The 222,811-nt window shown below is 39.6% G+C and overlaps 2 protein-coding genes and 1 long non-coding RNA gene across 5 annotated transcripts; 2 read left to right on the top strand and 1 right to left on the bottom strand.

Annotated features, from left to right (window-relative positions):
* Positions 1-22,273: 22,273 nt before the first annotated feature.
* On the bottom strand, positions 22,274-148,354 carry ADD3 (adducin 3). 3 transcript variants are annotated; one of them, XM_060099797.1, is made up of 14 exons: positions 148,007-148,354; positions 49,417-49,640; positions 38,916-39,054; positions 37,002-37,153; positions 35,738-35,818; positions 34,738-34,887; positions 34,107-34,250; positions 33,896-33,994; positions 32,583-32,765; positions 31,761-32,018; positions 30,360-30,479; positions 29,839-29,925; positions 26,865-26,988; positions 22,274-24,542 (listed from the first exon to the last, which is right to left on the bottom strand). In XM_060099797.1, exons 2-14 carry the CDS (start codon positions 49,609-49,611, stop codon positions 24,250-24,252), a joined length of 2,025 nt encoding a protein of 674 aa, XP_059955780.1. In that variant the 5' UTR covers positions 49,612-49,640; positions 148,007-148,354; the 3' UTR covers positions 22,274-24,249. The 3 variants fall into 3 exon arrangements, with proteins under 3 accessions (XP_059955780.1, XP_059955775.1, XP_059955787.1); XM_060099792.1 differs by lacking the exon at positions 148,007-148,354 and adding an exon at positions 145,861-146,163; XM_060099804.1 differs by lacking the exon at positions 148,007-148,354 and adding an exon at positions 78,762-78,830.
* Positions 129,259-129,522, top strand: LOC132492923 (ATP synthase subunit f, mitochondrial-like). Its single transcript, XM_060102782.1, is given in 1 exon segment — positions 129,259-129,522. A coding segment is annotated over 1 exon segment (264 nt).
* On the top strand, positions 147,968-168,305 carry LOC132490983 (uncharacterized). Its single transcript, XR_009532624.1, has 5 exons — positions 147,968-148,211; positions 149,097-149,206; positions 156,275-156,384; positions 158,761-158,941; positions 167,295-168,305. It is a non-coding gene; the product is annotated as an uncharacterized LOC132490983 (long non-coding RNA).
* The last annotated feature ends 54,506 nt before the right edge of the window (positions 168,306-222,811 follow it).

Below are 222,811 nucleotides of genomic sequence, written 5' to 3' on the forward strand. Positions count from 1 at the left end.
TCCCATATTAGGGAAGTTTTCAACTATAATCTCTTCAAATATTTTCTCAGTCCCTTTCTTTTTCTCTTCTTCTTCTGGAACCCCTATAATTCGAATGTTGGTGCGTTTAATGTTGTCCCAGAGGTCTCTGAGACTGTCCTCTGTTCTTTTCATTCTTTTTTCTTTATTTTGCTGTGCAGCAGTTATTTCCACTATTTTATCTTCCACCTCACTTATCCGTTCTTCTGCCTCAGTTATTCTGCTATTGATCCCATCTAGAGTATTTTTTTATTTCATTTATTGTGTTTTTAATCGATGCTTGATTTGTCTTTAGTTCTTCTAGGTCCTTGTTAACTGTTTCTTGCATTTTGTCTATTCTATTTCCAAGATTTTGGATCATCTTTACCATCATTATTCTGAATTCTTTTTCAGATAGACTGCCTATTACCTCTTCATTTGTTAGGTCTGGTGGGTTTTTATCTTGCTCCTTCTCCTGCTGTGTGTTTTTCTGTCTTCTCATTTTGCTTATGTTACTGTGTTTGGGGTCTCCTTTTTGCAGGCTGCAGGTTCATAGTTCCCGTTGTTTTTGGTGTCTGTCCCCAGTGGCTAAGGTTGGTTTAGTGGGTTGTGTAGGCTTCTTGGTGGAGGGGACTACTGCCTGTGTTCTGGTGGATGAGGCTGGATCTTGTCTTTCTGGTGGGCAGGTCCATGTCTGGTGGTGTGTTTTGGGGTGTTTGCGGACTTTTTATGATTTGAGGCAGCCTCTCTGCTAATGGGTGGCGTTGTGTTCCTGTCTTGCTAGTTGTTTGGCATAGGGTGTCCAGCACTGTAGCTTGCTGGTCGTTGAGTGAAGCTGGGTGCTGGTGTTGAGATGGAGATCTCTGGAAGATTTTCGCCGTTTCATATTATGTGGAGCTGGGAGGTCTCTTGTGGACCAGTGTCCTGAAGTTGGCTCTCCCACCTCAGAGGCACAGCACTGACTCCTGGCTCCTCAATTTGGGATGATTTGTTGTCTATTCATGTATTCCACAGATGCAGGGTACATGAAGTTGATTGTGGAGCTTTAATCCGCTGCTTCTGAGGCTGCTGGGAGAGGTTTCCCTTTCTCTTCTTTGTTCTCACAGCTCCTGGGTCTCAGCTTTGGATTTGGCCCCACCTCTGCGTGTAGGTCGCCGGAGGGCGTCTGTTCTTCGCTCAGACAGGACAGGGTTAAAGGAGCAGCCTCTTCGGGGACTCTGGCTCACTCAGGCCGGGCGGGCGGGAGGGGCACGGAGTGCGGGGCGAGCCTGCAGCGGCAGAGGTCGGCGTGACGTTGCACCAGCCCGAGGCGCGCCGTGCGTTCTCCCAGGGAAGCCGCCCCTGGATCCCGGGACCCCGGCAGTGGCGGGCTGCACAGGCTCCCGGAAGGGCGGTGTGGACAGTGACCTGCGCTCGCACACAGGCTTCTTGGCGGCGGCAGCAGCAGCCCCAGCGTCCCACGCCCGTCTCTGGGCTCCGCGCTTTCAGCCGCGACTCGCGCCCGTCTCTGGAGCTCCTTTACGCGGCGCTCTTAATCCCCTCTCCTCGCGCACCAGGAAACCAAGAGGGAAGAAAAAGTCTCCTGCCTCTTCGGCAGCTCCAGAGTTTTCCCGGACTCCCTCCCGGCTAGCTGTGGCACATTAGCCCCCTTCAGGCTGAGTTCTCGCCGCCAGCCCCAGTCCTCTCCCTGCGCTCTGACCGAAGCCCGAGCCTCAGCTCCAGCGCCGCCCGCCCCGGCGGGGGAGCAGACAAGCCTCTCGGGCTGGTGAGTGCCCCTCGGCACCGCTCCTCTGTGCGGGAATCTCTCTGCTTTGCCCTACCCAGGTATGTGGGGAGTTTCTTGCCTTTTGGGAGGTCTGGGGTCTTCTGCCAGCGTTCAGTAGGTGTTCTGTAGGAGTTGTTGCACATGTAGCTGTATTTCTGGTGTATCTGTCCCAAGGAGAGTTTTAAATGTGCCAATTCCCAGGCCCCATTCCCACAGATTGATATGGTAGGTAAGATGAGGGCCCTGGGAATCTGTATTTTTAAAAAGCTTCTGCAGGTGATTCTGAATGCAGCCAGGTTTGGGTGGGACCCAGTAAGCTAAGAGGCCATTTAGAGTATAGGGTTTACATTTGCAATAAGCCAGTCACTGGAGTGCCTTTCAGAAAGGCAAGGTTGTGGGAAGGGCAGGAATCGACCTGGCTGAGGTTTGGGAGCTGAAGCCCTGCTCAGGGCTGTATCGCACATGCCAGAGGAAGAAAGAAAAACAATAACGAAGGCTCGTTGAAAGCTTACGTCGTTCTGCCTAAGCCTGGACGTGGAACACCTCATTTAATCTTCCAACCAAGATCTTAGGAGGAAGGTGCTCTTAATTATTCCTCCGTTATAGATGAACAAACTGAGGCTCAGAGGGATTGAGCTGCCTGAGGTCTCACAGCTCAGTAGAGCCAGGCTTCAAGCAAGGTCTGTTTGACTCCACTCTGCCAGCTTCCCTCCCAGGCCATTTCTCTACCCTGGATGCACTCCAGCATTCTGGCGGAGTCGGGACACAAATTCAAACACGTGGTAGCTAGACAGGCCAACAAAGAAAGGAGCGAGATGCTTGGGGGGAGTGTATGGAGTGGTTCTGGGTGACATGTCGGTGTGAGGAAGGGCAGCGGGGTAACAAACAGGAAAAAGAAGTGGTTCTTGGTGGCAGTGCCTCTGTACAGTTTATGAGCCCTACAACCGACCCCATTCCTTCCTGCAGCATTGCATGCTTGCCCCAGAATGCCCTCCCACCTCTCCAGAGAGACTTGGATACAGCAAATATTCCTTAGCATCTAAGAATCAGTAGCAGATGATTTCAAATGCTATAGCTCACTTAGACATCATTTCTAGATGAGGAAACCGAGGCTCAGAAACATTAAATCATTTGCCTAAACTCACACAGCAAGTAAGTTTGCAAAGCAGAGGTTCAGACTTTGTTTTCCACTCCCAGTTCAGGCTCTTTTCCTTTTAGTAGTGATTCTTTTTTTTAAATTGAGTTATAGTTGATGTATTACATTATGTTAGTTTCAGGTGTACAGGATAATGATTCTATATTTGTACACACTGCAAAATGATCATCACAATAAGTCTTGTTAACATCTGTCACCATATATAGTTACAAAACAATTGATTTTTCTTGTGATGAGAACTTTTAAGATCTACTGTCTTAGCAACTTTCAAATATACAGTACAGTATTATTAACTATAGTCACCATGCAGTGGTTTTTAATTTGGGGCAGATTGTGGGTCCCTTGGAGAGTCTGATGAAAGCTTATCTTCCCAACGTTGTGAGTGATCATCCTGCATGAGTGTGTGTACTGGGGGCTCATTCACAATGCTTCAGTTCTAGGACAATACCCAGACCCTGGTTAACATGCTCTGCTTTGCTCATGCTTTGAGGGACCCCCTCCCAGGAGCAGCAGTTTCACAAGAACATATTAACACCTCTCAAAGACAAAGGCAACTTAAAAGAGCTGGTTCATCACAGAGCTGAGTCCCTCCTTCACAGACCCAAGGAGACCCGGAAACCATCAAAAGCTGAGGCTGGGAAACCCGGCTTCCTGCTTCTGGCCTCAATTTCTCACCACCATTACCACCATGACCACTAAAAATAAGACTAAACCCTACACACACCCTCCCCAAGTCATTCTCCTTGTGATTTATCTCCTTGTTTCCTGTTGATCTTGAAGGTTGTTTTATTTCACAGCCTCTGACTTCTGTTCACAGCCCAATGGGCACTCCCCCAGCTTGAGAAGAAACAGCATTAAAAAAAAAAAAAAGACCGAGAGAAGGTGAAAGGTGGGAAACAGCAGGGTAATGAGTGTCGATGTCCTGCCTCTGTTCATCCACTTTGCTGGGAAAGTGGGAATCCCCCTCCGACCTTCCAGTGTGGCTGCTCCCAGGAACCCTGGTCCAGACCCAACTCAAAGGCTGCCAGGGCCAACCTGGACGAATCTTGGTTACTGGCTTGACAAATGTCCCCACTGTCCCACCAGTGGTTGTGGAGATATGGAAGGCATGAACTCTAGGTGAAATTATTCCACAAGCTTCAGGGAGGACTAGGTTACATGACATAGGATTTTGGGGACAGTTGATGAAAAATGCCCTTTGCCCCTCTCTATTTGTCCCCTAGAAAACCACGGACCATTGGCCGAGTTTTCTGATTTCCTCCCCCAAATGCTTCTTCCGGCCATGATTTCAAAGTCCGTCCCCTCCAGGAGATCTCCCTGAGGCCCCTCAGTAAGACTAACTCCGCCCTCTCCCAATCTCTTAGCCTCCGCTTTGTAACGTTCATATCTGTCTCCCTTGCTGGATCGTGAGCACTTGCAAGGGCATGCGTGACCTCTTAAACACTGTTCTTAGAAATTACACAACCTAGTAAATGTTTATTGTGTGGAAATATCAGAAAATCCAGAGAGATTTTATCTCCAAAAAAAAAAAAAGACAAAATTTATCCACAAAGGCTTGTAACATTTTGGTGATCTTTCCATTTTCCTATGCAGACACACACACACACACACACACACACACACACACACACCCCACATTTACTTAGAGCTTAGAGTGGAATCATATATTCTATTTCGAGTTCTGTAACTCCTTTTATGCCCGCTCAATAATCTTAAGACATTTTCATATCAACATTTTATATTATTGGAAATCACTGCAGAGTGTTCTATCTGACAGTTGTAACACAGTTTTCTCAACCAGTCTTATATTGCTGGACATTTAAGTTGTATCTAGTTTTTTTTAACAGCTTTAGTAAGATATAATCCACATGCCATAAAATTCATCCTTGTAAGGTGAACAATTCAGTGGTTTTTAGTACACTTACAGGGTTCTGCAGCCATTACCACTAACTGATTTTGAACATTCTCATCACCCCCCAAAGAAACTCCACAGCCATTAGCAGTCACTAGACCCCTAGACCCTGGAAACCTCTAATTTACATTCTGTCTTTATGGATTTGACTATTCGCGACATTTCATCTAAATGGAATCATACAATATGTGGCTTCCTTCATTTAGCATGGTGTTACCCAGGTTCATCCGTATCGTGTCGTGTATCCGTACTGCCTTTCTGCTGCTGCCGAATAATATCCCATTGTACATATAACACCACATTTTGTTTATGCGTTCATCAGTTGATGGACATCTGAGTTGTTATACTTTTTGGCTATTATGAATAATGCTGCTCTGAACATTTGTGTACAAGTTTTTTTTTTGTTTTTTTTTTGTTTTTTTTTTTTTGCGGTACGCGGGCCTCTCACTGTTGCGGCCTCTCCCGTTGCGGAGCACAGGCTCCGGACGCGCAGGTTCAGCGGCCATGGCTCACGGGCCCAGCTGCTCCGCGGCATGTGGGATCTTCCCAGACCAGGGCACGAACACATGTCCCCTGCATTGGCAGGCGGACTCTCAACCACTGCGCCACCAGGGAAGCCCTTGTGTACAAGTTTTTATGGGAAAGTATTTTTCAGTTATCTGGGGAATATACCGAGGAGTCGAATTGCTGGCTCATAGGTTCACTCTATGTTTAACTTTTTGAAAAACTCCAGACTGTTTTCCAAAGTGGTTTTACCATTTTACATTCCCATTAGCAATGTATGGAGACAGATTTCTCCACATCCTTGCCAGCACTTGTTTTTGTTTACCAATTTTTTTTTTTAACCAATTGGTTTTTAACCCCACACAGCACCCAGACCTCTCCCTTGAATATAGGAACTGCTGAATCCATGTTTGCTTGGCTGATCCTGTGCTTTTCCTGAACCAATTTTTGCTTCTTCGAAACTCATCTACACACTTTGTCCCCCAAACACGAAGCCAGATCCAGCCTCCAGCCCTGGAGATGGGGAAGGCTTTGTGGAGGAGGAAGAGTTTAATCTGGAAGACAGTTGTAACAAAGAGCGTGGATTTGGGAACAGGATCAACCGCTTGAGGCTTTAGTTCTATCACCTGTTAAGTGGGGGATGATAACAGCACCTACCTCACGAGATGATGCAAATCAAATGCTCAGCACAGTGCCTGGGAGGATGAGGAACTGGTTCTCCAATTCGAGCTGGGGAAGGACACGCCGCTCTGAGGAAAGAGCACTTGCAATGACACGCGTGTGAAAGCAAGTGTCTGGAGCCAGGTGAGCAGCTGAAGTGTGGAAATAAAGCCAGGCTGGTTCCCCAATGGGCTCCTGGAATGCAAAGGAAGTTGGATTTCATCTTTGCCATAAGTCATAGATTCTGGGCAGCGTGTGACAGGACCACGATTTGCATTTTAAGGAGCTCCCTCTCCAGGAGTGTGAGGCTGGAGCAGAGAAACCAGTAAGGGCACTGTTTAAATGAATTTAGGTGAAAAATGAAGAGCCTAGACTAGGGCCATGACAATGGAAATAGAAAGAGGGGCCAAAAGGGGGAGAGATTTAGGAGGAAGCACCAATGGATACGATGGCCATGTGGCCTCTGTTATGGCAGAGCGCTCTACAGATCTCACCTTACTAAATCCTCACAAGTCTGCAAGGAGGTACCCACTTTCCCAGTTACAGATTAGGAAACTGAGGTTTGAAGAAAGTAAGTGACTTGCTCAAAGTTGTAGCACAGGTATAAAATCTGAACCCAGGTCTGCCTGCTCTCTTTGTCTTGGTGTCTCTCTGGGCAGGACTTAGCTGCATGGTAAAGCCTGGGGCACATTGGGAGGGTTGGGAGAGCAGCGGGAGGACAGTTCTTCTCCTTGAGAGGCTTGGCTTGATTGGCAGCTCAGAACTCAGGTGGGGCAGGCTGAGGGCTGGAAGGCCTCTCCGAGGAGCAAGACAGAGGGTGAAATAAGAGGATTTGCCCAAAAGGAACTGAGATGTTTCTGATCCTCTCTCTTCCCCTGGGGGCTGGGCACAGCATGAAGCCTTGGAAACGAAGTGTGCTCAAGGTAGACCATGACCCAGCCTGCCCACGTCTGGAGTAAGTGTGATGACGTGTGGGCCCGGGAGGAGGGCAGGCAGCCCCTACTTCCTCCCTCGTTTAGAACCCCATCCTGGAGTGAGACCTAGATCCTCTGGGCTTGGGGCCATGCTGGGAAGTCACAGGGCTGGTGGCTGAGGCCAGGCTCTCCCAGATAGCCTGGGGCCTCTTCCTGAATGCTGCCAGCAGCAGGGGGGCAGAGACCCCATCCCCTTACAGGAAAAGTGAACACTCCCAGCGTGTGGAGCTGTCCCAGGCCTGCCTCACAGGAACAGGTGAGCTGAGGGGCAGTGTGGACATGGCACAAGATGCCCTGCCCACTGAGTCGGGAATGAGGGAGGGGCACCTGGAGGGGGGTCCCAAGCTGTCAGGCCTCACACAGAATGGGGAGCCCTTTGCTTCCACTTTCCCCCAGGCCCTACTCCCCATGGCCCCCTTCATGTGTGCAGCAGCCTTTGTCCACAAGGCCCTGCTCACTCAGCCTGAAGTTAGAGGAGGCCCAGCTGGGGACATGGCAGGGAGCCATCTGGTCTTCTCCCGAGACCCTCAGCCCCCACCCCCCGTGCCTCGCCTGCCTCATCCCAACCACCCCATACTTCTCTGCCCCAGGGTCTTTCTCCCAGTTTACTATCTTTCAACTAGGCAGCCTCAATACCCTGCACACAGAAAGCCAGCCAGCCAAGCGTGGCGATCCCAGGGCCCCCTCTCCTGACTCTCTTTTCCTCTGGGTTCAGGGACTGGGGCGGCGGGGGGAGAGAGAAAGGCAGTCTGCAGTCTCCCCTCCAGCTAAAAGGGACCATGGCCGTGGTCTCTCTGCAGTCAGCTGTTTCTGCAGGACCACAGCTGGAACTCCTGGGGTGGCGGTCGGTGGCAAGCAGGTGCCTGTGAGTGAGGGGCGGGGTGGTGGGTCGGAGGCCCGGGGTATGGCTGTCATGGGACACGTGTCCTCTGATTGACTCCGGGCCTGGCTCAGTTAACCCTTCCGCTTGGAAGTGTTCTAGGTCACCAGCAGGTGTGTCCAATGACCCCTCCCAGAGTGTCCCTGGACACTCAGCCACATCTCTCTGGCCACACGGAAGCCCCCAGCCACAAAGAAGGGAGGGGGAGGCAAAGAGTGAAGAAGGAGGAAGAGGAAGGAGACAGAGAAGGAGAGGCACAGTCGGGGTGGCCGGGTCCCAGGAGGAGCCTCACAGGCCCTGCAGTGACACGCGGATGCCTGGAGCATGCCAGCGCCAGTGCAGGCGCTGGGCTCACACTTGCTTAATCCCCAGCATCAACCCTACAAGGCAAACATGCTCACGCTCACTTTAGAGCTGAGAAAACTGAGCTTGGAGAAGAAAGCTGCCCAAGGTCACTCAGCTGGTCCTCGGCAGAGCTTCTGGCTCCAGAGTTCACATGTTTGCTTCCTTCTGGGCCGCTCAGCCTCTGCCTCGCCTTGTTCCCTCCCCCAGAGTGGAGTCCACGATCATGGCCCTGCACACCCACGACCCAGCACTTCCTCACCAGGCTGGGTCCTGCCTTCTCCAGGGACGCACTTGGCCCGGTTTCAGGCCCCAGATCTGTTGTGGAAAGGCCTGCCTCACAGCAGGGATCATGGGAGCTTCCCAGCGTGACAGGGCCCAGCCTCCGTCCTCGGAGGAAGCTAGAGCAGAACAGATGGCTTCAGAGAGGCAAGACTTGGGGGTCCCACGCATGGAAGAGGAGACTTCTCTCAGGAGAGACCTAGGAGCTCGAAAGGGTCGGGAGTCAGAGACACCAGCCTTTGAATCCTGAACCCCACTTACCACTGTCTTGGGCAAGTAGTTTAGCGTCCACGGGTCTGAGGTTCCTCAACAGAACAGGGTGAGTAATATTGTAGCCTGTCCCCAGGGGCATTGTTGGGAACACAACCGTCTTTATAAAGCACCCAGAGCGCTGCCTGGGACATGGCAGGGGCACCACGAATACTAGCAGAGGTTATCATTCCTGTACTTTCTACCCCGAGACTGACCTCTCCTGGGGCCACACCACACACTCGTGGGCTCTCAGGACAACACGGCAGGGTTTTGTTCACCTGCACACAACATAGTCTGGCACTGACCTGAAGCTGCCCTCCTGGCAGGGTTGTGGGCTCACCTGTTTCATTCATCAGTGTCAGATGTCCTGGGGGCTTCCACGTGAGGGATCAGCCTTCGTTATAAAGAAAGGGAAACTTCCACCTAATTGCTGACCAAGGTGGACAGCCAGCAGCTAGCTTATGGGTTTGGTCCCTCCCAGAGTCTCCCTCTACCCCAGCGAGGGCGGCTCTGGTCCTCTGCAGAGGCCCTGCTCTGTGTCCCAGGCGCACACTGCTCCAACCAGGGCAGACAAGCCCTGGGTCCTCGTCCATGAGGCGACAGCTTGGTGATGGTTCCCTGCCGATAACCTCTCAGTATTTGTTGCTCCTTTTCTTGGAGAGGAGGCTGAGCACAGAGAGAAGAGTGGAGAACCAAGTGGGGTGGGGTGGGAGCAGCAATGAGCTTCAAAGGCACAGATCACACCCAGCGAAAAAGTCCTGCTGTTCACCAGATCTTCACCTTTGGCAATAAATTGATGCAAGAGGTCTCAATGCCTTCCCCTACCTCGAAGTATGTCCTCACAGTACTCTTTCAGTCACAACTGGTTGAAAGATACTTCCCAAGAAGTTGACATTCTTCTTCCTTTTTACCTGAAAGGGTGGTTCTGAGTGCCCCTATGGACTGGAGCCCCGGTTAACGGCCCAACTGACCTGCATCTCACTCCAGCTCTGCCTCTGATGGCAGCACTGGGTCCTTAGCTTCCAAACCAAGGAGAATTCTCTGTACAAGGAAATGTGCCTTAGGAGGCGAGATACCCATAGAGCAGAGTTCCAGGGATTCCCCAGGCATGAATTCTCAGCAGAAAGGACAGGGTGGACCAGAGAATCCATCAGAAGTTTGTTTCCTAAGAGGAATGGAGTGGCCAAGGCTGAAAAGGAAAGTGGGGTAGGAGAGTTAGGGATTCAGTGCTTTCTCCTCTAACCCCAGCCGGTAAACCTGGCATGCCAAAGAGCTGGTCCTGCCCTGGATCAGGTCCCATCTCACAGCAGTGAGGAGGCCACCAGCTACTTTTGGAGAAAAGTACTCACGTGACAATCAACGGCTGGGAGGGCAGCATCGGGAGAAATCTATATTTGGAAGAGGACACTGAACTGGGTGGGCGACTCCCTGGCTTATCAGGCCCCCGCAGTCCAGCATGGCACCAGGGCAGATGGGCTGTCCGATCTCCACCCTATTGGGCTTGGTTCAGTCCCCATAAGAAGGAGGGCCTTGTCCTCACACACCCCTGTGCTGTGTCATCTTACTCCATTGACCCCACTGGCCTCCGTATCACAGCCAGCTGCAATGGGAAGAGAAGTTGGCTGGCTTTCAAAGTCAGGGGTGAGCAGAGGCGTGGCCCTGCCCGGACTGGGTACATACTGGTAATGGCAGAGGGCAGGGGAGGTGCTTCTGAAGGAGAATTAACACATTTGATTCCAGGGAATTTAAAAGTGAGTTAAACAGCTCTGTAAGAATTCATTCAACTTGGAGTATTAATCACATTTCTCTCTGGTGACAAAATAGCCATGGCTTAGATAAGTCAAGGTAGCAAATAGTTGAGAAAGCTTTCCATTTCCCATGGAGATGGCACAGCTGTGACCTCAGGCTGACATGTGCTTGACATGCACCTCTGACACTTACTAGCTACTACGTGACCTTGGACAAGTTATACATCCTCCTTGGGTCTCACTTTGCTCATCTGTAAAACGGAGAATAAGTTTTGATGAAATTAAACACCATCATGTGTGTGAAGGACAGAACCCAGGACATAGCAGGTGCTGAATGGGTGTGTCCTTCTTCTAAAAGCAACCTTCCCTTATTTCTCATTGTCTTTACCATCTCATTTAACTAATTTGATACTACTTGACTAATTCTGATTATTTATTATACCCTGTGGTGGTTTTTAAATACGACTACAAATTCTTTGACACCCCTCTCTTCAAAAGGTGAAGCTGAATAGCTCTCCCCCTGAAGACTGGCTGGACTTGGTGACTCACTTCTAATGAAGAGGCTATGGCAGAAGTGAAGGTGTGTGACTTCCCGGGCAAAGTCTTAAAAGGCATTGTGTCTTCTGCCTTGTTCTCTCTTGGATTGTCTGCTCCATGGGCCACCCTGTCCTGAGGCAGCCTGTGGAGAGGCCCATGTGGGGAGGATCGAAGGCCTCCCACCGATAGCCAGCCCCAGCTTGCCGACCCTCCTGGAAGCAGGGTCTCCAGTCCCAGTCGAGCTCTCAGAAGATGGCAGCTCTGGCTGACATCTTAGCTGCAAACTCTTGAAAGATCCCAAGCCAGAACGTTCCTGAATTTCTGACCCAGAGAAATATAATCTGTGAGATACAATAAATGTATATCGTTGTTTTAAGCCTCTACATTTTAGAGTAACTTGTTACCTAGCAATAGCTAATGAATACATATCCATTGCCTTCTAAAGAGGTTTTGAAACTGCATCTAGGGCAAGGAATAGCTCTAACTAAATGGAAAGCTATTAGAACAAAATTTGAAAGATGAGAGTGGAGTAATAAATGGGGTGGGTTTAGTTATGAGTCTGACTATCCCCTTTAACCAGACAATCTGGTTGAAGACAAAACATAGCTCAAGGTTTCTTGGAAGCCAAGGCAAAAGTGGAAATTTGATGGGTCATATTAAGACTAATTTTTTTTTCTTTTGGCTCTAAATGAGGATCCGCATTTGACATGTGGGCCTTTAGATAAACAGCCCCACACAGTGTGGTGGATGGTATCGTGGTACCTTGCAGACATTCTACCTACTACAGTAGATCACACAGAGCATGTTTGAAATGGTGAGCATATAGTTCACTTATAATGATGTGCTTTCTGACAGTTTTCAGGAACTCTTGACATTACAAAAATAGGGGAAAATATACTGTATTTAAAAAACATTTTACAAAAAAAATATATAAAAGGGTTTATAGTGAAAAGTCTCCCATCCCTGTCTCCTACAGGGCAGTTCCCCTTCCCATGGTCAATCCTCTGTGACTGATTTCTGGCTTAATTTTCCTGGGGTATTTTATATATGTACAAATAATATATATTTTTTGCTTCCTTTATTACATGACTGGTAGCATACAATAGGCACTGTTCTGCTCTGCGCTTATCATGCAATATTGATATATGACTTAAAAATAACATTTACCCTATTTATCATAATTTTTGATTTTCTGAGTTTTTAACATTTTAGTCAAAATTTGGAAACATAAAAGAGTCAAAAAAAAAAATAATAAAAAGCACATGTAATCTCAGTACCAAGATATCACCACTGTTAGACTCACAGATATAGAGAACAGATTTGTGGTTGCCAAGGGGGAGCGGGAGTGGGGGAGGGATGGATTGGGAGTTTGGGATTAGCAGATACAAACGATTATATACAGAATGGATAAACAACAAGGTCCTACTGTATAGCATAGGGAACTATATTCAATATCCTGTGACAAACCATAATGGAAAAGAATATGAAAAAGAATGTATATATATGTATAACTGAATCACTTTGCTGTACAGCAGAAATTAACACAACATTGTAAATCAACTATACTTCAATAAGGTAAATTAAAAAAAAGATATCACCACTGTTAAATATATTCTCTTTGGGTGTATTCTTTCCTGTCTTTCTCCTATGAATATGAAAGTGTATAATGTGTTTTATTATTCAAACTGTAGAAAGAATTTTACATTCTGGGCTCCCTTCCCATTTACTTTTACATAACCCCTTTCCCTCTCCCCCACTGTTAACAATTATATTGTGAGCATATGCAGGTTTTTCTCATGAAGCATCTTTATCTTCTTACTAATGTTTTGCCCAGCCCAGGATTGCTATGAACCTGCCTTTTCTGGGACTTCTCCATGGTGCTCTGAGAACAGTTCACACTAACCTCTGTCACCAGAGCAACCCCAAGATGCTGAAAACTGAAAATTGTGAAGCATCATTTAAGCTTGTTCCTAAAGGACTTCCTTAGATTTCCAAGATCAGACAGTTAGGGCCACAAAGGCTGCAGATAACCAACCCCCTATGTGATGGCACTCAGCTTTCAAGGGACAAAGAGAACTAGGAAATGTAATCCTTTCCAGCAAGAGCCCCAAAGTTAGTTGCTTCCACGAATACACCTTAGAACCTACAGGATTCTCCAGGAAGGTGCCTTAGGTCTAAGCATTCCCACTGATCTTGAAGTTGCTGCTCTGGAGTAGCCTTGTCTGGGAGGAATCAATGTAACAGTTCCTTCAACTATCACCTTCCCAGGGCACAAACCACACCTTCCAACAACAAAGTTTCTTACTGGAAAAGAGCAAGTTACATATGGTTATGTATTCACTCCTTGTCATCTTCTGCCCTTCTTTTTCAAAGACTGGAAATCTGGTCATAGCTGTACAAAGAGTTCTGAAAAGAACAGGAATGACAACATTTCAAATGGATAACCGTGAAAGGGATAAACCATCTATAGTTTCTTCTTTTTTTCTAATACGTATTCTCTTCTGGCAGATAAAGGAGACCACAGAAAGTGATAATACTAACAATACCAGCATTAGCTGAGGGCTTACTGATACTGAGCTCCATGCTAAGTTTTGTGTATATTACAATTTCACTTAATTCTTTTTTTTTTTTTTTTTTTTTGTGGTAGGCGGGCCTCTCACTGTTGGGGCCTCTCCCATTGCAGAGCACAGGCTCCGGACGCGCAGGCTCAGCGGCCATGGCTCACGGGTCCAGCCGCTCCGCGGCATGTGGGATCCTCCCAGACCGGGGCACGAACTTGTGTCCCCTGCATCGGCAGGCGGACTCTCAACCACTGCGCCACCAGGGAAGCCCTTCACTTAATTCTTATAATCATCCTAAGAAGTGAGTACAATTATTATACCCAATTTAGAGAAAAGTAAGGAGCCAGGAATCAAACTCAGGTCTCTATGACTCCAGAGCATAAGCTCTTAATTATTAGACAATCATGTTCTATTACTGGACAAAAAAAAAAATGCTACAACAATTTCAAATGTGGAAATTTCAGGGTATTATTGGTACAATTGTTTAATTAGATAATATATACCACATCATGTGCCATAGATAGAATATTCTAGCACCAAAGTGACTGAGAGGGAAAGAAAACATGAACCCTGTATAATGTAATAGTTTCTTTAACTGATGTCTGTTGTCCCCAGAAAGTCATGTAAATGAAGAAGATGAATGAGATAGCAGTTATCCTTGGGAATCAAAGACAGTAGAAGTATGAGCTCTCAAGTTTGATTACATAGGTTTCAACCCCAGCTTTTGCCACCTTAGGCACCTTCTCTAAAACTTTAGTTTTCTCATCTGTAAAATGGGAGATAATACTATCTCTCTTGGAGGTTTGTTGTATTAAATTAATGCATCCATTTAAAGCACATGGTACTCAGTAAATCCTAGCTATTACACTTCACCCACGGAGTTATAATGTGCCAACAACTTCTATCAATGACAGCAGTCTGGGGCTTCCCTGGTGGCGCAGTGGTTGAGAGTCTGCCTGCTAGTGCAGGGGACGCGGGTTCGAGCCCTGATCTGGGAGGATACCACGTGCCACGGAGCGGCTGGACCCGTGGGCCACAACTGCTGAGCCTGTGCGTCTGGAGCCTGTGCTCCGCAACAGGAGAGGCCACAACACTGAGAGGCCTGCACACTGCGATGAAGAGTGGACCCCGCTCTCCACAACTAGAGAAAGCCCTCACACAGATATGAAGACCCAACACAGCCAAAGATAATAAATAAAAAAGTGACACCTTTATAAAAAAAAAATGACAGCAGTCTTCAGTTAAATAAACAATTAGCGAAGATCCAATGGGCAATACAGGAATTTAAAAAAACCACACTGCTGATCAGGATGCAGTGGCTGTATCACTGTTAATTTAATAGCACACCTGTGGTGGTGTTTGCTGAGAAAAGACCAACACCCAGTCTTCTATTCTTTATAGATCCTCTAAGTTGTCCTTGGGTTCCTAACCAAAACTACATTGTGTACGTGCACAGGAAGCCCTCCCCCACTGTAGATTAGTGATTGCAGTGGCGCTGCCCAGGCAGTCTGCCTTGGGTAGACTCTTCGTCACTTAGAAGCCACTCTAGCCATGAGAGAGACAGGTTGGGGAAGGCTCCTCTGACATTGCTGCAAGTTCTAACGCTTGAATTTTCTACCAACTGACAAGAGGGTTGCATTTGGTGAATAACCTGGCAAACAGTAAGAAACAGACTTGGAGTTTGAATCCTGGATTTACCGCTTACTATGTAGCGATATGAGACAATTTATTAGCTTCTCCCTTAACCTCAGGTTCCTGTCACTGCAGGAATGGGGATTAAATGAGATAATGCAATTCAAACATGTAGTACAATGCCTATGAGTGGTAGGCACTTGATAAACTGTAGCAATTATTTTTAGTATTTGCTATGCAGATCAAACTAGGAACTCCAATCAGGATTTTCACCTCAAGCCACTTCCTGATTTTGGCCATTTAAAGTATATGAGAACATCTTTTTGCTATGTACATATCATTAACTTGTACAGTAGTGTCCATCATAAGCAACAAAAATGCAGCCTCTATGTTTGACCAAGCATGGCGGAAGACAAAAGGATGAACAAGGTGTAGGCTTTGCCTTCCCAGAGTTCACAGTCTTGTAGGGGAGACAGATAATCAACAATGGTAATTTAAGACAGGCTGAGATAAGTTTGACCCTAAAGTGCCATTGGAGTTTGGTAAAGAAGGAAGTCATTTTGGTGAGAGTAACATCTTTCATCAAAGGGGCCAGGTGGAGGATGCCTGGAGAGCTGGGAAGCTACCTGAGAGGCTGCAAGCCCTCTGCGGGGTAAGCAGGAGAAGGGAGATCGGTGTAAAGAGGTTCTGTTTGTCAGGCAGTGGGAACAGGTGCCCTGTGGACAACTACTGGAGTGGAGGACAGAACGATTCAAAGAGAGGATGATGACCGATCTGAGCTTTGACAGGTGAGGGCCCGAGGAAGTTATCCTCTCTAGTAGCAGGCTGGAGGAGTGGACTGAGGGGTCGTTATGTGGGCAAGTGTGGCAAGACAAATCAGTGAGGCCTTCGGACTCGGGGCAAAAGGCTGTTACCACAGCCGGAGGGTCTGGAGGACGTGCCATGTGGAATCAAAGCTGTTTCGGGGCTTCCCTGGTCGTGCAGTGGTTGAGAGTCCGCCTGCCGATGCAGAGGACACGGGTTCGTGCCCCGGTCCGGGAAGATCCCACGTGCCGTGGAGCGGCTGGGCCATGGCCGCTGAGCCTGCGCATCCGGAGTCTGTGCCCCACAAAGGGAGAGGCCCCAACAGTGAGAGGCCCGCGTACCGCAAAAAAAAAAAAAAAAAAGCTGTTTCACCAGCCTAAAATCGGAGCCTCACTTATTCCAGCAGCAGCGGCAGGAGGAGGAAAGGCAGACCGCGCGCTCATCCTCTTCTATCCAGGTAGTACTCTTGAGTCGCATCTCCTAGTGACCCCCAGAAGAGGGGCCAGACTCGTCCCTAGAGCTCATTTTTCTGGGGTGAAGCTGTGCCTTCAGATAGAGAAAATGAGTTCCCAAGGAACACAGGGCCATTTTCACAGCTAGTGTTTCAGTAGCGCTTGGCCCTTGTCCTCCCAGGTAGGTTCTGGTGTGAAATATTAATAACCCATTCTGGCTGCCCTGCTGAGTCTTGCTGTCACATGGGGCTGCCTCCACTGTGAGAGTCAGGCCAGGCCCCTGCCTGTCTCTGCAGTCCCCTCCCCGCATCGGCTGGAGCCACTTGACCCCCTCACGTGGGTGTGGGCTCCAGGATGAGTCCTGATGAGGCAGGAGGAACTAAGGTGGCTCTAGTTCCAGGCTCTGGGACTCACTCAGCAAGAAGCCACACCTGTCTCCAGGCCCCTCATGACCTTGTGTCTTGGCTCCGAACCCTGCTTTGCTCCTGGGATCCTGAGCCGTATCACGTACCTCAGCTCTGATAACAGGATCCCCATCTGTCATTCTCCTTCCATCTGAGTTTCTGTCCTGAAGCCTGAACTGTACTCAGGCCCCGTAAGCCCGAGGTCCTGCCTTGATCTTGCCCTTGCCCCACAGGAAGCGGAGGAAGTGTTGCTCTTGAAGCTTAGGCTGGGGCTGGGGCTGGGGCTCCTACACGTGCTTCAAGACTTCTGTGGTCCTGCGTTCCTGCTCCGGTGTCTGACGGGGACTTACATTTCCCAGATGCAGGCCACTTTACCGGATTGTGCTCTTGGTTGACTGCCACGTCTCCAGATTCCATGCTTCACCTGCTGGGCTGGACTTCCTACTAGCTGCTTCAGCTTAAGCTGTTGCCCCAGTGTCTGACTTGGCTCGGTGACTGGGTAGAATTCCAGAGCTTGCCCCACCCAGTCTGCCCTGTTCTTCTGCAGTTAACTGAGCCATGCTCAGCTTGACTTTAGCAAGTATATGTGCATGTACTCTTGCTCAATATCCACCTAAAGGTCAAAATGGAGACATGAGACCATACTTATACAAAATCATTTCCCATACATGGTTCTACAACATAAAATTACTTAAAAGATATTTTAAAAAGGAAACATCTCAATTACCACACAACATATTTTAAAGGGCTTAATACAGCCAAACATCCAGATGCAGTGGGAGCCTCACCCCTCCCTCTCCCCCTCTTCCTCTCAGCACCGAGGCCCGGTAGATAATATTTGGAATACATTTTTGGTTGTCTGAATAGCCTCAAATGACCTTTATTTCAGTTGAAACAATTGAAGCCAACATTTCCAAAATAGAAATCAGGTAGGAAGTAATGTTTAACCTTAACTTGTTAGTCCAGTAAACACCTTTGGAAGAGTAGGCCTGTGCCTGCCAGCAAGTTGGCTGTATCTCCATGTTGTCTCATAAAACCGAGGAGGTCATCTACTCTGAAGTCAAAGTCTACCAAACCAGTCCCCACTGAAATCCAGCCCCTAGAGCATTACTCAACAGGAAAGGGCTGAGATATAGAGTGCAGCAACGACTTCCTCCAGAGCTCCTGCTCAGTAAGAATCTTCAGAAGTTATTGCTTTTGGAAAAAACAATTAGTTTAGATCCTGCTTATGAAAGAAAGTGCCCTTACATTAAGGAAGGACACATGCTAGTCTGGCAGTCGTTGAAAGGCGTCTAGCAGCACTGCAGCTCCAGGTCCAGGCTGGGACTGTCACTACCACTTTTTTTTTTTAACCCAGAAAATATCTTTTAAGTCAAGAGGACCAGTGGGAAATCCACAGAACAGTCTACCTCTTATAACCAAACCACTTCCTCATTTCCATCCCCATCGGTTAGGATATTACTGCTTTGGGAAATCCAAGTTTTTTCTCTAAAAATCTCAAGTCTAAATATCAACCCGATAGGACATTCTTTGGTCTAAGAAGTCCAATAATTAACACAACAAATTGGTCCTTCCATAGGGCTCACATACTTACTGGCCTTTCGAGGGACAGTCTAATATAAGTAGACAAATAATGAGGAAAAATCTTGTCTATAAGATTTTGTGCTACATATTGTTATTTCAAAAGCATATTAAAAAATTAGAATCATTTCTTAGAAATTTATTATTTTTTTTGTGCGTGTGCGAAAGCAAGTTTATTTAGAGAGATACACATTCCACAGGCAGAATGCGGTCTGTCTCAGAAGGCAAGAGACTGAATGATTTCTTAGAAATTTGATATTCTTCAGTGAACATCCAAATTGGATTAATAAAATCAATGCTATTAACTTTAAGGTATAGTTTAGTGAGGAACTAGTATTTTGTCTAGTGACAGGAGTTACCTGGGACTGAAAATAAGGATTTTTTTTTTTTTTTTTTTTACTATTATAAGCAAGGTCAATGCTGGCCTGAGAATGACAAAACCTAAAGTAGTTTGTGCAGGAGTAAAACAAAAGCTAGCTTAATCAATTACCTTCACCATTGCTTCAATATCAAGACTTAACCAACCAGAAATTATATAGGCCTTAAAAATAATTGTTGACTGGAGACATATCCATCTATCTGCTAGATAAGACATATAACATTTTTTGCTATGGAAGGAATATCTAAAGGTATCAGTTTGTCATTTAAGGTATAAATGGCATTTAAAATATTACAGGCTGTAGCACTAAAGAAAACATCGTCTTGAGGGGAAACATAGAAGACTGTTCTATCAGAGCATCTAACAGACTTGAAATTTTAGGAAAAACAATTATTGATAAATAATATACAGGCTCCATTCTGCAATGTTTCTCTTAACTATTCCCATAATAAAGTTCTAAACATTAATTTGCAGGGAATTTTAGATAACTGTGTATCTGTTCCTAGGTTACGATCCAATGGGCTTCCGAGGGAGACTGTAGCATAGCAGACAAGTGTGAGACGCAGACTTGAAGACCTTTGCTTGAATCCTGGCTAAGCCATCTCTGAACTGTAAGTCAGGCAAGCACAGCTTCTCTGGAGGACTGATTCTTCCTAAGTCAGAACAAGATAACTAGGCTGTAAGGCATGAATGAAGTAATTTGGTATTTATAAACTTTCCTCAACCTTATTCTGCATCTAGTAATGCATAATCAGAAAAAAGTTGCAAATCCAAGCTCATAGATATTTTGAAGGAATTTCCCTCAATTAACTAAAGCTAAATATAGACCCAGGATTGCCCCCTAATGGTCATCTCTTAGAAATGAAATCTCTTTGAAAACTACTGAATTTGCAAATTGTTTTTTCTATCCAGATTTCTCCCAAAGGCTTGCTTATCCTTGTTCTGATCTCCAGCATGTACACTAGATTTTTCTCCAAGAAAGATCATCTCCAAGTATGTTCATTTAAATAAAATTGTACGTAGGTACAGTATATTTCTTATCTTTAAAACTGCTTCTGTAACTAGATTAAGCAGCCTTTTCAGGTTTTTAAAATAACTTTCCTTAGAATGTCTCTCCTTCATCCCAACATTGGAAATTAAAAAAAAAAGCAAAGATAAAGAGCATCTCCCCCAAGCCTTTTTTGCATCTTAAGCAAAAGTGTAGATATCTTATCTTCCAGGTATTATGGTGAAGGTTCAAGAGCTGGTTCTTTATCCTAAAGGATCATGTTACCGCAGGTTGTTCCCACTTTCCAGGTATTCATCAATTTCTTCATTCTTGGGGTAATTTGTTAAAAAAAAGTCTTCCAAATCAAAAGTTAATGTTTTATCCCAAATCTATATCCCATCTTATATCAAAACATGAATTCACCATGGCTGGACTTATAGTCCACATTAAGTAAACTGCCTCTCCCCCCAGAAAACGTACACTGGAGGCACATAGGGTCTGGCACTAGCAGTTTTAGAAATCTGAATCTCTGAGTGAAATACTAGCACCCCCTTTTAGTTTTCTGCAAGCCTTAGTCTCTATCTACAAAATGAGAATATCATCTACTTTCTTAGGATGTTGGGAAGGCCAAATGAGGTAATACATGAAAAGTATTTAGCATAATCTTTGATTAACAGAAGGCATCAAAAAATGACAGATATTATCAGTTATCTCCTGCAAAAATGTCAGTTATTGAAGCAGGCATTATATTACCATTCACAGGCACGAAAACTCCTCCGAGGAGTCTACCGTGGTTTCTTTCTGAGACCACACCTCAACAATTTTCAATGTGCTCTCCAGAGGCACTGAGTCCCTGCTGGTGGTATTGGTATTGGTGAAATGGGACCTGCTGAGACAACTAGGTTGAGAACAGTCTAGAGAGGAGAATGATAAGCAACAAAGTCTTCTAAGTTCTGGGTATTTCACAACAAACATGGTGGTGCCTAGCAATTAAGAAAAGGGAAGTTAAGTTCAAGGACTACAAACATACAGGATTGTTAGGTCTATTACACCCTCTAGTGGCTACAAAGAAGATTGTTCTTTTTAAAATCCTAGTTTGGTCTAGATTGCAACTTTGAGGTATATACTTCACCCTGGAGTTTGAAAAATAACCCACTTGCCTTTATGTGTTTTCTGCCTGTGTCAAAAAAAAAAAAATGCTGATGTTAAGAAAAACCAATGCTGTCACAACTTGATCCATTTGGTTCTCTTTATTCCCTGCTGAATGAAAATACTAATCAATAGAGGAAAAGGCACAGGCAACATTACCTTTCATGCTATATGGACTCTCAAGTGAGAACTGAAGATAATTGCCTTTGTTGCTTTATGAAAGGGAACTTTGAAATGAGCACCTTTCTAAAACAGCAGTTTTCGCCAAAGGATTATTTACAAGCCAAAGTAATACTTAAATATGCCCAAGACTATGAATCTATCCTCTGCCCAAACCCTTCATTTTTATAATGGGTAATTATAGTAAAAACTTCAATTAACCAGAACCCTCAATTAACATGATTTCCCCTCTTGCACTCTATTTTTAGGACAAAGTGGTAGAAAAAAATCACAAGAAATCACTCATATGAGGGATTTGGTTTGAATATCTTCTAGGACAGATTATGCTATGTTTAAGTAGAAAAAAAATCTTGAATAAAATTACACTCACCCCATGATAACCAGTACACAGGAAATATATACATAGCTGAACAAGAGCTAGAAGGGAGTGAAATATTTTGTTGAATGTTAATGTGGTGGAACTGTAACCTTTCTATTCTCTCTACTATCTTCTTTATTGTTACATTGTTACATAAATAAAAATCAAAGAGAAGTAATCTATAAACTCAACACATATTCTGCAACATTTTCTATTCTACATCCATAGATTCTGAGACTGAGAATCAGAATCCTAAGTCCTTCAAAGATCTCTAGATGTCAGAGAACTAGTTAAGGTTGCCATATCCTATCAAGAAAAAAAAGTAGGTAACTTGGGGAATATTTCCTCCAAAATGAGCTGAAACAAGAAGGGTTTTTTTTTTTTTTTTTTTTTTTTTTTTTTTTTTGCGGTATGTGGGCCTCTCACTGCTGTGGCCTCCCCCGCTGCGGAGCACAGGCTCCGGATGCGCAGGCCCAGCGGCCATGGCTCACGGGCCCAGCCGCTCCGCGGCATATGGGATCCTCCCAGACCGGGGCACGAACCCGTATCCCCTGCATCGGCAGGCGGACTCTTAACCACTGCGCCACCAGGGAGGCCCAAGAAGGGTTTTATATAGTTGATTTTCAACTAATTTGAAAATAAATGTATTAGGACATTCCTTATTCAGAAGTGTCAGTCTTACTCAAAATCTCACTGCAGTACAAAACTCAACAGTCCACAAAGTAATTCAGGATAAGTAACCACCCTTGAACTGAAAGCTCTTGATACCAAGTCCATCTATTTAAAATACTGTTTATTTGTGATTTTACATTAATTAGCATTACATCTAAGAGCAATATCAGATAACATTTATACATTTTCCACATGACACAGAGGTTCACTGGCTCATTCTTTATGCCAAAGCAAGTAAATAGAGGCATTAGCAAAAGGTGCAAATAGTTCACTGTTGCATTTAAAAAATATTTATGCACATTGCATTCATTTCATATATATTTTTAAAAAGTTATGGAAAAGCACAGTTCACAGGTTACTGTTTCTACATACGTTGTAATACAACATAAATGATGTAGAACATAAAAGAATCCTCAAATACAGAATTAAGCAACTGAAAGTTTCCACTAAGATTAAAACACTGATTCCAGTAGTTAGTGAGATCTAGAATGAACTTTCCAGGCTCCACTTCAACTTTGCATCATCATACACTCACAGTCGAACAGAACCAGCCCCAGAGCACACTATCATCAGTGTAATTTTTTACACGCCAACTCACCCTTCAGAAATACTTTGGATTATTTTTACCCACTGACTATGTTGGATCATTGATTTTACATTGATTTGTGACATGACTTGGGTGAAAGGGAAAAAAAATAACTATATTAAGCCTAGGTTTAAATTTGTATTTACATTAGAAAGAAAGTTAACTTAAAAGATAAGAAAAATTGGTAAAAATTAAGAAGTGGTAGTTCTCTCACGGTGGGGGTGGGATTAGACCCACTGATTTCTTCTTGTGCTGCCTTCTGAAGATACACAAGTTAAAAGGAGGATCTGACCCTTTTTAAAACTCAAATATCAACTAAGAAATACAATAATTTTGGCAGAGAAGCAGAATTTTAGAAATTTGGGACATGTGTTAAATAAATGACACTTCAAATCCTATCATGACTATGAATCATTATCGAACTAGAATTCTTCTCATGACACCTCTCTTGTTCCCTCCATTTTTCACTTTCTCTCTCATTCTTTTCCTTTCTGTTTGGTTACCTTATGAGGGCTTCTTCATTCATTAGTGATACTAAGAGAAAAATACATTATAAGGTTCAAATATGAATCCTGTTATGCCTTTAAATGCTCTAATCCCCTTTTGATACCAAGTCCCTGGATTCTTTAATTATATTTAAGTATACTTAGTACCAAGCAGCCTCAAATGTGCTCTACTGTTAAATGATTGGCTAATATGCTCAGACACTTTTATACTGAATGGTATACAAACATCTCAACATACAAAAATCGTTTTTGCCAGAGTTAAACTAAATAACCCATGTTATGTGTATAAAATCCCCTTTGTTGAAAAATAAGGGGCTTTCTAAACTAATAAAAAAGGAATTTTTCAAAAATTATAGTTTACTAAAATGACGTGTTTTTTTTGCAAACAAAGTTACTTCAGGTGAGGAAATTTTATACTATGAATAAAATTCCTAATGAATCTTTTCTTAAATTTAAAAAAACAATTATGTGCCAGTGTATACTAATGCTATAGATTCTTATCTTAGAAGCTTTTAAAGCATTCTGTTAATGCCCATTTTAACAATGGGAACCCAAAAGGGACAGTCAATAATCAAGATAAAAAACTATAATCTGCTTACCAAGTGAAGCAGGTTTTGAGAAACAAAAATTCTCTCACTTGTTCACTGGTAATTTCTTTCCAACAGATATTATGTAGAAGGCCTGAAGTAATTCAGACAGATATCTGTTTGTGGTGATTATAACAATACTTCATGAGGGCAGAGCTAATCAAAACTAGCAATTGTTTAAAAATTCAAAACCTTTTTTGGACATACAAAATGAGAGATGAATTTGAAAGTGTTCTTCATAATATGTTTTTCTTTTAGTAAAACCTCTTTCCAGTTCTTAAAGTCCAGTTTGCTTCATACCCCCAATCTGATCTACCACTGCATATTAATGATCAACTTAAATGTGGTTTTTAAATGTGCAACGTCACATTGTAATAATAATAATTACAAAAAGACTTTATTTAGGCTTCAACTTTCTCCTTTTTTTTGTTCTTTTTCAGAAAAGAAGGAGTGCGGAATTTCTTCTTTTTCTTGGATGGTGATTTTGAAGGTGAGCCTTCAGGTGACAGGACTTCTTCAATTTTTTCTGGAGACTTAATGGTAATCTCGATGTTTTCTATGGTGGTGCTTGTAGTTAACCTGCTCACTCGCTCAGCAAGCTCGTCTTCAACCCCATGCACGTCATCCTTGCCGTTCACTATCAGGACAGGCATGTCCATGGAGATGAAGCTCTTGGAAAACAGCTCATGGTTTTCTACAAAAGGGGAGGATTTTTTAATTTTATATAGTCAACATCCTTGCTTTATTTTACAAAACTGAAATGTTTAAGCAATGTACTTTAATTCCAATAAAGATAGATCATTATTTTAATAGACTATGGGTCTATTAGCATAAAGCTAATGCTTTTAAGCGGTATAAAGAGGAAAGTTGTTAGACCAAAGAATGAAGGCTGGATAAGTCCAGTTTGATGACTTGATAGTTTCATTGTAAAGCAAATCAGTATAAATGAAGAAGACAACATACATATATTTTTCTTTAACTTTGGGGTCACTGGGCAATCAAAATTGAAAAAGATTTCATGCTTCTGTTTGGAAGACATATGACAAACCAATTTTAATTTCACAAATTCTTAAGAATTGCCAATATCCAGGTTAAGGTAAGTCAATATAAATGTTGAACAAAAGTAGCACCCCATTTAATAAAAAATATAAAATTATTGGGAGCTTTAAGTAAAATCCATGGTAAACTTACTGTATCAGGTGTTCAATTTCTTTATATGAAGACAAATGACAGAGGGACAGACTCTAAAGATTAAGTCGGTGAAGGCTATGGGAAATTACATTGAATACCTTCTAATTTTTCAGGGATATTTTGCGGTGACTGAGTTTGAGACTGAATTTGTGAAACAGATGAAGCGTCATCTGAGAGTAATTCCTGCTCAGCATCTGTTGGATAAGAGTTTAGTTAAAAGCCATGCAAAACAAAGAAGCATAAGATTTCAGGGAGGTTAGTGCATACATCAAATACCTGCAATACACAGGGATGATAAGCTCTTCAGCAATGAGCTGAGCATGCTAACAGTTATCCCACATATCGATAACTATGCAGTAAGAGGAGGTTAATGTGTTAACATTTCTGGCTGCTACTGGTAATTTTATACACATGCTTTAAGGAAGCATGGCTACTGGAAGCCCAGGCAAATAATATGTATGCATTTAACTTTTGCTAGAGTGTTAGAAAATCAAAATACATTGAGCAGCCAAATGAAAAGAAATATGAAAGCTTCACCAATGATGCTACATTAATGAGGCAGAATGCCTCACTGAATTTTTGATCAATATCCAATTAGTGATTCCTGTCAGCAATATTAGTGAGCCAATTCAGGTCATAATGAATGTGGAAGAAACTATAAAGTTATATATAAAAGGTGATGGTTCTATTGTGCGTATTTGTTACCTGGCATCTTTAGGCTTTCAAAAAATAAGAGATTAAAGAGGGACATTTTACAAAATACAAAAACAGAGAAAGTTTCCAACCTTATGTTAGAATAAACAAGTTGAATAGTATCACCTAACATTTAGTGTAATTACATTAATGAGTCAGGATGACTTCCTTTTGTGACAAAGACACTAACACACTTATAAAAACTGTTCCCTGGATGATCCAGATGTCATTAGTTCTTTCTACATGATATCTAACTGGGACAAAGATTCTTTAACTATTGGTTCTGTTTTGCATAAAAATTTCAACTGTATATTGAAGATGCTCTAAAGCAGAGGCTCTTACCCTCTTTTGGGGTTACAGACTTCTTGCCCTCCACCTTGCACCCTTGCCTTCCTCAAATCTGTATTGCACAAAATTAAGCATATATTTTTCAGATGGCTCATGGACTGTCTAAAGCTTATCCAAAGACCCAAGATTGAGAATGCTTGCTACAAAGAATCTCTTTTTCTTGAGAAAAAGGGAGCTAATATTCAATTGGCATTTTCATGAACAATTCTAAAATACAACCCTTGCTTAGGGTTCTGAAGTCAGATAAAAGCAACCTCACTAGAGTGCCCATGTACTTAAGGAAAGTCACATAAAAATTCTAGCAGTTTGTTTTATATTTTGATTTTGAAATTAAATATTGACATCTTGAGACATCCAGTAACAATAGAGATTTTACAAAGCATTAAAGCCACATACTTGTTAGTCTATAATTATGTCAAAATAGAAAGTTTTTTTAAAAAGCCACATATTCTGAATGTTTAAATCTATTAATGTATCTACATTTACTCTAGCTAGTGATTCTTTACTCATCCGGGGATTTCACTTTACTATAGAAGACTTTTTGCTAGCAATCAGATTGTTTTCTGAGGAAAACAGTCTTCTCTACACGTTAACATAGATGGTGTGTGGTAGCTATTTGCATTTCAGTCCTACTTATACTCAAGTAAGGACTGGGAGAGAGGATATGGAACAACTGATTGTAAAAGGAACATTAAAAAAAAAAACCCTGACTGCCCTCTGTCATCCACCTCAAGAGGCTGTTAGCAGTGTGGTTATCTTGGGCTCAATCTCAAAACGAACTAACCTTCCAGTCCTTGCTGTTTACGTTCAATTGCCTTCTTATACTCTTCAAGTTCTCCTTCTGTGAGATGACTGAAGGGGTTGGGAGGAGCTGGTGGGGCATGATCGTCTTCTTCAAACTGCATGGTCTTGCAAAGAAAAGCACTGACTTGTTACCAAGAGCTTTACTTATATCTATATATTTATTTATATATATTTACATATATACACAACTTCATACTCACACTTAAATGTATATATGATGTTTGTGACACCCCACCTCACAACAATCATAAGAAATGATAAAGTAACATGCTTTGTTTAAAATATTCATACCAGATTAATGCTTTTAGACTACTGATCCAATAGACTAAAATTGCCAGTGCTGTTTCCTCAATAAGCCTGCATAGGTCAATTTTAATAACTCTGAAAAAAAAACTAAGCCAAGTTCTAGAAAGCTTCATATAACTAAGAAATATCTTAAAAATGAAGAATTTCAAAAAGTCTTTGAAGAAAGTCTTAGAAAAATGAAACTGTACCAAAAGAACTTTAAATTTGCTATGAAAATAAACTTGTACCTATTTGCTCTAGAAAAGAAATTAATGAGACTTACAGCTAAACCTGGCAGATTGAACCCATGCATTTAAAAAAATTCCTCCCAAAACCCCACTAAAATGATAGTAAAGGAACAACCACAAAAAAGTATAAACTTTTAAGGACAAAAGAATGGAAGATGAGCCAACAGAGGATGAGAAGTCGTAACACATTGTTGGAAGATGGAAAGCAGGTGGAAGAATGGGTGGAAGAGCTGAGAAAGTTGAAGCCTTCGCCTTGCAAAGGAGAAACCTGCTCATTTGCCCTGTGGAGGCCTGGTAAGGCTCAGGTATCACAGAAGGTGCGGTGAAGAAAAGCTGAAAAGTGGGGACAAGTTAGAAGTGTAAATAAGGAACAGACAGATTCTCAGGTCCCCTTTCCCGTTCCACACAGCTGAGCATTTACTTCTCTCTCATCTCTGCAGAAGATCAGAGGCTTATTCTTCAGAACAACTGATTAGGGGACACAAAACATAGCTGAGGGTTCCCAGGATGATGGTGGGAGACTGGCAAGAGACTAGAGAATTCTCTGGATAAATTAAATGACCCCAGATAAAACAACTACAGATACTAACATCTGGGCATTTCTGAAAGAATCAACCTGGTCCACATCCAGTCACCCTACAGTGGAGCTCGCCAGTTCCCAAGCTCTGCACCCACCTGAAGCTTCTGACTGGCTTTCAGTGTCTCATTCTTAAATACAGACAGACTACCACGGATTTCCAGACACTTAAGGAAAGTTTCCAACATGGAGGAAACCACAATTAAAAAGAAAAAGGGAACTCAGAAGAAACAGACAATAAAGGCAGCTGAAGAAAATTTAAAATTGATTCCCTTAGAGCAATAAGAGAAAATACTGTATCCAGAAAGACCAGGATGTTATTTAAAAAAAAAAAAAAAGGAACATTCAGGGAATAAGAAGTCTTAAAAAGTAAAAAAAAACTCAAAATAGAAAATTAAATAGAAGGTTTAGAAAATAAAGTCAAGCAAATCTCCCAGAAAGTAGGATTAAAAGACAAAGAGATATAAAATAGCAAAGAAAAAAATCAGAGGCTTAGTCAAAGAGATCCAACTAACAGCATATATATCCTGACAGAAAAAGAAATTGAAGGGAAAAGGACTACTTACTGAAGAAATATTTTAAAAAATTCCCAGGACATGACTTTGCAGATTGAAAAGGGTTACTACGTGCTAAAAGTGGAGACTAAATAGAAATTACTACAAAGCACACCATCATAAAATTTCAGAACAGCAGGAATATAGAAAGGGTCTTAAAAAAAAAAAAGCCTACACAAAGGTACACGAATCACAATACTCTCTTACTTCTTAACAATGATATGGAGCTAGGGGATAATATGGTGATGCTTTTCATTTTATTTGTAAACTAGAATTCTGTATCCATTACATGCACATTTGAAGGTAGAATACAGGTTTTCAGACTGTTACCTCCTATGTATCCTTTCCCAGAAAGCTATTAGAGGATGCGCTCAATGATAAAGGAGTAAGAAAGGAGTCTCCTTTCTTAAGTAGGAGACATACGATGCAGGAAACAGGACTACATGGTGAGAAGCACAGGAATCCTCAGGATGGGCCTGTACCTCTGGCCTGAAGAGCACCTAGTCCAGATCCGGACCAGAATAACAATGACAAAGGGCTAGTCCAGATCCGGACCAGAATAACAATGACAAAGGGCTAGAACTGAGAGATTACCTGTTACCTCTGACCCTATGGAAAATACTATTAAGAAAAGTTTGGGAAGAACTAAGCCCAATGTATCCTAAGTACTAAGCCAATGAAAAAAGGAGGCAACTTTTTCTCCAAGGGGAGAAAAGTTGTATAAGAAAGGAAATGTCATCATGGGATACTACCTGACTCAGCAGTAAGCGTTTAAAAATATAAACACTGAAAGCTGACTAGACAAAACATTGTGGTACAACCTTACTGGGTGAATGAAAAAGGGAAGCCTTGTGTAAACAGGCTAGATCCTCATAGTCCACAAAAGAAGTCACTACTGTCTTTCATTAATTCTAAGATGCACTTTTCTCCCACATTTTCTGATCCTGAAATTGGCATTCATCTTATAATTAGGTTTTTTTCTCTTTCAGTGATACATAAAATAATGGTACTTCTCATAGTTGATGAAATAGATTTGATGAAATACAGTTGACGACTAAAACTGATAAACCAAGAAAAAGCAGAATAAAGATGCTCTTTAGAACCAAAAGTGTATGCTAGAATAAAGTCCTTGCCCCTAGAAGTTGGGAATTGAAGGTGACATTTTAAGTCTTGTGGGTTATTTGACTTTCTAACTTGTGTTTATATTAACTTTAGTAAAGACAGATATTCATATTTAAAAAGCAAATAAATTAACGTGAAAACAAAGATCATATTGCTTTATGGACTTACAGAAGGAGGCTTATCCACAACAATTCCAGCAAGCAACTGAGATTGTGGTCCTGCTGTTTTCAAGTCATATCGATTTTGTTCTCGAATCTGAATTGAAACACAGTAACAAGTTCTTGGGGGCAACTCTGCAGGTGACCTTTGGCTTACTATTTGACCACCCCAGGGTAAGAGCCTCTTTAATTCCCACCTCCACAAAGCCCTCTTTTACCATCATAACAACTCACATTAATCTCCACTCTTCTTGATGTGTGATTTCCTATTGTCTTACATTGTTAGAGGACTACATTTTTCACTAATACAGCAGAAATATGTCTAATACTTCTTCCCCATATAGCCCGCTCACCAGAAACTAGAACAGAACTGGAGGTATTCAATACAAGCTAAAATTATACAGAATTAAATTTCAAATTCTTCTGTATTTAAACCTCTAAGCTTAGCATTAATCAGATTCAGTCACCAGTGATTTAAACATAAAACTGCATAAAAAGGCCTCGTCTAGTCACAGATCAACCATGTCTTACCTTATTTCTCTTCTCTAGTACCTCATTCGGGTTTGTGTTTAAAGGAACAAACTGATTTGGATCTTCAATTTTGATAGGTGTTCCACTACTAACTTTTGAAGAGTCCTCTGCCTTCATCCACTAAAGAATCAAACATTTTCCAGAATGAAGCTTTGTGTTAAGGAAATATGGTAGGTTCTTGACAACTGTTGATTGACTCCAGTGGTTGGGTGCATACACTGCTAATATTTTAAAGAATTTCACTGAGTAGTTTTTAGTGGTCAATTAGTGTATCTCCCATACTAGTTAGAATCAGCATTCACTTAAAAACAAACAAATGTCATTACTATTCACATGAATACTAAATTATGCCTATTTAAATTTTTTCCTTTTGGCATTTTAACTATATTGGTGAAAATATTTCAAGTATATAGAGCTTGATCTCACATTAACTCACATTCAGAGTTGCCACCTGCATTCAAGTTTTAAGTGATGATGGCTAAGAAGTCATCAAAAAGGACTCAAGAAATCTCCTAAGATTTAGTTTTCCAGATATCATTTTTATTTTTGGCTGACAGAATGGGCCAAGCCCCTGACCAGCATTTCACAAAGGGGATAATCTTGTAGTAATCTATAGTGTAATGGCACCACAGGGGTGGAAAAGCCTTAAATAATTCTTCTCATTTTCCCGTTATATCCCTTAAAGAAAGCTAATATTCATCAAGATTAATGATGACTGGCCGTTAGTTTCTGTCAATAAAATTAATTCTGGGAAACTTATGTTCTTTTACTAGGAGATAAGAAATCAATATAGACTAGGGGAAATAAAAAACTTTGATGCCTAGGTATTTCCATATTGAATACTACTGATTTATATGATAGGATGAACCAATTTTGAGTATCTATAGAATATTTAGTGATAAGCACTCCAAAATTTAACCAAATCTGAGACAAAATGCTGCAAAATTTAAGATAACCTGTTTCTTTATCTACAAGATCTTGCCTATGTGCAGTAATTCACAAAATCTGGCACCGTTAGGTGTTGATTCACAAGTACAATATAAACTACAAAGCAGTATCATGCAATGGGTAACACTGGGCTCCAGAGTCAGACTGCCTGCATTCAAACCCTTTTTCTACCATTCACAAATGATTAGTGAATCCCTCTGTGCCTCCGTTTTCTCATCTATAAAATGGAGGGGAAAAACAGCATCCCTTCCATATTAGGAGAAGTAAATGAGATAATTCATGTACGGCACTTAGAACAAAGTGCCTTGCACAAAGGTTACCTGATAAGTTATAGTGATATTATTGTTAGCGTTATATTCTACTTCCCCAATATTTTCAACATAGACCATCCAATTCATCAGTAAACGAGGCAGAATATTTAGGAAAGGCAAACCACGTAAAGTAGGGGCATACTGTGATTTTGGTCCTGGGACTGGTCTCCCCATTCCGAGACTCCTCAGGCACATTCACTTTCATGTAGGTATTTGGTGAGTTCAGCCATCTTGTTTTTTCACGCTGCTGCCTCTGTGCCATGTATTTGAGAGGAGAGAGTGGCACTGTATCATCTTCAAAGGAAAAGGCAGTCACGGTTGCTGGGATCTCCACATCACTCTTGTGCCTAGGCTTTTCTCGAATGAGAGGATGCCTGTAAGCATAGCCTGTTCTATATCCCTAGGGGAGGGAAAAACCACATTTGAAGCTATCAAACTTGTAGCAAACACAGCATTTAGAGTCTAATTCTTTAAACAAATGATTCAATAAGACCCTTTTACCAAAAAACAAATAAAGGGAAGATCTTTCCAAACTCCATATAACCTCCACATAACACTAGAGTTGAAAATTAAGCAAATATCGAGATCTGGTTAAAACTGATTTCAGCTGACAAAGCAATTTCCACTCACACAGCTGTTCCTGACAAAGGTAATTTCAAAACTGCTCACCAGAAACATGTTCCTAGATATAAACTGGTTTTCTGGAGGCCAAATCTCAGTGCTCATTTAATAAGTATTTGTTCCCGGGTCTGAAGGCAATCTGCCTTCTGACTCTTAGTGCAAGAGGCTCATAACTAAGATAAGACAACAGTTGCATGTTTCACTGATTCTTAAAATACACTGAATTCCTTCTTGGGGTCACACTCTGGAGTAAGGAGCATGTTCCAAAACCAAAGGGAGATGGAAACATCTGCTCTTGAATCTGGAAACATGAAATCAAGGTTATGTTCAATTTTTCACCTACCAAATTGTCCAGAGTCCTCATCAGCCCTTCAAACTCAATCTCGCCAACCTTCCATTTCTGATGGGCACCCATATTCACTCCTCCTCCTCCAGATGCTGCCACAGTGTGAGTGGAAGCTTTATACTTCTGAAGATCCAGTACAAGCAGATTGTCTACTCCACCTGCCCCTGCTAATGCCCGCACCTGTAATCAATGGCAAAATATAGAGGCACAGGACTGTAAAGACTAGAATGAGTATTTCACTTTTAAAGAGGCATAAGGTTGATTCAGCAAATATCTGTAACACTTTCCTCCAGGCTGCCAACAAAGAAATACACTTGTGAAAGCAGGCAGCTGAAGTATCTTTTCCATCTATCTATACCTTCCAGGACTCTGACCCTCCCTGATGGAAAACACATTTAGAGCCATACCTTTTAATATATTTCAAGAAACTGAATTCTCTTGCCAAATTTTAAAGTTCTTTCCTTGCAGTTTTCCCATGGCAATCCAGTTAATACTTTTGTTGACAGTTATAATTTTAAAGGAATATAAACACTATACTGTGAATTTAAGAATATTTAGGCAGAAGTCAGCTCATTATCTCAATATAATTAAGCTTTTCATAGCCTCATTTGAGAAGAAGAGTGACCATTAAAGCAAAAAAAAAAAAAAAAAAAGGTGGTTAAGACAAGTTGGTAGAAAAAGTTTTTTCCCCCTTTTCTGCGGCCTTTCCAATAAATTCAGATTATTACCATTTGCTTCAAGAGAATCTGCTTGATTTTTGTTAAAGGGCGGAATTAGGGCCATTAAATGCATTCAGCTTCTCTGGGGGAAAAGTGGTTAATAAGTAACCATTATAATAATGAGGCTGAGGCTGTGGCATCGCCGGAAACTGCATGAGTCCATAAAACTTCTGGCCCTGCTCTTACACTTTTTATAAAAGTGGCCACAGCACAGCTGGTCTATTTTGATAACTGGTAGTCACCTTTCTCAATGAGCACCACATCACTAGAGGGTGAAAATGGAGAAATGTGCAACTACACCATCTTAAAAAGTAGGATTATGAGGAAAATGATGTTTATGCAGCACTTAGGTTTGGTGTGTGTGTCTGTATATGAATTTCAATTTTCTTTCCTCCTGTTTTCAATTCAAGAGATACCTCAGTTGACCCTTTTTTACTCAAGTGAAGCAGAACTTCTCTTAAAAGACAAAACAAAAAGCCACCAACTGATAGAACTCTGGAAATAAGTAAACACAATACCCAACACAACAAATAACAAAGCAAAAAAAAAAAAAAAAAAAAGAGAGAGAGGGGGGTAGACAATTTTTCTTACCTGAATCTCACAGGCTATCTGCACATTAAAAATGTAATGAAAAGCCTCCTCAACTGTTTCTCCAAGTGCTACCACACCATGATTTCTGAGTACCAGCACCTAAAATAGAATCCCAAAGCAATCAGTTTAAATAACTGGCATAGCTCACACTGCTTTCATCAACAGTAACAGCAACAAAAATAGCTCCTTAGATAGAAACTCTACTACATACCTTACAACTTGGCCCCAGAACTTTCTGCAGTTGAATTCTCTCCTCCTGTTCATCAAGTGACCCTTGGTAGTCATAATAGGCGACATCTCCCAGGATCAGGGACTCTTGAGAAATTGGAAGGATCCCGCACTTCATGGAGGATACCTATTTGGTTGGGTTCATGCCAAGATAACACACTTAGTTACTAACTACACCTTCATAGGAACTGGATTCTTCAGTCAGCTCAGGGACCGCTGGCCAATTCACTGTGTTCACCATTCCAGCCCACCTCCCACTTCAGTTCTTCACTTCTTCAAGAGAAAAAAAAAAAAAGACCTTTTAGGGATACTACTCAATTTACATGCTGTGCCAGATATTAGGAAAGAAGGCTTGCTCTAAAGAACTCAATGACCCCATTATTAAACCGATGAGATCAAAAATGCAAATGCTATCTCTCCAGTTGTTTCCTAGAACAGTAGCATTTACTCCAAAGGGACTTTTGCTTTCTGGGTATGCAGAGGATTAATACTTTGAAAATAACTTCAAATGGTGGGGTCTGAAAGAATGAAGATTATAAAGTATCATGTAAGGAAAGCCATGAAAAAATATACTTCCCAGGGTCATTGTTGATTTTGGCCCTTCAGTGACTTACAGCTGCCGTTGCAAGGGTATGGATGTGTATCACACACTTAACATCAGGACGTGTTGAATAGATTGCGGCATGGGGACTGAAGCCTGTGTGGTCAATTTTCAAATTAGTACTTCCCTGATCAACCACTTCTCCTATTATATTGACTTTCACCTGGAAAAATCAGAAAGACACAGTTAACTGGCACACGTGCATCAAAGTTTCCTGTGTTTCATGAGCTAAACCAGGGGGTAGCAAACTTTTTGTCAAAAGCCAGATAGCAAATATTTTAGATTTTGCGGGCCTCTGTTGCAACTACTCAACTCTGCCATGGTAGTATAAAAGCAGCCACAAACTACTGTAAAAGAATGGGTGTGGCTTTGTTCCCATAAAATTTTATTTACAAAAACAGGTAGTCTGCAACAAAACTCAGCATTTAGCAAGAAGCACAGTTTCCAAGAAACTGAATAACTTAAGCTCTTCACTGAAAGTCTGGATAAGTCTGGCATTTACTGAACTGGCTGGAAAATGTTCATTTGCTAATTAACACTACAGCACCAGAACCAACGTAGTTCCTACTCTTCTAGAGGCTAATGACAGTGGCTTGGGGTACAATCATGAAAAAATAAAATGCTAGACTGTCAGACCCCATACTCACACCAACTGAACTTTGTTTAAATCTAGCTATACAATATACAGATTTTGTGTGTGGGTTTTTTTTTTTTGTTTTTTTTTTAAACAAATTACAGAGAATACAGGGTGAAAAAAATCAAGATTCTCTAAAAAACATAAATAGGTTAACTGATTAGACCAATTTATTTATTAGGCTCTTCAACTACCCTGATTTTCTTGAACGCTAAAGCTTTTCTTAAAAATCAACATTAGCTTTCCAAATTCTTCCCTGTTCACTAGTAAATGTTCTTCCATCCATACCTTTTCTTGTTCTGTCCTGTATTAAAAGCTAAAATCTGTCAGAGAAGTACAAGGAAGCACAGAAAAAGTAACATAGGAATGAAAATTGTACCAAATTGGAGGCAGTGGCTTCAGAAAAAGACAGGCCTCTGGGAATTATTATTATGTGGTCTTGCTCCTTACTTATTCTTACCTGGGAAAAAGAAAAACAAAACAAAACAATACAGATTTACTATGAGGTGTTCATATTTTGCAGTGTAAACATGACTAGGAATATATTTACAATGAATAACTGTAAGATATCTGGGGGGGAAAACAAAGCAGAAGTTAAAGCTGTGCAGCATGAAACTTTCCTTGAAAAGTTTTCTTCCCTCAAGCCCTCAAGTACTGCTAAAAAATTCTGACATTAGTTTCTCATTTACTGGACTTACCTAAAAGTGTTATTTTGGGGGTCCTAAGGTTATTTAGGGTCAGCTACACGCAGGAGAAATGAATGCCAGTATTGTTCAACCCAATGCAATATGGAAATTAAGGGGAAATGGGCAAAGGAAAGAGAATAGATTCTCTTCCTAGGAACGAATTAAGGTGGAAATGGAAGGGGAAGCCAAGGAATAGCTGGAGGAAGGGATGAAAAGTTGTAGGAAGACTGCACCTCACATCTGTGCCATTTTCATCACACAATATTTTCATACTTTTTGCTTCCAAATATTGTCTTGTGTCCAAGTGTGGCAACATGAAAACAAGATGATGATGAATGGGAAAAATATATTTAAAAAATAAAGACGAGAGAGGAAACTTCCCTGGCCCCCTCTATTTTCACTGCCCCAAGTGCTTTTTAAAGCATTTTTTTTTTTTTTTTTTTTTGCGGTACGCGGGTCTCTCACCGTTGTGGCCTCTCCCGTTGAGGAGCACAGGCTCCGGACGCTCAGGCTCAGCGGCCATGGCTCACAGGCCCAGCCGCTCCATGGCATGTGGGATCCTCCCGGACCGGGGCACGAACCTGTGTCCCCTGCATCAGCAGGCGGGGTCTCAACCACTGCGCCACCAGGGAAGCCCTAAAGCATTTTTTAATATCACTGACTCTCAGACATAATTAACACAGAGAGAGAAAATTCTGCCAGGAGGATTTCTTCCTGGATAGGTTCTGCGACTGGTCTGAATTAAGGAAACAACACAGATAACAAATGGAGAAGAACGTTGGGGTAACTGCAGCCTCTCCCTTAAACATAAGGTTTATATCAGGATGAGGTTGTGGTCCAGCGTGCTAGGTTCAGAGAATAAGGCCTGAAAACCAGACTTCTGAGTAAAGGTGAGGAGAGTATAGTTGCCTTTAAGTTGGGATTTTAAAAAAAGGAACTGAAAGACGAAGGACTCACTGAGATATATGTATTTGCCAGGTGGGCCCATCCAAACAAATCTGCAAGTCTGTATAGGCTGGCAAGTTTACAACGAGTAAGCTTTTCTCCCTTCATGTACGAGGATGTATCTGTCCCAGGAAGGTCATTGATAGGTGTGACCATGCCGAGACCTAAAAGAGGAAAAATTGTGGAGAAAGATTCAGGTCAAATAATTCCTTACCTGAAAATCAGTTGCCAGGAAGCAGCCTGAGTCCGAGAGTGTCCCAGCCTGTAAATGATGATCTGAAACTTATCAGCCCACACAATGTTGCATTAGCTTATCTGCCTTCAGAGAAGTACACTGAGAGTAAAAATACCTATCAGCTATCGCCTTGCTGTTTCATCTAGTACTTGTGATGTTAAGGAGTCAGGTTCACACCACTGGGGAAAAATGGTCACAGGATCCCAATGGTAAAAGCGTTATTAACACTGAGGTTATTGCTAATTTTATGATGAAAAGATCTCAACAGAAAGCTATTGTACCTTTCTAATACCTCTTTTGACTTTTATTCAAACAAAAAATATTTAAGAATGCAGTCAAACAGCAGTCTGGTTTCTGCCCTCACCAAGCAACAAAAATGAGTCTTAATCTCTAATGACCCAATTGATGAATTCAACTTTCGCTCAGTCTTCATTCTCCTGGACACCGTTTCCCACTTCTTTCCTAGACTTCTTTTCCAGGCCTGTGTGGTACTATCGTGGACCTCTTATCCCTTATGGACTCTTGTGAGGATTTATGGCACATGACAGATAATCAACGTTATAGAAAAAGTGAACAAAACTAGCTCAACATTTTAACTTTCCTGTTGATTCTGATAGAACGTTTCTCCCAAGCTGGAAGAGTGGGTGATTTGGGAACTCATCGTTCTTCTCACCATCCATCTGCCACCCCCGACATCACCACATTCAAACCTGTGGCTAAGTCTTCTCTCCTCTTCCTTGGCTATGCCTTTCTCACTGATCTCTTCCTTCTTTTACCCGCAACCACTACTTTAGTTCAAGCACTTATAATTCACTTTGGGACTCTTTCAAAGATTCTTTAACCAGTATGTATGTCCCAACATACTGATCCACTTAGGAGTTCTACCCTCACCTTGCACGTTCCCACCATCATGTCTCTTTTCATACCATTCCTCTATTTGCGAAGTATTTGAATTCGTTGAATTCCTGTTTGTAAATCTTTAACCAAAAAGAAAAACAAGGAAGTGACAAAGGAAGAAAGAGAAGGAAAAGAAAAGTCCCTGATGGTCTGGGACTCTGTGTGCCTGCCCTGGTACAGCAGTGAGTTCTGTGCATGTCTCTCTGAGATGTAAAGTGCCTGGACTCAATGCCTTATGATTCTTGGTATCCTTAGTGTTCAGTCCACCAAATCGGTGCTCTCACTAAAGAACTGTTGAATGAATAAAATGTCCTAAACCCTTTTACACCAAGTTCTAACTGCTCCATCCTTTAAAGTCTGGTTAGTTGAGGCCTCTCTTCTTCCACAAAGTTCTCTCAGTCCACTTCAGCCAATAATCAATTCCAACTCTGAGCTCATAGCAAGATGACTTAGAAAAGGTCATTAGACAATTTCTTACCAGCTGCTTTGTAATTTTTTCCTCTACAGTTACCTTGCAGTTTTAATCTTTTGTGCATTCACTGTATGTCTCCTCAATTCAAATATGCATTTATCTGGGGCAGGAACCACACTTTATAACTATTTTGTAATCCTCACAAAGTCTAATAAATGTCTGGTTGGTATGAAAAAGTAAGAGATCCTAACACTATGTTCCTCTAACTATTAGATGTTATAAACTTAAGGACTGAACCAGATCAGAATATGCTGCTAGAAATGTGCAGTGTACAAAGTAGAGATGAAATTACTGTCTTTTAAACTTTACGAAACTGACGTACTGAGGGGAGGTGAAGTAAAGCCCGAGAAAGAATTGGCCATGATGTAATCTGCAATCTGTTGTAATGCTAGTAATCCAGTTGGATTGTGGCCTTTCTTCATCTGTTCTTGAATAAGGCATTCCAGGTCTTCCCGAAAGGCCTGTAATACACAAAAATAATCAATGAGCACATGCATCTCGCTTGGAGCAGAACGACCCAAACATAACTTGCTCTGATGTAATCAGTCTTCTTCTCCCATCCCTCTCTTGAATAGCTTTCATGTACATTATTTTAAAACAAATATAAAACAAAAAATAATAAAATTAAAACACTGGAAGAAGAAGCAAGAAGCTTGCTTTCAGGGGAGGGAAAATCATTAGGCATTCTTAATCTCAAAGCAAATGAGCTATATTACAACATCTATAATAGACAGGTATAGGTAAAAGCAACTTTGTTAATAATATGCAACTAGAGCACCAAGTACAGACTGATGTAAAAAGAGACCCATTCCTTGCCTAGCAGCTCATTATCTAGGTTAGGATAGAGTTCTTATCTGAATGGGGCATGACTCTGACTATAGCAACTCCCAGCAAAAGTTTTCACTAAGACATAGTAAATCATGGCTTCCATTTTACGATTTCCATGGCAATTCCGTAGCTCTATAAACTCTGCAAGCAAACTTATAAAAGCTGAGAGCTGATTACTCCCCTTATGCAATACTGTGCTAAAGAAAGAACTTTTACCCCCAACTTTGGGTACTGTATGTTCCTGTTCTGGAGTGCTGTTTTTCTTTCTTTTCTTTTTTTTTTTTTGCGGGGGTGGGGGTGGGGGGTGGTATGTGTGGCAGAAGCAGTATTTATATAAATAAAAATACTGAACATTAAGAGAAAATTTTCTATTCCAGTAACCCTTGAGTTGTGAATATGAAACATTTGAATAAAAAACATTTGAAACATCTCCCAGTCCTTCACATTAGTTGAAATAGCTGGTTTTGTATGTCTATCACACCCAACCAACACTTATTTTATTAAATTCATCATTTATTCTCTTGCTCATGTTTATATTCATTCATCTTAAACATGAAGGCTCTTGCAATATAAACCATCTAGACCCTGCTCTTCCGTTTGAGATTGGTTACATGTATAGCAGAATGTGCTGCTGGAAATTAAATTCAGTTTGTTCCCACCTCACCTAAGAGGGAGAAGGCAGAAAACTGCTTTGGAAACATTACCTCCAAGAGGGGTAGATATAAACACCATGGAGATCACTGGGAAATCCTCCTTAGAAGAGTGACTCTCCTTCAAGTCGCTGAGAATAGCCCTCCTCATAAAGGCTGGGAATAAGATCTCCTGGAACAGTTGCTTAGATGTAGCTTTGCTTAGAGGATGGCTGAACACCTCTGAGGTTTTCAGAAGGAAGAACTTTTTAAAAAAAATTTAAATAATGGCAGAGAAGCCCATGGTGAAAGTGGAAATGTGGTTGTGAGGCTATGAGGTGGTAGTACATATTAGAACCAGTACTGACTCATGCTTGTGTTGCTTTTAGAAAACTTTCTGCTCATACAGCAAATGGATGTTTGAATGATTAATTTTAAAAATACTGTGACCATATTTGAGTTCTGAGTTCATAGAGAAGTTTATACCAGTTAAACATGGTTTTTCTTTTACAAATTCAAGGCTTATTAAATATAAATCCTTAGCATAATTATAAAAAAATTCTAAACATCTAATTCCATTGACTTTTATCTAGTTCATTTAAATACATGATTTAAACCGGAGAAACTATCGTATAAAATATTCTCTACAAAGACACATTACATTTATCAGAAAACTCCATTAGTACATATCTAAGACCTTGTGAACATAAAATCGTTGTGAGCTGGATATAAGATGGATGGACGCATTCAAACTGATGAGTAACATGAGTGTTTTACCATGTTTAAGGCTGAAAGGAAAAGAATCTCCCAGATATACTCATTTATCTTTATATAAACTACAGAAAACTTCTAGATACCTGGCAGTGGGCCAAAATGCTCTTCTGAAACTTTATCTTCCCTTCAAAACCAAACTCTATTTAAACCTTCCACAGTTCAAAGCAGCTATAACTAATATTCTTTGATTCAGTGTAAAAAAAAAATTTACACCTACTGTATGTATCACAATAGCTCTGAGAAGTAGGCGTAATTTATTTTATTGAATGCACCTTATGTTATTCCAGGAAGAATTTAAGGCAGATTCCATAGATTAACATGACATGAAAATAAATTAAATGTAGGTAAGAAAAATCAAGCTAACGAGAAAATAGGCATATGAAGGTAAGATAGAGCCAGGAATGAGGTTAAGATACAAAGAGCATACTATAAAATTGTATCATTTGCTAGAGATGGGCCAACTTTTATCTAAAGTCTCCAGCAGCCAACACGAATCAACACAATCGCTCAATATGCTGGTTTACAGGGGTTTTAAGAAATAAAAAAACCCCAACTAGTTGCTCAAGAGAATCACGACTATTTATGACCCTGATGAGAAATTTTTGCTGGGTGGATTGAGAAAGCTAAATAAGAAAGGTTGAAAAATTCGTTCACAGAGGTCACAGAGCTGGTAAATGTCAGAGGCAAGGACTCAGGTCAAATGCTTTTTTTAGTCAGTGAAAATGCTTTTTTTACTTCCATTTATCCCATAGTATGGTGAGTACCATCCTAAAGCTTTGAGATGATCCATGGTGTCACAGAGGAATGTATAAGCCCTTCTGAAATTAATTAAGAAAAAAATATGAATTTCCCCTTTAAGGCTAGTGAATTGCTTCTACGCAGTATAGGAGAAGGAAATAATTTTCAAAGTAAATGGAATGTCCCCAGCCTTTTTATATAGTTGACAGTGCTTCAACAGATATGAATTCTTCTATTCCAAAAGATTTAATATTTTTTTGTCATGAACATTTATAACTCAGTTATTATGTTCCAAATATTTCTGAAATATTGTTCAGATAATTACCTAAGCCATAAAACAGTCAGTATAAAATTAATGATATAAAATTGTTTCAGCTGGTTTTAAAAATTTATCAGTAAAATTAAGCTTTCGTTAAAATAATAAAAATTTTGTTTGTCTTTATGGTGGATAGTTAATCATATTCCTACTAAAATTCAATGTTAATAAAATAATCCTTTACAGTTGATTCATTTGAATCTCACAACAAAGTCCTGAAATAGGCAATGACTTGCTCATGGTTACACAGCTAACAAGTAAATGGAATAAAGATTCAGATCTCGAACTCTCAGTTGGGCACAGATATTTGCCTAATTTTATCAGAGATGGGTTGTATCACTGAAACCAAACACAGGCATACCTTGTTTTATTGCACTTTGCAGATACTGTGTTTTTTACAAATTGAAGGTTTGTGGCAACTCTGCCGAGCAAGTCTATCAGTGCCATTTTTCCAACAGCATTATTTTAAAATTAAGGTATGTACATTGTTTTTTTTAGATGCAATGCTACTGCACACTTAATAGACTACAGTATAGTGTAAATATAACTTTAACACGCACTGGGAAACCAAAAAATTCATGTGACTCACTTTATTGCAACGTTTGTCTTATTACAGTGGTCTGCAACTGAACCTGAAATATCCCTTAGGTATGCCTGTACAACTAATAAGGCAGCAGGTGTGCTGTGATCAGAAATATGAGTAAACCTCTTAGGCTAGATTAGGGCATTAGGTTATAATGATAGATAAAGCAAAAAAAAAAAATTATACAGCAGATCTTGGAGTACCAAAACTTGCCCTCTTATAGCTAGGAATTCTCCCACCAAAGCAGAATGAGAAACTCAGTTATAAGCAGGGCAGCAAGATCACATGCTGGGGCTTCTGAAGTCAGATTAAACCAACAATTCCCTAGGGTCTCTACTAGAGAAGAGTCAGGTTAAAATATCAAACAACACATACACATATGTGGTTTTACAGCATAAACCGTCTTCCTTCTCAGATAGAGAAGAACAGAGAAGAGAAGGCAGTCCCTGAATACATGAATACATGAACATGAATAAGGCAGAGTGCCATAGGGGTGACAGATCCTTTAAGGCCTTCAAAAACCAAAATACAGTCTAATGAATTATGATTATAATCTTCAAAGTGTTGTCACAAAAGCATAAAAATGCTTTAAGTTAGCGATATTGTATTCAACCCTATGTATTCATTTCCACAGAAACAGTTGTCTACTATGTGCTAGGCACTGCACTACATGCTTTTATGTTAGTTCATTAAACTGTCACAACCACCATGTGAGGTCCATTTTTACCAGCAAGGAAAAGTGAAGTTCAAGTTAAGTGAGTTTCCTAATGTCACATAGCTATTAAGTGGTGGTGAGCCAAGATCCAAAACAAACACTATATGCATAGATATGCATGTATAAAACATTTATATAAACAGATTAAAACTGGAAATGATGAGAAAATGGGCTGACCTCTAACTTAGGTCACAATAGTCTGGTACTCCAGGATCTCTACAATCTGTTAGGTCAATTTTTGGCTCTATCTCCCATTACTACCTCATGCTCTGGTAGCCTATGAGGTTTGCTGAGCATTCTCTGATCACAACTTGTACTTTTCTCTCCTTGCTCACTGTATTTCATCAAATGGAAATGCTGGTTTCTACTGTTCCTCTACCAGATGAATTCTTACCCTTTACTCAACACTCATCTTAAAATGTCACCTTCTCCTTGAAGTCTCCCCTTTAATCACCACAGTTAGGAGGGATCTCCATATTTCTTCTCTTCTCACCCCACTTTGAATTGTTTTAACATTTGCCTATACTACATTTAGGGTAGCTACCATGATTGTGATTTATTTTTCATACTCTACTATACAGTAATATCTGATGGCTGGCACTGTGTCTTTCACACTTCTAGAGCCTCCTGGACACAATTATTCAGTGCTCAATTATTATAATCATAAGTTAGAGCTTCTTTTCTATATTTTCCTAGATATAAGGAAAGAATGCAAAGAATCTGATCTCCTCTTGAGTTAATGATAGCAAAGATCCATTTCATAGGTTATTAGCACTGGAATCTGAAGTTCTAGAAAACAGTCTTATCAGTCTGTCACTTGAATGAGAAATACCTCCTGTGTAATAAGGCTTGTCCATCATCTAATGGGAGAAATTCAGTTTTTTTTAAATAAGAAATGAATCTTAACAGAAGGTTATACATTTTTGAAAAGTCATTTAGTTCTTCAACTCAAACAAAATCCTACTTGAAAACTTGGTTTGTTCCCAGAACATTATAGTTTGGACAGCTCTCTCATCAAACACATGTCCAAAAAAGTGTGGTTAAAAAAAAAAAAATCACTAGGTGAAAAACAAAATGTTTAAGTTAGAGAGAGGGTGCCTGCCTTTAAAGCTTTCTCTGAATCTCCCCCGTTTCATTTGATACTTCTCCTGTCAATGTTGAAGGAGTGATCCTGTAAACTTTGAATTCATAAAGGTATGGATAAAAATAAACTTGTAAAAATACAAAAGATTCAGAGATTTGAATGTAAGGTCAGAGTATACTTTAAGTATATACTTTAAGTATATACATATTCACGTATACTATACACCAAAAGTAGGAGTAATTTGAAACATCAGATCTTAAGGCTTCTGCATCTAAGATCAGAACTTTCAGGAGAAAGTGGCAATAGATGAAAGATTTTCTATTTTTAAATCACAGAAAAGAGAACCAATTTGATACAAGAAACAGACTTGATGTGATTATTTTGGTTAAGGCTAAAAAAATTACATAGACTGACCTATAAGTAATGTCTAACTTATGAAAATCAGTTAACAGAATACTGATAAGTATCAGAGCTGGATTTTAAATATCCACATCTGGATGTTCTACCTCATAATAATTACTAGAAAGAAAAACTGGAGCAAAAAGAAAAACAGATTACAGACCTGCTGCTCCCAAGGCACCCTGCAATTATGCTATTAGATCTCTCCTAAAGTGGGATTAGGAGCATAACAAACTTACTTAGAATTTTTCCATTAAGAAATGTATTCATTTGGAAATAGATTACCACTGGTCCTGTTGAAAGGAGAAAACACAAATAAACCAAATTTTCTTCTGGATGATCTTTCTCCTGTATCTATGCATCTTAATTAATATAAAGCTAAAGGTTAGAATAATATATTTTCTTAAAGCTGGTATAAAATAAAAATGCAAACAAAGTTAATAAAGAATACTTGTGACCAGATAAATCATGGTAATTTTGACCAACTATTCTAACTGAGGTGATCTGTTAACATTTTAGGCCTTGATTACAGTGATATTCTAACATGTATGGCTTTGAAGTTTCTCCTATCTTTAAAATAAGTTTGAAGCATTACACACTGCCCTTTTATTAAGAAATGTTAGTGTGTCATGTGCCTGAGCAATCACCACCTACACTCCTGTTGTCCTATCTTTCAGAGTAACATTGCACACTTCTGTTAACAAGTCTAAATTGTTACCTTCTGTTAACAAGTCTAAACTCTTGTAGTGATATGGGTTAAGAACATTCATTCTTTTTCTGAAACCCACCAACTGATTGTCATTTAAGCAGTCAAGTTCAGTAGGAGCTTGTTGGACAACATTCAAGTGTTTAATGACTCAAAGCCCACTCAGCTATTCATATATCCATCCATCCATGTATTCAGAATTTACTAAATATCTACTATGCACAATGCACTATTAGTTTTCAACTTACATGATTCTTTAACTTTGATGAGGTCCATCATTTAATTCTAACAGTTTGCCCTGGACACTTCATTCCGAGACAAGGGCAATCTTATATATGCCATCAGAGACATATATATGAGGAATATATTGGTCAAAGAAAACTTATGGATTCTCCCGAGTGCATTAACAAAATCTCTAGCTAAAACAAGTTTACTTGCCAGCTCTTAATTTCTAAGACAAATACTTTCTTAAATTAAAAAAAAAAAGACAAAAGGCCGTGAAATTCCTAGAAAAAAGTAATAACTTGGAGTTAGGATGAGACAAATTGCTCTTATTTTCTCAGCTCAAGGCAATAAGGTGTCAAGTTTGTTATCCAAATTTACAGACACCAAAATGTCTTATGATTCGAAACTCTTCTTGAGTTGGGTTGAATTAACTTGAGCAAGAGAATTTGAAGAAGAATGAAACAATAATATATGAGCGGAATTTTTTCAAAGTTATTGAATGCTTTAAGTGGTACAGCCTAGTGCGTAAGGGTGTGAGCTTTGGAGTTTACATCCAGACCCCACCATTTAACTAAGCTTGTAAAAACTTCTGCAAGTTATTTAATGCCTCTAAGTTTCAGTTTATTCCACTGTAAACTAGGGATAGTAATACTTCTTTGATTGAGTTGTTTTGAGGATTAAATAGGGTTTGATACATAACAGGTGCCTGGTACATAGTAAGTGCTTTCAAAAGAAGTATTATACTACTTTGCTTTTATTAGTTTTTCTCCTGATTTCCTTTCTTCCCAAATGAACTCAGCAATTAAAATAGAAGGATTACAAATTTGTTTCTTACAAACATGAATTAGTAATACCTTTGATTTTGATCTTTATTGGTTATGGGTTTTGTCCAACAGAGTGAACCCCAATATTCACAGGAGACACACAAAGGTTTAAAGAAAATTATATTCACAGAAACATTACAAGTTTGGACTTAAAGAAACAAAGAGAGTACAAAAAGGAAAGAGGTCTTTGAACTCTAAAACCTCTACAAGTGGAACCAAAAGCTCAGAGGGCAGAGCCAAGAACTAGGGAGACTCATTCCTACTAAGTAGAAGGACTGGGTCTTCATCAAGGGAACTGCCGAACATTTGCCCAGGTGAATTTCAGAATTGCTATGGACCAGTGACTTCTTTGTACTCCCAATTTTCTCCCTTTTTGAACAGGAATGTCTATAGCAGTTATCTTTGCCTGTCCCACCACTGGGTGTGTGGGGGGCAGATAACTTGTCTCTTTAGTTCTCTGGTCTATAGATTGAGAGGAACTGTACTTAAGAAATTACACTTGAGAAATTACATCTTGAGAAATTACACTTGAGAAATTACTTAAGAAATTACATCTATACCTGGACCATATTTAGATGATGATATTCTGGATTCAGGCTAACGTTGTAATGGCATGAAACTTTTGCAGGGGTGTTAGGAGATGGTGAGTGTATTTTGCATGTGGAAGGAGGAGGTGGTGAGTGTATTTTGCATGTAGAAGGAAGGTAAATAAGTTGTGGCAGACTGTGATACTTTTAAAATAAACTGTGATCAGAGAGTGGACAATCCTCTCCTCAAAAGGTGGAGCTTAATTCCTCTCCCCTTGAGTATGGGCTGAACTTAGTGACTCACTTCTAACTAATAAATTTGGTGGAAGTGATGGTGTTTAATGTCAGAGATTAGGTCATAAAAGGCACTGCAGGCTCCTCTTTGCTCTCAGATACTTCCTCTGGGGGAGAACACTCAAACAGCCTCAGGTTAAGGTCCATGTGGCAAGGAACTGTAGCCTTTTGCTGACAGTCATGTGAGTGACCCATCTTAAGATCAGAAACTTCCGCCCCAGTCAAGCCTTCAGATGCAGCATCCCTGACTGATGTCTTGACTGCAACTTTATGAGAGACCTTAAGCCAGATCCACTCAGCTAAGCTGCTCCTGAATTCTTGACCCACAGAAATGACAAGCTAATAAAAGCTTGTTGTTCTAAGCTGCTAGGTTTTGTTATTTAGCAATACAGGCCACCATGTATTATTTCCTGTGGTGAAAAGTTTGTTGTATTAAAAGAAATTTGAAAGCCATTGTCCTAAAACATGGCAGAAAGACAAAATGTATACACTTTTCCAAGTCTTTCACAAACAAGATTTTAAATTCACTAGTAAAGATCTAGGGAAAAAGTGATCAATCCACAATTCTTTTAAATTTTCTTTGTTTCTCTCTGGGCTAAAAATTATCACTCTTGCTATATGAACATGGAAATGACAATCTATGTACCTGCCCTTTCCCATTTGTTCATTAAGTTCCCCTGGGCATAAGTAAAACTGATACTTTTAAGCCAATCTACAAGTAGTAATACACAAGTAAAAACATTAGGTAATCTCCTCACTGTTATACTGTCGTTAGTTTAATGGAGAAATTATCTTAAAAAAACCCTGGCATAGAAATGTAGTTTGGTACTTTTTCCTTTTAAACTTTAGTTAGAATTGAATGATCCTCTTTGGAGCACTTCCCAAAGAAATCTCAATATTTAATAACCTTGAACAAAATCTGAACTTCATCTCATTCTTTCAGTTACCTTATTCTATATATTACCATAATCCTTTGGCTAATGAGTTTGTTCTTCAAAGTGGAGTTTCTTTATAGAAGGAAATATATCTATATAATTAGCATGCTCTTCAAGTATTTATAAACATAGAAACTAGTCTGCATAAAAGAAGGCACTGAACATTTAGTCCCTCATGATGAATTTTATGGTTAGTCTCCTTCTCATTGGGAAAAGGTTTCTTTAAGGGTTTATTTAAAGGATAGCTTTACATTTAAGCTATACTTAAATTCCTCAAAGCTTGCCTTGCTTTTATAACTTGTACTTGCTTTTATCTAGGTCACTGATATATAAGAATTACTCAGGAGTGGAATTCCCCTTTGGCTTTGGACTCAGCCTCTGTGATTAAATCCACAGGGGCACAACAAGAATGATTCACCAGGGCCACCTCAGGCAGTTCTATGTCTTGGTGTTTATTTTAGTACCTAAGTTGGAAATCTAATAGAACCCCAACCTGGGCATCGTGTGTCTATGTATGCTGAACTCTGTCTTAAGGGGCCCATGATCTTCATTATACATAAAGCTATGAATTCATTTTGCATGTTAAATCAAGCTGTTCACTCATTTTCTAAAACTTATATGTGACCTTTACAATTCCACTAAAGGTTTGTAAGAAACTTAACAAATCACTTGAATATGATTTACAAAGTCTGGATATTACTGTGCAGACAGAATTTCAGCTTGAGTTAAGGTTAGAATCCATGTTTAATCTAGTTAGTTTGGTGCATATGCATATATGTGTGCCTACATTAGGTGTATGTAACATTAGGCTGCCAAATCACAGACATCCTCATGAACCTTAAGTCTTCCTATGCTGCTCTGAGTGTCAAGATACCCAAAGGAAGAAGAAAGTATGTTCATGGGGTGTATCTATTTCTTGGTTCCTAACACTTCACTCATACCTTTATTTTCTTCACAGATATTCAGTCTGTAATGGGGATCCTTGAGTTCAGTAGCATCTTTTGTCCTCCTTTAATGAAACATTACACTCAGAAATCACTCAAGAAAATTTATCCCACCAAGATGATACCAGTTTATTATTAAAGCCTTGTAAATTAAATTTATAAATTAGGTGCTTATTTTGCCTCTGAAAGACTGGGGACAACTAGTCACTCTTCCTCCACCCCTCTTCTAACCTGAGAGTATCATTGTATCAAGGTTTCCAAAGAGGAAGAAAAATTATAGCCTTCAAATTATTTTGACTCACCGGACTTTGCAAGATCTGAGTAACTCGTTTCCTCTGCTCCATCATATTGAAGTCTTGCCGTAGATCAGGAGACATGTTCCTCTCCCTTATGTATTCTGGGTCATTTTCATTGATGCGGTCAAAATACCTCTCTTTGTGAGGCACGCTGGGAGGAGGAGAAGTAGTGACCACGCCTTGGCTAGCATCTGAACTCATGCTTCAAGTCTGCCAATTCTCCTTGCTATCTGCATTAATAAACACAAGTAGGACATTCATAATAAATTCATTATTAAATTCAAATTTTATACAGGTCATGCAGCACTTTTTTTTTTTTTTGCCCTCAGAGTAGCAGTGGCAACTTTCTTTAAAAAGTAGCTTTTCAAAAAATATTGGAACAATTTTTTATTAAGGTGAAAATATCTTGGATTACAATGCTAAATTGGAAATTGATATTTTCAGAGCTAGTGGCAACTTGTGGTTCAATTATAATAATGTCATCAACTGCTATATGAATTTTTTAAAGGAGCAATGATCAAAATATCTGAAAGTAAAATGCCACACCTAAGACAGCAAATTTTCACAATTAGTGATTACTGTTAGTGGAGATTCTCTTTCCTCTCTTACTCATGCTTTTACGTTAGACCAAACTCTGGCCATATTTAATGATCACTGTTTTATAGTGAATGTAGTTTTAGTTTATTAACACATGAGAGAAACAGAGTTGTAAGCTTTTCAAGTGATTCAATAAGTTCCAGGGAAAATGTAGGAATTATTAAGGTTGCCACACTATATAACTTTAGCAGATAGTGCTTCAAATCCAAGTAAGAAAAAATAAAAAGCCATTCAGAAACCACAGGAACAGCTGATTCATTTAATTATTACTGACACTTAGGATAATCCTTGACTTTATGCCAGGAAACAAATTCATTTGGGCTTTGCTACAGCTGAGCACCTAATCAACCAACTGTAGCTAGATCAACAGGACAGTTATTTAACATCCATCCCCAGCCCCAGGCTGTGATGGCTTGTGCTAGAAGTTGATGAAGTCATCTAACCCAGTTCTTCTCAGACTGTCTGTGGTGAAGGACTTTCTCCAATTTTCTGTAAACCAGTATTTTTGTAAAATACAAAATAATGCATTTAGATGTCACGGCAATGTCAAACTGCATGAAGTTTCTAAATGCTTAATATTATATTCTGTACTTGTCATGGACTGCAGCCTGCAGAATGGCACCGGATCCTGGACCACACTTAGAGTATCATTGACCTAGTAGAGAGCAACAGTCACTGCACACTGAAGGAATGTTTCCTCTTTTAGATGTGATTTGGCAAAAGCCTAAATCAAGAGAACAGGACAGCACTGATTAGTGTATCCCTTTACATAGTTGTTCTTTTGAACTGAATGTAGAAAGTGCAAAAAATGTGCAACAAGGAAGAATAAAAGGAAACAAATTTTAAAGAAGAAATTGTAAAGACAGTTTTGCTTAGCACGATTTTCTCTACAGGTGGTAACAAATGCAACCTGTTCAATATAAATGACTGGGTACCAGAAAAAAACATTCTCACTACAAAATGGTATTTATTAAACTGATTATTTGCCTAGTAAGAAGAATCACTTCATAATAAGGGAAATTAAATGTGAAAAATTCCAAGTATTCTTTTTCTATTTATGTAGAAAACTAAGGGGAGAGAAATATCTGTGGACCTGAAACTCTGAAGATTCTTCACAGCCTTGGATTCCCTCTCAGCAGAATAGTGTCTAGGTAGATCCAGAAGGGAAAAGGCAAGGGCCACCTTTTTTCTTAGGGATCTGAATCCCTGATAAAGACCAGAGATACCTGATCTCATCTTTTAAACATAATAACAACCAGTGAGGTTACTGTATTTGTCTCTAATAACAGTCTTCTCTGATAGAATTCATTTCTAAAGCTGCCTTGACTCAACTTAGCCCAAGCAAACTCATTGCAAGACATTAAACATTCTTGCATTAATTCTGGTCCTGGAAATGTAAACTTATTCTGTTGAATAATTTTTGCAAAACAACGTTAAAACTGTTTTCTTTTACTTGCCAACATCAATCTCATGCTGAACATTCTAAAAGCTACCTAAATTATTTTAGTGTACTACCCCAAAAATTCATGAAATATGGTTAAAAACACTTTATATCATATGGCTTTAATGAAATTCTGATTTTATGACTAGAAAGCAACTAATCAGTGAAGGAAATGTGAAAAATGAGCTTTTCTATAACTGAGTCTTCCACATCCTAATTCATTAACTTAAAAATTGGGAGAAAACACTCAACTAAAGAATGAATATCTGATCATTATATGTGTTCTCCACAGGATAAATGGCCATTTTTTCTTCTTTTTAGTATAACATCCACTATTAATGGAATGATCCTGGCCATATTATATTCTTCCAAAAATTAGGTTTTGCTACACTGTTATCAGACTGGCACTAGCCTATGGTATTTTATGTATGTATGTATGTATGTATGTATGTATGTATTTATTTATTTATGGCTGCCTTGGGTCTTTGTTGCTGTGCGTGGGCTTTCTCTAGTTGCGGCGAGCGGGGGCTACTCTTCGTTGCTTCTCATTGTGGTGGCTTCTCTTGTTGAGGAGCGCGGGCTCTAGGTGCAGGGGTTTCAGCTGTGGCTCAAAGGCTCTAGAGCACAGGCTCAGTAGTCGTGGGGCACGGGCTTAGTTGCTCAGCGGCATGTGGGATCTTCCTGGACCAGGGCTCGAACCCGTGTCTCCTGCATTGGCAAGTGGATTCTTAACCACTGCGCCACCAAGGAAGCCCTAGCCTATGGCATTTATCATCATCTTGCTATTATCCAAAAATGTGGTGCACAGAGCACCAACTGTAAGAAACTTTTTTCATATCCAGCTGGGTTATCAGCAGTCTAAAGGTCTAACCAATATTTGGAACGTAGTTTTCTTAGAAACTTTTTATAATAGGTCATTTGAACTCCTTAAAATAGTTTACTGCTAGCAGATAAAAATTTCAAGGAGAATGAAAGTTTTTTAAAAAGCAATCAAACAGGGCTTCCCTGGTGGCGCAGTGGTTGAGAGTCCGCCTGCCGATGCAGGGGATACGGGTTCGTGCCCCGGTCTGGGAGGATCCCACATGCCGCGGAGCGTCTGGGCCCGTGAGCCATGGCCACTGAGCCTGCGCATCCGGAGCCTGTGCTCCGCAACGGGAGAGGCCACAGCGGTGAGAGGCCCGCGCACGGCAAAAAAAGAAAAAAAAAAAAAAAAAAGCAAGCAAACAAACTCATGTATATTAGTAAATGTCATGCTGCTCTGGCCAAGTACAGACTAAGTGGGTACTCAATAAATGGGACATCAATTAATAAAGATATTAGTTCTGTTTAGTTTACCACACTAGGTCACTGGCTATGAATAAGTCATTTTAAAAAAAGAAACTCCACAAATATTGCCTTCAGTTGGATTTTAACCTATTCCTCAACCCCAAAAAGCTCTGTTTAGCCTAATGGAGGAACAGAGTTAGATAATAAGCTTATGTCTAACTGAATTTGCTGATGCTTATAAACTAATTTTATTAAAACACAGCAAAAAGCAAGGAACTGTTGTAGTAGATTCATTTTGTTGTCCCAGCACTGGTTTAAGAAACCGATAATAGAAACATTGATAAGTAAAAGCTTAGAGTTTAAAGAACTCTTGATGAATGCATTTTTAGATGAGTAAGGTAAAGAGGAAAATATATCTAACCACCCATTTTAATAATAAAAGAACATATTATAGATGTGTAACACTTTATATGGTTTATACCATGCTCTTACACCTTTCTATCTTATTTTACCTTTGCAACTACACAATGAGATAGAGGTTAATAATCTGGAGGTTCAGGGGATTAAACATCCTGCCAAAAATCACACTGCTTGTGTCACAGGCAATATTCAAAGCCACAATTTCTGTCTCCTAGTCCACTTACAATGAAACATATCATAAAACATAAGAGGGCTACAAAATTTTGAGACTTTTATTCTACATTCTGCCCTAAATATTAAACAATTCAGAGTTTATAGAATCTGTCAAAATTGAGGAAATGACACCAAAAAGGGGAAATAGGATTAGAAATGACTCAAAACACTCAGACCTTTTTAAAACTTCAAAAGCTCATTATTGAACAGACTTGTGGTTGCCAAGGGGGAGAGGGGTGGGGGAGGGATGGATTAGGAGTTTGGGATTAGCAGATGCAAACTATTATATATAAAATGGATAAACAACAAGGTCCTACTGTATAGCACAGGGAACTGTATTCAGTGTCCTGTAATAAACCATAATGGAAAAGAATATGAGAAAGAATGTATATATATGTATAACTGATCACTTTGCTGAAAGTAGAGATTAACACAACATTGTAAATCAACTATACTTCAATAAATTTTTTTTTAAAGCTTATTATTTAGCATGGCTTTTTAATACAAGAAGTTTCAAAGTTTTATGTACTTGGAATAAGAATTGAGAATTTATAAGAAGGATATAGAAATAAAGAATAAGAACACTAGCTTGCCATTTTGGTGCTCTTCTATACCTAGATACTCAACACTAAGAGTTTTACACAGATTTTTAAGCCAATCATAAGCAACAACTGATTATTTGCAATTTTACATACCAAACACTATAGACTGAAGTGTTATTTCAAGCCTGGAAAAAACTTAGGATCCACAAGATTATCTGAAATAAACAGAATCCAGAAAAAAAATAAGGGAAGCTTTAAGCATTATTTACAACAACCAAGACATGTAAACAACCTAAGGGTCCATCCACAGACGGATGGGTAAAGAAAATGTGATACACACACACAATGAAATATTACTCAGCCATAAAAAAGAAGGCAATTCTGCCACTTGCAACAACATGGTTGGACCTTGATGGCATTATGCTAAGTCAAGTAAGTCATACAAAACAAAGAGAAATACCATATGATCTCACTTATATGTAGAATTTGAAAACATCAGACTTATAGAAACAGAGAGTAGAACTGTGGTTGCCAAGGGCTGAGGGGTGGGGGAAATAGGGAGATGTAGGTCAAAGGGTACAAACTGTCAGTTATAAGTTCCAGGGACCTAAGGTACAGCAGGATGACTACAGTAACAATACTGTATTATATATTTGAAAGCTGTTATGAAAGTAGAACTTCAATGTTCTCACCATAACAACGACAAAATAAGTATGTGATGTAAGGCTGTGTTAACTAACCTTATTATGGTATTTCACTATACATGTATCAAATCATCACACTGTATACCTTAAACATATACAATGTTATGTCAATTATATCTCAATTATATAGTTACCCATAAGACACATATCACCAAATACCATTCTGGAAGACTAGGATACCAAAAGGAAAAGACTAAAGAATTTTTACTCAACCTAATAAATTCGCTTATATAATATAAAAATAAGTGGTTTCTATGCTTAGAGAGAACTCCTAAATTAGTCTGAAATAATGATAAATGGGCCACAGTCAACTAACGTGCTGTATATAAATATATGTCAGAGGTCCTCCTTCCTTCTTTCAAAAATATTTATTGAGCATCTACTATGTGCCAGGCCTTGTACTGAAGGTATGGATGGAATGTTGAATCAAATCCTTCTGGGAGCTCCCAGAGTAGTTCAGCGGTTTCTATAACCCAGTGAAAAGGATTCTACCCATCACAAGGGGAAGCTTCCTAGAGAATATAGCATTTTCTTATACTAAGGAAGGTACAGGCCCAGGGAAACAGCAATGTGCCAGGGAATAAAGTTAGCAACGGGATAAACAGCACATCTTACAGAAGCAATTGCTTAAAGATTTGGTTAAAAATCAGTCCTACAGGTAACTTAAAGCATTTAAATACATTATTGTTATAATAAAAAGTTACATGAGTTTTAAAGAAACAGGTGAATTTCACATTTGCTTTAGAAGGCAATGCAAACTTACTAACAGACTGATAAGGCAAGCCAAGTAGTAATTTCCTACCATTTCTCAGAATTTTGTATAATATCAAGTGAAAAATTGGGTTTCCAAAGTGAAAACTTTACACTTAATGATTAATCTAGTAATCACTACTTATTAATGCATACACTCTATTCTCCTTCACTAAAAAGTTGACCCAGAAGTTTTTTCATAGTATTTTGTAATAAAGTTCAGTGGTTTTACTAAGACTAGGAAATCAAGCCTACTTCACCCACTAATGTTAAAATATTCTTTTCTGGGAGCAGGGGAATAAAGTAGTCTAAGGAAAATAACAATATTAATAGGGCCCTAAAGATAGTAGCTAAGTAGACTTCTTTATTTTTTTTTTATTTTTTATTTTTTTTCTGTTTTTATTTTTATTTTTATTTTTAGACTTCTTTAAATAGAAGTTTTCTCCTCAAGCTAGTTTCAGGAGTAAGATTTTAGGTCCCTGAGCTTAAAAAAATTCAACAAAAACTAACAAGTCATAAGCAATATATGTAAAATGGTGCCAGTTTTATTAGTCTGAGGCTGATTTTTCTCAAGTTGTTTTTCAAGCTTCTAAGTCAGAAATGCCACAGAAAATGCATGTGAGTTCACTTAAACCGGGTGTGAAAACCTTTCTACACATTTGTGTCAGTCTTGCCTGACCAGAGCCCTTATTCCATCCTACCAAGAGTTGTTCTTAAATTCCATCTTTTAATTTGATCTGATTATGTCTGTCTTTCTTATAACCTTAAATGGCTTCCTGTCATCCATGGGATAAAACTATTCGTGGCTCACTTGTTTTCTCTTTCTCTCATCACCTCAATACGTAGAAAATACAATTGCTTTGTCTGTAATAGAAACATCCAAGCTTAAACTTTCACAAATATAATATAAAGAAAAGCCCAGTAAAACCCACCAAACTATCTTTACAATGCTCCATTACTAATTCTTTTGCTTTTCTTCAAAATTACTGTATACATACAGAAATTCTAGTGATTCTCCAAAAGCTTTACAATATTCTTTAAAATGGCCCTTGCAAGAGAGCCTTCTCAAAAAAAATGGTGAAGAAAGTGTACATCCATAGGCAAAGAAAAAAAAAAAGAGAGAAAGAGAACCTCAACCTAAGTCTTATACCTTATTAAAAAATTAACTCACTTCTAAATATTAACCCAAAAGAACTGAAGACAGGTATTCAAACAAAAACTTGGACGTGAAATGTTCATAGCTGCACTATTCACAAGAGCCAAAAGGTGGAAACAACCCAAGTGTCCATCACCTGATGAATGGATAAACAATAAATATGGTGTTGCCACATAATGGGAATATATATCCATAAAAGAAATGAAGCACGGATACATCTACAACATGAATGAACCTCAAAAACATTAGCTAAGTGAAAAAAGCCAGACACAAAATGCCACACATATTATATGATTTCATTTATATGAAATATCCAGAACAGGAAAATCCATGGTACAGAAAGCAGATTGATGGTTGCCAGGGGCTGGGTTGTGTGGGGGACAGAAATGGGGAGTGACTGCTTAATGGGTACTGGGTTTCTGTCTGAGATGATGAAAAAGTTCTGGATCTAGACAGTGGTGATGGCTGTACAGCACTGTGAATGTACTTAATGCCACTGAATCATACACTTCAAAATGGTAAATTTTATGTTATATGTATTTTACCATGATAAAAAATGAACTCAAACTAGATCAAATTAACTCAAAATAGAAACTATAAAGCTTTCAGAAAAATATAGAAAATCTTCAGGATTAAGTCCCAAGCAGTGTTTATAGATTTGACACCAAAACATGGTCCATAAAAGGAAAACTGATAAATTGAACTTCCCCTAAATTTTAAATGTTTATCTGCAAAAGACCCTGTTAAGAGGATGAAAAGACAAGCCATAAACCATGAGAAAATATTTGCAAACCATACATCTGACAAAGGACTAGTATGTATAATATATAACAAACTCTCAAAACTCAACAGTAAAAAGAAACCAAACAATTCAATTAGAAAATGGGCAAAAGACATGAACAGTCATTTCACTGAAAAGGATACATGGTAGAAAAGCATATGAAAAGGTGTTTAACATCATTAGTCATTAGGGAAACACAAATTAAAATCACGAGATACTACGACACAGGTCCCAGGATGGCTAAAACAAACAAAAAATAATGATAATCTCAGACGCTGGAGAGGATGCAGAGAAACTGGATCCCTCATACCTTGCTACTGGGAATGTAAAATGGTACAACAACTCCAGCAAACAGTTTGGCATTTTATAAAACGAAATATGCAACTATGAAATGACCCAACAATTGCTCTCCTGGTCATTTAATCCAGAAAAAAGAAAACATATGTTCACACAATCTGTATACAAATAAAAGCTACTATGGACATTTGTAACAGTCAAACACTGGAAATAATCTAGTTGCCCTTCAGCAGGTGAATGATGAAACAAACTGTGGTATACCCATCCTATGGAACATTATCAATATAATAAAATGGAATGAATTACTGATACACAGCAGCCTGAATAAATCTCCAGTGAATTACACTGAGTAAAAAAGCCGATACCAAAAGATTATATACAGCATGATTCAATTTATATAATACTCTTCAAATGACAAAATTATAGAAGTGGGGAATAGATTAGTGGTTGCCAGGGGTTGGGAAGGAGTATGCTCTGGAGGGAGGGAGGGAGGGAAGGAGGGAGGAAGGTATGGTTATAAAAGGAGGTATGGTTATTCTTGTGGTGATGGAATTCTTCTATGTCTTGACTATGGTAGTGGATACATGAACATACACATGTGATAAAATTGCACAGAACTAAACACACAAACATACATCCATACAAGTGACTTACAAGCAAAACTGGGAAAATCTGAATAAGACCAGTGGATTACCACCATGTCAGTATCCTGACTGTGACACTACACTATGGTTTTACAAGATGTTACCATTGGGGGAAAGTGGATGAAGGGTACAGGATCTCTCTGTATTAATTCTTATAATTGCATGCAAATCTACAATTATCTCAAATTTTAAAAGTTTAATTTTAAAAAAGGCCATTCCATAAGAATGTGATCAACCCTAGAGCAGAATAAAGCTTATACTGTAGATATTTTTAGATATCTTTTGTACCAGAATGTATTTTAAATATTTAGATTTTTAGATATTTTTAGATATCTTTTGTACCAGAATGTATTTTAAAAGAGTTCCGTCAATACAACTAAATTGCATCTGAATAAAAATGCATACATTCTATTAGCATCAACTGGTCACTGCAAAATACTTCTCATGATGATTAGTCTAGAGCAACTTTGGAACTTAACATCTGCTTACACAGCAGTTTACTCAAGTTAAGGACAGTCAGAATATGAAGCCCCCGGGAGACAAAATAAAATACCGTAAAAAAAGCATTTAACGGATACTGTTCAGATTTCACTACTAGGCTTTATAAGCCAGCGGACACAGCAAGGGGAAACATTAACTCAACTACTGGCTTTGTAAAGGAACTTTAAAAAATCTTGCTGTGGTTAGATCAATTTAAATATGATTGTTTTCTATCAGAAATTTTCACTTAGTTGAAAATAGTTAAAATGTTCTAGGAGCCTTAGCTGATTATCAGACTAAAAAACTTCTAATTATATTCTAAAAATTTCCTTGTATGTAATCCTGTCAAGAAGAAAGCAGAATGGTGCAGAGTACTGGACTGAGGACAAAGAGACCAGGACTCAAGTCTTTGCACGTCCACCAAGTACTGTGTGACTTTAGAGTAGCCATGGCACATTCAGTCAGTAAGTGTCTGAGCAACTACTACGTGCCAAGGTCCTACTATATGGAGATAAAAATGGCAAATAAGACACAGTTCTTCCTGAGGTTTGCAGTCTAGTGAGGAATATGAAGAAGTAAGTAAGCAATTACGTCATAAAGTTCCCAAGATTAACTGTAAAATAAAAGGGCTATCTCAAAAGACCCTTCAGATTTTCCTAGTTCTAACATCCTATGGTCCTACTGGTATCCCCTGATCTAGTCTCATAATGAGGCAGAGAAGGAACCTTGATATAGCTTGGTATTCATAACAACTAGAGATTTTCCAACAATAACTAGGTATTCCTTACTTTAGTGATGGGTCATCACAGCATTTAAAAACAACTGTCAGGGGCTTCCCTGGTGGCGCAGTGGTTGAGAGTCCGCCTGCCGATGCAGGGGACACAGGTTCGTGCCCAGGTCCGGGAGGATCCCACATGCCGTGGAGCGGCTGGGCCCGTGAGCCATGGCCGCTGAGCCTGCGCATCCAGAGCCTGTGCTCTGCAGCGGGAGAGGCCACAACAGTGAGAGGCCCGCGTACCACAAAAAAAAAAAAACCCCAAAAAACAAAAAAAACCCAACAACTGTCAGTTACTGAGCTCTTACTATGTGCTAGCCGCTGGAATTTAAATGCATTAGCTCATTTGCTCCGCATAATCCTATGAGGTAGGTGTTATTATCTCCATTTTACTGATGAGGAAATAAAGTCACTGAGAAGTAACTTGTTTCAGGTCCAAGAGCTAGCAAGTGGTGGACCAGGGATTTAAATCTAGTCTGTTGATCGCTAAAGCTCATGGACTTGATCACAACTCAGACCCAGGCAGGGGTAACTAGTAGTTTCTTTTCAAATGCCAATTCTAGCTATTCGGTGGCACTCAGGGATTGAAAAGGTTTCACTCAGGCCCCAGAAGAAAAAGTACCAGAATTGCCATGGCTTAGAAGGGAGTCAGGCATCTTCACTACTGCCCCCAGGGCTCCTTCTCTTTAAAATTAACCAACCCTATTTTTTAAGACCACATATACACAGTCATGCTTTCTACTACTGCAGAACAATATAAACACCAGTGCAAACCAGTATGAACTACATTAGGGGAAAAAAATTAGTCTTTCAACAATGTTCTCTGAATTGAAAATGATGCAGAAGACAGATTTAAAAAAAAATAATGTTATAAAACTTGTTAATACTATGGGTTTTCCTCTGGCCATGCAGATTAGAAACAAGATATCAAGCATAAACAAAATTCTAGCTTTAAAAACATTATCCAAATATTTATGTAGTAACTATACAATATGTATGTTTAAAGAACATTAGGTTCAAGACAAAATTAGATAAAACACTTTAGAATGATGGCTTTTGAACTTTTAAAAAATGGTAATCCACAATAAGAAATACATTTTATATTGTAATCACATACAAATACATGAGATGTATAACTGAAACAAATTCAGGGCATGATACTTTCCTTTACTATGTAGTATATTCTGGTATTTTCTATTTTAATCTCTTCCTTTTTTAAAAACAAATGTTCATCAAATTGATTTATGATCTATTAATAAGCTGTTGTAATCTACAGTTTGAAAAACACTGCCCTAGGAACTCTAAGTCATGGTCAGATGGGAAATAGAAAGAAAAAGAAGAATGTGTGTGTGCATGTGCGTGTATGTGTGTGTGTGTGCATGTGTGTGTGTGACAGAGAAAGAGAGAGAGAGAGATGGGGGAATGAACATGTGCTAGAGAGATGGAAGGGAATAAGAAATGATTCCCTGATTTTTTTTTTTTAATATTTATGGCAGATTATAGCAATAAGATCCTAGTGCTTTGTGGGATAACTAGATTTTCCTCCATCTGGGCACTTAGAAAGTACCATCTGTACTACCCAATGTCAGGGTTTTTTTTTTTTTCTTTCATTTTTCTTGACTCATATCTACTTCTAGTTCAATTTTCAAGACCTCTTTGCTTATGTTTGTAGTCCCCACAACAGCAGAATACTCCACAGCAGCGGCTGAATGGAATTATTTTACTATATCACAACTCCTTCCAAAACAACCTTGTTTGTGTTACTTCTAGACTGGGAATGGTAAAAACAATCCTATGAAAAGTTATTACTTATAAAAAGTCTTTCCAAGCTTGAAATTCTTGGTAGTTTTAACAGCTTTCTCTAGAACATAAGCAAAAAGATGGCTGTACTTTCAAGTACCAGGCCCATTGTTTGGTATTTAAAACAATAATCAAAGATATGCTGAGACTTCAAAGCAGCATATTTGGTTAAAAACAACAACAACAAATGCTAGTTTATTTAGTTTATCTTGATGAAAGTTACTATAAAATTGTGAAGGTATTTAAAGTTCTAGAAAACAACTTGGACTTTGCATAAACTATGACAAGCCACATCAGATCAACCACTGAAATTTTATTCATTTTAAACTGCAAAATACATGAACTACTTTCAACTGCTAGCCAAAATTTTATATACAGCTGACACAGAAATTGATAGATATGGAAAATTGAACAGAAGTAGATAAAAGTCAAGAAAAATGAAAAAAGAAAAACAGGCATTGAGTGGCACTGAGTAATACAGATGGCACTTTCTAAGTGCCCAAATGGAAGAAGATTTAATTATCCCACAAAGCACTAGGATCTCACTGCCATAATGGCTACTGATTCTATGAGAGCTCTCCTGGAATTTTTCAGACTAGATTCAAGGAACACTTTTTACTGATGAGAGGAAACTATAATCAGAGGTGTTGAGTAATTTTTCTAAAGCTACAATTTTTCTAAAGCTCAAGTATCAGATATTGCTATGAAATCATAATAATGACATTTATTAGTATTACCATATCATTCACAGACTGCCCTATGGCCATAATTTACCCTCAAATGAAATATAAGAAAGAAACAAGGCCCACCACACACAGTTTATGCAGGTAATTTATGAATAGTATTGACTGAGAAGAATAGGCTATAAGGAAAGCCTAAAAATCCTAGTGCTTCTAAATGGACTTAATGTTATGATTGTCTGTCTGTCTAGCATGCACAGAAAAGTAGATGTACAAATGAGGTAGTTGTATAGTGGTGGTTTGCATGACTTAAATACCTTAGGAATACGCTTTTTTTAAGTAACTAGATTTTTAAAGATTAAGAAGTATCTACTAACATATTACCAGTAAATTAAGGATCTGTCCTTTCACTTAAATTCTTTGAAGGCTTTGAAGCAAAAATTAGGAGAACAACCAGTCCAAATCTCTTGTGTTCTAGATTAGGTAACTAATGAAAGAGGTCTTCATACAGAGACATGCCCAATATCATACATCTAACATCATCAGGGTGATCTAAGTTCTCCTGGCTCTTTATGCAACACAATATTGCCTCCTCATAATTGGCCTTCTTTTCTATCAGTACTTAGCAAACCAGATAAATAAGATACATAAGGACAAGGAGTATTAGGACATGGGCAGACCAAGAAGCTTAATGAAGTAGGCGAAGATGAGTAGTATCATAAAATATCATGGAACATTCCATACAATTTTGAGTTCCAAACAAAGAGGAACTAAATACATGCAGGATAAGGGCCCTTAAATTTGTTCAAGTCCATCTGAAAACACCACCACATGGGCAATGATCAGTATGTTGGAAGTTGTAACTGTTAACCTAGCAGAAAACCGCTATGTCTTAATTAGAAGTTATCAGAATGACATTGACTGTGCCCTGGGTCACAATAAATTATGTTCAAGTTTACATTTTTATCTCTAAAGTTAAGTTAGCATCATTTTGAAAGAGTTGAGGGCCTTTAACTGTTTATAATGAAACAAATCAACCCTTGGAAAAAGATTATGTTGGCAATAATTCTACTGTATAGATTAAAAAAACTTGAGATTTAATAATTTGCCTCAGACTACCAAATATTCTTCACCAAACAAGGAATTATTCATGGTTATAGATCTTAATTAGGTGTGGAAGAGTTGACCAAAAAAGATGGAACGGCTCAAAGGACTGTTATTTCCTAGAAGTATACACAGCTATTACAAACTTAATTACTGTCTTTCTTTACTGGGGCATCTGAAAATATATTATAGGATCACAATATTCAGCACCAAAACAGAAATGGTAAATATTATCAAAGTAGTAAAATAAAAAAATCTTGTATGGCTACCAAACTGGTATAACTGTGAAAATTTAACTTTCTGTGGTCTATTGCCAGAATCCTAAAATTGATCCAAATGGGCCTTAAATTTCTGAATACTTTTTTTTCTCTTCTGAAATGACTTCTGTTGAGTATATCTTTAAAATAAAACTATAAACTCTAAGCTTCAATACAAAAGTCTAGGAAAAAATGAATCTATAGTTGATTAGCAAAAGATACCATTAATCTGGGCCTGAGTCAAAAATGCAACTTAACTCAAAAAACTAAAAGTAGAAAAACAGGGCTTCCCTGGTGGCGCAGTGGATGAGAGTCTGCTTGCCAATGCAGGGGACACGGGTTTGAGCCCTGGTCTGGGAGGATCCCTCATGCCACAGAGCAACTAGGCCCGGGCGCCACAACTACTGAGCCTGCGCTCTAAAGCCGGTGAGCCACAACTACTGAGCCTGTGTGCCACAACTACTGAAGCCCACGCGCCGTACTCCGCAACAAGAGAATCCACTGCATTGAGAAGCTCACGCACTGCAAAGAAGAGTAGCCCCGACTTGCCACAACTAGAGAAAGCCCGCGTGCAGCAATGAAGACCCAGCGCAGCCAAAAAAAAAAAAAAGTAGAATACCATGTGATCCAGCAATTCCACTCCTGGGTATATATCCAGAAAAATGAAAACACTAACTTGAAAAGACACATGCACCCCAATGTTCATAGCAGCACTATTTATAATAGCCATGATATGGAAGCAACCCAAGTGCCCAGCAACAGACAAATGAATAAAGAAGATGTGGTGTATATATATATATAATGAAATATTACTCAGCCATAAGAAAAAATGAAATTCTTCCATTCGCAGCAATGTGGATGGACCTAGAGAATATTATGCTTAGTGAAATAAGTCAGACAGAGAAAGACAAATACTGTGTGATATCACTTATATGTGGAATCTAAAAAAATACAAATGTATATGCAAAACAGAAACAGACTCAGATATAGAAAACAAACTAGTGCTTACCAAGGGGAGAGGGAAGAGGAGAGGAGCAAATTAGGGGAATGGGATTAAGAGATATAAACTGCTATGTACAAAATAAACAACAAGGATATATTGTATAGCCATTATCTTGTAATAACTTTTAATGGAGTATAATCTGTAAAAATAGGGAATCACTACGTTCTACACCTGAAATTAATATAATACTGTAAATCAACTATACTTCAATAAAAAAAAATCTGACAAAGTCAAGGAAAAAATGCCAACAATAATAAAACAAACTAGTAACAGTGACAGCAACACTTTATGTTTCTAAGGGTCTTGTACTTTTAATGGAAGTTGATAGCTGGCTCAGCATTTATTAAAAAAACAGATATCAGAAAAGTATCAACTGGAGGGCACAGCTATGAGAGTATTTTGGTCTCAAACTGTGTTAATAATAAAAGCAATGCTGCTAATTAACATAAACTACTTTAGCAAACATGAAAAATACATCCTGTGCTTGTATAATTGGAACATAGTAGTAGTTCTGTATAACCATAATACACGTTGTTTAAGTAGGTGCTTGCTAGGTCACACTGAGCAGGGTGATCCAAAGACCAAAGGCATTCACTGCTGGATAAAGCAGAAAATGAATCTAACTTCTTTCTCACTAAGGTATCAGTAGTTGATGAAGAATATTTTATTGATCAACATTACCTGTTGCAAGGAACAGAGAGCTGGACTTTTGTACGTAAAGAGTAGGGGCTGGGGAGAGGAGAGTCAGTCACTTGCTTAGACATTGGTAGGACTGGAAATAATGTTCACCGGTAACTTGAAAAAACCTTTCATTATAAATAGGTCAAATTTACCAGTTGTAATGGCCATGAGAGGGACAGAGTTATAAACTTGAAAACATGCACAAAAAGTTCAGAAGTGTATTTTCTTGAAGCCTAAACTCAATCACTTTTTAGACTTAGCTCAAATTGTTCCCAATGTGAATCATTTGGAAAAGCAAATATAAGACTGATTTATATATATATATATATATATATATATATATCTTATAAAATGATGAGTAAAACAATGAACCACAGAGAGGCAATCTCTCAAGTATCTTGCAGAATCCAAAAACACATGGCCTCAGTGCCTTTACCCTCCTTTCTACAAAACATGATGAACGTTCTGTATATATTCCCTCAGTCATCATTTGTCTTCAACATGGAGTGTATTGGAAATGGTTGGGAAAAAACCAAAAGGTGTTTTTTTTTTTTTTTTTTCCCCCTAAGAGAAAGTTGACAGAGACCAGTGGATTGATTACTCAGATGTGCCACTAAGACATTTAGTTTCTGTTATTATGTCCCCTGGTATCAGTGAAAATTTTTAAATTGAGATCCAGGAAACTATCCAGAACTTGACAGCTCATGATAAATGAGAGGTTTAAAAAAGTGGAATAAGTGGAGATTACGATTTTTAAAGAAAGATTCATTGCTCTCAATTTCTGGAGATACCTTAAATTGTTGGCTCTTTACTATTTAGTAGTCCTGGAAAAAAGCTTTTTTTAAAAAAAAAATTACATGTGCAGCACTGAGCTTGAAAAATTTAAAGCTATTGCTTTTGACATTTTCTTGAGAGCAATGTTTGAGGAAAAATCACTCTTACCTATTACTGCATATCTACTCTGAAACCTCAGGAAACTTTTTCCAAAGTGAGTATCAGAATACAAGTAATATAGAAAACTTAACTCCCTCAAATTCCAATCTTACATATACCTATTTTTCAAAATTTCTGAACTCAAGAAATTCTAGTTCCTCATTCTGAAGAAATGCAAATGATCCTACAAAAGCTCATTATTAAAAATGAGCTGAGTTTGCAAATCAAAACATTCACCCAAAAGGCTGGTCTAGAAAACTGATTTGTTATAGTGGATTGTACTTCTAATGGTCCATTCCTAACGTGATTGTTGTGACCAGTGAGGGACAGAAGGGAGGCTGGCACAAAAAATATGAGGCAAAGTTCCTTATTTTAAAAACTGGAGGAGGGGCTTCCCTGGTGGCGCAGTGGTTGAGAATCTGCCTGCTATTGCAGGGGACACAGGTTCGAGCCCTGGTCTGGGAGGATCCCACATGCCACGGAGCAACTAGGCCCGTGAGCCACAGCTACTGAGCCTGCGCATCTGGAGCCTGTGCTCCGCAACAAAAGAGGCCGTGATAGTGAAAGGCCCGCGCACCGCGATAAAGAGTGGCCCCCGCTTGCCACAACTAGAGAAAGCCCTCGCACAGAAATGAAGACCCAACACAGCAAAAATAAATAAATTAAAAAAAAAAAACTGGAGGAAAATATACAAAAAAATCTTAAAGAACACAAGGTATGAGTAAGTTCCAAGAGTTCATTTTGATCTACTATCAGGTATCCCAACTAAAGACTTCTGGCTTTCATGATTATAACTTATAAAATACAGCTGCAAAAGTCAATCCAAAAGCTGTAGGTAACTCAGTACATCGTTACTGCAAATAAGTCATTTGAAGGAGTTCCTACCTCTAGATTTGGCTGGTAAGGAGGATTTCAAGATCATCACAACCTCATCTGTTTTCTTTCTATGGAAAGTCTAATACTGAGTCATGAAAATGCAATTTATTAAGCATAGGTAATAGTACTTGAAAATTATTTCCAAAAATACTGCTCATAACCCACCATTCAGAACTCTGATAACAGTTTTAAGTGGAAGTCCATGCAAAGAGATGTTTGTCAACCTTGAAAATCTGTTTTTATAATAAAAAAACTATTTTTGTGAAACTAGCTTTTTTAAATGAATTATCCTTTAAATCTAAAGTTTGATATTACATCCTGTACTGGGGTTGAATAGTGTCCCCTAAAATTCATATCATTACCTCAGAATATGACCTTATTTGAAAATAGGGTCTTGGGACTTCCCTGGTGGCGCAGCAGTTAAGAATCTGCCTGCCAATGCAGAGGACATGGGTTCGAGCCCTGGTCCAGGAAGATTCCACATGCCGCGGAGCAACAAAACCCATGCGCCACAACTACTGAGGCTGTGCTCTAGAACCCGCGAGCCACAACTACTGAGCCCACGCTCCACAACTACTGAAGCCCACGTGCCTGGGGTCTGTGCTCTGCAACAAGAGAAGCCACCGCAATGACAAGCCCACGCACCGCAACGAAGAGTAGTCCCAGCTCACCACAACTAGAGTAAAGCCTGCGCGCAGTAACAAAGACCCAACGCAGTCAAAAATAAATAAATATATTAAAAAAAAAGAAAATCGTGTCTTAATTTGTAATTAAATTAAGATGAGGTCATATTGGATTATGGTAGGCCCTAAATATGATGACTAGTGTCTTTATAAGAGAAAAGTAAGAGAGATGTGGATACAGAGACACACAAGGGAAAAAGCCATGTGATGATGGACAGAGGCACAGACTGACCTGATGCAGCCACAAGCCTAGGAACACCAAGGATTGCTAGCAACTACCAGAAGTTGGGAGAGAGACACAAAAGAGATTTTCCTCAGAGCAGCCAAAAGAAACCAACCCTGCTGACACCCTAATTTTGGACTTCTGGACTCAAGAACTGTACAAGAATAAATTTCTGTTGTCTTCAGTCACTCATTTTGTGGTACTTTGTTATGGTAGCCCTAGAAAACTAATATACATACTGTTCCAATGGAATTTCCATCTTAATAATACCTATTTTAGGAGGCATTTCACCATCACAACAGTGTAGATAGGTAGCACACCTTTGCAAAATCAAAGTCAGCTCTTTGGGAATAACAGAAATCAAAATAGCAACCCGAATGACATTAAAAAAATAAATTTATTTATTTTTGGCTGCATTGCATCTTCTTTGCTGTGCACGGGCTTTCTCTAGTTGCAGTGAGCGGGGGCTACTCTTTGTTGCGGTGCGCGGGCTTCTCATTGCAGTGGCTTATCTTGTTCCCGAGCACAGGCTCTAAGCCGGCGGACTTCAGTAGTTGTGGCTTGCGGGCTCTAGAGCACAGGCTCAGTAGTTGTGGCGCATGGGCTTAGTTGCTCTGCAGCATGTGGGATCCTCCCAGACCAGGGCTCGAACCTGTGTCCGCTGCATTGGCAGGCAGATTCTTAACCACTGCGACACCAGGGAAGACTCCCGAATGACACTTGATATACCATTTGATATACGTAAGGGCAACGCAACATAGATGTCTTACACAATGGTATGACTTTTGCAAACTATTACCATGTTAGATCAAGAAACAATGTTTCCAAGAAAATCTGAAGCCAGATGATATGAATGTTCTTGTCACATCAGATTCTGAACAGAAATTTCTTTGTAAAACTCCATGAAGATTCACAGTGAACATCAACCACAAATTAAAGATACAGTGGGCTCTACTGGTCCTATCATAGCTGAAACACTTAAAGCAGTTATCAAATTTTAAAATATTCTAGTCTGATGGAATGTCTTTTCATTAAGCAAGAGTGGATTTAAAAAGCCACTCACTCCGTTTATCAGGTTTCTTGCCATGTGTACATACAAGCTGCATTTCTGCCCTTCTCCCCACATTAGGGACCACTAAACCCTAACCTGAAGATTCAGCATCATGCCAGGCTCTGGGCCCCCAGGATTATGAGAGAAACCTTAAGAAACTAGTTTAGCAGCTCAGCATCAAGTTAGTCTTGCTGCTGCTGCTCCCATTCTGATGTCTGACTTTCACTTTAGCAATACTTTTATCTGATTGTTAATAATCAAACTTAGCCACTCCACTCACTCTAAAGCAGCCTAAATCCCTTTCTTGTTTTTCTATCAGGTAACTCCATATACTTTCAAAATTGAAGATCTATGCCTGAACCCTCTTTCCCAGGTCTCAGTCTTAGACCCTTCTATTAGTTTCTACCGTTCCCTAAGGTAACCTGATGGCTCACACCCCGGCTTACACTAGGGGATTTCTGATGCTATGCAAACTTCCCTGGTATGAATTCCCCATCTAGGCTTCTACCAATTGCCACTCTTTGCCAAAACACCCTGTTCCTATGCACTGCCTACAGGCCAGGGTTTGAAACCTACTGTCCAACCTCCCTGACAGTCCATACACCTGGGCTTTTTCCTACTGCCTGTTGCCAGGAATCTGCCCTGTCCTCAAGGGTCTGCCCGGATTCCAAATCTTTGTCAGGCATTCAGCCACTCCGACTCTGTTACTGACACCATCCTTCTTAGTAATTTAGCTTTCGTGTTTTTCTATTAAACAAATTACATCAGAATTTTTAAAAACACAACTTTTGATGAAAGTATGTTTTTATGGGGAGAGAGGGTTAATGGCCAGTACTCAACATTTCCTGAGCATCTACTATTACCTAACATTGTTTTAAGAAGGCAGCGTGTTTTAACTCATTTAATCCTCATAATAACCTTAGACAGGTAGGTGCTATTACCACACTCATTTTACAGACAAAGAAACAGCATACAGAAGTTACGTGTACAAGGTCACATACCAATATGTGTGCAGCTATGATATAAATTCAAGTAGATGGGCTCCAGAACCTGTGTTCTTAACCACTACACTATATTGCATCTCTACCTTCTACTACCCTATCCCCACCCCTAAACTCCAATGATGTTTTCAAATTTTAAGTCATTTCAAATTTATACCTGTTAAGATCCTCCAGTAAATGTTTCCAACTCCTCCCCTACCCAGCCCCAAATCTAAGTCCCCACCTCTAATGTGAACTCTTTGAAAAGATATATGTTTTCATAGGCTGTATTTTCTTACGATGAAGTTTACCTGAATGTAAAAGCATGATGTACAGGGTGTGACACTCAGGAATTTGATGATTAAATCAATAATAAATAAGTAAAATCCCCTGGTCATTCGTCAAATTTCATCTTCTACAAAGTGTAATCTAAATTACAACTATAATTGTGAGCTTTAGAAAGAGGTGAGGGGAGTCCTCTGGATCCTACTACCTAGATTATATATGCCCCATTATTTCATCTAGAACTGTGTTGGACATTTACTGCCATATAGGTTTGTCGATTCATTTAAAGAGGTTTAGGCTCTGACCTGGTATAAAATAAGATTTAGCCTTGCAAAGTAGGCCTAGTCAATATGAATAAGAATCCTGAAGATGTGTGCAGACATTTTGATATTTTATGACAATTCATATAAGAGAAACGAGATCGAGATTCTTTTCTGACATGAATAGTGAGGAGACTGAAGATGATAGGAAGATAAAGAGACAACCACCCAAGCCTCTAATCCACAGCTGGAAACTGGTCTTAATAAAAAGTAAAAAAAAATCTGAAAGAAGATCTAAAAAGGCTAACTGTCCAAGTCATGGGAAAAGAGAAAGCATTAAAATAACTCATTGTTTAGTTTATGGAGGAAAGTTTATCAGAAACAGCAGGATGAAAAATACCTTTGTAAGAATAACAGAGAAACAAAACATTTATAAGTCCATATAACAACTCTTCCAAGAAATAAATACTGCCTTCCTTAATATTATCTAATTACAGCCAAAAGAGGAATAGCATCTCTAGAATTTAAAGGTGTTAGAGCTTAATAGGGTATAAGGTATTATTACATCTAGTACTACCCCTCATTTCTCCATATGAAGAAACAGGTCCCAGGAGAGAATCTGACTTGCCCAAGTCCCTCAATTTATCTTACTCAAGATTTTTCATATTATCTAGAGCAGCATATGATACATAGAATGTAGATCATATGATCTATCAATGTAAGAAAAGATTTAAATATGAACTACATATTAAAAATTCCTTTAACTAAAGGTTTTGGCAATAAACTAATTCCAGAAGCTACTGTATGTTAAATAAAATGTTAATTTTCATGAAAAAGGAAAATCACCTAATGCCTCAAGTACCGGTTTCTTGATTTTAAGGGGTTTGTAGGTATGCATTCAGGGTTAAAAACACACAAAACAAATTTTCTTGATGTGTGCTTCCTTAAGAATTTAGAGTCATTTATACCATTTTAAAATAATGAGAACACTTCTCTGTTAAGCTTTCATGGTAATTCACTAGGGAGAGTAAATTTTATGACTCAGCTTTTTGTGCTCACTCACACATGCCTGAATGGTCCACTTAAATTGCTTGCTATATTTTAAATTCAGGCCTGGAGTAGGATTCTTGTTTCTCTGAGGCTCACAAAGACCAGACTCACAGCTTAGTTCTACAGTGCCTATTTAGCTGGACTTAAAGCCTACATCAAGTAGTTTATTGTCAAAATAAAAAGCAATCTTCATAAAGCTTAGTAACTTAAGTAGCTCTCCAGAGTTTGGTAAATATTTTGTGTCTACTTTTTATCTCTATTGTCAAGGAAGGGTTCTATAGAGTGGTGAAGTATTATTTTACACATCTAAAAGGTACTATAGATACTACAATCCTTCAGGTTCATGGTTACAACTGAGAAGCACAAAGCCACCTACAATAATTTTCCAAACACACAATTTTCTTAGTCATTCCCAAGTTTTTTTTTTTGTTTGTTTGTTTGTTTTTAAAGCATCCTGGAGTCCCATCTTAATCAGTCTAGGTTTTTTTAAAAGTCAGGCTCTGAAAATAGCATGGAAAAGGCTTTTAAGTAGACCCCACAGACTGAGAGGAAAATGATGACCCTCCCAAACAAAAGCCATTTCTCTAACTAATGCTTTGCTCACCTTATTTCTCACACACTTGGACTGTTTTCCCTGCTCACCTCCATCCATTCAAATCTTCCACATTTTGTGGTGTGTTCAAAAACCAACTCCTTCCACGATGGCTTCCCAATCTCCTCTATCAGAATTAGCGTCCCCTCTTAGTGTTCCCAAAGCACTTTGTCATAGTCTGTGTTGCTTTTGAATTATCTGAGTATGTCTTTCTGCCCCAGTAACTGGGCCATCTTTTTCCTTTCTTCACTCTCTACTAACTGTTATACTCAATAAGGGGTTATTAAACTGAGTGAGGTGAGTAGGGCTATTGACTCATAATATCCCATTCTCTAGTCTTAGAGTAAACTAGCGCAGAGAATCTACAGCAGCTCTTGAAAAGTGGGCTAATCATGGTTTGATCAGAATGGCCAGCTACCCAAGATGGTTGAGGTAATGAAAAAGTAATCACAAAAAAGTATGAAGGTATAAAAAGAGCAATTAAAAAAAAATCTATACCTACTGCTGTGTTCTGAGACCAGATACAAATGGTGCTACAAAATGTCATCTTAAAATAACCAAAAAACTACTTATCCAGTCAATCAGTAAACATTAATATAGCTGTTAGGTAAAGAGTATAAAGAGATATAAAGCACAGATCTAGGTTCTGCCCTTAAAGACTTCCCAGTTTTAACTATTAAGAACCAAAATTCTCTACTAAAATTCTCTATTGACCTCATGGAAAGAAAACTGATAATAAAAACCAGTTTATGGGACTTCCCTGGTGGCGCAGTGGTTAAGAATCTGCCTGCAAATGCAGGGGCCACAGGTTCAAGCCCTGGTCCAGGAAGATCCCACATGCCACGGAGCAACTAAGCCCATGCGCCACAACTACTGAGCCTGCGTTCTAGAGACCGCAAGCCACAACTACTGAGCCCACATGCCACAGCTACTGAAGCCCACGCACCTAGAGCCCATGCTCCTCAACAAGAGATGCCACCGCAATGAGAAACCCACACACCACAACAAAGAGTAGCCCCCGCTTGCCGCAACTAGGGAAAGCCCGTGCACAGCAACCAAGACCCAACACAGCCATAAATAAATAAATTTATTTATTTAAAAAAAAAGTTTATGACAAATGCTAAATGAAAGATAAATATAAGATATCCAAGAGTTGTTGAGAATTGCTGATAAACAGAATTATGGATTAAGAAAGTAAGGGAAGATTTCAATGAAGAGGTAAGGTCTGAGTTTCATGATGTATAAAATGAGGTGGTTTGAAATAGATGACCTCTGGGCTTACCTTCCAAATCTGAAATTTTATTGTAGTCTTATCACATAATTATATCAATAATAGTGACTGGATATTAACTAACCACCCCCTGAATAGAGTTTTCTTCTTAATCATTATGAAAGTAACAGCTTTTAAAAAGCTGTCAGTCCTCAAGTAAGCAGTTTTATCAAATCATTTTAAATATAAATATCCAAAACTGAATGTGATATATCTCACAAGAAGGTTTGGTATTTTGTAAGAGAACTTGAGCTGGAGGCTTTCTTTCTTTATACCAGTTTCTTGGTGTGGCTTCCAAAATTCAAAACAAGCTTTTAAGTGCACACATCTTCATACCCAAAAGTTGTATTTGAAATCATTTAAATTATTCTTGTCTGTGGATAGGAAGTGAATAGAGTAAACCTGCAAAAGTTCATCACCACTATTAAAGCACTTTTTTCTTTGTTCTTTTTGACTGTCATGGCTTTTGTGCCCAGCAGTTACTGATGATCAAATGTATTCTGAAGGTCAGCCAAAGTTTTTTTTTTTTTCTTTTTTTTTTTCAGGCAACACTCAAAACAAAGCAAATATTGGCTTAGTTATGACACTTGTTGTTCTAATACATTAATAGCCTATTGTCCACTGTGGTTGTCTCAACAAGATAATACATTGAAAAACAGCGTTTCCTGATAGGAAGTGAATTCCCACTGTGTGTCACAGGACCCTAGCCAAAAGCTGGGCTCTAAAGGAGAAAAAGCAGTCCCTTCTGAGATTGCATACATAACAGACCAGAGTAATGATTAGACTTTTTCTTCCCTCTTGTTTAAAAAGGCTTTCTGCTTCAGCTCAAACTACAGTCTATTTGACTGATTTTGCTATCATAGGACTGCTTTTCTAAAATGGTTTCAAATATTTTAGACAAAGTTTGTTCAACATCCTGTAGGCATCAGTATCCTGCATATTTCTGACTCTAGAGAACTTCCTTAGTCGTAAATGCCACAATGGATAAGGTAACATGACAAAGAAGATATTGGGATGTGTCATAAAGACACAGTGTGACCATTTTCAAGGTTAGTTTCATACAAGCAATTATTTAAGCCATTATAATATACGGAGGTACAATAATTGCAACGGTAGGCAAAAATTGGGGCTCAATTAATCCACACATCACAAATGTGTTTATTTCATTTAGAATTTGATTAGTGAGAAACTGATGTCACTAGCAGATCCACACACAGAAGAGTAACTGACACTGCCCTAAAAGACATTAGTACCCCTTTTTAAATACTGAAAATGTACTTTTTTTCCATCTATTTTCACAGACTCAAACTTGAAGAACTTTCTCTGCCCAGTTCCACTTACCAGTGGATACTGCAGAACTCCAACAATAGAAGAACTAAGAACAGTTGTCATTTTGGTACATTCCAGTGAGACTGTCTCTGTCATCTAGGTACTCCCACCTTTTAATGCAATGCTTGCCTCTTAGAAGGTCCTCAATACATTTTGCTAAACTGAACTATGTCAAACAATTGATATGAAAATTAACGCAGAATTCTAGCATTATTTGGATAACAAATAATCTCTCGGGTTTTAGGGAAGTATACTTATTCAAGGTATGTCAATCCTTCTGCTAAGAAGCTAGGGTCACCAGCATGAAAACACAGACTCCCCTACCTCCAGGCCAAGAAAATGTCTTTTTATCTTCCTGTTGTAATTATATAAATCAAACGATAAATTCTTATTCCATTTTGCTTTCAGGAGAGCTGTCGTTTGATGGAATTATAAGAATAAAATTGTGAAACAGGTAACGTTAAACATCCTACATGTGATGCAGCAAAAATTCCTGCTTCGGTTACTTTATAACTTTGCTGTGTAACTTGATAACTTTGCTGGCAGGATGGTAGTGCACAGTTCACCTCTAAGGCTGCTTCCTCAGCACCAAGTCAGAAAACTTTAGCTATGTCAAGCAACATCAATTTTAGCATTCAGTGAAACAGAGAGATGGATTAGAGGGCTAGAATGTGAAAACAATTTAAACAAGGGGACTGAAGGCAAGTTTCAAAGCCCTCAGGATTAACTCTGAATGGCTGGATTCATTGAAAATTACAAAGATCCATTTTAAAAACAAACATCACCTCAGAATCTTCTCAAGTATTCAAGCTTGATAAAAAGATTTGCTTTTACTTCTGGAATGGATTTTATACTTTTGAAAGTGATTTTTTAGAAAAGGAGAGTTTACGTAAAATATAGTATAATATTCAACTTCTCTCTCTCTCTCTTTTTTTTTTTTTCACATGCTTAAACTTTCAAATAGCTTAGGCCATATGGCAGGTCAAACAAATTACAGACCACACAATGTACACAAAAGATGTTTTTAATTTAAATAACAGAAACTTCGTACAATTTGGGTTATATAGCTTAAGTCAATATTAAAAAAATACTATGTAACTATTACAGCTGGAAGGGACATTAAAACTCATCTATTCCAATCTTTCATTTTATACTCAATAGATGGTAAAACTGAGGATCAAGGTGGTTAAGTGACAGGCTCACAATCTCACACTCCAGTTACCAGATTTTGAACCCAATGTTATTTCATTAATCTGCTGAAAAATGACTCCTAGGGCAGTCTTACCCACTCATGAATGGCTGGGACAGTGGGGCCTACTTTTGGTGTTCTAGCCAGAGGAAGAGAAGTTGGTGAGGGGTTTTTCCACTTCCACACAGCACTATCACCCCTTTCCAGTAGCACCTAGGTTCTGGGTTCTGTCCCAAAATGGAGGTAGGAGGGAAGGCTAATAGCCTAAGTATATCTGATGGGGAGAAAGGGAACAACTTGGAAATAATCCAGATACCTATCAAAAGATGAATGATTAAATAAATTACAGTCTACCCATCCATACACTGAAGTACCATACAACCGTTAAAAAGAATGAGGCAGATACATAATGGTGTGTGTAGTATAATTTTATTTGGATTTTTTAAAAAGATGTCCACTCATATTCACAGAAATTTTCCGGAAAAATAGAGAAGAAACTCCCCACTGGGGCACAGCGTTCAAAGATTAGGGTAAGAAAGAGACATTTTGTAATATGCCCCTTATATTGTTTCATCTTTTTACCATGTGCATTTTTTAAATTATAAAATTAATACTTTTTAGAAGTACATTAAAGCAGAGAAGGGAACTTCTCTAGAGCCCTGGGAAAACTCTGAGGAGGACAAAGATGGGGTCTATCAAGGGTAATTTGATACTCTGTATCTAATCTATGTGACACACAGTTTATTTCTCTAGAAAAGACTTCCTAACCCTTTTCATGTCATATTAGTTTTCACTAATACAGTGTGCATAAATAAAATTTGTATAGCGTACTGGAGTAAAGAGGAGGGGGTTTGGGGGCAGCCATATAATAGGGCTAAGTTAAAAAAACCCACCCCATTTTGTCTATATTACATAATTATTACAAGAAAAAAATAAGATAGAGTATTATTAGATATTAGCTATTGACTTTCTACAAAATTCCCAAATAAAAATCTATCTAGAAAATCTTCTAATTTCAGTATTTAACAGCAAACTAGTTGGCAAGCTTTGCTCTGGAGCAACTATAAAAGTCTAGGAGTAACTATATTCTCCTAGAGTTCAAAGGGACAGTAGAGGTCATCTAGCTCAGTGGATTGAAACACATTTAAAAAAAATAAATCAGAACAGAAAATATAGCAGTGTGCTTTTTGCACTGTTAAGAGAGATTTATTTTAGAGATTAAGTGGTGTGTATGTGGTACATGTATTGGGTTGTGATGCAAAATATATTAAAAAAAAAAGATTGAAAGCCACTTACCCAAGGCTATACAACTAATAATTGTACACTGAGTATAATAGGAAATGTTTAATAAATGTCTACACAACACCTGTGGCAAGAGGTTCACCTAGTTCCTGCTTGAAAATTTCTTTTCTTTTTTTTTGTGCGGTATGCGGGCCTCTCACTGTTGTGGCCTCTCCCATTGCGGAGCACAGGCTCCAGGCATGCAGGCTCAGCGGCCACGGCTCATGGGCCCAGCCGCTCCGCGGCATGTGGGATCTTCCGGACCGGGGCACGAACCCGTGTCCCCTGCATCGGCAGGCGGACTCTCAACCACTGCGCCACCAAGGAAGCCCTGAAAATTTATTTTCTTGTTGAGGACATCACTTATATACTAATTCTACTGCTCAGATATTAAACAGTAAATTTCCAAAATTTCTGATATACACAATTTATTTGAAGCAAAGCTTTAGTTTTCATGTCATTTGTAAGAATGATTCTGGGTTAACGTCTAAACATTTTTTTCTCAAATCTAATACATTCCCTTTAGCATCTCTGGAATAGGCATGAGTCTTTTACCAAGAAAATTAGGGTATTCTAAGCTGGAAAATGTCTTAGAGAGCTAACCCAAATTCCTACTTTTACAAGTGAAGAAACTAGTGTCCAAAGTAAAAGCCTCTTAATTCCCAGGCTAGTGCTTTTTTCTATTATATAGGTTTTTACTTTATTCTTGTATCCTTGTGATGTTAGAAAATAGCTAAACACATTACTACTACCAAAGAGGAGTAATTCAGCCAAGAGGAAGCTGAAGCAAGGAAATGCTAGGAAGTTTAAGTCAAGAAAGGATGACACAGTGCCACCCCTGCAAGCTTTACAGAAATCTGCCGTTTTCAACCCGCAGCTTTAGATTTCAACTAAGGCAAATGATTCAACTTGCTTGTACTGAATGGGTGTGTTTGCCCCACAAGGGGACACAATGAACACGCAAGAGAGGAAGACAACAGTACAGACATTACAAAGCACAACCTCTCTCCCAACGTGCCCACTTTGATCAGTGCATAATTAAACGCTTCGCAGGCATTTAAAACCCAACTACAAAGAGAACTCCAATATGCGAGAAGAAAGGTTAGACCCCATTTGCAAAGAAATATTGCTGAATGTGGACCTCACTGAGTAACAATCAATCTCCTATAGTTCAACTTACCGTTCACGTCACAAACTCTAGAAAGAACACAGTCACAGACAAGGCACAGAGCAGAACTTGGGGCTGCAGCCTTCCCCAACTCCTCTGACAAATACCCAACAGCAGGAGGACAAAGCATCATTATGACAGAAATAAAGGCTCTTTAGATGCTGCCTTTTTTTAATTCAATGAACCCACTCTTACACACAGAGTTCATGCCACGATGTCTCGAAATACACTATTGCCAGATTATGCTATTAATGAGTCCAATAAATTCAGTGCAATATTTTAAAGCATTTGTATCTTAAATGAGATACATTTGTATCTCAAATGTATCTCACATTTGAGAGACTACCAGTATTTTCCTTAAACAGTCAATGTCATCCCCCAAACAATTAAGAACAATTCAGTAAACAGTTCAAGGGGGGTAAAAAGCAAACTAACAGGAAAAAATTTAATTGACTGATAAAGTCACAAGGTCCTCCCCAAGAAGAATATTGCACATTGCTAGCAGCTGGCACAAAATTAAACACCTATCTTATCTATGCTTCCCCCTAAGCTGTGAGCTATCGGTATTACAATAGACAATTTGTACTTACTTATTAAAAAGAATGGAAGCTGCCGCACATATCTTAAGCTGGGTTTTGTGTGGCAATTCTGATGCAATGCTGCCCTAAAAATGAACTTTGTTTTAAACAGTGAGATATCCACACAGTGTGGTTAGAGCAGGGGTGGAGCCCACTCTGGGGGAAACAACACACCCAGGCCGACTTCAGTGAGAGCAAACGGCACGTTAATGTTGCCACAACGTTTTTCAGTGTCTCAGAGTCAAAATTAATTGGGTTAAACCCTCTTCATAGAAATGGGGGGAAAGTTCAGCTTTCCTGCCATGGAATGAAATATAGACATTTCTTTTTCGTGAGGAAAGTAAAGATAAAATGCAAGGTAGATCACGCAGCTCAGCCAACAGAATGTTAGGTGGAAGTGGACTACTGTAAAGGAAGTCCAACCATGCCAACTGCTAAGTTTAGCAACAGCAGCTTCTGCATATCTCAAGGTGTCAGCAACACTGCTCTAGCACTTGACTTTGGCCTAGGTGGCCAAGACAGGGGACCTGAACATTATCAAGCATTACCTATCCTTCTCTACCAATGCTCTAGTTCTCCTGGCAATACAGAAACAATAAAAGCATTTTCTTATCAACTAATTAGCAAGAATTGCCTTCAAAAATAAGGGATTTGACTGATGCTTTAATATTGAAATAAACACATAAAAGGGGAAATTATTTTGATGAAAATCATTAATATGAATACTATGCTTTAAAAAATTTGCAATCACCCACTTTTGCAAATAATTCCATAAGTTTTGATTTTTAATTTTTTTCTGATTTATTTCCAAGTAAGATATTCAGGAGGATGTATACGTACTGTCTAAAAATCTTTAATAGCGTTTAAAATTTCAGTTATTGAAACTATTATTAAACATCCGATTATTGTTCAAAATGATTTTAATCAATACTACTTTCTGTATGCACGTTCAGAGATGCACCATCAGTTACTTTTTTTTTTTTTTTTTTTTTTTGCGGTATGCGGGCCTCTCACTGTTGTGGCCTCCCCCGTTGCGGAGCACAGGCTCCGGACGCGCAGGCTCCGGACGCGCAGGCTCAGCGGCCATGGCTCACGGGCCCAGCCGCTCCGCGGCATATGGGATCCTCCCAGACCGGGGCACGAACCCGTATCCCCTGCATCGGCAGGCGGACTCTCAACCACTTGCGCCACCAGGGAGGCCCTCAACAGTTACTTTTAACTGAACTCCTATAACCCATGAAATAAAAAAATAGGTTTCTCAGTAGAATACCCAAGCATGTAAAAAATAAGCTATATAATCGTTTACATAGAATTTAAAACAAACAATGGAAATAGCTTTGGGAGAAGACCAGGAAAATATTTTTAATGATACATGTTGTCACATTACCCTCTCCAACTGCTACTCCCTCACACTGGAACAATAAATCAGTCTGGAGTATTGAATATTTCAATATTTTGAGAGATGGCCTAGAACATCCTCTTTCAGGACCCTGCGGGTAGGTGCTGACTGATTTTGTCTGTTGTTGGATTATGAGGTCACTCTTGCCATGATAAGTTAACCCGTTCCAAAATCCTCCTTTCATAGTCCAAGTGCCTGATATAATTATGTTTTTCATCCATATATATATAATTATGAATTGCCTGCTGCCATCCCTTGCTCTTCCCCACCTAACCCCCAAACTGAACAACTCAAAGGTAGCAGTTGGATATTACATTTGAAGAATCCCATCTTGATACTTTCTGGATTTGCACTGCTGGAAATGTCTGTTTTCAAGTCAAACTTCACTTTCACAGCTGCAAAGGAAATGACAAGAGAAGAAAAACACAGCCAATACATATCAGCAATTAATTCCATCCACAACTGCCCAGCTGTTTGTGCATGGAAGAATCAGTCTGTTTCCTTTTGGGGCTTTCACCACTGAAAATTGATACTGCATATTCAGAGACACAAGCTGTTTGTAACATGTCAGGAATGTGCACAAGATCACACAGAGTTGAAGAGACAAAATGAAATCCAGATCTAGTTTTCTTGGGACTTGCCAGTATTATTTCATAGCTAAGAAAGAAAAGAAAAAGAAACCATAAAAACACCTCAATCACAGAGAGAGGAAAATACACACAAAAAAATTATCCTGTCTGAATTCACCCTACCAATAAGGAGGAAAATCTGCCAATGACATCAGATTTAGTATCAAGAATAGACACTCTGATTTATTGGCATAGACAAGGTGTGACATTGCTTGGAATCCACATGCCCCTAGTACACTAAATCCAGCCAATACTTTCTGGACTACACAGCTGCTTGCCCAATGTGTAGTTAGTCCTCAAAACAAAATCCTTATAAACGTGAAAGCTGTTGGGAACCAATGCTTTCACCAGTCATGCAGAAAAGCAAGTTTTTCTTGGTTAGTTCAGACATTATTTGGCACTTACAAATACCTGCCCGTTTCAGGGATTCAGGTAAATTTACAGATCCAATCTTCTAGTGTAACAGTCAAGGAATCAAATTTCTCCTTTCCTCTCCCATTCAGCTTTGTGGGTTTTAAATAAAAATACTCTCTACTGAGTGCCAGAGACTCATGTGCAACTCAAGAAGTAGTCTATCCCCTTCTCTCCCTGCACTCCAAGTCCAATTTTATCTCAAAATGTCTGTTTCACTTAAGTCTTGTAAAATGTCATTTTGTTACACTGTATTTTCAAATATACAGTGAGTCAAATAACTTGTGTTTTCAGTATGTAAAATGACTTGTGGTTAATTATTGTCATGAAAGTTAGAGAAAAGAAAAAGATGACATTTTAAGAAAATAATTCAAAACATATTTAAGCTATTTTACTGTTTTTTTAAAATATGAAACTAGGTATCCCAGGACTGAATTCATTGTTCTAAGCACCTCCTCTCTCCCCTTTTGCTGCACAAGAATTCATGTACTCCTAATGCCAGTATATTTTCAAGCACAACTTGGATGGCACACTCAATTTGGGCACCACTAGGGGATAGGGCTTAACCAGTGAAAAGAAGAAAAGCTCTCTGCTCCAAGTATGAGAGAGACATTCTGTAATCTTCAGAATGAAGATGCTCTCAAGTGCCAGAACTCAAACCAGCACAATGAGAAGCTGTCTCCAACTAAAGTGCTGTGAAAGCACGAAGTGTGATTTGTTAAAGAAATAGAAGGCATCTCAAACAAGTGGTAGACTGAAAACAAAGCACAAAACCAAAAAAAGGTTTTTTCCTTAACAAACACCATCTGATCAAGGATATATCTGGGGTAGGAAAGGGGAGGAGAAGAAAAGTTTAACCTTTGGCTTCTGGTGACACTAACTTATAGAAATATGGTATAACTATTAGTGACTCAAAAGCCACAGAGACGAGCTTTGCTTGGCAAACTTCAGCTCTGTGGGACACAGACTAGTTTGAAATGTCTAAGGGAAGGAACTTCCCCACCTACAAGGTTGGCTGAGGAAAGAAAAGGTCTCTGAGCTGTTGAAACCAGGTCACTTAAACTCATGATAGTCTAACTAGAGCCTTGGGTAGCCTTAACAAAGACCATTCAGGAGAGGAGGCTGGAGATACGAAATTGTCAGCTCATATTTAAAGTGATTTTTTTCCCTCAACAATTTATTATGATAATATTTAATACTAATATATATGGATTTACTATTTTATTCTTAAAAATTTTACATATACAGCAAATTTGAAAGAATTTTACAGTAAGCACCATGTATGCACTAGCTAGATTCTATCATTAACACTGTACTATACTTATTTTGTCACATATCTCTTCAACTACCCATTCCTCTTTCCATCCATTAATCTATCTCACCTTTCAGGCATTTAAAGTAAATTACAAGCATTAGTATACTTCCCCCAAATACTTCAGCATACATATCATTACCTAGAGTTCAGTATTTGCTTATCACTTTTTTCTTTTATGTAAAACATACATACAATGAAATACAGAAATGTAAGTGTACACTTGTATAACCCCAACTCCTGTCCAGATATAGAACGTTACCTTCCCCCCAGAAAAGTTCTCTCGTGCCTCTTCCCAGGCAACCCCCTTCCCCCACATTCCCAGAGGCAATCACTATTTTGATTTTAAAAGTGATTTTAAACAACTCCAAGTAGTCATGCCTTCACAACATTCTCCGCTACATCACGTAACTTATACTTGGCTGAACAAAATGATCAGATATGAACCAAACAGATGGAAGGAGCCAAAGAAGAAATCATCAAGTTAGAAGGAAGTGTAGACTCACCTGCTCCAATTGCTCAATTTCTTAGGTGAAGGAAACAAAACTTAGAAAGCTTTGGCTGCCTGTACCACTCATCCAACTACTCAGCGATTTATTGGGTGGGCCTAGTCTAAGGCTCTTAGGCAGCAGCTCTACACTTCATTTTAGGGTGAAGAGAACAAACTTTGGAGATAATGCTGGTTCAGAGGGAGAGCTCAACCACTTACAGGCTATACATCTTAAACAAGTTTTTTGGTTTTGTTTTTTTTAAACTCCATTGAGTCTCAGTTTTCTCAACTGCAAAACAAGGAAAATCTTAATTCGTAAAGTTTTATGGATTAAAAGAGATAACATTTGTAAAGTACCCAGCATATTGTAAGTGATCAAAGGAAGGAAACACAGGAAGTGGAGGGAAAATTAACAGTACGAAGCACAGTTCAAGAATATGCACTTTCACATATTGCTTCTAAGTCCTTGTGCTACCCCTACATTTGCTCTCATTTTGCATATATATGCAAAGAAAATAACAGCACTGAGGCAAGCTGTTTTTCACATCTAAAAAAAACACAAAGGCTACTCCTTTTCTGTTTGCCTTTATGACAGAACTGGAGACTTTTGACTTCACAGTGACCATATGTACCTTATATCCTTACCTGTCTTTGTATAAACAGCTCCCTTTGCCTGGACTGATCTTTTTAGCCACCAAATGAGAAGGTCCAGTTAAAATCTAACGTACTTTCCTGATCTACTCAGAACAAATTTAAAGCTCCTTCATCTGTGTTTCCATAATGCTTTAAATAATAGCATTACAGAACTCCTCATCCCAGCTGGCTGCTTCCATGTTGTTTCCCCTACTTGAACGGGAGCGCCTCTGTATCCCAAAGCCTAGCACAGAGCTTAGCACATTGAAACCATCCATAAGTATCTGCTGAATGGATATGCCTGGGTAAATCGGTATTCGGTTATGGTCAAAGTAGCAAAATAACTAAGTCTGAACACTCACCAAAAAAGGAAAGCAAAGTGGCCAGAAAAATGGGGGGGGGCAGGGAGATGATCACAGGGCATATTAAAAGGCATGAAATTTAGAAAAGATTAAAAGCCAACTGTGTGTAAATTTTTGTGTTCTCAAAGAAGTGACTGCCACTAAGCAGCTGAAATGCCACTGGAATAATTCAGTGTGCTGTGTGCTTTATATACTTATCCCATGCACCACCCACGACAACCCTATCAGGCAGTACTATTACGCTCCTTTTATAGATGAGAATACTGAGACTCAAGGAAGTTAACCAAATAAGGTCACACAACTAGTGGCAATGGAGATAAAAAGCAGAGTAGTGATGTTTCATTACAAGTCATTTGCATACTAGGCCTATTTCACACACCGCGTGGGGAGGCTCTGCATTAAAGAAGACCCAAACAGTTGAGGGGCAACCAAATAGTACAAGAGACTCAACAGAGGGAGCAAAAGTCAATGCCAGAAAAAAAGGCCTAGACAAAAAGCAAACCAAAGCTGAGGTGATAAGAGATGTGTGACTTCTACGTAGGAATCATCTTCACAGAACAGTTTGCAGCCCAGAGTTATGAAACATAAGCCAGAGATGGCCCTAGAACACATAGGAGTGCGAAAGAGTAGCTCTTACTCTCGGCATGTTTTTTTTCCCCAAAACTAATTGTTCTCAGAAGTGATAATACAACATGGATAACTCCTTGATAAAAATGCTGACCATGGTGTTCATGCTTCAGAGGATAATGAAAACCTCACCAAGTTGATGAAATGATCTCTTGTCTGCAGGCATCTCTGGCTACATTCTGTAGTTTCTCCTTTAGGAATACCCTGGTTTTGCCTCCCTTGCAAAGATGGATTTATGAAGGAAAGCTTCCTAGAAGCCTCCACCTTGAAGTTTAAAGCCTCAAGTCCCACAGCCCTCTCTGGCTTACCTCCAACATAGCACTCATTACACTGGCTCACAACTGGCTGTTCACGGATATAGTTCTCACATGTGCTGTGAGAACCTGCAAGGCAGGGTCCCTCAGGACCTAGCACAGGGCAAGTTCAAAAAACATTATGGATGGTAAATGAATAATGTCCTTTGCCTATTTAATATTTGATAGATGGTTATCTGTCAAAAGAGGTAATACAGGATTTAAAGAGGAAGCAATTATAAAAAAAAGTCATATTATAGAAAAGGTTGGGGATAACTGAGACTTCGTTAATGTTCAAAACAGGTCTTTTTTTCTGGATTAAAAAGAAATGTACTCAACATAACATACAATGATTGGCGAGTTAAGTCTAATGGAGTGAGGCTGAATTCAGTAAAACATTGGGTCTAAAGATTAGGCATGATCCCAATTTAAAACAAAAATCAACCGAACTAGTGAGCTTAGATTGTATCTGAAGGTTGCCAAACTCCAAGTGGAAAAAAATGTGACTTTGACTCAACTATGGCATAATACTTCCAAAAACAATGCATTTCATTAAACACCTCTTAAAAGATGGCAAAGACTATACGAAAAGAAAAAAAAACCCACAGAAAAAAGTGAAGGATAAATATTTACGTGCTATTAGAAAACCTGCATTCACAAATAATTTTTGCTTTGAGAAGAAGTCCAAAAACAGAACAGAAAACAAGCAAAAATAAAATGTAATATGGCCATGCAACATATGAAATATTCATGACACATGCAATTTCTTGTTAAAAGTATTACTTTTGTTTTGATCTGCACCATCTAAGGATATGGGACTATGCAGCCATTTTTTAATTGTTGCTTTTTCTAAATATGAGGAAAAAACTCTTTAGTTGGAAAAATATGTGTCATATTTCAAATGACTTACCCAGTAAAAAAAGACATACCAAATTTTTTTTTAATCTTGGGGCATTTAAGTATTCTCTTCCTTCCAGATTCAAGTACTTAGCTTCAAAGACTGCTAATAAGATAGGTAGGAGGCCAAGCTGACAAATCACAGGATTTACAGGACAACAATCCTACTTCTCCAAGATCAAGCTCTGGAGCAGGGGTCTAGCGTCTGTGGCCTGTTAGGAACCAGGCCTCACAGCAGCGGGTGAGCGGTGGGCGAGTGAGCAAAGCTTCATCTGCTGCTCCCCATCTCTGGCATTACTGCCTGAATCATCCCCCTCCCCCAACCCCACGGTCCGTGGAAAAACTGTCTTCCAGGAAACCGGCCCCTGGGGCCAAAAAGGTTGGGGACTGCTGCTCTAGAGCACGTGCTGCCCATCCATGACAAGAACCACATACCATCCTCTAAAACTAAAACAGCTTTGAGTCACCAAATCCTATCATAAGCTCTTTCCAAGACAGGGCAAGAGACAGGTTTAGGAATTTTCTCCCCATCTTCACTCCCATTCCTCAATGCCTCAGTGAAAGTATCCATGGATGGTTGGTAGATTTGCCCACTTTCTATTTCCTCAGGCAAACTGACAGCATGATAGGAGGTTTAATTAAAATACAAACAAACACAAAAACAAAAGTAGCCTATAAACACATCTCTTCTTTGCCTCTGGAGACACTTCAGTTTACTGCATCATACTTCCTGCCCCCAAATATTACTAAAGTTGGAGAATATCAACTTGTTCTGTGCCAAATCTATACTATACTGATTTTAATCCACTCTGATTTTAGATTTTAAAAAATTATCTTTAAATTCTAAGTTGGTTAGTCAATTCATCAACTAATTTCTCTACTTTTCTGCTTAAATTCATTTATTCTTTGAACAATAACTCATTCAACACCTATCATGTGCTACAACTGAGGAGGTGGTACAGTTGGGAGAATGCAAGACATGAATGAGACATGAGCCCTTATTCTAAAATACTAGCAACTTAGTGGGTTCGGGAGGAAGAAGGGAGAGACAGTTTCTTAAAACTGTATATAGGACACTGTATTATCATAGATGTATTACAAACTCAGAAAGGAGCCAATATGAAAGATTCCTGAGAAGTTACACTGGAGTCTGGTCTTAAAAGGATGAGTAGGTATGAGGGGTGGGGGGCAGACAGGTATGCAAAGCAGCATACTTAATAAACCTGTCCTTTAACACATGGTTTTAACTTTAAATAAAAGTATTACAGATCCATTAATACAAAAAGGAAATCAAAATTGTCACTAGTTAACAGCTTAACAGTGGTTCGTATAATTTAAGCTAGAGAAACCCTACAATCTATTAGCAAACCATACAGTTTTGTACCACGTGCTTTTGCTTTCACTCTAATCTTTTGATTTGCATGCTAAGAAAAGAAACTCAAAAGCCATTTATATCCTTTCTTGGAACAATGCTTGTTCTTACACTACACTAACCAATGACTTAGAAATAATTAAGACCAATTATCTTGAAGCCAGTCCAACTGCAATCTGCCAAGTATCATCATGAAAGGAGGCTTAAGAATGTCCTAGGTTAACACAAAGGTCAGTAAACAAAGACTTGGTCAACCTGGCACAGATATACCACACCCTATGAGCTCAAAGCCTTAATGGTATCAAGCATAAATCATGGTTGATTCAATGGGAGGGGCTAGGAAAAAAAAGAAAAACATAACTGATCACAAGCATTGTGTTTGTAAGGCACCTAAATGCTCAAGTTCACTGGCCCAGAAAGATGTTGATACATACGAGAAAGATTACTTTCGTGGATTGGAAAATTTGGCTAATCTGATGAAAGGTGAAAAGAATGCCATGTTAAATTGCTGAGAATAGACCACCCATTTTGATCAAGTTACTATTGATGTGAAAATGCTGTAAAGTTAAAATTTAAGATATGTTTCCACATCAAAGTACACATAAGTAACAAATCTCCCATTTTTATGGAGAGTATTATGAAGATCATTTACAACGCACACTATATGACCACCCGAGTGAAAAAAATCTAAAACAGAAAAATTAAAGTAGGATTACTTATATTATGTGACTTCTTTATTCTAAAGATTCCTTTGCCAGGTTCTTTTAAATAGTAATCTCCCCTGCATCTAATATATTATATTAGGATACAGCCAATTTTTTAGAGCACATATTTTACATAAAGCAAGCACTATCTGTACTTTATATTCATGAATTCACACATATAATACCTAAGCTCTGACAAAAAAGAAAAAAAAGACCTCCTGCAAAATGTTTGAACTGAGAGGTTTAATCCTAGTGTAGGAATTTCTCAATGAAACATGTATATTTGGACAGTGTGTAAGTAACTTCCTCAAAATATTTAGAGAAAAGGGGAAGAAAAAACCTTATGAGAACTGCTCTTGAGCCTTTGAGAAGGGAGGTGACTAGAGCAATATAAAAACTGGGTGGAAGAGGAAAAAGGAGGAGCTAAGACAGTAGATGAAGAGACAACTAGGGAGCCAAGAGATAAGGAGGATCATGTAACTATCTGAGCAGCAGTCTGAGGCCGGCACACCCACACGGAGCTATGCGGCTTATTTCAAGGGGGTGGAACACTGAGCAAGTGAACAATTTTGGTTTTGTTTAACTGAAAGGTTGAGCAATCCTACAAACGGGAGAGGGAAAAAGGGGTGTTTTTCTAATATAGAAAAAATTAGGATATAATAAACGGCTATCATTTTTAAAACTATTAAACGAAAAAGAGAAGTAAATACCTTATATATGAAAATGAAAAATTGAGACCTTTGAGGAAAAACACTATAAAGTCCATGTAAATCCAGGGCCACATCATTTATTGATTGTCATGATAAAGCTTTTTATCCTGTGGACTACCACCATCCTTCAAACAACAAGATGCCAGCAAAGTATACTGACGAGAATTTGGGGGGGATGTGGATCAGTGTAGTTTTTCTTCGATCCAACTTTTGATTTGGCAGCTTATAGAAACAGTTCTCAATGGCTGAGTTCTAAGAACTTACTCCAAGATAAGCAGGACTGTGACTCCAGTGGGCTATTTCCAAGTTGCCAAGCCATTAATCTAAAACAGCTCTCGAGTCCTTTAAACTGATTCCTGCTGGTCCAATATAATAAATGACATGATGTTTTAAATAAAAAGGGGAGAGGGAGGGGAAAAAGAAGGTCCAAGCAGTACCTTTGGAGTTGCTGTTAAGTTAAAAAAAAAAAAACAAACCTGGAAGTGGGAAGCAATAAGATAATACACATTTACTACTGTATTTTTCAATCATGTGGCTAGAAATTACAGAACGGATTTTGGATAGGCCTTCTACCAGAAGCAAATTACTTTCTTCAATTTAAAGTTTAACAGCTATTTATTACATTTGCTACACTCTCAGAAATGAAAGCTGAAAACAACCCCCCCATAAGAGATAGTTCAAGCTTTTTGCAGATGATTTACTACATTAATCACATCTCTTCATTCGTCTAGGCATTAATGAATACCTTCCTACAGGAATTGGAAAAGGGATACGGTATAGTCAAGTGTTTGCCTTTGTCATGACACAAAAGATGTACCTGATAAACCAGTTAAGCCATCAGTGCACCTAGACCAGTGTTTTTAGTACAGTCAGAACAGAGCAACCAGCTGCAGCTTTAGCATTCTGACTCGTTGGTTTAACAACAAAAATTTGTAGATAGGGCTCAAAGGAGCAAACCTCTCTCAATATAAAGTCATTACATAGATCATACCACTATTAAGAAATACTCATGGAAATACTCTTTTATTTCAGTAATTTCAAAAAAACTAGACATTTAATTACATCACAAAGCAATATAAACAGCTTAAAACTTATGAAAGAATTCCTAATCATAGTCAATCAATTTACCAGGGTTAATTGGATCAAAAGGAAAAAGGAGAAGTTGCCTAGTCTTCTGAAAATGGTGTTATGAAGAAAAAACTGCTAAATTAGAAATCAGGTTTTCTTCAAGTCACAACTTACAGGGGTAGACAGAAAGAGAGTTCTTTCCAGAAAGTAGGGAGTTGTTATTAGACCACCCTGCCACCACCCTCCCCTCAAAAGTCAGAATCCTGAAGGGTAATACCCTCAGTTAAAAGGTAGACCAAAAAAAAAAAAAAAAAATCTGTCCACAAACAGAGGGAATTTAAAACACACACACACACACAACAACCAAAAAGCCTTATCTGTCTTCTCCAGAGCACTGAGTGGGAAAAGAAAAACCTCTCCTGAGAATCTGTAACAACAGGTCTATCCTCCTAAGAACTCGGGATTTGAATTTACACACCATCATGGTCCACAAAACCCCACGCCAAGAGAATAATCTGAAGTGGTCTTACACCCCCACCAGACACCTGGCGAAAAGGAAACATATATTTGGAGAAAGGTGCTCTCAAAAGTGGGCCACCTAAGGATACCCACAGATAAAATACTGCCAAGTTCAAAATTCAGAATTACAAAGCACATGTGTAAACAAACCACATTAAACAAAAGTCAGCAGAAACAACAGAATAGAATTTGACACCTCCCCCATGCCCAGAACTGCACACAATAGAATACTGAGACATAGACTGTAAAATGAGTATTTTTACCATGTTCAAAATCCTTACAGATAGAATTAGAAGCATGAGAAAGAAACAAAATGTTATAAAGACCAGTAGATTTGAAAAACTACTGAATAATTGAAAAAAACATAATGAATGGAATAAACAGTAGACTAGACCCAAGTGGAAAGAGAATAAGCTGGAATACAGATTTGAAAAAACCAGCCAGACTGAAGCACAGAGAGACGGAATATATAAAAGAGAGGCTAAGAGACATAGAAAATAAAGAAGTCCAACGTACTGGAATTCCTGAAGAGGAAATAGGACAGAGGTCATGCTCGAGGAGATCATGCCTAGAAGTTTTCCACAGCTGTCCAGAGACAAATCATCTGAAGGACTGACAATTAGATTTGCAGTAGACGTCAAAAGAAAAAATAAATATATGTCGGGAGACAGAAATAATATTTACAAAGAGCTGAGAGAAGATAACTGTCAGTCTAGAACTGCATATTGAACAAAACTATCACTAAGTAAAATAAAACACTGTCTCACTAAAGTGTTCGATAAGCTCATTAAAGGAACTTTCAAAGGATTAATTTCAGAAAGAAATTAAAACTGGAAGGAAGAGCTGAGATGGAAGAAGGAGTGAGGGAAGAAATTGGTAAACAAGTGAGTAATTTCAAAAATGTTATATAAAACAATCCCAACAAATGTAGGGGGTTAAAAACAAGAAAGAACTAAAACCCCATCACATAAGATTGGAATGGAGAATAAGAGGTAAACTGTTTTAAGATCCTTATATTGGTCAGAAGGGGAGAGAGGGCTATTACCCTTGTCTAGAACATTTTCAAAACCACTAAAATCAGTACTAATAAAACATGACACCCTAATTCTGCCTATTAGTAAAAGATCTGAACAGGCACTTCAAAAAAGAGAGTATCTAAATGACCAATAAATACATAAAGAAGTGCCAACATCATTAGTCATCAGAGAAATACAAATTAGAATCATAATGAGATACTGCTATCTACCAATAAGGTAAAAATGAAAACAAACACAATAGGCTGTTAATATCAAGTATTGGCAAGGATGTGGAGCATCTGGGACTCCTGAACACTACAAGTCCTTGTGCAATTAGTACAGATATTTTAGAAAATTGTCTGGCATTATCTACAAAAACTGGACACACACCTGCCCTGTAATCCAGCCACTCCTCTCCCAGGAACAGATTCAACAGAAAAACGTACATATGAACACCAAAAACAACAAAACAATGTTCATGGCAGAATTGTTTTTAATAGCTAAAAACTGGAAGCAATCTGAATGGCCATCAACAAAATGGGTAGATTATTGTATGTTCATGTAATGAAATACACACAATGAGAATGAACTATTGTTACATGCAGCAACATGGGGAAAAAAATGTTGAGCAAAAGAAGCCAGATACAAAAGAGTAGACAGTGGGTGATTCCATTTATACAAAACTCAGAAGCAAGCAACGCTAAGCTATGGTACGTCAGGATTATAGCTACCTTGCAGGGAGGAGGAAACGCCTGAGAAGGCATATCAGGGTGTTCCTGGTGTTCCGTTTCTTGATCTAGGTGAGGTTACACAGTGTTCACTCTATGTATATTCACCAAGCTGTAGTACCTTATGATTTGTGCATTTTTCTATGTTATGTTTAACTTATACCTGAAAAAACTAAAACAATTTAAAAGAGAGAAAAGCCTCCTCTCTATAGCAAAAAAAGCATATACAAATATTGAATCATTATGCTGTACACCTAAAACATACTGTTGTATGTCAATTATACCTCAATAAAATAAATAAATATATATATTTTAAAAAAGCAAACAGCTAATCCTTCATTAATCCAGTCTATTTGCTATGGTAGATCTCCATACAAATGGATATTCCTTATTTCTCTACAAGCACCTGGATTTCATCTGTGTATTACAGCAACTATGTGCACTACAGTAAGTTTACTCTGTGTGAAGTATAGCACCAATTTGCTTCACTCCTTATAAAAATACTTCTTGAAGATGCTCTCATTCTGTGTTCCCAAAGGAAGGTTTAACTCCAGTCAATTCTTTCACTTAGACTTCCCCAAGGCCAACTAGCAGTAAGAGAAAGAGAAGACAATCCTTTTCTGCAATGTCCTACTCCAATAAAAGTGAGTGTCACTGAATAAGTCAATCCATTAGCCCCTACCACCAGTCCACTACCTACACTGTCAGGAGGCCATCAGCCTTACCTGTGTCTACTTTGGCTGGAGTTTGTGGCTCTGCTAGATGGGCGTAACCATCTGGAACACTGTGGCTTCTTCCTTCTAAATCAAAAAGCTCAACTGGCTTACCTTCTCTTCATCTTTCATATGATATAGTGGGTGTTTGGAGAAATAGCCATTAACATAATGAGAGAGACAGCTGCATTTTGTGCTAGCGGAGAACTCATGCTCCAAAAATGTAAAATACAGCTGAAGGGACCTTTAAGGTCATCTAGTCCAATTCTCTCTTTTCACCTGTGAGAATTCAGGTCCTTGAGGCTGCTACCTAAGGTCACACAGAGTACTCACCTCCTGACTTCAGACCAGTGCTCTTTCCACTCTTATCATAAAAGTTAAAGTTGCCATTAAGGAAAGACTGTTCACATTGGAATCCTCTTTCCAATGGAACTTGTTGATTGTCATTCTGCTGAATCATCAATGAACCATTCCATCCCAACTGAGATGAGATACTGAAAAACATTTCCAAGCTATCTGTTTAATGTCAAAAAATGAATTTGCACTGTTGAGAGCAACTTATCAGTGTAACAGACATTAGAATATAAATCCCAAAGAAGGAAGGAGCTCTGGGTAATTAGTATTGTTCCAGTGGCAATCAAAGATTTTTAGGATGGTAAGATGAAAGGTGTAATATCCTGAGGTTGTTCTGAAGCTTTAAGAGAGAATAAAGTGGTAGAATAGTTACAATACAGAGCAAGTATTTAGTTCTTTGTAAAGGAATTGTCTGGTTTATAAAAGAAATAGAACTGCTTCAATTATAGCATGAAAACTTCTAAATGTTCTTGGGATCTTCTTTAAAAAATTTATTCAGAAGGGGTTTCTCCTTGTCATTCAGTCTTTGCAGCACACATATTCCATATTTAATTCACTCTCTGCCTCTAACCCAGTATTTTACTAATGTTCACATTCTAATCTGGGCATATATCCAACCCCTTGCTCCATGCAACACTGGAATAAACTTTAATATATTAGGAAATTAGAAAAATGAACAGGAGGAAAAGCAAATGTATTTTCACACAAAGTACAGGATACAGCTGTGATCTGTCAAGCTTACGGGACTATCTCCTTAGCTAACAGCAAAGTTATAGGACTCTCCTTAGCTGAACAGGAAGTAGCAATCTAAAAAGTATAAATGTTCCCAAGCCCCAATTCTATTCCCTTCCCTTCACATATTCAGCACACACTCACCCTTTGACCAGGCCTGTGTTGAACACACCCATTCAAATAGCCTTGATGAAGTGTCAGTAGTCTATGGATGACAAGTATTTTTGAGAGTCCACAAGAATAACCTTTAACCATGATGTCCCCAGATAGAAAACCTATGTTGGTTGTACTCTTCTGAGGAAAGAGGTTGTAGTAAGAATGACCAAACCAGCCTTGGCTCTTCAGAAATTCATATTTGTATGAATGATCTTTAGTTTCCAGTTCTGAAAGCTGTTTCCATGGCATCAAAATATAACTAAAAAAAATAGAATTTCCTTTCATATCCTTTGCAGGACACTATGTAAGCTCACAAACAAGACACCTAACCCAGGTCCAGGGCAACAGAGGTGGAAAGGGAGCATTTCATAGTGGAGCTAACATGTGATGATAATATATAAAATTTTTATGAGACTTATAAATTATATATATTCGATTTATAAATTATAATTTTAAAGGATAAGAGTTAGCCAAGCAAAGAAGCAGTGAGAGAGTGTTCTAGGCACTAGCAGCAGCATGAGCAAAAGCAACGGTATATCTGGGACCAATGATAATTTAGCAGTAGTACAGCAGATCCTTCCTATAGCTCCACTTTATTTTTTTTAAATTAATTTTTATTGGAGTATAGTTGCTTTACAATGTTGTGTTAGTTTCTACTGTACAGCAAAATAAATTAGCCATACATATACATATATCCCCTCCCTTTTGGACTTCCTTCCCATTCAGGTCACCACAGCGCATTAAGTAGAGTTCCCTGTGCTATACAGTATGTTCTCATTAGATATCTATTTTATACATAGCTGCACTTTAGAATGGGTTTGATACTGAAAAAGTCAGTTAGCTGGATACTTGGATGCTGATTAGAGGTGCTCAGGTGAATCAACAGGAGATCATATTCCAAATGGTAATTCTGCGTATATAAATAAGAGAGGCTCAAAACTAAGGAAATAGGGATATGCTCAAATGGGTGTGCTTAGAGAAGGGAGGAAGCGGTGAGCATTTTAACCAAGAAAACACTATAGAATTACTTTCAAAAGAATACCCCTTTTAATTGCTTGATTTTCCAGCTTACCTTTTAAATCAATAAGAGAGCACACCAGTGTTGCCACAATCCTTACAAAGTGTTACCACCATGGGTCTGACACACAAAAACAGAGCTCACTCTCAAACAGGAAGTCACCATCTTGTCAATTAGATGGTACACATTAGAAATGAAAAGATCAGCTGTATGGAAAAAGCAATAAAAAAAAACATGTGGAATGGAGAGAAGGAACTCTTTCTGAGATTTTGCCCTCTGCCACCACAGGCTCCACAATTTATAAACAGCTGGGAAATTTCCTTTTCACAGGAAAAGGATGACTTCTTAGTTCACATTAAAGTGGAAATGACAAAAACTGACACACAGAAAAAAAGGTGTTTCCTGAAGAAAGGAGACAGAGCACAGCCTTTATTAAAACACACACATGCGCACACACACACACACACACTCACACACACACGAGAAGCAAAATACATGAATACAGCAAGCAGAAAAAAATCTTTTTCAAGAGATAAAGGAGGGCCTCCCTGGTGGCGCAGTGGTTGAGAGTCCGCCTGCCGATGCAGGGGATACGGGTTCGTGCCCCGATCTGGGAGGATCCCATATGCCGCGGAGCGGCTGGGCCCGTGAGCCATGGCCGCTGGGCCTGCGCATCCGGAGCCTGTGCTCCGCAACGGGAGAGGCCACAACAGTGAGAGGCCCGCATACCGCAAAAAGAAAAAAAAAAAAAAAAAAAAAAGAGATAAAGGAGAAAACAACTAAACCAAGGAAATGTTTCACATGGTAGGAGTTAGCCTTAGTGGGATAATCATTTTGCCCCAGCGGGTTATCTCAAGTGCAAATAGGCTTAAGGGGAATGATAAGAACATATTTGCACTTTATATTCATGCAGCGATTTTTATATATATTAAAAAAAATAAATGTCTAGTTTCAGTTTTTCTTTCACACTCACACACACAAAGGATCCATGTTTCATCACTAACTTATCACAAGTTCTTATAGTTCAGATTATTTCAAAGAATTGATGCTTGAATGGTTTGTTCTTTAAATAAATTACACTAATTCTTAAGCATATTCTTTCATTCAGCAAAAAGTATTCTCTGAGTGCCTACCCTGCACTAGTTACCAGTTTACATGTTTGAGGCACAGTGGAGTACAAGCTTCCTGCCCTCTCTGAACTTAAACTACTCACAACTGTGAAGGATATATTTTAAAAATTGCTTTGTCTAGTTTTGTTGTACTGAATAGTAGCAGTGATTTTAAAACTTTACTGCAAAACAGAATCATATGAGGAGTTTTTAAAAATCCCAGGCTGCATCCCATTCCATTTAAATCAGAATCTTGGGGGTGAGACCCAAACATTAGTATTTTTTTAAGCTTCCTAGATGACTTCAAAGAATAGTATATTTGAGTACCAGTGAACTAGCACATTGGTCCTCACTGAAGAAATGAAGATAAAAATAAAGAATCCCTAGAAATAGATTCCTCTATGTTCTTCTCCCAATCCTACCAACCCAAAGTAAGAAGATTCATTGGGCGTACAGGACAATTTTCTTAGTGGGGAGGTGAGATCTACTTGCTATCCACATCAGCAACTCCCCCACCCCTCACCCTAGTCAAAATATAATTCCTGCAGGGGGGGCTACCAAGCTTGCCATTTCTGCCTTCTGCTAGGACATCTGGGATAAATGGGGACAAAAGAGTCATCTTGGAATATGCTGACACACATGAAGCATATAGGGGTGCTTCTGTAATATGATAATCATAGCATAAGAATTTAATTGTTTAAAAAATTCTGCTTATTGGATCATTTTCTTAAATCTTAGGATCAAAAAGTCACACTGAGGTTCAAATTAGCAAGAAGGGGTTAGGCACCATTAACTCAAGTATATGTCTGAAAAAACAAAATAATCCAAAATCAAGATGTTTTGGTTCTCAATGGGAAGAATACAGGTAAAATCATTAGGAAATACCCAAACCCAAAGGTAGGTATTTTTAATAATGTTGTGGAATTAAAGGGAACAGAAGCCAAAAGACAAAATTAAAGTCCTTTATAAAGCAAAATATAGTCCCTTTAATTTTCATATTTCTATATAAGTTTATTTAAAAAGCAATTTAAATTAACTAGTAAGAGCAAAATAGAACTAAATTTTTCACCATGAAAGGTCATTCCCTGCACTTAAATATCTCATAAAAGCTGATTTATAAAATTCTAAAGAGTTCCCATGCTAGACCTACACAGATCTTTCTAGAGAATATACTTGATGATATCTTAAAAGTTGCATCTAGAAAGTCTGTCATTACCTAGTTTACAAACCCTTGTGCTCCTCCAATTCACTATATCCATCAGACTTTACAGCCAAATCCTTCAGGCATGTCACTGATCCCTTCCTGGTTGTTTTCATTTCACGTGTGAGTCACAAGCATTTCTCAATATTTATACCATGTGTTGTAATATCCACCATACTCAGTTTTTAGTATACACCTTTTCTCTTCGAAGTAAATATTCTAAATGCTTTAAGCATGTCCCATTAGTATGCCCCAAGAATGTACTTGGTAATAGTCCATGATTTAAAAATAACTATTGGAAAAGTAACATCATACACAGACACCACAAAAATCACCATTTCTAAGATGGTAGAAACATTCGTTATTGTATATTGCCTGTTAACCAAGCAAACATTTAATCTCTTTTGACATGTTTATGTACAAAGTTCAACCCACGTTACAAAGAATACTTTCCAAGTTGAAGACATCTTTCTTTCACCGGTGAGTAGAGAGATAAAGAGATCTAGCGGCAAAAAACAAAGACACCTCTTGTTTAAGTAAAAATGCTTTCCCACATCTTTTCAAAGGAAGGAGAAGTTTCCAGAACAAGCTATTAGGGAAAATTACTGGCAATTATTTTTGGATACATAACAACAATGTAATACACAGAGAAAAGTTAGTTGTCACATAATGACCAATTAGAAAAGTGTTGGGTGGGATGGGGTAGTGAAGGGGAGAGCTAGGGGTATAAGGGAAGAATATGCAAGTATCACAGATCTCTTAAGAGTCTGTGTCACTGAGTGTCTACCCTCATCCCTTATAAGTCTACCTCTTATCAACAAAGGCATCAAAGGATTTTGCAACCAAAGAAACTCTTGAGGAAATCATTGGAAATAACCTATTAACCACTGTTAATAACCTAGTGTTTCCTTATAACACTGACCACAGGAATCCAAACAACTTTCTCATAAAGACATGGGTCTGGAAAGAACCAAAATAATCTAATTATAATTCTATCTTCCCATTAGTATCGCCACTGTCCAAACAGTCCTTTTGGAAGCTGAAGAAAACCAATCAAAAAGAAAGAGTTCTCCATTTGTTCTAGATACATGATGAGGGTACCTCTGAGGAAGGTGAGCTATAAAGTAACTTCATCAAGTTTCACTTGGGAGGGGTTGGAGGGTTGGATTTTAAATTTATGCCAGTCGTTTTAAATTCAATGCTTTTGTGAATCTATTCAGTGTTGACTGGATGAAAAATCTGATTTGTTCATTTCCCACTGCCTCTGTTAACTCTTGGTCAGAACAAATTAACACCCTAAACCACAAAGTGCATTTTTCACTTTCTATACCAAATCCTGGAATTATTTTGCAAAAAATTCTATTTCTTCCCAAAGCATAAGGAAAGGTATTCTCCTACTTCTAAAAACTGTATCTACTATTGTTTGTGAAGGGGGTAAAAATCCTCAACTTCAGCTGGGCTGTAACCTTCAAAATAATTTTAATTCCCAATATAAAAGGTCAAGACTAATTTTTTTTTTTTTTTTTTTTTTTGTGGTATGCGGGCCTCTCACTGTTGCAGCCTCTCCTGTTGCGGAGCACAGGCTCCTGAAGCGCAGGCCCAGTGGCCATGGCCCACGGGCCCAGGTGCTCCGCGGCATGCGGGATCCTCCCGTACCGGGGCACGAACCCGTGTCCTCCGCATCGGCAGGCGGACTCTCAACCACTGTGCCACCAGGGAAGCCCCCAAGACTAATTTTTTTAAACCTTGCTAGGTCTCACCTGTACTTTCCTGCTTTTTATAAGTATTACTGTTTGTGCCTGAAATTGATCATTAAAGGAACTAGCTGATTAGAAAACATACCATTCAACCCAGGAACAGAAAGTTTGGAAATGCAAAATGGAAGTCACTCTGGTATGCAATTTATTCATGGAACTAATTATTTGAGGCTCATCAGAACCCTTCTGAATTATGTCAGCTCAAGGATTAAGGCTTTCCCTCCAGGTCTAAGCCTTGGAACAGAGGGAGGGTGACAGTTATGCAGCTAGTCATCTCATTAAGAACACGGGATTGTGATGTGATTTTTGGATTAATGTCTTTGTTGATGTATAAAAACCTGTTTGCAATTCAACAGCCTTCAGGTCATAAGCTCGTATGCTACCACAGGCACTATAATAGTCTGCATGTTTAGCTAGGCCAAAAGATTTCTTAGTGGTTAGCTTGGATTTACAATAAGTGTTCCATTTTACCATTACTGTCTAATTCCATTAAGAAAATTGGTATGATGAGCTTTAACGTCATCTGATAAAACATACTGTGCAAAGAAAGTCTAGATTGCAAAAAGATTACATAGCCCCTTTTATGTATAGTGCCTTCTAGTTTACAATACACTTTCATATATATTGTTTCATTTTATGCTCAGAACAACTCTAAAATTATACCTCCATTACACAGATGAAAATCTATCAAGGACACAGAGTTAATAAATAGCATGATTAGGACTTGAATCCAAGTCTTCTGATGCCTGCCTCTTTATTCTTAGGCATACTTTAGAAACTTAAACTTTCAGCATATCAGTTTTTTATTTTTATTTATTTTTAATTTTTTTAATTTTTAATTTTTAATTTTTTTGCTGCGTTATGCGGGCCTCTCACTGTTGTGGCCTCTCCCGTTGCGGAGCACAGGCTCCGGATGCGCAGGCTCAGCGGCCATGGCTCACGGGCCCAGCTGCTCGGCGGCATGTGGGATCTTCCCGGACTGGGGCATGAACCCATGTACCCTGCATCGGCAGGCGGACTCTCAACCACTGAGCCACCAGGGAAGCCCCATATCAGTTTTTTAAATTAAGGTTTCCTTAGACTTACAATATGAAAAATCAAGTAAAAATAATAAGTTATTAACATTGTAAATATTTATAAAGACTTGAACCTTAGATAATCCCATTACCCCAATAATTTATATTGTGAAATTTTTTCAGTTTTGTTTCATTGTGATAAAGTACACGTAACATATAATTCACCCTCCTAGCCATTTTTAAGTGTACAGTTCACTGGTATTAAATACCTTCATAATGCTATGCAACCATCACTACCATCCATCTCCATAGCTCTTTTTGTCTTATAAAACTGAAACTCTATCCCAATTAAGAAATAACTTCTCATTTCCCCTCCCCAGCCCCTGGTAACCACCATTCTACTTTCTGTCACTTCAAGTGAAAATTGTAGAATCTCATGTAAGTGGTGTCATAGAGCATTGGCCTTTTTTTGACTGGCTTATTTCACTTAGCATAATGTCCTTAAGGTTCATCCATGTTATAGCATGTCAGAATTTTCTTCCTTTTAAAGGGTGAATAATATTGTATTGTAAGAATATGCCATATTATGTTTATCCATTCATCCACTGATGGACACTTAGGGGTAAACCAGATTTTTGATTGACTCTGCCAAATATGGAACACTGTACTCAGCACTTAGCCCAAAACACACGTATTTTAAAGCAAAGTAATGTTCAGGAAGTACCACATGTAGTATCTCTGAAATTAAGGGTAAGAGTGATAAGCAGCTGAGTGGCCTATGTAAAGACACTGATTTACCACTATTTTCTACATCCACACAATGCCAAAATAATTCAGAACACTTGGGCAAGAAGTTCAACAGTTCAATCAAATACTGTGAATACATCTGCCTGGATGTTTTTATCACTACAGCTTTCTCCTATTTCTTGTCTTTCTGGTATTTTTTCCAGTTTGACATCATGTCAATCAAGGAAGATTTCAGTAGCATTATAACCATGAATACTATTGGGAACTCACTAGATGCTAAGCACTTTACTTGGATTTCATTAAAGAATGAGAAAATTAGCTCCTAAAGACCGGCTTTCTTCAAAGTTTTGTCACAAGTTGGGTGGTAGTTCCAGAATATGAATCTAGGACCTCTAACTCTAAATCCAGTGCTCCATGCATTACACACAAATAATATTAGCATTATCTGATAGTACTAAAATATTCTGTGACTAAGAGTTACAGCTCTTACATTTTATACTACATTCTTGAGTTCTAAAAATGTATTATTATAAAAACCATACTCATATTTACATACCATTCCCCAGAAATAAATTTAATCACAGTTTCTGTGGTTTCCTTTCATACCTTTTCTCAGCATATAGAAACAGAAACATTCTTGTTCACACTTTTTTAAAGAAAACCTCATATTATATTGTATATTCTGCTCTATACCTTAGTTTTTAAATTAATAATTATGTAATGGATATTATATTCTAAATCAGTATAAACAGAATGATGCCATTCTTCAATAGTTACGGTGAATGATTATGCCATCATCATCCCCCATTTTCAGGTTTTTTGTTTTTGTTTTTTTTAATCATAACCAACTCTGCAGTAACAGACATCCTTGTACATATAACTTTGCACACGTTTTGGAAGTAAAATGTAAGGTAAATTCCTAGAAATGTCATTGATGAAATGTCATTGATGGGTCAAGGGTTAGGGACATTTAACCTCTGATAAATATTGACAACCTTCCATGAAATTTGGACTTATTAACAGTCTCATCACCACTGTATACATTAGAATTAAAGTTTCACTTATAATTTCTATTCCAGGGGAATCTTACTCATTTCTTTACTCAGTGAAAACATTAATGCTCAAGGAAAAGGAATCAGTGGTTCTATTAACTTTCCTGCAAGATTAGACTACTAATTATCAGTGAAGGTTCCATTTACTGTTTTTAAGTTAAAAAAATAAGCTAAAAAAATAATTCACGTACATTCTGTGATATAAACTTTGCTACTTTAAATTTATAGAAAAAGAATAGTCTTGGTATTAGAGCACAGCACTTGATTCTAATAGAGTATTACTAGAAATGCTGACATAAAATACATCTAAACACCCAACAGTGACCTTATAGAATCCAGATAGACAGTTTCTAATAGTAATAACCAAAAAGATAATATATTAAGGAGTGCTCGCTGAAAAGTGAAAAGCTTTCATATTCCATATTATTTGCCATAAAAAAGAAATATTCACATTAAGTCCAAACAGAACCTGGCATTATTTAAATTCACCTACCTTAAAGTGAATCTAAAAGCATCCTTTTTATTACGATTGAACTAAATGGGAAATGTAGAAAGACGACTAATGGTAAATTGTTGAGTTTAGTTTTCCCCCTCCTGCTATGATCTTATGCTCTTAGCCATCTGGATTGTATTTACTGTCCTATTGGGAAGCTATATTTGCTCACTAACAAAAGTAAAAGCTCTATCTTTCCTATTGTGTTTGCACAGTTATTCCCATGTGCCAGGCCAGGTATTCTGCCCACCTCAGAATGGATTCTTTAAGGCCTCATGATTATTTATTAGCAACAGAATATGCTATACTTCCTTACAATATTGTTGTTTCTGCACTACAGTTGAACAACGGTTTCTCTAAGCTGTAAGGAAATTCCTCTGTCTTAACTCCAACTTCTCCAGCAACCCTGTCACTGTAAGGGCCTTAGTGCCTGTGATAGTTTATTTTATGTGTCAGCTTGACTGGCCACAGATGTCCAGATTAACTGTTATTTCTGGGTGTGCCTGTGAGGGTGTTTCTGGATGAGATTAGTATTTTAATCGGTGGATTTAGTAGACTGCCCTCCCCAATGTGGATGGGCATCATCCAATCCTGTGAAGGCCTGAATAGAACAAAAGGTGGAGGAAGGAGGAACTCGCTTCTCTTTCTGCCTTACTGTTTGAGCTGGGACATCTCATCTCACCTCCTGCTCTCAGACTGAGATTTACAGCATGGGCTACCCTGAGGATTTTAAAATTAAAAATTAACTTAGTTTTACAATAACTATACTTCAAGAACACTCCTGCCATGAAATTCCATTCCCCAACACCCCTCTGTCTGTTCTCTGTATTTATGACTCTGTTTCTGTTTTATCTTTGTTCATTTGTTTTGTTTTTTAGAGTCCATATATAAGTGAAATCATTGGTATTTGTCTTTCTCTGTTTGACTTATTTCACTTAGCATAATACCCTCTAGGTCCATCCATGTTGCTACAAAGGCAAGATTTCATTCATTTTTATGGCTGAGTAATATTCCATTATATAAACATTATATAATATGTATAACATTATATATATGTGTGTGTGTGTGTATGTGTATGTGTGTGTGTGTGTGTATATATATATATATATATATATCTCAATATACCAATCACATCATCTTTATCCATTCATCTATTGATGGGAACTTAGGCTTCTTCCATATTGGCTATTGTAAATAATGCTGCAATGAACATAGGGCTGTATATATATTTTGGAATTAGTGTTTTCATTTTCTTTGGGTAAAGACCCAGGATTCCACTGTCTTTTTTTTTTTTTTTTTTTGTGGTAGGCGGGCCTCTCACTGTTGTGGCCTCTCCCGTTGCGGAGCACAGGCTCCGGACGCGCAGGCTCAGCGGCCATGGCTCACAGGCCCAGCCGCTCCATGGCATGTGGGATCTTCCCGGACCGGGGCACGAACCCGTGTCCCCTGCATCGGCAGGCGGGCTCTCAACCACTGCGCCACCAGGGGGTGGGGGATCAATTTCTTTACATGATAATGTTATAGCTTTCTCTGAAAACATTAATTCAGATACAGTTGAAAATAAATCCTCCTTCTTTCAAAAATATACATGCACAGATTTGAAAAGTTTCTATTGCATGATTTTAAAATATCAAAAAACTTGATGAATATATTAATCTTATTTTTTTTAGTGCTTCAAGTTATTTCAGGAAAAAAAATTCATCTGGATTTAAAGGCTAAGACAATCTCAAGTAAAGTTACAGTTACTACAAGAGCAGAAAGTGATGTCCACCTGTAAAGAGCAAGCAGATTGACTAAAAACTGAACTGGCCCAACAATCATGCAGACCAAGGTCTCCAGCACACAACTGAAGTGCAAACAAAATTACTATGTCTTCCCTGGGCTATTCCACAGCCTGGAAATACGTTTTTTAAATCAACATTCTTGACCACTGAACCAGGATTAATCATTACTGGCCCAGTGCATGTAATTTGCCAAAAAGCTTAAATACATAATAATTCATGAAAAACAAAATAAAAAGTGACCATTAAAACTCTGAAGTAAAAAAACATGCATTCTACTTTTTTTCTCAAAGTTTTAATAACTAGTTTAGGTCAAAATTAATTTAAATTTTCTTTGGTAGATATATAATTTTAGACAAAGAACAAAATCAAGTTGTTTCACCATTAGTGGAAACCTTCTTATGAAATACCCGGATGATGGAAGTTGTTGAAGAAGTACTTATTTGTAATTACCAGGATAATTAGATTTGGTTCCTGAGTTTAAGACATGAAAAAATTGATGGAAAAAATTACCAAATAAGTTATGAGTAAGATTATTATTAATATTGTATTATTGTGCTAAATCTAAATTAAAATCCACATTACATGTAATTCCAGAATATTCCCTGACTAATAATAGCATTATTTTAATTGAAATGAATTATTTTTTCTTCTTTTAAAACATGAGGTTTTTCTGTAAAAATATTTGTAGGATTATTTCTCACATAGGATTTCTTTTATAGAATTATTTTATTTATAGGATTTTCTTCTAGTTCACCTAACATATATTCCTAAACACCTCCAAGTCACTTGGGCAAGACCAAATTTGACAAACACGTTGCCATGAACAAGCAAAACACTTCTGTACAAGTCAAACCTCCTGAATGCCTGGGCTCTTTGTAACCTTCTGGCTCTGCCTCCCTCCCGAGATGATAATATAGAATGTTAGTATAAACTAATAGTTATTTTAATATAGTTGTGTTTTAAATCACCTACTCTTCTTAATGTTAATGTGGTTTCTAGTTTGCCCACAGAATAGGCAACTGTTTTCTAATTATGACAAGCTCTGATACGAACAATAATAATGCCTTTAAGAAACAACGCTGTTCGAAAACCATGACAGAATTCCTTACCTACAATTATCTAATCACAAAGTATATTTTCAAAAAGAATGAGGCCTCCTTTCACAACATATAAAGTCATAAAATCTTCGAGGAGAAGATTTTTCTAAGATAAGGAATTTAATACAGGGCTCATGGATCCCAAGAGCTTCCATGGATAAACTTCAGAAAAATTAATTTGGATTCTCTCAAATTAAATACAAAATTATATGTGTACTTTTCTGGGGAGAGTCCATAGCTTTCATCAGATTCTCAAAGTAGCCTGTGACCTCAGAAGAGGTTAGGAAGTGATCTAACTAGATTGGGAGTTTTAAGTATGGTTTCTTTGGTACATGCCTATCAGCTGTGAGGTTATCTATCACGATTAACTTCTTGCTGATTTAAGTACTCAAGTTTGTGAAATATTTGCTTTTTGAAATATATAATGGAGCAGACCTAAAATTATCTTTATATTAACATAACTCTCATTTACTTGCATTTCTTATATGACAGAGAGACTCAGAGCAATGAATTTGACCATAATTCTGAGCACACTTGTAGAAATGTGCTGTGCATGTGAATATCCTACGTTACACATAATCCTGCAGAAAAAAGCTTGAGAATATCTGATTTGAAGCAACGTCCTCATTTTATAGATGAAGAAACTTAGGCTCAGAGATTTTAAGTGATTTGTTCAAAGTCACAGAGGAGTCCTGGTACTTCTACCTATGTAACCTCAAGTAGGGCTGAGATTATAACGGATCCTTACAATGGTACTTTTTAGTCTGTATTGTAGCTATAAAAAGAATGACTTTAGACCTTGGTATCTGACAAAGTTCCATCCTGGGCATGCTTTTTTCACTCTCACCTTCACCTTGGACAACCTCATCTGCCTCCCACGACTTCAGCTATCACTCTCCTCTCTCATTCACAAATCTCTATTCCCAGTCCTGTCAAACTCCTTGCTTGCGCTCCAGATCTATGTCCAACTGCTCACTTTATATCTCCTACTGCTGTCCAACTCTCAACCTTCACATGTTGAAAAATCAAACTCCTATTTCCTACACATCCTACTACTGAGACAGAAGAGATCTTTGCCACAGTTTTCTTTCTCTATGCCAGAAACCCCAGAGTTTCTTTAACTGGACCTTTACCTCCTACATCTGGGTAACAACCAACTCCTTTTGATTTTACCATTTTTCCTCTCAGGGCTTTTCCTCTCTCTCCCTCTTTATCCCTGAGACTGCTGATTTATTTCAGGCACTCATTCTCTCTCTCCTGGAATACTGTAATAATTTCTTTGCCTTCAAACTTTCATTCCTCAATCTACTTTCAATATTGCTGTCAAAATGAGATTTTTTAAACCAATCTGACCACATCACTCCTTTTCCCATAAATTCTTCAATGGCTCCCCATTTTCCAAAGAATAAAGTCCAAATTCCTTAACATGGTAAGTAAATTTCTCCATGATATAATCTTTGCCATAAATTACTATCTGCTTTATACTGCAATGAAATAATGAGTTCTTAAATTTGCAATTAACTCCTAATTATGGATAACCATTAAAAAATTACTGTAGGGCTTCCCTGGTGGCACAGTGGTTGAGAGTCCTCCTGCCGATGCAGGGGACACGGGTTCGTGCCCCAGTCTGGGAAGATCCCACATGCCGCGGAGCGGCTAGGCCCGTGAGCCATGGCTGCTGAGCCTGCGCGTCCGGAGCCTGTGCTCCTCAACGGGAGAGGCCACAACAGTGAGAGGCCCGCGTACCGCAAAAAAAAAAAAAAAAAAATTACTGTAGAAGTATACATATATCAACTGGTACATACATTAATTGGTTGTAGATATGTGCTATATAATGCTGCCATTGTGAATTTGTTCAATCATGTTTCAGGTGAGCTGGCCCATTAATCACTTCTCAATCTTGGCAAAAGTGTTACATGATCTATCTTCACTAGGTGGAGAAAAAAGCTATATCACATTTTCCCACTGAGTGTATTCTCATCTCAAACAAGTATCGCTGGCAATGTCTGACATCACTTTATAAGATAAAGGTTGGAAATCTGTGAAAATATTAACTTCACTAGTGATTTACCTAAAACCACCATTAGTATTTGTGGTGGGCAGCCTCTAAGATGGCCCCCAATGAGTTCACCCTCCTGGTGTGCACACTCTTGTGTAGTCCACTCTCACATTGTATTATGATTGGCCTGAGAAAGCAATAATAGCATATGACAAGTGATGGTATGCCTGCAAGATTAGGTTATAAAAAGACTGTGGCTTCCATCTTAGATCCTCCCTGACCCCCCTTACACCCCACCCTTTCATTCTGGGGGGAGCCAGCTGCCATGTCTTAAGGACACCCAGACAGCCCTGTGGCAAGGCTCACGTGGCAAGGAACTGAATCTCCAGTCTTGAGGAACTCAGGTGTGCCAACAACCAAGTGCATGAGGCTGGAAGGAGATTCTCCAGCCCCAGACAAGCCTTGAGATGGCTGAAGTCCCAGCCAGCAGCCTGACCGCAACCTCAAGAAAGAGCCTGAGACAGAACCACCCAGCTAAGCTGTTCTTGAATTCCTGACCCACAGAAACCATGCAATAATAAATGTTGTCTTGAAATGCTAAGTTTTGAGGCAATTTGTTACATGGCAGTAGGTAACTAATATATAGTATTTTGGGTTTTGCTTATTTTAACATTAGAGAGTGCTCATGTATGCTTTCCTCTTGGAAGCAATGAGACACACAAATTCTTTACCCATCTCTAATATTTTACCAGAACTTCCTTAAAGCAGCATTTGTCAAACTTGAATAATACACCAACTTTTAAAGGAAAAAACCCAAACACTAAAAAAACAGAACCAAACATGTGACCTTATGATTTTGTCCAATAATGATTAGAAGAATGTATAACTTTCAGCCTCAAAACATACAATAGGGAACGTTGAGTAAATCAATATATAAATAACTCTGGCCATATTTTATCTTCTAATAATAACTTTACTAATTTTATTGATTTTATAAAAATGATTCATGCACAATGTTAAAATTAAAAACTACTAAAACATTTCTGAAAAGTTGATAAAAATCACAAATCTAACAACTCAGAGATAAATTACTGTTAACATTTTGGTAAACATCCTTCAAGCACACATAAGGACATCCATCTCTTCTTATACACATACACATTCATATATTCAGTTTTATATACTATATATGCTACTCTGAAACCTAGAGTCTCATTTGTTGTGACATCTTTCTAAGCAAATAAAGATCATCATCGTTAACAGCAGCACTGTATTCCAATGTCATATGTACTTATCAAAAGTTATTTGAGGGCTTCCCTGGTGGCGCCGTGGTTGAGAGTCCGCCTGTCGATGCAGGGGACACGGGTTCGTGCCCCGGTCCGGGAAGATCCCACATGCCACGGAGCGGCTGGGCCCATGAGCCATGGCCGCTGAGCCTGCGCGTCCGGAGCCTGTGCTCCGCAACAGGAGAGGCCACAACAGTGAGAGGCCCGCGTACCGCAAAAAAAAAAAAAAAAAGTTATTTGATCAGTTCTTTTCAAACAAATTCAGGTTTTTTTCCTAGTTTTTCACCGTTTTACAGATATAATTGCCATCCTTACGTATACAACTGTTTACACGTTTGCTCTGCTCCTGAATTCTTTGGAGTAGGATTTAGTCAAAGAGCATAAAACATTTTAACACACACGCAAACCTTCAGAAAGGGTGCATCAAGACGATGTGCTTTTAAAGAGCATCTCGAGTACAGCAGCTATCTTTCACATCTGTTTAAAAACAACACTTAATAATGGGACAGTTTGTAAGGGCTGCATAATATTCCAGTAGTACTTAATGACTAGGGGCAAATGATAAGCAAATGTTTTAATAAGCAAGATACAAAATTGTTTTTACACTGCTGTCCCAGGTTTGAACACTAGTTCTTAAAAGCTACTATGGGTTCCTTCATTGTCTCTCTCTTCCCTCACTTACTGGTCAGTTGCAAAAGATCCAAGATCCAGTGCAGGATCCAAAGGCCCTGAGGGATGGAGCCACTGTTTGGATGGGCCTGGATCTCAGAACCACCCCTCTCCCCATTTACACTGAACTACACATAGTGAAAAGTAAACCACTGCATTAAGTCACTGACTTTTGGAGATGTTTGTAAGCACTGATAGCCTACTGTAATATATTAAGCTCTTTCTGTGGGATGATTTATTCCTGGTTTTTATTTACTAACTTGTATCTGTATTTCCTAAACATTTTACAATGGGCTTGTATTATTTTTACAGTCAGAAACAAACATTATTAAAAAAAATACACACATACACACAATATATGCTATGATATGGCAGCAATTTCTTTGGATTTACATAATTTTTAAATCACCAAAAACATTATGATTTTAAAAATAAATATTACATGCCATTAATTTCTTAAGAAGCTGAACTATGTGGCTAGTTACTATCTCAGTATGCCACAATATTTCCCTTCATGCCAGTGTCAAAGAGCAGCAGAAGCCCTGCAGCAAGACGGAAACAGTGGTCAAGTGATTTGTAAATGGCTGGCTATATGACTATGACCTTGGGCAAGTCTGGGAAACATTCCACTTCCTACCATGTCAAGTGAGAAAGCTGAACCAGATGACCTTTAACATCTATGAACAGTTCCATGCACGTAGCATTTTCTTACTTTCTTATGATGCACCTAGTGCTCCTATAGCTCTCTGTCCCCCAGAAACCCACCTGCTTGTTCTCAGAACTCAGTACCTGGCCATTTCATGGTAGAAGTTAAGAATAACAAGGCTGTCCCTGAAGCTTGAAGCCTGGACATGGCAATGCAAGCTGAGGCCCCTGTGCCGGTGCTACAGAGCCCTCCCCTAGCAGTGAAAGTAACACCAATCTCCTTGGACACACCCAGTGGCAATTGCCTAACAAGTCATTCCTATAGCTATTACTACAGCTCTATGTAATTACCTTTTGTTGCACACACAGTCACGCTTCCCAGCATGGCCCAACACTGGAGGCTGAGCAGGATCCACTCCCGGCAACCAGCTCACAGACCCAGAAGCTCAATCCCACCTCTCAATGACGAACTTTTTTGCCTTTTCTCAAGCAGGGGCAAAGCACCTTTCTTATTAATCTCTCTAAACCATAAAGGACCCTGTTGATGCTGCATATACATGACTCAAGAAGGCTACTTACATGACTTTTGCCTAAAGACTTTCTGGTAGAGCCTACGCTGAGGAGCAGTGTGAGCCTTCTATGGGTGGAGCCTTCTCTGGGGTAAGCCTTCTCTGGCCAGGGGGGTTTTAACGTTCCCCTGAAATAAAGAGTCTGACCCCGTTTTTGATGTTTGACTAATTTTTCCTCCCAGTTTTATTGAGGTATAATTCTTATTTTAAAAACCTGCACATAATTAATGAATACAATTAGATGAATGTGGATGTATGTATATACTCATTTTCCCCATAGCCAAGGCTTTTTTTTTCTTTTTTCCTTTTTCCTTCTTTTAGGTTGGGGTTCTGTTTTACCTTGCTGTTGTTGATTCATTTATATTTTTGAATTTTATTTTTTTTATACAGCAGGTTCTTATCTATTTTATACATATTAGTGTATATGTCAATCCCAATCTCCCAATTCATCCCACCACCACCACTCCCTATATTTTTATTTTTTTCTAATAAATCTTTTATTTTTCTAATTTTATTTTATTCTTTATACTTTGCTATTGGTCTGCTCCTTTTGACTTGTTCCCACCCCCACCCCCTTTTTTTTCTTTTTTCTATTGTGGTTTTGTTTTACCTTGTTGCAGTTGTTTCAATTATATTTTTATTTTTCCTAATATATTTTTTATCTCTCTAATTTTATTTTATTTTTTAGTCTTTGTTATTGTACTGCTCCTTTTTTTCCTTTTCTTTCTTTTTTTTTTTTTTTTTTTTTTTGCTGTGCCACGCAGCTTGCAGGATCTTGGTTCCCAGGCTGGAGGTCAGGCCCGAGCTCCTGTGGTGGGAGTGTCAAGTCCAAGCTGCTGGACTAACAGAGAACCTCAGACCCCAGGGAATATTAATCAGAGTGAGGCCTCCTGGAGGTCCTCATCTCAGCACCAAGACCCGGCTCTACCCAACTGCCTGCAAACTCCAGTGCTGGATGCCTCAGGCCAAACAACCAGTAAGACAGGAATACAGCTCCACCCACCAAAAAAAAAAAAAAAAAAAAAGAAATGACAAAAAGTATGTTACAGACAAAGGAGCAAGGTAAAAACCTACAAGACCAAATACATGAAGACGAAATAGGCAACCTACCTGAAAAAAGAATTCATAGTAATGATAGTAAAGATGATCCAAAATCTCGGAAACAAAATGGAGAAAATACAAGAAACGTTTAACAAGGATCTAGAAGAACTAACAAGCAAAGAAACAGTGATGAACAAAACAATAACTGAAATTAAAAATACTCTAGAAGGAATCAATAGCAGAATAACTGAGGCAGAAGAACAGATAAGTGAGCTGGAAGATAAAATGGTGGAAATAAGTGCCAGAGAGCAGAATAAAGAAAAAAGAACAAAAAGGACTGAGGACAGTCTCAGAGACCTCTAGGACAACATTAGATGCACCAACATTCAAATTATAAGGGTCCCAGAAGAAGAGAAAAAGAAAGGATCTGAGAAAATATTTGAAGAGATCATAGTCGAAAACTTCCCTAACGTGGGAAAGGAAATAGTCAATCAAGTCCAGGAAGTGCAGAGAGTCCCATACAGGATAAACCCAAAGAGAAACATGCCGAGACACATATTAATCAAACTATCAAAAATTAAATACAAAGAAAAATTATTAAAAGCAGCAAGGGAAAAGCAACAAATAACATACAAGGGAATTCCCATAATCACAGCTGATCTTTCAGCAGAAACTCTGCAAACCAGTAGGGAGTGGCAGGACATATGCAAAGTGATGAAAGGGAAAAACCTACAACCAAGATTACTCTACCTGGCAAGGATCTCATTCAGATTCGATGGAGAAATCAAAAGCTTTACAGACAAGCAAAAGCTATGAGAATTCAGCACCAGCTTTACAACAAATGCTAAAGGAACTTCTCTGAACAGGAAACACAGAAGAAGAGAAGAAGACCCACAGAAACAAACCCAAATAAATTAAGAAAATGGTAATAGGAACATACATATTGATAATCACTTTGAATGTAAACAGATTAAATGCTCCAACCAAAAGACAAGACACAGACTGGCTGAATGGATACAAAAACAAGAAGCTTATATATGCTGTCTACAAGAAACCCACTTCAGACCCAGGGACACATACAGACTGAAAGTGAGGGGATGGAAAAAGATATTCCATGCAAATGGAAATCACAAGAAAGCTGGAGTAGCAATACTCATATCAGATAAAATAGACTTTAAAATAAAGACAGTTACAAGAGATAAGGAAGGACACTACATAATGATCAAGGGATCAATCAATCCAAGGAGAAAACATAACAATTATAAATATTTATGCCCCCAAAATAGGAGTACCTCAATACATAAGGCAAATGCTAACAGCCATAAAGGAGAAATAGACAGTAACACAATAATAGTGGGGGACTTTAACACCCCACTTACACCAACAGACAGATCAACCAGACAGAAAAGAAATAAGGAAACACAAGCTTTAAATGGCACAAGAGACCAGATAGACTTAATTGATATTTTTAGGACATTCCACCTGAAAGCGGAAAAATACACTTTCTTCTCATGAAACGTTCTCCAGAATAGATCACATCTTGGGTCACAAATCAAGCCTTGGAAAATTTAAGAAAACTGAAATCATATCAAGCATCTTTTCTGACCACAACACTATGAGATTAGAAATCAATTACAGGAAAAAAACAGTAAAAAACACAAATATATGGAAGCTAAACAGTGCGCTGCTAAATAACCAACAGATCACTGAAGAAATCAAAGAAGAAATAAAAAAATACCTAGAAACAAATGACAACGAATATACGATGATCCAAAATCTATGGGATGCAGCAAAAGCAGTTCTAAGAGGGAAGTTCATAGCAATTCAAGCTCACCTCAAGAAACAAGAAGAATCTCAAATAAACAATCTAAACTTACACCTAAACTAACTATAAAAAGAAGAACAAAGAAAACCCAAAGTTAGTGGAAGGAAAGAAATCATAAAGGTCAGAGCAGAGATAAATGAAATAGAAATGAACAAAACAATAGCAAAGATCAATAAAACTAAAAGTTGGTTCTTTGAGAAGATAAACAAAATTGATAAACCTTTAGCCAGACTCATCAAGAAAAAAAGGGAGAGGACTCAAATCAATAAAATTAGAAGCGAAAAAGGAGAGATTACAACTGACTGACACCACAGAAATACAAAAGATCCTAAGAGACTACTACAAGCAACTAGACGCCAATAAAATGGACAACCTGGAAGAAATGGACAAATTCTTGGAAAAGTACAACTTTGCAAGACTGAACCAGGAAGAATTAGAAAATATAAACAGACCACTCACGGGTAATGAAATTGAAACTGTAATCAAAAATCTTCCTACAAACAAAAGTCCAGGACCAGATGGCTTCACAGGTGAATTCTATCAAACATTTACAGAAGAGTTAACACCTATCCTTCTCAAACTCTTTCAAAAAATTGCGGAGGGAGGAACACTCCCAAACTTGTTCTACAAGGCCACCATCACCCTGATACCAAAACCAGACAAAGATATCACAAAAAAAGAAAATCATAGACCACTATCACTGATGAACATAGATGCAAAAATCCTCAACAAAATACTAGTAACCAGAATCCAACAGCACATTAGAAGGATCATACACCATGATCAAGTGGGATTTTTCCCAGGGATACAAGGATTCTTCAATATACGTAAATCAATCAATGTGATACACCATATTAACAAACTGAAGAATAAAAACCACATGATCAACTCAATAGATGCAGAAAAAGCTTTTGACAAAATTCAACACCTATATATGATAAAAACTCTCCAGAAAGTGGGCATAGAGGGAACCTACCTCAACATAATAAAAGCCATATATGACAAACCCACAGCAAACATCATTCTCAATAGTAAAAAATTGAAAGCATTTCCTCTAAGATCAGGAACAAAACAAGGATGTCCACTCTCACCACTATTATTCAACACAGTACTGCAAGTCCTAGCCACGGCCATCAGAGAAGAAAAAATAAAAAGAATACAAATTGGAAAAGAAGAAGTAGAACTGTCACTGTTTGCCAATGACATGACACTATACGTAGAAAATCCTAAAGATGCCACCAGAAAACTACTAGAACTAATCAATGAATTTGGTAAGGTTGCAGGATACAAAATTAATGCACAGAAATCTCTTGCATTCCTATACACTAACAACGAAAGATCAGAAAGAGAAATTAAGGAAACAATACCATTTATCATCGCAACAAAAAGAATAAAATACCTAAGAACAAACCTACCTAAGGAGGCAAAAGACCTGTACTCTGAAAACTATAAAACACTGATGAAAGAAATCAAAGATAACATAAACAGATGAAGAGATATACCATGCTCCTGGATTGGAAGAATCAATATTCTGAAAATGACTATACTACCCAAAGCAATCTACAGGTTCAATGCAATCCCTATCAAATTACAAATGGCGGGCTTCCCTGGTGGCGCAGTGGATAAGAATCCGCCTGCCAATGCCAGGGACACGGGTTCGATCCCTGGTCCGGGAAGATCCCACATGCTGTGGAGCAACTAAGCCCGTGCTCCACAACTACTGAGCCTGTGCTCTAGAGCCCATGAGCCACAACTACTGAAGCCTGCGTGCCTAGAGCCTGTGCTCCGCAACAAGAGAAGCCACGACAATGAGAAGCCTGTGCACCGCAACGAAGAGTAGCCCCCGCTCACTGCAGCTAGAGAAAGCTGGCGCACAGCAACGAAGACCCAACACAGCCAAAAATTTAAAAAAAAAACGTAAATAATAAATTTATTAAAAAAAAAATTACAAATGGCATTTTTCACAGAACTAGAACAAGAAATTTTACAATGTGTATGTTAACACAAAAGACCCCGAATAGCCAAAGCAATCTTAAGAAAGAAAAACGGAGCTGGAGGAATCAAGCTCCCTGACTTCATACTATACTACAAAGCTACAGTAATCAAGACAATATGTTACTGACACAAAAACAGAAATATAGATCAATGGAGCAGGATAGAAAGCCCAGAGATAAACCCACACACATATGGTCACTTTATCTGTGACAAAGGAGGCAGGAATATAAAATGGAGAAAAGGCAGCCTCTTCTATAAGTGGTGCTGGGAAAAATGGATAGATACATGTAAAAGGATGAAATTAGAACACTTCTTAACACCATACACAAAAATAAACTCAAAATGGATTAAGACCTAAGTGTAAGGTCAGATACTATAAAACTCTTGGAGGAAAACCTAGGCAGAACACTCTATGACATAAATCACAGCAAGATCTTTTTTGACCCACCTCCTAGAGTAAGGGAAATAAAAACAAAAATAAACAAATGGGACCTAATGAAACTTAAAAGCTTTTGCACAGCAAAGGAAACCATAAACAAGACGAAAAGACAAACCTCAGAATGGGAGAAAATATTTGCAAACGAAGCAACTGACAAAGGATTAATCTCCAAAATATAAAAGTAGCTCATGCAGTGCAATATCACAAAAACAAACAACCCAGTCAAAAAATGGGCAGAAGACCTAAATAGACATTTCTCTAAAGAAGACACAGAGATGGCCAACAAATACATGAAAAGATGCTCAACATCACTAATCATTAGAGAAATGCTAATCAAAACCACAATGAGGTAACACCTCACACCAGTCAGAATGGCCATCATCAAAAAATCTAGAAACAATAAATGCTGTTGAGGGTGTGGAAAAAAGGGAATGCTCCTGCACTGTTGGTGGGAATGTAAACTGATACAGCCACTAGGGAGAAGAGTATGGAGGTTCCTTAAAAAACTAAAAATAGAACTACCATATGACCCAACAATCCCACTACTGGGCATATATCCTGAGAAAACCATAATTCAGAAAGAGACATGCACTACAATATTCACTGCAGCACTATTTACAATTGCCAGGACATGGAAGCAACCTAAATGTCCATCAACAGATGAATAGATAAAGAAGATGTGGCACATATATACAATGGAATATTACTCAGCCATAAAAAGAAACAAAATTGAGTTATTGGTAGTGAGGTGGATGGACCTAGAGTCTGTCATACAGAGTGAAGTAAGTCAGAAAGAGAAAAACAAATACTGTATGCTAACACATATATATGGAATCTAAAAACAAACAAACAAACAAACAAATGGTTGTGAAGAACCTACGGGCAGGACAAGAATAAAGATGCAGACGTACAGAATGGACTTGAGGACACGGGGAGGGGGAAGGGTAAGCTGGGATGAAGTGAGAGAGTGCCATGGACATAAATACACTACCAAACGTAAAATAGATAGCTAGTGGGAAGCAGCCACATAGCACAGGGAGATCAGCTTGGTGCTTTGTGACCACCTAGAGGGGAGGGTGGGAGGGAGATGCAAGAGGGAGGAGGTATGAAGATATATGTATATGTATAGCTGACTCACTTTGTTATAAAGCAGAAACTAACACAGCATTGTAAATCAATTATACTCCAATAAAGATGTGAAAAAAAATATATGGCTTCCAATGGTGATATTTTTTCCCCCTCAAAGAAAGTTAGGTACTCCAATAAAGATGTGAAAAAAAAAAACTGAACATAATTAATGAGTACAATTAGATGAATTTGGATGTATGTATATACTCATTTTACCAACACCATTGTCCAGATAATAAACACATCCATCACCTCCCCCCAAAAATGAAACAAGACTTTAAACTTTAAAAGGAAGATGTATTTTCTAAACTATGAAAGGGGATGTTTCCATGAGAAATATCAAGGCTTGGAGAAAGTATAAGGAATTCCAAGACTAGTAAAAATATTGTACAGTTATAAATTGACTCCATTGTACAATGCTGTCTCACTGTAGATGGTTAAAAAAAATAAAGGAAACCAATGTAAGAAAAGCTAATAAGAAAAGAGGGCTTCCACAACAGTTCCATAAGAGAAGACAGCTGGCTTTGTTGGGGACAGCGGGTGGCATGAGGGAGGAAAAGGAACGAAAGGAAAAGAGAAGATTCAGAAAGATTTCCTAGTCTAGGAAAAAAACAGTGGTTCTCAAATTTGGTCTCCAAACAGCAACATCACCTGAAAATTTATTAGAAATTCAAATTATTGGGCCTTACTCCAAACTGCTGAACCAGGAAGTGTGGGGTGCAGCCCAGCAATCTATGGCTTAACAAGCCCACCGGCTGCTTCCAATGCAGGCTGATGTCTGAGAACCACCAGTCTAAAAGGCTTCACACTATCACTGGCAGTAAGAGAGCCGGTCCCTCTACAGGTAACTGGGAAAGTTAGTTCCATACGTGCAGTTTCTCTTTCGTCAGCTCATCTAGCTTGGCTGTAAAATTTTTGATACTGTTTCTGTTGCTGAGCAGCTCCTTTCTGGTGGAGTTAGTTATCACTATAATCTTTAGGCTTCCTCATTAAGCAATCCTATGGATGAAAGGAAACTGTGTGGATAAGATATTTACCTTATGTTCCATAAGAGAGCAAGTTTAAGGATCTTGTACTGTCTAACGTAATACTAAAGGGAAAAAAATTTTATATTTCAGTAAAAGAATCTCTCCCTCAATTCCATTTGGGGTTTGATGGTCTAGTCATTAAATACTACTTAGTTTTAAACATGCCATTTTTAGTTATTCAGCAAATGGCAAGCCAAAGCTAACAGAAACATGGTCTTCCAAATACAACTGAAAATAAAATATTGTCTCATGGTTTAGTTTGGTGGTTAATGGGTAAGACAGCTATTTCTTTTCTTGTAGGAGGTTATATTTATACATTACATATCCCAAAACCTGAAACATGGCTGGTTAAGCTTTTTTGGTTTAATTTAATGTATGCACTGGCTCACACTAAGCTTGAATATATTTAGTATTTTTATTACTCACAATATGACACAACTTTCCAGTTTTCCAACCTGGGGATGATTCAAGAACCACATTTAGCTGTAACATTTTTAAAAATTCTCAGATGTCATTTTTAAGGAATTCATGAAAAGCAAGAAATGCTTAAAATCCATGATGTATATTCAGGTTAGAGAATATGAATAGTAGGCTTTGATATAGATAAGTAATTTGTTTATCCGTAGAGTGTCATTGTCTAAGTTGACAGTCTCAAAACCTCATTTCATAGAACAAATTTCATAGCAGTATCTTGGGTTACTGAAATCTTTGATTTTCCTTCCAGTTCAGGTAAAAACAATTACAGACTAGTTTAATTGCTACTAAAATGTCTCTTTACCTACTAGTTGAATTTAAAACAATTATATTTTATTTTATTCTTGAAAAAATATATAATTAGAAAATAGCTTGCTAAAGAAATTATCTGGCCTATCAAAAGTAAATGTAAATTTTAAAGTATAAGAAAAATTACATTTACAAAAAACATCAAAATGCCCCCCAAAGATATGAATATCAATGTAAAGACATACCTCATAGAAATGAACATTTCTATGTAAAATTATAAAATTTCTATGTAAAGTTGTCTTATAATTTTAAAACAAAAGTTTTAAACACAAGCATTCTATCCCCCAGGCTAAGGTATCTATAACTGCCAAATATAATTTTAATTGTGATTTTTTTTAAAAAAGAGTAATCACAAAAATAAGCTCTGAGATCTGCTAACACATTACTTAAGGGCATTATTTCCCCCCGGTATATTCTAAGAAACAAGAGTTCCATGGGATATTAATACATTTTATTAGAGAGACTGATTGATTTCCCTGGTCTATGTGACATATTTAATTTGTGATACACTGAGGGGTTTTTTTTTTGTTTTTTTTTTTTAAGGTCAACCCAGTACTTAGCAATACTTCTCAGTCTTTGCTATGCTAATGTTCATTATGAGCCTTTAAGAGAAAGAGTGCAGAAAATAGTTTCCCAAACATATTTGGAACCATTTTTCCTGGGAAATCTTTTAGAACTAATGATCTACAGAACATACTGTGGGAAATGCTACTCTGGGGCATGAGGTTTCTAATGTGAACATGAAAGTCTATATTAACACTTATACAGGTTAACTTTGAGAATAAAAAGGAGTCATATTAGTTCTTCAGGTCTAATCCCCATGTATGCTGTTTGAATTCTTTTTCATTTATGCCAAGTTGTCTTTCACTAAGCCTATCTACCACCTCACCTTAAACAGAGTATTAGTTTAAAGCTAATTCTACACAGAAAGTGAGTTGCCTACTTTTACTAGGTTTAACCCATCTGCACTTCAGTATCTTTCTTGTTCATAGAGATTAAGGGGAAGCAAGTTATGATCCCAGGAACTCAAAATAGAAATGAAAACAAATGAATACAATACAATGAACCTACTGTTCCTGCTGTTTATTATTTATAAAAATGCATGAAGTATCTGCACTACATATATTACAATGTTTATACTACATACATTTCAATATAGCACATGAGAATTTTAAAATTTAATTTATTTTAAAAATAACTATACTTCAAGAATACTGCTCCTGCTATGAAATTCCATTCCCCAGAAATGGGTTCATCTGATTAGCACAACTGATCTGCCAGCTGGATGGATCCCAAGTAAATTTCAAACTGGCATTTGGCAAAATATTCCTGTAGCCAGCATTTTACATGGAATACAAACTAAAGATGCATTCTGGGATTGCCCTGAGAACCAAACAATTGTACGGTAAGATGAATATATTCAACTTATCCTCTTTATGCTAAATTTACAAGATGAGCAGTTTAAATAATACTTCAAATTCTGTGCTTCAATTCTGCTTACATTCATTCTGTGTAAGTCTGTTGGTGTCTAACACTGGATTAAGAAAGACTGCCATCTGGTAGTTATAGCAACCCTTTACTAACTTGGTCGGAAGTTGAAGACCATGAGCCTCAAAGAAATGCAAACCAGGTTTATTACTATGAATATATCAAAATCTTTTTTAAAAATAGTCATGGAATAGCACTTTTCACTTAAAGAGAAACATCGTGTGTGCTTGCACACTCATGCATTATATAATCGACCTACAAAAGTCAAGTTTTAAAAGGGGTTAAAAGGATGAATAAATTAAATAAGCAATTAGGTCCACATTCCCTTCACCCACAAGGCTGCCACTGTCCCTTTTATAAAGCCTAGGGATGTGAGCCAAATTAGTCCTATTTGTTGGCCGTTTAACTCTAACTTCCCTTAATCATGTGTGTTCTTGGGTACCCATTTTTTCCTCTCAATGAAGTTTCACAGGTAAGCAACACTTCAGATGAAGAGTAAATAACAGTATAAAAACACTAAAAATATGCATACAGCACATGAGCATACCCAAAGTATTTTCAAACTCATCACAATCTTATTAAACCATGAAGGAAAGTCAGAGAGGTAGAAAGACAATGATTATCTCAGATTCTATAATTTCCTAGGGTTACACAGTTAGGGGTGGTAGAGCTGGGAAAATTGAATCTACACCACCTCGTTAGAAATTTTATTTTCTTTCTAGTATATCACAGTTCTTTTCCTGAAATAACAGTATTTTACAGTTTACACAGTTTTAGTATTATCAATATAATGTGCGTACATGTATAAAAGGGCTTTGCATTTTTGAATTTGCCCAAACCTCCCTGTGGCCCACCTCCAGTCTAGTGTCACTCCTTGAACCTCTTTGATCTTCCTTTTCTCCCCTTATTTTTTTCAAAGTCACTACCACTTGCTTGAGCCTAAGTGAAGGCAGCAGAGTAAATGCAGCATCCAGCCTTCCAGAGCACTCATGAGTTATGACTATATCTACTCCAATTTATAGACAAGCATGCCAACACATGGACTAGTTCCCCTTGCTCTCATTCTTAATGCAACAATGTCAAGGACACAGCCATTAAACGATGACCTAGGATTATACAAGACTTATCCAGCTCAATACGCTTATTCTATCCCATTATTTTACTTCACCCCCTTTGTCTATAAAAAGCCCCTTCCTTATATGGCCAGTCTCTGAAGTCTAAGATTTGATATTCCTGGCATTCAGAGTTCTCTTCTTGTATCTCTTCCTGAAGGCATCTGAAACATTCTTTGTTGATGGACTTTAAAGGTGGAAGGGATGCTCTTTCACAGGAGGCTTTTAGATTATCTGTCCTGCTCAACAGGCTGTCAATAAGCTTAAGTCTCTCCATTAATGTCTGGGCCACTCACTAGGTACTAGACAGGGGAGGAAAGTGACCTGGAGTGAGGAGCACTGAAGTCATTCACCAACACAAAGGAAATCAACTTAAAGATCAGTCAACACCATTTGGCAAGAGACCCCTTTATAGAGAGCACTCTGTTTCAGACTAAAGTACACACATAGTTAATGGAAAACATGAGTAGAGCATAATAAAGCAGAAAGAACAATGGCTCTGGAATCAGAGAGATTTGGGATGGAATCCTGATTTTGCCACATAGCTGCCACTAGCTGACCCAGGGCAAAGTCACAATGTATCTGAATCTCTTTTGTCATTTATAATTATCAATCTTGAAGAAGTGATGTTAGGATTCAAGATTTTATGTAAAGTATCTAGCACACTATCTGGTACATGGTCAGTGCCCAATAAATAGTAGCTATAAATTTATCTTTTTAATCACCTACCTTCAAGAAGAAGCTAGTCAGGAGATAACACCATTAGAGGTTGTGGGCAGAGTAATTTTTTCTAAATTCCTCATGAAAATAAATACATACATACATACATACATATTTCATGAATTGGGAGAGTTAGAGAACAAGGAGAGACAGTGGCTGCTTGTAGGCAACAGCTCTCAAAACAGCACTGTAATACAAAGTGGCCCAGCCAAGTCAGCTGGAATAGCTGTAGCTAAGGCATCCTGAGGGAGCATGTCCCTGAACCTCTGCAAGCTCCCAACAGTAAGAACACAACATAAACTCTCTTGTCCTTATAATAGCATTGTCCAATAGAAATAAAACGTGAGCCATAACTGCTTTTATTTTATTTATTTATTTTTAAAAATAAATTTATATATTTATTTATTTTGGCTGCGTTGGGTCTTTGTTGCTGTGCGTGGGCTTTCTCTAGTTGCAGCGAGTGGGGGCTACTCTTCGTTGCGGCGCACAGGCTTCTCACTGTGGTGGCTTCTCTTGTTGTGGAGCACGGGCTCTAGGTGTGCGGGCTTCAGTAGTTGTGGCACGTGGGTTCAGTAGTTGTGGCACAGGGCTCAGTAGTTGTGGCGCACGGGCTTAGTTGCTCCGTGGCATGTGGGATCTTCCCGGACCAGGGTTCAAACCCTTGTCCCCTGCATTGGCAGGCGGATTCTTAACCACTGCACCACCAGGGAAGTCCCCGTAACCTGCTTTAAAATTTTCTAGTAGTCACATTAAAAACGTAAAAAGAGGGCTTCCCTGGTGGCGCGGTGGTTGAGAGTCCGCCTGCTGATGCAGGGGACGCGGGTTCGTGCCCTGGTCCGGGAGGATCCCACATGCCGCGGAGCGGCTGGGCCTGTGGGCCATGGCCGCTGGGCCTGTGCGTCCGGAGCCTGTGCTCCGCAACGGGAGAGGCCACAGCGGTGAGAGGCCCGCGTACCACACACACACAAAAAAAAAACGTAAAAAGAAACAGGGTAAATTAATTTTAATAATATATTTTATTTAACCCAATATATCAAAATATCATTTCAACATGTAATAAATATTAAAAATTGAGTTATTTTACAGTCTTTTTTCTTGTACTAAGTCTTCGAAATCTAGTGTGTATTTTACACTTAACAGTATATCTCAATTAATTCTAGCTACATTTCAGGTGGTCAGTAGCTACACGCAGCTAGTGCTTGCTGTATTGGACAGTGGGGCCCTACAATCCTGACACCAAGCCTGCCTGGGCCCAGTCCACAGAATCTACCCCAATACTTGTTACTCACTATCCCACTAGGGACCTTGAAAGCCTTGTTATTAAAAGATCTCACTTTTAAAATGTAAACTTCTCTGGAAAAGCAGTAAACTAATTAACATTTCAACAGAGATTATCTGATACAGGTTAGCCACCTGGAAAGTCAAGAGGAAGAAAGCAAAAGAAAGCAAAAACAGGCGGTGCTGAGAAGGGAACCTTAAGGAAACCAAGGACATATTTTGCCTAGTTCACAGGTTAGCCTAGATTCATGCCACTTAATACATGGCACAAATCTTCTCTAGGTTGCCTAGCCCTAGATTACTATTATTATATCAAAAGCTCACACAATCAGTTTTGACAAAGATCTACACAAGAATGTAACTAGTAACACCTGTAGGGAGCTGTAAGCAATTGGTAAAGGAATGCCAGTCACGTCAATTAACACCATTTCTTGATTGCCAATCAGCACAGTGTATTCCAACCAGGTCAGGGCCTTCAAAATTCCACAAACCTTAAAGAACTTTTAGTAAATAAGACCTCTGTCAGGGGTCATTAGAATAATGAAAAAGTCTGGACAACTTGAAAAGCTGGTAACTATAAGAATCCTCTATCTCAGGTGTCAGTGATAACAATCCATGCATTTGGACAATTATGCCTTTAGTTACGTTGTTTGTTAAAGTTCACCTATAACTGTAAACAACTTTCAGTCAGGTAAGAAAATGTGTCATGTGGTTTGCTCTTTTGCAATTCAAAAACTACTTTCAAAGTCTGTAATGCAAAGTGCAACCAGATGCTATTGGCAAAGAACTGAATCTTCAAATGTGACCGATTTCCAAGAACATTACCACAGATGTGGGCTACACATTGGGTGCACACAAAGCTTTGAAAAGTTCACATCTAATCTAATCATCTATTCAGAACACTCCACGCTTTCCCACATTTCAATGAATTATAAATTTCTCAAAATGCATAGCAAATCAGAAATATATGTATGATTGAAAACTCCCTCCTAGATAGATTCAGAACATGCTATACAGCTAATGACACAGAAAGTCCCCGTTCTATCTAAAAAATACAAATTGATGTTAATGCCTGAGCAAGAACAAAAGGTCACTTGCATTGTAACATAAAGCTTAGTCACCAAGTGGCAGCTTTCCTTCCATTTAGAAAAGTTTTCCTCAGTTCCAATTACTACACAAGTTTACAATCATCAGTACACTATTACTCTGAAGACAAGCCTTCTGAAGTAGATGCAAAACATAAATTCCAAATTGCAAAATCCCTTGTGGTAAAAAGATAAAGAGGTATCTTTAATAATTGAGATTTTTCTCTTAAATAATTGAAACAAATTTTAGAAACATTTGCAGGTTCTATTTTTACTGATTATTGAAATAAGTATACTGAAATAAAATTGGCAAAATTCATTTCTATTTCAACAATGTAGAATACGAACTATTTCACATCATTACTCTGTGAACCTTTCAGATAATGGTCCTGAACTAAAATCTCAATTAACCACAATGCTTAGGGACTAAGTTTGTTCTGGACAAACATTGAATCCCAATCAGTTTAGTAAACGGGATAGGTTTCTTTACTCTATTTCGACATTTATTTTAGGCATACCTACCTCCTTTCTTATTCCTCTCACAAGCAGGGATTTGGGAGTGGGGGACATAAACAAGCAACAATCATTTACTCAACACAAACTTACTGAGCACCTCATAGGTACCAGATACACAGGACATACTTCACATACATCATCTTATTTAATCTTCATAGCAACTCAAGAGATAGGTAATTTTATCCCAATTTTACACATGAATAAAGTAAAAAGGCTCAGGGAAGTGAAGTAACTTGCTCAAGGCCAGCAGGATTCAAAGTGAGATCTGTCCTATTTCCACTACCCAGTGCTGACTCTTCCTTTTCCACCCCAGCTCTCTTCACCTACGCACACCAACTGAAGCTGCCCTCTAAAGTTCTCATTCAGTAATACTGGCATTTCTTCAGCAGCACTAGTTTCTGTAAAGGCGAAAAATTGTTAAAACAAATATGATTGAGAATTGTTTTTTCTCTATGGAGTTTTTCCTTTTCCACTCAATTATAGAAGAGCATACATAGAGATAGACGGCAAGACTGTAGTCCCCCCAAAATAAATTTCTAGTGGAAGAATCCTCAACACTGATGTGGGACAAAAGAGAAAGATGTTCTAGAGCTGTGCTGTCCAATTTGGTAGCCACCAGCCACATGTGACCACTGAGTACTTGAAATGCAGCCAGTATGAACTGAGATGTACTAAAATGTAAAATATGTACAGGATTTCAAAGACTTGGTATATTAAAAAAAGAGCAAAATATTTCATTAATCTTTCACTGAATCAATATTTCAATGAATCAACACTTCATTAATATTGATTACATGTTGGATATTTTTAAATTGTGTTCAATAAAATTCACATTTCTTTTTTTTTTTTTTTCCAACATGGCTACTAGAAAATTTTAAATTACACTTGTATTTTGGGGAAGGGGACAGCAGTAGTCTAGGGTCTTCATATGAGACTTCAAATCAAACTGTGTACAAAAGCTGTCCCTGAACAGAAGGCCCAAATCCTTATAACTAAACCTCTTAAAAGAAAATGTAGTGGGCTATCAAAACTTTGGAGAAACCCGTAATTAATTACTGTGATCATAAATGGTAAATAAATGTCAATTCTTATAGTAACCAGCCAAACATGTGGCCTTCTCACTTATTTTCCTCCAAAATCTAAAAGCCATCATTCCAACTTCTGGTTTCATATACATTCGTGAATACATTTATCTTTATTGCTTAAGACTTGTGCAAAATATTACAGTTTTCCCTCTGAATGTTGATTGTAAGTACAGTAGACCAAAGAAGATACAAGAGTCAAAGTGTGCTGACTTTAGCACCCACCTAGAAGTCATTGCTTCCAATACATCCCTGAAACTCCCTTGTGTGCTTAATCATTTGGTTCTCTTCCATTAAAGGACCCAAGGAATTTCAGGTAATTGAAGCATCTATTTAAAAGACATTTTATTCTCTATAGACCAAAATCTCAGGGAGAAGCACCAATTGAAGCTTTTAAAAAATCAATAATTAACTTAAAAGAAATATGACATGGTTTTCATAAAATTGACCTATAAGGTTTTAATACAAATATTGTCATCATGAAACACAGCTAGCCCCCAAGTAGTTTAAATCAACTTAAACACTGAACTCAAAGTTCTCCAGTAAGTACTCTGACCTTGTACCTACTCCTATTAACATTGGTTTAAAATCAGAGCAAAACACATCTTTTATACCCATAGTAAAATCAAAAGCAATTATATTTTATTTACACACCCACCATAATAATGAATCTTTTCAGTTCCTGAGAAGGATGTATTACATAAAGCCATATGTAGTAAATATTTTGAAAAGACCAGGTTATCTTGAACACTGCCTATTGAAACTGTTGTCATGAAACCAAATGCTATAGCAAAACACTGAAAAAAAAATCTGATAGATTCCATTCAAAGTCCTTGGTATGATGCAATATATGATGGCTAAAAATCTTATTTGATAAATGAGTTTAATCACAAAATTATACTAAAACATTAACATTTCTAATATGACCAGTTTCTTCCTTCGCTGTGCCTCGTGTAATGGGACACTTAGTTGAAAATAATGGAAAATTGGGGCCATAAATTCTATCATCTATTTTACTGAAACAAATGACCTAAAACTTTTTCTTTTCATCAGAGGGTGGAACTGTTTCTCATTTAAATATGTTCTTTTCCAGAAAGAAAAAAAAAAAAAAAATCAAGGCAGCCAAATACATCTAGTTTGAATTTCCAATATAATGTTCCTAAACATGTCAGTAACATTTACCATGTACATGACTTGCTTCAGTGGTGAGCATGCTTAAACTGGAACAATATATAGAAGATCAGCATAGCTTTTTGTCAAGATAACAAGAAAGTTCACGACATGGTCCAGATTTTTAGAAGAAAAACTTCTTTACAATACACTCCCTAATTCAATGAAAGATTAAAACAAAGAAAGGTACCAACTATTTCTTGAAAAGCAGCTTCAAATCCCTAAGAGATAAAGGTCTCCCATCCTGCCTAAACCCTGCCCTAAGGAAGGTCAAGTGGAATTCTGGTGAACTCCCTCACCCCAGAATTGCATGAATGGGTTAAGATGGCTGGTAATGTGATAAAGTAGAAAAAGCACTAGACTGAGAGTCAGGAATCACAGTTGTGAGTCTAGATCAGCCACTCTGAACATGTCATTTCACTCAATCAAACCAAGTCCTTCACCCATAAAAATGAGGTGAGGATTTCCAAAATTCTATGAGTCTAGATTTCATCCTCCTCTTTACTCTCCCAAACTTTGCCTCTCCAAATGATAGAGTTTACAGAGAATTCCCACTTCTGCTCATAATAGAAACTCTGAATGATTCAACAAAGGCAGAATTTTAGCATCCAATGAAACCTGCAAACCTGTGGAACCCCAATTTCTATTACTGGGGAAAATTCTTTCTTACTGGGTCATGGGGGCAGAGGTCAGCTAGCACCAGTTTGCTGATCCTTGCCTCTCCCATAATTATCACCCCCTCTCCCATCCACCAACATTAATTTGCACAGCTGATGGAGAGGGTGTGGAGAAAAGGGAACACTCTTGCACTGCTGGTGGGAATGTGAATTGGTACAGCCACTATGGAGAACAGTATGGACGTTCCTTAAAAAACTACAAATAGAACTACCATATGACCCAGCAATCCCACTACTGGGCATATACCCTGAGAAAACCATAATTCAAAAAGAGTCATGTACCAAAATGTTCATTGCAGCTCTATTCACAATAGCCCGGAGCTGGAAACAACCTAAGTGTCCATCATCGGATGAATGGATAAAGAAGATGTGGCACATATATGTAATGGAATATTACTCAGCCATAAAAAGAAACGGAATTGAGCTCTTTGTAATGAGGTGGATAGACCTAGAGTCTGTCATACAGAGTGAAGTAAGTCTGAGAGAGAAAGACAAATACCGTATGCTAACACATATATATATGGAATTTAAGAAAAAAAGAATGTCATGAATAACCTAGGGGTAAAACAGGAATAAAGACACAGACCTACTTGAGAATGGACTTGAGGATATGGGGAGGGGGAAGGGTAAGCTGTGACAAAGTGAGAGAGAGCATGGACATATATACACTACCAAACGTAAGGTAGATAGACAGTGGGAAGCAGCCGCATAGCACAGGGAGATCAGCTCGGTGCTTTGTGACTGTCTGGAGGGGTGGGATAGGGAGGGTTGGAGGGAGGGAGACGCAAGAGGGAAGGGACATGGGAACAGATGTATATGTATAACTGACTCACTTTGTTATAAAGCAGAAACTAACACACCATTGTGAAGCAATTATACTCCAATAAAGTTGTAAAAAAAAAAATTTGCACAGCTGAGGGGTGAGGTCTCTTCCAATTATAATGCAGCTAAATTCTTCACTTTGAAATATGTATCAAAGGCCATAGGTTCTGTGTCCCTTGTCTCAATTCCTGGGTCTTGAATGTCAATCATAATCTTTGCTGCATAATACAGACCTGTATAGAGGGTTTCAAATCACAATCTTGATTAGGAACAGGAATAACAGATTTTGTATCACCCAAAATCTTTATCTAAATTTTTCTGATCCAGGAATATAGGAGAGGGAATGGGAAGTTATTGTTGAATGGGTATAAAATTTCAGTGTTACAAGATGAAAAGAGTTCTGGAAATTGATGTTGGTGATGTTTACCCAACATTATGAATGTATTTAATACCACTGAACTGTACACTTAAAAATGGTAAATTTTATATTATGTGTATTTTAGCACAATAAAAAGTATTGGCGGACACCCAGGACTCCAAGATGGCATCAGGGGCTTCCCTGGTGGCGCAGTGGTTGAGAGTCCAAATGCCGATGCAGGGGACATGGGTTCGTGCCCCGGTCCGGGAAGATCCCGCATGCCGCGGAGCGGCTGGGCCTGTGAGCCATGGCCGCTGAGCCTGTACTCTGCAACAGGAGAGGCCACAACAGTGAGAGGCCCGCGTACCACAAAAAAAAAAAAAAAAAAAAAAAAGATGGCATCAGTTGCACCAGTGAAGAAGAAACTCATGGATGTTAAAATAGGGGAGCTGCCAAGTTGGATACTGAGGCAGGATTTTGCCCCTAAGGGCATTGCTGGAGTGTTCCAAAGAGGTTACCAGTGGTATGACAAGAGGTATGTCAACGTGAAGAAAGGAAACACTGCTGGGGTTTCTACAGTACTGGCAGCTTAGGTGCTTTTCAACTACCGCCTTTCTTAGAAAGAACTCAAACATGAGCAGCTCTGCAAATACCACTGAAGAAGGCCCACTGCAGAGGACACACTGACCATGACCTTTGCCCGACACTCCTCCTTGAGGAACCTGATCACTGCTGAATCTTTTCATATCCTAATTGAGAACAATGACCAATAAAAGATAACCAGTATAAAAATTTAAAAATACATTGGAAAACTTTTTAAAAGGACCCTTCCACACATAGCACAAATATGAAACTATTATTTACAGTATCTGCTTAGGAATGACATTCTATTAAATACCATCTAAAGATGAAAAGAAACCAAATCCAGTATCAGAAAGTTTAGAGTCAGGTAATCCCAAGGCTTGGGAGAAAATCTTATGACTTGGTGGACAGCCAAAGGCAGAGTCAACAAAATAATGCCAAGTACTAAAAAACTAAAAGTAAAGTTTTAGAAGCAGTCCAGTCCAGCTGGATGCACAAAGATGGGAAAAGATGGGAAATGCACAAAGATGCACAAAGATGGGAAAGGCTGACCATTCTTTTCCTTAGGTACTAGAGAATGTTTTTGCATGGGAGCACTTCTCAGCTGGAATTTGCTTTGTTAGCACATATCATTTCATAAAAGTTACTTGTCATTGCCTAGGGTAAAATATGAGTGAAAGATGATTACAATTACCACCTCCCACTTTCCATACCTTTGCCTTAAGTGGAGGGGAAGCTAGGAAAGCACACTCTTTAATGAAAAGAGACAATGAATCTAGAAACCACACTTATGAGAAGAACAGGGCTGGCTATTTCGCCAGGTTGTTTTGAGCCTAAAGCTATTATTTATATCTTTTGCAGCAATTCATCCACCAGGTGTAGGCAGGCAAAGCCTTGATTCAGGATTTTAAAAATAAAGAATGAAAAATATCTCTAGAATAATATACAAGGAAGAAAGAAAGTGTAGTAGTTCAGGGATGGAGTGACAACTTACTTTCACTTTATACTCTTGTGCCTTTTGTTTCATGTCCTCATATTTCATACTCAAAAGTTAATTTCAAATATTTTAAAATGAAATTGATTTCATAAAAATGTGACTCAAATAGTAAGTTTACCTTAGAAATCAAGTTAATAAAATCATTCTTGCTTTAAAAAAAAATCGAGTGCTCTTGTTTCTGATTTTTAAACTTTCATTATATTGTAATGTTCATAAAATATTTTTCAATTTTATTGAGTTGCTTTTGAATAGGTTATTTTAAACATTACTTAATACTTAGAATTTTTAAGCATGAAAGCAAGTTTTATACTGTGATATTTTAGAAGTCAGTTCTGTCAAATCTGGTATTTTCTTTCAGCCATTTATAAAATCACTGTGTCCTAATATAACACCCTCTTTGTACATGTTTTATTAAAGGGAATTACAAACAAACAAAAATGGCCAATCATGCCTGTAAATAAGCGATGAGAAACATCAGAGGAGCCAAATCTTATGTTAGTTGTTTCATTAAACAAATGTGCAAAAAGTCTTATTGGATTGGATTCTCCACTAAATTTACACAGAAAAAAACAAATGACTTTGCACGTACTTCTTTTGACATTTCTAATTGTTTCTTACAGGTGCTTACCATGTGTTACTTTAGAATTTACAAGATAAACCACTAAATGTAATAAAGGGGAAACTTCAAGATGGCACAATGACTTCCTGTAATGACAGTGTACAATACTTAATATTGCAATGCCCAATACTACCTTCAGTTCTTTTTTATTATTCCACTACACAAAAGTTTAAAATGAAACACAAAAGCACAGCATAGGGAGGCAGTTTCATTTGGAAACAAAAATACTATTCTTTTGCCAAAATGATGTCTATTCAACCATTTCCAAATGCACAAATGAAAACATATCCAAAGATTGGAAAATTGAGTAATAGCTGACAAGCAGTAAAAATTAAAGAAGATTACGAAATAGTCACATTTCTAAAGTCTTTTATGTATAGTAAGGAAAAGATACATTCAAGACTTGCTGAATCCACCTAATTTCTAGTTTTACAGGTGTATCTTGCCTCTGTCATAAATCAGAGTATTCGAAATGGAGTAAAGCACAATATTTAAATTTCTATCCCTGGTGATCAAATGTTCTCTCAACATCTGAACTGTTCAGCAAGTTGCATGGATTTCTGTCTCCAAAATGTCTCATTCCTCCCTTTCTAACCTCAAAGCCATTGCCTCAGTTCATCTGCTTATCTCTAAATGCTTCCTAACTTGCCTCTCTGCCAACACTCTCTATCACCACATTCTTCACAACAACAAATCTCAGACACATCTGATTATGCCTCTCTTTAGCTAAAATAAGTGCCACAGAATAAAACCTAAATTTCTTAAAATAGCACCCAAGGCCTTCACGATCTGGTGCTCTCAACCTTACCTTCCTGTTTTCTCTCCCACCACATCCATCCACAGATCACATGCCTTTGCATAGCCTATTATTTCGGTCAGTAATTTACTCTCCTCTTCAACATTTAAGAGATCCTCTAAAGCGCAACTCAAATTCCATCCTCCTCCATGAATTATTTCTTCCCACTGGAATAAACATTTCCCTTTTCTGTGCCTACCTGCACTTCCTTTAAGTTGTTGCTATAGCATTGCTCTCAGGTTGGTGCTGGAGTCAGTGACATAAGTGTCTCTTTTTCCCACTATGGTTCTGGTCTGGTTCTCATATGCTTCCCTTAAGATGCTGAAAACTTATCAAGCCACTCAAATAATATGGACCTCTGTTCTCCAGACATTTTTATCCTAATAAAGGAATATATGAATATATGTATATTCATAATAAAATTAGGGGGTAAATTTTATGGTATGTGAATTATGTCTTAATAAAAAAATAACATTAGGGTAAGTGGTACATGAAAGTTAAAGACAATCCTTTCCTGTACTTCCTCAACAGGCAACTCTTTGATGGTAATAATGTTTTTAAGAAGGTAAATATCATCTTGGGTTGTCTAAAAAAATTGTTGGGAATTGAGTTCTCCATTTTTTTTCATTACAGGCACGGAGAAAAATATTAAGCCATCTTTAATGACTTAAGACCTAATAAACTTATTTATAAACTGGTTCCTGCTCTCTGAAACCCACAGAAATGATAATAATAGAGCCTTCTTTTGCTTATCTAGGTCATCTCCATGAAATTGGGTATTTAAAAACATTTAGATTCACCCATGACTTCACCAATAGGATCACAAACTGCTTCATTCACCCACGACTTCACCAATAGGATCACAAACTGCTTCCTGATTCCTACTGGAATGATCTAAGTATCTTAACTCTGCCTCTTTAAGCAAACCAAGCTAAACCAAGTTTAGTGTGGTAATTCTTGCTTCATCAACTTTCTACTGGGAAAACAGTTTGATTTTAGGAATAAGATCCATGTAAGTTGTTTCAGTTGTTCCTGTGTACATATGGGTGTGCACATACACTTTTTTTCCTGGTATCTTCCTTTAAAAATTGAGATATAATTCACACACCATAAAATTCACTCTTTTAAACTGTACAATTCAGTAAATATATTTAGTATATTCACAATGTTGTGCAACCATCAACATTATCTAGTTCTAGAATTTTTTCATCACCCCAAAGGGAAACCCAGTACACATTAAGCAGACACTCCCTATTTCCCTTATCCCCTGCCCCTGGCAACCACTAATCAATCTGCTTTCAGTCACTATGGATATGCCTATTCTGTGCATTTCACACAACTGGAACCATACAATATGTGGTGTTTTGTGTCTTGCTCCTTTCACTTAGCATAATGTTTTCAAGGTTCAACCACGCAGTAAAATGTATCAGCATTTCATTCCTTTTTATGATTGAATAATATTCCATTGCATGGATATACCACATTTATTTATCCATTAATCAGCTGATACACATTTAGGTCGTTTCCACTTTTTGGCTATTATGAGTAATGCTGCCATGAACAGTGGTGTACAAGTTTTTGTGTGAACATGTTTTCACTTCTCTTGAGTGTATAATGTAGGAATAGAATTGCTGGGTCATAATGGAAACTATCAATATGTTACTATTTTTAACCATTAAACCATATTAACTTTTGGAGGATCAGCCAAACTGTTCCATCTGACATTCACATACACATTTTTAAGGGCAGTAACAACACTTTTTATTTTCACATTTTGCTTAAAAGTAAATTGTTCTGTCCCTAGAAGAAAAGATTTCCTTTGGGACTAAGTGTCCTTAGAAGTCAAAGTAAATTCTAGATTTTACAAGACAGATTAAACCCCTCCAAAAAATAAAGATGTATACAGCAATACATCAAACCCTTACTACAGCAAAGTTTATTCTAGTCATCAAAGGCATTAAATATGCAAATATTTTTAAATGAAAGAGGAAAATAATAACAACTCCCAATTTTATATAGTCAGCCAATAAATATGCACTGATCTTCCACTCACAGAAACATCTACTCCAACATCACTCATAGACATTTCAAACTTAATATGTCTCATGGGACTTCCCCAGTGGTCCAGTGGTTAAGAATCCGTCTTGCTAGGCAGGGTACACCAGTTCGATCCCTGGTCAGGGAACTAAGATCCCACATGTCACGGGGCAACTAAGCCCATGCACCACAACTACTGAGCCTGCATGCCACAACAAAGAGCTCGCGTGCTACAACGATAGATCCTGCATGCCACAACTAAGACCCGACACAGCCAAAAGATAAATAAATAAATAATTTTTAAAAAAGATAACAACAAAAAAAACTTAATATGTCTCAAACTGAACTTCTGTTCTCTACTACTCCCCAAAACCGTTCCTCCTGAAAACTTTTGCCTACGTCCCAAACCTTGGTGTCAAGTTTGACTTCTTCCACTCACCTATACTCCACATCCCAGTCAGTAAATTCTATTGATTCTATCATCCAAATACATTCAGAATCCACTCAAATCTCACCACCTCTATCAGACACACAATCTTTCACCAAGATTATTGTACCACTATGGTCTCGTGTCAAAACACAGCCAAAATAATCCTTTTAAAACATAGGTCAGATCGTGTCCCACTTCTAAGGGTCATCCAGTGGCTTCCCAACACCAAATACCACATGCTTGGTATTCCCTCTGCCTGCCATGATATTACACAGTCATCTCAGTACTCGAGGGGGATTTGTTCCAGGACCCTGGCGATACCAAAATCTGTGGCTACTCAAGTCCTTTATACAATATAAAATGGCCTAATATTTGCGTATAACCTACGTACAGCCTCCCATATACTTTAAATCATCTCTAGATCACTTATAGTACCTAATCCAATGTAAATGCTATGTAAATAGTTATAAATACTATGTAAATAGGCTCTGGCACACAACAAATTCAAGTTTGGCTTTTCAGAACTTTCTGGAATTGTTTTTCCCAAATATTTTTGATCTGTGGTTGATTTAATCTGCAGATGCAGAAGCCACAGATACAGAATACCGATTGTACGCATTCTCTTACCTTCTTCAAGTCTTTGCATACGTGTCACCTTCTTAGTGAGGACTTCACCTATAGCCACTCTATTTAAATTTGCCATTGCCCCCTAACACTCCTTTATCTTCCTCCCCTGTTCTATATTTCTCCATAATATTTATATTAACAAATATATACTTCATTTATTTATTTCTCTTTACCTCCAAGAATATAAACTCCATTAAAGCAGGAGGGTTTGTCTGTTTTGCTTACTGCTGTATTCCCAGCACTTAGAACAGGGCCTGGCACATAGTAAGTGCTCAATAAATATTTGTTGATTGAATAAATGAACAAGTGAAAGGAAGCATAAAGCTGCTCAGAAGAGCTAAAAAGAGGCCAGAGAAATACTTATGAGGAACTAATATACTAAACATAATAAAGTTGTGATGGGAATGGAAAGCACCATTTCTAGAAAAATATGCTACAATGTTTCTATAGTTGGCTTTAAGAAAAATTGCTATCCTTGACTGTTTTCAAAAAGGGTCCATCCATTGTCCATTGCCACGGGCCCTTAGCTTCTGAAGAACTGAAAAAAACTCTGGGAGTTGACAAGTTCCTAGAATGATGATGTCCTTTTCTAAACTGCCACATATACACGGAGCCAAGGACTTTCATGGTCTTGGCTTTCTATGAGATCTATTCCCAGGACCATCATATAGTACAATCATAGGTTTCTTGGCCACCTTCCAGCTAAAGCCACTAATTGGTAAACTCACCTTCCTTAGAACTACAATCACAGCATCTTCAAACTAAAATGGATCTTAAAATGATCTCACCCCCTTATGTACTTTATATATTTAAAAAACTACAGTGAAGGGGCTTCCCTGGTGGCGCAGTGGTTGGGAGTCCGCCTGCCGATGCAGGGGACGCGGGTTCGGGCCCCGGTCTGGGAGGATCCCACATGCCGCGGAGCGGCTGCACCCGTGAGCCATGGCCGCTGGGCCTGCGCGTCCGAAGCCTGTGCTTCGCAGCAGGAGAGGCCGCAACAGTGAGAGGCCCGCGTACAGCACAAAAAAAAAAACAAACAAAAAAAACTACAGTGAAAAAGAAATAGTGACTTGCTCAAAATAACTTGAATAGTTACACTAAGTATTTTTCAAATAGTAAGTGATAAATACTATTAAATCTAAGAGAATTCAGACACTTGGACCAAATTCTCTAAAATCCAAAACAAGACAATGTTATTTATAAAAGCTAAGTCGAAATTATACCTCATAGTATCAACAACTCTATCTATCCACACATTAAAGTTAAAAGTTATAACAGAACCATCAATGAAACTTTGGCATTCAGCAAACAGTAAACGATGGATAAATTTGGATTTTAAAAAAATGTACACCTCTTCCCCAAAGGAGGCTTTCCTTGTCCAGTGTTGGGAATGATGAGGATTTCTAAAGTCTTTTTCAAGTACCAACTTTCCTAAGCATTACTGGCTTCAAAATAGCAGTAGAAGGATGTTTCTATGAACCAATCATTTTCACATGGGGTTCAGAGAGAATATCTGTTAAAAGGTACATGATTTTCACCACACCTACCACTCTCTCCCCCTTCCCCTGAAATATTCTAACACACCTCCTAGGGAAGTATGTCCTCAGCACCGTTTCTGATACGAGTATGTTGCATATTTCAAGTGCCTTACAGTGAGACGAGATTGTGAACCACGATTATAAACTATCTCCTGTCATGCTACACAGAAAGGATGACTATTTTCATGGACAGTAATTTCTTGCCAAAACCCTTTCCATGGTCTGCATCTAGTGAAATCCTACTGTGCCTTTAAAGGCCCACCCTTATTCCTCTTTCCTGGGAAACTTTTTCTGACCATTCTATCCATGGTGCTCTTTTCTTGACCAGATGATCTATGGTATTTGTCATCTGTACCTGTCATTTAGCATTCATCACACACTGGCAAGTAACATCTTTTGTATAGTCGTCTTAGTTGTTGCTGGCTTTTTTTACGTTTGACTGGATAGAGTCAGAATCCCAAAGAGTTACATAATTGATATTCCTATGGCGATTTTCTGGACAATAACGCTTTATGCTCTTACATATGAAGGGAAAGAGTCAGAAGTCCCAAAAGAGTAACTGGGTTTTAGAATACACAGCACAACCATCACTGAACTATAATTTTAAAAGCTTTGGGTTATACCAAAATAATGATTCCCAACCTTTTAAAGTAATAAGGATGCCTTTTAAGATCAAAATATGTTTTAAAAAACCAAAAACATATTCAATATTAGTCAGGTGTTAAAGTTCTTTTAACTGAGAATACATGCATTCAAAAGTATAAGTACACAATGTCAGGTATGGGACTCATTTGGTCTATAGAGCATACTTGATGTGCACAAGAAGTTGAGGTTCCTCCAGGACCAGACTGGCACATGGTTGAATGTTACTGCGCTGTGGACATGGAATATTACTGCCACATCAAAAAGTACTACTACCTAAAAGTATTTAGGAGCAAGCAAAATATAGAAATACTAACAAATCCCTCCCTACCCCCAACCCTGCTCCTCCCCCCAAATCCTTCAGTAACTTAACCCTTCGTCCCAAGAAGTAGCAGATTTTAAGCAATGTGAAACAATTCAATGTTTCAATAATAAAGTTTTCTTGGGGTTTCAAGTTAATATATAATATAGCAAAAGGAACAACAACAAAAAAAGAACATTATAGACAAACCAAATAGCAAATATTGAAAGTCCATCTCTCATATATTTCCTGATTCTAGTGAAATCTCAATCCCACTTACCCATTTCATCACCCTCTTAAAACAAACAAAAACCACCAATATTTTCCAGCAGAGGTAGAAATATCATTCTAACCTCAGTTCAAGTCCTTTGTGCAGTCACCAACAAGAATGAGCTTAAATAAATAGCAGTAGAGTACAGCGTTTAAAGGAATTAGCCCTGGGCTCAAGTCTTGGCTCTGTCACTTATTAACTGTATGATCTTGGGCAAGTTACTTAACTAAACTTCAGGTAATTTATGTAAAGTGCTTAACATGATCTTTGGCAGGTTTAAGGGCTGAGAAAAGTGGTTACTGATTAATTAAGTAATTATATATAATAGATATATAACAAAGATATTCTCCTTATCATAACAATTTCAAAGTTTCCTTTCAATTCCTTCTTGTCTGGCTCTGACGGATCTATTCCAGGTATCATAAACCTCCACTCTTGACCTATAACTGGTTCTACAACCTCCAATTCTACCCATGGCTACTACCATAAGCAGTTTCTGGAAGCTAGGGAAAACATAACAAAAAACAAAACGGGAGGCCACTTGAGCAAGCTAAAACAAGAACAATATCCACTTTGAAACAGTGAATTCGCTCAAGTAGGAATCACTGCCTTAAAACCTGAGACAAAGAAAAAGGCAAAAGAAAAAAACAAGCCAAATTATTCAAATACTTTAAAAACCCTTACCTCCAGTTAAACAAATGATTGATGATTTGAAGCCCAAACAAATTTTAAACATTATTATTGTCTGCAGGACCATCAATAACCAGCACTACTAATGAAACATGCCTCATTAAAATACCTTTCTTTAACACTTTTAATTTAACAATGATTTAACCATTGCTAGACTATTTTTTAATATTAAGTCTCAACAATTTCTTCAAGTTTCTCCTTTCCCACGCATTCCAACAAGCAGTGAATTAGTTCTTCATCATGTGTTTAGGCCTCCTGCTGGGAAGCATAATTAAAATTAAGCAAGCAACAATTCCACTTGGTGCTAAGATCCTGTCAAATCCTTCGATGAAGTTGAGTCTGGTTTCTCCAGGAGCCAGCTGAAAGTTCTGCAACAAAAACTTGGGGCTGCTCAACTCGATGCTGGCCATTCAGTAGATGGCAGTCTTTCCTTTGGGCCCAAATTACAAAAGCACCAAGAAGCATGTTCTGTGACATTCAGGTGTGATACAAAACAGGGATTCCCTCTTCAAAGCACTTAACTGGTCATCACAATCCCTCCAGAAACCCGTTCATCAAAAGCTGATGGTCCAACCAGACACTTTTAAAGAGCCCAAGGAAGTTCAGATTATAAAACATCAACTACAATATAAAATCACCTAACTCAAGCAATTACCAAGTAATCAGCTTCTCAGAGCCTTTTCTATGTCAAGCAGATACACTTTTTATTCAGGCATAAAATTTTCCTTTCCTATTACATTCTGCTACAGAGGTGACAGTCTTTCAGTGGCTAGTGACCAAATCTTGTCTATCAAATATCTCATTAAGGTATTTAACAATAGCAAAGTGTTTAGAGAACTATGATTTTGTCATTATCAACATTCACTAAGATCAATGAAAGATATATTACTTTTGTATTACTTTCAACATTTTTGGTTGAAAAAATTCAGGTAATCTTTGATACCCACTTAAAAAGAACCACACATCCTAATACAAAATTACTGTACATCTAGTTTTGCAAAAAAAAAAAAAGGGTTTAAATAATATGGATTTCTGATTCATTAATGATATGTCTTTTACTTTAATACATGATGGCTCCCAACTATTACATGACAAGTAAGGTTTCTTACACTTCTGTTTCAGAGATCTTTTTTTTTTTAAATTTAAAAAGCAGACAGCTGTGGAGAGAGATGGAGGAAATTCTTTTTAGTGCAACCTCCAGGTGAAAGCCAAACTTTACAGCAGTCACACAGGAATCACCTTAAAAATTCCACCTTTCTCTAGGAGAGATAAAACTCAGTCCTAGCAATAAAAGTCAAAGGAGAAAGGCAAGTTAAAAGGAACACTGTTTTAAAATTAAAAAAAGAAAAAAAAGCATTGGGAGTAGGGACAAGAAATAAGAAAATATATCGATTTCATTGCCAGTCTCTTTCCCCTGTACACTCTCACCCTATGCACTTAAGCCCATTCACAACTCCACTTGAGCTCTATCACCCTTCCCCAACCACTTCCTTAGATATTAAAAGGCTGACCTTACAGAATCTTTTTCTTATGTACTAATAAGACGAATGAGATTAGAAGTAACAACGCAGCTTACAGTTGCTGGCTCTAATTTATGTAGGATTATAAGTAGAGTGTTCTTAAAGAAGAATCCCTGTTCTTAAAGAAGAATCCCAAAATATACTTCTTTAGACATACCAAATAAGCCTAACTACCTTCTCCATGAGGATACTGAGTAAACCTATCTTTTTGCTATGGCATTTAGTCATTCCATCAGATCAAAAGATGACAGGATAAGAATACTGTATGGAAAAGGGAAAAGGAAATGCTGTCCTTGCACAGGATGAGCTGAGCCATTGTGGAAGAACTTCACAGAAACATTGCTGATGGTGACAAATTAAAGGCATATACTAAGTCCCCAAGATGCTGATAAAACTCAGCACTTCTCCAACCTGACTGCTTTCTACATTGTTGGAATTCCAGCTTCCCTAGCAGGCAACCAACAATAGCCATGAGAGCTGAATTAAACAGGCTCCTGAACTCACACATGCACTGTCCATTCCTCTTCCATCCAAAGTAAGCACTTCTTGGTGGGGGAGTGAAAAATTACAAGAAGAAATTAAAAAGGGTATAAGAGCTAGCAAAAAGAATAAAGTAACAATTTCATGTATGTTACATAGAATTAAGTTTTCATATTACTTGCCTTAATGCACTTTGTGAGAGCATCAAATTTTTTAAAATTGTTTTATTAATATATACGGTGTGCTTCTTGAGACATTGGTTGATATGTTGTTGTTATTGCCCTTAAGTTTATAAAAAGTGTTTTTACCCCCTGGCTGGCTGGTTGTGGGAAATTTTTTTATCTTATGGATGTCAGTATACCTATGGCAGAAAAAGTGAGCTGCATAACCCAAGTTTCAAATGGTAGTCTTGTTTGAGGAGGTAGCAATCTTAAATGCTAGTTAATGTACTGCTATACACCAATATCCTTAGGCCCAGTTTCAGGCAATTTAAAACAAGAAGTTTCAAAGTTCATCTTATATCAGGGAGCCTTACCATTTCCAATCAAGCTTTAACTAAAGCCAACTTTTAAAACAAGTAATTGTAAAGTATATGGTGGTGAAACAGATCAGCTTGACATCAGGTAAAAAGCTCAACTTAGACCTAACCTCATTATAAAGATATAACTATATGTCAAAGCCTAAACATCTTTCATAATAACATTTCAGCTATGGCATAGTTAAAAACTAGTCTACACAATCTTCCTAAGAAGGAAATTTACAAAAACAAAAAGCTTTTTAATATCAGGGATGGGTTTCATCCATTTTATACCTTTTGGTGACCATGCAGCTACTTTTTGAGCTATGCTAGACAACTCTGAAAGCCACATTCATTCTTTAAGGTTTCTAGGATACTCTTTATTAAATTGTTCCTTCAGTGTAGTAAGTCATGTCCTAGAAACCTAAAAGAGACTATTAACGCAGCTTTTCAAAGATACCCAACAAAAAATAGTTTAAAGAAACAAGAGGGTGATTCTCATTATCTATGCTATTGTCTAAGACTTTAGGGTAAGTTAAACAGTACTTGCTTGACATTCAAGTATGTTTTCAACTGTGCAATTAACTTACTTTTGAACTTGATTTTGAGACTAGTCCACATATAACAGATCAACATTAAAATACACATGAAATAAACAAAAAACCCACACACCTTTTTTTCTCCAACTTTCAGTTAATTTTCAGTTAAAGTTGCTGTTCTATGCATGCTGTTGGTATTCAAATATTCACTGCATGAATGCCAAGTGAATCATTTCTAACTAACCTGAAAGGAAGAGCATACCCCAAGTAGTATGGTTACACTCATGTGTGTCCATAACTAGCTACTGCTAGAAGAAAAAAATAAATTCATCTAACTATTATACATAAGGGATATACAAAGGATAACAGCCTTTTTTTCTTTCAAGCCATAGTCAATGAAAGGCTGATAACTTATATAATTTAGAGAATATTCTTAATATACACAACCCATTGCAGTAAAAATTTGAGATTGTCTTGGCTTTCGGCCAAGAAAATTTAGTCACTAGCAGGACCTGAAAGACCTCATAACAATCTCATCTAGAAATACTGGGGCATGGACCCCAAGATCAAATGACAAAGCATTAACATAGAAGACATGAAATAAAGTATCAGGGCACCCATTTTGAATCTCAATGACAAGACACAGTCTATGACTGCTCAATTAATTTCAAATAGGGTGTCCATGTTTAAAAGAAAGAATAGTACTCTTGATTAAACATTTAAAATGTTTTCTATTCAAACTCTACAAGTTTAATATTCCCAACGGAATCTGAAACAGCACTGAATTTTAATTATAGCAAAAACATATTAGCATTGTTAGTATGAGAAACAGATTAGTAACCTGTGTCTTCAGTACCATTTGAGCTTTCTTAATTCAACGCATGCTTGCTTTTAAACATTTTTTCCTAATATTACCTTTCACTAAATTGCCAACAAAGGACATATTAGCTCTATACAATAGTTATTTTAAACATTACGTAAAACACCTACTAATTTAGGTTATAATTAATTTGCTTGACATATCCACTACACAGGTGAAGCAGCAACACACAGTTCCTTGAGGAATGTGAGTGACAAAATAAAAGCCACAAGTGACATCTTTCCAAGTAAGGCTAATTTTAAGAGGCAACTCAGGTGGAATTTCGAACAAACTTAAGTTAAAATTCACCTCAGGTTAATATGGTGGAGTTGGTAATCAGAAGATGAGGCCTACCGATTTAGTGCAGAACCAGAATCCCTCCAAGGGCCCTGCTGGACCATCTGGAGCCCTACACATCTGGCAAGCTTGAAAAACAAAAAAGACTTTAATCTTTAGTAATTAAAAAGATAACATACTACAGCCCAAATTCTAGCATCCTAGCTAAACATATGTTGTGTGAAAAGAGAATCCTCTTCCAAAGTCAAAAGGTGATTCTACTTAACGCAGATTACCACCATTCACATTTAAACACAACTTGGTGGTACTAACACAGGAGGGTGTTACTAAACAAGGCATATGCACACCTGTAGTCTTGGAGATATTGTGAAGGTACTTCATTGATTTGCTAGAATTACCACAAGTGTAATAGCAGCAGGGGCTACTAGTTATGCGGGCTCACTCTCAAGCCAGGCTCTGGGTTCAGAACCAGCCCGTCTGTGCCTAGTAGCTGCACAAAATACTTAACCTCTCTATGTCTGTTTAGGCACTGGGTTGTCATGAAGATTAAGTAAATTAAATCATATAAAACTGTGCCTGGCACAGAGGTAGAGCAAATAAATATTGGCCGTTACAAATATCTGCTGAGTCTTCACTTGCTGGGTTGCATGATATAGCCACCTTCAAAAAAAATGTCATCTTATACTGACGATGATAAACACATAAAACACTGAGTACCAGACTATATTCTAAGCACTTCCCATATAACAACTCAGTTAAGATTCCGATATTATCACTCCCCAACATTTTACAAACCCAATTTGTTCAGAGTTGGGTTTTTATGCTTTTATGTGACTTCTTCCTTCAATAGAAATGCTTCTTATACCCTGACGACATACATTAAGTGCTGCCCTGTACTGCTAGCCAACTACTTTGAGATAGGAGAGATTAAACAGCTAACAACCTGTATAGGCTTGAGTGTGACAAAAACACTCAGACACAACAGACCTACTTCAGGAGGCCTCACAACCCCAGAGGTTGGGCCCCACCCTGTATTTAGGTTTTAGGATTGTGTGTAGGAGGTCAGCTGATGCTGTGTCCTCTTAGTCTCAAAAGACGTTCTGGTTTTACAAAGACCAAATCCACACTTCAAACATCATTGAGCAGAACACACATTCATCCCAGTGTAACATTATTGAAAAAGGGGGTTAGAAATAGCAAAGTGTACAGTATAATTTTCTCATTCATTTTCGGAATGTAAAACTTATATTCTGAAAATACAATCCTTCTATTATGCAAAATAGTTCCTAGATGTCACATGATCACACGTCATATGTCAAATGTTTACCAACAAACATTTCCTTCTATCATACCTGTAAAAAGCTGCAACATATTGAATACCTCATACCCAACTACCTCAAGAACTCTTAAATTATGTTTAACATTCGTGTATCATGTTTAACAGATACACCAATTTTTTTCCTTAAAAGCAACTATTACCAACATGCCAACATTTGCGGTCAACTTAAAGAGTTTTAAGAGCACAGAATGAACTCTTTGGAAAAATGAACACTTAAATATAGCAAAAGTGGCCATTTTTTTTTCTGGTCTTCCCTCTGCAAAGTTAATCTGCTCAATTTAAGCAGAGGAAAATGAGTGAGTTACAGTGTAATTACAATGCAATGGAGACTCAGATATAAAAACTTTATACATAGTTAAAAAGTAACTTAACCCTATAAATGAACAGGTCCCATATCGTAATTACACATTTTTAAAAACAGTCAAGCATCTTATTTAAAAACGACAAATTACGCTGTATTCTTAGTTTACTCTCTTTAATAGTCTCGTTAGAAGTCTTCTAAAGTCAAAATTAGGATGTGCCCAGTATGATGCAGTTGCACTCCATTCCAAGAAAAGCAACCATTTCATACTGCTAAATCTAACATGTCATACAATTTAACATAAACGTGCCTCCCTCCCCCAAACCTCATCAACTCCTTCACGAAACTTGCATATAATCCTCACTCAAAGCCTCTTGGTTGGGCTACCCTGGTGGCACAGTGGTTAAGAATCCGCCTGCTAATGCAGGGGACATGGGTTTGACCTTCCTGGTCCGGGAAGATCCCACATGCCGCGGAGCAGCTAAGCCCGTGCACCACAACTACTGAGCCTGCGCTCTAGAACCTGCGAGTCACAACTACTGAGCCCGTGAGCCACAACTACTGAAGCTCGCGCACCTAGAGCCCATGCTCTGCAACAAGAGAAGCCACTGCAATGAGAAGCCCGCGCACTGCAACCAAGAGTAGACCCCGCTCACTGCAACTACAGAAAGCCTGCATGCAGCAATGAAGACCCAATGCAGCCAAAAATAAAATGAATAAAATAAATAAATTTTTTTAAAAAGCCTCTTGGTTGAGTTAAATTCCATCTCTCTCCATACCCCTCTAGCAGGTCAACTGCAACAGCACATGTGCCAAAGAAATGAGTGGTTTTACTCACGCTCCCATTTTAAACGGGCACCTACTTGCAATTAAATCTCTGCAACAAAAAAGTTTACCTGAGGCCATTCTTGCCATTCTAATAGAGGCCTAGCTTATTCTACCTGTCTCTGTGGTCTTGCCTTAGCTATAATAGCATACCCCCAAAGAGGCTGGACACCAGCAAAGCGGACCTGCTGCCAACTCTGCCTGTCACCCCGGGCAGGAAGCGCAACCTAACATGTATACGTTTGTAGGGGTGGGTGGGGGGGGATGGGAACGCAAATTACAGGAGAAAGGTTTGGTTGAATACTTTCAACTTGTAACAGAAGTTGTTTAAATGAGGAGAACAAAAATAACCAACACTCTCTCCCTTACCTCCACCCTTTCCAACCGCGGGAACCTACCACCTTCCTGGAGAGCACCTTCAGTGCTTAAAGCACTCCGGGTCACTGACGCTTCAGCCAGCTCTTGATTTTTAGAACTCCCAGTCCTCCGGGAGAAACCAGAGGACGCCCGAAAGACTCGGGCCCACCCCGCGGCGTCCCGAGATCCTCCCCTGCAGGTCCACCCTCTTCGAACCAGCCCGAGGCTCCCATTCCAGTCCCGGAGGAAGAGGGGTCCACCTGAGGCCGCAGGGGCAGCTAATAGGCAGTCCCCTCCACCCCGCGAGCCTTCGCGTTCCCCACCCCCGCGCGACCCCCTGGAAGGGTCCCCGCAGCCCAGCCCGCGCGGGCGCCCGCCGTCCCCGCCGGGAGGAGCGGCGGGAAGGCCGCGCCTTCTCTCCCCTCAGGATTACCTCGCAGCGCGAAGCCGGCTTTGTGCTTCCCTCCCTCCTTCTCCGCGGCCGCCCGGGCTGCAGCGGCCGCGCGATCCTCCACCGCCGCCTCTTAAGTGCCTCACGGCTCCAGAGGGGAGGGCAGAAGGGGAGGGGGCGTGAGAAGGGAGGGACCTGGGCGCCGAGCCCTGTGTAGCAGAAGGCGGCGACACCTGGGTCGCTATGCCTCTAGCTCTCGCTCTCTGTTTTTAAAAAATATAATTTAAACCCCCTTCTTCCCCCTCCCGCCCAGCGGCCCCGCGACCGTTACCGGCAGGCGGCTGGCGCTCTGGCGGGACTGGCCGCGAGCCCACCGAGCGTCCCCTGGCCCCGCCCCTAAGGCCCCGCCCTTAGGCCCCCAGGCTCCCCTGGCTCCACCCCCACAAGCCCGCCCCTCGCAGCCCCCGAATGCTCATGGCCCCGCCCTTCAGAATCACAGGGTGTTCCTGGCCCCGCCTCCTCAAGGCCCCGCCCCGCGCGGCCCCGCGCGGCCCCTCGCGCCCCTCCAAAGCTTTGGTCCCGCCCCCTACGGCCCCCTCCCTACCTCCCTCACCCTGTCTCTGAAGCCGCGGACCCGGGCCCCTACTGGCCTGGCCTCTGGGAGGGCCTGGTGTGGGGCAGCTGCCTAGCATCTCTTCAACGTCCTCCCCGCTAGGCAGCTTCGATTAGCGGCGTCCCCTGAGGGTCGGAGGAGTAAACGACCCCGACGGAAACCAGACTACAAGCGGGAGGAGGGGAGACTCCGCGGTGCCGCCCTCCCTAACCTGAGCGAGCCACCCCCCACCCCCACCCCAGCTCCCGAGGCTGAGACACAGCTTTCAGAGTCAGCTTCAGCCGCCCACACCGGCTGCTGGGTCTTCAGCGGGAGGCCACTGCTGAGGTTCCACCTCCGCACGCCTCCCCCCGTAGGAGGGGCCTGGGTATTCTCAGCACAGTTGGCTTTGGGGGCGCCTCTTTCCCCTGCTCACCTCCACTGAGAGGCCGGGCAAGGGCTCTCTCCGTGAGCTCCACTTGCATCCGTCGAGGGTTTTCACCCCGACGTTGGCCCCTGGCCTTGAGACCTTATGAGAGCTGATCTCTTGGAGGTGAAGTCAAGGCACCGACAGCCTTCAAAATGAATTCGGGGCCGGGTAAACTTTGCACTCAGTGGCAGGGATGTGGATCCATCCACAGGTGACGCTGGGCCGCCCACCCCGGCCGCCCAGACACGACCTACTCTAGAAATAGACCTCCCAGCAACGCACACCTTTCTCTACCACCCACGACTTGCATCCCTCCCGCATACACGTCCTCCACAGTCACGAATCCACTACCAAGCACACCCTCCGAGCGAGCGGCATTCCGGTTATTCATGGTCCCTTGGGTCAACCCCACCCTAACACACAACAACAAACTTCATTCCCCACGCTTATCTCCCTGCGTTTCCAAGGTACTGGCGACAGTCCCCTTCATTTCCTTCCTCTTCTGCAGACTCTCTTCTTCCCCCTCAAATACTTCATGCCATCCCCCTCATCTTCATTCCCTCCCTCTTCCCTAAAAATGTGCTAATTAAAATGTAGTTTCCTCTTCCCACATACGAAGTGTGGGAAATGAATCTTGGCTTGACACAAACTGTGATTCATTTATCCTCGTTTTCTCTCCCCACTGGACTGAAGCTACAGAAATTTTAGTCTACCACCATCTCCCATATGCTCAAAATCTAACCATGCCTTATGGTTTTTAAATACCCCTAAAGGATCGTGGGTAAGGCTTCCTGGCTTTGGGAAGAAAATATTTAGAAAACGCTCGGCCTGTCATTTTATGTGGCGTTTTAAAATATCTGCGGTATTTGAGAGAGATACTGGGAGTGGCTAGATGTTTTCTTGCATTTAAAAAGCAAAAAATGAAAAAAGCTTGGCACGCATCAAGGTTAGCCTTTTTATGAATAGCCCCCCAAAAATGTGTTAGGGGTACATATCAGACAATAGTCTCCACTGTACAGGACATTTGCCAGTCACAAATCTAGACCCCGCTCAAAGGAAGACAAATTAACATAGTCCATTTTAAGCATGTCTGATGAGCAATCCTTTCCATGATCACTCCCTTTCCCACAGTTTTTCTGGACAAAATGGATAAAAGATTTGCTTACCCACTGAGGATCCAAGGCTTTCCTGTGTCCAGGGTAGTAGACGTGTGTATCTTCTAGGTGTGGATTCTGCAGTGCTGCACGGAAACCCACTGCAGCCTCAGACCGGCGGTGGCGGCGGCAACAGCAGCAGCGGCGGCGGCAGCAGCAGCGGCGGTGGCAGCAGCAGCAGTGGCGGCAGCAGCTTCTCCCAACGCTGAGTAGTAAAGTGAGTGACTTTGGTAGAGACTCCACAATTACCATTAGGCACTTGCTTATGAGAGAGGAGGTGGAATCTTTCTTAAAGGAATGGGTTTTGTTTTTCCTCTCCACTATTGCTTCATAAAAGGCAGAAAGGGTGGAAGCAGGGAGTTTTTTTGGACTGAGTAAGGCAGTACAGCTGTAGGAGGTCAAGGTTAAAATTAACTGGGTGATCGAGGGACCAATTTAGTGTGAGTCAATGAAATGCTAGAAGCATTAGTTTTAAAGAGCCCTGCTAACTTCAAACACTGGGGTCCATGGCAAAAATAAAGCCATGTGCCTTGAAACTGAATAGTATTTTGTGTTAATATTTAATTTCCAATCATTGCACTACAATGATAACTATATAAAGGGAGGTTATTTAGTATTTAATACAAGAATGTGAAAAGAATAATACATAAAATAAAACTGATTTACATGATTGGGAACAACAGAGTCCAGTCTTACTAATACTTATAAGCATATCTGGAATTTCAATGAATGTCAGTATTGGAAAATATATTATTGTAAATCAACTATACTTCAATTTTTTTTAAAAAGAAAATGTATTATTGACAGATACCACTTTGTACTTATAAAAATCACAATATTATTTATAGAAAAAAACAAAAAATTTAAAATCATTTAAGAATATAATAGCAGGGTACTATTTCAGTGGCAATTCAAAGTTCAGCAAAATTAAGGAGCTCATAAGTAGATAACTTTAAATGCATGCAAATTTACTGTTTACACTATTAGAATGTGATGTGTCCACATATGAGGAAATTGAGAGTCTGCATTATAACTTTAAATTTTATTTTAGACAATATTCCTCAATTTAAGCACTCAACATCTGTGATTTTTTTCTTCATAGGTAAATGAGGAGGTGTGGTCCCAAAATATGAATAGAGAAAAATATGGAAAATATTCTGCAATTGATTTTTTTGCACAGCCTTTGTTAACTACCTGTGTGATCTTGAGCAAGTAAGTAAACTCTTTTGTTCCATAGTTCCCTATTTTGTGATTTGAGGATGTTGGATTGAAATTTTCCTTTAGCATTCCAATAGACTATGATTTTATGAGATTTAAACTTTTTTGTGTGTGATTTAATGCATGTATCTTTCGGTCTACACTACTTTTCCTGAAAACTTGGATTAAAAATAAATTTTTATTTTAAATGTGCAGCCAGAGTTTGTTATTTACCACCATTCCAAAATTATTTTGCAAATCATCGTTTTTGTAAAGTGAAAAAACAGTTTCATCTGACTTATGATTTTGTACCCAACTATGACAAGTTTTCCTGAAGCAGGACCCTACAGTATTGCTAAGGATACTGACTTGGCTGGAGCACAAAATGTATGTTTAATAGCGATGAGAACATAGTTAAAAAAACTGGTGCATCATTGGGTGGTAGAGTTGGAACAGAATTTAGAGCTCACCGACTCCAGCCCTGTAATTTCACAAGTGGAAAAAATGGAAACCCAGAGAAGCAAAATGGGGACACAGGGAAGTTAACTCAGTCTCCACTCTTCCCATACACACAAGTCAAATAAACAGCACGTATAACCATATACACTGTTTCACACACCCACACTGGGCGCTGAGCAAGACCTGTCACAGCAACAAAAAAGTAGTTTCACTCAGTGACACTGTTTGTGTACATGTAGTATAAACTAAAGAGATATATCAAACAAGTGCTTATAATGTGTGTAAATATTAACACAAGTTTTGCCTTCAGGCTTGGAGATGTTTATGCTAGAAAGTAAAGAAATTTGTCCAGGGGAATTTTTTTTAAGTGACCTCTAAGGAAACTCACAACAATTATTTGCAAACTCTTACTTATCTTCCACACAAATGACAGGGCCTTGCACTTGTTTCCTTGCACCCATTGGTGCCTCTGTTCCCTTTAGTCTACATCCTCAAGCATACCTGCCAAAAGGAAAAGTTCATTTTGGAGCCAGGCAGGGGAAAGTACTGTAGAGATTTAATTCTGGCCTTCAGAGATGCTTTTTGGAAGTTGCTTTTGGGGCTAGATTCTAACATTTTTCCTTAAATCCTGATTTGGTATTTCTGATAAGGAACCTGGCACTAACCTAAGCCCATTCTCCCTAGTTTCAAAGGGGCATTACCTTAGATTAGATGACATAGCAAAATTAGTGTTTTGTATACCTGGCAAGACAATTTGTCACCAACGTTTTTTCTTTAAAAAAGCCTCCTAGGGACTTCCCTGGTGGTGCAGTAGTTAAGAATCCGCCTGCCAATGAAGGGAACATGGGTTCGAGCCCTGGTCTGGGAAGATCCCACATGCCACGGAGCAACTAAGCCCGTGAGCCACAACTACTGAGCCTGCGCTCTAGAGCCAGAGAGCCACAACTACTGAGCCCATGTGCCACAACTACTGAAGCCCGTGTGCCTAGAGCCCATGCTCCTCAACAAGAGAAGCCGCCACAATGGGAAACCCACACACCGCAGCGAAGAGTAGCCCCTGCTCTCCACAACTAGAGAAAGCCCACGAGCAGCAGCAAAGAGCCAATGCAGCCAAAAAATAAATAAAATTATTAAATAAATAAATATAAAGGCCTCCTATAGGGAGAGAATTGAAGGAAATTAGTTGCCCAGTTTCTTCATCTGTTTTTATCTTGCTCTTCTGCAAGGAAGGCATTTCATTTCATCTACCAGGTGGTAATGGACAATGAATAAAATGGCTGTTATTTGTATAATTCAAAGCAACCCCTCAAAATTAAATGCATTTCTTTGTATCTTCCCCAAAGTACTGAGCACAGTCTCTTATATAAAGGCACTTAATAGATACTTTAAAAAATGAATACGCAAATTAATGAAATGAATAGCTCCCAAAATATCCAGAAACTGATTACAAAGTGTTTTTGTTTGTTTGTAATTTGGATTGTCTAAAACAACTGACTCCATCCTCTACTTCCTTTTTCTAACACAGTCATGACCTAAGAGAAATAAATTCTTTTCTGGAGAGCTCTTTAGGCATGCCTGATTTGTATTCTCCAATTAAATTGTAGCCACATATCTCCACGTGAACTCTGGGTAGATCAAGCAGTAGTGGGACAGTCTCTCTGCCAAGAAAGCACTGGATTAAATTTCAAAATTCCGGTGCTCTAGTTCTAGTTGGGAAACCAACTGGTTATGTGACCTCGAACAAGTTTCTCGACATGCTTGTGCCTCAGTTTAGCCATCTTTTAAGTGGCCGTGGTGTCTTATAATACCTGCTGTCCCTACTTCATAGGGTGGTTATGAAGTTCAAATGATAATAAAGGAAAAAATGCTTTGAACTTTTCAAAGTACTTTGTAAATAGAAGATATTATTATAGGCAGATGTATTTAAAATCAACTATCTAGTTCAAGGGACTTTACCCTAAACAACCTGTTTTACTACTTACTGGTTCGGAAAGCAAACAGGTTAATCTCTCTCCCTGTGTGTGTGCGTGCATGCACACACACACACACACACACACACACACGCCCGCACACACACACGCATGCACCCTGCTGCTCCCAATTTAACAACTTCTCAGCTTTGAGGCTTTCCCCTTGGGTCGGGAATAACATCTGCAATATGAAGAGCTAAGAATTTATATAGAGATCCCTCTTCCATCCTTTTCCCTCAAATGTACCTTTTTAAAGCTCTCGGACCGAAAAGTAAACTCAGTGAAGCACAACAGCCTTTTAATACTTCCTAATGTCATGTATTCAATCAGTGGGGTTAGATGAACCATTCATTTTGAAACTTGGCCATGCTACATACGTTTTGATCACCCTTTTGTGTCGAACGAGTCTGGAAAGTAGTTGGGGAACAGAACAGGAAGGACTAACATGGAACTCACGCTAATGAGTTCTCCACTCCCCAAGGAGATATAATCAGGGTGACACTCAAGGATTCATCAACATATTTTGTTAGCACTATGTGACCTATATAGTTTATTTTAAAGGAATTACCTCAGTTAAATGCCTGACAGGTTCTTATACAACTGTTTAAGTAATCAGGCCTGATAAATTTCTGTAACATTTATAAACTATCACCCTCGGAGTCCTCCTTTTGTGTCCTAAAAGTATTTCTTGTCATTTATTCATTTTCCATTTGGTGAGTCTTTTAAAATCATCATGGCTAAATAAATAACTGCTAATACACAAACAACTAATAAACAATTGCTATAAATAAGATACTCCAAATGAGAGGCCCACACATAGGTAAGATAAAAACTCACAAAAAATCAACTTACCAGTTTCTGTGGAGAGAAATGTAAAATGAATACAAAGTATGCAATTGCTATGTTAAACCTAAAATACATCATTTACCTATATCTTATCATCTCATGCCTTAAAATTTCAGCTGCTAATCTTTAATATATATTACATAATCTATAACTGGGTGTTTTAATCCTTATGACACTATTTCTAGAATGTGATCAGGAGCTACCTGCAACAAAATCACTTGGAGTGTTTCCTGAAATTCTGGTTCCTGGACCCTATCCTTGAATTAGAATCTTTTAGGATGTGGCTGTAGATTGAGGGTTTTTTCCAAGCATTCCAGGTGATCCTCATGTGCACCAAATTTGAGTACTGCTATCCTACAAAAACTATGTACTGTGTGTAGAGTCTCAGAGACAGGTTGAGAGAAACATAGGTGGCTCCTTTTTTATTATGTGAGAAGGATTCAGAGAAGGACTAACACTGGCTCCACCCTTTCTAGTGTAAACTTGGGCAAAAATTTTAATCTGTCTAGGTCCTAGTATCCTTATCAATAAAATAATTCCTGTTCAACCGTGTTGTTGTGAGGATTATGTCACACAACATGTCAATCATAACATATGGAGAGCTTCTACTCTAGAGCCTGGCCCGTAATGGAGCTTAAGTATATGTTCATTCCTTCTCTCCTTGTTCAAAAATGAGTTTCCAGGTGGTTTCTTCTTGTCCAGTGTTTTAGTATGCTTGGTAGAGGAATACAAACTAGTAGTTTCATGAGAGCTAATATTCTGAGTACTTATGGTATGCCAGTGCTAAATACTTTATACTCATTATTTCATTTCATACCCAGAATAATCCTTAAACATAGGGACTATTATTATCTTTGGTTAAAGGAGCTGAAGCTTGTAGAGGATAAGTAACATGCCCAGAATCTCAGAGCAAAGAATTAGCAGAGCAGGGATTCAAACCCAGGCATTCTGGCTCCAGAGCCTGTTTCTAATGCCGTATGTTCTGAATATTCTCTAAGTGGCTTAGATTCCAACATAGGAGCCAGTCTCTTAGAAGGAAAAAGCAACTGCAAAAATGGAGTTTATAAACCTGCCAGAAATACAGACAATTGAATGCCATCATTTGCCTATCTTAGAAGCCTTTGCCAGTTGCCTGTAACAGAGTATGGCACAGAGTAGGTGTTCAAAAGTATTGAATAGATGTACGGCAGACCTTTCACCGGCATACTATTTAAGCAGATGACATATCTAACCCCAAATTTTAAATTTTCCAGATTTTCTAGATCAGCTTATGTTCTGACATAATGCAAGTCACTAAATTTCAGAGCTATGGATAATCTTATCATTTGCAACAAATAGTTCTTGAGCACTTGCAATGAACTATGCACAGTTTGGCACTTAGAGGATTATTAAAAAAAAAACCACAGCAACAAAACCTTGAGACATAGCTAGCCTATACCCTAAACACCCAGCTAGAAAATAAGACACAAATGCATGAAGCAACCAGATTGCAAAATCACTACATATGAGCTAATAAATGTGAAGCTCCTAGCAAATAGTAAACAAGCAATAAATTTTATTAAAAATATTATTACCAATATTATATTATTATCAATTATTATCCATAATATTATTTTCTATTTCAATAATCATTGTCATAATTATTATAGTTTTATTAGAAATAATAATTGTTATAGCTACCATTTAATGAGTGATCCTGTGCCAAGTATTGTGCTTGGTGTTTTATATGTATATATATATTTCATCATCTTATCAATCCTGCTAAATTAGTACCATTAACCATATTTTTTAAATGAGGAAACTGAGGCTCAGAGAGGTTAAATAACTTGCCCAAGGCACATATTTGATACGTATTCCAGAGTCAAGGTAAATAGTGTACTCAAAGAATCCAAAAGGAGTCAGGGAAGAGAGAGATCAATTCCTGCTGGAGAAAACAGGGAGTATGAAGGGCAGAACTGTGACAGGGAAAAGATGGAGGAGAAGGGCCTTTGATGACAGAGGTGGCAGGAGCAAAGGTATGTGTGTGAGATTCCTGAGACAGGTCCCCCAGCACTCTGCTCAGGCCATGCTCATGGTGAAGCACGACTTGGGTCTCTTCACTGGGCATACAGGAAAGTGTAAAGAATGTTGGCAGGACATCAAGTAAACCTGTCTGCCTGGAGTGAGAAGTTTGTGTGGGGCAAAGTTAGAATACATGTAGTCCCCAAACATGACCCTGAAAACTCAACCTTCCTTTATGGATAGCCTGTTTAAGTAGCCCCATCTCGAGTTACTTTCCATTAATACACTCACTTCTTTTCATTCATTGAGGCAATAGCATTTTTTGAACTCCTATTATGTGCCAGCCACCAGGTGCTAGGGATAGAACCGTGAATAAAGCAGACAAAAATCCTTGTACTCATGAAGCTTTATTGTACTGAGAAAACACAGATGTTAACATGTAAACAAGTTGACAAGTCAGATTATTTCAGATGCTAAGGACTATAAAGAAAGGAAAACATACCATTGACAATGACTAGTTAGGAAGGATGAAGAAGCCCTCTTTGAGGAGATGACAATTGAGCTGAGACCCAAATGACCTGAACTTGTCAGCTGGAGAGAAAAGCAAGTTCAAAGGTCATGAGGCAGAATAATCTTGGTATGTCTGGGAGACTGAGAGAAGGGAATGGTGGTTGAACACTGTGTGCAAGGGACAAAACACCCCAGAGGTGGCCAGAGTGCCGGAGGTGGGGGGGTGCTGGGCTGGATCATGTAGTTCTGGGCAATCAGGGTGAGAGTTTGACTTTGGGGAAGTTTTAAGCTAAGGAGGGATAGGGTCTCATTTACATTTTTGGAATTTTGCTCTGGCTGCTGTGTGGAGAATGGGCTCAAGACGGAAGTGGTTAGGGGCTGGGAGGCCAGTTAGGCAGTTATCAAAGCCATCCATGCAATAGGAAATGGGGTCTCTTTTGCAGGGATGGCTGTGGAGATGAGGAGAAGTGAATGGACTTGGGGCACGTTTTGTGAGTAGAGCTGACATGACTTGAGAATGGATTCATGTGGTGGGTAAGGAAAGGGAAGGAAAGAGAGAAATCAACCCAGAATGACCTCTAGGCCTTTGGCCTGAGCATCTGGGTGGAGAGGGCACCATTATCTAAGACATGGAAGACTTGAGAAGAAAGAGCATGACAGGTAAAAGTGAACACTTCTGTTTGGTCATGTTTGGCTTAAGATCACCCTCTTTCTTCAGAATGCTTGTTCCACTCTAAAATTATCTTGTTTATTTTTTCTATTTGTTTATCATTAATTTCCTCCCTGTAAGAATCTTTGAAAGAGCAGGAACTTTGGTTATCTTATTCATTGTTGGATCCTTAGAGGCCAGAACACTGACCAGTGCAGAGTATGTGCTCAACAGCTAGTGGGGTTTGTTGAGTCCCGTTCAGTGGTTCTCAAATATATATCAGAACCACCTGGGAAGCTTATTAAATATTCAGTATCAGCCCCTGCCTGAAGCCCTCCCCACCAGAACTCGGCTTTAGTGGGTCTGGGATTGTACTCAGGAAACTGCATATTTAGTTAGGACAGGAGATGGGCAGTGATCTACAATCTAAACCAGTGGTTGAGGTACATTAGTATTCATTCAAATATTTACTTTAGAAACCACATTTCAGCACCATCCCAAAAGACTGAAAAGTATGGCTTTAAGAATTCAATGGTATTCTCAAGTGCAGTTAAATCATAAGGTGTTCATTTTAAAGCTTTTGAGAGAAAACCATTGAAAGAATCCTGGGGTCCCTCCCATCTCATTTGACTTATGTGCTCTCATTAGAAAGGGTCTCGTACGAGGCTCCTTCATGTGAAGAAAAATGGCTACCTGAGTGTGGAGACAATCCTCCTCTTCTTCCACATCTTCAAAGTGTGTCCCACACCCATCGACAGGTATGTGAAATGCCTTTACTTGGTGATTATAGTAAATGTATGTTTTTGTCAGCACAGCATCTGTTCCCTTTTCCGCTAAGAGTGCCTCAGTATTCCTTTGTGGAACCTTTTTTCATCCCATTCTTACAGTGGGACCCTTCCCTTTCCCTAAGCAAGGGGTTGGCCTCAAGCTGGACCAACCAGATGTTCTCTCCCAAGCATTTAAATATTGAATAGAATGACACAAAAACTTAAGGAGATGAGAGTTCATTTTGAATGAGGTCCCTGAGGAGAATGTGGATTAGATGCTGCTGCAAAGCTCTTGCTTGACTTGGCTCCTGTCCTTTACAAGACCTGATTCTTCAGCTTTACCTTCAATTTTATGAGCCGTGAGCCTTATTCTTCCAATAAATTCCTTTTGCCTAAGTTAATTAGACTGGTCTCAGTTGCTTGCAATATAATCTATGACACAGCAATTAAAAACCTTGCAATCTGTCATTCAAGGTAAAACTTTCAAAACAAACCCTTCCTGAAAGCAGTAATACATTGACCTAAATTTTCATTAAAGTGTAAATGTCTTATAGCAGAGACTGAACAGGCAGATGAGAGTGAAAGGGCTCCGTGGCTTGACATTGGTTCCACCACTGAGGTAGGAAAGAAAAGGATGGCTAGGACATGACACATAAATCCCACTTTACAAATTTGCCCTGAATTTACACATGAGATAAATAGCTTGCTGGAAACTCTCAACACTTTTATTTCATAGTTCCTACTCAGCTCTCCCAGCTTCTGAATTTCTATCTTCAGACTAAACTTTCAGAGTAAGCCTTTCCAAAGCAGGGCATAATTACTGGGACACATAAACCTAACACATCAATTTATGAACATGAGAACTCATAATATTAAATTTAGTTCTCATTTCCTTCTGTGGCCCCTAGGGGGAAAAAAGAACGTCCTGTCCTTTTAATCATTTCTGTTAAATCCTAGTCATTCGTTGACCTCTCCCCTCCCCCCATTTCAAAAAAGACCTATAGGGCTTCCCTGGTGGCACAGTGGTTGAGAGTCCACCTGCCGATGCAGGGGACACGGGTTCGTGTCCGGGTCTGGGAAGATCCCACATGCCGCGGAGCGGCTGGGCCAGTGAGCCATGGCCGCTGAGCCTGCGTGTCCGGAGCCTGTGCTCCGCAACGGGAGAGGCCACAACAGTGAAAGGCACACACACCGCAAAAAAAAACAAAAAACAAACAAAAAAACAAAAACAAAACAAAAAAAGACCTATAACTCTTTAAGACTCTTAAGAAATTAATAATTTTTGTGTTGTAAGCAATATGTTTTTGAACAAGTTTCTCACACCCTCATTCTTAGTGATTGCTGGGATTAAGCCACAACAGACAGGATGCTGAACAAAGTCAAGAGCGTGCTTGCTGAGTGTGAACCACATCCACGGAGGATAAGGAGCACGTTATAGTTTAACAGGAGTAATAAAAATGAAATCTAATCACTTGCAGATTATATGCAGTGTAAGTGGAGATCAAATGTAAAAAACAGTCTCATTAATTTAAACATTTTAATTTTTAACAGTGGTTGCTATTTGTGAAAACTAGCCATAACAATATTTGGCTATAAATCTGTACAGAGTCTGCATGGTCATTTTCCTCTCAGAGGAGAGGGGTGGATCACCACTCTCATTATTAAAGCATAAAATAGCATTACAAGCATTTGCTGAACACCTACTATATTCCAGGTACTATTCAAAGTGCTTTATAATATAGGTATCTCATGTAATCTTTACAACAGCCCCATGAGGTATTATCCTATTATTCCTGTTACAAACAAGGGAACTGAGACACTGAGAAATTAATTAATTTGCCCAAGGTCAAAGAGCTGGTAAACGGCAGAGCTTGGGTTTTAAATCCAGGCAGTAAAATGACTACAAAATCTGGGTTCTCAGCCCCTTCTCTTACCACCTCCCAACACTGCTTAGCCAATTAGTGAACTAACACCTGGTCTTTCCTTCCACCTGTACTTGAGGCCCTTCTAATCCTCACTTTGAATGTTTAAAACTACATTTTGAAAACTATGTGAACCAGGTAACCAAAATAATTAGGCTTTCCAGATGCCAAATTACTTGGATATTAATTGTTAACTAAATGGTGAGCCTTTCCAGCAGCCTTGACAGAAATTTACTTACCCAGATTTTACAGTAAGTAAAATAGTAAGAATTTAGAGATCTAAACCAAGTCAAGTCTCCAAATGCATGAGCAAGGCCTTTGATTTTCAGATTCTGTTGAAGGGTTTATAAGTTGTTACAGTGGATTTGGGATGGAGGAATGGGTGGTGATTTCTCACAGAAAAGTGGGTTCTTTTTCTGATAGGTGGTTTTTACTTCTTTGCCAGAGAGATAATTGAGAGACCAGCCTGGGACTTGCATCTGTACTCACCTGGGTACAGAGTGAGGGTGACACATACATTCAACAACTTATTCTCGAACATTCAGAGGCTCTGCAGATACAGCGTAGATTTTCTGAGCCGGTCTCCCTGCAGTCTGGCCATCGCACAGCATGCTTCAGCCCAGAAGGTGGGTAGTTTCTTGAAGACTCTTCTTAGTCTTTTTTCTTTTTCTTTTCCTTGCAATGAGTTGTAGAATTGATCCAGTCCTGACTGCTGTCTAAAAGACTGCCAGAGTTTTTACAGGATGTACCTCTAGTACCTCAAGTTGGGCTTGGCTTTTGTTTTTTCTGGGAGTATGCCAGCTCCTCTTCTCTCATGCCATTACTTTCTTTACATACAACATTAATACTCTTATTATGGATTAGGAATCCAAGGCGTTAAAAAAAAAAGAGGGAGAATGTAGGGTGACACCAAATGGTCCTGCCCTTGGTGCCTTTGCTCTTAGAAGAGACAGGAGGAGGGGAAAAAAGGAAGAGATGGGAGGACAAAACAAAGACATGAGTCCCTGCCTCTAATCATGTATTTGTTGTGGGGTATCAAGGTGGAACCTAGGTTAGCTAAAGGCACAAACAAAGGAGTGCAGACATATCTCAGAGATATCGCGACTTCTGTTCCAGACCACCAAGATAAAGCTAATATCACAATAAAGAAAGTCACGTGAATTTTTTGGTTTCCCAGTGCATATAAAAGTGTGTTTACATTATACCCCAGTCTATTAAGTGTGCAATAGCATTATGTCTAAAAAAAGGTACATACCTTAATTTAAAAATACTTTATTGCTAAAAAAATGCCAACTATCATCTGAGCCTTCAGTCAGTAGTAATCTTTTTGCAATAGTAACATCAGAGATCCCTGATCACACATCACTATCACATATATAATGATAATGAAAAAGCTTGAAATATTGTGAGAATTACCAAAATGTGACACAGAGACATAAATGAACAAATATTGTTGGAAAAATGTCATCAATAGGCTTGCTCGATGCAGGGTTGCCACAAACCTTCTATTTGTAAAAAAAAATGCAGTATCAGCAAAGTGCAATACAACAAAATATGTCTGTAAAAGGGATTCAAAATTATGTAGCTAAGTGCTAGAAAGGCTACAGTCATGGAAGTATGTGTGTTCAATGGAAAGGTCAGTGGAAGAGTCACCATGATGCTTGGGTTCCACACTAGTTAGTTGTGAATTTGAGCATGTTACTTAAGGATTCTCAGCTTCTGTTTTCTGATCTGTGAAATGGGTGTGGGAATCAAATTATACATTTGTAGACTTGGAAATGGACTCAGAGGTCATTTCATCCAGTCTCTGATCCACTGCAAGAATTCTGTCTACAGTATTTTTGACAGAAAACCAATCACCCAACCTCCCATGAAAGGGCACTCATAATCTCTTTATTCTCCTTAAACTGAGCTAAGTTCTGTGTACCTCAGGAGGTACGTCAGGACCTCCATTCATTGGCCATGGTTCTTTCCTATGAAGTTCTGAGTTGGCAACTTGGATGGCAACACAGATAATACAACACAGTGGAAAGAGAATCAGATGAGCCTGAGTCTGGATCCCAACTCAAGCACTTACCTAGCTGTGAAATCTTGACCATTGCATCAGTTCTATGAGGCTCAGTTTCCTTATCTGTCTAATGGAGAAATTTCAACCCACCCTGCAAATTTGTTGGGACAATTAGAAATAATTTATGTAAAATGCCTTCACATAGAGAGTGCCTAATAAAAAGACCATTAAGAGGATTCTTCTTCTTAGAATATAATAAAATCAATATCTATTGAGGCCTGAGGAGTTTATGGCATGTCCTTGTTACAATGGTTTGTTCTGAAATTTGTTAGCTTTTCCTCTTGTTCCAGTCCTAACTAAATAACTACTTCCTATATGTTTCAATGCATTTCTCTTCCCAATAAATCTTCTCTTCCTTGTACAATTAGAAAAGGAGAAAGGAGCTTGAATGCAGACTTAATGAAATTGTAGGTGAGTGTATGCTAACCATTTAGGAAAAAAATCCACAGTAGAGGTGGAGTTTAATCTTCACTCTGAAACATGAGCGGCTTCTGAGTTTTGCTGTAAAGAAATCATTTGCTTCTGAAACAAAGCATAGTTGCTAAAATGTGCACTGGGAGGAGAGATTGTGGCAATATAGAGAGCATGTTCACTTTACTGGGGTGAAAGGAATTCTGTGAGTTAACCCAGAGCTGTGGATCCCACAGTCAGTCAAAATCTCATAGAGAGTCTCCTTAGGAGCAGAAGCATCAAAGTGTGTCCTCTTAAATTTGGTCATAACTGTCAAAAATTAAAACATATGACTCTTCGATTAAGTAAATCCACTTAAAAGACACTACCCTACAGAAATCCTTGTATGAGCATTTGAATGAGATAATTACAAGGATATTCACTGCCATGTGGTTGCCAATAGCAAACAAAAGAAACAACAATCTAAATCTTTAAATAGGAGAACAGTAAAATCAATTTTAATGGATCCATATAACAATACTATGCAGCACTGATGAAGTATGATTTTGACCTTGATATACTAACCTGGCATGATGCCCATGATATATTGTTAAAGGAAAAAAGTAGGTTGTAGAATAACATGCTGAGAGTAATGTCATATTTGTATATATACATACATACATATGTGAATGTACATATATTTCCATGTGCAAATAGGTATAAATATATGTTATATGTTTTAGAAAAAGGTTTAGAATGTACATGAAATGGTTAATGTTAACAGTAGGTATTTACTTCTGAAAAGTGGGATTAGGAGGGTGAGGGACACTTTGATTTTTTATTTTAAATGGTATATATTTGAATGTTTTTACATGTGTAAATATTATTTGTATCATTTTGAAAAACAATGACATGAGAATAGCTAAATGCAGAAACATATATTTAAGCTCTTAGTTACGTTTTCCTAAGTTTCAGGAGTCCTCACTCGGAGAATACCTTTTCAAGGGAAATGGATAAAGTTAATCTGTTTCTTTTGGATGAAAAGAGTCTCAGAATTGAAAAATCATATTGTTTAACTCCCTAGAAATATACCCTCCTATCCAAATCCTCAAGTCAAGGGAGGAATCTGGAACCCCTGACATCCCAGGGTTTCTTCATACTTTTCCACTGCTTCCTTTGGACCTCAGAGAAGGCCAAAATTTTAACTAGAGTGCAAGTGTTTTCCTTGAAAGGAAGTGAGATTTGGTCATCACATAACTTTCCACAACCTGATGTGTGCACTTGGGCTTAAGTGCTGGTCACTATGAATAAAGCTCTGTGGCCCAGGAGCTCGCCTTCTCAAGTTCAGCACTGGAAACATCCGTCACCTACCATTTGCTAGATGGGAGTTCAGTTGATTAAAGAACGATGTTAATGAGCACTTAGGTTTGAGTTTTTTCCCAAAGGACCAAATTGCTTCACACACAAAAAATACTCTTCACTAAACCAGACTTCATCACTAACTCCAGCTGGTTGCATCTTGAAACTATTCCACTAGTTGTAAAGGTTAGGGAATTAGAGGGTGTGTGTGATTGGTTAGTCATCAATTTGTTCATTCAGTTATTCATATATCTCTTCATTCAATTGTCAGCAGTAAAATATTGTAGTTAGCAGTCAGCTGGCAGCTTTGGAGTCAGAAATACTTGGGTTTGAATTCCTGGCCTGACACTGGTTATAGAATTTTGTCAAATTACATAACTATCCAAGCCTCCATTCCTCATCTGTAAAATAGGGGTAGTTATCAAAAGATTGTTGTGAGGATTTTTAGAAGAGCATTTAAAGAGCCTAGCACAGTACCTGGCACATATTATACACACAACCAAATTTTACTACTGTCCTTTAAAAAAATATTTATTAAGCACCTATGGTGTGCCAAGTTTTGTGTCAGATTCTGTATTTTTAATATGATTAGGATATGATCCTTGCTTTTAAGAGGGTTAAGTTTAGATCAGAGGTGAATTCAGGACTTCCTGAACATGGATGGGAAAAAAAAATCACATATCTAGTTTTCACTAACCTCTTAACTGAAAGTTAACATTCTTTTAATTATGAATTTATACAACAAATCACAGAGGAGTTCACAATATGTGTGACTTTGTCACCCACAAAAATCACAGACATTGTCATAGCACATTGTAGTTTTGCAGAAAATTTGAAATTTTATTTAGTGCATCATTACTTCAAAATTATAATAGTTATTAGACCCACTGCTGGCTCTGGGAATTGTGTTAATAAAGAAGCATATACATAGCTATATCTAAAATTTTATAATTTGAAAACTATATATTAGTTTATTTATTTTGTGGTCCTATGTATTGTATTTTATGCATTTAAAAACATTGTTTTGAATTGCATACATAACATACATTTACCATATATAAGGACAAGGTAAATGTATGAGGATGTCCATAAAAGCACTATTAATCACAATGAAAAACAGAACAAAACTACATCTTCATCAATAGAAGAATGGATAAATCAGTGGTGGTATATTCATACAATGAAATACCACCCAGCAATGAGACTGAATGAACAATTGCTACATTCAGCAACATGGGTGAATCTCACAAACATAGATTGAGAAAAAGAAGCCAGATGTAAAATGGAACATACTGCATGATTCAATTCATAAGAAGTTTAAAAACAGGCTAACTAATCTCTGGAGTTAGACATCAATATAGTGTTTACCCGTTTGTGGGGTGGTGGCTGGAATGGGTATGGGACTTTTGTATTATTTATTGATCCAGATGTTAGCAATGTCAATGTGTTCACTTTACACAAATGAATTGAGCTATCCATCTATAGCATTTATTTATAGTTGCTGTACTTTGGTAAACATTTACTTTAAAAAGAGGGGTCCATAGGCTTCACCAGTCTACCAAGGGGATTCATGGCACAGAAAAGATTAAGAACCTCTGGTCTAGGTGGAGACACAAATCCAGAGAAATTACTGTAATACGAGGTTTCATACACACCCTAGACATTCTAGGCTTTTCCTGATCCCAGTATTCCATTGATCTCTTAAGTATAATTCATACTTTTGAAACCAAGAATCCTGTATTTGTACATTGAAAGTATGGTCACTGCAGCTGTAGGAAAGGAATTACAAAGTACTGTGAAAACACAGAGAAGGGAACCATTGGTTTTGCCAAGTGTGGTCAGAAAGGAATCTCATGGAGGAGGTGATATCTGAATGGAACCTCAAAGGATAAGTCGACTTTCAACTAAAGGGCTTCCAGTCAGAGGGAGCAGCATCAGGAAAAATATAGGAAGCATGCTGTTTGGAGAACATTGAGTCATCTGGTGTGGTTGGATCCTGGGGAAGATAATTGGGGATGGGGGAGGAGGGGGACAAGTGGGAGATACATGAAAGACTGTGTATCATGCTAAGGGGAAGCAACCAATGCTGGCTGTTTGTTTTTACTTTTTGTTGAAGGAAAAGACATAGAGAAGTGCACCTAAAACATAAGTATACAGCTTGATAGATTTTCACAAACTGAACACATCTGTTTTACTAGCACCCCAATCATGAGACAGGACATTAACAACATCCCAAAAGCCCCTTTCACGATCCCTACCAATCCCAACAATTGCTCCTCACTTTATTGAGGTCTGATGACATGTAAAAAGCTATACATATTTAATGTATACAGCTCAATGAGTTTGGAGATAAATATACACCATGAATCCATCACCACCATCAAAGCCATAAGCATATCCATCACCTCCCAAATCTTCTTCCCACCCCCTTTATTATAATTATCATTGTGTGTGTTGTAAGAAAGTTTAACATAAGACACTCTCTTAGCAAATTTCAAGTGTACAATACAGTGTTGTTAACTATAAGAACTATATTATATAGTAGATTTCTAGAACTTATTTCGTCTTGCAGAACTGAAACTTTGTACCCTTTGACTATCACCTCCCCATTTCACCTTTCCCTAGCAATTACCATTCTACTCTATGCTTCTATGAGCTTCACAATTTTAGCTTCCATATATAAGTGAGATCATGCAGTATTTATCTTTCTGTGTCTGGCTTATTTGGTTTAGCTAATGTTCTCCAGGTCTATCCATGTTGTCACAAGAGGCAAGATTTCCTTTTTTTTTTTTTAAAGGTTGGTAATATTTCATTGTGTGTATGTATCACGCTTTCTTTATCCATTCATCTGTCGACAGACACTTAGGTTGTTTCCCTATCTTAGCTATAGAGAATAATGCTACAAAATGAACATGGGAGTGCAGGAACTCTTTGGGATCCTGATTTCAATTCCTTTGGATAAATACCCAAAAGTGGGATTGCAGTGTCATATAATAATTCTATTTTTAACATTCTGAGGAAGCGCCATACTGTTTTCCATAGTGTCTGCACCCATTTACGTTCCCACCAATAGTGTATTAAGGTTCTCTTATCTCCACATCCTCACCAATACTTATCTTTTGGGGCTTTTTAAAGAAATAGCCATCCTAACAGGTGTGAGGTGATATCTCATTGTGCTTTTGATTTGCATTTCCCTCAAGATTAGTGATGTTGAACACCTTTTCACATACCTGTTGGCCACTATTGTGACTTCTAACACCATAGATTGGTTTTGCTGGGTTTTGTGCTTTATTTAACATATGTACTCTTTTGTGTCCGGCTCTTTCACTCATGTTGATAAGTGAAACATGATGTCATTGTATGTAGTTATGGATCATTGCCACCTAAGTTTAAAGCAGGAGAATGGCTTGGGCTGGCCTCTGTGTTAGAAAAATCACTCTAGCAGCTTGGAGGAGGGTGGGGTGGAAAGATAAGAAAGAAGTTCCATGCAGGGAGCTAGAGCAATAATCGAGGTGAGAGATGATGAGGGCTTGACCCAGGGCGCAGGCAGTGGGAACGGAGAAGAGGCGGACAGATCAGAGTCACCCTGAGCTCTGGAGAAACAATTCAAAACATATGTGCCATTTACAGTGTCCTTCAAACACAGAGGAAAGAGCTCAGAACTAGATCAACATTAATTGACCACAACATTAGTTTGGGTGTTTGTCAAGATTTAAATGAAACAAGCTACATTCCTCTAAGAGTCTATTGTCCTAGATGACAAGGATGAGACAGACCAAAAGCCAAAGCAATGTAGATAAATGAAGCCTGTCCCGTGAGACTTTAATGACCTCAAATGATATTGGAGGACTTTTGCAGTTGAGCTATTTTTCTTAAATATTTTTTGAGTAGTGGAGTTTCAACATAAAATTTAGATTAGTTAGAAAAACAAAATCAGGATTGAAGATACAGCAGGGTTAGGGGAGAATTTCAGCAGAAATTTGGGAGAAATGAGGCTGATGAGGGTATGGGATGGGTATGTAGGGTAGAGAGATGGGGAGATAGTTGATGAAGCATGAAGTGAGAGCATCTAATTGTTATGCTTCTCAAACTCAAGTATGCACACTCCTGACAACATGTCAGGAGGAACCTGAGTCATCTGATAAATATGGTACATCTTGCTGGAGTGTCTCCAGGGTTGAGGAGAAGGATGCCATGTATATGAAAGCAAACAATATGTTATGGAGTAGAATACAAATTTTATGTGAAGTGTCAAGATAAAACACAAGACTTCAAATAATTTTCTAGCCAAATTGCTTTGACCAGGGACTTCCCTGGTAGTCCAGTGGTTGAGAACCTGTCTTGCAATGCAGGGGACACCGGTTCGATCCCTGGTCGGGGAACTAAGATCCCACATGCCTCTGGGCAACCAAGCCCATGTGCCACAACTAGAGAGCCTGCCTGCCGCAACTACAGAGCCCACACACTCTGGAGCCTGTGTGCCACAGCTAGAGAGAAGCCGGTGCGCTGCAACTAAGACCCGACACAGCCAAAAAAAAAAAAAAAAAAAAGTAAATAAAGCATTGCCTCTGCTTTAAAAAAAAAAATGCTTTGACCTTCAGGCCCAATGCTCCCCTTTGCATTCATTACATGGAATTCAGAGGAAAAGTTTTAAGAAGCCTCATCTCCATCACTCCCAACTCCATGCTGCACTCTAGGATACTAGGACCTCCACTGAACTCAGTTCCAGATTGGGTGTTGTTACTCACTCAATAACATTCCTCTCTTCCTTTACTCATTCATTCCAACAATATTAAGTAAGAGCTTACCACATACTAGCAGCTGAGAGTTGTTTTTCTCGTATAATATTGTAAGCTCCAAAAAGGACTGTGCCTTAAAACAAACAAACAAACAAACAAACAAACAAAACTTAGAGTCCCCTTAGCATTTGTCAAATCTTGCATATATCAGATGTTCTATTTCTTGACATGAAATGAAATGAGATCTTTGCAAAAACCCGTGGAGGAGTTAGGAGAGAGACAATAAAGGAGAGAGAATGGGATGAGTATATGTGAACTAACTGCTAACCATATGAACCAAACATATTGTTTCATCCATGAACAACTCTGAGATAGACTTTAAATTATATCCTTTTTTTTTTTTTTTTTTTTTTTTTTTTTTAGGTACGCGGGTCTCTCACTGTTGTGGCCTCTCCCGTTGCGGAGCACAGACTCCGGATGCGCAGGCACAGCGGCCATGGCTTACGGGCCCAGCCGCTCCGTGGCATGTGGGATCTTCCCGGACCGGGGCACGAATCCGTGTCCCCTGCATCGGCAGGCGGACTCTCAACCACTGCGCCACCAGGGAAGCCCTAAATTATATCCATTTTATAGCCATGGAAGTTGAGGTTGAGAATGAATAAAATAACTTGTTTGAAGTAACACAGTTAGTGACAGAGCACAGATTCAGTCCCAGCTTTGTCTGATGCTAAAGTCCATGGAGAACATTTATGGAAGTGTAAAATGCATATCCCCTCTGACCCAGTAATTCTACTTGTAGGAATTTATCCTCGTGATCTTGTGATTTATAATAAGAAACATATATTTGGTCTACGTCCCATTTCTGGCACACAGCTCCTAAAACTCTTGGAATTTCCTAAGTGATGAGAGAGATAAAGATGTCTTTTGTTCTGTTAATGAGGTGACTTGTGTATCACACCTAAGGATGGAGTGTGGTTGCCAGAGGAGCAAACCACGTGATTAGAGGGTTGGAACTTTTAGTCACAGCCCCTTCCCTTTCCCCACCTTGAGCTTAATCACCAATGGACAATGATCTTCATTCCTCTGTAATGAAGCCTCCCTAAAAACTCAAAAAGGATGGGGTTCAGAGGGCTTCCTGTTTGGTGAATATGTGCAGTTTCGGGGAGAGTGGCACTCTCAGAGAGCACGGAATCTCTGTGCCCTTTCCCCATACCTTGCCCTGTGCATCTCTTCTGTCTGGCTGTTCCTGAGTTGTACCTTTTATAATAAACCAGTAATCTAGTAAGTAAAATGTTTCTTTGAGTTCTGTGAGCTGCTTTAGCAAATGAATTGAACCCAAGGAGGGAGTCATTGGAACTTTGGATCTATAGTGGTCAGTCAGAAGCACAGGTCAGAAGCATCTGGAATTGTGATTGGTGTCTGAAGTGGAAACCTGAGCCCTTAACCTGTAGAATTTGATGCTATCTCTAGGGTAGATGGTGTCAGAATTGAGTTGAATTGTAGGACACTCAGTTGGTGTCAAAGAATTGCTTGGTGGTGTGGGGAATACCACACCCCGCCTCCACATTGTAAATTGGGTGCAGAATTGATAATCCTGTAGATATACTGAAATAGGTGCTCAAAGATACAAACACAAGAATGTTCATTTCAGTGCTGACTACAATAACACTAAACTGAAAATAATCTAAATATTCTTTATTGGTGAATTGGTTGAATAACTTAAGGAACATCCGTACAGAAAGAGGCATAGTTATATATACTGATACGGAAGGCTATTCAGGATATATTGTTAGTTGAAGAAAAACAAGTGTAGAACAGCATACATTATTTGATTACATTTTCTCTTTTAAAAAACAAATGCATAAATCATATATGCATGCATGTATAGGCACCAAAAATTCTGGAGAGCTACCCAACCTTAACAAAGATTACCTCTGGGGAAGTGATGTGAAACTCTGCTCAGGTGGGAATGAAGAGAGAGATCTCTTTTTTTCCACTTTATTTTCTTTATAAATTATGTGAAAGTAAATTTTAAAATGTGACTATGTATTACTTTCATAATAAAAGGAAACAAGTTAATAAATTTCATAAAAGTAAAGCCTTTTTTTAAACACTCCATGATGCATGGAGTAAGTAAAAGTTCCAAGGACAGGGAAACAGGAGAGAAGAGAGTTGAAAAAAAGCAGAAGGAGCTAAGAGGCAAAAGAATCAAGGAAAGGAGAAATGATACCATTAGGGAAGCTCATGCCAAGGCTTTTATTTTTATTTTTTACTTCTTATTGGTTTCTATTAAAACAATAGAAATCTAGTGTCTCATGGTTCTGGGAACTACAAGTCCACGATCAAGGTATTGGCAGGGTTAGTTCCTTTTTGGGGCTTTGAGGAAGAAGCTGTTCTCTGCCTTTCCGCTAGCTTCTGGCAATCTCTGGTATTCCTTGGCTTGTAGATCTCTGCCTTCATGTTCACATGGTATTCTACCTGGGTGTGTGCCTGTTTCCAGATTTCCTCTTTTTATAAAAACACTAGTCATATTGGCACCCACCTTACTCTCGTATGACCTCACCTTAACTAATTACATCTGCAAGGACCCTATTCCTGAATAAGGTTACTTTCTGAAGTACTGGGGGTTAGTTAGGACCTCAACATGTACATATTTCAGCCAGGAAGGAGGACATAAAATTCAACCCATAAAAGCAGATGTAAAAATTTTTGTGATCTGTGTCGTGTGCAAAGATTTGTACTTTAGGATTTTGGATTTCTCCACTTTAGAGATAAACCAATTTTTTCCTGTGAAATAATCAACACACTAGTTTTAAAGTTTTGGTCAAAATCATATTTTATGCAAAGGAACTCTGGGAATATTGAAAAAACTGGAAGAACAGATATCTCAAGTTGATTGGAGATCAATATGAGCTGAGTGGAAACTTGAGATACTGAGAAGAACAATACATAAATACTTGGTTCTGGTTTTCTTTTATTTGCTGTCTACTTACCCTGCTTTAAAGCAGGCTAATGCTTTTCGCTGCCTTAATGCTCTGAGATTTTACCAGTGAACCTTCACAATTTTACTGAAGTATAATGAGACTATAATAACTGTATGTATGCTTGTAACAAACTGTACAGGACTTAGACACTTCCCATCTCTCTCTCTCTCCCTCCCTCTCTCTCTCTCTCTCTCCCCTCTCTTCTTTCCTATTATTTTTTTAATTAAAAGAAACTTAACTGTGGTAAATACACATAACAATAACCATCTTAACCATTTCTAAGTGTACAGTTCAGTATTGTTCAGTATCTTCACATTGTCTGCAGCCAATCTCCAGAACTTTTTCACCTTGCAAAACTGAAACTCTATACTACCCATGAAACAGCAACTCCCCATTTCCCAGCGCCCCCAACCCCTGGCAACCACCATTCTACCTTCCATCTTTATTAATTTGGCTACTTTAGATACCTCATATAAGTGGACTCATACAGTATTTGTCATTTGTGCCTGGCTTATTTTACTTAGCATAGTGTCTTTAAGATTTATCCATGTTGTAGCCTGTGTCAGAATTTCCTTCCTTTATAAGGATGAATAATATTCCATTATATATATCACATTTTATTTATCCATTCATCCATTGATAGACACTTGGGGTGCTTCCAGTTTTTGGCTATTGTAAAAAATACTACTGTGATCATGTGTGTACAAATATCTCTTCAAGATCCTGCTTTCAATTCTTTTGGATATATACCCAGAAATGGAATTGCTGAATCACATGTAATTCTCTTTTTGAGGAGCTGCCATACCGTCACAAGGTTTTTAAATTGTTATATACTTACTGCTTGGTTAGAAAGATAGAAGGCAAGAAGGTGGCTGTTTTTCAATATATAAACCACACAACACCCAGGGAAGTAGCCTTGCCATCAGTAGAATCAAGACTTTTTTTTTTAAAGAACTCTATGACACCTAAAGCAAACGTAGGAGTATTCTCTAGACTGTTTCCCTGAGAAGTGGAGAAGGAAAAGCAGTTGCTGACTAAGTTGCTTAAGGATCTAAGTATTTTCTACTAGGAAATATTTATCCATTTGGTAGAGCTGCAAGTTCTGGGGAGTGCTCTCATTAGAAAACAGCTGATGATTCCAGGAAAACTTGGAAGAATCACCATGGTGATGGAGAGTGACCCATTTAAAGTGTAAGGCCTATTGTGAGTTGAACTTCAAAAGATGTCTGTACAAAAGTTTCTGTTTCATTTTTCGTTGGACAAATGATATGAAATAAGGTAACATTATTATTATCATCTCCATCTCTCTTGCAGTCTAATGTACTAGGGAGATCCTTCAGCGTCTAGTCCTGGCTTGGCTACTCTGTGGCTGCCAGTGAGTTGAGCAGACCACTTAAACTCTCCAACCTCAGAGGGTTGACCTAAAGAGCCTCTAAAATCCCTTTAGTTTGTGGATTTACTTCTATGCATATTTATAATTGCTTTTTTTTTTTTTTTTGAGGTACGCGGGCCTCTCACTGTTGTGGTCTCTCCCGTTAAGGAGCACAGGCTCCGGACGCGCAGGCTCAGCGGCCAGGGCTCACGGGCCCAGCCGCTCCACGGCATGTGGGATCTTCCCGGACCGGGGCACGAACCCGTGTCTCCTGCATCGGCAGGCAGACTCTCAACCACTGCACCACCAGGGAAGCCCTATAATTGCTTTTTGTTTGCTACTTACTTTCTCTGGAACTTGGCTGTTAGGCAAACTCACTTAATCAGACACAGTGGAAAATGAAGATATAAGCCAAAAGATGCTGAATGGACAAGCACAACATCAAAGTCCATGTCCTAAAGCTCCTCCACGTTATTGCTTTCCTGGGACCTCAGGTGCACAGGGCTGTGTTGATCACACTCATGGGTGTACGCAGTCTTTCTTCCTTAGTCTGGACAAGGCCCTTCTCTGTTTATCTTACTCTATGATTTTCTTCTCCTTCATCTCCTATCCCCCTTCTCATTTCCAGCACTGTGCTTGATGGTATAAATAGACTATTGTATTGAATTCTAATGGCAATGCTATAAGGTAGACAATGGTGTTACCCCCATCTTACATATGGGGAAACTAAGGCTTATGGAGATTAAGGGGCAGGGGAAGAATTTCATCCAGATAGACAGATCCAGAATCTACCCTTCTAAACACTACACCATCTAATCAGAAAACTTGTTTAAGATACAATTTGTCTCTAAGTTATTCTGAGCTGCATGTAGGAAACCCCCCTTCCATTCTTCAAAGAAAATGTTAACAGATCTATTTTGAGGCACTTTGCTTTTCCTCATTCATCTTTTGCAGAACTTGATCACCAACTCAGGTCACCAACTCTTTGGATTTCCTTGTCCTCCTTTCCATTTCTCTTGAGAAACTTGGAGTTATAATGGTCAGCTTGGCCCTTGACTCTATTGTTTGCTGGGGACATAACTGAAATGCTAAAAGATAGCATTTCCTCTCCATAAACAGAACACCTTTCCCCTCACATTGTACTCTTTCTGCATGTCACTTGTAAGAAGACGATTGCTGATGTACAGACTATGCTCTTGAAGTCGCCTTTCTCCCCTGGATGAAGAGTGTAGGAATTTATAATAGAATGGAGTGCATGTCACCTTTTAGGTAAATCCACCCCAAATTGATGGTTAGCTAATGTGATGGCCAGTTGACATTCCTGGCATTCTTTTTTTTTTTTTTACATCTTTATTGGAGTATAATTGCTTTACAGTGGTGTGTTAGTTTCTGCTTTATAACAAAGTGAATCAGTTATACATATACATATGTTCCCATATCTCTTCCCTCTTGCATCTCCCTCCCTCCCTCCTGGCATTCTTAACACAACTCTGATATGGGAAGGTACCAGATTGTTGGGGTAGGCTGCATTTTCTTTGTGAGCCCTCGTGGGAGGGGAGGACGTTCCTGGGGGAGATGCAGGGGCAGAGAGGCTAAGGGCTTTGTTGATTAGGAAGATTCTTCCCACAGTAGTCTGAAGATGGATTACCAGGATGGGGAGGTGAGGTCATAGTTGAGAGGAGCCCAACTACAAATATTTATGATAATGATGATGATGAGCTTTGGATCCAAGGTTTAAGGTAAAGATAGAATGGGAGAATGCCTTTTGAAGGGGGTGATGGAGAAGATCTACAGCAGGACCGTATAAAGGTGCCCAGGTTTGGTTGAGTGGTTCAGGATTTTACCCATATGTGGAGACAGAGGACCCTGGGGCGGCCCTCCTGACTGGTGCCAAGCATCCATGAAGCCAGGCTAGGACCACACCCTGTCCTTAGAATCATCTCTTTACTATCTTCTTCCCAGTTTTAAGGCCATGCTGTTATATAATTTGGATATAACAGCCAGAGGTAATTTTCTGCTTGAGACAGTCATATTTTATGTTGGATAGGTTTGACTGGGTAAAAGACTTCTTTCTTCAAGTGAGCATTTTATGCTGTTCATTGTAGAAAGTCCTTGCGGAGACATTTTTGCAAATGATGGAATCCAGCTCTTCCCCTAAGAGAGCGGTCCCTAAGAATTCCCAGACCTTGCAAGAAAATCATGCATCCTCAGCACTAAATTCATTTAGAGTCCCATCAGAGCATTCTAATGCAATTTTTATAAAGTGTCTTTTATTTTGTACTTGGTTCCCCTGTAACAAATGAGTGAGTGATTTTCAAAAAATTTTAAATGTATCCAGAACCTTTTTTTTGTCTTTGTTTTGAACAGCCACTCAGAAGCCAAAACCAGTAACCCTGTCTTGTCTCCCCACTGCTTTGCTGTAAAGATAGCTTTCCTCTGTACGGATCACCATGGTTCCTCTGACAGGAATGAGCAACTCTCAACCAGCCAAACTGTTGACCAGGTGAAAGAAGCACCTCACAAGTCTCTGCAAAATATTGCCCAGGAATTATCTTTAACACTTGTGTGCTCTGTTCTGGGAAGGTCTGAAAACAACAATAGTTTAAAAAAGAACTTTAGGGCCGATCTCGGTTCTCTCTGTGATTCACGAGGTATTCTACACTAGGGTTTCTTTGGTAGCCTCTTCTTTTGAGTGAGCCTCACCATTAAACGGTGGTTGGGTACAGTAAACCCCTGAGGACTAGTCAAAGACAGATTCACTTGATGCCAAATTCTTTTCTATCACCCAAGAGTGACCAACGAGACCAAGGGTGGGAGTGGGAATTCACCAGGGTTTTCGACAAAGCGTTCCAATAAATTAAAAAACAACCAACCTTTGTTCGAATGAAAAAAAGTGTTTGTAATGCTTGTTGGTTAGAGCGCCCTCATGTGTCTCAGCGTGGTAGTATCATTTCAGGGTTTTCAAAGGGCATAAAATGCTCTTCTAGTCATGCCAACACCATTTAATGGCATTCTTTTCCTTCCCATTTGTTTCCAGGGCTACAAATGAAGCTCCTTCTTCTTTAGGTGTTAGAATTTCCAGTGTGATGATTATTTTTTTTACCAGAGGCTGCAAACGTAAACAATTACAGTTTTCAGAGTCTACCTATATGCATGTTCAATAAATACTTGCTGAATTAGTGCTCATTTAAATCTAAGTTTCTGCCCCAAAGTGAAAATAATCCCAATGCCCATCCTCTGGTGAATAGATAAATAAATTGTGGTAACCCATACCATGGGATGCTACTTAGTAATAATTAGGAAAGAACTACTGACATATACAACAACAAAAGAGTGCATATTGTAAGATTCAATTTATGTGATACTCTGGAATACAGACATATCAAATCAGCGGTAGTCAGGAGCTGGGGGAAAGGGGGTGGGATTGGCTGCAAAGGGGTACAAGGGCACTTTTGGGGGAGATGGAAATGTTCTATATCTTATTTGATGTTGGTTACCTGATTGTATACATTAGTCAAAACTCAGAACTGGCATTGGTGGTATGATGTTGAGTATAGCTTCTAAAACTCATCGAACCGTATACTCAAAAAAAAGTGAAATTTACTGCATATAAATTATACTTCAATAAGCCTCATTAAAATTTTTTCAATTCCTTAAAGAATCACCGTGGACTTCTTCCAATCTACAAATCCCCAACGCTTCTGGGTTAGCCTCTTGGCCTCCTTTTCTTTGCCCATCTGTAAAAGACACTAGGATGAACTCTTATGAGTCTGCAATTTCTAGTCCAATTCAAAGCCGCAGTGGGGCCAGACTGCATTCCAAGCAGTCTGCTCTCTGACTCTGCCATCGTGCCGGAGACGGTGTGTGCAGTGACACGAAGCCTCCCTGGCATTTGGATATTGAAAAGGAAAACTTCAAAGTTCCAGGCCAGTGCTAGCCCTGCTAGCAACAAGCGGGAACCCACCGAGGGGAACTGAGATCTGGGCCCTGAAGGCGAACTTGTACTGTCCGTTTGCTGGCTTCCCTCCCTGACAGACAACAGCCAGTTGTTCCTGGGCAGGAGCTGTGCCTTGTTCAGACCACCCATTAGTCACAAGACGAACATTCCACCCCAGGCAGCACCCAACATCTGATTCTAAAGCAAACAGCTTAGATTCAGTGGCTCCCAAGTGTTCCACACCCTCATCCCCCACAGTGGTGACCCACAAATGTTGATCCAGGCCAGTGGTTCTTAAACGTCACTGGGCTCGAGAATCGCCTACCTTGCTAAGACACTAAATCGTATATGCTCTCACCACACCCACACACACATAAGTAACTATGTGAGATGATGGATGTGTTAATTAAATTGATTAGTAATCAATTAGTAATTTGATCAATGAGTAATTTGATTAGTTTCACAGTGTATACAGTTACATTAAATCATGTTGCATACCTTTTAAAAATCACAGCCTAAATATAACCAATTTTTATTTGTCCATCATACCTCAATTAAGCTCAAAAAAAGAAGAATCACCTAAGGAGTATATTTTCTAAATAACAGTTCCCACTCATACCTGAGATTGTAGTGTAATAGGTCTGGGAGTGGTCCCTGAAAAGTGTATTTTTAAAAATTGAATATTATATAAGGTTCAGGTGTACAACATAGTGATTCAATATTTTTATAGCTTATACTCCATTTAAAGTTATTATGAAATAATGGCTATATTTCCCTGTGCTGTACAATAATATATACTTGTTGCTTATTTATTTTATACAAAGTAATTTTTTTTTAACTATTGGAGTATAATTGCTTTACATTTTGGTGTTCGTTTCTGCTGTATAAAAAAGTGAATCAGGGCTTCCCTGGTGGTGCAGTGGTTGGGACTCCGCCTGCCGATGCAGGGGACACGGGTCTGTGCCCCGGTCCGGGAAGATCCCACATGCCACGGAACGGCTGGGCCTGTGAGCCATGGCCACTGAGCCTGCACGTCCGGAGCCTGTGCTCCGCAACAGGAGAGGCCACGACAGTGAGAGGCCCGCGTAGAGCAAAAAAAACCAACCAAACAAACAAAAAAAGTGAATCAGCTATACGTATACATATATCCCCATATCTCCTCCCTCTTTCATCTCCCTCCCACCCTCCCTATCCCACCCCTCTAGGTGGTCACAAACCACTGAACTCATCTCCCTGTGCTATGCAGCTGCTTCCCACTAGCTATCTGTTTTACATTTGGTAGTGTGTATATGTCCATGCTACTCTCTCACTTTGTCCCAGCTTACCCTTCCCCGTCCCGTGTCTTTAAGTCCACCCTCTACATCTGCATCTTTATTCCTGTCCTGCTCCTAGGTTCTTCTTCTTTTTTTTTGGATTCCATATATATGTGTTAGCATATGGTATTTGTTTTCCTCTTTCTGACTTACTTCACTCTGTATGACAGACTCTAGGTCCATCTACCTCACTACAAATAACTCAGTTTTGTTTCTTTTTATGGCTGAGTAATATTCCATTGTATATATGTGCCACATCTTCTTTAACCATTCATCTGTCGTTGGACACTTAGGTTGCTTCCATGTCCTGGCTATTGCAAATAGTGCTGCAATGAACATTGTGGTACATGACTCTTTTTGAGTTATGGTTTTCTCAGGGTATATGCCCAGTAGTGGGATTGCTGGGTCATATGGTAGTTCTAATTTTAGTTTTTTAAGGAACCTCCATACTGTTCTCCATAGTAGTTGTATCAATTTACATTCCCACCAACAGTGCAGGAGGGTTCCCTCTTCTCCATACCCTCTCCAGCATTTATTGTTTGTAGATTTTTTGATGATGGCCATTCTGACCGGTGTGAGGTGATACCTCATTGTAGTTTTGATATGCATTTCTCTAATGATTAGTGATGTTGAGCGTCCTTTCATGTGTTACAAAGTAATTTTTATCTCCTAATCCCCTACCCCTATCTTGACCTTCCCTCATTTTTTCTTCCCACTGGTAAACAACTAATTTGTTCTCCATATCTGTGAGTCTGTTTCTGTTTTGTTATAGTCACTTGTTTTATTTTTCAGGTTCCACGTGTAAGTGATAGCGCAGAGTATTTGTCTTTTTCTGTCTGATTTATTTCACTAAGCGTACTACCCTTTAGATCTATCCATGTACTTGCAAATGGCAGAATTTCATTCTTGTTTATGGCTGAGTAATATTCCAGTGTGTGTGTGTGTGTGTGTGTGTGTGTGTGTGTGTGTGCATGCGCACATGTATCAATCACGTTTTCATCATTCATTCATCTGTCTGTGGACACTTAGGTTGCTCCCATATCTTGGCTATTGTAAACAGTGCTGCTATGAACATGGGTGCATGTATCTTTCCAAATTAGTGTTTTTGTTTTCTTCAGATACATACTCAGGAGCAGAATTGCTGGATCATATGGTGGTTCCATTTTTAGTTTTCTGAGGAACCTACATACAGTTTTCCATAGTGGCTGCCCCAACTTGCATCCCCACCAACAGCATACTAGTGTTCCCTTTACTCCACATCCTCAGAAACTGCAATTTTAATAAGCACCTCAGATGATTCAGATGTAGGAAGTCTAAGAATCACACTTTAAGAGATGATATAGGCCAAGAAAACTTTTATTTTTAGGCTTTTGTTTTTACTTCAGAAAGTTGAACAATTTCCTTTGGAAATATATGACCTACAAAGTGGTTGAACAGCACCATGATTAAGAGTGGGGCTCTGGAGTGGAGTTCCTGACTTCAAAGCCCACCTCCACCTATTTTTATCCGTGAGGCCTCAGACAGCTTACTTAATCTCTCTACAGCATGTGTGTAATAGGGGGTAAGATCAAATAAGCTGACACTTGCAAAGCACTCAGCATAGTGCCAGAAAGCATTAGACAAACATCAATTATCATTCTGTCTGGATCAATAAAGACTGAGGGGAATACTGCAAACTGTGAACAAAGAGAGTTACTTCAAGGAGCTTTTCATTTAAAGCTTGGACATCTCCAAATACTTCAAATGATAGAAGTAACTATAACCACTTTATGTATGCCAACTTTCCTGCATTCTTGATTTCTTTGCCCTGTTTTAAATATTAAACCTATAAGCTGAAAAAAAAAGCTGACTTAACAGTACCCTTCTTTGATTGATAGCTTAAGACAACTCATATATTAGCTTACATAATATATGTAAGTATAAGTTGTACGTAATCTTTGGTGATTCTTAAACAGAGATGCAAATCAGAATCATGTGTAGAGCTCTTGAAAATTACAAAATTTGACTCAGTAGAAATTGGGGTGGAGCCTAGGGAATCTGAATTTCTAAAAAGTTCTCTCTGTAGTTTGGCTGTACATTCCAAACTACTGTTACAACAGGTGAAGGCTAGGATAATCTACCTTATTATTTTTTTTTAATTTTTTTATTTTTTGCGGTACGTGGGCCTGTCACCGTTGTGGCCTCTCCTGCTGCAGAGCAGAGGCTTCGGACGTGCAGGCTCAGCGGCCATGGCTCACGGGCCCAGCCGCTCCGCCGCATGTGGGATCTTCCCGGACCGGGGCACGAACCCCTGTCCCCTGCATTGGCAGGCGGACTCTCAACCACTGCACCACCAGGGAAGCCCTACCTTATTTTATATCTTAAGAAAAAGACCAAACATGTTAACTACTCTGCCAAGGTCACTCAGTGAATTATTTGTGGAGGCGGGAGTTGGATTTTGGTCAGTAGTTCTAAGGTCAATATTCTCTCCACTACAGTTTATATTGTAGAATCCACTTGTATAGGGAGGGATAAGCATAGTAAATTTTTATTTGCTTATGACATAATACTCTGATCTGAATTTTAAATTAGAGCTGCTGATCTGGGATTCTGAATTCCTTTTAAATTCCACCTTTCACCCTCTTACCTGCATGTCCCCATTTACCGATTACCCCCATTAAATCCCTGGAAGTGTAAAAGAGAGTCGGCTCCTGTGGAGCCTCGGTCAAATCCCTATGGGAAATATGCTCATGAACTTGAGGATCCTTTCTTCTTCTCCACTCTTAGAGCATAAGAAACTCTAAGACTACAGTTTCATCATGGACAAATCCAAGATAAACTGGCACACAAAGTTAGGAAATGAGGATCCCCTAAGATCATGATCCTAAGACTATTATCCTGTAAATCATCAACTGACAAGTTACTGGGATGTGAGTCAGGAGAATATCCAAAAGGCCATTCTAGTGGTTAAAGGCCGTGGCATTTTGGTGGCCTCTACTCTGGGCTGAGGTTTTTGTGGGCTTCTTTTTCATCTTGGGACATATGTGTGACCTATAAAGTCCCTCAGAAATCATTTTCTTTCATGCATTATCAGAGAAGAAAATCTGTCAGTCTGGGTGGGAAGGGAGGTGGCCACCAGTCAAGTGAAATCGTTCTACTGAACTTGAGCCAGGGCACCAAACTGGGGCAGTATCATTTCACTTGCAAAATGGCCCAGCAGGCTGGACTCCCTGCCTGCAGACCTTCACACATCACCAACCCCTTGAGAATAAAACAGATCCTTTATTAGTTACTTCTTGGCATCCATTGGCTGCTTTCCTTTTACATTTTCTGTTGCCCATATTTCAATATCCCGCCTTTGCATTCTGCTCCTGCTCTTGTTAAAATACTGTTGTTGTTGTTTTTTTTTTTTAAAAAAAGATCCCTTTTAATCAGATAGCTCCTGCTGGCATGAGCTGTCAGAGGTATTCATTTCAGTGGACTCTGGCATTATGCAGCATTACCGTGGCAACAAGATTTAGAGGCACAGTCCTGGCCTTGAACTTGTCATAGTCTCCAACGATGTGAACTCAGCACATATTACTCTCCAGCATATCAAGTTGTCATGCCAACCCCAAACAATAAAATCCATCTCTCTCTTCTAGGATTTTAATTAAATAACTTTTCAAATTGGTTCCTTTTGTAATTCAATTGGCCTGAAATGTAATATATGAATGTGTGTGTGTGCAGGCACGTGTGTGTTTAACCAGTCACGAATGGTCTTCCACTAAATGATTGTAGATTGGAAATACAATTTAGGAAAAAAGTACATCAAAAAAGCAAAGAATAACCAGTGCTGGATCTAACAAAAGGAGCCTGCAATTTTGGAAATTCTGACGCAGAGGTAACTAAACAAAATCTTAAGAACTGACTTCTGCCCTTAGTATGTATGGGACTCCATCGGCACTGCTGCATAACACATTCGATACCCAGAGTAGCTGCACCCCCATATGTATTTAGAACTCCTTTGATTAGTTTTTTTTAACATCTTTACTGGAGTGTAATTGCTTTACAATGTTGTGTTAGTTTCTGCTGTATAACAAAGTGAATCAGCTATATGTATACATATATCCCCTTGTCCCCTCCCTCTTGCCTTTGATTAATTTTGAGTACAAACCAACTTCAATTCCTTAAAAGCACTCTTGGGCCTCCCTGGTGGCGCAAGTGGTTGAGAGTCCGCCTGCCGATGCAGGGGATACGGGTTCGTGCCCCGGTCTGGGAGGATCCCATATGCCGCGGAGCGACTGGGCCCGTGAGCCATGGCCGCTGAGCCTGCGCGTCCGGAGCCTGTGCTCCGCAACGGGGGAGGCCACAACAGTGAGAGGCCCGCATACCGCAAAAAAAAAAAAAAAAAAAAAAAAAAAAAAAGCACTCTTATTTTTATACTTACATTTTATTTTCCTCTGAACCAGAAAGCTTTGTAGGAAGCTGTCCCCTTAGAAAGTCTCTTCAGGCAGGCAACTATTTTTATGATTTTAACCTCACAGAGTAAGAAATGGAGACACAGAGAAGTTAGGCAGCATGTCCACAGCCCCGTGGCTAGTAAGTATCAGAACTGAGGTTCAAACCCAGCAGTGTGGTTCCAGAGTCTCAACTTTGTATACTGCTTCATTGGATTCTGGTTGACTGTCTGAGCTTCTTTGCAAAGTTTTATGTAAGAAACATCGATAATCTAAAATCACAAACTCCTTGAAAGCAGAGACCAAATCTAACACTTCTATGTCTTTCTTAGTTTCTAGTTGAGTGCCTTTCACATAATGGTTATTCAGAAATATAGTTAGCTTGGTAAAGATTGATCTAGGAGAATCCTAGAATACCAAATTCAAGGCCATTTTGAAAATAAGTTTAAGTTGTAACAATAGGGGCTATCATCACCTCCAACCCATAGGCTTCTAGAGACCAAACTCAACTGAGAACAGAACCCGTGTTTCATGGTGGGATGGATATTTTTTTTGGCCTCACCAGAGACACTGTCTACCTTTTCTCCCTGTGTTCTTTGCCCAGGACATGGGACTTTTATAGACTATACCAACTGGGGTCTGTTGCCCTCTGACTTTGCATCGGGCTGAAAGAAAATGAGAGAAAGGTTGGGATATTTATTCCATAGCTTGCTCCTTGCCAAGGCACAGTTTGGTAATATTTGCTTCCCTCTAACGAAGACCATTGGTTCTACTGAGCAGCTCTGTCCCAATGCTATAGCTCTTGCTGGGATGTAATAGCTTTCTGTTAGTATTAGTTCCACGATGCTTCACCATTCTTTATTGGTGTCCTATAACTGAGTGAGGTTTTTTTTCATGTTTTTTAAACTGAAGTATAGTTCATTTACAATGTTGTGTTAGTTTCAAGTGTATAGCAAAGTGATTCAGTTACACGTATACATATGCATATTATATTCTTTTAAGAAATATATTTATTTTTTTATTTTGGTTGCACCGGGTCTTAGTTGTGGCACGCAGGATCTTCGTTGTGGCACGTGGGATGTTTTAGTTGCGGCATGCAGACTTCTTAGTTGCGGCATGCGGACTCTTGTTGTGGCATGCATGTGGGATCTAGTTCCCCAGCTAGGGATCAAACCTGGTCCCCCTGCATTGGGAGCTCAGAGTCTTAACCACTGGACCACCAGGGAAGTCCCTATATATATATTCTTTTTCAGATTCTTTTCCGTTATAGGTCATTACAAGATATTGAGTATAGTTCCTTGTGCTATACAGTAGGTCCTTGTTGTTTACTTATTCATTTATTTATTTATTTTTGCGGCACGCGGGCCTCTCACCGTTGTGGCCTCTCCCGTTGCGGAGCACAGGCTCTGGACGCGCAGGCTTAGCGACCATGGCTCACGGGCCCAGCTGCTCCCCGGCATGTGGGATCCTCCCGGACCGGAGCACGAACCGTGTCCCCTGCATCAGCAGGCGGACTCTCAGCCACTGAGCCACCAGGGAAGCCCTATACTTATTTTATGTATAGTAGTGTGTATATGTTAATCCCAGACTCCTAGTTTATACCCCCATGCCTCCCCACCCAACTATCCCCTTTGGTAACCATAAGCTTGTTTTCTATGTCTGTGAGTCTATTTCTGTTTTGTAAATAAGTTCATTTGTATCATTTTTTTAGATTCCACATATAAGTGATATATGATATTTGTCTTTGTCTGACTTACTTCACTTTATATGATAATCTCTAGGTTTATCTGGGTTGCTGCAAATGGCATTATTTCATTCTTTTTATGGCTGAGTAATATTCCATATATATATCTCTATCTATCTATCTATCTATCTATCTATCTATACTACATCTTCTTTATTCTTTCATCTATTGATGGATATTTAGGTTGGTTCCATGTCTTGGTTGTTGTAAATAGGTGCTGAAATGAACATTGGGGTGCATGAATCTTTTCGAATTAGAGTTTCCTTCAGATGTATGCCCAGGAGTGGGATCGCAGGATTGATTGGTAACTGTATTTAGGTTTTTAAGGAACCCCCATATGGTTTCCCATAGTGGCAGCACCAGTTTATTACATTATCACCAACAGTGTAGGAGGGTTCCTGTTTCTCCACACCATCTCCAGCATTTGTTATCTGTAGACTTTTTTTTTTTTCTTTTTTTTTTTTCTTTTTGCGGTATGTGGGCCTCTCACTGTTGTGGCCTCTCCCGTTGCGGAGCACAGGCTCCGGATGCGCAGGCCCAGCGGCCATGGCTCACGGGCCCAGCCGCTCCGTGGCATATGGGATCCTCCCAGACCGGGGCACGAACCCGTATCCCCTGCATCGGCAGGCGGACTCTTAACCACTGCGCCACCAGGGAGGCCCTGTCTGTAGACTTTTAAATGATACTTCATTGTAGTTTTGATTTGTATCTCTCTCATAATTAGCAATAGTGAGCATCTTTTTGTGTGTCTGTCGGCCATCTGTGTGTCTTCTTTGGAGAAATGTCTATTTAAGTCTTCTGACTGAGATTTTATTTATTTATTTATTTATGTATTTTTTTGCGGTACACGGGCCTCTCACCATTGTGGCCTCTCCCGTTGCAGAGCACAGGCTCCGGACGCACAGGCTCAGCGGCCATGGCTCACAGGCCCAGCCGCTCTGCAGCATGCGGGATCTTCCTGGACCAGGGCACAAACCTGTGTTCCCTGCATCTGCAGGCGGACTCTCAACCACTGCGCCACCAGGGAAGCCCTGACTGAGATTTTATTAATAGTCCCTCCAATAAATACATCATTTATCTCCTGACAGGATCCTGGCTCTTAGCCCTGTCATCTGGTCCAGTGCTTCTCACATGAGAATCACCCACAGATCATGTTAAAATGCAGATTCTTATTCAGAGGACTGGAGTGGACCTTGAAATTCTGCATCTCTAACAAGCCCTCAAGTAAATGGATGCTCCACAGGCCACACTTTCAGTAGCAATCTACTTTCAGTAGAAATCTAGTAGATGGTCTATAGTTGTCATTCGATAGGTATTTTAAGTTGAATAAAAGAATGATTAAATGAACAACTTAGATGCAATGCTGCACTTGTTAACACTGGTGGAGGAAGCCATGCCCTTGACACACCTGTCATGTAATAACTTACCCCTGGGGTCCCAGTGTGGTTACAGCAGATCCACCTGGTCACACCAGGAAGCTCATGGCTGGCTGGACATCCTTATCTTTGTCCTTCTCATTGCCAGAGCTATCCTGATGATTCTCATCATCCCTGGTTAATACTGTTTATGAAAAATAGCAACTACCACAACCAACCTCCAAGAAATTGAATTCACACACATGAATTTTTTTTCTTCACAGATAAAAGTAAAATATATATTTTCAACATCAGAATTGATCCCCCCAAGGGACAATCCTTGCTGAGTGAAAGATGGTAAAGAAGTTAATTGTTTGCCAAACAGTAATTCTTATTTGCTCAGTTTCTGTACAGTCTTGTACAAACAAGTTCTATGGGCAAAGGTAAGGTCACGCTCTAAGAAATTATTCAAAACAAGACCCAGCTCAAGGCAAAATACACCTAACTGTGCCTGTAAGCAAATCAAGCTTTCAGGAGATCTGAGTTCCCTTTTACATGTAGCTTAGCAACACACACTTTTTGAACACCTACTAAGTGCCAGATGCTTTGCAGGCCATGATTATGTACACAGTAAAATCTTACTAATTTCAAATTTGAATAAATTGAATATTGTAATAATTCAGGCAGATGCTAACCTGCATTTGATTAGCTAACAATGTGAAAGGATTTATTTGCCAATAATAGGTCAATAAGTTTGCAAAAATACTGCTTAAGAGAATAAATGATTTTCAAGACTTCTTAATTGAGTTGTTTGCTTTTTTGATGTTTGGATTTTAACCCCTTATCCATCATATCATTAGCAAATATTTTCTCCCATTCAGTAGGTTGTCTTTTTGTTTTGTCAATTGTTTCCTTTGCTGTGCAAAAGCTTTTAAGTCTAATTAGGTCCCATTTATTTATTTTTACTTTTATTTCCTTTGCTTTAGGAGGCAAATCCAAAAAAATATTGCTACGATTTACGTCAAAGAGTGTTCTGCCTATGTTTTCTTCTAGGAGTTTCATGGTTTCCAGTCTTACGCTTATGTCTTTAATCCATTTTGAGTTTATTTTTGTGTATGGTGTGAGAAAATGTTCTAATTTCATCCATTTACGTGTAGCTGTCCAGTTTTCCCAGCACCACTTACTGAACTTCTCAAGTGTTTTAGGAAGGCATATTTAGGTTTTGACCATGGAGTCACTAATTGATAGATTAATAATGTTGATTGTTGTGCCAATTAAAAGCATTCTGCTAAATGCTATGTGATATCCTAGATTATATCTTGGAATTGGAAACTGTGAAATCTGAATGAAGTGTCGAGTTTAATAGTAATAGATATGTTAATAGTAATAGTAATGTGCCAAGTTTGGCTTCTTAGTTTTGGCAAATATACCACAGTAATATAAGATGTTAATGTAAAAAAAATCTGGTTGAAGCATATATGGGAATTCTCTAGACTATCTTTGCAACTTTTCCATAAATATAAAATTATCCAAAAAATTTTAAGTTTATTTAAAAAAATCTTGCACATTCATGAAGTCTGATTCTCTAAGAACTCCTAGTAGCAACAACAGAAACTGTTTATTGAACCCATACGCTGGTTGGCATATTGCAAAATGTCTTACTCATGTGCTCACGAACTTATGAAGTAGGTGTGGTTAGTTATCTTCATTTTCTAGAAACTTGCCCAAAGACACACAGATACAAATTGATGGAGACAGGATAAAACAAGCTCTGTCTAATCCCAAAGGCTTGGCTCTCAGCAACTCCACCACTCCACTGTTTTGCCTCTCTTAGTTTGAGTTTCTCTGGGTAAAAGAGAATTATCACTTATTCACATTGACACCCATCTTTCATTTGAGTTGGTGAAACGTGAACCCAATTATTTACACTGTATCTTTAAGTAAACCAGAGTATCACTTGAAAGTAACCAAACTTAACACAAGGTCAAGTTGTCCACCTTTCTGCTTTGTGAAATTGGGCTCTAATTTTTCTGGAGGAGGGGGCTGGGAGGAGAGGCTGAGAGACGCATCTATTCCAAGGAGCTTAGGATGCTTGCAGAGCTAAGTAACTGGCCCTTTCCCCTTGGCTTCTGTCTTCTTTTGCCCATCATATGATCACCTTGGGATGCTGGGCTTGATGCCCAGGATTCTCCGAGCACTTTTTAGTCGGCCTTTGGTCATGGATTGTTTACTCAGAAATGGAAGAAGGTAGCATGCCATGGCATGATACATGGTCTAGGGTCAAGAATGCAGCTCTATATGCAGAGAGAGAGAGAGAGAGTAACTGGTTCCCTTAATACAGTTACTGGAGAGGCCCCAGAATGGTCTTTGTTCCCAAATATCACTCCCACAGGTCCAGCAAAGTGCCTGTGATCAACTAATTCATGTTAAATGCAGTGAACCATCTGTCATGGCACACATTCTTCTCACAGCCCCTCACGATTTTGCTTAGGTACACCTCTTCACACATTCCCTGGGTCTGTGCATCCCAGCTGGAGTTTAGCCCGCTTTAATCCATCATTCATTCATTTGTGAAGGGACAAAAATTATTACACAGTAGAGTTCCCACCCTTTCCCCCCTCTTGACAGCCAAAGATGATTGTGTAATTGTGAATTGCTCTGCCCTTTGAGAAGGATCCTGTCACTGCCAACTGAATGGTTCTTTGGGCTTTCTAGATACAGAATCAGAAAGGAAGGGGAAGAGTAGGAAGAGGCATATTAACCAGCAAGAAAGTTTTTGAAGAAGATTGCCGGGTGGGGGCAGTTTTAGTGAATGAAACACAAGAACAGTCTTTAAGAAAGAAGTGGGGCTTAAAAAAATATCGCTCTATACTATTTTTTCAGTCTTGGTGTTCAGAATAATACAGATTTAGGACCAGTCTTTTTTTTTTTTTTTTGCTTTTTGGCTGCATTGGGTCTTCGTTGCTGTGCACAGGCTCGCTCCAGCTGCAGCGAGCAGGGGCCACTCTTCGCTGCAGTGCGCGGACTTCTCATTGCGGTGGCTTCTCTTGTTGCAGAGCATGGGCTCTAGGCATGCCGGCCTCAGTAGTTGTGGTGCGTGGGCTCAGTAGTTGTGGCACGCAGACTCCAGAGTGCAGGCTTAGCAGTTGTGGTGCATGGGCTTAATTGCTCCACGGCATGTGGGATCTTCCCAGACCAGGGCTCGAACATGTGTCCCCTGCATTGGCAGGCGGACTCCCAACCACTGCACAACCAGGGAAGACCCAGGACCAGTCTTAAATGGATTAAAGACTTGAATATAAGACCTGAAACCATAAAACTCTTAGAAGAAAACATAGGTGGTAAGCTCCTTGACATTGATCTTGGCAACGATTTTTTGGATTTGACACCAAAAGAAAAGGCAATAAAAGCAAAAATAAACAAGTGGGACTACTTTAAAAAGTTTCTGCACAATAAAGGAAACCATCAACAAAATGAAAAGGCAACTCATAGAATGGGAGGAAAAATATTTGCAAATCATATATCTGATAAGAGGTTAATATACAAAATACATAAAGTACTCATACAACTCAATAGCAAAAAAAAAACTAATTAAAAAATGGGCAGAGGAACTAGACATTTTTCCAAAGAAGACACACAGGGACTTCCTTGGTGGTCCAGTGGTTAAGACTCTGTGCTTCCAATGCAGGGGCCCAGGTTTGATCCCTGGTCAGGGAACTGGATCCTGCATGCCACAACTAAAGATCCTGCATGCCACACAAATGGCCAACAGGTACATGAAAAGATGCCCAACATCACTAATCATCAGAGAAATGCAAATCAAAACTACAAGGAGATATCACTTCACACCTGTCAGAACACCTGTCCTAAAAGGCAAGAGATAACAAATGTTTCTCACCAATGCTTGTTATCTCTTGACAGAATCCTTCTCTAAGGGCAGAACAGTTCACAATTACACAATCCTTTTTGGCTGTAAAGAGGGGGGAAAGGGTGGGAACTCTGCTGTGCAATAATTCTTGTCTCCTCACAAATGAATGAATGTTGGATTAAAGCAGGCCAAACTCCAGCTTATCTCCAAGGGTTCCCTTGGAGAACCTTGTGCACTGTTGATAGGAATGTAAATTGGTGTAGCCACTATGGAAAACAGTATGGAGGTTCCTCAAAAAATTAAAAACAGAACTACCATATGACCCAGCAATTCTACTTCTGGGTATATATGTGAAGGAAATGAAATCACTAGAAAAGATATCTGCACCCCTATGTTCATTGTAGCATTATTTACAATAGCCAAGACAAACAACCTAAGTGTCCATCGACAGATGAATGAATAAAGAAAACGTGGGATATATCTATTATGTATATAATAGATAATTATATGTATTATTTGGCCATAAAAAAGGAAGGAAATCCTGCCATTTGTGACAACATGGATGGACCTTTAGGGCATTATGCTGAGTGAGATAAGTCAAAGAGAGAAAGACAAAAACAGTATGATCTCACTTACATGTGGAATCTAAAAAAAACTGAACTCAGAAACAGAACAGGGACTGCCCTGGTGGTGCAGTGGTTAAGAATCCGCCTGCCGATTCAGGGAACACTGGTTTGAAAATTGCTAAGAGAGTAAATCTTAAAAATTCTCATCACAAGGAAAAAAATTGTAACTATGCTAGGTGACGGATGTTAACTAAACTTTTTGTGGTGATCATTTTGTAATATTTACATGTATCAAATAACTGGGTTGTACCTTAAACGAATACAATGTTTTATGTCTATTATATCTCAGTATAACTGAAAAAAAAATCATTCCGGAAAAGCATAGCTTTGGGGTAATGGGTCTCTGAAAATTGTTAGTGGTCCAAAGCTGGGAGAACTTAACTTGTGACTCAACCTTGCCCAGAAGCAACAGCTTACCAAAAGACAGTGAACAAAAGAGATGGAAAACCCAAAAACATTAAGAGACTTGGCATCAAACATCAGTGGCTGCTAACAGCACAGAAAAGAAAGAATTAGACATTAAGTCCCTTCTGATGAAAATAAACACTATGAAATAGTCTTTTAAAAAAATCAAACCTGAATCTAATCAAGACTTCAGATGTAATTTTCAGTTTTTTTTCATGACAAGATGTTCAACTTTATCAATAGACAGGAAAAAGCAAATTAAGACTATAATGAAATACTATTTTTTAAAATTTATTTATTTATTTATGGTACGTTGGGTCTTCATTGCTGCGTGTGGGCTTTCTCTAGTTACGGTGAGCGGGGGCTACTCTTCGCTGTGGTGCGCAGGCTTCTCATTGTGGTGGCTTTTCTTGTTGCAGAGCATGGGCTCTAGGCACACAAGCTTCAGTGGTTGTGGCGCGCGGGCTCAGTAGTTGTGGCTCACGGGCTCTAGAGTGCAGGCTCAGTAGCTGTGGCACACAGAGTTAGCTGCTCTGCAGCATGTGGGATCTTCCTGGACCAGGGCTCTAACCTGTCCCCTGCCTTGGCAGGCGGATTCTCAACCACTGTGCCACCAGGGAAAACCTGAAATACTATTTTACATCCACTGAACTATATATAAAAAAAGGAAAAGTCTGTAGTTTTCAATTTTTAGGAAATATAGGGGTTAGGAAGGAGTGTAAGGAATATGTTAACTATGTCACAGGGAGGCAATTAGCAAAATCCAGACTGAAGGAAAGAAAGACACTTCAATAAATAAGTTGTTGGGCTTCCCTGGTGGCGCAGTGGTTGAGAGTCTGCCTGCTGATGTGGGGGACACGGGTTCGTGCCCTGGTCTGGGAAGATCCCACATGCCGTGGAGCGGCTGGGCCCGTGAGCCATGGCCGCTGAGCCTGCGCGTCCGGAGCCTGTGCTCCACAACGGGAGAGGCCACAACAGTGAGAGGCCCGCAAAAAAAAAAGAATCTTTATCTTTTAGAGATACATCCTGAAATACTTGGAGATGAAATGATATGGTTTCTTGTACTTGCTTCAAATAATACTGAGGAGAGGTGCAGGGAGAGTACTGGGAAATTGGCCATGAGTTGATAATTGTTGAAGATGATCATCAGGTTCATTATGCTGTCTTTCTACTTTAGTATATGTTTGAAATTCTCCTTAAAAAAAATTCAACAAAACAGAAAGTGAAAAAACAGGAGAACATGATGTATCCGTTCTGCCATCACTGTTTAAAAAAAAAATCTTATGATGTCTCACTTTTCAAGATGGTATAAGTCACTTCTTAAAACTTATTTCAACAGCACTTATTCAATAACACTTATACCACTTTTATCTTTTCCCAGTGTAGTTGCAGAAGAAACCCACTCTCCATTTCTTCCCGTTTACAGATAGGATTTGGGTGGGGAAAAAAAAGGAAAGAAATACTACTCTACACTGTTTTTCCCTTTTAGGTGTTCAGAAAATGCAGGTAAAGGACCAGACGGTTGATTTTTTTTTTTTTTTTAATTTTTTGGCTGCACAGCATGGCATGCGGGATGTGGGATCTTAGTTCCCTGACCAGGGATTGAACCTGTGCAGTGGAAGTGTGGAGTCCTAACCACTGGCTAGCCAGGGAATTCCTGAATTTTCTTTTTATTTGTCAGACAGTATTTCTTTGGCCAGGACCCTACCTCTCCTGGACCACAAACATCCAACTTTAGCAACAATGCATGTACTTACCACCAATCTCTTCCTCTCGCCACCAGCCGCCCCTCCCCTCCTGCCAACTCTGCTTTTTTGCCCGCAACACTCTGCTGAGCTCTGCCTGAATCTTCTAACTGATCTTCTAACCACTGAAGTCAATTCATACTTTCAGCTTTTACTTAATGTCACCTCTCTGCAGCATTTCTCTGCTGCCAACTCTTGATAGCTGTCCCACATACTGACAATCCTCAGGTTCAAGGCTCCAGATGCTTTCTATTCATTATTTATTTAATTAATCCCCACAATTTTAGGAAGGAGGTTTTATTTCCCACCTCACCCTTATTTAGTTTTGCTAAATAAGGAAACTGGCTCAGAGAAATTAGTAACTTATCTAAGTTCTTAGAGCTAGAAAATGACAGAAGTAAGGCTTAAGCCTAGAACTAGTTGATTCTGAAATGTTTACTATTATTATTTAATAGTTTAATAAATGATTACTGTAAAAATATTTTATTATAAAATGTTATAATACTATAATTATTATATTAGTATTATATATATTACATATTTATTATTATCATGCCAGTGGCTTCAACTTTCAGATTTCATGGACTAGAAAAAATTTTTCAACTTTTTTGGGTCTCTAAGGTGAGACTGCTGTGTGTGTGTGTGTGTATGCGTGTATAGTCATTAGGACATTTAAAAAACACTCAATTACAATATATTATTACTATCATTTAACTAAAAAAAGATTTCCCAAATGTATTGCTATGGAAATATCTTTACAATCTGTTATTAAGTGAAAAAAGCAAGATGCAGGATGCTGCCTGCTGTATTAAAAACGAGTTTCTATAAACACATCTGCTTGTATCTGCATAGAGCATTTCTTTCTTTTTTTTTTTTTTTTTTTTTTTTTTTTGTGGTACGTGGGCCTCTCACTGTTGTGGCCTCTCCCATTGCGGAGAGCACAGGCTCCAGATGCACAGGCTCAGCGGCCATGGCTCATGGGCCTAGCCGCTCTGCGGCATGTGGGATCTTCCCGGACCGGGGCACGAACCCATGTCCCCTGCATTGGCAGGCGGACTCTCAACCACTGCACCACCAGGGAAGCCCAAGCAGTTCTTGAAGAATAAGAAATCAGTAACAGTGGCTGCTTCTGAGTTTGGGAACTAGAACTCTGGGGTAGGAGGGAGGTGGCCTACATAATCAATATTGGAGGTTTTCTCACATTTTGAATTTTGTGCTAGGGGCCTCATGTATTAGCTACTCCAAAAATAAGTAAGTAAATGCAAAATAAATCTCTAAAAGAAAATATATTGCTATGGTCTGAATGTTTGTGTCTCCCCAAAATTTGTTTGTTGAAATCCTAACCCCCAAAGGTGATTACAAGGTGAGGCCTTTGGGAGGTACTTAGGTCATGAGAGTAGAACCCTCATGAATGGGACTAGGGCTTTATAAAAGAGATTCCCTTGAGATCCCTAGCTCCTTTCACCCTGTGAGGACATAGCGAGAAGGTGCAGGCTATGAATCAGGAAGGGAGCTCTTACCTGAAACCAACCATGCTGGCACCTTGATCTTGGACTTGCCAGCCTCCAGAACTGTGAACAATACATTTCTGTTGTTTATAAGCTACGCAGTCTGTAGTATTTTGTTATAGCAGCCCAAACAGGCTAAGACAGGTATTTTAACATTTCCAGAAATATATGGCTAACACAATCAGAAAATACTTTGAATAAATTTAACTTTACCCTTATTTTTCTCTTTTTGACATGGCTTGGTGAAAACTTGGTTAGGGTCTGACAGTAGCCTTCTAGCTGACCCTCTAGTTCTCACTGATCACTCCCCGGGAATGTATAGATGTGATGTCCTTAAGTCTGCCTGACCCACAAGTGAAGGCATCTCTTTTGATTGTCCCTTCTAGGCACCCAAAATTCAAAACAATTTTCCCAGCATTAGAATGTAAATAGGGGAGTTAGGCCTCGCTGGAGTCAGTGGTCTGAGATTAGGAGCCTGGATTTGAGCAGTTCTCATCCTGATGCAAATTCTTGAACTTGACCACACTTCAGAATCAACTGGGTAGTTTGTTAGACTAGCATCCTCTTAGAGACTGTGTCTCAAGGCAGGGCTGGATATCTGAATTTTAAACAAGCATCCTGAGGATTCTGATGCACCACTATTTGAGAAGCACGAATAGCTCAGGCTGTGTATCCTCATGGACTGAGGATGATGACTGAGTTTTAATACTAATTCAAGCTTTTCCTTAAAAAAAAAAAAAAGAAGAAAAAGAAAAAAGAAAACAATAACAGAAAGTGGAGGCCCTGGGATCAGTGACAGTCAAAAGTCAAACAGAACAGTTCCCCTCCCCCTCTAAGCCAGAGGTCAAACAGGATGTGTCTCAGATGGAGTCCACTGATGCAAACAGGATCTGGAGAGAAATAGCAATTTTTCCTTTTCATTCTGAACCTCCATCCGACCAGTTCCGGAAACAGTCCTGATTAGAGCATAATTGATTCGGACTCCGTGAGCAGAGCAGGCAGACCTGTACATGGCCTTCCCGCACAGCGCAAGCTGTGCAGGATCATCTGACTCTTTACTGCATTAAAAACAACGTGATATGACATGTGCTGGTTTTCTAACAACATTTGCAACCTAAGTAAGATTATATAGTCAATGACTGTGCCAACCATACTTTAGAGAAACAGCAGGGCATTTCTACCCAGCCCCCAACAACAGCAAACAAACTCAAGGCATTGTAGTTGCATGAATACTAACTCTGGTCACACAGGATTTGGGGTCTTTTGCTGGTCAGGAAATGAACATGTATTACTTTCAAAGTTGAATCCGTTATTCCAGTTTAAACAAGGATTCTAAAGAGTTTGGCTTTTTGTTTTTTCCCATAACACACATCATAGAGTGACTATAATTCAAATTTATCAGAGATTGAAAAGAAAACCAAATAAACAAAAAAAACCCCATCGTACCAGAAGCCTGGGAGGATATGAGTTGAGTCAGAGAAGAATTCCAGCAGGGACTTTTTGGTCAGTGTGTTAGACTTCTTACTTTCAAGCAGTTGTTTCCTCTTTTTGCCCCAGTCTGTGTCAAGACCCCACTGAATGGTAAACAGGACACCAGCCAACCAAGGAATAACTGCTAGTCTGAAGCATCTCTTAGGTCCACACCATAAATCCTACTGCCTGAATTTACTGTTCCCCAAAATTAAGTCTACACAATCCAATTATCCTGGAAAGTGAGAATACAAACAGTGCTATAAACACTTTATCAGTGAATTTACAGGAAAGCATAGGCATTCTGTCATGAAATATTCTGATATACAAGAGGTTTAATCCATAGCTCCAAATGGCTTAATTTTGCCAGTGTGCCATTTCATTTTGTTCTATGTATACCTGAAACCAATGTCCCTTATGATGAATAAATTTAAAAAAAAACCAGACATATTCTATTAGATCCTTGTTTGTATCTCTTTCTATGATACAAAATAAATATGTCTGTGATAACTTTAATTTAAACCTTTGTAGTATGGAAAATTTCAAGGATCATATATAAAGGTACAGAGACTCATGTAACGCTCTCTAAGTTTATGGCCAATGCCCAGCCTCCACCCCTAGCTTATTTTGAAGCAAATCTACATCATATCATTCATCTGTAAATGTTCAGTATGTAGTTCTGAAAGATAAAGATTCTTTTAAAAACATAAACGCAATGCTATTATCATACTATAAAAATTAACATTCTCTCTTTAATATCAACCAGTATCCAGTCATCTATTGACTTTTAAGCAGAAATCTTACAGAAAGTCAAGCTGATGAAAATCTAGCAATTCCTGCGCTGCTACTGTGTGACTGCCCTCACCCGCAACGCCCCAAGGCAAGGCTGCTTAAGAATCAGATGCACAAAAGTTCTTTCAAGGACTTGAGGCTGAATTCATGTGTCCAAACCTTGCCGGCTCCGGAGACCGGGTTGGATTCTCCAGCACTGTTGACTTTGGTCTGGATGTTTATCCATTCATTTTTCAGACCTCCAGTCGCTTGTTTATCTTGGCCATCCCTTTCCAGCCCAAGACTTCCCACACTCTGCCATCTGGCACCTTCTCTGGTTTCGTTCCCACAGCCCCAGCTCTGAGTAGAAACTTCAGCGGAAGCCCAGATCTTGCAAAGGTCCTGAGTGCTGGGCCCATGCTTTGGTACCCTAGTTTTCCTGTAGAAAAGAAGGGGACAAAAAGATATTTTGGGGAGGATTCCCAAGGTTCATTACCAAAAGACTATCAGTTGATAGATTTATAGTCATTAAATATCTCAGTGCCTTGATGAATATTATCTCATTGCGATAAGCTTAGGAATCAAGTGTAGAACTGTACCTGGTGGTTCCTCTTTAAAAAAAAAATCCACCATATAACTGAATATTCAACTTGCATCTTTAGATCTATAAACTGCTCTAGTCAAGATAGCAAATTTTTTAGCTATGAGGACTTCAGGTTTAATAGAGCACTTTAGACGGTAAAGAAAATTTTTAATCAATCCCATGCAAACTGAAGCAGCAGCTTTGCTGATTTCTGGCTAACAAGTCTATTCGACATTTCCTAGAATTGCTTCCCACTTTCCTGCTGTCTTGGGAATCACCCTTGACTTGTCAAACTTACCTATCCTTGAGGGTTCTGTTGATTACTCAGGCCAAAGAGCTTCCCTCCTCACTTCCAGCAAGAGAGACACCATCTCCATCACCAGGATGTCTTTGACAGTTTCTGAGAACTTACTATGTGCTGGGCACTGTTCTTCATCCTTAATGTATTATCTCACTTATCTTTAGTGTATTATCTCCATTAAACAGCTCCAGGAGAAAAACACATCACTTTATAGATGAGGGGAATAAGGAAAGAGTAGGTAAACAGCCAAGGGCACAGGGACAGTAAGTGACAGACCTGGGTCACCTGGCTTAGAGGACCTCCCCTCCATCTTTAAGCTGTATTGCCTTTAAAAAAAATCATATCCTACCCTGTGTATCAACAACGTGTGTATGTATACGTGCCCTCTCCTTAACATAGGCTATGTAAAATTAATTAGTGCCATATCTGGCAAATACAGGTAGTTGATACTCTATAAATGTTAGCTATTATTATTGTTGCTATTACCAGCAATTATTTTTGCCTGGTGCAGAATAGTCTCACTTCCATGCTGGGTGCAGTGGTAGATGCAGAAGCATCATAGTCTGGCCTTATTGTTGCCAGATGTAGCAGATAAAAATATGGGATGCAATACATGGGGCACACTTATACTGGGAAGGTATTTGTTGCTTCTGGGAAATTCAAATTTAAGTGGCATCCTGTATTTTATCTGGCAGCCTTAGTCGAGGGACTTAACATCAGTCAAAGAGGTGACCACGGCACTATGGAGGAGGGGGAGGGGGAGGAGGGGGAGGGGGAGGAGGGAGGGGGAGGAGGAGGAGGGTGGAGGGAGAGGAGGGGGAGGAGAGGAGGAGGGAGGGGGAGGGGAAGGGGAAGGGGAAGGAGGAGGAGGGGAGGGGGAGGAGAGGAGGAGGGGGAGGGGGAGGAGAGGAGCAGGGGGAGGGGGAGGAGGAGGTGGGGGGAGGGGAGGAGGAGCGTTCCCTGCTCAACCATATGATGCTTATTAGAAGTGTTGCAGGAGTCCTGAAAAGGGAGGGCAGATTGGCTGTTGGGCAACCAGAGAGGGCCTCACAGAGGAGGTGGGGCTCCCAAAGCAGGCAGAATGGGCATTTTAAAGGCTTATAGGCCAAAGAAAGGATTAAGCAGCAATAGACCAAGTGCCTTCTAAAATGTGCTTATTATGGAAATAAGTTCACGGAACAGAGCTGAAAGAAAGGGAGATGTCCCTTTACGTTGTTTTTGAAAGTGCACAAGATGGTAAGTTGTCCATGACATTGATCCAGATGTGTTCAAACAGCACGGTTCCTGCAAGGCCAGAGGTGTCCACATTCCTGGTCTCTTGTTAGAAGAAGTGGAATAAGCACAGCTCTAACCTCTGAGGCTCACTAGGCCCCAGAGTAAAGGAGTTCAGATGCACTGAAGAGTAGGAGCAGTGTGACCTTTGCTGGGGGTGAGGGGGTAGGGGAGAGCATAACTGCCATCTTGGAAAGATGCTCCCTCATAGGCAAAGGTGCTGCCTTAACCCTCTCCTGTGGAGAGTGAGGACCTTCTGCTTAAAGATCCCATGATACATTTCATAGGGCAGAGCATTTATTCAGTGCCTGTGGAATACAAGGCATAATTTAATTCTCATAAGAATCCTATTTTCTATTGTAATCCTCACTTTATAGAAGAACAAACAGGTTCAGAGAGCTCAGATATTTCACTGCACATCACTCAGCTAGCAAGTGGCAGAGCCAGGTTGCAGATTTAAGTCTGCCAGATTTCCAATCCTGTTCCCTTTCTCCTCCACCATCTGCATGTGAGTCAGTTCTCTGCCAGTCATTTTTAAGGAAACACTCCTGTCGTCTGTCGTCCTCCACGTATGTGACAATGACTATGTTCTCACTCCTGGTGAACGTCGTCTTTGGCTCAGACTGGTAACTGGATTACTCCTGGGTACTCAAGGCTTCCTTTTTGACAGTGGGGCACGCCTGTGAGTCTTCACTCTCATCCTTGTGCCTTTGGGAGGGCAAATTCTTCCATGGTGCTTTCATCTGGATCCCTCAGGCATCTTTTTCTAGAGTCCTGAGGGGTCCTTGGCACCATGGAAGCACCCTAAGAGGCCTCCGTCTGGTTTAGTGACTCCGAAGACCCCACCTGCCCCCAGATCCTCTGTATATGGTGCCTCCAACAAAGGAAGAAGAGGAATAAAAACGCATCTAATTAAAGTAACTTTCCAGGTGAAGGGAACAAAATCCAGGCTGATTACAGGCCAAGGGCAGGCTAGCTGCTTTTGCAGATGTCTAGAAAGAGCCCAATTATGACAAGGAGTATAGGGAAAGACACTTCCAACCATGAAGAGCCGAATGTTGAAGTTGAAGGGCTATGAAAACAATCTATCTAATTTATTGGAACATGTTTTTCTAGCAACTTTGGGTTAGAGCTGTGATTGCCTCCTGCAGGGATTTGTGACCTCATCCTTTCTTTCCCCCCCTCCACCTCCCCCTAACTGTAACTATAGGGTTTTCCCGTTATAACCTAACATATGGTTTGCAGCAGGAAGTGCGAAATCCCAGTTATGAGTAGAGGCTCAGGTTTCAGACTCAAGAGAGACTCAGGTGAGCTACAAGGAATGGCCTTTGTTTCCTATGAAAGCAGAGTTGAAAAGAGAGTGTTTCGTGACCCCTTGGTTTGGAATGAGGTAATTAATTCTCCAGAAACTTCCTCTAATTTCCTGGGCAACAAAATCAATGTGTTGTTGATAGAAAAACTGGGAACAATAAATTGGTTTACATTACAGATTTTCTTCTTTTTCTAAAATAGGGATTTTTTGCCCAACAACCCAAAATATAAAACAAAACAAAACAAAAAGCAAACAAAAAATTCAAACCACACACACAGCATGTAAACACACACAGCATACACACACACACACACACACGCACGCACGCGCGCGTGCACGCACATAAACTTAACTCTTCCTCACACCCTGTGACTCAGCCTCACTCTTTTAAAAAAATTTGAGTTTAGTGCTGTGTGAATATTACTATGCTTGAGAAGATAGGGAAAGAGAAAGGGATCCAATCCCATGCATAACTGTACACAGAACAAGAACATTTTGGGGTAATCTTCAGGCCGAAGACTCTCACTCTGAGTGGGGTGATGGCAGGGTCAGCATATCAGAATTCCTGGGAGGTGTCAGAGGGAGGGAACTGGTATGAGATTTGTCAAAAAGCGTTGAGGATTAAAAAAATAAAAAAGACTGAGAAACTGGCTTAGATGGTCTTGGTTTTTTTTTTCCCCCATTTCAAAACCAAGTAAGTAAAGTTTTGCTTTTTAATGGCCAGTTTAAGAACTAGGTAAGTGGTGTGGTCTTCCTGGAAATCCTATTCACAGCACTTTCTGAACTTCTGGTTGAAATCAAAGTGTATTTTTCCCCTACCCTCTCCCTGGGGCAGCAGGAACTTCTCACTGTATGGCCTGAGAACACTGATGCCAGAACCAAACTGTTTGGACTCTACCCTGGCTCTCTCACCTTCTGTATCTCATCACATTTAAGATGCCATTGACTGTAAAACAATCATTATTTTAAGCCTCACTAAGAAAAAGAGCTGCCAACCAAATTATGACACAATGCTAATATGCCATCAGTTGCAGGAAATATCCTAATTTCAGTGATGTTAAAATATGACAAAAATTTGTCTTAGAATTGATGAACAATGGCACTTGTTTAGGAAATTTAATCTTTCTAATTTAACCTCTCTCTGTTTCACCTTCCCACTTAAAAGATAAAGATAATAATGGTACCTACCTCATAGGGTTGTGAGGATTCAGTGTGTTGGTTCACTTAAAATGCTCAGACCATTCCTTGACACATAATAAGCACTGAAGCTGCTATTATTATATTCAATATACACCACTCTAATTGACAGATACTTGCTCAAATGCAGGGTGGAGGTTGTCATTTCTGCTAGGGGGAAAAAACAGCATGGTAACACCCACACACTGCCAATTGTGATTTTAGAGAAATGAAAGCAGACCATATTAGAAGAACGGTAACAGATCGTTCCTCTCTGCCTTAGTCTCTGGGTGATTTCTTCAAGTACACCCTGGTTCCCACAGAAAAGTACTTGGCTTGTCTGGCAATTGTTCTGTTGTGGGGAGAGTTTTTGTATTCATGATGCTCTTGTGGATTATTTTTGCCAAATTTTTGTTGCTCTAAGCACTTCCTGGAGGCACCCCAGTCACAGGAGGGTTCTGAACTCAGCGGGATGCCAGGCAGGGTTTGATGCAAACAATCCATGCTCTGCATAGGCCAGATGGTTCCACACAGCAAGCACTGTTATTTCATTGACAAAAATCAGAAATAAGCTGATTTTTCCACTATAGCCTTAATAAATGGAAAAGTGAACAACCCTATCTTGATAAGCAGGCCCATGTTGAGGCAACTCATTTTTGCAAATAGATGAACATGAGTGCAAATGAGAATTCCCAAAGTAAATACTGCTTAGACACATTTGACTCAAAATTAAAAGCAGTAAGGGCAAGGCTCCAAGTCCACATATGTTTTCCAGACTCTTGGAAACTCTTGCATTTTGTTGTTGTCCTTAGCCTTCTGCTATCCCTAACTTCCTCCTCAAGTTATTGAAGAAATAGATATTTGGATGAATAGAATGTGATCTAGCTGGCACTAATTTAAAGGCACATGTGTGTTTTTATGCCCAACCAAGTTTGATCAAAAAAAGAAACGGTGTGGGAGTTGGCACTAGGGCTTAGGATGCCTAGCTCCAGAGTTTGAGAAAAAGCACTGACTGGGCTTTAGGAGACATAAATCCTAGACTCTCTTTTTGGCCCCAGGGTCACTCTTCACCATTCTCTGCTTCTTAGATTCCTCATCTATAGAGTCTCTCCTAGCCCCGAATCTTTATGATGTAAGGAACTTGTTTCTGCTGGGTACCTTTAAACAACACATGACAGTTAATTTTGTGTCCAGGTGTTTGGTCAACACTAGTCTAGATGTTGCTGTGAAGGTACTTTTGCACTCATGGTTAACATTTACAGTCAGTTGATTTTAAGTAAAGCAGATTACTCTTTATAATGCAGGTGGGACTCATCTAATCAGGTGAAGATCTTAAGAGCAAAGACTGAGATTTCTTGTGATGTAAGAAGGAATTCTGCCTCAAGACTATAATATAGAAATCTTGGCTGAATTGAAATCCTATTGGCCTGCCCCACATATTTAGTATTCAAGCCTGCAACACCAGCTCTTACTTGGATTTCCAGCTAGCTGGCTTCCCTATGGATTTCAGAGTTGCCAGCCTCTACAAATGCATGAGTCAATTTCTGAAAATAAATCTTTCTCCTCTTTCTCTAGATATATATATTTCCTACTGGACCATTTGCCCTGACTCACCTTGCACTTGACCTCCCTATGTGACCTTCTCAGTATCTGGCTTACTTTTCTACACATGAACTTACTTCACTTCTCACCTCTACATTTCTAGTTCCAACCTTGTGTTTTCCTCCTAGATGACCAAGATTTAAACTTGCTTTTTGGCCCAGCTACTGTTTATTTCCTTGAATAAAACTTCCTCTTGATCTGCCTCCAACTCTGAGACCTTACTGAGTGACCCCAAGAGACCTGAACAGGTATGACTGAACTCAGCTAGGTACACGCACAACCGTCCACATGCTCACAGCCTCCAGGGCTCCTGCCTTTTTGTGCTTCAGCGGCTTATGGCGTTCTTGCCCTACATACTTCTGCTCAGAAACCACATTCTTTACACAATGTCCCCACACTTTTTTTTTTTTTTTTTTTTTTTTTTTTTGCGGTAGGCGGGCCTCTCACGGTTGTGGCCTCTCCCGTTGCAGGGCACAGGCTCCGGACGCGCAGGCTCAGCAGCCATGGCTCACAGGCCCAGTCGCTTCGCGGCATGTGGGATCCTCCCGGACCGGGGCACGAATCCGTGTCCCCTGCATCGGAAGGCAGACTCTCAACCACTGTGCCACCAGGGAAGCCCCCCATACTTTTACAAAGGGTTAAAAAGCAGCTGGACTCATTTCCATCTCCTGGGTATTGTATTTCTTGTTCATGTCGCAGGATATATGTGGTTATAGAAGGACATATTTATTAACTAAAAGGGAGTATGTATAATTAGTTTTCGCTTATTTGCAAGGGAGATTTTTAAGTACAGTTGTATGCCTGTGTGTAAAGTTATTTGACAGCAAATGTTTGCATAGCTCCTGGAGATCCACAAAGGGCGGTTGCTTGGCCAATGCCAAGAATTATTAGAAACACAGGCATTGCTATTGTTGACTCTACTCTAGAAGACCCTTATCATACAACAAGTGTTTGCCTTCATAAGGGGCAGCTCACAGGAAGTCTAGGGCATATTCTTTTTTTTTTTTTTAACATCTTTATTGGAGTATAATTGCTTTACAATGGTGTGTTAGTTTCTGTTGTATAACAAAGTGAATCGGCTATACATACACTAGGGCATATTCTGACTTCAATGCATTGCCTGTCGGAATCTAAAGGGGCCTATATATGGCCTCTCAGTCTTCTGTGTCTAGAAGACATTATACATTTTGTTCTCCCTTGTACTGCAGTGGAATCAGGCCGAGTTTGCGTTATATAACACCGCCGTCTCACTCTGTAATGAGGAACTTCTGAGGAGGAGGCGGCAGGGGGAACAAAGCCACCTGCCCTTTGCCAACCCCTCCATGCTCTGCCAGTGCACCTGCAGAGAACTCCAAGGGCTCGGCCTGGAAGAGAGGCCGCTTATTATGTTTCATTGTGTAGATGACACAGGGCCTTTCCAGGACAAACCAGACGGAAAAAAATCTCTGCTTTGTTTCTTGGCCAGGTTTTACGCAAGGTCTCCTAGGGCTGAGGGATCATTAAGCAGCTGCCTCGCTGAACCCTTGCCTTTCACTTCACCTGCTTTGAGAAATTTGATCGACTCAGAGAGAGACATGAAATATTCAAAGGAAGCTCCCAGCGACCAGTGTCTCAACAGCTTGCAGTGTTTAAATTGGGGACCTGTCACATGTTGGTTACACCTCAGTAGCATTTGTCCACAGTTCAGGTCTGACCCATTGGTGTGCTCAGTCAGACTGAAGTTTCGTCACTGCTCTTAGTTATAAGGTAAGCATCACTCTCTCCCCCATGGTCTGCCATAGGGCCCTTTCTGTTGAGATAGAGACCCAATTCAAACTGGTTTAAATGAAACAAGAAATGTATTAGATCAAGTAACTAAAAAGCCCAAGGCTAAGCTGGCTTCTGGGATGGCTGGCTTCATGGCTCGAATGAGGTCATCAGGACTTGGTTTCTCTCCATCTCTAGGCTCTGCCGTCTGTTTGACTGGCTTCATTTTCAGCAGTCATGTGGTGGGCCCCAGCAGTTCCAGACTCCCCCTTGTGGTCGGAAGGTGGCTGCAATAGTTCTAGCCTCCATAGTGTAAATCAGGGGTCAGCGAAACGTTTCTGTAAAGGTGACAGATGGGGAATATTTTAGGCATCGTGGGCCACACAGTTTCTGTTGCAGCTTCCAGCTCTTCTTTTAAAGTGCAAAAGCAGCCATAGATAATACGTAAGTGAATGAGTATGGCTGTGTTCCAATAAAACTTTATTTAAAAAACATGCAGTGGGCTGGATTTGGTCTGTGGGCTATATAGTTTGCAGATCCCTGGAGCTAGAGAGTTGCTATTGGAAAAATAGCTGCCCAGCCAGGGGCTAATCTCCCAGCTTCCCTTATAATTGGGTGTGGCCACATGACTGAGTTCTAGCCAGCACAACACAAGTGGAAGTTATGTGGACCACTTCTGGGTCAAATCTTTTAATAAGCAGCAATGCCCCTTCGCACTCTCTTTACCCTCTTGTTACTGATCCTAGTCCTTGGACTCTTTAATCAACAGAAATTGATGAGACCAAATGAGAATTTCAGGCAAGGCTTTAATGGGGCTCATGCTACAGCACAAGGGAGCGAAAGTAAGAAACAGGTACCCTTGCCTGCTTCCCGAGAGGAGGTGCTTGGGTCCTTAAATGGGATAACAACAAGGGTGAATCCATGGGTTAGGCAGGAGGTGTAGCTCAGGTGGTCTGTCCACCCTCTTGGTGGTGCTGTGTGCAGGGATCACGTGAAGCACCCTGCTTTTTCTCCCGGCACCTCAGAAATGGCAGTTTGTTTGTGGCCTTTTTTGTATCTCATTGCTCATAATTGCCTCAACTGCGCATGCATGCAGTTATTTTTAGTCTCTTATAGTTTCTTTGTATCCTATTGCTCAGGGAGAGGTTTGTTCAGGTGCAAAGCACTCTGGTAGAGGGTCCCAGGTGCCAGCCTGTCTCACTCTGAGACTGGACACAGATAATGAGGAAGTTCTAGGAGTGGCAGAGCCACAGGATAAAGGAATCTGATTCCTGAATCACCGTGTGGAGGGGAGTCACTCAGTTGACCAGGAACAACTGCCTTAGACTACGAGGCGAGTGGGAAATAAATTTCTATGTTGCTCAAATCATTGTACACTTCATGTCTATTTTTAACAGCAGTTTACCTACCTTAAGTAATACAGAAATTGGTGTTAGAAAGGACTGCTAAGTAAGAAACACCTACATTATGTGGCACTCATTTAGCAGTTGTGCAACGAGAGACAAGAAAATAGAGTGGGCTACAAAAATGGTGACCCAGGTCATGCAGTGGCAGAATATTTGTTCAGCTGTTGCCAGCAGTCATTTGGAATGCAGACCAAGATGAACCTGTAGCTCTAGGGGAAGCCATTAAAAAGAGACAGAATGTTAGTGTGTGTTAGAGTTGAGTTCCTTGCTACTTGTAACAAGTTACTACTAGAAAAATATGAGCCCTGGCAATAATTGGCCAGTTTATAAGCAGAAATAAAAGGGAGTGAAGAAAGCCTCTGAATTTGAAAAACCTGATTCTGGGTCTCAAACAGTAAGAAATAAGACCAGAAGAAAAAAATTAAAACCCCAGACTTGGAAAGGACAAAAGCCTATTAAGAATTCTCAGTTAAATATAGAAGTTCAACCCCTGCAGCAAAGATCAGATTAAGGGTGTAGCCTTTCCACTTGGGTCTATTGTTCAGATGGCCTCAAGGTAGCTGTCATTAAGTTGTGAGAAAGCTACAGAGACTCAGAACTACATCCAGGAAAGAATTTTGGGTGTGGTTATTGGCATTTGGAATTTACTAGAAGCAAATAAATGAGAAGCTTACCAAATTTTTTGAGGGGATTGTATTACTACTGGAGTCACAAACCTGGGTGAAATAATCTTAAATTGGTCAAGCCTTACCCTTTGGTCCTAAATTTGCATGAGTAGAAAGTAGACTATGAAGGCTGTGGAGTCTTCAAGGAGGGCATGTCAGAAGTGGCCAGAAAGAATAGTGGGCAAGGAAGGATATCAGGAGGGTGGAGTAAAGGGGCCTAGAGAAAAGTAGACAGTGAAATCCTCCCAAAGGGCCGATTAAAGGACTAAACAGGGAACTTACCCTTTGTTACCAGGCAGAGTGTCTTCGTACTGTCCACCTAGCAGGGCTCCATCATGCTATTAACCAAAGACTCTGTTTTTCCCATTCTTCCTTTTTCTGAACTGGAGTCTTATTGCAGTTATCAAGTCCTATTCCATCATGTTAGAGTGGATGTGTGTTAGAGGCCAGATAACTGGTCTTTTAGTTAATAAATCACTGGGCTGTGAGGAACCACATACAGACCTGATTGAGAAAATACTGCATCATCAAGAATCCCAGACTCTGAGGTGCATGTAGTGACTAAATGGAGCTTTAGGTTGTCTTCCTTGAGAAGGACATGAGTGCAGGCTCTTTATGTGGGAAGAAGGATGCAGATGGTCAGTTAGTGTCTGGAAGGGTGGACTGTGATAGATTGAAGCTATTTACTAAAAATCTATTTCTTCTTCTTGAATGCATAGCTAGACCACACTTCCTGGGTTACATATGCAGTAGGACACAGCTACATGAGTGAGTTCTAGCCAAAAGAATGTGAGTGAAAGTGACGTAAGCCATTTCCAGGCCAAGAAGGTCATATGCCACATCCTTGCTTCATTCCCTTTCTGTTGGCTGGATATAGATAATGATGAGATCTTAGACCCTGTAGAATAGTGCAGCCACAAGCTAGAAGGAGCCTGGGTTTCTGAATCAGCACATGGAAAAGAGCTGTCTTCAGATTTTTGAGTAAGCGAAAAATAAACTCCTACTGTTTGTGAGCATTTATAAAATTTTGTCACCCCAGCTTAGCCTACTTAATTAATACAAGAAACAAAATAGTCTCTGTGTCTGCTTAACCCTTTCTCTCTCTGAAGACTGGCTTTCATTGCTCCTCTGTATGTAACTCAGATGTTAGCTGGAGCTTCCCTTCTCCTTGAGTTCTAGGTGAAACTGGAATGAACTCTCAATTCCTTGTCCTGTGGTTATCCAAAGACTTTTCTAAGATATCTCTGAATTCCCAGTGGAGCTTCTGTTCTTATGGATTCCTTTCCCTCTTGAGTTCCTCAGTTCTCTCTTCTGTTCCATAGTGACCAGACAAGAAACTCAACCCATTTCTGACTTATACACACACATACACATCACACACACCTCCTATTCACACAAATTCCTTATGAGCATAAGAGGCTGTACAGAGAAATTGGTGAGGAAGAAATGGAGGAAGAGCTTACAACCACAAACTGTAAAACTTCAATGAAACAGTAGGTGTCACCATTCTTAAACCACCCACCCCTGGTGAGTTTCACTAGCCCTTCACTTCACCTTATCTCCTTAGTTTTTACTCTTCTCCCTTCCTCTTTCTCTTTCCCCTTTACTTATACCAAGAACCAGACAAAAGCTCTTGGGTACAGTGGACAGTTTAACAATTTGTCACCCTGGGAAGACTGATAACTGGATAACTTTTCAAATCCATCTTTGGAGGGGAGGCAATGCCTTGCATGGGGTGCATGGAGGGAGAACAAAAGAGGAGCATCACACTCAGCCTCTGCTTTGTCTTCCTGAGCAATTCCACTCTGGCCCCAAACATTCACAGCTCACTGAGTAAAATAAAAGTATTGTGTTTAGCTTGACCCACTATCCTAAAAAGTTGTTTTAAAACCAATTCTCTGTTTTTATACAATCATGTTCCTGGTGGCTCATCCCAACCTATGTGGCTTATCAGAGTATCTGTTACAAACTTACACTTTTGTATCTGAGAGAAGTTTTGGGAACCTCAAATTTCCCATTTCCTTCACATTTCCAGTGGCATTTTTTTTTTTTTTTTTTTGCGGTACGCGGGTCTCTCACTGTTGTGGCCTCTCCTGTTGCGCGGAGCACAGGCTCCGGGTGCGCAGGCTCAGCGGCCATGGCTCACAGGCCCAGCCGCTCCATGGCATGTGGGATCTTCCTGGACCGGGGCACAAACCCATGTCCCCTGCATCGGCAGGCGGACTCTCAACCACTGCGCCACCAGGGAAGCCCCCAGTGGCATTTTTATAGTGTGGCTTCACTGCTGTTTATAGGTTAGCATTCCAGGCTGTGGCCTACCAACTTCCTCCTAAGACAGCATTTCTCAACTGTCTCCATTTTAGGGAAAAAAGCAAGAAATATTTCCCTTTGTCTCAAGCAGCGTGGTTTTCTTCCTCCTCTGATGTCTCGGCACTAACTTATGTTTGTCATTGAAGGATTCCCTAAGTAGCTTATCAAGGTACTTTCCCATACAGAGATAATTTTTTTCCCTAAAATGAATTCTGATAATAGCATAAATATGTTTTTCACTTTATTTTACATGGACATGATGGAATATGGCCCTTTTAGCCCTGGAACGCAATTAACTTTGAGCTCCAGAAGGGTTGTCATGTACAGTAGTACAGGTTGTACACCAAGTGACTCTAGGGGGCACCTTTTACACTATTGTCTATGTGCTTGGTAATCCCTAGAGTTGTGTAGTCCACAACCTGTACAACCATATGTTACAGACCTATCTCAAGGACCATCCACCATCCAACTGTCATCTCAATGGTCTAATTTCAAAATGGTCATCCATTGTGTGTCAGTTCATTCCTGTCCAATCAGATATGCCCAAGTTAGAAACATCATGTTATAGACACATGGATCCAGAGTTTCAGTCCTTTTGGGGAGCCTATGTGGGGGCACTCGGGTTATATGGAAGAGAAGGTATTAGATGGGAAGGATAGATGTCTCAAAACATGGCATCTACTGAAAGAATTTGGCATTGGCATTGCCAAGGGCCAGTGACAGAAAAAATGAATAGCCAAAAAGCATATAAATATAGTCAAGCCAATGTTTTTAAACTGTGAGCTATGATCCATTAATGAGCTGTGAAATCAATTTAGTGAGTCACACTTTTAAAAACATAAAAATGAAATTAAAAAGATTAGAAGCAGAGAAGTCACCTCTAATAATAGTAAACATTGTTTTGTGAAATTATGTTTTAGTTATTTGTATCCTGGATCAGTATATAAAGTGTGGATTATGGTGCAAAAAATTCAAAACGCCAAACCAAAATCCAAACCAGATGGTGATCTTCAATCTTACTTGCCAACCCACAGGTTTGATGCAGGAGCCCTGGGACATTTATCTCAGAGCGTGTCTCTGGACCTTGTCTCCCCCACTGCTCCTGCCATCTCACCTGATCTGCTTAGCTGACCCTTTATTTTGTATCTGGTTCTTGCTTCCCAGTCACCCATGTCTCAGACTGTCTTCCTCTTAGCTCCATGCCCAACTCCAATTCTGGGGAGTCCAGGCTGGTTAGACTTGCCAGCATCCCCAGAAAGGGAAAGTTGGACAAAAGACAGCAGTCAGAGTCTTGAAGCCCAGCCCTCTCTTGTCCACTTTTCTTTGGTCCCTGAGCCCACCGTTATCTTGGCAGATGGTAAGTCAGAGTTTCTAGCTGTAGAAGTAGGGTTTCAAGTTAGTCGTGCTCATCAGGGTCCGATATCCCAATGGCACTAGGTATGTCTCAGAGATTCACTTGTTCCCTGAACTGCAGCCTATTGCTACCTTTGCCTAATTGAAACAACTGGGCTTTTGCTTAAACTTTTTGCTGTACTCTCTGTGCTGGGGTGCTGCCTGGTGCCTAGATCTTGTAAACCAAGTTATCCTTGGAACTGGACAACATCCCTAACATCTCCTACCCCAAAGTCATAGCTGATTAGATCACAGATGAACACTTGTCATAAGGGCAGCTAGTCTACAGGCTCCCCAAAGCAGCCTATAAGGTAGCCTGGTACAAAAGTTTTTCACAAGAGGATTAATAGTGATTAAGTAAACCAATCAGATGTTCTCTTTCAGAGCTTTGAACTCAATAAGAGAAAGTGAGAGAGTCCGTTGGTAGGAGGAACAACCCTCACCCCACAACCCCTCAGCTCTTACTGGCAGGGGAATCTCTAGATTCTGAAAACTGCTGGAATCAGCCTGGAACTTTGGACCCTGTATCTTGTGCCTCTGCCTGCCCCTTGGAAATCTTGGTCCTAGCATCATCCTGTCCCCATTGACCTAACAGTTAGCCCAGCACCTGGGTCAAGCTAGAGGTCAATGGATGCACATATGAATGTCCTCCATTTCTTTTGGGTTGCGGTGTCTGTGGTATGAGCAGTTAGACACCCTGACTGTGAGTTCTGGCTCTGCATGCTCCTATCTATGTAACCTTGGACAAGTTACTGGAATCCTCTAAGCCTCCATTTTCTCCTCTGTAAGGTGAGGGTGGTATTATTTACCTCTTAGGCTGTTGTGAAGTTTAAAATAGCAGATGTGTGAAAGCCTGTATTTAATGAGCCCTCTAAAAGCCTTTAGTTCATCTGAGTATAAGGAAGTTACATGTTATATGAGGGTTGCACTCTGTAAGACCTCATGTAAGTAAAAAACAAACAAATTTCATGAAGCAAGACTCTTCCTGGCAAAGGATAGCAGCCATCATGTTGGCCAGCTGGCAAGAGAATAAGCAGAATTTCCAATTCACTGGGCTCTCGGGTGAAAAATTTTGCAATTTTGAACAGACTTTTAATTTTAGAGTCTTTTCAAAATTTCAAAAAAATGTCTGTATGATTACCTTCACAATATGCACTTTTAAATATACCCCCAATCAAATTTGCTTAAAATACACTGAGCTCATGATTTGAGAGAGAAGAAAATGAAAAATGCACACTGTGATGCAAAATGAATGGTTCTTCACGGTCCCGCACAGCTGCATGTTCCCGCATCGCATTAACCTCTGCATCTGCTCAGGCTTCACTCTGGAATTTTTAAATGTCATAACAGTGTACTTTCAAAATAATATGCTTGTGTATCCCCCCACTTCCCCAAGTGTGTAATCTTGTCAGCATGTTTTATCTGGTGCCATATATCATGCACATGAAGAATCCATTTCCCCAAACAAAACATCACACATGTCCACAGTGTCTATAAATTTTGAATCCTGACATCAATGTTATTATCCTCTGACATTTGGATTGGCCTGACTTGGGCATAATTTGGGGGTGATGTTTTTAAGGAATGAAGGGGATGTCACTCTTTTCTTCCTGATGGGTTCCCTCTGGAGAAAGTGATGTCAGGAACATGCAAGACTTAACCCTGCTGGAGAAGGCCCCAGATGCTCTCCCCAGGGTACCAGGAGATTAAGCAGGCCTGATCTGTAAGCATTCCCACTGCAGGGGTGATAACAAGGTCATTCTGTACTTAGGTTTGGCTTTATAATGATACATCTGGCATCGATAGAGTTTCCTTCTTTCCAAGTGCTTTCCTACTTATGATCTCATTTTGCCCTCACAGGAGGAGGAAAGGGAGCTGCTTGGGATGAGCAAACCTGAGTTTCTCCTTCTCTGGGTCTCGGCAAGTTGCTTCTCAGGTTTAGTTTCTCCATCTGTCAAGTGGTATCAGAATTGCTATTGGGTGCTTAGGGTTGGATACGTACAAATGTGCCTGTGTACCCCAAAGTGGGGAAGTGCTTTGGGAAATCCCAAAAGCTATGCAGGCATACCTCATTTTATTGTGCTTCACTTTATTGCACTTCGCAGATGCTGTGTTGTTTACAAATTGAAGATTTGTGGCTACCCTGCGTTGTCAGATGATGGTTAGCATTTTTTTAGTAATAAAATATTTTTTAATTAAGGTGTGTGCATTTTTTTAGATGTAATGGTATTGCACACTTAATGGACTACAGCATAGCATAAAGGTAACTTTTATATGCACTGGGAAACCAAAAACTCGTGACTCCATTTACTGTGATATCCACTTTATTGCCGTGGTCTAGAACTGAACTTGAAACATCTCTGAGGTATGCTTACGGACAGAAATGTGCTGTGATGATAAAAGTCATTTACACACTTGAAAGAATTTAAGAAATGAAGCAGTAAAGAGGTTTTCAAGCTTTCTCTTGTGAAGAAGACAGATGAATGGTGGTCATGAACAGAACACATTTCTTTTGTCGGTTCAGATTTTTGCTCTCTCGCTTCAAGGGGTGCCTAAACTGTAGGTCAAATGCCTTTGTCTGTGTTGGTTCTTTCTCCACCTCATTCTCTTTCACTCAAGAAAGTGTATCAGAATGCAAGCAAGTGAGATGTTATTATAAGGGTAACCTTGATTTCACTCAATTTATTTTCATTCAATTTATTTTCCAAAAATGCAAACTCGGGATTCTTATAAGTAACAGAACCCCAACCCAAACTGACATAAGCAAAAGATAAAATGCACAGACATGTGTCATATAAGAATATGCAAGGGCAGATGCTTCTGTCATGGCTGGATCCAGAGGCACAAATGGTTTTATCGGGACTTAGACTATTTATCCATCTTTAGGTTCTACTTTAGTTTGTGTTGATATTTTCAGGCAGAATCGCTTCATGAGTGATAAATGGCTGCTGGCAGCCTTAGGTCTGTATTCTCAAAGCTTAGCACCCTCTGTGAAAAGAGAGCTTTATTTTCTCAATACTGTAATTCTAGCATAAATCCTAGGATTAAGACTCATTGGGTTGACCTGGAAGCACTGCCCGCTTCCTGAATCAGCCACAGGGTTCAAGCCAATAGGATGTGCTGATTGGCTGGGACTATATTGTCTCCCACTTTTTCCACTCTGGGGGGATGGGTGATGGAGGTGGGCTTAGTCTTGTCTGAACCACATAGACTGAGTGGGTGTGGGGTATTCCCTAAAGGAAAATTGAGGGGCTGTTCTAAGAAACTAGGAGAATGGAAGCTGGGTGGGCAAAACCAACAGATGTTCTCTACAGTAAACATGATACTTAGACAATTATTTTTAAGAAATTACTTAAAATGTACATTACAAATGGGTTGCAATTTACCAGGGTGTTAGAATAGTCTGACTGAAAACCTCTGATCTAGTTTGATCCTCTCTTTTTCCAGATATTCTTGTAGCTTGGTAGGTTTCTTTTTGAGCATAATGAGTTGAAGTTTTCTTTGTGATTTTGACACCTCATTAAAGGTTTTCTCAACTTAAGGAGCCAACCTAAAGGCTCTTCGCACAAGTTTTCCAAGAAATAAACTGTCCTTCCAAAGGTGAGAAGATTGCTAAGGCCTCCTTTATATAGATTGCATCTGTACTTCTTGCTATGTGAAGAAAACCTTACCAAAATTTAATGCCTCTGATTTCCCAACTTTTTCATATGCAGAAACAGTAGAAGGAAGTGCAAGTTCTATCACCTGGATTTAGAGACAAGGAAACTGAAACAGAGAGAGAAAACCAGGCTTATGTGTAGGCAGCATGGCTAACTACCTCCACAGTATGACTGAGACACTTCTCAAGGCCTGCTATTTCTGGAAACCTCTAAAACAAGCAGTTTGTGCCACTGAAGTGCTTTCTTAATGAGACGTGTGTAGTTTAACTGGATCAAGGCATTACATCGCCTAGAGGCCAATGTATAATTAATGTTTTTCAGGGATCAGTTCAATTCAACAAATAGTTATTGGGGACTTATTACTAGTTGTATCACTTAGGGTGCTTTTGGTTGCAAGGGAGAGAAAATCCATTTCCAACAGTCTTAAAATATAATACAGATTGATTGATAAGCCCAGTGGTAAGGTGGCCTTCAGGTGAGGTTTTATCCAGAACTTCACCAAAGACCCAGTTTCTTCTTTCTTCTCAGACTTCCAGGCTGTCTTCTTCACCTTAAGGCTGGCTGTCTTAGGAACACGGGATGACTGCCAGAATGTTCTGAGAGCTACATTCTTCCTTATTTACTTCCACCAGGAGAAAAGCAGTTGTCCAAGGAATTTATAAGGGTGAGGCATTTTTTCCCCCAGAGAATCTCCTCCCATCTCACTAGTTCAAACTGGGACATGTACTGCCTATTCCTAAACCAAACTTTATGGCTCGGAGGGTGGGATATGCTGGTAAACAAGGACCATGTCTGGCACTCTCTTCCCCAGACACTGGGGAAGATAAGATGGGCTGGGTTGTGGGGTGGGGGTGGATAAGGGTCTTGGCTGAATGTAAATCCACATACTGTCAACAGAAGGAAGGGGAATACATGCAAAAATTCATCTCATTAGGGGTTGTCTTTTTATTAATGAATAGAATGGTATTGAATATTTGTAACTACAGCAAAAGAATCAAATTTCAAGGAAAAAGGAGAAGATAATGTTAATTTTGGACATATTGAGATTCAAGTGCCCGCAGCATTATTTGGGCAATACTGTTGAGTACGGAGTTAGGAATAAGGACCCATTCATTACTCAGAAAGTCAGGTTTGGGCTGGAGATTTAGATAAGGTGGTTAAGGACATGACAGTGGAGAGTAAGTTCAGGTTGAGCATCTAGGGGCAGTGCAGGGTGAGTGTGAAGGAACCCTGACACCTACAGAAGTGGGAAAAGGAAGGGGGACCCTGGGGGCTGGAGGAGAACGCTGTATCAAGAAGGCCTGGGGGAGAGCAGTTCACGGAGGAGGGAGGCATCATCTCAGAGGCCAAGTTAGATGAGGCCTCAGTGGTGTGTGCTCAGCTTGGCAGCTGAGAGGTCTGCGGAGGGATGCGGCAGGTGGAAGAGAGTCAGTGAGGAGGGACGGGGAAGGGAGGTGGTGAAGGCAGTGACAGGGCTCCTCATCCTGTAAGCCTGTCTCTGAAGGTCAGGGGGAGCTAGGGCAGAACTCAGAGAAGAGGGAGAAGACTATCTTTTTCCTGACAGGGTCTTAAATGGGTTAGTGCTTTTTGTATCAGGCCATTTAACCTTTTGATGTTCCTCTTTCTGGACAAGGAGGGCAAGTGTGGGCATAGGAGGTGGAGGCTGGGGTCTACTACAGCTGGCAGAGCCTAAATCCTTCCTTCTCCTAGACTAGGTAAGGACTGGTGGTGCCCCAGGGTGACCATCCTTCCGTGAAGCCCCCAGGAACCCAGCTGACTTCCTGCTCTTCCTCTCCACCCAGACCAGCCCCAGGGCATCTTTGAGTGGCAGCTTGGGCATCCTGGGTGGTGGCGGGTATCTGCACTCCTCTCCACTCCCGCCTTCCCCTAAAGGAAGTACTGAGGCTCCTCTAACTCCATACGAGGACCTCCCAGGTTGTCTAGTGTGTAGACTACTTCCCACGATGTCTGAGCTTCCCCAGTCCTCTCCCTTTCATGCTTATCTTCATCTCGCCGCTCAACTTTCTGTTTCAAAACTCCCTATTTGAGCTGTGGGAGCACCTGGGCCTTGGGACACAGCATCTGATGAACATCTTTTGTGTGTGTGTGTGTGTGTGTGTGTGTGTGTGTGTGTGTGTGGTACGCAGGCCTCTTACTGTTGTGGCCTCTCCCGTTGCGGAGCACAGGCTCCGGACGTGCAGGCTCAGCGGCCATGGCTCACGGGCCCAGCCGCTCCGCGGCACGTGGGATCTTCCCAGACCGGGGCACGAACCCGTGCCCCCTGCATTGGCAGGTGGACTCTCAACCACTGCACCACCAGGGAAGCCCTGATGAACATCTTTATTTTATTTATTTTATTTTTTTCCTTTGCCTAATTTCTTTTTTTTTTTTTACATCTTTATTGGAGTATGGTTGCTTAACAATGGTGTGTTAGTTTCTGCTTTATAACAAAGTGAATCAGTTATACATATACATATGTTCCCATATTCCCCTCCCTCTTGCAACTCCCTCCCACCCTCCCTATCCCACCCCTCCAGGCGGTCACAGAGAACCGAGCTGATCTCCCTGTGCTATGTGGCTGCTTCCCACTAGCTATCTACCTTACGTTTGGTAGTGTATATATGATGAACATCTTTAATAGGCTTTAGCCCCTGCGTGTCTTTCATCCTCCTGTCTCAAGGGACTCACAGGCCCTTCTCCTTTCTAGCTGTTGCTGGTAGTACCCCTGTGACCCCCTTCTTCGCTGCCTGTCCCCATGGAAAACACCCTAGGCCAGTGGGCGGTGCCTAAATTCAAGCTATGGGGACTGGGCCCGTGCTGGTCGGTCAGCACTTCAGAGAGAAAATCTTAAGCAGGGTGTTTCTGGGACTTGGAGAAGGGAAGGGAGAGTTCCGAGGAATGCTTCACAGGAATGCTAAGATTAGCGTCTCTAGTTAGCGCCCAGAGACACTCCTGCACTCGCTGTCCGGCTGCATTGCAATCATCTCTGCACTGGGCCTCAGACCTGGGCAGTTTCTGGAAGCGTGAGCCATTTCTGAGGTGCAAGAAGAGGATTCCAGGAAATGCAGGAGGCCTCAGAGGGGTTGAAATACTTGACTGGGACTAAAGCTGCCCTCATCGGGACACTGGGCACTGCTTCTGTAACAGGGGAGCATTTGCTTCTTCCCTGGAGTCACCACCACCCCGCACCTCCCCTCTGTAGTGGAGCATCAGGTTACTTGTGGTTCCAAGTACTCCAGGCCTTGCATTCTACCTCTGCCTGTTCTGGGCGACAATTGATTTTAGCAAGAGACCAGCCTGCTCTGTGCTCAGCACGAGCATAGTAGGGCCATTAAAGTAGATTTTTCCTACCTTTAACTCCCTCTTTATGCTAATGGTTCAGCTCCAAAGGCAACACTTAGGCAAATAAAATATTTAGAGAGCCAATCAACTTTGTATTCTGTTCTTTGAAGGATAAAATCAAGGCAATACAGGGAGTGAGAGCTGTATTATCCAGTATGGTAGCCACTAGCCACATGTAGTTATTTAAATGTAAAGTAAAATTAAATAAAATTAAAAACTCAATTTCTAAGTCATACCAGCCATAGTAGGTGCTCTGTAACCACACCCGGCTAGTGGCCACCCTATTGGACAGAGCAAATGAATATGATTCCTCTCCAGAATGTTCTATTGGGCAGTGCTGGCCTAGAGTAATAGAGGTCAACTTCATAGAATAGGTATGGCTCGGGCTGGGCCTGGACAATAGCAGAATTAGGTAGAAGAGGAGGGGTAGGGTCTTCCAGGTGGGAGAAAGTGTGCAACTGTGCTCAGAGATTGGAATGAACCTGGCAGTTTGGGGCAACACCCAGGGGAAGAGGCCTAGCTGGAGCAGAGACTTCCTTTTGAGGAACCATGGAAGCCATCACCACTGATGATAACAGCACAGGGATTGAAAGGGAGAAGGCTGCCCTCCTCCTCTCAATTCTCAACCCCATATCCCATCCTTCACACTCACTCTACTCCCTCGGGAGGAGAGGGTTCTGATGGGCCTGCAGCTCCTGATCTCCAGAGAGAGGCATCTTGGTATCATAACTCATCTGTTCTTTTTGAAAAAACAGCTGGGAATGGACTGGGATGGGAATCTGGACCTGTGCCCTGTGACCTCCCTCTCCCTACAGCCTGGATGTCTTATGACCTGACCTCTAAACCTCCTTGGCTGAGCAGGGAGTGGGGAAGCTTAGAAGTCAGGCCCACCTGAATTCAAGTACTGGCTCACTAGCCAAGTGCCTGTAGCCAAGCAATTTAACTCCAAGCCTCAGTTTACCCATCTGCAAAATAGGGATGATAATAGCGTTGACCTCACAGGGTAGTCATGAGAGTTCAATGGATAATGTTTGCAAAGGGTGTGGCATAGTTCATGGCAAAATAAATGTTACCTATTCATGATGTTATTCCTTAGACTGAAGCTATTTACAGGTTCACTGCTGTTGTTTCTGTTTCCCTCTTAATTAAAAAAATTTATGTAGTAGATTAATCAATTTTTCCTTAATGATTTGTATTCTTTGTGTCTTATTTAAAAAATTTTCCCTACCCCAAAATCTTAAAGATAGTCTTCTGTATTTTATTCTAAAAGTGTCTTTAAGTAAAATTTTAATTGAAGAATAATATAGGAAAGTGTGTAAGTTGTAATAGTGCAGCTCCATGAATTTTCACAAAGTCAACATATCCATGAACCAGAACCTAGATCAAGGAAGAACATCATCAGTTCCCTGGAAGCCCCATTTCATCTCCCTTAGTCACTACTCTCCTGCTAGGGTAATCACTAACCTGACTTCGAATGTTACAAATAGGTTTTTCCTTTATTGAACTTTATAAAGGTGGATTTATACAACATCTACCTCTTAGGTGTCTGGGTCCTGTTTGTAAGATTCATTCACGTTGTGCATGAGCAGTAGTTTCTCATGGCTTTATTCTACTCAGTTGTATGGATAGACCACAATTTATCAATTCTACTGTTTATGGACATTTGGGTAGTTTCTGATTTGGGGCTGCAATGAATAGCGCTGCAACTGTATGTGCCTTTTGGTGAACCTATGTCCGTCTGTTGGCTGTGCAGACATAGGAGAAGAATATCTTAATCATTCTTCACTTGATATTAGAGTCACCAAATGCTAGAGCAGGGACAGGGCTTGGAGGGCATCCATTCTTCCATATTTCAGATAAGGGGATTATGGCCCAGTGGGGACAATGACCCCTGAGGTCACACAGTTCAGCAATTGGCAGAAGCAGGTCTCCTAAGACCCTTTCTCCTTCCAGTTCATCCTGTTGCTTCTCTTGAGAGATCAGCTGGATCCTCTTTTCTTTAGCTCCGTGCCAGTCTCCTCTGCCCCCTAAAACACACACACACCTGGGAGCACAGTTGCTGTTCCAGGGAACCTGCAGCCTCTTAGGGCATTCACAGTGTGCAAAGGTCCTGAGACACAAAGGAAGGTCCCTTTGAGGAACTGGATGGTGAGGCTGGAGCCCAGAGAGAGGGGCATTGGTGAGGTGGAGGGTTGGACAGAGCCTTGCCCAGCATAGCAGCTTAAGGTTTTTAGACTTTTAAAGCCCATTTGCAGTTGACAGGTGATCATGTCATACAACAAAATCTTCTTTAGAGAGCTTTAATCTATTACATTTATTTTTTATTGCTTAACACCCACATGATTCCAATTCCACCTAACTTCAAAGAAAGGAAGAAAGACTTGGCTGGTGATGAGGTCATACAATAGAAACGTTTTGTTTTACTCTCTCTCCGTTGAAGAGCAGTTCCTCCTTTGCTCCTACTTCCTGAAGCCACTCCATGGCTTCTTTGTGCCAAAGAGCTGGGGGAGGCCAGTGGGATGGGCTGTTTTTACAGCTGTGCTGAACTCCAACCTGAGAGCCCTCCATCCCACTCCTCACACACTCGGGCAACTCCAGCAAAGAGGGAAAGGACGTAAATCATGCCCTCCCACATGTGTTCCAAGCTCAGTTGTCTCTGAGCCTCACCCAAGGGCCTCTTAAGTCCTGACTGTTAAGGAGTGAGCCAACACTGCCAGGAAAGGTGACTCTCCAGCATAACAGTGAGGCCTACCCCACGGGCAAAGGGACCCTGGAGTCTACAGGTGTGCCTTGCTTTACACAATAGAGGCACTGACAAAACCCTAGACTGATGGGACCACACACTGGTCAAGGCCACCACCTCATCTGAGGGAAGAGGAGACTGCTTTTCTCATAAGTTTAGTGAACTAGATGGTCTCCACAACTCCTGCGGTTTTGACAGTCGTGATTCTATGAAGATGTATAAGTATCAGATTTTTAAAATGCACTGTGGGAGTTCACCAGTAATAATAGAACTAACGTTTCTTGTGTTCTTTCTGGACTCCAGACACAGTGCAAAGTGCTTGTCTTGTGTTCTTTTGTTTAGTCTTCAGAATCGCCTTTAGGGTCTCAGGTATTCCTTTTCCCCCGGGTCACCAATTAGCAATTGATTAGAAGAGCTGCCATGCTGCACGGCAGAGCAAACTAGATGGCAGTTCCTGGAAACAAGCAAAGCCCAGCACCTCATACCTGGAGAGGTGAAGGGTCTCAGCTCACAAGGCGGCATGCTGTTCCCAGACTTTCTCTTGTGGGGACTTGTGCTCTGAGGCTACATGCTGTCTTGATTTCTCTTTGAAATCTGTGGCGGCCTTGCAGCATCTGCTGCTTCTTTTGTGAACTGTGGCCGAAAGGAGGCCCCGCAGAGGCCCAACATCTTCTCCCAGCACTCTGGTGTTCCTGTTTTGATCATCTGCTGCCCTGATAAGCCTTGCAGAGATCTCAGTTGCCCACCAGTACGCGGCCGTCTGTCTGGTGTCTGTCTGCTCTCTTTAACCAGGGCCATACAGAGTGGGAATACTCCTGCAGATAGCAAACGCACCAACGCCTCACCCACGTCTCAGTCATCTGGATCAAGAGCCCTAAATTCAAATACGTTCATGAACATGGCATGTGGCCTGATGAGTGGGGCCCACTAGGTGGGCCCTTGGTGGTGCCGCTCAGCTCCAGCCTGTTAGTTGCAAAAATTAAGCAGGAACCACAGGCCCAATGTTAATAGATCTTTGGGGGAGGGGTGAAATCTCTTCATTTTTATGAGTTGGCAACTATTTTATTTTTAAATCTTAAAAAACCATGTAGCCTAAGCTAAACATACCTATGGGCTAGGCTCAGTCCTCAAGTACCCGATTCACAACTTTCGATCTAGGTTTTGACTTGAGTGTTTTTTTTTTTTTTTTTTTTTTTTTTGTGGTACGTGGGCCTCTCACTGTTGTGGCCTCTCCCGCTGCGGAGCACAGGCTCTGGACGCGCAGGCCCAGCGGCCATGGCTCACGGGCCCAGCCGCTCCGCGGCATGTGGGATCTTCCCGGACTCTGGCACGAACCCGTGTCCCCTGCATCGGCAGGTGGACTCCCAACCACTGCACCACCAGGGAAGCCCCTTGAGTGGCTTTTGTCTGGGAATTATCCAGGAAATCACCTAATTCTTCACTGTGCTTGGTGTGTGTATGGATGCAGCCCTTGCTCTTGAAATTATAACTGCCCCAGTGTTTGCTGAGCTGGGTTTGCTCAGATTACTGAGTGACTGGGTTGCACTGACAAGACCAATAGTAGAGAATCATCAGAGCTGGGTTCCAGTCTTATTCTACAAGAAACCGACTATGTGGCATCGCTCACATGAATCTCCTGGTTTGAGCATCCTCATTTATGAGACGAAATCTTTGGTGGGAGGTTCCTTCCAGTTCCAAACTTCCATAAATCTATGGCTGTAATTTACATGATTGAATTACTTTCTTTTGTTTGTATCTAAAATATGTAGACTAGGTGCTTAGAGACTCAGGTTTATGGCACACTGTAGAAATAAATCTGATTTACTAGAGTAATGGGGACCTTTGAAGTATACTTTTTCCAATGGCTTCCCTGAAAAGAGAGGCTAAGTAAGGCTTCTCTCTAAAATGAAGTGCCACTTCACTTCCCCAGTGGCAAAAGTCATTTAGAATTTCATTGAAATCTGGGGAGAGTTGATGGAGGAAGGAGGACAAACATATCAATCAAGAATAGTAAGAATAGGGCTTCCCTGGTGGTGCAGTGGTTGAGAGTCCACCTGCCGATGCAGGGGACACGGGTTCGTGCCCCGGTCCGGGAGGATCCCACATGCCGCGGAACGGCTGCACCTGTGAGCCATGGCCGCTGGGCCTGCGCGTCCGGAGCCTGTGCTCCGCAGCAGGAGAGGCCACAACAGTGAGAGGCCCGCGTACCGCAAAAAAAAAAAAAAAAAAAAAAAAAAAAAGTATAGTAAGAATAGCCAAGGATGTAGAGGAATTGCAGCTCTTATTCATCACAGGTGGGCATATAAAATGGCACAGACACTTTAGAAAACAGTGTGGCAGTTCCTCAAAATATTAAACATAGAGTTATCGTGTGACCCAGTAATCCACTCCTATATATATAACTAAGAGAAAGGAAAACTTACATCTACCAAAAAAACCTTATACATGAATGTTCATAGCAGCATTATTCATAATAGCCCCAGAGTGGAAACAACCCGCATATTGATTAAAATTTTAATTAATTAATTAATCTTTGACAAATAAAAATTATATATACTTAAGACGTACAATGTGATGTTTTGATATATGTATACATTGTGAAATGATTACAACAATCAAACTAACATATCTATCACCACCAATAGTTACCTTTTTTGGTGGTAATAACACTTGAGATCTATCTTCTCAGCAAATTTCAACTGTATAATACATTATTATTAGCTATATTCATCATGCTGTATATTAGGCCTCTAGAACTTATTTATCTTATAACTAAGATACCCTTTGATCAATATATCCTCTTTTCCCTATCCACCAGCCTCTGGTAACCACTATTCTACTCTGTTACTATGAACTTGACTTAAAAAAAATTCCACGTATTAGTGAGATCACGTGATATTTATTTTTCTGTGTCTGGTTTATTTCACCTAACATAATGTCCTTCAGATTCATCCATGTCTCAAGTGGGAGCACTTCCTTCTTTTTTGAAGACTGAATAATATTCTATTGTGTGTATATACCACATTTTCTTGATAACATTTGTTATCTTTTTAATTTTTTAAAATCATAGCCATCATAACAGGTGTGAGGTGACATCTCATTGTAGTTTTGTTTTGTATTTTCCTGATGATTAGTAATATTGAATACCTTTTCATATATCTGTTGGCTATTTGTATGTCTTCTTTGGAAAAATCTCTATTCAGGTCCTTTGCCCAATTTTTAATTGGATTATGATGATGATGATGATGATGATGATGGTGATGCTCCTGCTGCTGCTGCTATTGGTTTGTATGAGTTTCTTATATATCCCAAATGTCCATTTGAATGGGTAAATAAAATGTGGCATATCCACACAATGGAATATTATTCTGCAATAAAAGGGAATGAAACACTGATAAGTGCTACAAAATGGATGAACATTGAAAGCATTATGCTAAATGAAAGAAGCCAGACACAAAAGATGTCATATTGTGTGATTTCATTTATATGAAATGTTCAGCAGAGGCAACTCTACTAATACAGAAAACAGATTAGTGGTCTCCCAGGGCTGGGGAAAATGGGAGAAATGAGGACTGATGCTAAAAGATAAGAGGTTTCTTTTTGGGGTGATGAAAATGTTCTGGAATTAGATAGCGTTGACGGTTGCACAGCTCTGTGAATATACTAAAAACCACTTATTTGTACACATTAAATGGGTGAATTGTATTGTATGTGAATTATATCTCAATAAAACTGTTTTAAAAAAGAATAGTAAGGATAAACATATTTAAATGAAGGGATGGATGAGTAAAGAGTTAAACAAAGTTTGATGAGAAACAGGGGAAAAGAATGTTATATGACTAAGTTAAGTTACTAATACATCTCTTTAGAGATTCTCATTTTATTCTAAGAGGGGGCTGCTTTTGGAAGGCAAATTATGATTAGGGAAAGGGATGGTCAACAGTCAGAAATTGTGATTTTCACTCCTGGCTATGGTCTTAAGCACAAAATTGTTTTTCTGGTATTTTTAGGCAGTGCTTTGAAGCTCAGGCAGCGTGTTATTGTATTTTTCAACTCCATTTGTTTGAGTTTAACTGATTTGAGTTAGTAATGAGGATGCATTATGGCAAAAGGGACACTCATAACATCAGCACCAACAGGGCTGCCAAAACCCTGGAGGCCTTGCCAAGCCCCAGTGAGCTGCCTCACACCTTACAAAATCCAAATCACAAAACAGGAAGAGAGGGGGACTTGCTTGTTTGTGCTAAGTTTGGGGGAGTCTGTGTTTAAGTGCCAAAGGTGAAAACATTCTAGCAAGAAGTAGTTGATTCAACTCACTTATCAGGGCAATTTCAGTGGAGTGGAAATTCAGTCCGTGCTTTGTCAAATTCTCTAGGAGAAGGAACCACAAACTGGGATGTGTACAGAGGCCTAGCAGGTAAAACAGAAAAGACAACATGGTCAAATGGAGGGCTCCCTGTCCCATCTCAAGGGAGTAGCCCCTGCTCCATTCATGCTGGTGTTGCTGAAACAACCAGCAACAAGAAGGAAGGACCAGTGTGGCTAAAACCAAACTTCTGATCTTCCAGAAGAAACTGAAGATGTGGATTCTTATTTTTATTTATTTTTTAATGAATTTACATACTTTTTTTTTTGGCCGCTGTGCCACATGGCTTGTGGGATCTTAGTTCCCCCACCAGGGATCAAACCCGGCCCTCGGCAGTGGAAGTGTGGAGTCCTAACCACTGGACAACCAGGGAATTCCCAAGATGTGGATTTTTAAATAGCGAACATCTCCTTTTTAAATGTTGCTGTCTCATTAGAATAAAAAAAGCAACGACCCACAGAATGGGAGAAAATATTTCTAAGTCATATATCTGCTGAGGGACTTCCATCTAGAATATATAAAGAATGCTTACAACTCAATAATAATAAT

Source organism: Mesoplodon densirostris, chromosome 1 (assembly GCF_025265405.1).
Source record: "Mesoplodon densirostris isolate mMesDen1 chromosome 1, mMesDen1 primary haplotype, whole genome shotgun sequence".
Lineage (NCBI taxonomy): Eukaryota > Metazoa > Chordata > Mammalia > Artiodactyla > Ziphiidae > Mesoplodon > Mesoplodon densirostris.

Coding starts and splice junctions, on each gene's coding strand:
- ADD3 (XM_060099797.1), bottom strand. CDS start 49,611: ATGAGTTCAGATGCTAGCCAAGGCGTGGTCACTACTTCTCCTCCTCCC. Junction 35,819..37,001: donor TGGCAAATACATATATCTCA/GTGAGTCCTTCG, acceptor TCTTTTTCCCAG/GTAAGAATAAGTAAGGAGCA. Junction 32,766..33,895: donor AGATAGCCTGTGAGATTCAG/GTAAGAAAAATT, acceptor CATTGATTACAG/GTGCGGGCATTAGCAGGGGC.